This window comes from Podarcis gaigeae, assembly GCF_964106915.1.
Source record: "Podarcis gaigeae genome assembly, chromosome: 6".
Classification (NCBI taxonomy): domain Eukaryota; kingdom Metazoa; phylum Chordata; class Lepidosauria; order Squamata; family Lacertidae; genus Podarcis; species Podarcis gaigeae.
Window position 1 is genome coordinate 3,534,245 of NC_139682.1, and position 238,465 is coordinate 3,772,709.

At 48.3% G+C, this 238,465-nt stretch overlaps 7 protein-coding genes, 2 long non-coding RNA genes and 1 pseudogene across 21 annotated transcripts; 3 read left to right on the forward strand and 7 right to left on the reverse strand.

Annotated features, from left to right (window-relative positions):
• Nucleotides 1-461: 461 nt before the first annotated feature.
• On the reverse strand, nucleotides 462-41,615 carry LOC310847044 (bactericidal permeability-increasing protein-like). Of its 3 annotated transcripts, none has more exons than XM_083744470.1 (16): nucleotides 41,098-41,615; nucleotides 25,890-26,037; nucleotides 24,829-24,943; nucleotides 23,693-23,821; nucleotides 22,425-22,580; nucleotides 21,726-21,789; nucleotides 20,295-20,355; nucleotides 20,088-20,179; nucleotides 18,551-18,730; nucleotides 16,594-16,653; nucleotides 14,457-14,624; nucleotides 12,630-12,718; nucleotides 11,192-11,234; nucleotides 8,912-8,972; nucleotides 7,204-7,280; nucleotides 462-2,594 (listed from the first exon to the last, which is right to left on the reverse strand). In XM_083744470.1, the coding sequence occupies exons 1-16, from the start codon at nucleotides 41,107-41,109 to the stop codon at nucleotides 2,541-2,543; spliced, it is 1,509 nt and encodes a 502-aa protein (XP_083600596.1). In that variant the 5' UTR covers nucleotides 41,110-41,615; the 3' UTR covers nucleotides 462-2,540. The 3 variants fall into 3 exon arrangements, with proteins under 3 accessions (XP_083600596.1, XP_083600597.1, XP_083600598.1); XM_083744471.1 differs by lacking the exon at nucleotides 41,098-41,615 and adding an exon at nucleotides 32,878-33,130; XM_083744472.1 differs by lacking the exon at nucleotides 41,098-41,615 and adding an exon at nucleotides 26,263-26,331.
• Nucleotides 41,616-81,238: 39,623 nt separating this feature from the next.
• Nucleotides 81,239-83,573, reverse strand: ID1 (inhibitor of DNA binding 1). Its single transcript, XM_083745893.1, has 2 exons — nucleotides 83,081-83,573; nucleotides 81,239-81,767 (listed from the first exon to the last, which is right to left on the reverse strand). Exons 1-2 carry the CDS (start codon nucleotides 83,486-83,488, stop codon nucleotides 81,726-81,728), a joined length of 450 nt encoding a protein of 149 aa, XP_083602019.1. The 5' UTR covers nucleotides 83,489-83,573; the 3' UTR covers nucleotides 81,239-81,725.
• A 33,595-nt stretch (nucleotides 83,574-117,168) lies between these two features.
• Nucleotides 117,169-122,274, forward strand: LOC310847263. Its single transcript, XR_014565740.1, has 3 exons — nucleotides 117,169-118,126; nucleotides 120,474-120,623; nucleotides 120,764-122,274. It is a non-coding gene; the product is annotated as an uncharacterized lncRNA (long non-coding RNA).
• On the forward strand, nucleotides 118,618-119,073 carry LOC310847188 (small ribosomal subunit protein uS8 pseudogene; annotated as a pseudogene). The gene has a single exon. The product of its transcript is annotated as a small ribosomal subunit protein uS8 pseudogene (transcript).
• A 1,320-nt stretch (nucleotides 122,275-123,594) lies between the features above and the next one.
• On the reverse strand, nucleotides 123,595-153,211 carry HM13 (histocompatibility minor 13). 4 transcript variants are annotated; one of them, XM_083744566.1, is made up of 13 exons: nucleotides 152,943-153,211; nucleotides 148,534-148,632; nucleotides 144,718-144,800; nucleotides 142,430-142,518; nucleotides 141,592-141,677; nucleotides 140,554-140,679; nucleotides 139,203-139,260; nucleotides 136,238-136,321; nucleotides 135,127-135,163; nucleotides 134,710-134,812; nucleotides 133,081-133,166; nucleotides 127,568-127,745; nucleotides 123,595-124,158 (listed from the first exon to the last, which is right to left on the reverse strand). In XM_083744566.1, the coding sequence occupies exons 1-12, from the start codon at nucleotides 153,105-153,107 to the stop codon at nucleotides 127,595-127,597; spliced, it is 1,167 nt and encodes a 388-aa protein (XP_083600692.1). In that variant the 5' UTR covers nucleotides 153,108-153,211; the 3' UTR covers nucleotides 123,595-124,158; nucleotides 127,568-127,594. The 4 variants fall into 4 exon arrangements, with proteins under 4 accessions (XP_083600692.1, XP_083600691.1, XP_083600694.1 ...); XM_083744565.1 differs by having other exon boundaries at nucleotides 141,592-141,719; nucleotides 152,943-153,154; XM_083744568.1 differs by lacking the exon at nucleotides 127,568-127,745.
• Nucleotides 142,465-144,711, forward strand: LOC310847247. The gene is made up of 3 exons (XR_014565722.1): nucleotides 142,465-142,546; nucleotides 142,877-143,133; nucleotides 144,448-144,711. It is a non-coding gene; the product is annotated as an uncharacterized lncRNA (long non-coding RNA).
• Nucleotides 153,212-158,119: 4,908 nt separating the features above from the next.
• REM1 (RRAD and GEM like GTPase 1) lies at nucleotides 158,120-186,194 on the reverse strand. Of its 3 annotated transcripts, none has more exons than XM_083744693.1 (5): nucleotides 185,894-186,194; nucleotides 176,253-176,595; nucleotides 175,398-175,480; nucleotides 171,974-172,156; nucleotides 158,120-158,389 (listed from the first exon to the last, which is right to left on the reverse strand). In XM_083744693.1, exons 2-5 carry the CDS (start codon nucleotides 176,590-176,592, stop codon nucleotides 158,222-158,224), a joined length of 774 nt encoding a protein of 257 aa, XP_083600819.1. In that variant the 5' UTR covers nucleotides 176,593-176,595; nucleotides 185,894-186,194; the 3' UTR covers nucleotides 158,120-158,221. The 3 variants fall into 3 exon arrangements, with proteins under 3 accessions (XP_083600819.1, XP_083600818.1, XP_083600817.1); XM_083744692.1 differs by lacking the exon at nucleotides 158,120-158,389 and adding an exon at nucleotides 166,775-167,527 and having other exon boundaries at nucleotides 185,894-186,191; XM_083744691.1 differs by lacking the exon at nucleotides 158,120-158,389 and adding an exon at nucleotides 166,775-167,527 and having other exon boundaries at nucleotides 171,946-172,156; nucleotides 185,894-186,187.
• Nucleotides 186,195-188,586: 2,392 nt separating this feature from the next.
• LCN9 (lipocalin 9) lies at nucleotides 188,587-197,941 on the reverse strand. 3 transcript variants are annotated; one of them, XM_083744786.1, is made up of 7 exons: nucleotides 197,835-197,941; nucleotides 195,838-195,978; nucleotides 194,900-195,039; nucleotides 193,148-193,218; nucleotides 191,168-191,260; nucleotides 189,977-190,078; nucleotides 188,587-188,876 (listed from the first exon to the last, which is right to left on the reverse strand). In XM_083744786.1, exons 2-7 carry the CDS (start codon nucleotides 195,934-195,936, stop codon nucleotides 188,851-188,853), a joined length of 531 nt encoding a protein of 176 aa, XP_083600912.1. In that variant the 5' UTR covers nucleotides 195,937-195,978; nucleotides 197,835-197,941; the 3' UTR covers nucleotides 188,587-188,850. The 3 variants fall into 3 exon arrangements, with proteins under 3 accessions (XP_083600912.1, XP_083600911.1, XP_083600913.1); XM_083744785.1 differs by having other exon boundaries at nucleotides 197,806-197,928; XM_083744787.1 differs by lacking the exon at nucleotides 191,168-191,260 and having other exon boundaries at nucleotides 189,977-190,074; nucleotides 193,144-193,218; nucleotides 197,806-197,919.
• Nucleotides 197,942-202,470: 4,529 nt separating this feature from the next.
• LOC310847101 (uncharacterized protein C20orf96) lies at nucleotides 202,471-216,047 on the reverse strand. Of its 3 annotated transcripts, none has more exons than XM_083744612.1 (11): nucleotides 215,988-216,047; nucleotides 214,346-214,450; nucleotides 213,089-213,227; nucleotides 212,774-212,901; nucleotides 211,396-211,554; nucleotides 209,576-209,675; nucleotides 208,468-208,625; nucleotides 208,254-208,355; nucleotides 206,452-206,538; nucleotides 205,062-205,180; nucleotides 202,471-202,771 (listed from the first exon to the last, which is right to left on the reverse strand). In XM_083744612.1, the coding sequence occupies exons 2-11, from the start codon at nucleotides 214,403-214,405 to the stop codon at nucleotides 202,711-202,713; spliced, it is 1,113 nt and encodes a 370-aa protein (XP_083600738.1). In that variant the 5' UTR covers nucleotides 214,406-214,450; nucleotides 215,988-216,047; the 3' UTR covers nucleotides 202,471-202,710. The 3 variants fall into 3 exon arrangements, with proteins under 3 accessions (XP_083600738.1, XP_083600740.1, XP_083600739.1); XM_083744614.1 differs by having other exon boundaries at nucleotides 215,900-216,011; XM_083744613.1 differs by having other exon boundaries at nucleotides 215,883-215,999.
• Nucleotides 216,048-218,578: 2,531 nt separating this feature from the next.
• LOC310847137 (purine nucleoside phosphorylase-like) lies at nucleotides 218,579-235,487 on the reverse strand. Its single transcript, XM_083744700.1, has 6 exons — nucleotides 235,322-235,487; nucleotides 231,156-231,319; nucleotides 228,057-228,160; nucleotides 226,489-226,664; nucleotides 224,246-224,436; nucleotides 218,579-219,440 (listed from the first exon to the last, which is right to left on the reverse strand). The coding sequence occupies exons 1-6, from the start codon at nucleotides 235,342-235,344 to the stop codon at nucleotides 219,190-219,192; spliced, it is 909 nt and encodes a 302-aa protein (XP_083600826.1). The 5' UTR covers nucleotides 235,345-235,487; the 3' UTR covers nucleotides 218,579-219,189.
• Between the last annotated feature and the right edge of the window lie 2,978 nt (nucleotides 235,488-238,465).

Here is a 238,465-nt window from a genome sequence, read left to right on the forward strand (position 1 = left end):
AGAAAAGAAAAGCCAAAAATTAAATGAAAATTAAGGGAAAGGATTTGCTGAATTAATAAATTAGAAATTGGAATGCAGAAAGGGAAGGTATGAGGAAGTCGGGGAAGTAAGTTATAAGAAAATAAGGGATTGAAATTATACTTGTTTTTACTTTTGTCTGTTTGTATTATTGTTTTGTTTTTATATAATTTTTGAAACTTTAATAAAAATCTTTAAAAAACAAAAACAAAAGCATTGCTGCATCTGATGTCCCCAAAATTAGTTGCAGAGAGAAGAAACACCAAGGTGCACCTATTTCAGCAAAACCGGACGTCTTCATCTGCCACAGCTGCAGTAAAGCCCATCTCTTCCATATCAGTTTCTACAGCCACAGCAGGCGCTGTGACTTTCCAACGGTTTGACGTTACCCCAAAGAAGAACTCTCCCATTGCCTCCCAAGAGAGACAGATGCCAACAACGAGTTCTAACGTTGTTTTATTTCTGGTGGCTTGAGGAAGGGGTCAGAGGAATCTTATTTATTTCTTTATTAGCGTTTCGAAACCACTTGGCATTTAAAAACATCTAAGCCAGATACAAAAGCAACATGCAAAAACAAACAAAAAACAGATTCATAAAAGCAGGTACACAACATGGAAACCAGCAAAAGCAGTCTTATAAAAACAAGCTTTAAAAAGGAACTTGGTATTAACAGGGCAAAGGTTAAGGGCATTCACGGCACAGGAACAGTGGTGGAAAATGCCAGTTTTTCAGGCTACCCCACACTGTGATATTCTGAAGGGTGTGACACCACCAGTAGAATTTTCCCAGTGGTTTCCAAAAGGCGCTGTGGGATTACTGGAGGTGGGTGCTAAGAGGCAAGGGGGCAGGTGGAGGTGAGTGGCTGCCATTTCCTAGCAACAGATGAGCTAGCCAAGGGGAACCTCTCCTGCCTTGGTAAGATCAATTGCTGTGCCAAAGCCGGTTCTACTGTTAGGCAGTGTGAGGCAGCTGCCTTAGGCAGCAGCTGCTGGAGGATGACAATTGTAGGATAACCAGTCTCAGACATCCAACATGAAGGGGTTAATACCATAGAGTAAGCTGTCCAGCCAGGCTTAGCTAAGTCCCTCACCTTGGGAGGAACTACGAAATCAAGCCTTTGTTCACCCCCAGACTACATGTGAACTTTGGAGTGTGAGGAGCTCTGAGCTCCTCCTTCCAACCACATGGCTTTAACAAGCCTCTCTTGAGTTCCTTTAATACCAGTAATCTAGGAACTTTTACCACTTTCCAACTAAGCTAAGTTTCACTGCCTGTGCAAATTTGCTAAAGCCCATGAACCTGACCTTTGAAAAGTTTATAAGTAAACCAATGTCAACCAAATGTGTGCTCTTTTACCTATGCTAGGGGAAAAGGGAAACTTTATAACTGTTAAAAGGGACATTTTTGGGAACCCACTTGAAAGGTCTAACAGCCTTGTTTTTGTGGCTTTAAACTCTGCTCGGGTTCTTGTCCCAAATTTGGATCTTGGCATCTAGGAATTCTCCCATTGTATATATTAAGAAATTAAGAAAGTCTGGGATTTTGATTATTTGGGGTATTGAAGGGAAGATTACAGGCCAGTGAAAAAATATAAGCTAAGCTTTCTTTCCAAGCCAGGGCCTCACCTGGGATAGAGGCATTAACAGGACAAAGGGTGGTCTTTGGCTGTAATAAATTATTATGATGGTGGACAAAGGGTGTTGATCTTGGGCCTGGAGAGACGGAAGGTTGCCAGGATAACTGGCTGTGAAGTGTCAGGAAAAGAGAGTCTTTAGAGCAAGTTGTGCTGGGAAGAAGAACGGAGAGAGAGAGAGAAAGGAGAGATCCATCTTGGGCAGGCTGGCTGAAGGCTGGCTGGGAAAGATGCTTTTGACTCAAGTGTTGCAATGCCGTTCGGGACAAGCCCCTCTTGAAATGTCCATGCTGTAAGATCTGACCTCCTTCCACGCAGACTGAAGGTGTAAATAGGTGAATAAACCATATTTCTTAAAGCAGTCTCCGCCGTGTCTTCAATTCTCCAAAGGAACACAGATCCCGGGCGAGTGCTTGGAACGCCCTGGGATCTTGCTATCACTCAGCAGAGGGTGGACTTGGTACCCAGCTTTTGTGACAATATTTTTCTTTTGCACCAAGAGGTGGAGGACAGGGCTGTGCATGAACCGGGCTCTGTTCTGCATTTCCTTAAGCTAGTCTGCTCTGCTCAGGTGAGGCAGAAGGCAGCATCTCAGTATCTGAATTGAAGGAAGGTGCAACTTCAGTCCTGTTGGCTTTTAGACGTGGAACTGGAGGGGGAGGCCATCTTGTCCTCTGGCTTCAGGCAGCAAAATGTTTTGGGCCAGCTTTGCACTGTCCCATCTCTGCCCAAACCTGACTTCCCCAGGAAAGGCCCAAGGTCCCCGCATTGTCCTTGATCACTGCCTCAAATAGCTCCTGAGCATGCAAGGTGAGCATCTTGGGGGAAAACCCCGAGGCAGGAACAGGGGGCAGCTGCCTTTCCTCTTCCTTCTGGGTGCCCCTCATGGCTATACAGCAGCCTGGGGCTGGTGGACCAGGTCAGTGGCGATGAACATGTGTCCCTGCAGAGGGTGAGAAAATCAACAATGATAATAATAATAATAATGCTAATAATAATAATAAATTATACCCCGCCCTCCCCGGCCAGAGCTGGGCTCAGGGCAGCTAACATCAATAAAAATTCAGTAAAAACATAATAAGAAAAACGGGGGGCGGGGGACGGACAACAATTTAAAATACAGGTTAAAATGCAATTTAAAATGCAGCCTCATTTTAAAAGTCAAAACCATAAGGGGAGGGAAACATAAGGGTCAGACTGAGTCCAAACCAAAGGCCAGACGGAAAGCTCTGTCTTGCAGGCCCTGCGGAAAGATGTCAAGTCCCGCAGGGCCCTGGTCTCTTGTGACAGAGCGTTCCACCAAGTCGGGGCCAGTACTGAAAAGGCCCTGGCCCTAGTTGAGACCAATCTAACCACCTTGCGACCTGGGACCTCCAAAATGTTGTCATTTGTGGACCTTAAGGTCCTCCGTGGGGCATACCAGGAGAGGTGGTCCCATTGGTATGAGGGTCCTAGGCCGCATAAAGGTAAAGGTAAAGGTACCCCTGCCCATACGGGCCAGTCTTGCCAGACTCTGGGGTTGTGCGCCCATCTCACTCAAGAGGCCAGGGGCCAGCGCTGTCCGAAGACACTTCCGGGTCACGTGGCCAGTGTGACATCGCTGCTCTGGCGAGCCAGAGCTGCACACGGAAACGCCGTTTACCTTCCCGCCAGGAAGCGGTCCCTATTTATCTACTTGCACTTTGACGTGCTTTCGAACTGCTAGGTTGGCAGGCGCTGGGACTGAGCAGCGGGAGCGCACCCCGCCGCAGGGATTCGAACCGCCGACCTTTCGATCGGCAAGCCCTAGGCGCTGAGGCTTTTACCCACAGCGCCACCCGCGTCCCTTCCTAGGCCGCATAGAGCACCTCAAAACCAGCACCTTAAACCTGACCCTGTACTCCACTGGGAGCCAGTGCAGTTGGTATAGCACTGGATGAATGTGATCCCTGTGAGGAGCCTCGCTGCAGCATTCTGCACCCGCTGGAGTTTCTGGGTCAGCTTCAAGAGCAGCCCCGTGTAGAGCGAGTTACAATAATCAAGCCTGGAGGTGACCGTCGCATGGATCACTGTGGCCAGATCAGGGCGAGAAACATTCGGCACCACCTCATATATCTCCAGTCTGCTTTAAAATCAAGTTTTTTTAATGTTTTAGTGTGCTATTATATTTGTTGACAGCTGACCAGAGTGGCTGGGGCAACCCTGTCAAATGGGCAAGGTACAAATAATAAATTTATTATTACTATTATTAAGGGTTGTTGTTTTTTTACATTTAATTCCTGAACAATTTCTTCTTAACAGCTTGCAAAAAGAAGTTGTTCTTTCTTTTCCCTTCTCATCATTTTTAAAGGCACATTATACAATGAAATTCCATAGAAAGCTAAAGCACCCCCCCCCCAAAAAGGTGCTTCCAGACAGTCCCTATTTTGTGGGTGAGATCCAGTCCCATACCAGCAGATTCAGACTCTGCCCTGCAAACCTTCATCCTAAAGAGGACTTTTAGACATAAGGAAAGTGATGGAGGGGAATGCACCAGGAAACAGGGAATATCTCTTGCTTAACCCCCCCACAAACAAATCACTCATTACAAATCAGTAACTAGTCAATGTTTTCTAACCTCCTTGTCTAACCAAACAAGAAACCTGTTTATTAAGGATTCTAGCTGATTTGTCTTAGGAGAGGCCGGATGACGTTGGGTCAAAGCCGCAGCGTCCAGTGTGTTTCTCGTCATTTTCCTTATTGCGAAAAGGCTGATCTTAAGGAAGCAGGTTTGTCACGCAAGACCTCACAAACAGCAGTGACTGTGGCACCTGATTTTGCAGGTATGCCGTTGAAAAAGCAGAAACTGCAACCATCTTGAAGCATCTTAGGTAATCTGAAAGTGAGCTATGACTCCATGTCTTTCTGCAAACTTCCATAAATAAAGCATTATATATACTGTCGTACCTTGTTTTGCGGCCAGGATCCATTCCGGAGCCCCGGCCGCTAGCGTGAAGCATGATTTAGTGCGCATGTGCGAAGTGCAATTGAGTGCTTCTGCGCATGCGCAAGTGGCAATCCCGGAAGTAACCCATTCCGGTACTTCTGGGTTTGCTGCGGACGTTTGCCAGAATGGACGCTAGACAAGGTGGACGTTTGTGGAGGTATAACTGTACAGTGGTACCTTGGGTTACATATGCTTCAGGTTACATATGCTTCAGGTTACAGACTCCGCTAACCCAGAAATATGACCTCAGGTTAAGAACTTTGCTTCAGGATGAGAACAGAAATCGTGCTCCGGCGGCACGGCAGCAGCAGGAGGCCTCATTAGCTAAAGTGGTGCTTCAGGTTAAGAACAGTTTTAGGTTAAGAACGGACCTCCAGAATGAATTAAGTACTTAACCTAAGGTAACAATGTATGCCACTTTTGGGCATTTATATTCCACTTTTTTCTGCAAGGAGATAAAGGTGCCATTCATGGTTCTTTCCCCCCCCCCCCACCTCATTTAATCCCCACAACAACCCTGGGAGGTAGGGTAGACTGAGAGGCAGCAACTGGCCCAAGGTCATCCCCAGTGAGAGCTTCATAGCTGTGTGGGGATTTGAACCCTGATCTCTCAGGTCTTAGTCCAACACTCTAACCACTACACCACACTGCCTCAGTTTATTCCAAAGAGCGCAATACTCCGGCAAGGGCTGTATCCTTACCCATTGTTTGTGAGGGCTGTGTGGATTAACCTCTTCAGGGAAGAAAGACATTTGCAAAATTCTCTGTTCCAGCTTTTCTCAACCAGTACAGCCTTCCAGGTGTTTGGGCTGAAACTCCCACCAGCCCCAGTGAGCACAGCTGGAGCTAATGGGAGTTGTAGTTGGAGAAAACTGCTCTATTCTTTTATCATTTTTGCTGCTGACTCTTCCTAAATGGCCCTCAGGCGTCCTCAAAGTGCATCTCAAGTAATAATAATAATAATAATAATAATAATAATAATAATTTATTTATACCCCACACATCTGCCTGGGTTTCCCCAGCCACTCTGAGTGGCTCCCAATAGAATATTAAAAACACGATAAATGCATCAAACATTTAAAAACTTCCCTAAACAAGGCTGCCTTCAGATGTTTTCTAAAAGTTTGGTAGTTGTTTATTTCCTTGACAACTGGTGGGAGGGCGTTCCACAGGGCGGGGGCCACCACCGAGAAGGCCCTCTGCCTGGTCATATCTTGGTTTCTCCTCACAGAAGGCATCGCCCTGTGTTGGATTCTGACCTTGGCATGCAACTAGGCCTTGTCTTGTCCAAACTCTCTTGGCTTCCATTTTGATTCCCGGGCACCATCTTAGCTCCTGAACGGTGCCATCAAAAATCCTGCATCCTAACTGACCTTAATCACCCAGAAACATGACCTGGTCTGAGCATGACCAAAGGGAACCATCAAAGCTCTCTCAACTCCTGGAGCGGAATTAATGGCGGCGCCTTTTGACATTTTTCGCCTGGTGACATTCTCAGACTTTGCCTGAACGCGACGAACCTGCTTCAACTTAATCAGATCAAGCCGGGAGCTGAAAAGAGCAAAGCTTTGTTCTCTGCACCCCATTGTAAGCGACAATATCAAGATCCATTGTGCAAAAAGGAATTTCAGCTGTGCCTTCTTGGCTCTGGGAAAAATCAGAGTCCCTCTCTGGACTGAATTCTCCCCTGGTCAGAACACCCTGTTTTGTCCAGATGATAAGGCCAGTCTTGAGCTAAGATCGCTGCTTGGCACCCTGCCTCACCTACCTGGGAATAGGGTCCTGATCCCAACCCATGCTGGTTCCAGGTTCTCCTGTTCCTGGGCCAGACAGCCTCCAACCTGCGGGGAGCTCTGCTCCTCACTTCCATTCTCACCAGCTGCTCCTGCTGAACACCCTCTTCTTCCTCACTGCCATGGCTTGCTTGCTTGCCTGCCATTAAGGAGCATATACCTGAAAGAGCGTCTCTACCCGCATCGTTCTGCCTGGACGCTGAGATCCAGCGCCGAGGGCCTTCTGGTGGTTCCCTCGCTGCGAGAAGGAAAGCTACAGAGAACCAGGCAGAGGGCCTTCTTGGTGGTGGCACCCACCCTGTGGAACGCCCTCCCACCAGATGTCAAGGAAATAAACAACTACAGTGGTACCTCGAGTTACAGACGCTTCAGGTTACAGACACTTCAGGTTACAGACTCCGCTAACCCAGAAATAGTACCTCGGGTTAAGAACTTTGTTTCAGGATGAGAACAGAAATCGTGTGGTGGCGGGAGGCCCCATTAGCTAAATTGGTATCTCAGATTAAGAACAGTTTCAGGTTAAGAACAGACCTCCAGAATGAATTAAGTTCTTAACCCGAGGTACCACTGTATCCGACTTTTAGAAGACATCTGAAGGCAGCCATGTTCAGGGAAGTTTTTAATGTGTGACATTTTAATGTATTCTTAATCTTTGTTGGAAGCCGCCCAGAGTGGCTGTGGAAACCTAGCCAGATGGGCAGGGTACAAATAAATTATTATTATTATTATTATTATTATTATTATTATTATTATTATTGACTGCCACCACACCTCTCCCACCAGTGGGAACTCACCTTGTTCATCGTGACGGTGGGGTTCAGTAAACTGGAGCCGTACATGTTTGGAAGAGCAATCGCTTCCTTCAGCCGTTCTACAGAAATGCAAACGATTTGTTTAGCTGAAAGTTTAACTTCGCCTTTCAAGGAACAGCTGTCCCAAGACACCCAAAGGTAAAGGTAAAGGTACCCCTGCCCGTACGGGCCAGTCTTGACAGACTCTGGGGTTGTGCGCCCATCTCACTCAAGAGGCCAGGGGCCAGCGCTGTCCGAAGACACTTCCGGGTCACGTGGCCAGCGTGACATCGCTGCTCTGGCGAGCCAGAGCTGCACACGGAAACGCCGTTTACCTTCCCGCTAGTAAGCGGTCCCTATTTATCTACTTGCACCCGGAGGTGCTTTCGAACTGCTAGGTTGGCAGGCGCTGGGACCGAGCAGCGGGAGCGCACCCCGCCGCAGGGATTCGAACCGCCGACCTTTCGATCGGCAAGTCCTAGGCGCTGAGGCTTTAACCCGCAGCGCCACCTGCGCCCCAAGACACCCAACACCAGGTAAATAGCAAGGGGAGGTGGTGGCCACCAACCTCAATGGCTTTAAAAGGGAATTGGACAAATTCATGGAAGAGAAGAGATCTATCGATGGCTTGGAAGGTAGTAGACTCCCCTTCCTTTGAGGTTTTTAAGCAGAGGTTGGGAGGCCACCTGCCCGGGATTATTTCGCTGTGAATCTAAAAAAATAGGATCCCATGAATCTAAAAGGTTCATGGGATCCTATTTCAAAGCCCATAGAAGTGGCCTCATTCCAAGTCAGGAGCCATTGGCCATCTTGGTCCAGTATACCTGAAGGAGCGTCTCTACCCCCATCATTCTGCCTGGACACTGAGGTCCAGCTCCGAGGGCCTTTTGGCAGTTCCCTCACTGCGAGAAGTCAAGTTACAGGGAACCAGGCAGAGGGCCTTCTCGGTAGTGGCACCTGCCCTGTGGAACTCCCTCCCACCAGATGTCAAAGAGAAGAACAACTAGCAGACTTTTAGAAGACATCTGAAGGCAGCCCTGTTTAGGGAAGCTTTTAATGTTTAATAGACTATTGTATTTTAATATTCTGTTGGAAGCTGCCCAGAGTGGCTGGGGAGTCAGATGCCCAGTCAGATGGGCAAGGTAAAGGTAAATGGACCCCTGACCATTAGGTCCAGTTGTGGCCGACTCTGGGGTTGCGGCGCTCATCTCGCTTTATTGGCTGAGGGAGCTGGCGTACAGCTTCCGGGTCATGTGGCCAGCATGACTAAGCCGCTTCTGGTGAACCAGAGCAGCGCACGGAAACGCCGTTTACCTTCCCGCCGGAGTGGTACCTATTTATCTACTTGCACTTTGAGGTGCTTTTGAACTGCTAGGTTGGCAGGAGCAGGGACCGAGCAACGGGAGCTCACCCCGTCGCGGGGATTCGAACCGCCGACCTTCTGATCAGCAAGTCCTAGGCTCTGCGGTTTAATCCACAGCACTACCCATGCCCCGATGGGCTGGGTATAAATAAATTATTATTATTATTATTATTATTATTATTATTATTATTATTATCATCATCATCATCATCATCATCTAGCTCTGTACTGTTGACACTGGCTGGCAGCATCTCTCCACGACTTCAGGCAGAAGATTCCAGGAAATTGAAAATGAGATCTTTTGCATGCAGAGCAAATGCCGGGAGATGAAAACTGTTCTGCACTCACTGTTGAGCTTTGACATCCCCAAGTTGCTGGCAGCCTTCAGCAGCGTCTCCAAAACGGTCACCTGTGTAGCACAAAGACAGTGGGTTTGAAAAGTGGTGGATTCAAAAATAGGGGGGACACTCTAGAAATGTAGGGTTACCATACAGGAAGCAGGGAGCTTTTCAGCCTGAGGGCCACATTCCCTTCTTCTGGGGGCCACATGGCAGTGCTGGGCAGGGCCAGGGGCCAAGCAAGCTGAGAAACTAATGCAAACTTTATTTATTCTTTTATTTCATAAAATGCATGCACCTGGAACAACAATGTACATGAAGGACTGCACATATGAAAGGGATTTTTTATAAGATGTATGGAAGTGAGAGCTGGACCATAAAGAAGGCTGATGGCCGAAGAATTGATGCTTTTGAATTCTGGTGCTGGAGGAGACTCTTGAGAGTCCCATGGACTGCAAGAAGATCAAACCTCTCCATTCTGAAGGAAATCAGCCCTGAGTGCTCACTGGAAGGACAGATCCTGAAGCTGAGGCTCCAAGACATTGGCCCCCTCATGAGAAGAGAAGACTCCCTGGAAAAGACCCTCATGTTGAGAAAGATGAATGGCCATATGTTTGGAACAGGAGTGGGAAACCTGTTTTTTAGGAATTGTACCGTCATACCTTGGGTTGAAGTTGCTTCAGAATGAAGTTGCTTTTGGGTTGCGCTCCGTGGCGACCTGGAATGCGTTACTTCCAGGTCTCGCCGCTCACGCATGCGCAGATGCTCAAAATGACGTCAGGCACATGCGCAGAAGCAGCATATCGTGACCTGCGCACGCACAGACGCAAGTTGCATTCTGCTCTGGGTGAGAAATGGGGCTCCGGAATGGATCCCGTTCGTATCCATAGGTACCACTGTATTAAATGAAATTAATTTGGTTTGATTTGTAATAATTTGGAAAAAATAAAAAATTGGGGGGAGAATTGTTTTCCCCAGACGTCTGCCCCTTCCTATCTCTATCTATCTATCTATCTATCTATCTATCTATCTATCTATCTATCTATCATCTATCTATCTATCTATCTATCTATCTATCTATCATCTATCTATCTATCTATCTATCTATCTATCTATCTATCATCTGTCTATCTATCTCTATCCCTTTTGAGAACCCGGACATATAGTTTTAAGCAGTGCTTTTTTTCTTTAAAAAAATGTTCAGGGGTATTCTCATTTTCCTACTCATATTGAAATACTGCCCCCTAATGAGGCCAAACTTAGATTCACAAAAAGTTGAGGGGTATGCATACCCACTAGGGCGGTTAATAAAAAACTTTTTTTTTAAAAAAAAAAGCCTGCTCCAAAGGTCTTATCTTACTACACTTGGGATTATACAGCTATATCTGAAATTTCATGCGTATCAATATATTGACCCTGCTTCACTGAATTGAAATTTCAGCCTTCACGATATAGGAAAACAGCCAAGTAAACAGCTAATTTGTGGAGGACGGTCAAGATATTAACTGATATGCACGGAATTTCAGATACAGTGGTACCTCTGGTTGCGAACGGGATCTGTTTCGGAGGCCCGTTCGCAACATGAAAAGAATGCAACCCACAGCGGCGCGTCTGCAGATGCACAGGTTGCGATTCGCTGCTTCTGCGCATGCGCATGACGTCATTTGCGCTTCTGCGCATGCGCGAGTGGTGAAACCTGGAAGTAACCCTTTCTAGTACTTCCGGGTTGCCGCGGGACGTAACCTGAAAGGATGTAACATGAAGTGGACATAACATGAGGTATGACTGTATAGCTATATAATCCCTAGTGTAGTAAGATAAGACCTTTGGAGCATGTATTTTTTTTAAAAAGTTTTTTATGAACCACCCTAATGTGCACAGCTACAGTGATGCCTCGCAAGACGAAAATAATCTGTTCCGCGAGTCTCTTCGTCTAGCGGTTTTTTCGTCTTGCGAAGCAACCCTATTAGCGGCTTGGGCTTAGCGCTATTAGCGGTTTAGCGGCTTAGCGGCTATTAAAGGCTTAGCGGCTTAGCGGCTTAGAAAAGGGGGGGGAGCGAAAAAAATAGCAAGACTCGCAAGACGTTTTCTTCTTGCGAAGCAAGCCCATAGGGAATTTCGTCTTGCGAAGCGCATCGAAAAACGGAAAACCCTTTCGTCTAGCGGGTTTTCCGTCTTGCGAGGCATTCGTCTTGCGGGGCACCACTGTAGGTGCATCTCACAACCCCAGTCTCCAGATTCCAAGCCCCACCCATTCCTTCATCCACCTGAGCTCCTCCTCTATACTCACCCTGATCTCGCCAACCTTGGACCATTCCTTTGAGAGGCGCAACCTGCAGGGTTCACAAAAGGATGAGAAAGCGCCAAGTCGGGGTTCATTTATGCCAGGAGTCCCCAAACTAAAGCCCACGGGCCGGATAAGGCCTGAGGGACTTGTTTATCCAGCCTGCAGCAACCCCCGTCGCCTGCCACCACTGCCCACTCTTACTGGCGCTGCGCTGCCCGGCTGCCCACTTCCGGGTCGGAGGAGCAAAGGAAATAGCTTGTGCGCATGCGCAAGCCTTATTTCCGGTGCACATCTGGGTCGGAGGAGGCCCCTGCACATGCGCACAAGCTATTTCCGGTGCTCCTCCGACCCGGAAGTGCATTGGAAATAGCATGTGCGCACGCGTATGGGCATGTGCTCCCCCGCCCTCTGGCCCGCCATGCGATCGGTGCTGGAGACACCAGCCCAAAGTGCAGTAAGTTTGCTGACCCCTGTTTTATGCTCTCAGGAACATTTGCTTCTTCGTTCCATTTCTTATATCCCACCTTTTCCCTCCAGTTAAGCTCAAGGGGGTATATGCATTGTTCTCATTTAATCCTCGCAACAACCCTGTGAGGTAGGTTAGGCTGACAGGCAGTGACTGGCCCCTCAGGTCACCCAATGAGCTAAATGGCCAAGTTGGGATTTAAACTCCTGTCTCCCAGGTCCTTCCATCTGCACCCAGCGATGACAGGCAGTGGCGTAGCGTGGGGGGTACAGGGGGGGGCCGGCCGCACCGGGCACAACATCTGGGGTTTAGGGTTAGGGGGCGCAAATCCATGGGTTAGGGGGAGCAAATTACTTGCCTTGCCCCGGGTGCTGACAACCCACACTACGCCACTGATGCCAGGGACAAAACTCGAAGCTTTTTGCATGCAAAGCAGGTGTGATGGGCAGGGGCAATTAATAATAATAATAGTAATAATAAAAATAATTTATTATTTATATCCCGCCCATCTGGCTGGGTTTCCCCAGCCACTCTGGGCGGCTTCCAACAAAACACTAAAATACAATAACCTATTAAACATTAAAAGCTTCCCTAAACAGGGCTGCCTTCAGATGTCTTCTAAAAGTTTGGTAGTTATTTTTCTCTTTGACATCTGGTGGGAGGGCGTTCCACAGGGCGGGTGCCACCACCGAGAAGGCCCTCTGCCTGGTTCCCTGTAACTTGACTTCTCACAGGGAGGGAACCGCCTGAAGGCCATCGGCGCTGGACCTCAGTGTCCGGGCAGAACGATGGAGGTGGAGACGCTCCTTCAGGTATACTGAACCGAGGCCTGTGCAATAATAATAATTGCACGGAGGCCCGCATTAAAGGTGAGACAACAGCAGGCAGGAATCCTGTGCTAATCCTGGGGATTGGGGAAGGGGGGTGCGGAATAAGAGGAAGACCCTGGAGCCAGAGAAGAGGAGCGATACTCACTTTTTCAGGGCCACAGAAGCCCCGGCATAGCCAAGGGACTTCCCAGACTTCCCTGGCTTAAGAAGGGGTTGCCCCATGAGGTTGGCATCCTGTAAGCCAAAGTGAGAGAATAGACAGAAGAGGATGAGCAGAGTCTGGTTCGGGTGATGCATCTACGGCTGTTCATGCTTCCTGTGAGCATCGGGGAATGGTATGTAGGAATGATCGCTGGGTTGTGGAGCATGTCGGGATCTCCACTCAGCCAAGCTGATAAAGCTCGTCTTCTGGAATCGCGCTCCCGGCGAATAATTAACGACCTGGGCCTTTGATGAGGCTCCAAGGCACGTTCCCCCATTCAGCAGAGAATCCAAAACAGCACACGGAAGTGATGAGATTTATGGCTACATGCTATGCTTTACAGTGGTGCCCCGCAAGACGAATGCCTCGCAAAATGAAAAACGCGCAAGACGAAAGGGTTTTTCGGTTTTTGCGTCGCTTCGCTAGACGAATTTCCCTATGGGCTTGCTTTGCAAGAGAAATGTCTTGCGAGTTTTTTCCCTTTTTCTTAAAGCCGCTAAGCCGTTAATAGCCGCTAAGCTGCTAATAGCCGCTGAGCCGCTAATAGCCGTGCTTTGCAAGACGAAAAAACCGCAAGACGAAGAGACTCACGGTACGGATTAATTTTGTCTTGCGAGGCACCACTGTATTTCTAAGTTACGCAGGCAGCAAAGAAATATACATCCTCTCCCTGTGAGAGCAGAGAGCAACTGAACCAAAGGAACAAAGGAGCAGAGAAACCAGTACGTCACATCCGTCTGCCTTCTCCTGTGAGACTTCCAATAGCCTGGACTGTCTCTGGAATGTAAACAGAGCCTTGTGACTCTAAGCAGCTGCTCAGTCGCAAACAGAAACTAACAGAGCACACTTCACCCACGGACAGGCTCAGCTGTCTGCATGCAAGACCTTGGAGTGCCTCACAGATAAAGCCACAGCTATCTGAACATCTTACCCTCTGTCTAACCTTTGGCGGTCTCAGTAGTCTGCTGTGTCCTGTTTGTGACCTTTGTCTCTGAGACCTTTGTCTCTTTCGTCATACATTGTGCAAGGGGAAAACGACGCGGTGGATACAGCTGCCAAAATAACTTTGTGCCACCCCACGATCTCGGGACTGGAAGATGTGTAAAGGTCACAGCCCAAAATGTATCTGCCTGGGTTTGCATATTGTGCCAATAAAAGGAGCCTCAGCAGAGCTAGCTGGCAACTTGCTTGTGCACAGCTCGCCTGCATTATCAACTCCTGCCTCATGTCCTTCACTTCAGGTAGGGCAGAAGAATGGGAGCCAAACAGCAAGTGGCGCTAAACCAGCAATGGAGGAAGCCAGAGCCAACAGCAGAAAGGGCCGACTCATTCGAGCTTCGTCCCCATCCACCCTGAGCCGGGGAGGGAAGAAGCTGATAGGCAAGGCCATTCTCTGGGCTAGCTTTAAGTAAAAATGCATGAGCAGCCTCTTTAAGTTACAGATAGGTAGCCGTGTTGGTCTGCCATAGTCAAAACAAAAAATTCCTTCCAGTAGCACCTTAAAGACCAACTAAGTTAGTTCTAGGTATGAGCTTTTGTGTGCATGCACACTTCTTCAGATACACCTGAAGAATCTGTGTATCTGAAGAAGTGTGCATGCACACGAAAGCTCATACCTAGAACTAACTTAGCTGGTCTTTAAGGTGCTACTGGAAGGAATTTTTTGTTCAGCCTCTTTAAGACGGTTCATATTGAAGCCTCTCCCCACCATCTCTGAGAAGGGCAGGGATCTCCATTCCTCCACCAACCCCACCTGTTAACGATGCTTACAATATTCAGCAGGAACACGGAGGCCAGGCTGGTGTTCGGGAGGATGACAAAGGCCTCTGCAGATGCAAAGAGCGTGATCTCCACTCCAGTGGGCTGGAAGCGTATCTCAGGTTCCTTTTGGGCAGCCAGGTGGAACTCCATGGGCATATTTGGAAAGAGCTCGTTCAGCTGCGGAGGGGAGAAAAGAGAGGTGCTGCGATGGAATGGGTGTTTCATTACGATTGGGTCAGTGGCACGGGGAGAGATCAATATTTCTGCGCCCGGGGGTGCCTCCACATGAGAATTATTACGGGACGGGTGCGTCTTGCTAAATGCAAGGTGGTTCTTTTAATGAGATTCAGTGAGGATGCCTGCTTGAGATCAAGAGGCAGGGAGTTCCAGGTGCCGCCACACTAAACAATCAAGTTCTTACAAATGTGGAACGGGTGTTTTGCGGCATCTACGTCGGTGTCATCAAAAATATTCAGTACTTTGAGATAGCTCTCGTGCAGCTGTGCTCCTTTGCACCTCTCTTGCCAAATGCAAGGTAGTTCTTTTAAAAGGAGATTTAGAAGCAATGCAAAACACAAGTGAGTGGGAAGAAGAAGATTTTATTTCTAAACAGCAAGCAATATATACATACCAAGTATGCACTTCTATCTGCCACTGGGAAGCCCTCAAGAAGCGGTGAGGTGACTCCCCCTGGTAGCTTCAGTTTGCACAGCCCTGCGGCCGATCAGTCCGTGCAGGAGCTTCTCAGTACTCTGCCCCCAAAGCATCCGATTTATAGATAGCTAACTTGTTAGCCTACATGCCTTGCCCAACTAGCTGGTGTAGATTAGCTAGCCCCCTCTTCCAATACCGCAGATTCCTTCAAACAATGTCTAACATCAAAGGAGGTCAGAAGGTGCCCTGCATCATCACTTCCTTCCAATAAATTAAAAGCTGTTCTCAGCCATCAAAGAGCAGAACAAGAGACAGAGATGGGAAGTAAACAGAGGCAGGAAGAAATGACCGTGTCAGATCGCTAAACTCCTCAAAATACAAATATCTTCCGGAAAAGATTGCCCCTGCAGCAGGGGTTGGAAAGGTTTACCTCGCCTGGGCCGGTTCACTCCCACAGGGATCGCTCCGTGGGCCAGATCACGTCTGCGCAGATGCAATTTCCGGCATCTGCGTCTGTGCAGACGCAATTTCCGCCGTCTGCGCAGACACGGTTTCCGCCACCGTGGAAGTGAGTCCCCACTCTGCGCTGCGCCAGTTTAGCGCAGCACACAGGGACTCGCTGAGCAGGTGGCTTGGTTCGGGGGCAGCTTGGGGGCTGTTTAAACGACGCCCATGGGTTGCTTGTGGCCCATGGGCCGCAGGTTGCACCTATAGGGTGCACCTAGCACATGCAAATTTTATGCAGCATCAACTTTGGTGATCCCCTCCAACCCTGCAATTCTATGATTCTACAACACAACTGTGGCGATCACACAGGGTCCCCGGATGTTTCACCGTCTATTGATCCCTGTGCCACCACTTTATTTCTCGCTGCCACCACCCAGGCCCTACCTGGTAAAATACTGAATCCAGCCAGGGTTAAATTGGAACATAAACTTCTGTTTATTTATTGCAGTTTAACAAACGTGTGGTTTCATAAACAGTATCAGTCAATTACAATCATGGGGTGCCTATCCAGACCTATAACTTCCGCTACCTGCTCTCTCTCACTAAACCACCTCTCAGATATTTACTGGTCTTCCTAGCTCCTAACTGTTCCTGACTCAGCTTATTTCACTACACTAACTCAACCTACCCACAGACTCAATCCACTCCCACTCCAACCAACCACCCAACTCCCAATGAGCTTCCCCCTTCCCTCCTCCCAGAGCTGGTTTTATAGTCCCTCTGACTCCACCCCCTGGGTCCTGATTGGGTAACCTGTTTAACTGTTTCACCTCCAGCACTCTCATATGTTAGCGTCTCAGCAACAAACAAAACCTTTTTGTGATCCGTTGCTCCAAAAGAGAGAATTTTTCACCAGAGAAAAGATTTCACAAGAGGTTTTCAGTTTTGCGTTTGGCTCTTGTGACTGGGTGGGGCAATCACATTTCCCTATGTTCCTCCCCAACCCCTGGCAATATTTTCCCCACCTTCACAAGACTAAACTCACCTCTGGTACAAATATCCCCACATTCTTGGTGTTCAGACGCAAAGGCAAACTTTCGGGAACCTGAAACGACAACACGTGTGAATGTTTGATTGGGACAGCCCCAGTTTCCAGGCTGACGCACTGGATTTGCCCCCCGTAATCTTTGGAGATCAGGGACCATCCACACTTCTTCTTGTCCTGGGCCTAGAAAGGTTTTCTGCTTGTCCTGTGTTGTCTAGGACCAGGTATGTGTGGTCTTGCCTTTGCCCCACAGTTCTCACTTAGATGAGCTGCTCTTTAGTGCTACATTGGAACAAAGAGCCATCCATGGAAAACCCAATTGCCATTTGTTCAGTGCTAAATATCACATTTCTCCAGGAGAAGTGGGGGGGGGGCAATCAGAGGTGCAATGACAGAGCTACATTTTGGGGGGCTCTTTGCAACCAGCAACAAGGTCTGAGCAACCACTGCTACCGTCTTCCGTGGGGTTGTTCCATGACAGATCACTTTTTAAAAAAAATTAACTACACCACCTCTTAGTTTGATTAAAATTGCTGTACCGGACTATCTCACATGCCATAGTCACTGGTGTGAATAAACATTTTCTATGCCTTATTAGTTTCAAGTTACGGCTGTGGGAGTTAGAAGCTTCCTTCGTTCCATAGTACAGCCACACCTTCAGAGTTTTGCATCAGCCCTAAGAGGGGTTCAGGCAAGGATATGTACGTCGGGAAAATTCCTGACATGTCCTGGTTTTCGGGTGTAAGCATGGCGTCCGGGGGGAATTTAGCTGAATCGGCAAAATGTCAGCGAAAACACGGATGTATGGCAATGCGATGGGAAAAGCACCGGAAACAGTTCCAAAAGCTTAAAGTCACTATGAAGCATCACAACGAGCTTTCACAACACAATAAAAACATATACCGTATTAAACAATGCAAGAGAGTTTACTTTTACCTTTTACTCTGTATGTCTGTATGTCTGTGTGTCTGATTGTCTACACTCATAGCGGCTCTCCAAGCAGGGGCGTAGGAAGGGGGGGCAGGGGCGGCCCACCCCGAGTGTCATCCCGGGGGGGGAGGCTGACAAAATCCGCCCCGGGTAGATCGCCACACTGCCCCCCTGGGCACCAATAGCCACACCAATCACCCCCTTGAGTGCCAATTGCTGCACTGATCACCCCCAATGGGCGCTGATTGCTTTGCCGATCGCCTTCCTGGGACGGATAATAATAATAATAATAATAATAATAATAATAATAATAATAATAATAATTTATTTATACCCCACCCTCCCCGGCCAGAGCCGGGCTCAGGGCGGCTAACACCAGTAAAATTACAGTAAAAACATAATGTGGGGGGGAAACCAATTTAAAATACAGGTTAAAAATACAATTTAAAATGCAGCCCTATTTTAATAGTAGCCCATAGATCAAGACCACAAGGGGAGGGATACTTAAGGGTCAGACTGAGTCCAAACCAAACGCCAGGGCGGAACAGTTCTGTCTTGCAGGCCCTGCAGAAAGATGTCAAGTCCCGCAGGGCCCTAGTCTCTTGTGACAGAGTGTTCCACCAAGTCGGGGCCAGTACTGAAAAGGCCCTGGCCCTAGTTGAGACCAATCTAACCTCCTTGAGGCTCGGGACCTCCAAAGTGTTGCTATTTGTGGACCTTAAGGTCCTCCGTGGGACATACTGGGAGAGGCGGTTCTGTAGGTACAAGGGTCCTTATCGCTCGTTGTGGGCAGCGCCCCCCTGGGATACTGGCCCTGCCCCTGCTAGCCCCACCCCCAGGCAGCTAGCCCTGCCCCCGGGTGCCGCTCCGGGTGCCAGAGCGGCTAGCTCCGCCCCGTCTCCAAGGATTTGGGCCAGAGTTTTTTCAGCCTCATAGCCTGTCAACTGGTGACGCCAGGATTCTAACCTGGGACCGTGTACCTGCATGATGGCCTTGACAGGCCCTGTGCACATCCACACCTCCTTACCATGGCATCCGTATAGTTCACCCTGAGCGCCCCTGCAGTGTAGTACACAAAGGCAGCTGAGTTGGCGACGAGTTCAGAGATGCCCACGAGAATCATGGGGTCTGTCTGGTTGGGTAAGAGGAAGGGGGCAGGCTGGAAGGGGCTGTCGTTGAGGATCTTTCCCACCATGAAGAACTGACCCTAGGTGAGAAGAGGAGGGAAAATGGTCAACTTTTGTAGGGTGTTCCACAGTGAGATTGCCACCTGCCTCAGAAAGAAGGAAGAATTTGAAGGCAGATCCCAGGTAAGAAACCTGTTGGAAGTGTGGGGTGAAAGAAGGCAGTTTCTTCCACATGTGGTGGACATGTGACATAAAGGTAAAGGTAAAGGGACATCACCTTGCCAACAAAGGTCCATATAGTTAAAGCTATGGTTTTCCCAGTAGTGATGTATGGAAGTGACAGCTGGACCATAAAGAAGGCTGATCGCACAAGAATGGATGCTTTTGAATTCTGGTGCTGGAGGAGACTCTTGAGAGTCCCATGGACTACAAGAAGATCAAACCGATCCATTCTGAGGGAAATCAGCCCTGAGTACTCACTGGAAGGACAGATCCTGAAGCTGATGCTCCAAGACTTTGGCCACCTCATGAGAAGAGAAGACTCCCTGGAAAAGACCCTGATGTTGGGAAAGATGGAGGGCACAAGAAGAAGGGGATGACAGAGGATGAGATGTTTGGACAGTGTTCTCGAAGCTACCAGCATGAGTTTGACCAAAGTGCGGGAGGCAGTGGAAGACAGGAGTGCCTGGCGTGCTCTGGTCCAGGGGGTCACGAAGAGTTGGACACGACTAAACGACTAAACAACAACCACAAAAGGTAAAGGGGCTCCTGACCATCATCTCACTTTATTGGCCGAGGGAGCCGGCGTACAGCTTCCGAGTCATGCGGCCAGCATGACTAAGCTGCTTCTGGTGAACCAGAGCAGCGCACGGAAATGCAAACTGACAAATACTACTTAGAAGTATTTGCTGCCTGCATTGAAATGTAAGTAAACCTTTTCACTTTTACTAAAATGTGTTGTTTATTCTTAGCAACGGGGATAAAGAAGGGAAAGGGCAGCAGATCACAAACGAACAGCGATAAAAGATGTAATTGCCTAATTCCTAGCTTCCAATAGGCTGCAAAAGTGTGCAAGTGTTTTTACTCTGCTAAAAGGGCTTCACAGCCTGTTTACTCTCGTGTTTCTCACACACAGGAGGTTAAAATTTAAATTTACCCACTGAATTCTCAATCCATCTCCATCAAACTACCTCTCTAGTCTCTCTTGTTTTGGACAACCGTTCTGGAAATTGCATCCCATTCCACCTTGGGAAGGCCTCACAGAAAGAGAAAGAGCTATTCAATCTCACAGTGCTACAAGGCTCTACCTACTTTGGGATCAGGCTTCACCAGAAGACTGGGATGGTGAGGTTTGAAAAAGGGCTTCGCAGATCCACAGACAATCTGAAATTATCTGCTGGATCCCTGCTCCCTCCATCCCCTCAAGGTTGTCATTACCTTCAGGTCCACATTGCATCGATCCACATCAATCACGGGCTTTTCCACCAAGGAATAGTCTATCCCTGCAATGGGGTCCAACTGGGCCGAGACTGGAAAAGGACATGGAGAAAGCCAATGTTTTGCAAGGTGCAGACCAGTGTGCCAGAAATTATTCCCAGCGGGGTGATTTTGAGCTGGTAGCTCCAGGCATACAAGGTGCTTTACCATTCATGGTTTTCAGGATTTCTGCAATCTTGCCAATTCCTTTCTTGACCTCCGAACAGAGCTGGAAGGGGAGAAAGCCCATAGCATTCAGAGGGATGGACAGTGAATGTCACCTGGAGTTCTCTTCCCATCACAAAGGGAGAGGGGAAACTGGAACCAGCTGAAAGGGGGGACACTTAGGAATGCAGGAAGTGAGTCTGACTATTGGTGTATCCAGCTGAATACAGTCTACACTAACTGGCAGCAGATCTCCAGAATTTCAAACAAGTCAGGATCTCCCCAATCCCTACCTGGGGATGCACCAGGGATTAAACCTGTAGCCTTCTGCACAAGGAACAGATGCGCTACCGCAGACGGTCTCGCCAGAGTGGTGCATGCTCTAGTTTTAGAAGACATCTGAAGGCAGCCCTGTTTAGGGAAGCTTTTCATGTTTAATAGACTATTGTATTTTAATATTCTGTTGGAAGCAGCCCAGAGTGGCTGGGGAAACCCAGCCAGATAGGCGGGGTATAAATAATACATTATCATCATCATCATCATCATCATCATCATCATCATCATCATCATTATTTCCTGCTTGGATTACTGCAATGCTCTCTACGTGGGGCTACCTTTGAAGGTGACTGGAAACTACAACTAATCCAGAATGCGGCAGCCAGACTGGTGACTGAGAGTGGCCTCTGAGACCATATAACACCGGTTTTGAAAGATCTTCATTGGCTCCCAGTAAGTTTCCGAGCGCAATTCAAAGTGTTGGTGCTGACCTTGAAAGCCCTAAACAGCCTCGGTCCTGGATACCAGAAGGAGCGTCTCCACCCCCATCTTTCAGCCCGGACACTGAGATCCAGCATCAATGGCCTTCTGCCGGTTCCCTCACTGCAAGAAATGAGGTTACAGGGAACCAGGCAGAGGGCCTTCTCGGTAGTGGCACCTGCCCTGTGGAACATCTTCCCTTCAGATGTCAAGGACATAAACAACCGTATGACTTTTAGAAGACATCTGAAGGCAGCCCTGTTTAGGAAAGTTTTTAATGTTTGATGCTTGATTGTGTTTTTAATATTCGATTGGGAGCCGCCCAGATTGGCTGGGGAAACCCAGTATAAATAATAAATTATTATTATATTATTATTCCGCTCTGGGACTAGGTGATTGCTCCACCACAAACATTTGCATTTAATGCTGGGGGCAAAGGATCCTGTGGCTCTCCCAGATGTTGAGGGACTACAACTCCCATCAGCCCCTGCAGCCAGCATGGCCAATGCTCAGGGATGATGGGCATTGTGGTCCAACTGCCTGCACAGGGCTACAGTTTCCCTGTCTCTGATTTAATGTACCAGGGCTTCACATGCAGGGCAGGGCAGGGCAATGGAGATGGGTAGCAGTAATAAGGTCCAGCTTTTGTCCTTCAACTAAGAAGTTCAAAAATCTTACTTGTTGATTGACTTCTGACTTCAGCATGTCCCTGAGAGCAGACGCTGCAATGTTGTACAGCCAGCTGTGGGAGAAAGGAGCAGCAAATGTCAGTATGATGGCTAATCTAACACTGCTGTTCTTCCAACCTAGAGAAGAGGCTTTGCAGTCCCCTAAGCAAGAGAGGTGCCCCTTCTCTGTGGGACATCGCCCAAGCTTTGGGGAGGGAAGAGAGGTTAGATTTTGGTTTATGAGCCTCATGCTCTACTGGCTGAGCTATTCCAACAGCAGCAATGTGTTACTTTAAACCACATGAAGGCACTGTTTGTTTAGCAATATAGCCAGCACTTGTTTGTAGCCTCTCTTTTTAAGCTAACTCCACCCCTAAAAGCTGATCCATTTTCTCTCTTTTCATCTCTACCGATGCTGTAAATAGTTCCTGCCAAGATAATTCTGCTCCTGCATGAATAAAGCCTTTGAACTCTAGAAACTGTCAATGATCATTTTAATCTAACTCACCCAAGTTAAAAGCTCTTCTTAAAAAAAATGGTCCATTAGCTCAGTCGTGGCTCTCTAGAATTTCAAGCAGGTGTCTATCCCACCCCTACCTGAAGATGCTGGAGACTGAACCAGGACTTTCTACACACAAAGGAAGTGCTCTCTCACTGAGCTATAGTCCTTTGCCTTTCAGTGTCTAGGAAAATAAGGAATTAGAGGTACCTGGTTCCCCCGTAGAATTTCAACCTGAAGTCCCCCATGGCAGAACGGCAGCTTTCATACCACACCCGAAGCTGTCCTTCATCGCCCCTGTCCACTCCCATGACAGTAGAGACGGTGAGCCGGTCGATGATGATGTCAACAGTGCCGCTGTCATCTCTGTAGGGGAAAGATGCAGTCATTGCATTGGAACAAGGCAAGGAGAGCAGTGATGGTGTACAGCCAGAACAATCTTCTTGAAGATGGGATGGAGAAACTGAAAGGGTGTCTGGGCTGGCTCTGTTCCCCAGGTAGATGGAGCACAATGCCCAGCCAGAAAGCCTGCAAGAAGGATGTGATGTGCGTCCTGATGTGAAGAAAAAGATGGCCGCCCCTTCCATTTCCAGGTAGAGACGTTGACTGGACAGCAACTGAATCTTTTTTCAGCCAGGACAGCTGCAAACACAGAAAAGCACACAGCTTCCCCCTAAAGAATCCTGGGAAATGGAGTTTGCACCTCACAGAGCTACATTTCCCAGAACTAAGAAATAATACTAAGGATGAGAGTTACAAATTGCAATCTAAATAAGAATATTAAAAAATGACGAACACTGGTGGAGGGAAGTCACGTAAGTGTAGCATTTATGTTTGTATTTTTGTATTGTCGGTATTTCAGTTGGTGTAATTGTATGGTGATGGAGGAGACTCTTGAGAGTCCCATGGACTGCAAGAAGATCAAACCTCTCCATTCTCAAGGAAATCAGCCCTGAGTGCTCACTGGAAGGACAGATCCTGAAGCTGAGGCTCCAAGACTTTGGCCACCTCAGGAGAAGAGAAGACTCCCTGGAAAAGACCCTGATGTTGGGAAAGATGGAGGGCCCAAGGAGAAGGGGACGCCAGAGGACGAGATGGTGGGACAGTGTTCTTGAAGCTACCAACATGAGTTTGACCAAAGTGGGGGAGGCAGTGGAAGACAGGAGTGCCTGGCGTGCTCTGGTCCAGGGGGTCATGAAGAGGCGGACACTACTAAATGACTAAACAACAACAAAAATTGTGTGGTTGTATGTGCATTGTAAATAATGAAATATTTTAATTTTAAAAACAACAACAATACAGTTCCCAGAACCCATAAACTACAGTTCCCAGAATTGTTTGCAGGGAGGAGCCATGCGTTTTGAATGTACAGTGTGGATGAAACCCCAATAGCGGCAGGAGGTGGCCAACGCTCTCCCTCTTCCCAGCTCCGCTGCTTGGAAGTCGAAAGCAGCTCCCTGACAGCAGGCAGTTCTTACCCTAAAAAGGATGCCAACTTCCAGTTACCGCTCATCAAGACTTTGGCATCTTGGATGGAAAGGTCGACACCTGTCCCAGCAGCAAACTCAGCGCCTGTCTGGTTCACCTGGAATTCGGTGATCTGGATTCTAAAAAGTAGAACAGAGAGACATGAATGAGGGTCACCCTCCTGTTGAACACTTCCTTCTTCTTTTTTTAAAATTTTTCAAATCCTTTATTATTTTATTCACATAATATACATTATTTACAACAAACAACTCCAAAATAAAATCTTATGTAACAAAACCGTAAGTCTCATGTTTTCATTTACACTGATCTCCTCGCCAAGACCTTTACTTGATATTTCTTGTTGCTTTCCTTATAGAATCTTTATAAAAATTTAAATCTATTAAATCCTATTTTTAACAATTTTTAACAATTTCAATTACTCCCTTCACCTCCCTCCCCCACAGCCCAGTACTTCCCTCCACCCCTGTGTGATCTTCTTTACCTACTATTATTTTTGCTATTGTTGCATTATTCACTTTATTTGTTATTCCTTGGGCTGGTGTGGGCAAAGGAACATAAGCAGCTGCCTTATACCAAAGCCAGATGAATAGTATTAGTATTAGCATTAGTTTTCTTCTTCTACGATCCCTTGTAGCTGAGTAAGATTGTCTTCCATAAACACGGTTTTAACAATGAGTCCATAAGTGACTGTGGAGGATCCACACGTTCTTCCACAGTGGGGACATTGGTTTCTGGGCAAGAGTTGATCACGGTGTGGATTTGCCAAGCGTGCCTTCCTCTTAGCACATTTCTCCCTGAGTTCTGTGTCTTCAAAGCCTTTGGTAAATGCTGTCCTCCAACTGGAGCACTAGCAGGCAAGTGTTTCACAATTGTTGGTGTTTATACTACATTTTAAAAAACTTGCCTTAAGACAGTCTTTAAACCTCTTTTGTTGACCACCAGCATTACGCTTTCCAACTTCCAATTAGTATTAGTATTAGTACAGTGGTACCTCGGGTTAAGAACTTAATTCGTTCTGGAGGTTCGTTCTTAACCTGAAACTGTTCTCAACCTGAGGTACTCCAGACCACTCTGGTGGTCCAGAGTCAAGAAGAGGGGAGGTGGGGAGCCACACACTCTCGCTTACCCAGATACAGAATACCACACTTTCCCAGCAAGCGGAACAGTGTAAGAACCATTTATGTTGTGGAACGTTTCCTTCTTCAGCGCTGACTTCAATATCTCGATTCCAAGTTCCTTTGCTGTAAAGAGGGGGAAAGAGGCAGAATCAGAGAGGTCTGCCTTCCTTGTCTCTCCCAATTAACCTCCGTCTCCAGTGCTCAGTGTTGGGAAGAATCGCCAGGACCCACCCTTCATGACATCACTAGGGTTCGCCCTTGGATCTCAGGTTTGGGCCTTGAGATCTTAGGTTCTTAGGTTCTCCTGGACCGACAGCCCTTGCCCCACAGGAAAATCCAATGGTTCCCAAACTTTTTTGGGCCACCCCCCCAACCCCAGTGCCTTTTTTTCTGGGGGACACATACCCATAGCTGTCAACATTTCCCTTTTTTAAAGGGAATTCCGAATAGGATTCCTCGCAAGAAAAGGGAAAAGTTGGCAGCTATGCGCACACCCCTAAACCTTTTGTGAATCTTTGTACTTTTGTCTATTTCCTGTATTTATTTCCCCTGACTTGAACTATAAAATGGTGATTTTCTTGAGTCAAAATGAGAGTACCCCTAAACATTTGATTTTTTAAAAAAGCACTGCCATACTCTATAAAAAACATTTTTGTTTCAGAATAGCGGCTTGCATAGCCCACTAAGGAAGATAATAGCGCAATAAACTTCAAAGCAGTAACGATTAATTGCACATTTGTTCAATTAAAACTATTTAGTTTAATTAATTTGACAGAATTGATGAACTTGATCCAGTGATAGCAACTTTTAAAAGTCTGTCGTTTGCACCTCTGGAGCCCCACGCCTTGCCTCTGAGGGTCTCCCTAGGTAATCCTGCCCCCCAGGCGGGTAGCACCCCCCCCTTTGGGAACCACTGCCTTAATGCAAACATCACATTTTTAAAAGTACTTTCTGCACCAACAAGTTCTCAATTTGAGCATTTCTGGGAGACTCTTTCTCTCTGTCTTTTTAATCTCCCCCTTCCGTTTTGCTCGAGGCCAAGTACGGAGACTGCCGTGAAGTCACGCACCATAATTCAGCCCCTTCTGGGTCACTTGGACCTTCAAGCCTCCATCCGCTCCCATGGCTGTCTGCACGCAAGAGGCCAAAAGAGCCAGAGAAACTGGCCACAGCATCTTCTGTAGGCCCAAGGTGTGTGCGAAGGTCATCTGTGTTACCTGGAGGAGAAAGGGGGGAAAGGCACTTAAAATGATTCTGCATGAGAAATGCACCTGGTAGACCAAAAAATGTTTCTGAGAGTTAGTGATCTAACATAGAGCCCTTCCTGCCTCTTTTCCTTCCCCCTCCCTCGCTCTTGTTAAGTTCTTTGATGATGTGAGAACAGTCTTTAATGTCCTAATCAGTTGGGAGGGGGTGAACAGCCCCCCCAATGCCTTAATCACCTGTGGAGGATACAGTAGTTCTGGAAATCTTCTTTGATGTTGGAAATCATTGTGGGAAAGTGAGTGGCTATCTATAAAATCAGATGGTTTGGGCAGAGTTTTTCAGAAGCTCCTGCACGGACTGATCGGCGGCAGGGCTGTGCAAACTGAAGCAACCAGGGGGAGTCACCTCACCGCTTCTTAAGGGCTTCCCAGTGGCAGATAGAAATGCATACTTGGTATGTATATATTGCTTGCTGTTTTGAAATAAAATCTTCTTCTTCCCACTAACTTGTGTTTTGCATTGTTTCTGAATCTCCTTTTTTAAAAGAACCACCTTGCGTTTGGCTAGACGGATGCAAAGGAGCACAGCTGCACAAGAACTATCTCAAAGTACTGAATATTTTTGATGACACCGACCTAGATGCCGCAAAACACCCGTTCCACATTTGTAAGAACTTGATCGTTTAGTGTGGCGGCACCTGGAACTCCCTGCCTCTTGATCTCAAGCAGGCAACCTCACTGTATTATGTTAAGCCTCTTTCTCCATGTCTGGGCTGGCTTACCTAAACAAATATGTTTTTAGCACGCAGCAGAAGAGTAAAATGAAGGCACCTGGATCACATCAACCGGCAGGGAGTTCCAAAGCGCAGCTGCCAGAATATCAAGTTTTTACAAACACAGAACTGGGCCAATTCCACATATTAAAGAAGTTCAGAGTTATGGTAAGGTGATCTCACAGGTAAATTGGTCCCAGACCATTAAGGCTTAATATACTGTACTAATGGCAACACTTTGAATGTGGCTCAATAGCAAATCAGCAACCAGCACAGGTCCAATATGTGTTATATGAAATACGGGTATTATGGTGCTACAGATTTTGGGGGGACTCCCCCTAAACCCTAGAAATTAATAAACGGTAGGATTTTGCATCAACAGAAGTATAATGTCCAGATCAAGGGAAGTAATAGTACCACGCTATTCTGCCTTAGTCAGACCACACCTGCAGTCCAGTGTCCAATTCTGGGTGCCACAATTTAAGAAGGATGTTGACAGGCTGGGAGGTGTGCAAAGGAGAGCAACCAAGAGGGTCAAGGGTCTGGAAACTAAGCCTTATGAGAAATGGTTGAGGGAGCTGCGTATGTTTAGCCTGGAAAGTTCAGGTAAAGCAAAGAGTAAGGTTAACGTAGGGATGCGGGTGGCACTGTGGGTTAAACCAGAGAGCCTAGGACTTGCCGATCAGTAGGTCGGCGGTTTGGATCCCCGGGACAGGGTGAGCTCCTGTTGCTCGGTCCCTGCTCCTGCCAACCTAGCAGTTCGAAAGCATGTCAAAGTGCAAGTAGATAAAAAGGTACCGCTCTGGCGGGAAGGTAAATGGCATTTCCGTGCGCTGCTCTGGTTCGCCAGAAGCGGCTTAGTCCTGCTGGCCACATGACCCGGAAGCTGTACGCCGGCTCCCTCGGCCAGTAAAGCGAGATGAGCGCCACAACTCCAGAGTCGGCCACAACTGGACCTAATGGTCAAGGGTCCCTTTACCTTTACCTTACAATATGCAGAGCCATGCCAGAGAAGGAATCTCAGGGCTGGCTGATGCAAACCAGCCTGGCTGGCCTGATGAAGAGCAAATCTGTTAACATGGCAAAAGGGGTTGATGGGCCATCAAAGAGGAATCTTTTGGCCTGGGGAGACAGATGTTGCCAAGGTCATGGTGTGTGAGTTTGTGTGAGTTTGAAGCTACAGGAAAGAGTTTCTTTAGCAAGGTGTTCTGGGAAGAAGGAGGGGAGAGAAAAAGGAGAGATCCATCTTGGGCAGGCTGGCTGAAGGCAGGCTGGGAAACATGCTTTCGATTCACGTGTTGCACTGCAGTGTGGGGCAAGCCCCTCTTGAAATGACCATGCTGTAAGATCTGACCTCCTTCCACGCAGACTGAAGGTGTAAATAGGTGAATAAACCACATTTCTTAAAGCTACAACCGTCTCCGCTGTGTCTCAGTTCTCCAAAGGAACACAGACCCCATGTGAGTGCCAGGAACCCCCTCGGATCTTGCTACCATTCGGCAGAGAAAGGGGGGAGGCACCCAACTTTTGTAACAATAGAAACTGCTGCTTCTAAGTGAGGCAAACCTTCATGGCAAATAGCCATCGATAGCCCTCTCCCCCAATCTTCCTAAAGCCATCTTGGTGGGTGGCCATTTTTGCCCCTTTGGGGAGCAAGTTCCATAGTTTAAGTATGAGCTGTGCAAAGCTTTTTTTTTTTTTTTGCCTTTTATAAAAACCCAGCTGATACAGAAATTCATTTGTGCTGCAAATCAGACAGCCGCTTCCCACACACATCTGAATGTGTAATGAAGTGATAAACCAGTAGCACCAGAAGTTGCCCCCACAGAGGTAAAGGTTTTGCAGAATCGGCACATTTACCTCCCCTGAAGTTGTTTAAAAACCCATGCATTTTATTTTTTCCAAAGAGGAGTGAGCAAATCACTCCTTTAGAAGGCATATGAAACACTTGGTGTGATATTTATTTAAAAGGCAAATTCCATTACTTCAACTTCTCAAACCCCAAACCAGTTTCCCCTCTAAAGTAACAACAACATCACAATATTTTTTTTTTTTGTTCTGTCTTTCAGGGCATATACCTTCGCAAGGTGACATAAAGAGAGAATTGTTTGATTTGTTTTCAGAGCTACAGTTCCTTCCTGGAAATGTGATATGAGAACCTCTGACCATATGCAAAGTGCCTCCCCAAAGTCTCTGTGAATCTGTGCCAACATGTTTATTTACTCATTTCAATCAGAAAATTTATATACCCCTTGCTCAAAAAGAAAAGGAAAACAGAACAATCCTCCAAGGTGTGTACAATTTCAATTATAAAAATATATAATCTGGCTAAAATACACAGACCAACAAAAAGCAAGGATACAGAAAACCTTCATTGAAAACAGAGATAGCACATGCCTATTGTCCTCACAGAGACATATTTTGCAGAGTGGTTTAACAGCCAATCTCTCTTTCCAGGGAATTCTGGGAACTGTCTCTCTTTGAGGGAAACTGAGGCCACCCGACAACTCCCAGCACCCTTAGCAAACTACAGCTCCCAGAATTCTCTGGGGGAAGCCACGGCGCTTTGAAGTGGCATCATGGGTGGTTTAAATGTTTGGTGTGAATGTGGCCTCAGCTAAGGGAAGGAGAAGGAGGAGAAGGGTTTGTACAGCAAAGAGGGGGTCGTGTCACCCCAAGATGACAGGGGGCTGGTCAGCCTCAAAAACAGAAGACAGGAGAAGACAGGGTGAGGGGAGAGAGAGAATTCTGCCAGCTGATGGACTTGTAGCCAGAGGAAGTAGAATGAGTACCTGTCCGTGTTTCTGATGTGCAGCTGCCTGATGTGTTGGAGCTGAGGGTGTCTTAGATGGAAGGTGCTCCAGCCCTTGATGCAGAAGGCAATGGTCCAACAATTCGCTGGGGCTTCCTACTGCTACCCTGTTAATGCCACTGCAAAAAGAACCAGCTACTTATATAGCCCGTTGGCCATTGTGCTCTGCAGGAGAAGGCACCCTGCAGATACCGTCTTATCAGGAGGTCTGTAGATGCCGACCAGACAAGGCGCCACCTCTATCATCTGTTGAAGACTGTCCATTTCAAGCAAGCCTTTTAAGGGACAACCTTTATCCCAGTATCATCAGATTGAAAGTTGTTTCCCTGCACGTGGCGCTTCACCCAGAAGCTGCCTTTGCGATGCAGAATGCCGCAGCACAATTGCTGACAGGAGTGAGACCCTATCAGGTTGTACAGGTCTGCCCCAGATGATGATTTGTTACCAGGCAGAGATCAGGGTGCCACTACAGTGGTACCTCAGGTTACATACGCTTCAGGTTACAGACTCCGCTAACCCAGAAATAGTGCTTCAGGTTAAGAACTTTGCTTCAAGATGAGAACAGAAATCGTGCTCCGGCAGTAGCAGGAGGCCCCATTAGCTAAAGTGGTGCTTCAGGTTAAGAATGGACCTCCGGAACGAATTAAGTACTTAACCAGAGGTACCACTGTATTAGTATAAAAAGAAAGTGCTGTACTAAGTAGCTTGGGAACAGTTTATCTGAAGGGCAGAGGAAAGTAGCCAAGGAGAAAACCATACACAAGGTCAGAGTGGAGTCCCTAAGTTGAATGGATGGCACCCTTGTATGCCTCCTTCTAGCAACTCCTGCAGCCAAACTGATGCCAAACATATTGCTCTCCTTTTCTTTGGACAACACCAGTGAGGCCAAGAAATCTTGTCATCTGGCCAGCCCAGGACCTCCAGACACACTGCCCAGGCTTGCACTCTGGAGAGTGTTATTTTTATTGTTTTATCCTTTTTGGGTAAACTGCTTTGAGGTTTGTTTGTTTGCCTGATTGTTTTACAATAAAGCAGTACAGTCATACTTTGGTTGCTGAACGCCTTGGAGCTCGTATGTTTCAGCTCCTGAACGATCGGAAACCAGAAGCATGTGTTCCGGTTGTCAAATGATTTTTGGGAGCCGGACATCCGGCGCTGCTTCCGATTGGCTGCAGAAGCTGTGCTTTGGTTTCCAAATGTTTTGGAAGTTGAACGGATATCCAAAACTGATTCCAGCTAAGAACGGTTTAAAGCAACACAGTAAATAATAGCAGGCAAATTTAAAAGCAATACTGAGCAGACACCCAGGGGCAGAGACCTATTCCTCTTGGCAGAATAGTTTCCGGAATGTGCAGATAGCTGGTGCCTGTCGTATCTGGAAATAAAGATTGCCCTAAAATGCCTTGCTATCATGTCTCTTAATTAAAAAGGAAGCAATAATTCAGCTGAAGCAATATGTCTGGGTAACTTCTAGAGGGGAGCCTCAGGCCATTGAAAGATCTTGACTGGTTTTTATGGGGGTGGAGGAAAAAGGAAGAAGTTATCATCTCTTGGCTTAGCACTTCCAGAAAAAGTCTGGTGCTCTCTCCTTTAACTTTATGGTTACAAATGATAAGGGAGAATGGGAAAGATTTGCAGCTAAATCAAAGGATTTAGCAAGAGGTGCTGCAATTGTTCCCTGAGTTACTGCAATGGAATCTCTTGCCTTGCTTCTCGAGGCCAAAAGAGAGCTTCTTTCTCAGCTGCAGTCTACCATCCTGATAGCAAAAGCATGATGCAGGGATACATTGTGACACTGCTGTCTAGAGTCTCAGGTGAGGATCCATTTATAACACTAGCAGAGCAAAAGTTACCACTGAACCAAGGCTTCCTATCTGAGTATGTGTGGCTCTGCGTATGGATTGTGCAACCACCGAGCTCATATGCAAACAGCTTTTCTATAATTTTATAACGACCCAGCAAGACTCTTCTCATTGCGCAAAAAATTAAAAGCCGATGCCCTCTGCAGGCCAAGCAGACACACCTGACCAACATAGCCAGCTAATTCCAACTAATTCCATGAAATTACAGAGACAATGGACCACCTGAGAAGATGAAGATTGATTTGGAGCAAGAACAATAAAGCAAGATGAGCGCCGCAACCCCAGAGTTGGCCATGATTGGACCTAATGGTCAGGGGTCCCTTTACATTACCTTTACAACTCCACTAGCATCTCTCGGTATCGTGAATAACACCTAACTTACCTTTTGTTGGTCTCTCCATGAACTTATCTAAAAGACTGAGTTAAGCATTTGAAAAATCTATTGAAACCAGACATTATAAGTTCATCTTAGGTTGGGTAGTTTGCAAGTCTCTGTGGCTTTGTTTGGTGTTTTGTATTTTTCTCCGAAGGTTGATAAAGAATGTATAATTACTGTTCTGTGTATATTAATCGCCAACGTGTTGCATGAGTCGCATTATTCCCAACAGCAAGGGCTGGCGGACTGGGCTCCCTCGCTCACTTGCTTGCATATCTCAATGCAACCTCAGCTCCTGGCAACCAGCGCCCTGGCCGGTTCCAGAGGCACCATTCGCCTGTGGAGCTTGTAGCCAGGGCTGTTGCAACAAACAGTCCTGCAAGCCTTTGGGAGGCAGAGACGCAACAGGGCATAAGAGGAGAGAGGGAAGGAAAGAGGGTGCCCGCAGCACCCCTGACCATCCTTCAAAGCACCCCAGGGTGCCACGGCACACTGGTTGAAAACTACTGTTCTAGTGTTGTGAAAGAGGGAAAAGAACATTTCTCTGTCTACTTTCTGCCTGCCATGCATCACCTTGGAGACTGTTATCATGTCTCCTCTTCCTTTTCTGTAAAAGGTCCCAAACTCTGCAACCTTTCTCCATAGAAGAAGAAGAAGAAGAGTTTGGATTTGATATCCCGCCTTTCACTCCCCTTCAGGAGTCTCAAAGCGGCTAACAACCTCCTTTCCCTTCCTCCCCCACAACAAACACTGTGAGGTGAGTGGGGCTGAGAGACTTCACAGAAGTGTGACTGGCCCAAGGTCACCCAGCAGCTGCATCTGGAGGAGCGGAGACACGAACCCGGTTCCCCAGATTATGTGACTGCCGCTCTTAACCACTACACCACACTGGTGCCATAGGGGAGTCTTTCCCTTGACCAAACCTTCAGAAGTCCTGCCACCGCAAGTAGCCAGGTGGGCTACCCAGTCAGTTGGGCCACCAGTCCTCCTGAAAGCCTAGAATGCAAATCTTGAAGAAGTGTTACTCACGAGAGTCTTGAGCTCCAAAGGATCAGCTGGACCTTATCCGATGATCTTATCAACCCCCCTGGAGCCTTTATAATTCTTCCCCGCCATTCCTAGACTTCCCTATATTGCAAGTGATTGACAGTAATTCGTCAATCCGGGGCCCATGGAATGCCCCCACAGTTCCCCATCCCCAGTCACACCACCGGAGAGGAAGAAAGGAAGTGATGATTGTTTTATCCGGGTGTTGTACTCTGGGGTGTTCTCTCTCTCGTGAGAAAATCCAACCACATCATTTATCATCGAGGGAACTCTGGAGGAATGACGAAAGGCCGATTGTCTTTCAAATTGACACAGATGAAAGTTGCCCAATATATTCGACGTTTGCGGGCAACATGAATGTCATGTCAGGTTCAGCACAAGGAAGTGTAACGAGATGAACCTTCGGGCAAAATAATATTCATCCTAACTTCAAATATGCAATGATGTGGTCTGAACTCCTGATGAGCAACTGGGGGAAAAAGTATACCGTATTTTTCCATGTATAAGACACCCTCATGTATAAGACAACCCCTATTTTCTTGAACCCAATATTAAGAAAATGAAAGAACAATGGCAAGAGAAGTTGATGAACTATGTGGAACTGGCAAAAATGACAGGTAGACTAAGAGAAAAAGACAACAGAGACTTTGAAAAAGATTGGGAACCATTCATATTATATTTGCAGAAACAAAGAAAGTCAATAGACTTGATGGCAGGATTTACATAAACATTCACATTATTAGCATTAGAAAAGGTTTAGAAGATAGCAAAATAGGATGGTGTATTTACTGTTACTTTTATGTTTTTAGGCTTGGTGTTATGTTATTAATAACTTTTTCTGTTAAGAGACAGCAAAGTGGGTGAAAATAGAAACAAAACAAAAGCGGAGAGAAGCCTTGAAGGGGAGCAAAGGAGGAATATACAGTAAATGTTAAGAATTTGAGATGTATGGAACTAGATGGAACTTGCCAAACTGACCGGGAGATTCTGAGACCAGAGAAAAGAGACGGTGGAAGAAGATTGGAAGAAGTTTAAGGAATATTTGAAAAATATGTTACTATTTAAATCTTAGAATAGCTTTGGAAGTGGATTTAGGCTGCAGGGTTAGAAGTAGAAGATAGTGTATTTTAAAACAGAATTATTTGTAAGTGATAAAATGTGAAGATTTTTATGGTTAAAGTAAGTGTGAAAAAAATGGTTAGAAATTATGCTAAAGATGAGGTAAAATGAAAATCAGATAGGGGGGACTTGGGGAAGCACACCTAACAATGTTTAGAAAAAATAAAGATAACACAAGAATCTGTTTGTATTGTTTGTTTTTCTGTTTGTGTTATAAAATGGAGAGAAAAATTGAGGGGGGGAGAAATTGAGATGTATGTAATGAATGAAAAAGGAAAATGAATAAAAAAAATTTAAAAAGAAAGAAAATGAAACTCTAAACTAGAAGTGAAAATCTGGATGATTGGCGGCGGCAAGTTGTTGATCTTTTGGGGGGCGATTGCCCTCAAAGTTTCCAGCATGAGCCGCATGCAGTGCACCGTGTTGCAGAAGCAAGGGCCGCGACTGGAAGGGGCACCCCACGCTCCCCCTTGATGGCAGGATGCCAAGGAGGAGTCAGGGGAAGGCAGCGACCACTCTGCATCAGGCCATGCCTTCGAGGAAACTGAGCTGAGGAAGCTGGTGAGCAGGCTGGGGGCAGAGTGGGAGTCTGAGAGGGGAACAGGTCTCGGTGTTTCAATTTCTGGGAATGGAGTTGAGAGATGACCTAACCTGGGGAGAAAAGACCTGATGAAGAGAGCACAGCAGAGGTTATATTTTCTGAGAATCCTCCGGGAAAACAATCTCTCAAGGGACCTGCAGAGTGTATTAACTTATGGTCTGTGTGTGGTTTGGGAGCTGCACGGTCAGGGAGAAAACAATGCTGTCCAGGGTTGTGAAGACTGCAGAGAGAATAACTGGGTGCACTCTTCCCAGCTTGGATCAAATCTATGCTTCCAGGTGCCATAAGAAAGCTGCAGCGATAGCGCAGGATAGTGAGCACCCCGGAAATGAGAGCCAGTGTGGTGCAGTGGTTCAGAGCGGTAGTCTCGTAATCGGGGGAACCAGGTTCGCGTCTCCGCTCCTCCACATGCAGCTGCTGGGTGACCTTGGGCCAGTCACACTTCTTTGAAGTCTCTCAGCCCCACTCACCTCACAGAGTAAGGAAGGGAAAGGAGATTGTTAGCCGCTTTGAGATTCCTGTGAAAGGCAGGATATCAAATCCAAACTCTTCTTCTTTTTTAAAAGAAAAGGGGAGAAATAGAATGAAAACTGAGGTTCTCCAGGTGCCAATTACTGGAGATTGCATCAAATATACATAGCCCTGTTGTGTAATTAGCAAGGGAAACTGCACACCATCAGGTTTAATTGTTTTTGTGAGAAAGAATCCCATTTCTGCCCAGGCAAGAGTTCTGTCTCAATCTAAGTCAGAGACTTGTCTCCTGAATAGAGGTGGTACCTCGGGCTAAGAACTTAATTCGTTCTGGAGGTCTGTTCTTAACCTGAAACTGTTCTTAACCTGAGGTACCACTTTAGCTAATGGGGCCTCCTGCTGCTGCCGCGCGATTTCTGTTGTCATCCTGAAGCAAAGTTCTTAACCCAGGGTATTATTTCTGGGTTAGCGGAGTCTGTAACCTGAAGTGTCTGTAACCTGAAGCGTCTGTAACCCGAGGTACCACTGTACCAGAATTGCAAAACACTTCCTGACTGTCTCTATCTTCAGGTGGGATTCAATCAGACTCCTGCAAACCCAAGTTGTGCAACTATAGCTGATTGGGAGGTCTTGCATAACAAGACCACTTCCCCTAACGACTGGACTTTTTGCTATGAGGAAAGTGAAATCAAAATGCCTTGGGAAGTGCAGGATTGTGTTTGCTTTGAAACAAATCAGGAGCGAATGACCATCCAGCAGCTGGGATTGTCTAATCTCCCTGCAAACAATTCAGGGTAAATGCCCAAGAAACCCGTCATCTGAAAGGTCCTGCACCACTTGGGCTAGTGACACTTCTCTGAAGTCTCTCAGCCCCACTCACCTCACAGAGTGCTGTGGGGGAGGAAGGGAAAGGAGGTTGTTAGCCGCTTTGAGACTCCTTAAAGGTAAAGGGACCCCTGACCATTAGGTCCAGTCGCGGACGACTCTGGGGTTGCGGTGCTCATCTCACTTTACTGGCCGAGGGAGCCAGTGTACAGCTTCCGGGTCATGTGGCCAGCATGACTAAGCCGCTTCTGGCGAACCAGAGCAGCGCACGGAAACGCCGTTTACCTTCCCGCTGGAGTGGTACCTATTTATCTACTTGCACTTTGACGTGCTTTCAAACTGCTAGGTTGGCAGGAGCAGGGACCGAGCAACGGGAGCTCACCCTGTTGCAGGGATTCGAACCGCCGACCTTCTGATCGGCAAGCCCTAGGCTCTGTGGTTTAACCCACAGCACCACCTGCATCCCCTTTTAGGATAGTGGTAAAGTGGGATATCAAATCCAAACTACTCTTCTTCTTCTTCTTCTTCTTCTTCTTCTTCTTCTTCTTCTTCTTCTTCTTCTTCTTCTTCTTCTTCGTCAGGCCGGTGAAGGTAATGTACAAGGGGCATCTCTGCTCTCAACATTTCTCCCGCAGCTGGCACAGGGAGAAAATCATGCAGACTGTTGACCTCTGAGCTCTAAAGCTGCATTGTGACTGTCTGCGAGTGACTGCAATCTGCTGAGAACTACCCAGGCCAAAGCTTTCCCCACAGTACTCAGCAGGGAGATTCCATGGTTGTTGTTGCAATCCTAGCGGTCACCTTTGCTCTTGTAGAGGGTCACAATGCTGGAGTTGTGCATGTCTTGTGGCATGGATCCTTGTTCCCAATACTGCAAGAGGAAGCTGTGGAGGTGTTGTCCTGAGGGAGGAATTTAAGACAGCTTTCAGAACATCTGCTGGGATTCCGTCCAGATTGCTGCATCAGAGGCTGTGTTTTCCTGTGAGTGCAGGATAGTGCTCTGCCCATTGCTTCATCTGCTTGCTGCTGTCTGCAATGATCTCTCCCCACAAGGTTTTCAGCGGTGCAGTTGTCCCAGCTGCGGGTCCAAAGTCTTTCTTTGTGCCTTCGTACATTTTGCAAGAGTTGCCAGTGTCCTCAGCGAGTTGGATGCTCTGACGCAACTCTAGCCAGTCATTGGCACAACGTCTGGCAATCTGTTGGGCATCACCCTTCTCAGCACAGCAAGCATCTTTCGGCAGGTTGCAAGCTTGAAGTTCAGGAGAGCCTCTTTGCAGAGATAACAGGTTCCATGCTGACCACTTTCCCCATCGCCTCCTGCCACTCAGCACTGGACCATCTTGCTTCTGCTCTCTCACCATGGCAGCACCTATTGGCCTGCTGGTTGCCACCTTCCACAAATACGCCAGCAAGGATGGCGATAAGAACACCCTAAGCGAGATGGAATTGAAGGAGCTGATAGAGAAGGAGCTTACCATTCGACCGAAACTGCAGGACGCAGAGATACTGGCATTAATGAAAGATCTGGACCACAATGGGGCTGCATCAATAGGAGTATAGCATCTAGATCAAGGGAAGTAATAGTACCACTGTATTCTGCTCTGGTCAGACCTCACCTGGAGTACTGTGTCCAGTTCTGGGCACCACAGTTCAAGAAGGACACTGGCAAACTGGAACGTGTCCAGAGGAGGGCAACCAAAATGGTCAAAGGCCTGGAAACGATGCCTTATGAGGAACGGCTAAGGGAGCTGGGCATGTTTAGCCTGGAGAAGAGGAGGTTAAGGGGTGATATGATAGCCATGTTCAAATATATAAAAGGATGTCACATACAGGAGGGAGAAAGGTTGTTTTCTGCTGCTCCAGAGAAGCGGACACGGAGCAATGGATCCAAACTACAAGAAAGAAGATTCCACCTAAACATTAGGAAGAACTTCCTGACAGTAAGAGCTGTTCGACAGTGGAATTTGCTGCCAAGGAGTGTGGTGGAGTCTCCTTCTTTGGAGGTCTTTAAGCAGAGGCTTGACAACCATATGTCAGGAGTGCTCTGATGGTGTTTCCTGCTTGGCAGGGGGTTGGACTCAATGGCCCTTGTGGTCTCTTCCAACTCTATGATTCTATGATTCTAAGTAGTGAACTTCCAGGAATATGTCACTTTCCTGGCTGTCCTGGCAATGATTCACAATGAAGCTTTGAGTTTGTAAATGTACACCCTGGTGGGGCAAGGTGTCGTGGTTCGAGATTATACCTCTGTAGGCGGTTTCACGTCCAATAAGATTTAAGTTTTGTAAAAAACAAAACAAAAACAGGTTCCGTGTCCTTTAGGTCGACCCCAAACCAGTTGGGGGTCTGTATCTCTCCTTTGCCAAAGGAAGACCCAGCTGTGTTGCAGATTGCCTCTTTGATGTGGTTCCACCTTGCTTCAACAAGATCTCTGGAGCAGTTCAGTGGAGCTTGTTCAACGGAATCAGAGAAGCGTGCACAAGATTGCGGTGTTGCTTCTGCGACACTCTCCATCTTATGCTCAGGTAGTATATGTGTGCAAATAAAACCATATATCCTAAAGTCTCAGCCTTCATTCCAAGAAAACTGAACCCTGGCTGGAGCCTCTCAGCTCAGATATTGGTGTGGCATGTAAAACACAGACAGACAGACAAAGCAGATTGGTATGCATTGCTTCATCCCACTAGGTAAAGGTAAAGGGACCCCTGACCATTAGGTCCAGTCGTGGTCAACTCGGGTTGCGGCGCTCATCTCGCTTTATTGACCGAGGAAGCCAGCATACAGTAAGCATGGCCACATGACAAAGCTGCTTCTGGCGAACCAGAGCAGCGCACGGAAATGCCATTTACCTTCCCACCGGAGCGGTACCTATTTATCTACTTGCGCTTTGACGTGCTTTCGAACTGCTAGGTTGGCAGGAGCTGGGACTGAGCAACAGGAGCTCACCCCGTTGCGGGGATTCGAACTGCCGACCTTCTGATTGGCAAGTCCTAGGCTTTGTGGTTTAACCCACAGCACCACCCACGTCCCTAGCGTTCCCTAATGTTCACTCCACTAGGCAAAGCCTAAATCTCCCTGGTCACAGAATGACTAGCTACGGCCCCATCCCTGACACATCCCCCAAAGCATTCTGCACATTCTTCTCTCTTCATAACTCTTACTTGACTTGAGGTTAGCTAAGGCTGAGCTCCTGTTCTTATTTTTTTGCGGGGCAGGGGATGTAGGGCCGCAAACAAATTTAGCACAAATTTGAAATTTGACAACATTTCGGATTTGGCGTTCAAATTCAGTTGAAGGAGATAACATCAGGTACCAGCATGGGAGTTCAGTGGGTGGCGGAAGCAATTCTTTAAAAAAAATGGTTTTGCAAGAAAGTTGTGAGAAATTGGTAGTCTCCACCCCAGCTCTGGGCTGCACTCAGGTCTAGGGCTCCAATGAATCCCAGCTTTTGCTGCTGTGGCAAAGAACGTACTGTACTGGATGTCTGATACGTTCATGCAAGTGACAATGACCAATCAGAAAATAGCTCCTGGTTAGAAAAGGACATGTCCTTTTCACAGAAATCTTGGTCTGTGTCAGGGTTTGTTGTTGGAAACTGAGCTGATCAAAGGGAAAAGGCACCCAAACTCCCTCAGATGGAACAGAGAGAAGCTGGCAAAGTTTGCAGCAACCTAGTCAGCCGAAAAGAAGCGTTTTCCCGACTGACTGACTCTGCTCTGACATTGCAATTTGCTGCTTACGGATTTGCAGAGAGTGGCGGACTCTCCTTCTTTGAAGGTTTTTAAGCAGAGGTTGAGTGGCTGTCTGTCAGGGATTTTTCAACCGTGGTTCCTGCATCGCAAGGGGTTGGACTAGATGACCCTCAGAGGTCTGTTGGTGGAGCTCCTGAGTCTCTGGCATAAAGACAACAACACAGGGATCTGCCTTATACCGAGTCAGATGATTGGCCCATCTCTACACGGACTGGCAGCAGCTCTCCAAAATTTCAAGCAGGGTTCTCTCCCTGGAGATGACATTGGGGCACCCCAGCTAGATAGGCAGGGGGGGTATAACAACAACAGCAGCAGCAGCAACAGCAGCAACAGCAACAACAGTTGTGACCTCCTGCTTCCAAAGTCACCCATTGCTCTACCACTGAGTTACTGTCGTCCTTCCAAGGTACAGGATTTTTCTTTGTAGCTAAGACAGAACAAGAAGATAGATCCTAGAATCTGGTATGTCCAGCAAGTCTCCCCACCTCAAATTTATAGACTTGGGTCGGGGTACCAAATTAAATAGTCTAAAATGTAAAGGTAAAGGTAAAGGTAAAGGGACCCCTGACCATTAGATCCAGTCGTGACCGATTCTGGGGTTACGGCGCTCATCTCGCTTTATTGGCCGAGGGAGCCGGCGTACAGCTTCCGGGTCATGTGCCCAGCATGATTAAGCCACTTCTGGCGAACCAGAGCAGCGCACGGAAACGCCGTTTACCTTCTCGCCGGAGCGGTACCTATTTATCTACTTGCACTTTGATGTGCTTTCAAACTGCTAGGTTGGCAGGAGCAGGGACCGAGCAATGGGAGCTCACCCTGTTGCGGGGATTCGAACTGCCGACCTTCTGATCGGCAAGCCCTAGGCTCTGTGGTTTAACCCACAGTGCCACCCACGTCCCTAGTCTAGAATGTATTCAGCACAAATATAGAGCCAAACTGTCCCATTCAAGCACACAATACACATCCTAAACTGATGCCCTGAGAACATCTTGGGTTTTCTCTCCTCTTTGGACATAGGTAAAGTTTTGTGCCATCCATGAATTTATCTATTCCTCTTTTAAAGCCACCTGGCATGGACTGAAGCTGCAGTCCCACCCAAACTTCCTGGGTGTAAGTTCCATGAAGAAGAGCAGGACTTACTTCTGAGTAAACACCCAAGAGGCTATTGCACTGTGAACTCACTTCTTTCAGCAGGCTTTAAAGCACACAAAAGGCAGAATCTCAATTTTCCCTTACCTTCTGCTTGAAACACTCAGCGCAGCCAGTGATTAATGTTCCTTCCCAACCTCAACAGCTATTAAGTAATTGTCGGAGGCTGGTCTGCCAGCTGCCCTCAGCAGCCCGGAGCTGAAAGATCCTCGCTGCAATTTCAGGACTCGAGTCACGATGAAAGGAGCCTCGGATTCTGGCAAGTCCCACTGTTCACAAACTCACCTGGAGCCCCATGGTCAGAGGTGCGATTGCAGTCTTCCCCAAAAACCTTTGGATGAATGGAAGGATTTGTCAGCACACCTTTTCAGCTACCTGCCTGTTGCTTCCTGAGGGCATCTTACTAGGAAGGAGTCCAACCAGTAGCTCCCAACCAAGGCAGGATCCTGGCAAGGACACACCTCTCCAACGGGTTGCGAAGCTTTCCCCCAATCTGGTTGGACCAGTAAGTCTTCATTGGTGCTGACTCTTCTTCCCAACAGACATTTCCTCCCTGGCTGAGTCACCGACACCCCAAAGTTGGTTTAAGAGGAGGGCGATGCTAGAACCACATCTAGGCATTTTGCAAGTTGCCTTTGCTGTGGGTACCAGCGGTTCCTGTGTCCAGAGATCCAGGCTCCCAGCCGCCACCATCCCAAAGGCTCCTCACCTGTCAAGAGCCGCACTCTGACAAACCAAACATGGCCTCAGGGAGAGATTTCAAGCAAAGGGTGATGGTGGCTGGTAAAGAGCGTCTCATGGAGCAGAGTGGTTTAGGGGTTGAAATTAGGGAAAGGGATTAATTCCATAACATCTGGACCTGCTTAGACATGTTTTCCTAGGCCTTGGGTAATAAAGAACCCCATTTCAACATCTGTTTTCTTTATGTATTCAAGGGACGAAGAGGAAGCCAAACCTAAATAAGTGTCAACAATGCTGGCGACACCTGTCATTTAGGCTGTAGAGGAGCGGTTGGATTGTGGGTGATAGTTGTGATGGCTTTGCTCTGCAACTCAACGACTTTCGGAATTTTTGCTTTTTGAAATATGGCAGCTCTAGAAGGGCTATTGGCCTGATCTTTTGCTGTTCTCTCCAGAGAAACTGGAGCTATCCAGCCAGCATAAACCCCAAAGGTGAATCCCACCAGACGCTGCCCTGTGGGATTTATCCTGCCGGTGGCAGGACTGAAATAAATATTACGATATTGGATACAATAAGGACTTGTTGAAAAGTAACTGATATAAGAAAACCTGTTGAAGGGAGGGAAGGAAGTCAATGCTCAGCAAAGTGTAGGGGGGAAATGTGGGTAAATGATTGTTGAATTTTACTGTATTTTGTTTGTATTAAATGAAACACCAATAAAAAGCATTTTTTTAAAAAAAATAAAATATCCTGCCGAATTCAAAATCACCTCTTCTCTGAATTATGGGGAAAGTTGTGGGAAATAAATATGAATTTTCTGGCATGTTATGCGATAAAAGAAAATATGAGGAAAATGGCCCACAGGTGGTATTTAACACCCATCAGATTGGCGAAAATGTCTAAAAAAGAAAAAGGTATATGTTGGAAGTGTAATGAAATTGAGGGATCTTTTATTTGCATGTGGTGATCCTGTAAAATAATCAAGGAATATTGGGAAACGATATATAATGAATGAAAAAAGATACTTTAAAAAACTTCCCCCAAAACACCTGAGATTTTCCTCTTGGGGTTGGTAACAATGGAGTTCCCAAAATACAAGAGTTTATTACTATACGCCACCGCCGCAGCTAGAACCTTATTGGCACAAAGCTGGAGAACAAGTCTAGTACCCACTAAGGAAGAACGGCAGTGTAAAATGTTCGAATATGCTGAACTGGCTGGTCTGACCGAACAGGATAAGAGAAAACGAAGATAAGGCATATAAGGAGGAATGGACAATATTTATTGACTATTTCAAGGACCACCATAGACAAATACACAGCTTAGCAGATCTCATGTAAAAGCAGCAGAGATGAAATAGATAAGAGTATTGGATGATTAAAAAGATGTGGATTATGCAGAGTAGTAGAAAAGCAAAAGGAACCAGGGAAAATGTGGAAGGGAAGTCATATGGTATATATATATATATATATATATATATATATATATATATATATATATATGCAGGTTTTGGTGTCCTCGGGTGTCTTCCCGTGTAAAAGTTGGGGTGTCTAGGCGACGTTTCGACGAGGTCTCACTCGTCATCTTCAGGCTGGTGCTTTCGGCTTCTTGTTACTGGAACAGAGCGGGATAACAAGAAGTAACAAGAAGCCGAAAGCACCAGCCTGAAGATGACGAGTGAGACCTCGTCGAAACGTCGCCTAGACACCCCAACTTTTACACGGGAAGACACCCGAGGACACCAAAACCTGCATATACACATATATATATATACACGGTGTATATGGTACCTTGGGTATATATGTTCCAGAGGTCCGTTCTTAACCTGAAACTGTTCTTAACCTGAAGCACCACTTTAGCTAAGGGGGCCTTCTGCTGCCGCCACGCAGCCAGAGCACAATTTCTGTTCTCATACTGAAGCAAAGTTCTTAACCCGAGGTACTATTTCTGGGTTAGCGGAGTCTGTAACCTGAAGCGTCTGTAACCCGAGGTACCACTGTATACATGTTGTATTTCATATGAAGTTGTAAGGGGGACAGGGAAGGGGAGGGAGGTTAAATATGCTCTCTGTTCCTGTTTTGGAAAATGCAATTTTAAAAAATAATAATAATAATAATAAAGCACAACTTCTTCCCTAGACATTCTGGAAACCTTATCAAGGGTGGCTTCTAGCCAAGCTGTCCTGATTTGTTTGCTGCGAGATTAGATGACGTTGGCTAAGGAACATTTGTTCTGAACTGCTTGCAGGGAGGTAAGCTGACATTGCAATCAAAGCAACTCCTATCCGTGACTTTCCTCATTGCAAAACACAAGATCCTCTGGGGAAGTGCCCTTATTGTGCAAGACCTCTCAATCCACTGTGACTTCTTCACCTGAATTTGCCAGTACAGTGGTACCTCGGGTTACATACGCTTCAGGTTACATACGCTTCAGGTTACAGACTCCGCTAACCCAGAAATAGTACCTTGGGTTAAGAACTTTGCTTCAGGATGAGAACAGAAATCGTGCTCCGGCGGCGCAGGGGCAGCAGGAGGCCCCATTAGCTAAAGTGGTGCTTCAGGTTAAGAACAGACCTCCGGAACGTATTAAGTACTTAACCCGAGGTACCACTGTATATGATTGAGTGCCACCCATCAACAGCAACAGTCAGGGCAGCTTTATTTTACATTAGGTGGGGGAGGGATCATACAGTCGTTAAAAATGTTGAGTTGGAAGGGACTGCATGGGATCATCTACTCCAACCCCCTGCAATGCAGGAATCACAGCTACAGAATCCCTAAAAAGTTTGGAATGGATGGACAATTAACGGGAAGATGTGTAGGCACCCTGCAAGCAAATGAGGATGGATGTTCCTTGTCAAATAACTCAGGCATAGGCAAACTCAGCCCTCCAGATGTTTTGGGACTACAACTCCCATCGTCCATAGCTAACAGGACCAGGGGTCAGGGATGATGGGAGTTGTAGTCTCAAAACATCTGGAGGGCCGAGTCTGCCTATGCCTGGAATAACCTCTCTGCAAGCAAATCTAACTGCAGGCTCTGTCAGCTTGCATTTCTTGGTGCAGAAAGTACTGATCTGATGTGTAGAGATCTTTCCTATTCTAATTAATCCAAGAGGCTTCTGGAAGCTTCTCTGCGTGAAAGAAACAAGCAGAAGGTTCATGATGTTTGGGTTATTCCTTCAGAGAAGCTGAGTACAGCTGCCTTAAACTGGTTCTCTTATCTCTTTCTGTCAAGGTCATGCTGACTGTAATAATAAGACCAGAAGGAGCCTGGGTTTCACTCTTTTCCTTCTCTGTTTCCTTCTGGTGTGGTGTTCTGTATATAGTGCTAAGGTTTAGACTTATTATAAGTTATTGTAAGTTTAAGTCACGTCTGCTGCAACTAGATTTCTTATGGATAGTGCCAATCCTGAATGTATTTGATTTGTGACCATTATGCTCACTTGCCTTCAGTAGCAGTAAAGCTCTGCTGGATTAAATATTAATTTGTTTTTTGTTTAGTCTTGTACGACTCTTCGTGACCCCCTGGGCCAGAGCACGCCAGGCACTCCTGTCTTCCACTGCCTCCCACAGTTTGGTCAAACTCATGCTGGTAGCTTCGAGAACACTGTCCCACCATCTCGTCCTCTTTCGTCCCCTTCTCCTTGTGCCCTCCATCTTTTCCAACATCAGGGTCTTTTCCAAGGGAGTCTTCTCTTCTCATGAGGTGGCCAAAGTCTTGGAGCCTCAGCTTCAGGATCTGTCCTTCCAGTGAGATCTCAGGGCTGATTTCCTTAAGGATGGAGAGGTTGGATCTTCTTGCAGTCCATGGGACTCTACAGAGTCTCCTCCAGCACCAGAATTCAAAAGCATCAATTCTTTGGTGATCAGCCTTTTTAATGGTCCAGCTCTCACTTCCATACATCACTACTGGGAAAACCATAGCTTTAACTATACAGGGCTGATTTTCTTAAGAATGGAAAGGTTTGGTCTTCTTGCAGTCCATGGGACTATTGCCTGTGATCTATTTTTTGGGAATCCTGCAATTTTTTTTAAGTTTTTACTCTGCTAACCATACATTGGAATATGCTCCGGATCAATATTGAGTAGAATTTCAATGACATGCTCAATGAAGACCAGGCATAGTGCAAGCACTGTGTACGTTTTGTGCAAGCAAATCAGGTTGCATGCTCAATGAACAGGTCATATGTTTACCTACAGAGTTTGCCTGCCTTTGCTGATGTCATGTTTTTAGAAACTGCTCTCTTGTTTTATTGATGGTTGCTATAATTCACAGCACGTTGCACCCTGCTTGGCTATCAGTGAAGGGAGGGTTATAAATCTTTGGAATTAATGAATCAACCTTCCTTATAGGCTCGATGTGAGTATAAAAGGGGAGGGAGAGAACCTTTCACTTTGGCTGTTTTGAGGTCCTTAGAAAAACTCCAGACAGAAGCCGAATAAATACATAAATGAAAGCATATCTTAGCAGACCTAAGTGATGGGAGATGGCTTTAAAAAAAAAGGCTTTGACATTCTTAGAAAGCTGAATCCGGCATAAAATACCACATCCTGCTTGTTCTTTCCCCTCGGCACACAAAAGCCTTTATTAGCCTGGGACAAAGTGTCCAAGTTAATAAAACCGCTTTCTTCCCATGCAACCAGTCACAATCTCTGCAGAGTAGACCAAGAACTTTGTAACACCCTAATCTCAAGTGGAACATCCTGAACGCGGAGAAGCCCCTCTTGTGGAAAGGATAGATGGTGCATCAGACAAGTCAATCAATCAAATCTTTATTATGGCATAAGTAGGCTGGGGAACAAGAGTCAGACAAGGCTCCTCCTTAATTTCTACCATTTTCAATTACCTTTTTCAAACTGCATTTGTAGGCCATTTCATTACTCGGACGCACGAGTCGCATTCCTGATTTATTCCAATGAATCTGCGTGCGTCAGTCTCTAAATCTTTATTGATTCATGCCGTATGTAAGCCAATAAAAGCAAACTCATTTCCTCTACGCTTAAGAATAACTGAAATGTACTTGCATCAAAAGAAACTTGACAGTGCCTCTCTGCTTGGTGGATCAATATTTGACCGTGGTACAATATTTGATTGCAGCCTAGGACCCACGTACCTACGGGACCGCCTCTCCCAGTATGCCCCACGGAGGACCTTAAGGTCCACAAATGACAACACTTTGGAGTTCCCCAGCCCCAAGGAGGTTAGATTGATCTCAACTAGGGTCAGGGTCTTTTCAGTACTGGCCCAGACTTGGTGGAACGCTCTGTCACAAGAGACCAGGGCCCTGCGGGACTTGACATCTTTCTGCAGGGCCTGCAAGACAGAGCTGGTTTGGACTCAGTCTAACCCTTATGTCTTCACTCCCCTTGCGGTTTTGATTTACCAGCTACTTTAAAAGGAGGCTGCATTTTAAATTGCACTTTAACCTGTATTTTAAATTGGGTCCCTCTCCCCTCCATTATGTTTCTATTGTAATTTTAGTGGTGTTAGCAGCCCTGAGCCCGGCTCTGGCCAGAGAGGGTGGGGTATAAATAAAATTTATTATTTATTATTATTATTATTTCCACCTGGGGTTTTTCCCCCGGTACAGTGTATCAGCACCTTTGGTAGTGGAGCAGGATGGATGTCTCTGCAAGCTGAGGACCCACCTGGCAGGTGGAACTAGCAGTGATGTTATAGGAATTCTAAGGTTTTATACAGTATATATAAATTAGGTAAAGGGACCCCTGACCATTAGGTCCAGCCGTGGCCGACTCTGGGTTTGCGGCGCTCATCTTGCTTTATTGGCCAAGGGAGCCGGCGTACAGCTTCCGGGTCATGTGGCCAGCATGACTAAGCCGCTTCTGGCAAACCAGAGCAGCGCACGGAAACACACAGTTTACCTTCCCGCCGAAGTGGTACCTATTTATCTACATGCACTGATGTGCTTTTGAACTGCTAGGTTGGCAGGAGCAGGGACCGAGCAACGGGAGCTCACCCCGTTGCAGGGATTCGAACCACTGACCTTCTGATCGGCAAGCCCTAGGCTCTGTGGTTTAACCCACAGCGCCACCCGTGTCCCTATATATAAATTAAATGTTCATAAATGTACAAGGTAAACATATACATAGGTATATGACCCACATGTCTGGAATAGTGCAGGAGAGCAACCCTGAAGCCATTTTGACTCTCCCAGTGACCTCAAATGTTTCTCTGCAATGAGGAAGCCTCCCCATTGTCTCTTTGCTCACAAATCTTTTCTTAAGGGCGTATTTGTGTAATGAATAGGGTGAGCCTGTGACCTGGATTCAGGAACTAAGTATTTAGCATCTCAGAAGGAATGGCCAGGCTGCCCAGGTAATGCAATCAGTGACCCTTATCAGGTATCCTGACAAACAGGATTTCTGTTGTTACAGTAAAATCTGGGTGCGAGGCTGCTCTGCCACCCAGCTCGTCGGACTAAGTCCACGGGTCCCTGCGGAGGAAAATGAGCTCAGCCGGAGACAGGAGCAAGCTGCAGAAGATCCATGTTTATTGCGCAACAGGTTCAAGGCGAGATTGAACAGCGAGAAAGGGGTGACATGAACTTTTAAAACTTCCCTCCATGTCCCAGAATACAGTGCAAAATACATCCCAGTTACATCATGAATACATTAAGAAGAGGTTGGGTGACACAGATTACATCATGAATACATTAAGAAGAGGTTGGGTGACACAGGATTAACATATGGAGGAGGGAGGGGGGAATATGCAGAGCTAGAGATATGCGCAGATAAGCACATCCTGAGTACCGGTGATGAGAAGACAATGGTCCATGTACTGGCATTTCCTGGAGGAAAGGCTTGGCAGAGTGATTTGACAGGATTAGGGTCTTGACACCTTGCTTGAGGGATTATGGAGGACAGGGGAGGTGTCATGGAGTCCTAGAGAAATTGAGCAAATTGGCACGTTGATTTTCTATGAATTTTATAGATTTTAGTCCCTTTTGACATTGACAGTTGGAAATAAATGGATATATTGTAGCGAAGAAGAAGGTGAAGAAGACATGCCCCCCCTTCCGTTTCACTGTTGTAGACTGCCTCCTTCAGTGATGTATGTATGATGTTTTGGGGGGTGATCTTGGGCTACAGGGTGGGCAATTTCAAATGTCTATATAAGGGCTTGCGCACCATTGTTCTGGGTCCCTCCGGCCTCCTGCGCGTGGTGAGTGGGACCCTGTTGCAACGAGCTGCTTTGCTTCTCAATATTCTCTGGCTGGCTTCTGCTATTTTCTCCTTCTGCTAGGGAAGCTACTTAAAGACTCTATAGGGGCTCTGGAATACCCCATAAGCAGTGCGGATTTATGTATAAGCTAAACAAGCTATAGCTTAGGGCCCCACTCTTGGGTGGGGCCCAAAAAAATAAATTAAAGGGGAAAAAACTGGATACTTCTTCTTAAGTGTATTTCAGTTCAACAATTACTTTGATAAAATACAGTCATACCTTACAGACACTTCAGGTTGAACGTTTTTGGGTCGCGCACTGCACCGAACCAGGAAGTACCGGAATGGGTTACTTCCGGGTTTCTGTGCTCCCGCATGCGCAGAAGCACTAAATTGCGCTTTGCACATGGGCAGAAGCGCCGAATCGCAAACCTGCGCCTGCGCAGACGCGGCACTGTGGGTTGCAAACGTGTGGGTTGCAAACGTGCCTCCCGCATGTATCACATTCGCAACCTGAGTGTCCACTGTACATATTTTGTTATGTGCAAATGGCTTTAGATACCTGTTAGGTCCATAAATTACCATACAGCGTATATTCGACACGAAAAAACAGTGACAATTTGTTGTGGACAAAGGACAGCTGGACATATAAAGGGCCCCATTACCTTCAGTAGCTTAGGGCCTCATCAAACCTAAATCCGGCCTTGCCCATAAGGGAAATGGGGCAGTTTTTTTCTTATTTGTTGTTGTTGTTGTTTAGTCGTTTAGTCATGTCCAACTCTTCGTGACCCCCTGGACCAGAGCACGCCAGGCACTCCTGTCTTCCACTGCGTCCCACAGTTTGGTCAAACTCATGCTGGTAGCTTCGAGAACACTGTCCAACCACCTCATCCTCTGTCATCCCCTTCTCCTTGTGCCCTCCATCTTTCCCAACATCAGGGTCTTTTCCAGGGAGTCTTCTCTTCTCCTGAGGTGGCCAAAGTCTTGGAGCCTCAGCTTCAGGATCTGTCCTTCCAGTGAGCGCTCAGGGCTGATTTCCTTCAGAATGGAGAGGTTTGATCTTCTTGCAGTCCATGGGACTCTCAAGAGTCTCCTCCAGCACCAGAATTCAAATGCATCCATTCTTTGGCGATCAGCCTTCTTTATGGTCCAGCTCTCACTTCCATACATCACTACTGGGAAAACCATAGCTTGAACTATACAGATAACAGTGAGCAATTCCTTTCTCCCAGGCTAGGGCTCGCTTCCTCGTTGCTTGTGCTGGCTGGGATGGATGGGAGTAAGAAACGTCTGGAGGGGCGGAAACCGATTGGAGCCACTGTCGAATCAGCCACAAGGACATTCTCTTTTCTTTCACAACCTTGCTGTTTTGTTTGCAAGATTAATTGTGGCAGGGCTCACGTTTGCACCCTGAGAAGGGATTTCCTGCTTGGTTGCCCAACTTGCTATTGACCTCATTGGATTCGCAGGGAACATCATCAGATTGGCAGCTGCCTCAGGTGACAAGGGAAGAGGAGGGGGAGGAGGAGGAGAGCAGGCGGCAGCAAAACCTCCGTCAAGGCTCAGATACAGAAGGAAACCTTCCATGCCAACGCTAGATGGCAGTCTAGGGTTATGCTTTGGAGACTTCACAGTACATTTAAAGCAGTACCAATCCAATTTCATCCGTCATGCCTTCCCCCACAGAATCCTGGGAAGTGTAATTTCTTTTTTCTTTTTCTTTTTTAATTTGCATTTAATTTATTTGTTAACATTCTTATATTACATCGGTAAACGTTGTCATATTACATTACAGACTTACTATAATATCATTTCCAACATGTATACAAAAATTATATACAAATTTTATATACCTAGAAAGAAAATGAAACAAAAAGAAAAAACAAAAACAAATCCTTCCCCCCAAATCATATGCGTACCAACACACTAGACTTCCTGTCTTTCCCATTGTATATTCCTTTTTTTACAAATGAATGTACCGTGTAGCTCAGTCGGTAGAGCATCAGACTTTTAATCTGAGGGTCCAGGGTTCATGTCCCTGCTCGGGCGTTCTTAACTTGTTTCCTGCATGGCAGGGGGTTGGACTCGATGGCCCTTGTGGTCTCTTCCAACTCTATGATTCTATGATTCTATGAAATGAATATATAAATTTCCTTATATATTATCCTTTTGTATATTATCCTTATATATTATTGTATATTATAATATACATTCCTTATTTCTCAACTCAGTCTCACTCCAACGCATAGCTGTCAACTTTTCCCTTTTTTTAAAGAGAAATTCCCTTATTCCAAATAGGATTCCTCGCAAGAAAAGGGGAAAGTTGACAGCTATGCTCCACCGTCAATCAAATGCTAGCATAGATAGCGAACCTTTACTGTATAGGAATTGTTAAGGATGCTGAGAGTTGTTAGGAGACAGTTGCCAACAGATAAAAACATTGGCGGGATTATTGCAATAACCTGCAGCTTCATAAGAGTGTATATATTTAAAGTCAGTGCTTATTTCTGGGGGGGACACAGGGGGGTGCATACCCCGAAAGATTTTGTGAATCTAAGTTTGGCCTCATTGAGGGGCAGAATTTCAATATGAGTAGGAAAATGAGAATACCCCTAAACCATTTTTCTTAAGGAAAAAGCACTGGAATTGCATGAGCACTGTCCCACAGCATTTGATATTTTCATTTACATACATTCATTCGAAATAAGATGGGTTTATGAAGCAATTCTATATCCTCCCACCACGCTGACGAAGAATTCTACGAAACAGTAGCCTATATCCGGAATAACTGTTCAGTGTTGGACATCATGTTTGCTGAAGACACAAAGCTTCACAGCTTGTCTTTCATCATACAAAGTCTTTCTTCATTTAAAGATTTTCAGAGACTTTGAGACTAAAGATTTCATTTCGGACTTGTTATGGTTTGAAGGAATTCTATAAAAGATTGTCTATTGCGTATGTACATGATCATTGTGTTGCCTAGACATTGCTGACGTCATCTTCCATGTGACAGCCATTCAGGTATTTGAGGATGACCATAATATTCCCTCTCCGTTTTCCCTTCTCCAGGCTAAACAGACTCAACTCCCTGAACTGCTACTCATAAGTTTTGGTTACCAGATTCTTGGTCATCCTCTTCTGCACACCTTCCAGCTTGTCAACATCCTTAAATTGTGGTACCCAGAACTGGACACAGTATTCCAGGTGTGGTCTGACCAAGGCAGAATAGAGTGGGACTATGACTTCCCTTGATCTGGACACTAGACTTCTGTTGATGCAGCCTAGAATAGCATTAGCTTTTTTTGCTGCTGCATCACCCTGATGCCTCACGTTCAGTTTGTGGTCTACTAAGAACTCTAAGACTCTTGACTTTACATGCACCAGACCAAAACCATGATTACCCAACCACAAACTTCATAGAAAAGTCTGTGAGAAGGAAATAATTAAAATTAGCATGCTGTCCTTATGTTGACAACACCGGGGCTATAAATAACAATTTGCAAAGTGCATGCATGACAGTGACACTCAACAGGAGTTTGGCCAACTCACCCATTTGTACATTAACGAAACTAACAAGAGCAGAGATTCATCACATGGGTGGTGAACAGTTCACAAGGAACACATGAGAAGGATTGACGCCCAGATAATCTGTCACTGCAGCTTTTGCCAATCTAGTGCCCTCCAGATGTTCTGAACTGCAACTCCCTTGGCAAGGGTCAAGAGACATGTGAAATACAGCTCTCTTCTCATAATCCTCTGTAGCATGGCAAAGGATCCTTAAGGTTAATCAATCAATTGCTTTTTGCATGTGTCTCCATCATATTTACAAACACAGCATGTTGTTGTTGTTTAGTTGTTTAGTCGTGTCCGCCTCTTCGTGACCCCATGGACCAGAGCACGCCAGGCACTCCTATCTTCCACTGCCTCCCGCAGTTTGGTCAGACTCACGTTTGTAGCTTCGAGAACATTGTCCCACCATCTCGTCCTCTGTCGTCCCCTTCTCCTTGTGCCCTCCATCTTTCCCAACATCAGGGTCTTTTCCAGGGAATCTTCTCTTCTCCTGAGGTGGCCAAAGTATTGGAGCCTTAGCTTCAGGATCTGTCCTTCCAGTGAGCACTCAGGGCTGATTTCCTTCAGAATGGAGAGGTTTGATCTTCTTGCAGTCCATGGGACTCTTAAGAGTCTCCTCCAGCATCATAATTCAAAAGCATCAATTCTTCAGCCATCGGCCTTCTTTATGGTCCAGCTCTCACTTCCATACATCACCACTGGGAAAAAGCAGGTAAAAATAGGACAGGAAACAACAGATGATGGGTTTGGAAACAATACAAAATGAATACCTAAGACAGAGAAGTTTTTGCCCAGGTGGAAAAGCTTTCCAAAACAAAAATGCAGGGAATTATAGGGACAGAACGACCTAAATTGTATAGAAATTTGAAAATTTCAGTCAGACAGGATTGATGGAAGTCAAAAATTTGAATAAGATGTAAAAGTATGTTTAATTACTGTTGAAAATGATATGTTAAAAAACCCTTTTTAAAAAATTATTTATTTTTTTAAAAAATGAATAGAAATTTATGTATGTATGCTACTACAGCAGCAAGAATGCTACTTGCCCAAAAGTTGAAAGAAGCAGAAGTCCCAGCAAAGGAAGAATGGATACAAAAACTTATAGAATATGCAGAAATGGCGAAACTTACCAGAAGAATAAGAAGAATAAGAAATCAAGAAAACAAACTTTTTATAAAAGAATGGAAATGGTTTATTGAATATTTACAGATAAATTGCAAACAGATAAAAACATTGGCAGGATTATTTTAATGACCTGAAGTTTCATAATCCTGCCAATGTTTTTATCTGTTTGCAATTTATCTGTAAATATTCAATTTAAAGTAGATAATTAAATGAGCAAATTAACTGAATTTGGATTTGCAGAAAATATTTTTTAAAAAACCAATTTAAGGAACCGCAGAAACAGGGAGAAGTCAAACTTTGAAAAGTGTTGTAAGAGAGTCAGTGTCAGAGAGGGGAATAAAGGAAAATGACCCTACCAATATCAGAATTATAGTGTTCTACATAAAAAAACCCCACAAGGATATGAACTGTGTCTCAGACAATGAATCGTTTGAGAATAAATCATTTTGCTGTGTCTTTTTACCTTTGCTATCACTGAAATGTGTATCATTTCACTGTGTCTTCTTTACCATTTGCCATCACTGAGATATATATGAGTGTATCATTGAAATGTATATCTGAATGTATCCTTACTGAAATGTATCCATGAATGTACCTTTACCGAAATGTAATGCTGCACTAAGCTGTAATTTTCTGAATGTATCCATTAAATTGATTGTAAAACTAATGAAATGTACAGACTTGAAAAGTAATAATAAAAACTTTGAAAAAATAAAAAATAAAGCCCTGTTTAGCTTAAAAAAAATATAAGCAAAATGTATTCTGTTGTTTCTGGAAAGTGGGTAGAGACATATCTCAACAGCGATGCAGAGACAGCGAGACTAAAATGCTCTGAGTTACGGTGGAATAGACTTTGGAGGGACTTTAAGGAGAACCTACTCTACTGGCTAGGGACGCAGGTGGTGCTGTGGGTTAAACCACAAAGCCTAGGACTTGCCGATCAGAAGGTCTGTGGTTCGAATCCCCGCGACGGGGTGAGCTCCTGTTGCTCGGTCCCTGCTGCTGCCAACCTAGCAGTTCGAAAGCACGTCAAACTGCAAATAGATAAATAGGTACCACTCCAGCGGGAAGGTTAACGGCGTTTCCATGCGCTGCTCTGGTTCGCCAGAAGCAGCTTAGTCCTGCTGGCCACATGACCCGGAAGCTGTACGCAGGCTCCCTCAGCCAGTAAAGCGAGATGAGCGCCACAACCCCAGAGTCGGCCACAACTGGACCTAATGGTCAGGGGTCCCTTTACCTTTACCTTTACTCTACTGGCTGTATAGGGGATCAGGGCCTCTCAAATGGAATGCTCCTTGGTTTGTTAGTGCCCCTGAACTTATTGCTAACAATATGGGTTGCTTCTGCAGTCATGCCATGTGTGTACGCACCTCTTTTATGTAACTGTTATGTACTGAATTGAATAGGACCCAGAATGCAGCAGTCTGATTGGCCCTAGAACAATAGGACCCAGAATGCAGCAGTCTGATTGGTCCACAGGAGCCACCCAATCCAACTCCAAGTGGAAGTGAATCCGCAACCTGATTGGCCTACAGGAGAATCCCAGAATTAGCCAATCGGCCCATTGTGTAAATAATGTATATAAAGCAGACATTCTGAGCTGAATAAAGAGCATGAAATCCACTCTCGACTCCAAGTATATTTCAGAAACCTTTGGTCGCCTCCAAACAGCCTTTTTCTTTTTGCAGAGGGGAAAATTCAGGTGTGTTCTGGAAACTGCGGGTTGCACAATTAGATTTGCTAGCTCTGCGACCGTGTAATAACATTTGTTGCTGCAATTAAAGTGGAGAAATGCTCTCTGCTGCCCAAACACAATAAATCCACTTAAAAGCAACAACAACTCTGGCCTTTGTGCGGTTCAGACAATGAACCATGTAGCATGGAATGAATGAATGAATGAATGATTTTAGGGGGTAGGTGTGCAAACACCCCACAAGCAGAGCAGGATGAATTGTTAACGGAGAAATCTGAAGGCTCCCTTGGACAAAAAACAAGGACACCAGCCAGGAATACCAGAGCAAAACAGCAGCCAGTAGGCTTGGTCTTTATTGAAGACTGTCGCGACAGGACTCCCACCTGCCACAAGGTGGAACAAGATGGAAGCCCCCAACAAAAGAGAACCCAGACTTTTATTAGCTGCTAATCCCCATGTTACACCCCCCCAACTACATCATTCATACATCACGGTTTCATCATGAAAGGGGAGGTCTGGTGGCCGTAATCTGAGCATCCTGGACCCTGCCCCATGGTTCCCCTTGCCCTCCACCAAACACCCATCAAGTGTAACAAAAGAGATATTTACAGTTCCCTGTTTCCCAGCCAAGTTAATCACACCCTTTTGTCTTCATCTGGGTTTGTTCTTTCTGGAATGGCACTCAGGTATCAGGATGCCAGGGATTATCACTCAGGCAGAGGGGCTGCTGAGTAGCTGAGCTCACATGTCTATAGGAATTTCTGAAGTTTTGCCAGTGAGCCAGTACATAAAGACATCTATCAGCGAATTGTTACATTTGGTATTGTGCAGCAGAGGCCTTTTGAATAGATAGGAAGAAACTGCGATGAAGTGTTTTGTGGGGACAAGTCACAAAAGCGATTGTGCTGATTTTGGTAGTGGGCTGCATGTGCATGATATCTGCTGGAGGGGCAACCCCCCCCCCCAAGCTATACATAAATTCCTGCAACAGAATGCAGGATAATGCTCGTTTTCGTATCGCTGCCCCCACACCCCCAGAAATAAAAATTGGGGCAAATGCTGGTTAAAGACCAGGCGCGGTCTGAGCCCTGCATCATTGTCATCATCATCGTCATCATAATTTATTATTTGTACCCCGCCCATCTGGCTGGGTTTCGCCAGCCACTCTGGGCGGCTTCCACAGAGACCAAAAATACACTAAAATGTCACACATTAAAAACTTCCCTGAACAGGGCTGCCTTAAGATGTCTTCTGAATGTCAAGAAGTTGTTTATCTCTTTGAGATCTGGTGGGAGGGCGTTCCACAGGGCGGGCGCCACTACGGAGAAGGCCCTCTGCCTGGTTCCCTGTAGCTTTGCTTCTTGCAATGAGGGAACCACCAGAAGGCCCTCGGCGCTGGACCTCAGTGTCCGGGCAGAACGATGGGGGTGGAGACGCTCCTTCAGGTCTACTGGACCAAGGCCATTTAGGGCTTTAAAAGTCAGCACCAACACTTTGAATTGTGCTCGGAAACGTCAGGAGAAGGAAGGCTGAATGGAGGGTAACCCAGTCTGGAGAATCTCTCCCACCCTGGAGAGCTGAGCTGTGGGGCCTCTGCCTTCAGCACAGAGGCCGGCCTGAGACAGATGGAGCGGTTTACACCCGGGGAAGGGAGGAGAGATGATTTGAAAGACGATGACACCAGAGACACGTTTGATGTCTCCAGTTTCTCAGTTCCAGCCTGATGAAAAGGAAAAGTCTGGGAAAGGGAGGGATGGACACCAACACACACATCGCCTTTTGAAGTGCAGCCCGGTAATTGCCACCACCACCAGCCTCTTTAAACCTTTCTGCCAGGTGCGGAGACCTCCGTCTCTCTCCATCTCTGATATCGGCAGCGCCCAAAGGGATGAAAGGTTCCTTCGCTCCGCAAGGCCAGTTTCTGCAGAATCAAGGCAGGTGGGAGGAAGGAAGGTTTTTCTTTCGGGGGTGAAGGGCGGGAGGAGAGATGGAGGAAGATGAAAGCTTCCCTCCGCCCAGACCTGAACTGGCCTTGACCTTGGATGAAGCCGTGCAAAGTCAGGAAGATGCTGGATTGGAAATCGGAGCAAGTCGGGTTCATCTCCTGTACTGAAAAAAATATATTATCTGGGCAGCATCAGTGGAAAAATACAGCAACATTAACACTAGATCATAGGTAAAGGGTAAAGGGACCCCTGACCATTGGGTCCAGTCGTGACTGACTCTGGGGTTGCGGTGCTCATCTCGCTTTATTGGCTGAGGGAGCTGACTTACAGTTTCCGGGCCATGTGGCCAGCATGACTAAGCCGCTTCTGGCGAACCAGAGCAGCGCATGGAAACGCTGTTTACCTTCCCGCCAGAGTGGTACCTATTTATCTACTTGCAGTTTGACATGCTTTCGAACTGCTAGGTTGGCAGGAGCAGGGACCGAGCAACAGGAGCTCACCCCGTCGCGGGGATTCGAACTGCCGACCTTCTGATCAGCAAGTCCTAGGCTCTGTGGTTTACACCCTTACACTAGATCATAGCAGCATCTAAAACAACACAAAACCAGCGTTTAGAGATTAGGGCCCCTCTAGATGGCCTCTCTGTGGTGCAACCACATTTGGACTCCTGTGTGGACAGTTCTGGTCGCCTCACCTCAAAAGGGGTATTCTAGAGGTGGAAAAGGTTCAGAGAAAGGTAACCAAAATTATCAAGGGGGTGGAGTGAGTCCCCTATGAAGAAAGGATACAGCGCTGGGGGCTTATTAGTTCAGAGTAAAAATTAGTAGTAGTGGTAATAATAATAATAATAATAATAATAATAATAATAATAATAATAATATATTATTTATTTATACCCCACCCATCTGGCTGGGTTTCCCCAGCCACTCTGGGCGGCTTCCAACTGAATATTAAAATACAATAACCTATTAAACATTAAAAGCTTCCCTAAACAGGGCTGCCTTCAAATGTCTTCTAAAGGTCTGGTAGTTGTTTTTCCTCTTTGACATCTGCTGGGAGGAAGTTCCACAGGGTGGGCGCCACCACCGAGAAGGCCCTCTGCCTGGTTCTCTGTAACTCGGCTTCTCGCAGCAAGGGAACAGCCAGAAGGCCCTCGGAGCTGGATCTCATTGTCTGGGCAGAACGATGGGGGTGGAGATGCTCCTATATGGCTTTAAAAGAAGATTAGGGAAATTAATGGAGGAGAAGGCCTCAGTTGGAGGCGGGAATACTTCTGAATCGCCTGGAAACTGCAGGAGGGGAGGGGGCTCTTGAGCTCAGGTCTCATTTGTGAGTTTCCTACAGGCATCTGATTGGCCACTGTGAGAAGAGGGTGCTGGACTAAATAGACCATTGGCCTAACCCAGTCGCCTCTTTTCATGTTCGTTTGTATATCTTGGAACTTTCAGTTTGCACAGAGATCTGTTGCTGCAGCACAGCTAATCCATTTTGAGAAAAGAGAAGTGTTTTTGTGAATTGGAAAGTATGGGGGCAGAAATGCATTTTTAAAATTGGGAGAAATGGAAACACGCTGCAATCAGATCAGGTCGAATGCTCCTTTTCGTATAAGGGTCCCATAAACAACTCACAATGAATGTTCAATAGAGGCATGGTGCGGCTTAACTGCTGGGGAAGCTTTGCACAAGTAAATCAGGATGAATCAGAATAAATAAACGCTGTCAGTATTTTGCCAAGGGATCAAAGAGCATACCTTGTAGCAGGAACCCCCCCCCCCCATCATTCAGTTTGTACAAACTTCACACACACTAAAAAAATTCCTTCCAGTAGCACCTTAAAGACCAACTAAGTCAGTTCTTGGTATGAGCTTTCGTGTGCATGCACACGAAAGCTCATACCAAGAACTGACTTAGTTGATCTTTAAGGTGCTACTGGAAGGATTTTTTTTTTGTTTTGACTATGGCAGACCAACACGGCTACCTATCTGTAACTATTCACACACACTCACACTCACACACTACATACGCTACGCTTCTGTTATAAATTCATAGAAAAATCAACCATACATCAGATTTGCACTGTTCCACTTTTATTTTACTCCATGAAGGAAGGACTACAAAATGGGGAAGGTTTGATACAGCGCAGCCATAATCCCTTCACCATCCCAGCACATCCACAGGAGCCCTGCCCAGTTGCTATGCCAACCCTGATGGTCCTAGACAGATGACCATCAAGATCACAAAGAACTTGCATATGGGAGTGGATTCAGCATGGACTGAAACAAAGGACAATGATCAGATCTTCCCTCTGGGGGCAGGAAACTGCAAACTCCCCTCTGTCACCTGGAAGGTACTCATGGGGAGGGGGAAAGGGGGAACCAGCCAGGTGACAGGACACTCAGGTTACCACCACAACTCCTCCCTCAACCCCTCATTTCTGTAATGTATGCATGATGTTTCTGGGGGTGGGCTTGACTTACAGGATGGGAATTCCAAAAGTTTTTATAAGGTCTTGCACACCATTTTTCTGTGTCTTTCCTCTCACCTGCAAGTGAGGGGAACACCCTGTCGCGACAGTCTTTCTTCAATAAAGACCAAGCCTACAGGCTGCTGATTTGCTTCAATTTACTCTGGTTGGAGTCTTTACTTTTTGTCCAAGGGAGCCCTCAGATTTTTCCGGTAACAACCTGAACTTTAGTTTGCACAACTGAGGTGAGCTAAAGCACTGTTCTTCCTTGGCACAACAAATCCACCTTTTTTTAAAAAAAGGAGGACTTTCTGCAGTTGGGAAATGCATTGAAAAGAGTGGAATGAACAAATGATGATCAGAAAGATGTGTAAGCAGCACACCAGCAAATCAGAACGAAGGCTCCGTTATGACCAAACCTCCAGCTAAACCTTGCACAAGCAGATCAATAAATAGGCGTTATTGCTCCTGTGGAGGGGAGTTCCATAGGCTAACTCTGTGCTGCATGAAGAAGTCTATCTGTCCTGAATCTTCCAACGACGTTCAGGTTCATTGGATGGCCACGAGTTCTCTCATAAGAGCAGAAGAGTTTTTCTCTCTCCATGCCATTCTAGCTCAGCAGCTGCGACTGAATTGCAGGCAGCCTTTGAAGAAAGCGAGATTCCCCCAAGCAGCTGTTTGGCACGGAGGGGGCAGAAGGCAGAGGGCCCACCCTGCTGCCAAATTGCTGACTGGTGCAATTCCAGCTGGCTTCAAAGGCCTCCGCGCGCACGGATCCTGAGCACGAGGGTGTCACACCTGTGCATAAGTGTTGTACTCCCATATCCTGATAGAGACAAGTGTGTGGAAATAAATTGCAGGGAAGAAATGACCTCCGGTTGAATCAAGGAAAGTATCTTCCAGCATTAACTCTGGGCTTGCGGCTGGCTAGGCCACTGCAAGAGCAGTCATGTTCGCTCCCTAATGGAGATTCACCTCACCAACAGGCTGCCCTACAGATATTTTTGGGGTCCCATTCCCATCCACCCCATTATTTTTGCTGGAAGCTGCTGATGGGCTGAACCAGCCGTTGGGAAGCCATACCTGAGAAATTCCCACAGAGGGCGCAACTGATCCAGATTAGGCTTCCCCACCAAAAAATAAAATTAAAAATCCTGTATGAGGATATAGGGAACTGGTTGAGAAAAATCTGGGAGACAACACACATGACAAAATTAACACACAAAAGGAAAGCTTTCAGTAATAACCAACAAGCCAAATTCATTGAAAGATGGGCTTTATATATTCAGTTTAGGAATGAACAGATAATATTTCTCCTTATTCCTATTCCTCTTTCTCCTTTGTGTAGCAAGGGAATTCCTGTGCAGAGAGGTGAGGTCTCTTTGATACCTGAAAGGTTCATTTGTTGCCAAAGTGGAAAGAATCACCTTTTATGCTCAGATTTGACTTAAGAACTAAAATGGGGGGGGGGGGGGAGAGAGACTACAAATATTGGCTTCTGGACAGCAATCAAGTGTTAAACATATTTAAACGATGGCAGCAAGGAAGAGTTTGTCTAAAATGGCAGGGGAACAACTTTCCAAAACATTTGTCCTGCTGTCTTTGGGGCAGGGAGAGAATCATCGAATTGTAGAATTGGAAGGGACCTTGGCGGTCATTTAGTCCAACCCCGTGCAATGCGAGAATATGCAGCTGTCCCACACGGGAATCGAACCTGTGACCTTGGCATTATTAGCACCACACTCTAACCAGCTGAGCTACATCCACATATATTTGGGGTTTCACTGGTGGGAACCTCAGGTGTTTAAACAAGAGTCAATGTGGTGTGGTGTGGTTCAAATGTGGGACTAGGACCTGAGAGAGCAGGGTTCGAATCTGCAAGGAATTCCCACACGGTGCGGTTGATGCTGCCATCTTTGGAGTGCAGAGTTGGTCTCTTAATAGGCCAGAAACGAATTCCCCGTTGAAATAATAATAAAAAAGGTCTTATATATATAATACATGTTCATAACTGGATATATAAACCACATGTCTGAAACCCCACAGAAAAAGTCCTGAAACCATTTTGTCCCTCCCACATTGACCTCATATATTTCTCTGCAAGGTCGAAGGAAAATGGAAAAGCCCCCCCCCCCCATTGTCTTTTCCTTCACAAATCCTGCCTTGAGGGTATGTCTGTGTATGAATAGGGTGAGCCTGTGACCTGGCTCAGAATCTAAGTATTTATCATTACAAAAGACTGGCCAGGCTCCCCAGCTAATTCAACCATTACCAGGTAAACTGCCAGACAGGAGATAAACAATGCACTCAGATTTCTGTTGTAGACCACCTTTTCTGTGATGTAGGTATGATGTGTCTGGGAGGTGGTCTTGAGCTACACCCCTTCTGTGATGTATGTATGACGTTTCTGGGGGTGGTCTTGGACTCCAGACTGGGCAATTTAAAATGTCTATATAAGGGCGGGTACACCTGCGTTCTGGGTCCTCCTCCTTTCCTGCATGTGAGGGGAGCACCCTGTTGCAACAGTTCAATAAAGATCAAGCTTACTAGCTTCTTTGCTTCTCAATATTCTCTGGTTGGCCTCTGTTCTTTTCTCCGACCGATGGAGAACCTGCAAAGGACTCTACAAGGGATCTTGTGTCCCCCATAAGGGAATAAGGGCAGATTTTTGTTTATTACACCATAGATCACATCCTTGAGGATCTTGCCATCTTCCATTCTGCACACATGACCGAGCCAATGTGGACATGGCCGAGACAGGAGATTATGCCGGGATAACCTTCTTGAGAGACCCCAACAGCAATCTGATGGGATCCACAATTTTCCTGGATAGACAGAGCCTGACTGCCTCAACAGCAAAAAATGGGGTCTTGGGGACCTCCAAACAAGTGAGGACTCCAATCCAGAAGTTTTAGACTACAACTCCCATCATCCCTTGCCACTGCCCATGCTGTTTGCCAGGGCGAAGAAGAGCTGGGAGGAGTCCAGCAACATCTAGAGATCCACACGTTCCTCATGCCTGGTCCAGGTTTAGACTGGTTTAGGGGGTGCATTTGCTCTGACACCCCCCCCCTTCCCCAGAGATAAATCCACTGGGCCACCTCTGGTGTAGATGCTGGTGTGTGTTTATCAGACAGCACAGGTCTGCTGTTGGTGTTAATTAGGATTGTTGTTGCTTTTAACCTCCAGGGCTGGAGCAGAGTCCCTAACTAATTATCACCTGCTCGCTTTCATTAGCAGCAATTAAAGAGCTTCCAGGCCTCCCAAGGGGCTTGGCGTTAACCCTTCCCCTTCTCCAGCCTACTGCTCCCATCAACAAGTGCATGCAATGCAAGCCATGGGACACCAGAGGGCAGCAGAATCCCACTGCGACCCTGTTCCAGTAGAATTGTAGCATTGGAAGGGACCCGCAGGTCATCTAGTCCAACCCCCGACAATGCAGGAATCATAGATTTCCGTTGATTTGAAGGGACATGGAGATACCCAACTTTCGTCTTCTTGGCCTTTAAGAGTTGTATGTGACAGTCAGGAGTTATTTTTCTTTATCCAGGGAGCCCAGAGTTGAAGAGAGCTTCACCGGTTGAACTACTGCCTGCCGCACAGCTCCTAAGGGTCCAGATTCCAACTGGTGAGGGTTGCCAAGAAAGACTTGAAACCAGTTGATCGAATCCTACTCTGTACAGTGAACAAACACAAGATACATTGAAGACTGATGTGGTCTTGGGAGAGAGATGAAACCTGAACGTTTTAGAAATGTATCTTAATGTGGGGAAAATACTTTAGCATACGCTGATCTCAATTCAATTAATTTTTTGTGTTTAAATGGAAAGGACTGAACTGTGCAAAACCGCTTATGCACAAATATGGCATACGATGAATTTGACTGTGTAAAATTTTAAATATGTTTCTATATAATCCAAATAATCGATTTAAAAGGTAAAGGGACCCCTGACCGTTAGGTCCAGTTGCGAACGACTCAGGCTGCGGCGCTCATCTCGCTTTATTGGCCAAGGGAACCGGCGTACAGCTTCCGGGTCATGTGGCCAGCATGACTAAGCCGCTTCTGGTGAACCAGAGCAGCGCACGGAAACACCATTTACCTTCCCACCAGGGCGGTACCTATTTATGTACTTGCACTGGTGTGCTTTCAAACTGCTAGGTTGGCAGGAGCAGGGACCGAGCAATGGGAGCTCACCCCGTCGCAGGGATTCGAACCGCCGACCTTCTGATCGGCAAATCCTATGCTCTGTGGTTTAGACCACAGCGCCACCCACGTTTCTATAATCAACTTAGTAAATACTTAATTTATATTCCCATTCCAGATGGTCATCATTATAAGAACCATTCTTTAATTTTAAGAACCGGTGTCTGAGTTTGCTCTTCTCTCCCCATCCGATTTTCCTTTTGTGTCGTGTCTTATGGATTGTGTGTGTGTGCGTGAGCAAGGATGGCCTCTTTTTAATTTTGGAACCTATTTTGGATTAAGGGTTGGGTACAAAGGCTCTAAGCAGGTAAAGAACATGATACAAATAATAGTTGGGAGCAGCTTTTTACAGCACTCTTGAGCTGTGTAGCCAGATGGGTGGGGTATAAATAATAAAATTATTATTATTGTTGTTGTTGTTGTTGTTGTTGTTGTTGTTATTGTTGTTGTTGTTGTTATTATTATTATTATTATTATTATTATTATTATTATCATTATAATATTTTCATGTTTTATATTTATTACGCATTTCCTTTATAATATATTGCCAGTTAATAATATCCTTTCATCTCATTTTCTTTTACAATACGCTTTCTCATCACAAAACCGACTAGCGTTGTCTGTTCATCACAGATATTTTCCAGATAAATCGTAAACTTTCTCCAGTCCTCATTGAACTTGTGATCTTTCTGGTATCTAATTTTCTCAGTCATTTTATCTAATTCTGCAAAATCCATAAGTTTCATTCTCCACTCTTCCACTGTCGGTAGTTCCTCTTGTTTCCATTTTTGGGCCATTAAAATTCTATCACCCCGGTTAAGCTTGCAAAAATGTTCAAAACATGTAATAAGTGTTGGAAGTGTAAAGAAAAGGAAGGGTCGTTTTTCCATATGTGGTGGGAGTGCAGGAAGGTGAAGGGCTTCTGGGAAATGATGTGTAATGAGTTGAAAAAGATGTTTAAATATACATTTGTAAAGAAACCAGAAGCTTTTTTGTTAGGAATTACAGGAAGAGAAATTCACAGAAGTGATTACAAACTTTTTCAATATGCAGTGACTATTATTATTATTATTAGCCCACTCGACAAGCAAAGGAGCCCATTTGCTGAGCTGAGCCCTGGCATTGCACAAGAGGAGAGGCCAGGGGGGAAGTCTGTGTTGCACCCTTCCTGGCATCACTCACCCACACCCACAAGCAGCCGCACTCTCAGCCTCACCCCCTGCCCTCCTCAGTGTCTGCCAGTATCTATGGCAGCCTTGTTGGGATACTGCCGGGAGGATGGGGGCATCAGGCAGGCATCAGGCAGGCCCCCAGTTGGCTTCAGCCACTGGCCGGCAGCCGGTCTCCCTTGGAGCAGCATCAGTCAGCGACACAAGTCTCAGATACGTTTAGAGATTCTTGCACGCTCTATCAGCAGAGTGTGTAAGTCTTCTCACAGCAGAAGAGGCAGGCAGAGAAATGTGTCAGCATAATGTACAGCGTTTTATTCAGCATAGTACAGGAACAGAGGAAAACATGTCTCCTTCCCTTCGTCTCCAGGAAAACAGCAGTAACACAAAAGCTATATACAAGCGGAAGTTCCCAGCAGACTGTGCTGGAAGTAAACAGGCATGTGACACACAACAGTCATGCCTGTACCCTTTTAAGGTGGAAGGGAACTATATCCTAACAACCTAGCGTGGTGCAGTGGTTAAAGTGCCGGACTTGGACCTGGGAGACCAGGGTTCGAATCCCCACTCAGCTGTGGAACTGTCACTGGGTGTGCCCTTGGGCTGATCACTGCCTCTCAGTCTCGCCAACCTCACAGGATTGTCGTGGGGATTAATGGAAGAGGAGAAGAACCACGTAGGTCACCTTTTGCTCCCTGGAGGGAGGGGAGTCCACCATCTTCCAAGGGAGTGGCGTAGCGTGGGTTGTCAGCACCCGGGGCAAGGCAAGTAATTTGCACCCCCTAACCCGTGGATTTGCGCCCCCTAACCCGTGGATTTGCGCCCCCTAACCCGTGGATTTGCGCCCCTAACCCTAACCCCCAAATGTTGCGCCCGGTGCGGCCAGCCCCCCCTGCACCCCCCACGCTACGCCACTGTTCCAAGGGAGTCCATTCCACAGCTCCTACTGTCAGAAAGTTCTTCCTAATGTTACGTGTGTGTGTGTGTGTGAGTGTGTGTGTGTGTGTGTGTGTGTGTTAGTATTTTAACTTTGTGTATGTTTTAACGTGTTTCCATTTCCACCATTCCACCACTCCCGGTTTTATGGTTGTTGTTTTTAAATCATTTTTTAATTAATTTTCCAATAAAAAACATCCAATTAATATATCTAACCATAATACTTCAATTAAAATAAAAAACTAAAATTTAAAAAAAACCAAATTATATTTATTAATTTTTCGAAGCTCCCCACGGTCTGGATCTCTGAAGCCTATCTCCACATTTTAGTCCTGCTTCTCCTCATCGTTTCCATATTTTCTACATTTCTATTTTAACGCTTCATCATTCTTCCGATTTTATGGTTTTGTCATTTTGTAAACCGCTTCGAGGTACTTCTTATTAAGAAATGAGCGGTGTATAAATGTGAAATAAACAAATGCTGTAAAACAAAAATAATTGATCTCAGGGCTGTGGGTTCGAGCTCCACGTTGGGTAAGAGATTCCTGCATTGCGCGGGGTTGGGCTAGATGATCTTTGGGTGACCCTTCCAACTCTACAGTTCTATGATATACCGCTCTGTGAGAGTCGTTTAAGCTTCCGCTTCAGCACCGAAATGCCTTGGGCCATGGGCAAAACGTTTTCTCAGCTGGATCCCTGAACAGGGCGGCTCAGCTCCTCTTGCCCCCTCAAGTCTCGCCTTCCTTCCCTCCCCACATCAAGACTCGGGGCCCTGATTTCTGGAGAATGGGCATGCTTCGGGGATTCCCCCCACCTCCCAGCTGTTGCAGGAACTGCCTCATGGGATCTCAGCATCTCCTGGAAAAGTTGCACAAGCTTCACTGATGTCACTGCCTGAATAACGTCAGAGAGTGGGGGCGGCAGCATTTGAACCCAGAGCCAGCAGGTTTGCCACTGACTGTCTCACCGTCCCTGTCTGGGAGGGTCAGATTTTGAGGCAAATGGCAAAAAGGTCTCTTTGGACAACTGGTTTCCTTTTAGCAGCTTTACCAAAACCCACAGGACGTAACCGGCTGTACGTTTGAATAAATAAAGTATACTATTCATTGTATTAAATTGTAGATTTCAACAGAAGTAGCTCACAAAGTTCAACGAAAAAAGCAGAAGACCCAGTGGACCCTTGTGGATCAGTTCATGCTCTAATCCGTTCATGCATAAGGTCAATATATGGGGGAAAGTCTATTCCACCTGTCCGTTCATAGAGTCCAACAATCCACACGAAAGGTTGTTGCAGTTCCACAGAATCCTTTTACAGAGTCTAAGACAAGGATTTCCAGGATATTAGCCTTGTTTTGCCATCTTGGGCTTCATCAGTAGTACAAACTCATATATGATATCAGAGGACAGTGGGTCTTATAGCATAGTAGTAGCTGCTGTTGAAATCTACAATTTAATAGAATGTATAGTATACTTTTCGTGGGACACAGGTGGTGCTGTGGTTAAACCACAGAGCCTAGGACTTGCCGATCAGAAGGTTGGCAGTTCGAATCCCCGCAACGGGGCGAGCTCCCATTGCTCGGTCCCTGCTCCTGCCAACCTAGCAGTTCGAAAGCACAAAGTGCAAGTAGATAAATAGGTACCACTCCGGCGGGAAGGTAAACGGCGTTTCCGTGTGCTGCTCTGGTTCGCCAGAAGCGGCTTAGTCATGCTGGCCACATGACCCGGAAGCTGTACGCCGGCTCCCTCGGCCGATAAAGCGAGATGAGCGCCGCAACCCCAGAGTCGATCACAACTGGACCTAATGGTCAGGGGTCCCTTTACCTTTATAGTATACTTTATTTATTCAAACGTACAGCCGGTTATGTCTTGTGTGTTTATTGAATATGTTTCAAGTAACAAGGGGTTCGTTGTTGTTTTGCTTTACCAAAACCACCAAAAATTGTGAGGATCGGGTGGCAGTTTCATGGGGCAGCAGAGGGGTGAGCAAATTTGGGCCACTCGGGACTGTACCCCAAGTTTGCACATCCTTGCCAGACCACACCCCTCTTCAGATATGCCTCTCACATTCCGGGAGTGTTTTTGCCTCTCGCTTGTCCCTTACTCTTGTGTAAGAGTAAAAGCACCCAGAAGAGAATGTGGCTCTTAGTCAGAAGAAGGATCCCCATCCCTGAAGCAGAATCTATGTTGACATTTCTGCTGTAAGAAAATGGCAGACTCAGTCATTTTTGCCATCTCAGCAAACTCACAATCCTTAACTTGCCATTCTGCATCAATCAGAAATTCTACACAGAATGGGAATGCATAGGGGAATAGATGAAGAAATATGGTGTTAAAGCAGAACTCTTAATGGGCAATTGTTAAGCGTGTAAGGACAAAAGAAATAACAGTTTTCATGTTGTTCTATTTGGTTAAAGCAACTAGAAAAAATATATTATGATGGGAAGATCTCACACAGGTGAAGGGAAGCAGTGAGGAGGAGGGGAGGGTTAGGCTGAATTTGGGAAATAAAATAATATCTGGGACAGCAAAGGATATAATAGATTCTTGTAGAATAGTAATTTAACCAGAATAGAAGTTCAAAAGGAGAAGTAGATTTAGTATTTTCATTATTGTAATAGTTATTATTATTTCTTATCGGTAGAAGGCCTCGGTCCAGTATACTTGAAGGAGCGTCTCCACCCCCATCGTTCTGCCCGGACACTGAGGTCCAGCACCGAGGGCCTTCTGGCGGTTCCCTCACTGCGAGAAGCCAAGTTACAGGGAACCAGGCAGAGGGCCTTCTCGGTGGTGGCCCCCGCCCTGTGGAACGTCCTCCCACCAGATTTCTCTTTGACATCTGACTTTTAGAAGACATCTGAAGGCAGCCCTGTTTAGGAAAGCTTTCAATGTTTGATGTATTACAGTATTTTGATATTTTGTTGGAAGCCACCCAGAGTGGCTGGGGAAGCCCAGCCAGATGGGCGAGGTATAAATAATAAATTTGTTGTTGTTGTTATTTAGGCTTCTTCGTTTTGCTGTCTGTATAATTTTCTTAAGTCAATAAAAAAAAAGAGAGACATGGCAGACTCAGCAACACAGGGGAAATTTTGGTCCTGATCCTTTCATAGAATAGAATTGTAGAATTGTAGAATTCGAAGGGACAACCAAGGCTCATCCAGTTCAACCCCTGCAATGCAGGAATCGTTTACCAAACGTGGGACTCAAACCCACAACCCTAAGATCTACCACCTGAGCGCTCTCTCTCTCTCTCTCTCTCTCTCTCTCTCTCTCTCTCTCTCTCTCTCAGCAGCTCCACGACCCTGTGAGGTAGGCCAGGCTAAGAGATGGCGACTGGCCTACAGTCACCCACTGAGCCTCATGGCTGAGAGGAGATTCGGACCCAGTTCTCCCCGGTCCTAGTCCAACAAACTAACCATTGATTTATACACTGCTGACTGCACTGCCAGCCAGTGTTGGCACTGCTGAACTGGATGGACCAATGAACTGGACTCCATCCAGTTCAATAGTGCCAACATTGGCTGGCAGTGGCTCTCCTGAGTTTCAGAAACAGCTCCAAGGATTGAACCCTTCCCTGGTCCTGAATGGGGTAACTGTGCCCCTGAAGGACCAGGTGCGCAGTCTGGGAGCCATTTTGAGCTCACAGCTGTGACGCGCAGGTCAATTCTGTGTCCAGGACAACTGTTTATCAGCTCCATCTGGTACGCAGGCTGAGACCCTATCTGCCTGCGGACTCTCTCACCAGAGTAGTGCATGCTCTAGTTATCTCCCGCTTGGACTACTGCAATGCACTCTACGTGGGGCTACCTTTGAAGGTGACACGGAAACTACAACTAATCCAGAATGCGGCAGCTAGACTGGTGACTGGGAGCGGCTGCCAAGACCACATAACACCGGTCTTGAAAGACCTACATTGGCTCCCAGTACGTTTCCAAGCACATTTCAAAGTGTTGGTGCCGACCTTGAAAGCCCTAAACGGCCTCAGTCCAGTATACCTGAAGGAGCTTCTCCATCTCCATCGTTCTACCCGGACACTGAGGTCCAGCTCCGAGAGCCTTCTGGCGGTTCCCTCACTGCGAGAAGCCAAGTTACAGGGAACCAGGCAGAGGGCCTTCTTGGTGGTGGCGCCTGCCCTGTGGAACGCCCTCCCACCAGATGTCAAATAGAAGAACAACTACCAGACTTTTAGAGGACGTCTGAAGGCAGCCCTGTTTAGGGAAGATTTTAATGTTTAACAGAGCACTGTACTTTAATACTCTGTTGGAAGTATTAGTTTCAGTGGTCTTATTCTATACCAGTGGTTACTCAGACCTTGCTGCTGGTTGCAAAAGGTCCCCCATATCAGTTCAAGCTCCAGGGCCCCCTAAATGTAGGTCTGGTTATTATGCCCATTTTGCACACAGGAGACTGAGGCAGAGAGAGATTCTTCGTGCAGAGAGTTTGCCCCTGTGCCAGGGAGCAGATCCTGCTAACCTCCATCTGCCTCCCATCTCCGAGATATTATTTCTGAAGGCGCTTCTCCCTGTCTCTGGCTCCCTGCGAGTTGCACCGTGGGCCCTGAGAGGAAGGCGGAGGCAGCCGGCTGAGTCACCCCGAACAGGATGCGCCGGAGCTGGGCTTGGCTGCCTGCCCTGATGCCCTCTGCTCTGAGTGTTTACTGCCCTGTGAGGCTCGCCTGCAGCTGGGCTGTTTCACAAGCCCCATTGATGCAATGCGCTGCTGCTCAGAAGCGCAACCCTCCCTGCGGGGAAAGGAGCCTCTCCTTCTCCTCCCTCTGCAGGGCGATGGGGAGGAGGGCAAAGTTTGTGAGCAAGGAGGGCCACCCGCCTGGGCCTCCTTCGCATCGACACCCTCCTATACCCTTGCACCCCAGCTGAGGTGGGTGCAGAGCTAAACCCAGCTGAACCCAGGACTCAAATGGGCGACCTCTTGCAGTTCTCGCAAAGCAGCACCCTTCGCTTCCGGCACGCCAGCTGGGCGGTTGGGCAAGAGGGCAAGAGGCCTTGCGAGAAACCATTTGCAGTAGACCTGGCCCTGGGCTGCTTCTCAGAATTGCCGCCAGGCTGGTTTCAAACCAGTCTCCCCTGCCCTTCTTCCACCAACACACACTCTCCAATTTTGCTTTTCAACACCTTAGTTCGTGGGCACCGTTCCTTTCTTTTCACCCGCTCTAAAGTAGATGTGCGTTTTCTTGTTTTTTCCCCTCCTTTTAAAAAAGTTTCATTAGTTAGAAAAACTCTCAAAAAGTACATGCAAGAGTTGGATCTGGTTGTTTAAGGCAGCCTGCTGAAAGGGAATTTACGTTGTATAGTCAAGTACATGAAAATGGTTTTAGGTTGGATTATTTCCTTAATATCAGTGTCCTTTACCATCAAATTGAAGACTGTGAAATTGATGTATGTTGTGTATCTGATCACAGTGAAATTAGCTTGGATTGGAAGTTATATTATATTATATTATATTATATTATATTATATTATTTATAATATTATATTATATTATATTATATTATATTATATTATATTATATTAATTATATTATATTATATTATATTATATTATATTATATTATATTATATTATATTATATTATATTGTATTGTATTAGTATTATTTATCATTTTCAATTTCACAACAAACATATGATTTTTTTAAAATTAAAAAACCCCCATAAAACAGACAAATTAGGTCGACTTCCCTTTCCCCCTTCTGTGGTTGATTTCATTTTCCCCCTTACTACGGCACATCCAACTTATTCCCTATTTATTTTTCTTTTCAGATTTCCCCTTCCAATGATACCTTAACAGCTCAATTTATTCTAATCCTGCTAACGTTTTAAATCGTTTATAAAAAAAAAATCCCCATTCTCTATTAAAAGTATTTTCTTCCTGATTTCTTATTCTTATTCTTAATTTAACCACTTCCACATACTCTTTCTTCCATCAGTCTTCTTCTGTCAGTACTGCAGCTTTTGTCCATTTCTGAGCGTTAAATAGATGTGCGTTTTCAGCTTGCATGGATGGAAATAATCAGCAACATTATATTTATTAAATTTGCAAATTGCCCTATTCCTGTAGATTTCAGGGCGGTTCACAACATGGACATAGCCAGGATTTATTTTGCCCAATTTTTTCTCCCTCCCTGCTAAACCCTAGAACTTGTGCTCATTCAACGCAGCTGAATATTGCAAGATTCAGGACAAATGGGGGGGGGGGAGCCCTTCTTCATTCTCATTCTCGAATCCTGCTTGCTGGTTTCCCAAAAGCATCCGTCTGGCCACTGTGGGAACAGGATGCTGGCCTTAGATGGGCCTGATCCTGCAGTTAGGCCCTTCTGATGTTCTTCGGGTCAAATGCGCAGACCCCTGGATGCACGCAAGAGCAGTCCAGATGAGCCTGGATCAGAGGAGTTTAATCTAATTATTTTCCAGGCAGAAGTTAAAAGGAAGTGTGCGGGAATGTGTGTGTGTGTGTGCATGCGCACACTGTATCTCTCCCCCCTCCCTTTCCCTGCTCCCCCCCCCCCCACAAACTTTCCCTCTTGTGCAAGGCAAACTGTTCTCAGGGCCCGGCTGCAGCTGTGGGCAGGGAGGGAATTTCATGAGCCACACAAGGCAGCTGTCTCTATGCGCGGCTGTGTGTGCGTCAGCGCGAGTGTGCTGGGGGAGGCGTGTTTGTATAACTGTTTGGTGCCAAAGGGAGGTGAGGCAGCCTGGGAAGGGCTCGGCGCCTCAGACAGAGCGGCGCCTTCGTACACCTGGGGAAGTTCAGGTTAAATAACATGCACATACCACAGCGTACAGCTGATTGAAACATTAACAAACAGGCAGGCCGAGCCAGGCTCCAGATGGGCTGGGTGGAAGCCAGCAGAAAGAGAGAGAGAAAGAAAAAGAAAGAGAAAGGGGGGGAATCAGCGCATAGCAGCTATGCTACAGAGCGCATACCATCAGGCCGTCCCCAATAGCCTGTATCCCACCGCTTGGGCCAGCAGGGGTGCCATTTCAAGGGGGCTGGGGGGGGGGAATGCTCAGTCAAATTTGGATGCCTTCACAATTAGTAAAGGTAAAGGTACCCCTGCCCGTACGGGCCAGTCTTGACAGACTCTGGGGTTGTGCGCCCATCTCACTCAAGAGGCCAGGGGCCAGCGCTGTCCGGAGACACTTCCGGGTCACGTGGCCAGCGTGACATCGCTGCTCTGGCGAGCCAGAGCTGCACACGGAAACGCCGTTTACCTTCCCGCCAGTAAGCGGTCCCTATTTATCTACTTGCACCCAGGGGTGCTTTCGAACTGCTAGGTTGGCAGGCGCTGGGACCGAGCAACGGGAGCGCACCCCGCAGCGGGGATTCGAACCACCGACCTTTCGATCGGCAAGCCCTAGGCGCTGAGGCTTTAACCCACAGCGCCACCCGCGTCCCTCCACAGCGCCACCCGCGTCGCCTTCACAATTACATTGCATTAAAAAACAGGGATGCATTTTAAAGATCATTTGTCTTGCACCTTACCAGAACTACAGAGACCCCCCAGACTCGAGGTTTCTGTTTGTTTGCTTGTTTTTTGCACGGGTGTACAGTGGTACCTAACGGGACGCGGGTGGCGCTGTGGATTAAACCACAGAGCCTAGGGCTTGCCGATCGGAAGGTCGGCGGTTCGAATCCCCGCGACGATGGGGTGAGCTCCCGCTGCTTGGTCCCTGCTCCTGCCAACCTAGCAGTTTGAAAGCACCTCAAAGTGCAAGTAGATAAATAGGTACCACTCCGGCGGGAAGGTAAACGGCGTTTCCGTGCGCTGCTCTGGTTCACCAGAAGCGGCTTAGTCATGCTGGCCACATGACCCGAAAGCTGTACGCCGTCTCCCTCGGCCAGTAAAGTGAGATGAGCGCCGCAACCCCAGAGTCGGCCACGACTGGACCTAATGGTCAGGGGTCACTTTACCTTTACCTTACAGTGGTACCTTGGGTTACAGACACTTCAGGTTACAGACGCTTCAGGTTACAGACTCTGCTAACCCAGAAATAGTACCTCAGGTTAAGAACTTTGCTTCAGGATGAGAACAGAAATCGTGCTCCATCGGCTCGGTGGCAGCTGGAGGCCCCATTAGCTAAAGTGGTGCTTCAGGTTAATAACACTTGCAGGTTAAGTACAGATCTCCGGAACGAATTAAGTACTTAACCTGAGGTACCACTGTATTCTGGAACTGGCCATTGGCACATCATGCAGTAGTAATGGCTTCATCCTGGACCAACCACAACTTTAGTTCGGAGAAGAGCTGGCAGTTTATAAAATTAGGCATGGCCTAGGAAGTGTGGATAGAGAAATGTTTTCCTCCCTCTCTTGTGACACGAGAATTCGTGGACGTCCAGTGATGCTGAATGTTGGAAAAGTCAGGACAAAGGAAGTCCTTCACCCAGTGCAGACTTTGGAACTCCCTCCCACAGGAGGCAGCCAGGGCCAACTTGCATGGCTTTAAAAGAGGATTAGACGAATTAATGAATACTAGACAATATGGTTATTTTCAGTTGGAGGCAGCAATCCTTCTGAATGCTCATTGCTGGAAACCACAGGAGGGGAGAGTGTTGCTCTTGTGTTTGAATCCTGCATGCTGGTTTTCCACAGGCATCTGTTCAGCCACTGTGAGAACAGGATGCTGGAGTAGATAGGCCATTGGCCTTATTCAGCAAGCTCTTATTATGATTGTCTCTTTTCCCTCATTCCACTGTACAGTGGTACCTCGGGTTAAGTACTTAATTCGTTCCAGAGGTCCGTTCTTAACCTGAAACCGTTCTTAACCTGAAGCACCACTTTAGCCTATGGGGCCTCCTGCTGCCGCCGCACAATTTCTGTTCTCATCCTGAAGCAAAGTCCTTAACCCGAGGTACTATTTCTGGGTTAGTGAAATCTGTAACCTGAAGTGTATGCAACCTGAAGCAGATGTAACCCGAGGTACCACTGTATTAGTTTTCAGTGCCAGATTTACGTATAAGCTAAACAAGCTACAGCTTAGGACCCTGCTCTCTCGGGTCCCCCAAAAAAATTTAAAGGCGAAAAAAAGCAACCCTGAATGTACATTTCCAAAATATAAGATAAAAAACAAATCAAATAAAACTTACATACAGTTAGAGCTTAATAATTATTTCACTACTACTGAACTTCTTAATTGTATTTCACTATTAATATACTTCTTCTCCATTGTGTTTCAGTTGAACAATTACTTTGATAAAATACATGTTTTGTTATGTGCAAATGGCTTTAGATACCTATTAGGTCCACAAAGTACCATATAGCATATATTCAACACAAAAGACTGCAACAATTTGTTGTTGACAAAGGACAGCTGGACATATAAAGGGCCCCATTACCTTCAAACCTCAATCCAGCCCTGTTAGTTGTTCTGCAATGTTTCCCCACTGTTAAAGTGTTATGGACGTTTTGTGCTGGAACGCAATGAAAACAGGACAGAAACGAAGAAACCCCATTTGTGATATGAAAAGTTACCGGATTTCAGCAGGAAGCTGTGGGTCAGCATAAGCCATGTATATTATATGAGGAGATATACAAGAGGGGAATTCTTTCAATGACATTCAATCAAGCATATATCACGTCATACCAAAATTGGACAAGGATCATAGTCTACCTGCTAATTACCACCCAATATCACTAATTGACGTAGATATTAAGATTTCAACAACATTTTTGGCAAACGGAAAGCAACAAGTGAGGTCGCCAAAAACAATGAGGCACAAAGCAGGATTAATTTTTTTTAAAAAATTAATTCATTTTTCTTTTTCGTTCATTACATACATCTCAAATTTTTAGCATTTACGATATAGTCCTCCCTCCCTGCCCTCCAGGGCTTCCCCCAACTTCCACTTCTGGTTTGTTTCTATTTTCACCCACTTTGTTAACCCTCAACAGAAAAAGTTAATAACATAACATCAAACCTAAAAATAAAAGTAAATACACCATCCTATGTCACTATCTTCTAAACATTTTCTGATGCTGATAATGTGGATGTTTATGTAAATCCTGCCATCAAGTCTATTGCCTTCCTTTGTTTCTGCAAATATAATATGAATGGTTCCCAATCTTTTTCAAAGTCTCTGTTGTCTTTTTCTCTTAGTCTTTCTGTCATTTTTGATGGTTCTGCATAGTTCATCAACTTCTCTTGCCATTGTTCTTTAGTTGGGATTTCTCCAGACTTCCAATTTTGTGCAATCAACATTCTTGCTGCTGTAGTGGCATACATAAATAAAGTCCTCATTTCTTTTGGTATGTCTTGACCTAAAATACCTAATAATAAAAAGGCTTCTGGGTTTTTATTACAAAAGTTATTTTTAACAGTTTCTTCAATTCATTGTATATCATTTCCCAATAGGATTTTACCTTCTTACAATGCAGGATTCATTAAGGCTAGACAACCTTCAGATGATGTCATGTTTGGGATTGGTGATGCCCACCAACATGGGTGACTTTAAAAGAAAGTTTGATGAATTCATGGAGGAAACGGCTGTCAGTAGCTACTTGCCATCGTGACTATGCTTCCAGCAGCCAAGACCAGAGGAAGCATTGCTCCTCAATATCAGATGCTGGAAACCGCGGGAGGGGAGAGGGTGTCACGGCTAAACATTGGCCGCTGTTTCTTTAATGCTTAAAGAACTAAGTCAGCATGAGTCGGCGGCCTAAAATGGCTCATGCAACCTTTCACCAAATTCTACCTGTATATATAGAGTGGTCAATGGTTGCGTTTGGTGGTGGGTTGGTTGGATGGTAGAAAGCTGGTTGCGTTTGGTGTGTGTAAAAGCTGTCGGTCGTGGTTGGAGAAGAAGACGTTTTAAGAATACTCTGCAAGAATACTCTTTCTCAAAGACTCTTTTGTGCCAACTAAGGTCTGAGGTTGGGAGAAAAGCAATGACAAACCTAGACAGCATCTTAAAAAGCAGAGACATCCCCTTGCCAACCAAGGTACGTATCGTTAAAGCCATGGTTTTCCCAGTAGTGATGTATGGAAGTGAGAGCTGGACCATAAAGAAGGCTGATGACTGAAGAATGGATGCTTTTGAATTCTGGTGCTGGAGGAGACTCTTGAGAGTCCCATGGACTGCAAGAAGATCAAACCTCTCCATCCTTAAGGAAATCAGCCCTGAGTGCTCACTGGAAGGACAAATCCTGAAGCTGAGGCTCCAAGACTTTGGCCACCTCATGAGAAGAGAAGACTCCCTGGAAAAGACCCTGATGTTGGGAAAGATGGAGGGCACAAGGACAAGGGGACGACAGAGGACGAGATGGTTGGACAGTGTTCTCGAAGCTAGCAGCATGAGTTTGACCAAACTGCGGGAGGCAGTGGAAGACAGGAGTGCCTGGCGTGCTCTGGTCCAGGGGGTCACGAAGAGTCAGACATGACTAAATGACTAAACAACAACAACAATATACAGTGGTCAATGGTTGCGTTTGGTGGTAGGTTGGTTGGATGGTAGAAAGCGTTTCGTGTGTGTAAAAGCTGTCGGTCATGGTTGGAGAAGACTTTTTAAGAATAAAAGCAGCAATAATCTGCAAGAATACTCTTTCTCAAAGACTCTTTTGTGCCAGCTAAATTCTGAGGACTAGGCAAAGGAGTAAAAGGAGGTCAGAACATTTTCTTTTTTAAACACTGACAGAGGGATCTTGTCCTGAGGTCCTGTTTGAAGCTTTCTCACTGGGGAATCTGGTTGGCCCTGTGAGAACAGGATGCTAGACTTGAGGAGATACCGGCCGGATGCATCAGTTGGGTTCTCCTTAGGTTCTGGGCGTGGTGAGGGATGCAACATCAGTCCTTCCTTTTCCAAAGTTATTGATGACTTAGCTCTGTTCCCAAACAGAATTGCCAGTGCAGCTTAGTCACAAATCTGCCATGGGCCAAACAGCTGCAGATACCGCCTGGCAGATGTGAGGGCAGGAAGCCAAGAGGAGGTTCTGCTTGCAATCTCCTTGGGAAGTTGGATCCATCAAGACCAACAGCCGCTTGCCCAGCCCACAGCTTCCCTCTCGCTGCGAAGGATTCAGGGTGGCAACTTCTAACACAGACTACAATCCCCATGAAGCTTTGGGAGAAGCCTTAGGGGTTCAGGATGGAGGAGTTTGGGATGGATTGCAGCTCCCATCATGCACAGGATTTGGCCATGCTGGCTGGGCTGAGAGGAGCCCGACATCATCTCAAAGGCTCCAAGATGCCCATCTCGTGGCACATACATTCGGCCAGTCCTCTGAGCTGGGCCTGGGACAGGTTGTGGCAATTTTTGAGCAGGAATCCAGTGCCAAAAAGCAGCCCTAGCTTGCATACAGGTAAGATCAGGTAGTTAATGCGCAAGCAGGAATCACATGGAATTCCTGCAGAAGATATCTTACCGCATACAATAAACTAGCACCCATTATGGAGAAGTAGGCAACTTTCACTGTTCTGTTTTTTTACATGCAGGGATCTATTGGAAAGGGACACAGGTGGCACTGTGGGTTAAACCACAGAGCCTAGGACTTGCCAATCAGAAGGTCGGCGGTTCGAATCCCCGCGACGGGGTGAGCTCCCGTTGCTCGGTCCCTGCTCCTGCCAACCTAGAAGTTCAAAAGCACATCAAAGTGCAAGTAGATAAATAGATACCGCTCTGGCAGGAAGGTAAACGGTGTTTCCGTGCGCTGCTCTGGTTCGCCAGAAGCGGCTTAGTCATGCTGGCCACATGACCCGGAAGCTGTATGCCGGCTCCCTCGGCCAGTAAAGCGAGATGAGCGCCACAACCCCAGAGTCGGCCACGACTGGACCTAATGGTCAGGGGTCCCTTTACCTTTATCAATTGGAAAAGTGTTGGCTGACCTGGAGCAGCATGGGTTTTGGGAGGACTTTTGCGTACCTCCTCTTTTAAGTCCAAGAAGCCAATTGTGGCTGTAATCGATCTCAGAGTCTGCAAAAGGGCCAAATTAGATGGGGATTTCTATAAAGAGGGAAATTTCAAGAGCAGAAACCTCTCTTGGCTTAGCAGTACTGCTCCCAGCTATTACTCAAATGTTGTGCACTCTGCACACGGTCAAGGGCACTCCTACCGCATTCCGGCACCCAGCCTCAAGTTCAATTTATGTGTGATGCAGCTTTTCATTCTTCCAGCTGTGCTCCGTGCAATTGCTCCAGGCACTAGGGAGTCACTCGCTAGCTATGTCAGGCCAGCCTCATTCTCTCTTCTGTCACAGAAAAAACTGGCAAAGCTGCGCTTCATCCCCGCCCACAGCAGTGGCATTACTCACCCGCCCAGGCAAAACGCTCTCCCATCCTGTTTCCGTAAAAGCCATGCAGAAGCTGCATGGCTTCTATTGTACAGGGCTATTCCTTTGGCCTCAGTTCTCCCGTCTGTGAAATGGGAATAAAAAGGAAGCCACCAAACCTGGTGGGAAGATTCTTTCAGAGGTCACCTAGAAGCCTGACCAAAGGTTGCTTATGGGGCTACAAGAAGTGGCCAGATCATCATTTCAGCTTAAGCTCCTTGGGAAAAAAGAAGTGTATTTTTTATTATTATTATCTTGCTCTGTGTACACACACACACACACACACACAGAGAGAGAGAGAGAGAGAGAGAGAGAGAGAGAGAGAGAGAGAGAGAGATTTAAGTGTTCCTCAATCCAGCCCAGACTTCCCCAACCTTGTGCTGACTGGAGCTAATCTGGGGTTGTAGCCCAAAAGAAGTGGAGGGCACCAGGTTGGGGAAAGCTGGGCTAGTCCAATCCCCCGTACAATGTTGCAGGGGTCGTGCACAAGCTTGCAGGCTTTCGCATCCTTGCTCATTTCTGACACACACTGCTTTTTTTTTGCAGGTAAAGTATCCTGCAAAACTGATAACGCATTTCCAGAGAAGGGCTGGAAGGAGACCAATAGATCCCCGATCGCCCACACACAGTCAGAAGAGGAAGAAATCATCAGATATTCAGGCCCCCACAAGTTCAGGCTGTGCAAGTAGGAACTACTCCTCCAATAATCATCTCCCATCTCCACAGTGAAGAGCGCTCAGCCCCCAGTTGTGGAGAGAAGCTGTTGCCATCAGGCTTCCACTGCTTCAGGCAGATTGGAGCTGTGCTGTACTCCAAAACAGGGTCATAGGATCATCAAACTGTGGAGCTGGGACACCCCAAAGGTCATCTAGCCCAACCCCCTGCAATGCTGAGTTGGCAATTGTGGCGCCCACCACACACATCCCTGGAATAACTCAGTCGTAGATCACGAGACTCTTATTCTCAAGGTTGTGGGTTCAAACCCCAAGTTGGGCAACAAAATTCCTGCATTGCACGGGGTTGGACTAGATGACCCTCAGGGACCCTTCCAGTTCTAGGGTTCTACTGTTGGGACTCCCATCAGCCTCAGCAAGCAAGCCCAATGGCCAGGGACTATGGGAAGTGGACTGGAGGGTATGATGTTGTAGATCAGGGGTGCCCAAACTTTTTAAAGAGGGCCAGATTTGATGAAGTGAACATGTGTGAGGGCCGACCAAAGCTTTTTTTAGGATTGAAGTTATTGAGCTTTTTTTTACAATTTTACCCCAGGACATATACTGCCACGGGGGCCAGATTAGGACCCCGAAACAGACTTTCGACATGCTTGGACTACCAACTCCATAATTTTATGATTCTATGTCAACTACAGCATCTGGAGGAGACTCGCTTGGGAAAGGTTGCTGCATAAGCTACAGACTGCACGTTTCTAGTAACTTTCCCAGGAGATCTGAAAGTAGACCTGTCTCCCCCTGTGAGCCAGATAATAATGTTGGCCCTACCATGCAGGGTCCATATAATCAAAGCTATTGTTTTCCCAGTAGTGATGTATGGAAGTGAGAGCTGGACCATAAAGGCTGATCGCCAAAGAACGGATGCTTTTGAATTTTGTTGGAGGAGACTCTTGAGAGTCCCATGGACTGCAAGAAGATCAAACCTCTCCATTCTGAAGGAAATCAGCCCTGAGTGCTCACTGGAAGGACAGATCCTGAAGCTGAGGCTCCGATACTTTGGCGCCCTCATGAGAAGAGAAGACTCCCTTGGAAAAGACCCAGATGTTGGGAAAGATGGAGGGCACAAGGAGAAGGGGACGACAGAGGACAAGGTGGTGGGACAGTGTTCTCGAAACTACAAACATGAGTCTGGCCAAACTGTGGGAGGCAGTGGAGGACAGGGGTGCTTGGCGTGCTCTGGTCCAGGGGGTCACCTGGTCCAGGGGGTCACGAAGAGTCGGACACGACTAAATGACTAAACCACCACCACCATGCAGGGCTGTTAAGAATGACCAAGAATGTGTGAGAAGGATTCAGAATTTGAGGGGGACGTTGGCTCCTGGTTTTTCCTTTCTGCAGAGAGGGCGGTGATTTGTGTGGTCTTCCAAACACCTCTTTCCCGGATAACAACTGACCTAATTTATACCCCCAAATCCCCTTTCCATCCAATAAAAGCCACACGACCCCAAAGGACCATTTGTCGCAATATGCATTTGTTTTAATAACAAAAACCTCAAACTATTGTAGAACAATATTCTCAGGGGGAAAACATTATCATTGTAATATACAATACAAGAATGATTTCTCAGAAATCTGAGAAGTATTTTGGAGAGAGTTACAACACGCTGCTTTTCTCTTTTCTTAAACAAAGAACAAGCACTGCCCGTCTTAAGCATTAAACCCCTTCCATAGAGGGTGCAGTTTGAGTTCACTGGCGCTGGTTCCTCTTTCTCGCTAAGAGACACCCACGAGGCACCCTTTCGACATGGGGAAAGTGGGGCAGAGGCTGTTGATCTCAACTCTCCTTCACCTCCGGTAAAAATGTCCTTTGCAGTCTCTCTGCCCAAGTCCACTGGAACCTAGTCCGTTGGGAGAGGAGAGAATTCCTTCCCCTGCCATTGGAGGAGCAACAGGAAAGCCATTTCTTCCACGGACGTTCCGCAGGCCCAGACTGGCCCTCAGCGGCACAGGATCCGGTCGTCAGCATTCACACAAGCAGCCTGGAAAGAGACACAAGATAAGATGGATCAGCGTGGAGATAAAAACCAATAGAGCTGCAATTCGTACATCCATTAGAAGGCTGTTTTGAGACCCTCAACAGCAAAGTCAGTCCCTATTTTCTGCCTAGGGATGAAGCCAGCACTCTGCTGAAGACTGCTGTGAAACCCAGAAGCTTGTGAAGCTTCTGAAAAGTAAGGGTGACCGGGTTCAGTGCTACCAGATTCCATCAAGCCTAACCCAGAACACACTTACACACAAACAAACAACATCAATGGCAGGAGCAAAGTCCACCGGACTGCAAGCGAGAGCCGTTGCCATTCCAGTTTCCCTAGTGAGCAACTGTCATCTTCCTGTAGCTAAGGGGAGACTGGGACTCCATCTCCCATCAGCCCTTGCGGCCACAGGTCAGGGATGATGGGAAATATCCATGGGGCTGCCCTGAACCCCCCCCCCCAAAAGGGCACAATATGTGGGAGAGGACCGGAGAATGGGTGAGGGCAAAAAGTATTTTCTGCAAAGGGAGAGAATCCATGCAGTCTTGATTTGAATACAGTGCTTTAATACAATAGCCAAGGGCTGAATGTTGACAGCAGCAAGGAGAAGCCACAATAAAGGCTGGAGGGGGGGTGTATGCCCCATCTCCCCCAAAAGGGGACAGAAAAGGGGGTGAGAATCAGAAGAATTGGGGGGGTCAAAAGAGGCATCAGAGAAAAGGAATACAGGGTCAGGAAACAAACTGGAAGGATATGGGATGGGGAAAATTAACAAACACCCCCTCCCCCCCGCAAAGAAGGGCAATATCTACAATAGGAGAAAATGGGGTGGGGGCGACTAGGAACAGCAGGCAGAGGGCATCACCTCCAGGTTGAAAAACGAAAGCGCACACAGAGAGGTGGCGTGGGAATCCCCTCCCCAAGAATGTACGTCCGGAAAGTAAAAATTCCAAAGGGAGCAGCGGCACCCAAGGGTGCCAGGTCGTTTAGAGTCCATGGTGCGGAAGGGCAACTCCAGGTCAGGATTTGGGGTGGGGTAAAAACACCCCCAGAAGAAGCAGAAGAAGCAGCAGCCCCAAAAGCGCATGATAGTGGCACCCAAACCACGGAGACCAGAGGAAGGTGGTGTCCGTATGGAAAAGGAAGTCAAATAATCGAGGTGGGGGTGCAAGGCTGGAAACGCCACCCTAGCCGGAGGCTCCGTGGGCAGGCGAGGGACACCTTGAAACCCTCCTCTCGCTGCCCCTCCCGTGGTAACCCCCCCCCCCCAGCAGCCCAGGGAGAGACGGCGGCGCGGTGGGTCAGCGGCCGGGGCTCACCTCGGGCACGGCTCCGGCCGGCTCGTCCGTGGCCCTCTGCGGGGTCGGCCCTGCGCCCAGCGGGTGCTGCAGCTCCAGCTGGAGGTCCCAGATGTAATCGATGACATGCTGGAGGATTTCCACCTTGGAGACCCGTCGGTGGCGGGGCAGGGTGGGCACCAGCCCGGCCAGGCGCGAGTAGCAGCCCTTCATGTCCATGAGCAGCGAGGCGGCGGCGGCTGCCTGCTCCGGGCACAGGGGCAAGCCCCGAGGGGGCGGCGGGCTGCCGGCCCGGGACAAGGAGACGCTCTGCTCCGACAGGCACCGCGACACCGGCTCGCCCGCGCCCCCGGAGCCCAGGCGCACGCCTTTCAGGGCGCAGCTGGGGCCGGGCGACACGGCGGGCGCTGCGGCGGTGGCCACCTTCATGGCTGCGCGAAGGGTCGAGGCGGCGGAGGAAAAGCGAGAAAAAATGGGAAATCCAGGAGCGCAGCGAGACGGACGGAGCGCTGCAAGTGCCGCGCCGTCGAGCAGGACCAGCTACTTAAAGGGGCCGGCGAGGAGTGGGCGGGGCCGAGCGCCGTGCGAAGGAGCCAATCGCAGGAGCGGAGGGAGGGAAGGGGGCGTGGCTCCCGCAGCAACTTTTCTTCTATGGGACGGAATTGAAAAGGGAGTTTGGGGTGAATTTTTTCCTCTTTTTTCCAAAGCCAAACATCATGGGAAGCGAGGAGTTCCCGCCCCCTCTTCTTCTTCTTCTTTTTTTAAAGAGAGATTGGGGAGAGCTGCAGGTGTAAGGAGCTCGGGGGCATTTTATCCGGAAAAAGAGGAGGATGAAAGGAATGTGACAGGCACTTGAAAAATAAATAGTTTTTAACGACAGATTTGACACTTTCGCCTCCTCGCTGCCTCCTCCCCCTCCCTCCTCCTCCATACACGGAAACAAATGGGGTATTAAAGTCGTCCCCCCCCATCACCGCCACCCATTAAACACACTCAATATCATGTAAATATATATATTTAAAGATTTGCAAACTTTCTCCCAGAAGGCGTTCCTTCGCCATCCTTAATGCAGATGTTAAGATGTTTCCCAAGAGAGGAAAATTAACCGGGTTTTTTATTTTATTAAAGATCGTCCTGCACCCCCGCCCCTCCCCCGATCGCCGACTGTTACAGGCACCATCTATAGTTATTTAAACTATAGTTAATTTTATTTAAACTGGGCTCCAAAGCGTTAAGGCCGAAGAGCGATGGGAGAGCGGATTTGGAAGCTGTTTTAGAAAACAAGACATGCAATAGATTAGGCGGGGGGGGGGCGGCTCTTAAAAGTTTCGATCCCCTCCAGTTTCGGTGACTGCAAAAGTCCAGGAATAATTGATTGATAGATTAATAATCAACGCCCGGTGAAAACCGGGATCCTTCTAGAAAGGAAATGAAAGCGGTCACGTTTGAGACGAGTTCGATTTCTGAAGAGTTTCCGGGATGAATGTTTAATCCCAGTCTGGTCACGTGTTAGCGCGTTCACACGCTCCACAGCTGCAAATCGACTGGAGGTGGTGAGGAACCAACTTTTAAAAAAATAAATAAAATGCGTGGGTTGTGGTGTGAATCATTGCTAAATACCAGTGAATTCACTGAATGAGGCTGCAAAACCATCATTCCAATAAACTCTCCCAGAAAGGGCCCTGTCGATATTCCTATCCTGTCCCTGGGGCTCCGCGTTTGCTGAATGAATCCGACCCAACTTTTGCAGCCGACCCTTCTCGGTGTCGCAGGATGGGATCCTGAGTACAGCTGCTGAGGATCGCCCTTGCCCCCCCCCCCCCCGATCCACCCACCAGCCACTTCGCAGGCAGCTTGGCATCGGGACTTTGCGAGCGCCCAACTTGTTTCCAAAACGCAAGCAAAAAAACAACCACAACTCCTGTGTGTGTGTGTGTGTGTGTGTGTGTGTTTGTGCAATGAATACCCGCAAGCCCAGCGTTGCATAGTCTCCCAGCCGCCGGCGCCCCCCTTCTAATTTGCAGCGCGATCCTGAATTGCCTTCTTCGGGGGCTCCCACTTTCACTTTCGCCCCATTCATCTCTCCCAGCTCCTTCTCTCTCTCTCCTTCTTCTCTCTCTTCCAGTCGGCCTGGACCGTTGCCATTTATAGCCGTTTCCAAAGCAGCCTCGGTAGCGCTCCGTCTCTCTCTCTCCTCCCCCCCCCCCCAGCTCGAACCCTGCCCGCCCCCTCGGGCTGTTTCTGTGTCTTAACAAGCCGCTCAGACCGCGAGACGCCAAAGCCTGTGATGTCACCCATTCATAAAACCCTGAGCGCTGTCAGCCTGGCGCCTCGCGGCCGGTGCCCATGGAGACCGCAAGGGCGGGAGGGGGGAGGAAAGGGGGAGGGAGGGAGCCTCCCCCGCGCCTCTCCCCCCCCCCAACGCCATTCACCTGCAAGCCAAGGGCCCTGAGAAACCCAGCCCGGAGCTTTTATCACCTCGAAGCCGTCGAGTCCCGTCCCCCACCCGACAATGGGGGTCTCTCGCAGGTGCCAGGGAGTTTCTTTTTTTGGAGGGGCGTAATCCCCCTCCCGCTGTTATGCACACACACACACAAACACCTCGTCCCCCGGCGCGATCTAAAGATGGCATTCCACAACCAGGAGCCAGCTGTTAGGGGCCCCATAGAGCGGCGTCGGGGGGGGGGGCGCGCATTTGCTCGCCCCCTTTCCTGATCTGCGCCTGGCGTTTGGTGCAGCGCCCCCCGCAGGCCGGTTGCCAACCAGCGGGAGAACTGCGCCGGGATGCCAGGCGCTTTTCCAGAGTTCCCGAAAGATGCTTCTTCTGAGCTCTCCACGCTGTTTCTCCAAGGAGAGGGCCCGCTGGGGGGGGGGGATTTCATCACCGCCCCCCATCCAACATTAGATGAGGTTGCGTCCAAGCAAGTGTCATCCTATGCCCCCCCAATCCCTTTGCTTGCTGTCAAAAAATAATAATTCTGGTCTTTGGGGATGACTGTCGTGGTCCCTGAAGAATCCTGGAAACTGTAGTTTGCTAAGGCTTCACAGAACTAGAATTCCCAGCACTGCCCATGAGGTGGGGTGAAGCAGCCGCCTCAGGTGGCAGAAACCCACGGGGTGGCATCTCGCCTGTCTGTCACCTCCACCACTGGGGGAGCTCAAGCAGCAATGGCAGTGGCGCCCGTTTCTGGTGAGACCCCGTGAGATCTTGCTGAAATCTGGTGAGATCTCACTGAAATCTTGCGGTGTACGCAGATCTTGCCAGAAATCATTTTGTGGGCACCACTGCATGTCTAGATCATTCTGACCACAGTTGGTTAGAACATGGCGCTGATAATGCCAAGGTTGCGGGTTTGATTCCCGTATGGGACCACTGCATATTCCTGCATTTCAGGGGGTTGGTCTAGATGACCCTTGGGGTCCCTTCCAACTCTACAGTTCTGTGATTCTATGACTGTTAAAGTTGGACTGGAGTGCTTTAAGCATAAACTGTAGATCAGGTGTCGGCAAACTTTTTCAGCAGGGGGCCAGTCCACTGTCCCTCAGACCTTATCAGGGGCCGGACTATATTTTGAAAGGGAAAAAAATGAACGAATTTCTATTTCCCACAGATAACCCAGAGATGCATTTTAAATAAAAGCACACATTCTACTCATGTAAAAATACCAGGCAGGCCCCACAGATAACCCAGAAATGCATTTTAAATAAAAGCACACATTCTACTCATGTAAAAACACCACGCAGGCCCCACAAACAACCCAGAGATGAATTTTAAATAAAAGGACTCAGTCTACTCATGTAAAAACACACTGATCCTTGGACCTTCTGGGGCCGGATTTAGAAAGCGATTGGGCCAGATCCACCCCCGGGCCTTAGTTTGCCTACCCATGCTGTAGATGCAGCCTCAGCCATCTATTATGGTGCAACCTGAATATGCAGGCATGTGATGGGATCTCACCTGAAGACCCCACCCCAAGTATCCTGCCTTTCAGCTTCAGCCTACCTCCCCCCCCCTTGATCTCCCAAGACTTTAAATCTCCCAGCGCTTTAAACAAGTGGCCCAAATGTCTGAGCAATGGGGTGGGGGAGGGAGGGAGAGAAAAAGCCCCCCCTGTGTGTTCAGAAACCTTTTCAGCCAAGAAATCCAATTAAGCAGTTTGTTTAAGAGGAGTTTAGAAAGCAGGGTAAAAACAGAGAGGAAGCCCAATCAAAAGGAAAATAAAACACACTAAGTAAAACTAAAATAGCACCTCTTGTTCTTAGGGTCTCCTCTAGTGCTGGAAGCCTCTGGAGTTGGCTGTGGGGTGGGGGACACAAAGGAATTCAGGGACCCTGGTATTGCTGGGGGGCAACCAATGGCAGGCCAGGTGCAGGGAAGTGAGCTACACACCCTTGGGAAGTTGGGAGGTAGTTTTGTCAACTGGTGTCAAAGTTAGTGGAAGGGGCAAGATTCAATCAAATACCAGCACATGGCAAATTTGTGCAACTGAAGTTGATTGGGAGCTTTTGCGCAACAAACCTACTCCCCCCCCCCACAAAAAAGGAGAAAATAAGTAGTTTTTTTGTGTGTGTGATAGGGAAAGTGATGATGGTACAAATGTCCTGGGATGACATTTGCCTCTCTCCGCAAACAATTCAAGATGCACGCTCAGTAAATAAACAAGGACACCGTCTAGCCTCCCTGCAAACTTTGTGCAAACAAATCCGGGAGAATGCTGGACAAACAGCTCATTTGCAAGTGAGCCAGCTTCGCTGCTAGACAGCAATCTTTGTTGGTGCGTGAAGATCTCCTCTTTCTTTCTGCAATTCCTTTTACAGAAACGTTATCCTGCGTCTTTTACTTCTTTACAGCAGCAGCAGTAGCAACATTCCAGCTCTCTCTTAGTGAAATTCCCATTACAGGAATAAACACCGTTTGGTTCTGTTTTTCAGAGTCTTTATTATTTACAAAACTTTACACTGGTCATTAATAAGGAAAAAAAAACCCATAATCCTTTTCTCTTTTTAGCCATCCAGCCAGAGACCTAATGCTGACTCATTCACCTACTCATTCACACTGACCCAGATTTAGCTGATTGCATGACCTGATAAGGACACCTGTTGCTGAGGAAATTTTCCATTGCCTAGCAACTTGTTCAAGACAATTTTCAAGTTTCTTTTAGAACAGGCTTCCTCAGCCTCGGCCCTCCAGATGTTTTTGGCCTGCAACTCCCATTATCCCTAGCTAGCCAGACCAGTGGTCAGGGATGATGGGAACTGGACTACTGCAATGCGCTCTACATGGGGCTACCTTTGAAGGTGACCTGGAAACTACAACTAATCCAGAATGTGGCAGCTAGACTGGTGATTGGGAGCAGCCACTGAGACCATATAACACCGGTCTTGAAAGACCTACATTGGCTCCCAGTACATTTCCGAGCACAATTCAAAGTGTTGGTGCTGACCTTGAAAGCCCTAAACGGCCTCAGTCCAGTATATCTGAAGGAGCGTCTCCACCCCCATCGTTCTGCCCGGACACTGAGGTCCAGCTCCGAGGGCCTTCTGGTGGTTCCCTCATTGCGAGAAGCCAAGTTACAGGGAACCAGGCAGAGGGCCTTCTCGGTGGTGGCGCCCACCCTGTGGAACGCCCTCTCAGCAGATGTCAAAGAGAACAGCAACTACCAGACTTTTAGAAGACATCTGAAGGCAGCCCTGTTTAGGGAAGCTTTTAATGTTTGATGCGTTACTGTATTTTAATATTTTGTTGGACACTGCCCAGAGTGGCTATGGATAGCCCTCACCTTCATGAATTTGTCTAATCCTCTTTTAAAGCCATCCAGGTGGGAGGGGCACCACTCCCTTCCTGTGGCCGTGAGTTCCGCAGGTTAACTATGTGTTGCATGAAGAAGGACTCTTTTATCTGTCCTGAGTCTTCCAACATTCAGATTCATTGGATGTCCACGAGTTCCAGTGTTAAGAGAGAGGGAGGAAAACTTCTCTCTATGCAATTTCTTCATCCCATGCTATTCCCCCCCCCCCCACTTCTAAAATGTCACCTCTTATTCCCCTTCAAAGATCAGACTGCAGCCTTCTACTATTAGGCAGGCTTGGCATATGTACTCTTTCTCCACAAAACACAGAGTGAAGTCCATATATTGCTACTCGTATTCCTAGTTTCATCCTCCTAACTGTTAGAATTCCTGTTCTGTGATTGCAGTCGTAGGATTGTTGTCTATCACATGACGGTGTATGTTTTGACTCCACAGAGTGGATCGACCGGGAGGGAGAGAACATGCTAGGCGTGCCTGTGTCTCTGCCAGGGTCCTACTCGAGCGTAGGACGAGCGCCTGACACTTAACAACCCTGCGAGGTCAGTCAGGCTGAGAGGTAGCAACTGGCCCAAGATCACCCAGCAATGTTCACAGTGGCAGCATGATTTGAACCCAGGTCTCCCCACTCCTACACTAGCACCCTAACCATAACGCCACTGCTTCAGGCGATTGCTTGCTGCAGCGGAAAATGCCAGGGTCTTCTTATATGCCTTTTCAGCACCAAGTGGAAGTTGGCACATGGCTTGGCTCGCTTGCCTGAGTCATCTGGGCAGAGGGCTCTGGGGTGCGCAGTCAAGTCTGTGTGGCCTAGGACAGGACCTTTCAAAATCCTGAAGCCCACTTCAGAAACCAATTCAATGATGGGGATCTAGGGCGGAACCCCCTGCCACCCACCCTCAATGCTGCCTCTGTTTTTTTTTTTTATTGCCCCTGCCAACTTGCCCACTGAATGGCACGCCATTGTGGCTCAGCTGCCCTGCTCTCCTCCTCCTCCTCTTCTTCCCAGCTTCCCCCCCTCCCTCTCTCTCTCTCTCTCTCTCTCTCTCTCTCTCTCTCTCTCTCTCTCTCGGCTGTGTGGCCTGGAAGCCAGATGAAACAGGGCCCAGCTGTGCGCGGCTATTGTTGGCGTCAGCAGGAAGCATTGATAGGCGAACAAAGCCGGGAGAGGTTAGCAAGGGGGAGCTCAGACAGAGTGGCTCCAGAGCGCCTCTCTCCCACAATCCCGCACTGATCTCCCATTGTTCTTGGCCTGCCCTCGGCTCTCAGAGGAGTGACCTGCGCGGTGCCCGCTGCCAAGACAACAGGATGTGAGGGCTCAAAGGTGCTGCTGTTCTCCTGCAGAGGTAGCCCAGGGAAGGGCACAGAGGGGGAACACCGTCCAGAGGTGCTTCCCCCCACGGACTGTCTGCATGCGAGACTCACATGCCCTCAGTGCCAAAGGGAGCCATGGAGGGCAGTGCCAGCTCAACGAGGCAGGCTAGGGTGGGCAAGGGATGAGGTCCTCCTTTTTCTCGAAGAAGCAGCCGCAGTCCCTGACCCAGGTGCTCAGCTTCATGTTACGCAGGAACACCAAGACATAGGCAGCATGGTGTAAGGGTTAAAGCAGAGGTAGGCAACCTAAGGCCCAGGGGCCGCATGTGGCCCAAACACCTTCTCAATCTGGCCCGCGGACGGTCCAGGAATCGGCCTGTTTTTACATGAGTAGAATGTGTGCTTTTATTTAAAATGCATCTCTGGGTTATTTGTGGGGCATAGGAATTTGCAAAATATAGTCCGGCCCACCACATGGTCTGAGGGATGGTGGGGCGGCCCACGGCTGAGAAAGGTTGCTGACCCCTGGGTTAGAGTGTCGGCTGGGGAGACCAGTGTTTGAAATTAGCCAGGCGCATTTTGCAATTGGCTATCAACCACTTAGGGATGCGGGTGGCGCTGTGGGTTAAACCACAGAACCTAAGACTTGCCAATTAGAAGGTCGGTGGTTCGAATCCTCGTGACGGGGTGAGCTCCCGTTGCTCGGTCCCTGCTCCTGCCATCCTAGCAGTTCGAAAGCACATCAAAGTGCAAGTAGATCAATAGGTACCGCTCCGGCGGGAAGGTAAATGGCGTTTCTGTGCGCTGCTCTGGTTCGCCAGAAGCGGCTTAGTCATGCTGGCCACATGACCCAGAAGCTATACGCCGGCTCCCTCGGCCAGTAAAGCGAGATGAGCGCCGCAACCCAAGAGTCGGCCACGACTGGACCTAACGGTCAGGGGTCCCTTTAACTTTACCTATACATTTAAATCGTTTTTATTCTTTTTCACATCTGAGATTACTTAAATCCCTTAATTTCCCCCACCCCACCCCTTCTTTCCAATATTTATCAATTTTTCCTGCTGCATCTAATTACATTTTTCAAACTCATTTTATATCCATTTTTAACTTTTAGTCGTATTACATTTTAAGTGTTATAACAATCCTGCTAACGTTTTTAAATATCTACAGTGATCTTTAAGGTACTCTGTAACTGTTTCCCACTCTTTACTGAATTTCTTATCCTCTTGGTGTCTGATCTTCACGGTCATTTTTGCCATTTTGGCATAGTCCGTCATCTTGGTTATCCATTCTTCTTCGGTTGGGACGTTTTCTTCCTTCCATTGGCGCCTGACACCTCCACCATCTGGGAATCTTTAGATCTGGACTGCTTTCACATGGTAAGACCCCATCCTGTAAAATTCGATCAGTTACTATCTATTTTATCAGAATGAATTTCAGGAACCAAAACGCTTTTTCCGTGCAGGAGCGGTGAACAATCTTCTCATATCCCACCACATTGCCCTGCTCACAGTTGTGAAGGATATTCTCACATTACGAATGGTCCGTGTTGCCATTAAGAAAAAGAGGTCGGAATAGGTCAATATAGATGTGGACTGTGGCTTTTCCTCTTTAAGTTCTCTAAGCTCTTAACCTACCTCAAGGTTGTCGTCTGGACTAGCCAAATGTTTAACTGAGAATCAATCACTGTCAGTCCATCCTTTGAAAAATAAGACTTTAGACCAGCCTTTCTCAACCTGTGGGTCCCCAGATGTTGTTGAACTACAACTCCCATCACCCCTAGCTAGCAAGGCCAGAGCTCAGGGATGATGGGAGCTGTAGTCCAACAACATCTGGGAACCCACAGGTTGAGAACCGCTGTTTTAGACTGAGCAGTCTTGCCCAAACATGGCAACTAGGCATTTCATTTTGGCGACTGTAACCTTGGTTTAAAGGAGCCAATTGGTGCCTAGTTTATATAGCTTCTAACACTGGTGGAGAACAAGGTTCAAATTCCCACTCAGTCATGAAGCTCTCACCGTTTGACCATAGACTTCTTGGCTTGAGCTGTGCTGAACCCCAACTGGACCCAATTGGACCATGGACTGCCTCTCAGCCGAACTGACTTCACAGGGCTGTTGTAGGGGTTAATTAAGCACTGACAGAACCATGTGCACCTTGGAGAAAAATTGGGATACAAATGCAATAAATAAATAAAAAATAAATCGCTCTGGCTGGTCAGCTGCCCTTGCTAAGCCCCGGAGCAAAGTGCTGTCTGGTTTTTCATCTGTAATGCTGAAAACATGCTTAATCGTTCCTTAACGAAAAGTAAAACACAGCACTATTTTAATAGGTGTGTCAACATATGAGCTGCTGTTTGGTGCTAGTTTGGGACCCCTACGGAGTAATCGCTTCGCTTATTGCAGGGCTATGCAGGCCATGCAGTTATATGTGCTTGCAAGTCAATGGCAACGCATCCCAATGGGAATTATTAAAAGGTAAAGGTACCCCTGCCCGTACGGGCCAGTCTTGACAGACTCTGGGGTTGTGCGCCCATCTCACTTAAGAGGCCAGGGGCCAGCGCTGTCCGGAGACACTTCCGGGTCACGTGGCCAGCGTGACATCGCTGCTTTGGCGAGCCAGAGCCGCACACGGAAACGCCATTTACCTTCCCGCTGGTAAGCGGTCCCTATTTATCTACTTGCACCCGGAGGTGCTTTCGAACTGCTAGGTTGGCAGGCGCTGGGACCGAGCAGCGGGAGCGCACCCCGCCGCAGGGATTCGAACCGCCGACCTTTCGATCAGCAAGTCCTAGGCGCTGAGGCTTTAACCCACAGCGCCACCTGCGTCCCCTTAATGGGAATTATTAGGGATGCGGAAAATGTGGCTCTTCATATGTTGGTGGGCTGCAACTCCCACCCTTTGCCTAGTTGGTCCCAGTTGGTCTGGAGGAACACAGGTTCCCCATGCCAGATCCAAATACACTTTTATAAAACAATCTTCCTTCCTTCCTTCCTTCCTTCCTTCCTTCCTTCCTTCCTTCCTTCCTTCCTTCCTTTTTAAATTTCCTTCCATTTGTTGTAAAGAGCTATGCCATGGGTAGGCAAACTAAGGCCCGCAGGCTGGATCCGGCCCAATCGCCTTCTCAATCAGGCCCATAGCTGTCAACTTTTCCCTTTTCTTGCAAGGAATCCTATTTGGAATAAGGGAATTTCCCTTTAAAAAAGGGAAACGTTGACAGCTATGATCAGGCTCACAAACAGTCCAGAAATCAGCATGTTTTTACACAAGTAGAATGTGTGCTTTTATTTAAAATGCATCTCTGGGTTATTTGTGAGGCATAGGAATTAATTCATCCCCCCCCCCCAAAAAAAATAGTCCGGCCCCTCACAAGGTCTGATGGACAGTGGTCTGGCCCCCTGCTGAAAATGTTTTCTGACCCCATAGCTATGCTTTTGAACCTTTCAATCCTTTCCATCATCCGCTGCATCAAAAGGCCATCACATACAATGCCCCAGCATTTATTAAAGTTATTCATCAATTGCTTCTTCTGAAACTCTATTTTTTTGCATTGCTACAAACAGCCAGGACTCACTCCTGAGCAAGCGGAACCATAATGGCGAAGGTGCGTCTGACCATGAGCAGAATGCTTCTCTCCCCTATCCCCTGATTACATAGCTAACAGCCAATCCTCACACACACAGAGGTAAGGGAAAATGTGTTGTCAGATCAGAGAGTATGTTCCTTCCCAGGTGTCAGAAATCATCAACTGCCTGACATGATGTAGGACAACTGTCTCTGGTTATTCACTGGAGCAAGGACTCTGCACATGCTCAGAGACACTCTCTTGATTAGGGCTTTTTGTGGGACATGCCCTGCTGCAGCCCTGAGGTGACTAGTGTGGTCCCAGGCTGCCTTGCCCTGTCCGGCTATCCTCACACGGCAGAGGGGTCTCAACCGATGAGGCGTGTGCATGTGCAATGCGAGGAGCAGAGCGCAGGTCACTTCCACATCCCACCACAGGCATCCATTTGTCATCCCACAGGAATCCGCTTTCCAGATTCTGAGCGCAGCATTCCTCACAGAGGGGACATGGTCTGAGGAGCCACTGCAAAGGCTGTTCTAGCTGGTCTGGGTGGAGAAAGAGGGGGCAGGGAAAAGACATTTCTCTGCTGAAGCAAAGGACAGGCCTGTGGACCCAGCGCCACCAATTCCATGCGCAGAATCAAGCCAGTCTGGAGTCTTCATCTCCCTTCTGCATGAGTAACGGGACACCATTCTCCGTCATGCCTGAAGAGCGGCAGTGGAAGGTGGGGTCAGTGGCGTAGCGTGGGTGGCTGTGGCCCCGGGTGCAATTTTTTTTTTTTAATATATTTTTATTGCTCAATTTCCACATAACAAATTATCAGACCATATAATCACCTACATAATTCCCCCCTTTATCCCCCCCCCCCCACTATGGACTTCCCTCAGCTCCTCTCCCAGATTTCGCTGCACATATTTTCTCTGCATATTATAAAATTGTATATATCCTTGCATACCTGTCCATCATGTTATCAACAATAAATTTGTATGTGTTTATTCAAAACCTGCCAAGGAGTCCAGTTCATTTTGTTGTGTATTGAAATAATTTGTATAACGTTCCCGTTCCTCCTTGAAGTTACAGTTGTCCTTGTCCCGCAATTTGTATGTCGATTTTGGAGGGGGCGCAACCAGGTACCCCCACGACAGCCTCCCTCGTTGAGGCCGGAGCCGCTAGGAGGCAAATTGTGCCCTGGCCAGGGTGATGCCTCCACCCCTGGGCTGGCCAAGAGTGAGAGAGGGAGAGGGCACTGCTGCCGCCCCCCCCCCCCACACACCATGGAAGGAGGGAGGAAGAGGAAGGCAGGAAAGCACTACATTGCCCAGAGAGCCTTGCTGCAAGGACTTCTAGCTTTGCATTTCTCTGCTTTATCTCTCCTCTAGCCTCCATCTCCCAGGTTAGGGCTAGTTTGCAAGGAGAGACTCCCGGGCACCAGCAACCCATGCTACGTCCCTTTGGGATCTGGTGGGTCGGAATGTAAGCGTATGTTGGGGGAAAGGGACAAGGAAGGGTTAATTTAGGTGGGCTTGTCCTGCACCTGCAGCTGGTTAAGGGTGACTCAGCAAACTCCTCAGAGAGTGACTCAGCACCAAAGAAAGTAGAAACACCCTTGGTTTTTAAGAAAGAAGGGGGGTGGGGAGATTTGTGGAATATATGAAGAATTGTTGTAAACGGCTTAAATTGCAAGCGGGACTAGAATAATCAGAGCAGAGAAGGTTGAATCAAAAGATTTAAGATTGAAAATGAAAAGGTAAAGGAGCATATTGGATATGCAGTCGAATGAACCACAGAAGGTGGGGAAGGTACATATTTTAATAAATATGTACATAGCTGTCAACTTTTCCCTTTTCTTGCGAGGAATCCTATTCGGAATAAGGGAATTTCCCTTTTAAAAAGGGGAAAATTGACAGCTATGAATATGTATTTGTTGTAAAATTGAAAACTATAAGTAAAATGTGGAAAAAATAAAATAAAGCAGAAATACCCTTGTGTTAGAAGCAGATTTGCCACGGACTCTGCCCTTTGGCCAGAACCTAATCTGTGTTGGAATGCTGCAAGGAGGATATGTTGCTGGAAAAACCTTTTATTACTTTTGCTGTAATCTGTCTGTTGGGCATTAACAATAGACTGATGGAGGTTTGCTTTATGCCACAACTGCATGAAACTGCTAAGCTTCCCATCTTTGGCAGAAATCCAAGAAACAAGCCTTTTCGAAAGCCACGCCGGTCGATATGGCCGCTCATTCCCTGCTCTTTCCCCATTGCAGATGTCAAGGCTCTGGAGTTCCTTGCTGCTTTGAAGAGAGAGAAAAAAATACTCTGAATATGCTCAGAGGCACAGAGAAAAAACTCTGAACATGCTCAGATGTTTTATGGTGGCGTTCCCTATCGGAAAAACTGCAGCCTGGACACCTTGAGCACTGGCTTTTTCAGGATGCCGGGTGAGGGGACTGCTGTTTGGGCTCCTTGTAGCGGGTTGGATTGGATGACCTCAGGGTCCCTTCTGTGTTCCAGGGTCAGCTCCGGGCCTCTTCCTGTGGCCGTCACCTCTGCAGCGCCTTCAGTGCCGTGACCTCTGACCCCGGGGGACCTGAGCTTTGACATTGGGCTAATCGGCACAGAGAACCCAGCCACAGATATAAGCGAAGGCAGCCTGGGCTGGCTGGGGGGACGGCGAGGTGGGGGTGGGCCGCCTGAGGCCCCCTCGAATTGTTTTCCCGGGCTGCTCCGGCAGCTGAGAGAATGGCATTCCAGCACACAAAGCCCCAAGCCCCAGACTCTCAATAGAGGCTCACATACCACTGGTGGCGGGGAGGGGGGGCGGCGCGGAGGGGGTCCGCCAGCAGCAGATGGGGGCTAATTAGAGGCTTTGATAGCCCGTGTGGGAACAGGGCATCCGCATGGCGCTCCTCTGGGGGCGGGCAGGGGGACGCTGAATGGAGGATCCAACCTGCACCCACCCTGGGAAAGGTTTTGTCTGCCGGAAAGCGGGCAAGCAGCAATCAAGGGACGAGCGTAGGCATCGGGGAGAGACGAGTTGTCAATCGCCTCTGGGTGCCCAGGGACCCAATCTTGGCTCAGAATACAGCAGCCGTTCCCAAACCCTGGGCAGGGGGAGCAGGGAGGGACCAGTATACCTGAAGGAGCATCTCCACCTCCATCATTCTGCCTGGATGCTGAGGTCTAGCGCTGAGGGCCTTCTGGCAGTTACCTCATTGCGAGAAGCCAAGTTACATGGAACCAGGCAGAGGGCCTTCTCGGTGGTGGCACCCGCCCTGTGAAACGCCCTCCCATCAGATGTCAAAGAGAAAGATAACTACAGTGGTACTTCGGGTTAAGTACTTAATTCGTTTCGGAGGTCCGTTCTTAACCTGAAACTGTTCTTAACCTGAAGCACCACTTTAGCTAATGGGGCCTCCTGCTGCCGCCACGCCGCCAAAGCATGATTTCTGTTCTCATCCTGAAGCAAAGTTCTTAAACCGAGGTACTATTTCTGGGTTAGCGGAGTCTGTAACCTGAAGCGTATGTAACCTGAGGTACCGCTGTACCAAACTTTTAGAAGACATCTGAAGGCAGCCCTGTTTAGGGAAGCTTTTAACGTTTAATAGGTTATTGTATTTTAGTGTTCTGTTGGAAGCCGCCCAGAGTGCCTGGGGAAACCCAGCCAGATAGGCGGGGTATACATAATAAATTATTATTATTATTATTATTATTATTATTATTATTATTATTAGGTGCGGCAAGGCATGTATTTTATGGAGCAGGGAATGGCTGCAAATGTCCACCTGTGGAGGAGCCTGACCGTCACAATGATCGCGGCTCATTCTAGTCCGCCTCTGCTGGGGTACATAAAATCATAAGATTGTAGAGTTGGCAGGGGGCCCCCAAGAGCCATTGAGGGACCACAAGGCTCAGCTAGTTCTCTGAGGCTGCCTGTTGTTTCTCTGCATGTTCACGGCTCGCTCCAGCCTGCCTCTTCTGGGATTCTCTCGCGACTTGGCATCAAGTGTGATCAGATAATTTGATCATTCTTGGGGCAACGATGCAGCAGATGAGTGACCTGTCTGTGGAGGAGGTGGTCTGTTGCATCCCTGCCACGAGTTGCTGTTCTGGAATCGCCTCATTCCAGTGAATAAATCTGGACAAATTGTGTGGGCCGGGGGAATGAACTCCTCTGAAAATGGGCATTGCACCTTCTAAGTGTGCATGCAGACAATGAGGGGCAGCAGAAATGGAGCCCAAACTGGGCGACTAGGAAAGGAGAAGGACATTCTCCATGGCCAGGGGAACCCCAAGATCTCCGAAACTTAAATAAATAAATGACCAAATGATGACTGAGCATGCTCAGTGGGAATGGAATGCAAAGTGTCAATGGGGGGGGGACAGAATCAAAGGGGGGAGGCTGGAAGGGGGGTGCCTGAACCCCTTATAGCATTCAGGAGAAAAGTATGGCTGGTCAACTGGACCTTACACACATTTTTTTGAGGAGTGCATACACTGAAATTATTTGTTGCTGATTCCTCGCTTTTTAATCATTGCGCACTCTGAAACTAAAGTTTTCGACAAGCCCCCAGATGTGGGAATGGAGCCTACCTCCCAATTTCCAATCCAGGGAGACTCAAACAGTATTTACAAAATTGCTTTGGAGAGAACACGGGTTTCAGACCCAGATGCAAGAGCAGCCCTGACAGAATGAAAGAACAACATTCTGCCACCCCTCCCATCTCTCCCTCTCTCCCCCCAATCACAAGATGACAAGGACAAAAGTCTCTCTCACTACCTGCAAACAAAATGAAAAAAAATTCCTTCCAGTAGCACCTTAGAGACCAACTAAGTTTGTTATTGGTATGAGCTTTCGTGTGCATGCACGCTTCTTCAGATATCTGAAGTAACTGAAGTATCTGAAGAAGCGTGCATGCACATGACAAGGTGCTACTGGAAGGAATTTTTTAATTTTGTTTCGACTATGGCAGACCAACACATCTACCTACCTGTAACTACCTGCAAACAAACTGTGAAAAAGACTTTGTGAATTGAAATTGGAGATGAAAGATGTACTTTCCCGTGTTTGTTTATTTTGTAGTGGAAAATATTGAATAAAAACTAATGATTAAAAATAAATAAATAAATAATAATAATAATAATAATAATAATAATAATAATAATAATAGTAGTAGTAGTAGTAGTAGTAGTAGTAGTAGTAGTAGTAGTAGTAAACGAATGAGAAGACTTGTGCAAAGCACCGTTCCGTTCTTATCCAGCACTTTTGGGGGGTGGGGTGGGGATTAGGATGCTCAGAGATGGAACGATCTCTGCAAAGAAGACTCTCTGCCACGCCTTTGGGCTCAGCTGCAAAGCGTTTGCCTTTTATGCAGAACGTCCGTGGGTTCAGTTCCTGCCATCCCCCAACACAGGTGGGGAATGAAGCCCTGGGGAGCCAGCGTGGAACAATGCTGCCAGTCAGTGCATACAACGTTGAGCTGGACTTAATGGTCCGAGCCTTGCTTCAGCCAGATCCTCCTTATTTCTTCCTCGCAATTGCCAGGGCTGTTTCCTGGGCTCCCACCTAGACGCGGGCGGCTCCTTCAAAGCGTGCAATTAGCTCATTCAAAGCAGCTGCAGCTGCAAAGGCGCCAATCCTGCTCCCTTCTCCCCCCTGGGAGGCGGCCGTCTGTTGGAGAGGCTAGATTTGGCCAGGGCACAAGGTGTACCGGCTGCTCCCCCCGAGCCTGCGCCCTCCTCCCGTCCCGGAGACCACGGTTCCCATCACAGCCGGGCTAATCACGCCAAGGGCATTTCTCCCCGTGCCAGAGGGCCCTCTCATCTCCACCCGCCTGGCTGGCCGGCCGGCTGATAGGCATCGCTCAGGCATCGCAGGTGCGCGACCGGGAGCTGGCGAGCTCAGGTGTTCGACTGTGGGAAAACTCCTGCGCTTGTCACCGAGCCAGAGGCCGGCCAAGAGGAGGAGAAGCATCACCTGGGAGCCGGATTCAAGGTGCTTCCCAGGCGTCGGGTCCTCGGAAAAGCCTGGCAAGCCCCTTGGCAGGACCCCAGAGCAAGAGCATCGCTCTCTTCTCCTGCTCTTTCCAGAAACTGGGATACGGAAGCATTAAGAACATGAGGCTTCTGGATCAGGCCCATCTAGTCCAGTATCCTGTGGCCAGTCAGGCAAACCAGCAAGCACCCTATTCTCCGCACTGGGGATTTCCAGTATCTGAAAGCGTCAGTCAATCCTGGTGCAAATTCTGCCATTCCTAACTTGAGAGAACAGACCGGGTGGCTGGGGGCTGTTAGGATATCCCAAACCAAAGCTCAGCTCAGCCATTAAACCAGGGGTCAGCAAGCTTTTTTAGCAGGGGGCCAGTCCACTGTCCCTCAGACCTTGTGGGAGGCTGGAATATATATTTTTTTTGGGGGGGGGATGAATTCCTAGGTAAAGGAACCCCTGACCATTAGGTCCAGTCGCGGCCGACTCTGGGGTTGCGGCGCTCATCTCGCTTTACTGGCCGAGGAAGCCGGCGTACAGCTTCCGGGTCATGTGGCCAGCAGGACTAAGCCGCTTCTGGCGAGCTAGAGCAGTGCACGGAAACGCCGTTTACCTTCCCGCCAGAGTGGTACCTATTTATCTACTTGCACTTTGACTTGCTTTCGAACTGCTAGGTTGGCAGGAGCAGGGACCAAGCGACGGGAGCTCACACCGTCGCGGGGATTCGAACCGCCGACCTTCTGATCAGCAAGTCCTAGGCTCTGCGGTTTAACCCACAGCACCACCCGCGTCCTATGCCCCGCAAATAACCCAGAGATGCATTTTAAATAAAAGGACACATTCTAGTCATGTTAAAACATGTTGATTTCCAGACCATCCGCAGGCCGATTTAGAAGGCTATTGGGCCGGATCCGGCCCCCGGACCTGAGTTTGCCTACCCATGCATTAAACCTCCCTCTTTCATGGCGCTAGAACTTGTGGACATTTAAGGAAGCTGAATGTTGGAAGGGAACCAATGCTGAGCAATGGTCAGTGTTGAACCTGGGAGAGCAGGGTTCAAATCCCCACACAGCCATGAAGCTCGCTTGGGAGTGACCTTGGGCCAGTCATGATCTCTCAGCCGATCCTACCCTGCAGGGTGTTGGAGGGAGGAGAAGCGTGTGCAACACCTTGAGATCCTTGGAAGATAAAGGTGATATATAAATGCAATAAATAAATAAAATAAAGATGTCGGACAGCTGAAAGGAAGTGAAGTGCATGGTTAAACTATGGAACTCCCTGCCACAGGAGGCAATGTCCTTGAGGTTTTTTTAATTATTATTTTTACGATACAATAATCTTTATTGTCATTGTCCCATACAGAACAACGAAATTGAGAAATCTATATAAGACATTCAAAACCCAACAGCTATCCCAACCTGCTTAGCCCCCTAAAAACTCTGATACCCCATTTTTAAATACAATATACTCCCTTAGAGACTCCTTACAATGTGTTTAAAACCAAAATCGCATTTGGGTAGAAACTGTTTCTCAGGCGGCTACTCCTAGTCTTTATAACCCTGGACCTTCTTCCAGAAGGCAGAAGCTGAAAGAGATCATTTCCGGGGTGCGCACTATCCTGCGCTATCTCTGCAGCTTTCTTATGGCACCTGGAAGCATAGATTTGATCCAAGGTGGGAAGAGTGCACCCAATTATTCTCTCCGCAGTCTTTACATCCCTGGACAGCGTTTTTCCCCTGACCATGCAGCTCCCAAACCACACGCACAGACCATAAGTTAATACACTTTCCACAGTATAATGGCAAAATGCCATCAACAGGTCCTTTGAGAGATTGTTTTACCGGAGGATTCTCAGAAAATATAAGCTCTGCTGTGCTCTCTTCATCAGGTCTTTGCTGATTTCTCTCAGCAGCATGGCAATTACACCACCGGCTGTTGCAAGGAGTCCTGAGAGAGAAAGGGGCATTTGGGAATGGTGCACTGAACAGTGCGCAGTGTGGTTGCGAGCTGGCTGGGTGGAAGAGAGAATGGCAGAATGGCAAGCAGATTTGGGATGTCATGGAGTGGGGTGACAGGAGAACCAGGAGCAAGGGGAGCGGCTTCCCAGAGACCCCTCTCCCCCCCCCCACTATGCCCCACGGTGGGAAAACCAAACAGGTGGTTTAAAGGCCATTGATGGCGCTGTGTTGTGGCTGCCGTGTGAAAGCTCCCAGAGCAGCCGCCTTTGCCGCTCACCGCATCTTGGGCAGCGCCAGCCTGCATCCCTGCGCATGAGAGCAGCTTCATTACCATGTGAATTCTGGGAAAGCGCAGAGGGCTCTTCTACCCGCCTCTTTGGCCATATGGCGCTCGCCCTGAGCTAAGCTGGGAATGGCTGGGGGCTCCCACCCCCTCTGGGCCAGGCAGAGGTTGCTCAGCAGCGGTGGATATCAAAGGCCCCGAGTTGTATAGGCACTTCACAACAAGGTTTCTGAAGAGACCACACAAGGCAGGCAGGCCGGCAGGGTCTTTCGGGGAGACTGAGCCCTCGCCAGCTCCCAGTCCCCACGGCTCTGGCTCCGTATGGTCACAGATGGAATTGTTTTTAAGGACACCCCATTTTAAGCGCCATCTCCTCCCAGCTTGCTTTGGAAACAGAGCTCTTCCTTTCGTTCCGACTACCATATAAATGTAAGATGCGCTTGCATTCAGGAGCAGCAATAAAACTTCCCTGGCGAGGGGAAAAAAGGTGCCAGATGGAAGCAAGGCACTTTGCCCGACAGCTCAGCTCCTCTGCAAGTCGTTGTTGTTGTTTTCATTTATTAAATTTGCCGGTGGCTTTGTAAGGAAACCCAAAGCGACTCGCAACCAAGCAGACGGAAAGGAAGGATGCCGAATGTGAGCTGCTCCTTTGAAAGACAAGCAGAGGCCGACTGTGCTGAGCATGAGATTCCATGCTTGGGCATAGACCTCCAGAGCAAAATTCGACTTGTTTCCTAGCAGGAGGAATGGGATTAGCATGTTCAAGCATTGCAGAAACATAACGGAACCCACATGGTACCTGAGATCCTTTGTGGTACTTGAGATCCACTTCAGCAGGGTCTCCCATCTGCCCTTTCTAGAAGGGGAGTGGAGGTTAAGGCGGAGTGTGTGTGCGTTTTGTGTAAAGATAATAGAATGATGGAATTGTAGAGTTCGAAGGGACCCCAAGGGTCATCTAGTCCAACCCCCTGCAATGCAGGAATCTCAGCTAAATCATCCATGACAGATGGCCATCCAACCTCTGCTTAGAAACCTCCAAGGAAGGAGAGTCTACCACATCCCGAGGGAGACCGTTCCACTGTCAAACAGCTCTTGCCGTCAGAAATTTCTCCCTGATGTTTAGTCAGGATCTCCTTTCTTGTAACTTGAAGCCATGGGTTCGAGTCCTACCCTCCAGAGCAGGAGGAATCATGCACCGAAAGAGAGTCCATTGCCTGGATTGGCTCAGCTTTTAACCCTGGTAAAGATAAAGGTAAAGGGACCCCTGACCATTAGGTCAAGTTGTGGCCAACTCTGGGGTTGCGGCGCTCATCTCGCTTTCTTGGCCGAGGGAGCCGGCGTACAGCTTCCGGGTCATGTGGCCAGCATGACTAAGCCGCTTCTGGCGAACCAGAGCAGCACACGGAAACGCCATTTACTTTCCCGCCAGAGCGGTACCTCTGGATACGAATGGGATCCGTTCCAGAGCACCGTTCGCATCCAGAAGCAAACGTAACTAGTGATGGCATGTGTGCGCGTGTTGCTTTTCGCAGCTTCTGCGCATGCGTGTGATGTCATTTTGAGTGTCTGCACATGTGCGAGTGGCGAAACCTGGAAGTAACACGCTCCATTACTCTGGGTTGCTGTGGAGTGCAACTCGAACGCGTTCAACATGAAGCATATTCAACCCGAGGTGTGACTATATTATTAGTATTATTAACCCAGGAGCAGAGCAGCTTTGCAGATGCACCACAAACAGCTTCCACGCAGCATGAAAGGCAGACAGCTCACCCACTGCCCTCCAACTTTCATGATAGCTTTACTGTCAAATCTCATGGGTTCGGCGATTTGACGAAACCTCTCCAGACTCACGGCTGCACAGAAACAAGGGCACCCTGTGTGCCAGTCCCCCAGTTCCTCTGGCACTCTCTGACTTCCAGGCACAAGCCACTCAAAAGTCGGAGGCCACTGTAGGATTTCAACCCTGTCCCATCCAGCTGCTCCCAATGGCTGGTTTGTGCTCCCAATGGCAGGATGTGTTCAAGGAATGCACTGGTGTAGCAAACTCATGCAACCAACAGGGTTGAATCTCTGCCCAACAGGTGGTGAGAAGAGGGTCCCATCCTGCAGGCTGCAGGGCTCTGCTTTGCCAGTACATTTCTTTGCAAACATTGCACCTCGGCAGAGCAGGGAGGAAACAGTCCTCCCAGCTTGGAGCCCACCCAGAGCAGGCAACGGGTGGGCCAAATTCTTACCCGCTGGAGCAAAATCCAGATTGTAGCCTGCTAATATTTATTGCAAGGTGCCAGGGTGAGTCAGAGGTGACGCACAGGAAATCTTAGGTTTCTTTGCAAAGGAAAGGTGACCTTGCAGCCCAGAGAGAAAAGCAGTTACAGAATGTGCAAATGGCCTCTTTTTGTTACCAAGGATACCTGAACAGGTGAGAATGAACTCTGAATAAACCCCAAGCACAGCAGATGAGCTGTGTGAGTCCAAGCCTATCAGGCAAGGAGAAATAGCTTTGGGGTTAACTACCTATTTTAACAGATAATATAGGCGTGTGTGTGTGTGTGTGTGTGTGTGTGTGTGTTTTGCATCCAGAAACAGCAGGTGTGTAGAGGAGGGCAACCAAGTTTTAACTCTGGGACTTTATGGTGAATGGCAGGTCCTAAATAAGCACAGGATAAAAAGTCAGGGCGACATCTTCATTGCCTTGAAACACCTTTGTCAAAGGTGATACACCTCTGTTGGTCTAGGGGTGGAATGGCAAGCTAACAAGAAACAACGATATTTTAAAAGACAGGGAGTAAGGAAGACCTGCCCAGCTAGGCTGGCATAGAACTCAGTAAGCAACCTACCTTGGCTTGGCACAGTTCCCAGTGGGCACAGCTGCTTCCTCATTCAGACCTGGCTCAGTCCTGCCCATATCAAATACTGTTAAATACAGTACCAGGCAGTGTGGTGTAGTGGTTACAAGAATCCTGGGACAGAACGGAGGTGGACCAGGTTGTAATCCTCACCCAGCCCCAGAGCTCAGTGGGTGACAGGGGCCAGTCACCGGACCTCAGTCCCCTAACCTACCACCCAGGTGGGGTAAAAACAGATGGAGAGCTACATACAGCGCCTTGTGTTTGTTGAAGGGCAGGTGGGGAAGAGATAAAATCTGACTTCCACATACATTGTTTGCATCTGTCTGTCTTAAGAGACAAAGGAGTGAGCCTCTGAGGGTGAAGTCAAACTGCTTCTCCATGGGCAGTGCATATGGAGGTCCTGGGCTGCCCAGAGGACAAGGCCTCGCTGAAGGGGGTCCAAAGGAAAGGAAAGCAATACTTTTGCCACCTGCTTGGGTGCAGGAATTGCCAGGAGGAGCCATACAAGGTGCCATCCAACTCTGCTCCAGATTCGCGGGCACATGCGCTAAACCCTGACTGTGGCGCCTACCCTTTCCCCCAAAGAATCATAGAATCATAGAGTTGGAAGAGACCACAAGGGCCATCGAGTCCAACCCCCTGCCAAGCAGGAAACACCATCAGAGCACTCCTGACATATGGTTGTCAAGCCTCTGCTTAAAGACCTCCAAAGAAGGAGACTCCACCACACTCCTTGGCAGCAAATTCCACTGTCGAACAGCTCTTACTGTCAGGAAGTTCTTCCTAATGTTTAGGTGGAATCTTCTTTCTTGTAGTTTGGCTCCATTGCTCCGTGTCCGCTTCTCTGAAGCAGCAGAAAACAACCTTTCTCCCTCCTCATCCAAAGAATGAGACAAGAGACCAGAGCATGGGTTCAAACTGGCCACAACTTTATTGAGCTTCAGAAGTGGGAAACTTGGCACAAGCCTTGGCAGATTAACCCCCTCAGCCCGTCTCGCTGAGGATATGCAGGCAGATGAGGTCCAGAGAGAGGGGACTGTAAAGCACAAACTTACACAGCATGCCCTTCCACTAACAGGTAGGGCTTACTGTTTACAACACTTCTCCCGAAGTCCGGGTTTTTTTTTCTCAGGGTTTACTCCCAAAGCCTTTCTCACAATAAGCATAGCCGCAAGGCAGTGGAAGTTTAGGATCAGAGTTTTCCAGCTCCCTTCCCAGGTGAACGAGAGCCCTCTGCACCTCACTTTCCTTGACAGCAGCGCTTTCCAAACTTTTGAAGTTGGCGAGACACTTTTTAGATACGCGTCATTTTGCGACACAGCAATTCAGTTTTACTAGCAAGCTGGATGTTAAGCGAACCCCTTTCCAGCCCCCGGGGAGGAGTGTGGGGAACGTTCTCGTGACACACCGCAGAAACATGCAAGGACACACAGTTTGAAAAGCCCTGCTTCACAGCTTGTGCAGAAACTGCCTTCTGGACCATTGGACCCAGAATTTGTCTCATCCCCTACATCTGCCAGAGCCTGTCTTTGCATAACCTAAGGTCCAGCTCTTACTTCCATACATCACTACTAAGGGCTTGAAACCCATCGGCTCCCCTCCCCTGAAGTTGTTCCAGAGGTGTGTCTCATGCTGGCAGCTTCCAGGAGTCACAGGTGAGAGCTGAGGGCAGGATGGGGACCCCAGGTGGGCAAACTACCCCAGAAAGAGTATATTTAGGGGTTGATGTATAACTGGGTTTTCCCAGTAGTGATGTATGGAAGTGAGAGCTGGACCATAAAGAAGGCTGATCGCTGAAGAATGGATGATTTTGAATTCTGGTGCTGGAGGAGACTCTTGAGAGTCCCATGGACTGCAAGAAGATCCAATCTCTCCATTCTGAAGGAAATCAGCCCTGAGTGCTCACTGGAAGGACAGATCATGAAGCTGAGGCTCCAATACTTTGGCCACCTCATGAGAAGAGAAGACCCCCTAGAAAAGACCCTGATGTTGGGAAAGATGGAGGGCACAAGGAGAAGGGGACGACAGAGGACGAGATGGTGGGACAGTGTTCTCAAAGCTACCAGCATGGGTGCTCTGGCGAAGAGACGGACACGACTAAACGACTAAACAACAACAGTATTATTAGGAACCTCCCTTCCCAATGGACAGGATGAGAAAGAGCTCTGTGACATTCTGAAGCTGGCATGCTCTTGGCACCAACTGATGTTGGGTGAGAAAAGAGTTCTGTGGCATTCCAAAACTTGCATGCTATCACACCATCTAATGCACTTTGGCTTAAAAAGGGGGGATGGGAAGCGGTCTCCGGTTCTGTTTTGCATCTGTCATTGTCTGGAGCCAAGGGGGCTACAGCTGCTGCAGCCCAAGAGCTGAATTGTCCAGCCAGAGTTTCCTAGTGTTCCTCCCCATTCCCATCGCCCCCCCTTCCTTGCCCACCCCTTGTTCTTTTCAAGGAACTCTCTGAGAAGGTCTTTGAGGGAGGGGGGCGTGGAGGGGAGGATGGGTTGCTGGCCAGCTTTGCTCCAGATGGTCTCCCATTCTGCAAGGATCTTGTGGGTCCTTCAAATGCAGATGGCGCGTTTTTTTGAGCAGGTCACTCTCTTTAGCATGACAAAGCCACTGCCTTCTGGGACCAGAAGTGGCCAGAGGAGCCTCTGTTCCAAGGAGGAAGGAGGATTAGGTGGTGGCTGAGAAAGGCGGGGAAGTTGTGGGGGATAAGGAAGGGAGGTGGTGCGCCGTGTGTGAAAAACCAGTTCTGTCAAATCTGAACCAGAGACACCCAAGATGAGCATTGCAAAAAAGTTTTTCCCTCCCTTTCCTTTTGGCAGCAAGGCTCTCTTACTGCAGCCCTGTGCAAATTCACCTGGGAGTCAGGGCACTTCCAGGGGACCTGTCTATTGAGAACTCATCCTAATAATAATAATAATAATAATAATAATAATAATAATAATAATAATTTTGAGATTGCATCCCAATACAGCTTTCGCCACTCTTTTGTTGACTATGAGGGCCACTCCATTTCTTTTACGGGATTCTTGCCCACAGTAGTAGATATGATGGTCATCCGAACTGAATTCACCCATTCCCATCCATTTGAGTTCACTGATGCCCAGGATGTCAATATTTATTCTTGCCATCTCATTTTTGACCACATCCAACTTACCAAGGTTCATGGTTCTTACATTCCAGGTTCCTATGCAATTTTTTTCTTTACAGCATTGGACTTTCCTTTCGCTTCCAGGCATATCCGCAACTGAGCGTCCTTTCGGCTTTGGCCCAGCCGCTTCATCAGCTCTGGATCTACTTGTACTTGCCCTCCGCTCTTCCTCAGTAGCATGTTGGACGCCTTCCGACCTGAGGGGCTCATCTTCCAGCGTCATATCTTTTATATGCCTGTTGTCTTTGTCCATGGAGTTTTCTTGGCAGGGATACTGGAGTGGCTTGCGGGTTCCTGCTCCAGGTGGATCACGTTTGGTCAAAACTCTCCACTATGATCTGTCCATCTTGGGTGGCCCTGCACAGCATAGCTCATAGCTTCTCTGAGTTATTCAAGCCCCGAATAAGGCAGTGATCCATGAAGGGAGGGCATTCCACAGGGCGGGTGCCACTACCGAGAAGGCCCTCTGCCTGGTTCCCTGTAACTTGGCTTCTTGCAGCGAGGGAACCTCCAGAAGGCCCTCAGGGCTGGACCTCAGCATCCGGGCAGAATGATTTGTTTGCAGGGAGATAATGGTGCCATGAAATGGGCAGGTCCCATACGAAGCGTCTGAAGAACAAGCCAAGTCATGTAATGGATGGGCTTTTAAAAGGATGGGGTGCATCTCCCCACAGGCTGTTTAATGAGCGTTCAACCTGATTTGTTTGCAGAGTGGTTAGATTATGTTGCATAGAATCAGAAAACTGTCGAGTCGGAAGGGTCCCGAGGATCATCTAGTCAAACCCCTGGAATGCAGGAATGCAGTATATCTGAAGGAGCATCTCCACCCCCATCATTCTGTCCGGACACTGAGGTCCAGCGCTGAGGGCCTTCTGGCAGTTCCCTCGCTGTGAGAAACGCCCTTTACCTTCCCGCTGGAGCGGGACCTATTTATCTACTTGCACTCTGATGTGCTTTCAAACTGCTAGTGGGCAGGAGCAGGGACTGAGCAATGGGAGCTCACCCCGTCGCGGGAATTCGAACCGCCAACCTTCTGATTGGCAAGTCCTAGGCTCTGTGGTTTAACCCACAGCGCCACCCGCGTCTCCTTCAGTAGCTTAGGGCCTCATCAAACCTAAATCTGGCCCTGTCCACACCCCACCCCTACACCCCACTGCACGGTTCAGGTCCCTGTGGGGAGATGCAGGAATCTGGATCAGACCTTCAGCCCGAAACAGCACCCTGGAGTGCATCCTCTTTCGAAATGGTTGTATTGTTGCAGATTTCACCCCCTCCCTCAAAAGAGGCAAACCTTCATTGTCTCCCCAGACAGACGGATGCTAAGGACCCACTTCACTAGAAAGAGATATTGCCAGACCCCCATTCCTGATTGGCTTGCCACATCCCAGGGGGGGGGTTGACTAAATGACCCCTCTGTGTCCCTTCCAATGTGACGATTCAGTGATCCTATGCACCAACCCTCCGCAATTGCTCACAGAATCTCCAGGAATGACAGTCCTGGAAACCAGCTTCACAGAACCCCCTCTCCCCCGCTTTTTCACATCCCTCCCATCCGCATTGGCCTAGACCAGCTGGAGCCGAGCGGCGTTTCCTGGGATTTAGTCCAATTTCCTGCCCCTCCTCGCACAAGCCTTCATGCCTGTTTCCGACTCCTGCACCAGGAGCTGGGCGTCATCCATCCCCTCCAGGCCAAAGCAGAGAGAGGAGCATGGCTGGTGACCAGCGCAGGATCCGTCCATCCGCCCCCTTTTTGCCCCAAGGCCAAGCTGCTCCTTTCAGCCAAGGGGGGTGCAGGAGCAAGGAGTTCCGTAGGGAATTTGCCGCAGGGCCAATTCACAGACGAGAGATGGATCGGGGCCATGAACTCATCTGCGTTCTGATCTCGCCGGCGTCTCAACACAAAAAGTGGAAGAGGGTCTCATCCAGCAGAGAAAACAGGAGACTCTCCTATCCTTGGGAACGAAAACTTCCCAATGTGTGGCTGCAGAGCAGAAGCTGCAGTTTCTTGACCTCTCTGTGTCTTAGAAGTATTTATTGTTGGGGTTTTCTTTTTATTTTTTTGTATCTTTGGTATAGATCTTTTTGTGAATGATGTGGGAATTGTTCAGTTTGGTTGAGTACAGTGGATGCTCGGGTTGCGAACGTGATCCGTGCAGGATGCACGTTCGCAACCTGTCTGCGCACATGCAGGTTGTGATTCGGCGCTTGTGCGCATGCGCAAAGCACAATTTAGCGCTTCTGCGCATGTGCGAGCACCGAAACCTGGAAGTAACCGATTCCAGTATTTCCGGGGTCAGCGCAGTGCGCAAGCCAAAAATGCACAACCTGAAGCATCTGTAACCCGAGGTATGACTGTATTTGTTTAATATTTTATGTATTGTTTATGGCAACGTTTGTGTTGTTGCAGTTATGTACTTTTTGCATATTGTAAGCTGCCTCGAGCATGGCTTGAACCCTGGAAAGGCGGCATACAAATAAAATTATATCTTTCTGTCTGTCTGTCTGTCTGTCTGTCTGTCTTTCTGCCTGCCTGTGGAAAACCCACAACAGAACAATCACAAAATCATAGACTTACAGAACTGGATGGGACCCCAATGGTCAACCTGGCTGCAATGGGCTCTCTGAAACATTCAGTGCCCTTTCACTTTGGCCAGGAGGTGAGCACAGCCTGGACCTCCTGACGTTGGGCAGCCATCTGTCTCTAATGCTTTAGCTGAGATTCCTGCATTGAAGCGAGTTGGGCTAGATGACCCACGCATAGCTGTCAATGTTTCTCTTTTTTTAAGGGAAATTCCCTTATTCTGAATAGGATTCCTCGCAAGAAAAGGGAAAAGTTGACAGCTATGGACCCACGGGGTCCCTTTCCAGCACCACAATTCCATGTGTGTCTTCGGTTGTGATGCTCTTGTGAAATATCTGGGTTTTTTATATATATAAAAAGGAGCTGCTTAGTTGGATTTTGGGGCACTCCCACCACACATGGAGGTATGTGTCTGTGGAGGTGCACCCTCTCCAGCATTTTGGTGAGGTTCCTGGGCAAGCAAGCATTAGAAATCACCCCAGAATTGGCCTTGCTAAATATCTTCCAAGACAATAATGTCCACTTACACCACAAAGAACTCATAACCCACCTACTTTCAGCAGCCAGAAACACCACAACCAGACACTGGAGAGACCTGTCAGGAGTAAGCCTGGACCAATGGTACCAAATAGTATGGGAAACAGCCCTACTAGAAAAATTAACCAATAAACTGAAACTGACATGGGGACAAATAGAAGAAGATGCCTTCACCCCGGTGTGGCTCCCCTTTATCACATGCACAGCCCAACAAGACAATGACAATAATCCACCAACAGCATACAAATCAATAAGGCTAACCTGACACAAAACACCAACCCACCGCACTCACACATGAAAACAAAGACCACCACAGCCAACCACAAATGAACAACCACACCCTACGCCATGTGTAGGCAAACTAAGGCCCGGGGGCCGGATCTGGCCCAATTGCCTTCTAAATCCGGCCCGCGGACGGCCCGGGAATCAGCGTGTTTTTACATGAGTAGAATGTGTGCTTTTATTTAAAATGCATCTCTGGGTTATTTGTGGGGCATAGGTATTCGTCCATTATTCCCCCCCCCAAAGTATAGCCAGGCCCCCCCACAAGGTCCAAGGGACAGTGTACCGGCCCCCTGCTGAAAATGTTTTCTGACCCCTGCCCTAGGCCAACCCCAACCTCTCTCGCCACCAAAGGAACACAAGTGAACAGCAAAGAACCTACAGAAGCTACGCTGACACCAAACCCCACATATTGCTGTTGTTTAGTCATTTAGTTGTGTCCGACTCTTCGTAACCCCATGGACCAGAGCACGCCAGGCACTCCTGTCTTCCACTGCCTCCCGCAGTTTGGTCAAACTCATGCTGGTCGCCTCGAGAACACCGTCCCACCATCTTGTCCTCTTTCGTCCCCTTCTCCTTGTGCCCTCCATCTTTCCCAACATCAGGGTCTTTTCCAGGGAGTCTTCTCTTCTCATGAGGTGGCCAAAGTCTTGGAGCCTCAGCTTCAGGATCTGTCCTTCCAGTGAGCACTCAGGGCTGATTTCCTTCAGAATAAAGAGGTTTGATCTTCTTGCAGTCCATGGGACTCTCAAGAGTCTCCTCCAGCACCAGAATTCAAAAGCATCCATTCTTCGGCCATCAGCCTTCTTTATGGTCCAGCTCTTACTTCCATACATCACTACTGGGAAAACCATAGCTTGAACTATACGGACCTTTTTGGCAAGGTGATGTCTTTGCTTCTTAAGATGCTGTCTAGGTTTGTCATTGCTTTTCTCCCAAGAAGCAGATGTCTTTTAATTTGGTGGCTGCTGTCACCATCTGCAGTGAAACCCTACATATAGTAAGTAAAATAGAAACATCGCCACCCAACCCCAACCCCACCCATCTTCCCCCCTCCACCTCTTTCCCCCGTTTCTTCCTAATGTCTCAACAAATGAAACTGATGTGTAAAATTGTTACATGGGGGGGGGGGAATACGAGAGACATTGCACACACTTTTGTAAATCAAGAAAATCTTCAATTTTACAAAAAGGGAGCTGCTTGGCACAGCTCTGGGGTGACGGGGAGCTAGAGGCCCGTCCCGGATTTTTACGGGAAGTGATAAAAACGGGGACAGGCTGCATCTTTGCCGTCCAGCTGCCCCTGCTCTGGAAACATTCCTGGGGCTCCTTGCAAGACAAACGTAGATTTCCTGCCAGAACAGGCGGCGTTTCCTCTTGCAGGGAGGACCAGCCCTAGTTTTCCCCATCTGGAGGGACCCCACCGAGAGAAGGAAGGTGGTCCGAACAGCTGGCCAGACAGAGTGGAGCCAGGCTTGCAGGGGAGTTGCAGAAGTTGGGGGGGGCAGCGACCCAGCCTGCGAAGGCCTGTTATTCTAACAACCCAGGTGCTGGCCTGCTCTGGAGCCCAGCCAGAGGCAAAGGAGAAGGGGATTTTTTTTAGGGGGGGAAGCTGGGGGTGGAGGGAGAGAGTTGCTGTCCTCTTTTGGAGGTTTATGACTCCTGTTCAGGTGGCCCTTTTGTAAGAGATCCACTTTTAATTAGGGGAGCCGCTTCCGTTCCCCCTCCCTGCCGCCCAGTAGTTTTCAAATTTCACACTCTGGAGCTCCTCGGAAGCAGCTGATCTCGCAGGAATCCCTCGAAATAAAAAGATCACCCCTGACATATTCCCACTCTGCACAGCCGCAGAGGATGCGGAGAAGTCCTCCTGCCCAACCAAGTTCCCATACCCTCCAAAATAGGGATGTCCATAATAATACAGTCATACCTCAGGTTACAGACACTTCAGATTGCGTTTTTTCGGGTTACTGACCGCTGAAACCAGGAAGCACCAGAACGGGTTACTTCGGGTTTCGGTGGTTGTGCATGTGCAGAAGTGCTAAATTGTGCTTTGCGCATGTGCAGAAGCGCCGAATCGCAACCCGCACGTGCGCAGACGCACTGCTGCGGGTTGCGAATGTGCATCCCACACGGATCACATTTGCAACCCAAGCATCCACTGTAATAGTAATAATGATGATGATGATGATGATGATGATAATACACCGGCCACCCGACTGCGTTGCCTGAGCCACTCTGAGCGGCTTCCAACATATATAAAAACATAATAAAACATTAAACATTTTTTTAAAACTCTCCTATACAGGGCTGCCTTCAGATGTGTTCCAAAATATTGTATAGAGTGGACGCTCGGGTTGCGAACGTGATCTGTGTGGGATGCACGTTCACAACCCGCAGCGTTCGCAACCCTCAGTTGCGCATGCGCGGGTTGCGATTCGGTTCTTCTGCGCATGCGCAAAGTGCGATCTAGCGCTTCTGTGCATGCACAACCTCCGAAACCCGTAAGTAACCCGTTCTGGTACTTCCGGGTTTTGGCGGTCCGGTGAGGCTGGGGCAAGCCAATCAGATGGCATATCAATAATAAATTGTTATTGTTATTGTTATTGAGGTTGGTGGGGGTGAGTTCTATAGTTTAACTATGCATCGGATGTCCACATGTTCTAGTATTAAGAGAGAGGGAGAAATACTTTTCTCTGTCCACTGTCTCAATGCCATGCATAACTAATAATAATAACAATAATAATATTTATTATTTGTCTACGTTTCCCCAGTCACTCTGGGCGGCTTACAGAATACAGTGGTACCTTGGTTCTCAAACTTAATCTGTTCCGAAAGTCCGTTTTACTCCTGAAACGGTTCGAAAACCAAGGTGCTGCTTCCGATGGGCAGCAGGAGCTTCCTGCACTCAAGCAGAAGTCGCCTTGGACATTTGGCTTCCGAAAAACGTTCACAAACCCTGGGTTTACTTCTGGGTTTGCGGTGTTCGGGAGCCAATTTGTTCAGGAGCCAAGCCATTCGAGTACCAAGATACCACTGTATATAAAACATAACTTTACGAACTTCTACCAGGTCCCTTCTCCCTCGCCTTTCCTCTAAAGTAAGAAGCCCCAAACGCTGCAACTTTTCCTCAAAGTCACCTAGAATCATAGAACTGCTGAGTGGGAAGGGAACCCGAGGGTCATCTAGTCCAATCCCTCTCAATGCAGGGACCTTTTTGCCCAAGGTGGGGCTCAAACCCACAACCCCTGAGATTAGGATTCTTCTGCTCTACTGACAGCTCTGTCTGCTTGATCTTTCTGTGAGTCCTTTCCTGAGCCCTTTCCAATCTCCCCTTTGAGGAGAGGCGCCCAGAACCCCACCTGGGATTCCAGAGATTTGCGTAACGCCATTGCGACGTTGGCAGCCTTGTTTTCGGCTCCTTTCCCAGGCATCCCTAGCGCGGAGTTTGCCTCCGCAGGGCCCTCAAGGCCCGAGGCACAGCTGGTCTGGGGGCCATGTGCGGTCGGTGGCCTCCAGGCCCTCCCGTCTCCCTGATGCACAGGGTCTCCCTGGGCTCTTGGCCCTCTCCGCCCGGCGAGTGTCGCTCTTGTCTGGGTCGAGTGGGGACTGGCAAAGGCACATCTGGAGTCTAGACTTGGTGGCTCGGTGGGCCGGGTTTGGCTGCTGGGCCCTGCCCGTTCCCCGCTGCACACTGTTTGCTTAGCTGGAGGTCTTTAATTGGAATTAAAGTGGCCTCTCTTGTTTTGCGGACACGAGCGCTGGAAAAAGTAGCTGCGAGTCATCGAAAACATCTGCAGGAGACAGCGGAGGGTCATTAGATGGCAGGGCGCGAGGCGCCAGCCTTGCTGCTCGCAGCCGCCGTGGGGGGATAATGGCTCAATACGGCTTTTGTGGACGGGCAGCGGAGCCAGAAAACACGGCCTGTTGATTCTGGCATCGGGCATCGCTGCCGGGAGAGTCCCGAGCGAGAGCCCGGCACTGCCCAGCCAGAGGGAGGGTAGCAGCAACAGCGATGCAGAATTGCAGCTGGGGGCCTGGCTCCCCTCTCCCCCCACAAATGTGGGGGGCAGACCCTAGCAATGCTTGGATTCTTGTGGGGATAGGCAGGGGGAGACCTCAGAGCACCCGCAGATCCCAAGGGCAGCGAAATCACGCCAAGCCCTTTGGAAAACAGTAGCCAAGAAATGTGCCTACAGCGGGAAGGGGGCCGGGCCCCCTCTGCCCCCTGCATAATTCGAGCCCCATCACCCAAGGCTACAGGCTTTGACAACCTGGTGCCCCCCTGATGTTTCTGTTGTTTAGTCGTTTAGTCGTGTCCGACTCTTCGTGACCCCCTGGACCAGAGCACGCCAGGCCCTCCTGTCCTCCACTGCCTCCCACAGTTTGGTCAAACACATGCTGGTAGCTTTGAGAACACTGTCCAACCATCTCGTCCTCTGTCGTCCCCTTCTCCTTGCGCCCTCCATCTTTCCCAACATCAGAGTCTTTTCCAGGGAGTCTTCTCTTCTCATGAGGTGGCCAAAGTCTTGGAGCCTCAGCTTCACGATCTGTCCTTCCAGTGAGCACTCAGGGTTGATTTCCTTCAGAATGGAGAGGTTGGATCTTCTAGCAGTCCATGGGACTCTCAAGAGTCTCCTCCAGCACCAGAATTCAAAAGCATCCATTCTTCGGCGACCAGCCTTCTTTATGGTCCAACTTTCACTTCCATACATCACTACTGGGAAAACCATAGCTTTAACTATACGGACCTTTGTCGGCAAGGTGATGTCTCTGCTTTTAAAGATGCTGTCTATCTTTGTCATTGCTTTTCTCCCAAGGAGCAGGCGTCTTTTAATTTCATGACTGCTGTCACCATCTGCAGTGATCATGGAGCCCAAGAAAGTAAAATCTCTCACTGCCTCCATTTCTTCCCCTTCTATTCGCCCTCCTGATACTCTGGACTATATCTGAGCCCCCGGTGCAAAACAGCTTGAAGACCCTGGTTGGCAAAAACCTGCCTCCTTGGCAAACCTTGCTGCTGAAAATTGCTCAAGTCAAGCATGGGCATAGCCAGGATTTATTTTGGGGGTGGCAGGCTTTATGTTGGGGGTGGGGCAGAACAGAGTTATCTGTGGCACAATTGGTTTATTTATTTACTTGATTTAGGGGAAGGGCAGCTGCCCCCCCCCCCCCGGCTATGCCCAGGATGGCAGATTCTCCTCCCCGCACCCGGCACTTCATCAAGTATCTTAGAATCATAATAATAAATTTGTAGAGTTGGAAGGGACCCCAAAAATCATCCAGTCCAGGGGTAGGCAACCTAAGGCCCGTGGGCCAGATGCGGCACAATCGCCTTCTCAATCTGACCCGCAGGGTCCGGGAATCAGTGTGTGTTTACATGAGTAGAATCTGTCCTTTTATTTAAAATGCATCTCTGGGTTATTTGTGGGGCCTGCCTGGTGTTTTTACATGAGATCCAGCGCCGAGAACATTCTGGCGGTTCCCTCATTGCGAGAAGTGAGGTTACAGGGAACCAGGCAGAGGGCCTTCTTGGTGGTGGCGCCTGCCCTGTGGAACACCCTCCCTTCATGCAGGGATATTAGGATCGCTCTGCACTTGCCTGCTTTTTAATATTAGGAATTAATTAATAGTGCCCTTTGCATCATCGGTTGCATTGGTCTGTGTACTACTGCAATTTTGCTGTTATTGTTTTACCATCTTTGCGTGTACTCCACTTCGAGACAGATTGTAAAAGGAAGTAAACAAATACTTTTATAAATAGAATAAATTAATTAATAGCAGCCATGGATAGCCCAACTTGTGGAGGATAAGTGACGTGTGTTTTTTCTTTAAAAGGCATGTTTGTTATAGAAACCCAATAAAAGCATTTACTGTATAAGAAGAGAGAAGATAAAGACTAAATGCTGTTAAGTCACTTTGAGAGTCATCCAAAGTGGTGTCTTCCACTAGATCTTGTGGGAGTGAGTTCCACAGTTTAACAATTCCACCGAAATACTTCATTTTGTCTGCTCTGAATGTTCAACTTCTCCAGATGTCCCTAGGTTCTGGGATTTTGAGAGGGAGAACAACACCCCACTTCCACAGAACCATTTATAATTTTATATGCCTCTGACGTACCCCCCTAACTCGATTTTTGACCTAGAAGCCCCAAATGCTGTAACCTCCCCTCCTGGAAAAGTTTGAGATGACCTCCCGGTCACACCAGAAATAAACAGATTTTTGCCGTTTGGGGTGATGGCCCAGAATTGCAGGAAGTTCGAGGGTGGGCCCAATTCCCCTAATGCAGAGTAAATTTTGCAACAAGACCCCTTTCCCACTTCCTGACCATTTGACCGTCATTGCAAGGATCGGCCGGAAGCAGCATCCCGCAAACCTATTTTTAGAGGCACTTCCAGGGCTGTCAACTCCCGAAAGGGCTCTGCGCTCGGTTAACTCCCTGACTTTTTTTGCACAGTTGTTTTCGGCGTTTGGTGGCAGAGGGCAGGCAGGTTCGCTTGGCCACAGGGCACAGCTGGGGTCAGCAGGGCGGACGCGTTAAATCTTGGCCCTGCTCGGCCGGAGACCGTCAAAAGATCGCCAGGCTTGGAGGATAGCTGCGCCCCCCCCTTGCGAAAACGGCAGGGGACGGTCCCTTGGAAACAGCCCAGCAACAGAAGGCGCCATTGATCTGAACAGGCCGCGGTCTTGTCCAGAGGGCAGAGCGGTTCAATAGGGGGCCAGAAGCGGCCCACCTGCATCAGGATAAACAGAAGGGTCAGTGTGGAGAGAATGAGGGGAAGGAGCTGCAGAAATCCTGCTGAGCCACAATGGGTGCGTGGGGGCTGGAGAGGCTGCAGATGTTTTGGCTTTGGAAAGCAGGTCCCCCCCCTTCCAGCTGCGATCTGAAGCTGCCTGGGCTGCACTGTGAGGGGCAGGGGGTGGAGGAACCATTAACTACGAAGCCCCAAATTTTGTTTGATGCACCAATTGGTGAGTTGGCAGGGCACCGCTAAACAAAGGCTTTTTTTCCGCTGCTGAACAGCAGCAAAACTTTGGCGCAGGTTTGGAGGGGAAATCACAAATTTTGGGGTTCGTAATTATCCTTCCCACATGACCCCATTTCCAAAGCACCCCCTCCAACTTTCCATGTTCAACAGCCACACAATGCTTTTGCGATGTGCGCAGGATCAGAGCCCGCTCCCTTGCAAAGGCTTTGCAAGGCTAAATCCCAATTAAAAACCAATCGCAAGCTTTTTCCACCATATTGCTGCACTGGCATCATGGTGCGCATGAATGTCCTGGCAGATGCTCTTAAAAGCATCAACAAATGCTGAGAAGCATGGAAAAGATCAAGTTCTCATCAGACCGTGCTCCAAAGTTATCGTCCAGTTCTTAACTGTGATGATGAAGCATAGTTACATAGGTGAATTTGAGATCATTGATGATCACAGAGCAAGGAGGATTGTTGTTAATCTCACAGGCAGACTCAACAAGTGTGCTGTGATCAGCTCCAGATTTGATGTCCAACTGAAGGATTTGGAAAGGTGGCAGAACAACCTGCTACCTTCACCTCAGTTTGCATGCATTGTGCTGACAACTTCAGCTGGCATCATGGACCACGAGGAAGCTAGGCGAAAACACACAGGAGGAAAAATCCTGGGATTCTTTTTCTAAACTTGTAAAAACAGGCAAACTATTAAATTGTTCAAATAGAAAAAAAACACCAATCACAAACACTCAAAAGAAAATGGGGGCAGCAAATATCATCATCATTTTGTAGTTGTTTAGTCGTGTCCGACTCTTCGTGACCCCCTGGACCAGAGCATGCCAGGCACTCCTGTCTTCCACTGCCTCCTGCAGTTTGGTCAAACTCATGTTCATAGCTTTGAGAACACTGTCCCACCATCTCGTCCTCTGTCGTCCCCTTCTCCTTGTGCCCTCCATCTTTCCCAACATCAGGGTCTTTTCCAGGGAGTCTTCTCTTCTTCATGAGGTGGCCAAAGTCTTGGAGCCTCAGCTTCAGGATTTGTCCTTCCAGTGAGCACTCAGGGCTGATTTCCTTCAGAATGGAGAGATTGGATCTTCTTGCAGTCCATGGGACTCCAAGGGTCTCCTCCAGCACCAGAATTCAAAGGCATCAATTTTTTGGCGATCAGCCTTCTTTATGGTCCACCTCTCACTTCCATACATCACTACTGGGAAAACCATAGCTTTGACTATACGGCCCTTTGTTGGCAAGGTGATGTCTCTGCTTTTTAAGATGCTGTCTAGGTTTGTCATTTCTTTCCTCCCCAAAAGCAGGCATCTTTTAATTTTGTGACTGCTGTCACCATCTGCAGTGATCATGCAGCCCAAGAAAGTAAAATTTCTCACTGCCTCCATTTCTTCCCCTTTTATTTGCCAGGAGGTGATGGGACCAGTGGCCATGATCTTCGTTTTTTTGATGTTGAGCTTCAGACCATATTTTGCACACTCCTCTTTCACCCTCAATAAAAGGTTCTTTAATTCCTCCTCACTTTAAGCCAAACCAATTTCACAGGACACACCCCGGCTTTTGAATTCTACACAACTGCTTATCATAGGTGTTCCCAAACTTTTTCAGGCCCCTGCTCCCTCGGGTCCACAAACTCATCTCCAGTGCCCCCAACCCATTAAAAAGCATTATCCAGAATAGCAGGTGGCATGACCTACTAAGGAAGATAAGAGCACGATAAAATTCGAAACGGTAACAATTAGCTGCACGTTTCTTCCGAATCCAGCTAAAGCTATTTAGTTGAATTAATTGGGCAAACTCCAGGAACTTGATCCAGTGAGAACAGTGTTTCAAAGACTGGCAAGTCATTTACACCTCCAGTGCCCCCCCTTGCTTCTTAGTGTCCCACTAGGGAATCCCCCCCAGGGGACAGTACCGCCCACATGGGAATCACTGCTTTGGCAGGTTAGCTGTTCAAATTTAAAAGGAACAGAAAGTGGGGGAGGAACGAGCATTTTGGTTTCTGGGAGCAGTCCTGCGCACAGCGTCAAACTATAGCAGAAGTTCTTTGCAAACTGCAAGAGGCTGGGTATTTGCCTGGTGCAAATGGTCTCACCTCTAGGTGATTTATTTCTATTTTTTAAAAAGGCCTTTAAAGGTATTCTCCACTGAAGGCAGGAGGCGGCAGTGCACCGAGCCAGACTATCGATCCAGCCAGCTTGCCAGAGCTGTGCAACTTGACTTACAGATACTATGTTTAATTCTCAGGTCTGCTGTGAATTTACTAGATAGCCTTAGGTTGACCAAAACAAAAAAAAATTCCTTCCAGTAGCACCTTAAAGACCAACTAAGTCAGTTCTTGGTATGAGCTTTCGTGTGCATGCACACTTCTTCAGATACACTGAAACAGAAGTTTCCAGACCCTTCTATATAGTTAGGTTGACCACTCACTCTCAACTTTTGCCACCTACATGGGAATACAGTGGTACCTCGGGTGAAGTACTTAATTCGTTCCAGAGGTCCGTTCTTAACCTGAAACTGTTCTTAACCTGAAGCACCACTTTAGCTAATGAGGCCTCCTGCTGCTGCAGCGCCGCCGGAGCACGATTTCTATTCTCATCCTAAAGCAAAGTTCTTAACCCGAGGTACTATTTCTGGGTTAGCGGAGTCTGTAACCTGAAGCGTATGTAACCCGAGGTACCACTGTAATAACCATACTGATCTGCCTTGCAGGCTGTTGTAATGGTTGCAGGAAAAGAGTGCCTATGAAGTTCTCCAGATGTTCAAATTCTAATATAAATTATTTATTTATTGCATTTACATCCAAACTGCTTCTCCACGGTGGTGCGCATTGTTCCTCCCCTCCTTGTTCAGACTCCACAACAACCCTGTGAGGTAGGTTTGGCTGAGAGACCGTGACTGGCCCAAGGCCATCCAAGGAGAGTGTCATGACCAAGTCTCTCCCAGGCGCTAGCCCAATGCTCTAACCACCACTGGCTATTATTTAATCATCATTATTATCAAGGGCAGCAATTTGCCAGATGGACAGGCCACCGTTTTGCTCAACTTGCAATTTTGCAGGCTCACATCCTCCGAGGAGGAATGCTTCTGGCAATACCTGCTTGGAACCAAACTTCCACCTGTGTTCCCATGCAACCCTACCGGCTGGTCCAGGGCAGTTTGTTCTTCAGTTTGGCATTTGCCACCACCGTTTGCTCTGGGAAAAGTCCTGCGGCATTTCCTGGCTCCTGTCAATATCTCGGGGCCAAAAGCACAGCGTGAACAAGAGTCACACGAGGGCACAAGCTGTACCCATTTCCCCCACCTGGCACTTTTGATGAACCTGTATATGAGAACAGAGCAGGATATGAAAGCTAAAAAACTTGTTTCTCATCCCTTAAGAGCAGCCTGGGGCTATATTGCCAAATCCTGGAAGACCTTTCATCTTAACCGTTTGGATATCTGGTATTCAAGGGTTTGGCAAGTTGCCCTTCTTGAAAGGATACCTCCTGAACAAAAAGTCTCTGAAAGGCCGAGCTCGAAGGACGTTTCTCTCCTCCCCCCAATAAGGCATAAATTTTTATTTCTTATACAAATATTGAGCCTAATGGTTACCTGGTGCCCCGCACCTATGCAAATGTCTATCTCATTTAACACTATATAGAACCTTTACTCTCAGTAATGAAGCAGCTCACAGGTGGTGAATATCTCTATTTTTATACATCTTTATTATTTTGTAAAGGGAATATTTGGATGACTTAATACTTTATTATCCCTTTGGAGCTATGCTGTATCTCCGTGCATTCATCCCTTCCGGCTGTGATGCTTTGTGGTTTATATTTTTTATTCTTTGCCTATGGAAGGAATGTCCAGGGACTGAAAGTCCCATGGGAGTAACCTTGTTGTTTTTGTTTTTATTTTATATATTGTGATCTTTTCTGTGAACTGCCCTGAGACCTGCAGGTATAGGGCAGTATATAAATAAATTCATTCATTCATTCATTCATTCATTCATTCATTCATTCATTCATTCAATCAATCAATCAATCAAATAACCTTGCATAGATACGAGAGACTCAAACCCCAGTCTTGGAACTGGGCACCATGCAGCCAGTGGCTGATGCATCTACCGTGCCCAGCTCTGATTTTTCTTTTTATTTAATTGCAATTTAAGTTCCTTCAAACTGACAGCTGATTGATGTTTGCTCAGGATCAGTCAATGCAGCAGCTGGCTGAACAATTCTCAAGGCCATGAAGTTAAGCAACTCCCCCTGCTGGTAACACAGGGAAGAACAGCTGTGTGCCAAAAAGGCACATTTAAGGCTCTGTGAAGCGGCAAAGGGAGGTTTCAAACTGGCATGGCCCCACAGCCTACAGAGATGAGTGCCCCACATTTATTAGTGCATCTGTACTACAAATCTGTAATACAAAGAAGGATGATCGCCGAAGAATGGATGCTTTTGAATTCTGGTGCTGGAGGAGACTCTGGAGAGTCCCATGGACTGCAAGAAGATCAAACCTCTCCATTCTGAAGGAAATCAACCCTGAGTGCTCACTGGAAGGACAGATCCTGAAGCAGAGGCTCCAAGGCTTTGACCACCTCATGAGAAGAGAAGACTCCCTGGAAAAGACCCTGATGTTGGGAAAGATGGAGGGCACAAGGAGAAGGGGACGACAGAGGACGAGATGGTTGGACAGTGTTCTTGAAGCTACCAGCATAGAATCACAGAATCATAGAGTTGGAAGAGACCACAAGGGCCATCGAATCCAACCCCCTGCCAAGCAGGAAACACCATCAGAGCACTCCTGACATATGGTTGTCAAGCCTCTGCTTAAAGACCTCCAAAGAAGGAGACTCCACCACACTCCTTGGCAGCAAATTCCACTGTCAAACAGCTCTTACTGTCAGGAAGTTCTTCCTAATGTTTAGGTGAGTTTGACCAAACTGGGGGAGGCAGTGGAAGACAGGAGTGCCTGGCGTGCTCTGGTCCAAGGGGTCAAGAAGAGTCGGACACGACTAAACGACTAAACAACAACAGTTTAGTGTCTCCTGTGGGAGAGAGTTCCATAGTTTAACAGTGCCCCATTGTGGAGTTCCCCGACGTGGACTTCCAAAAGGAAAGCCACGTGCCTCCACTTCTGGGGCCAGCCAGCTGCAGCAGATCCTGCAGATCCCGCTCAGATCATTCGTGAGTCAACATCCCCTTGCTCAACACACCGTCTCAGCCGATTTGGTGACCTCGTGAAAAAGACACTGCGGAGTCCGTCCTGGTCCTTCAATAATTTTTTTTTTGTTTTGTTTCGTTTTAATATGAGAAGAAGCAAATCCACAATACAAAATTTAAAAATCAGCTCATAGTCTCCCTTTCTCTCCCCTCCCACCCCACCCTCCCATATTTCCTTCTTCCCACCAAGACAATGAACAGCGGTCAGGGGAGTGGGCGTCAAAATACAGTTGGCGGAAGGGGTGAAGCTGCCTTCTTGCCCCCACCTGCCCCGTCCTCTTCCTCCCCGGGGGGACAAGAGGAGCTGCAGGCAGGCAAGGAGGCAGGCAGGCAGGAGGTCAATATACGGGGCCCCTCCTCCTGCTTTCCACCCACCCCCTGCCCCGCCAGTCTTCAGACAGATGCACACGTACAAACACACATGGCTGTTACACGATCCAGTTGCCTTTTAAAAAACGAAATTCACTTGCGATGGGGAGGCGGGGAGGGGGGGCGGGCGGCCAGCAGACGGAGCCCAGCCCGGCTGAGCGTCCCACGGTCATTTCTCCTTCTTCCCTTCTTTGGCATCTCCCGGGGGCAGCTCCTTGAGGGCAGAGTTCTCCTCGTAGCTGGGGAGAGACGAGAAAGAGGGAGGGAGAGGGTGAAGTCGGGCTCACCGCAGGTCGGGCGGTTGGCTTCTTGGCAAGGTAGGCACAAGATCCAGCTGGGAGCTCAGCTCTGCCCTGGGAGACGAAAACTGCACACAGAGTTGGCAGAAGTCCCCAAGCACAAAAGATAAAGACGTCTCTTCCTTTTCTGAAACCAAAACAATTAACCAAGTTTCTAGCCCTTAAGGCTCGGAAGAGAGGTATAGAAGCTACATGGGTAGATTCTGAAGAGGAGTGCAGCTGGGTGCTAGGAGACGACCTCCACTGGGTCTATGTGGGGCTGCCCTTGAGACTGACCCAGAAACTCCAGTGGGTGCAGAATGCCATGGCAAGACTCCTTATGGGGTCCTCGCTGTGGGATCACATTCCCCCGGTGCTATACCAGCTGCACTGGCTCCCGGTGGAGTACAGGATCAGGTTTAAGGTGCTGGTTTAAACCTTTAAAGCCCTATACGGCTTAGGACCTTTGTACCTACGGGACCGCTTCTCCTGGTATGTCCCACGGAAGACCTTACGGTCTTCAAACAAAAACATCGTGGAGGTCCCGCGCCACAGGGAGGTTAGGCTGGCCTCAACCAGAGCCAGGGTTTTTTCGGCCGTGGCCCCGATCTGGTGGAATGCTCTGTCACAAGAGACTAGGGCCCTGCAGGACTTGACATCTTTCCGCAGGTCCTGTAAGACAGAGCTGTTCCGCCTGGCCTTTGGCCAAGGCACAGCCTGACCCCCTCCTTTGGCAATCCTCACAGAACTCTAGCCCAATGGTTGCCATTAATTTGATTCTGAGTTGATTTTAGAGTGCTGTATTACTTTTACTGTTGTTAGCCGCCCTGAGCCCGGCTTTGGCTGGGGAGGGTGGGATATAAATAAATTATTATTATTATTATTATTATTATTATTATTATTATTAACTACTTAACTGTGATGCCTGCATTGCAAGAGGGCTAGACTAGATGACCCTCGGGGATCCCTTCCGATTCTACGACTCCATTATTCAATATCTTCATCTACCCCCCCCTCCCATGCCTTGCAAGAAAAGGCAAAAGGAGCTTGACAAGCTTGAACTGTCCCAGAATTCAGACATTTTTCCCGGGGGGGTGGGGGTGGGGTGGGGTGTTGGATTAGAGTTCCCCAGTGACATCATATTTTTCAAGCAGAGAAGGGAAAGCCCTGCTTTATTCCTCCCCACAAAAATGCCTTTGGCCACTGGGCTTTTTGAGAGGTCGCAGCTCTGCACCCTTCCCTGCAGTTGAAGCCTGGCCTCTTAGCCAAGGCACGGCCCTGGCAAGGTTTCGCAGATCAGGCCCATGAGCAATGCAAATACTCAAACAACGACACCTGAAGCAGAGAACGAATTCTCCCCGCCTTCCCTGGCTCTGTTTTATGGGGGTGGGGGACAGGAAACAGGGGGCAAGAGTGGGGAGGGCTCTTAGCAGCGGGGAAAGAAGCAAACCCAAGGAACCCCCTCAACGCATCAACGGCGCCTGGGTGGGTGTGTTCATTCTGCTGTGCCAAGTCTGCTCCATGGCATGCTGTACCAATGGCCAAGGGCACCATTTTTCCTGTGTGAGCCACACTAGAGCCAACGAGGCCAGGCAAGGGCGTGAGGCAGCTCCGGAGCAGCAGAAACTCCCTGCTGGGTTGTGCCCGGGCAGTTTGCTGTGGGAGGTATGCAAGCCGCCGCCACAGCAGCAGCAGCAACCTCCAGGAAGAGCGGCTGGAGCAAAGAGAGCCAGTTGCAAGAGGACCCGAGATGAAATGGGTGGAAGTGGTTTCGCTTCCACCATCTTCCATCTCAAGGATTGCAGGGGGTTGGACTAGATGGCCTTTGGGGAGCCCAACCCCACGATTCTGTGATTCTAGGACTGGGAGCCTAAGCGCAGCCTTTTCCCAGGCCACTGGAGGGAGACAAATTTACAGGTGTCCAGCCTCCCCATCTACTAAATTTGGCTAGCGGGAACTAAGGGAGAGAAGGATGTGGACCACTGGCCAGGCAATAGGAACCACTGGTCCTTCACGCTCCTGAGTGCCAACTCTGGCCGGCAGCAGCTCTCCAGGGTTCCCGGCAGATGCCCCCTGGGGATCGAACAGACAACCTTCTGCATGAAAAGCAGGTGCTCAGCCACAGAGCTACAGCCCTTCCCTCCGAGGCGTCTCCTGCCTCAGTCCCCACACCCGATCTGGCCCTCGGCTAGCTGCATTTCCACACCTCCTCCTGGTGGAAACAGTTCTACTACAGAGGTGCCTTGGCAACTCCGCATTTCGCTGCTGGGTCGTCGTGCCGTTTTTATGGGCAAAAATCTGGGGCTCAGGGCTGTAGCCAATGCTAGTCCTACTCAGAGCAGATCCACAGACATAACAACTCCGGTCCATTTCAATGTATCTGCTCTCCATATACCGTAGATTCCGGCATATAAGACGACTTTTTAACCCTGGAAAATCCTCTAATAAGTCGGGGGGGGGGGAGTTTGGAGTGGAGGAGGAGTTTGGATTTGATACCCTGCTTTATCACTACCCGAAGGAGTCTCAAAGCGGCTAACATTCTCCTTTCCCTTCCTCCCCCACAACAAACACTCTGTGAGGTGAGTGGGGCTGAGAGACTTCAGAGAAGTGTGACTGGCCCAAGGTCACCCAGCAGCTGCAGGTGGAGGAGCGGGGAAGCGAACCCGGTTCACCAGATTACGAGTCCATCGCTCTTAACCACTACACCACACCACACTGGCTCTGTTTGGGGGGTCATCTTATACTCTGGGTATGGGTTCGCTGGGCAGCGGCTTCCTCCGCGCTGGGAGGAAGCTGCCCAGTGAAGCTGCCGTGTATAAGACTGGGTGTATAAGTCGACCCCCCAAATTGGCAGCTACCAATTGGGGGGGTCGTCTTATACACCCTGTCGCCTAATAAGCCAGAATCTACGGTATATAACTTTTTTAAAACCCCAAATAATGTTGACTAGCAACAGCTCTGCCGCATTCCCAGAAGTGTTTTCTGCAGCCCTGTCCACCAGGCATTAAACCCGTGGCCCTTCTTCCCCAGCCGCGGACCAGCCAGCTGTTTTGGACTACAATTCCCATCAGCCCCTGCCAGCTCAGCCAAGCCCCCCATAAGCCCTAGCACCGCATGCCTGTGCTGACTGGGAGTTGTAGTCCAGCCTTGCTGGAGAGCACCAGGCTGGAGACAAAGGACCTGGGTGCAACCAGTACATTATGGGGTGGTTGTTGGTGCACTTCTTGGTGTGTAGAAGTGGGGGGAAAGGACCTGGGGTCCCTTGTGGGAATGCATTTGCAGAAGCTGCCAACTCAAGGTACTGAGACCCTCCCTCCCTCCTCTGCCCCCCACCCCATCCCTGGGGTCTAAATCTTGGATCTCCCCCTACCTGGCTACACAGGCAGGCCTGAGAGAGCTACATGGCGCTGGGGTTTTGCTGCCGGCGTCTGTGGGAGCAGGACAGTGTCTGCTGCATGGAGTCAGCGAGGCTGGACGGAGACCCGGAGACGCTAGGGAAATGGGTGAGCCGTGGGGTATGGGGCAAGATTTCGGCGGAGGATTCGTAGCTGCAGGGAGAGAGACACAGACAGGGCAGAGAGAGGAGGAGGAGAGAGAGAGAAAGGGAAAGGCTTAGGAAGGGCGGCAGGGAGAGCGGCTGCATAGAGGGAGATGGCACAGAGACGCAGCTTTCCCCCTCCTCACCTGGCTCTACTGCCAGGGCCAGCATGGCCGGGCGACAGATGGAGAACCACCCAACAGAACAGCCCCAGCCCCCCACTCCTCCACCATCGTTGCTGCTATCCATCTGTCCTGATAGACAATGGAGTGCACCTCCAGGGGTGAAGTCAAACCACTGTGTTGGCAAATCCCCAGGGTGCAAGCCTGGGCAGGGTGGATGGAAGTCCTGGGCTGCCCAGATGAAAAGGCCCCCCTCTCCGCCTCGCTAATACGGCCCAAAGGAAAGCAGAACAAGACATTTGGCCCCAGCTTGGCTGCAGGAGTTGCAGGTGATACAAGTTACACGGAAAGGGGGAGGATGTTAGGATACTGATGTTCCGTTCCACCTTAAAACAGATGTGTGGATTGTTGTTATGTCACATGCCTGTTTACACTCCAGCACAGCTTGCTGGGACCTTCCCGTTTGTGTGTATAGCTATTACTTTTGCTGCTTGCTCTTGGACATAAAAAGAGAAGACATGTTTGTGAATAAACTGCCTATAAATTTGTTCTCACAGCCGTCTCCTGCCACTTCTGTTTGCGCAGTATTATTTACTCTGCTGATTAGAGCTGTGCTCCAGCTTCTGAAGCTGTGGATTGCTGTTTCATGCTGAGTCAAGGACTGGATATCGCCCGGCTACCGGCTGGTGGGCTGGAGCCAGCTGGGGGCTTGCAAATTGCCCCCGTTCCCTTGGAAGCACCCCAACAGCAGACAAGGCGCCACCCAGCCACCTTAGGGATTCCACTTGTGTAGGCTTTGCTTCTTAGCCTTTTATTCCCCCTCTAGATGTCCCACAATGCAGCAGAAGTTGAGGACCAGAGTTTTCCTTCTCCTAGATGGGCTACCTTGCCAGGTGGACGAGCCCTTTCTGCCCCTACTGTTGTAACCCTCCTGTCCCAAATACAAGGAGGAACAGAAAGAAGGAAGGAGGAGATGCCAGCAACCTGCTTGGCTCAGGAGCTCCCTGTCAGGGAAGCAAACCAGGCAGTGGGAAAGACAAGGAGGAGGAGGAGGAAGAGGAAGATGAGGAGCGCCAGGCTCAACTGAAGATGCAGGGAAGGAGGCCGGGTTGTGGGGAGAGTGTCTTGCCTAAGGGCCCTCCAAACCTTGCAGCTGGCACTGCTCCACGGCTGCCCAGCTGAGAAAAGGTCAGAGTGGCGAGGGCAAGGAGCCCAGGACCAAAGGCGGCACGTGGCGGCCTTGCTCTGAAAGCAGCCGAGCCACAAAGCAAAGGCATTCTGAGCCCTCAACGAGATGGTGTCCGGGTCTTTGTGACCACAGGGCCCTATTTCGAAGAAACACTTTCATTCACGTCCAAACTTCTCTCTTCAAGGAAGCTCAAAATTCACTGGAAAACAGGTTGGAAGCAATTCTGTGCCCACCTGCCCCGCTATGTACAAATGTGCCCTGAGCTTCTGAGAAACACTTTGGCTTGGGTTTTCCTGTCCGATGGCGAAAGGCAAAGGCCAGCCCTGAAGTGTCCCTTGTGCCTCGGACACGTGGAGCTGGCAGGGACCAGCAGCCAGAGCTACCGTATTTTTTGTTCCATAAGACGCACCCGACCATTAGACGCACCCAGTTTTTAGAGGAGGAAAACAAGAAAGCAACGCAAAGCCTCTTGAGTGAAGAGGCAGGAGCGCTCCGGCTGCGCTCAAGAGGCTTTGCGTGGCTATCCCTGAAGCCAGGACAGCAAGAGGGATCGGTGCACACAGATCCCTCTTGCTCTTCTGGCTTCAGGGATAGCTGCGCAGCCTGTATTCGCTCCATAAGACGCACACACACATTTCCCCTTACTTTTTAGGAGGGGAAAAGTGCATCGTATACAGCAAAAAATACGGTAAATTGTTCAGACAGTTGATGCAAGTTTTAATCTGTTTTCAGCCTTTGCTGTTTTAACTCTTTGAGCAACTTATCGTTGTTAATTTTTCTTCTGGGTGATTTTCCTTTTGGTAAACCGCTTTGACGGCGTGTGTGTTTTAACAATCAAGCGGTATATAGATTCTATGAAACAAAGTAAATAAATGGCTTGGTGGGTGATCTCCCAGGTATAAACACCATCAGTTCATCGGGGTCCTGCAGGCCAAGATATCAGGCAGGACCCCAAATTCCTGCCACTGAAACCCTTCCCGCTTGCCCCAGCCTTTCAATCCAAGTGACACAGGCAAAAAACCCAACAACGGCACACAAGAAATCCTCCAGGAATGGCTTGATCAGAAGAAAGCACCCCCTGGGGGCTGGAGGGGGCAGGTACCCTCCTCACAGCTTGCCCAGGGTGAAGGTCAGGGTGCCCCTCGAGAGGTGCGAGGCCAGCTGCTGTGCTGCATCAGACCTGTCAGCAGCCCCAGGAACAGGCTGCTCATCAAAGCCACCTGGAAGAGGGCCGAGGGAGGCCGCACGACACCTGCCGGGATTCCTGGGGTGGGGGCCCCTTCCGCTCATCACTCTCATCCCCAGTTCCTCTTCCTTCCCACCCCCCTTCAAACCCCACAGCACTTCCAAGGAGGTGGAGAGAATAACTCAAGGACTGGCACAGAACCACACAACTGCTTTTCCACATCCGCAGATTTCGCTGCCAGCCACGCAGGGACCCCAGAGGCACTCGGACCCCTTTGTGAACCCGATGCGGAAATGGAGAGCATGACCCACTCGCTCACCCCCCAGTTGTTGTTTTGGGGGGGACACCCCTAAATTGCAGCAGACCCAGGAATTTGCATATTTATTTGTGGGAGGCTGGCTGCCCATCACAGAGGGACCCTGATTCTAGGTGGCTCCGGCCCAATAAGAAGCAAAAACAACTGACTCAGAGAAAGTTTCTTGGCTTGTCGTCTTATCCTGAACCCAGCATGTTTGAAAGCGAGCTGAAGTTTAAGGGGGAGGATTTTCTGCACATGTTCAGAGGTACGCCTCTGTAGTTCAGCATGGCTGGATCTAACAAGGCCCTCTGTTGTAACCTCCCCAACACTCAGGCTGTCAGTGACAAGTTTTGCTACCCCATGGGCAATGTCTGCACAACGGCTTCACTGCGGAGGAGCACAATACACACCAGGAGGCTTAGTTTGGTCAGAATCGAGTAAACACTTCCAGATTTAACGCTAAATACATTACTTCTGGTAAACGAGCCACCATAGCTGCTAGAGGACCGTGAAAATTTGTGTCCAGGGCTTTTTAGACTCGTCATGAACTATCTGAAACCAAAGGAGCGAATTGGTTGCCAGATGTGAAATAGATTGGTATTATTGGTTTTAACCTTTAAAGCCCTATACGGCCTAGGACCCTCATACCTACGGGACTGCCTCTCCTGGTATGTCCCAGGGAGGACCTTACGGTCTTCAATCGAAAACATCTTGGAGGTCCCGCGCCACAGGGAGGTTAGGCTGGCCTCAACCAGAGCCAGGGCCTTTTTGGCCGCGGCTCCGATCTGTTGGAACGCTCTGTCACAAGAGACCAGGGCCCTGTGGGACTTGACATCTTTCCGCAGGGCCTGCAAGACGGAGCTGTTCCACCAGGCCTTTGGCCAAGGCACAGTCTGAACCCCTCCTTTGGCAATCCTGACAGAACTCTAGCCCAATGGTTGCCATTAATTAGATTTGAACTGATTTTATAAGGAATTGATTTTAGAATGCTGTATTACTTTACTGTTGTTAGCCGCTCTGAGCCCAGCTTCGGCTGGGGAGGGTGGGATATAAATAAAATTTTTTTTAATATTATTATTGTCAGTTCTCCTACCCCACCATTAGCTCAAGACTGCAGCTTCCTGCCCCTTGAGGTTTTATCCTCCTCCCATTCTGTTGAGCTGGGGCACAAGGAGCAGTGCCATGCAGGAGAGGCAGACAGAGCCACAAGCCCCCCACTTCCTGCAAGGAAGAATCACAAACCGCAGGTGCCTTGGCCACTCCTGGCATCCGTGCCACTCTCAAAATGCTTTTACTGAGCACAGGAGAATGGGTTTGCTTATGCTGCAGCAGATGTTTGGGTCCACCCCCCTTGGATTTCACCTTTGGGGCATCTTTCTCATGAGACCAGGGCCCTGCGGGATCTGATTTCTTTCCACAGGGCCTGTAAGAAGAGAGTTGTTCTGCCTGGCCTTTGGCTTAGAATCAATTTGATTCCCTCCCCCTCTTTCTTTTTCCTTTCTCCTCCTGTGAAGAGGCTGCATCCTGATGTTTTAATGTTGTATTTTAATCTTGTTTTTTAAATTGTATTTTAATCAACTTGTTTTTATTATTGGTTGTTAGCTGCCCTGAGCCTGGTCTTGGCTGGGGTGGGTGGGGTATAAATAAAATTTATTATTAGTATTATCTGCTTGGCCACTGTGAGAAGAGAATGCTGGACTAGATGGGCCGATCACTGGCCATGACCCAGCAGGTGCTTCTCGTGTTCTTAATGGTCATGCTGGCTGGGGCTGATGGGAACTGTAGTCCAAAACACCCGGAGGGCACAAGGCTGGCAAAGGCCAATTCACTGACTCATGGCAGATGAAATCGCCGATAACCAGCAGATGGGATGAGGACAGAGCGTCTCCAGTGTGGCACCGGTGGCATTCAGCTTTCTGACTCGACCCAAACGCTCACAGGGGAGAATGTTGATATTTTCACCCCTCCCATTACGAGAATCTCCTGATCTGATATTTTGAGAAAGGAGGGGGCAGAAACTGCTCTTCTGCCCTTCCTCTCCTGATTGACTGACTGCCTTTGAAGAGAGTCTTATCTATGTAGTGACTAGATGGCTGAGTGTGAGATGTAACACTCAAGCAAGCCAGTAGTTCTTTAGTTTGTAGTAGCTATTAGAAATTAAAAGGAGTTATGCTTCACAGCTAGCTTCCGCGTTATTTATACTCTGCTGAGTCTGGTGCTCACAATGCACAGTTGTGGGTCCAGTGCACTGAGACCTGCTTTCCAGGATTGGAAGGTCTCTGAAAGTGCTCCAGTCGCCTAGCCCAGTAGGGCAGAACCAGTTATTGAGCCCAGTCACTGACATCGGTTGAAAGGCGTACTGACAGAGAAGAGAGGCTGGATCCATCTCCACCTGTACCTCCTTTCAGAGGCCTACTTCACACTCTGCAGACTGCCGGAAGGAAACAGGAGATGACTCAGCTGTGCCCCATTCCCCGCAGAGTCCCCCAACCCGGCTGGATCTGCCCAGGCAGAATCGCAACTGCTGTGTGGCCGCAAAGCATCTCTTACCTGAACATCTCTGCCACTTCTCCCTTCACCAGAGCCACCAGGAGAGGGAAGCCGATGCAGGCCGGGACCAGGTAGAGCAGGGCAGGCTGAGAGGGGAAATCAAGGGGGGTGGGAAGCATTAGAAGGGAGAGAGGGGGCTGGAAACGGGGTTCGGGAGACAGACACGGGCTGGGCCAAAATAGGGCACAGAGTGGAACTACAGGGGCACAGCGTTAGTGTGGAGGGCCAGGCTTGCCGCACCCAAAGGCAATTCACCATTTCACACATACAAGTCTAAGGAAGTTGGAAGGTCAAGGGTAGAATTACAAACTGAACACAGGGATTGCCGTGGGCCTGCAGGGGCGGTGGGGTCAGAGTTGCCAAGCCAAAGGCACCAAGTGGTTTAAGTGTCAAAGGCGGACCCCTGAGCTGGGCCTAAAGCAACAGTGGTACCTCGGGTTACAGACGCTTCAGGTTACAGACTCCGCTAACCCAGAAATAGTACCTCGGGTTAAGAACTTTGCTTCAGAATGAGAACAGAAATTATGCTGCAGCGGCGGCACAGCTGCAGCCGGAGGCCCCATTCGCTAGAGTGGTGCTCCAGGTTAAGAACAGTTTCAGCTTAAGAATGGACCTCTGAAATGAATTAAGTTCTTAACCCGAGGTACCACTGTACTTGGGACAGTAATTCCCACCAGTCCTGGCTGGGTTGGTGGCAGTCCAGCCTCACCTGGAGGCCCCACGTTGGTCTGACCCAGGAAGCTAGAGCTCAGGCCTCACGCTGGTGCAACAGGCCATGGGACAGCACTGGCCTCTGGAGTCAGGCAAGCCGCTCTCCTCAAAACACTCGCCTTACTTGTAAAACGGATCTGGGTGAAGCTTCCGACTAAACATCAATAAAAAATTTCAGATGGTGGGAGCCGTTTGACAAGGGAATGGACTACCTCAAAAAGTGGTGGGCTCTCCTTCGCTGGAGGTCTTTAAGCAGAGGCTGGATGGCCACCTGTTATGGATGCTTTGGCTGAGATTCCTGCATTGCAGCGGGGTTGGACTAGATGACCCTTGGTGTCCCTTCCAAATCTGCAATTCTCTGTTTCTGTGAAGCAGATCTCAGCTAACACCAGGGAACTTTCCAACGCAGTGCTCTTTGAGGGAACCAGGATTTGAATCAACCTCCGTCATAACTGGCCTGGCTGGCAGAGGGGTTTTGGCTGAAGGGAGATCGCCATTTGCCTTCCCCCCTCAGGCAATGGAACCCAGAAGAGGGTCACCTTCCATGAACCCTTAAAGCCGGGAGCCCTCTTAAAAAGAATACCCAACAAGCCAGCTAGGATTGGGGCAGTCGTCTCTCTTTCTGGCCAGCTGGGTCACTGGTGAGATGCCCAGAGGCAAGTCTTCGCTGCTGTGCAGGGCTGTTTGCTTAGAAACCATGAGGTCTGCACCTTTTACAAGGGAGCAGCCATGCATCCCAGCAGGACATCTAGCTATCGTGATGCTAGTGGGCTGCTGGAACAGTGTCAAACTCCTCATTTCTCATCTGCCCCTCCCCTTTTCCATCTCCAATTCAAAGAACTCCCTGCTTTCCCAGAAGAGGCAACAGGCCATTGCTGGCAGGCAGGTGGCCTTTGGACGCAGGTAAAGGCAGCTCACCTGGGCGTGTTTGAAGATGTGCATGATGAAGATGGTGAGGCCCAGCCCAAAAATATAAGCCACGAAACTGGTGTAGAAGTACGTGTGCGTGTTCCTCTTGAGGCTGAGTCAGGGAAGGAAGCAGAAGTGGGCGTCACGGGGATCCAGGGGCAGGAGAAGCTTCCCTAACAGCCCACCCAGCGCCATGAACAGGTGAGAAAAGTGTCTCAAAGAAGCAGAGAGATGCCATCAGGCCACAAAGGCATGACCGGAGGAAACCTGCAGGGCCCTTGTGACCCAACCCATCTTACCCTCCAACAAGAGCCGCTCTTGCTCCCAACTGGAATGTTTTCCAAGAGCAGACTGTCACAAAAAGGGCAGCAATACAGGATTGCCAGTGGCGGTATTTTTCCACATTCACCGGGGCAGGGGGCTTACCTGATGTCAAAGCGCAGCAGCAAAGCAATGAAGATTCCTGGTTCGGATTGGGAGAAGAGAAGAGAGCAGAAGAGTCGCGGTTAGGGCTACATGGAGGAGGCCATGCCAAGCACCCACCCACTCAGCCATACTGCCCTTCTCAAGATTCCCTGCTCCCAATATGATCCGTGAGGCCGCAGCACCACCTTGTGGCTGAAAGCAATATCGAGGTGACTCGCTGGGACCTCTGGCAGGGATCAACAACAGGTCATACAGCTCTTAGGAAGAGCTCTAATGGATCATGTCCATGGCTCATTTACTCCATCGTATGCCACACTGCAGCTAACCACATGCCTTCAGGGAAACCCTCAAGTAGAATACAAGTGCAAGAGCACTCTCCCAACTTGTAAAGGTAAAGGGACCCCTGACCATTAGGTCCAGTCGTGGACAACTCTGGGGTTGCAGCGCTCATCTCGCTTTACTGGCTGAGGGAGCCAGCATGACTAAGCCGCTTCTGGCGAACCAGAGCAGCGCATGGAAACACTGTTTACCTTCCTGCCGGAGTGGTACCTATTTATCTACTTGCACTTTGATGTGTTTTTGAACTGCTAGGTTGGCAGGAGCAGGGACTGAGCAATGGGAGCTCACCCCGTCACAGGGATTTGAACCGCCAACCTTCTGATTGGCAAGTCCTGTGGTTTAACCCACAGTGCCACCCGCGTCCCGTCTCCCCTCTTGTAGTTTCCGGCAACTGGGGAAAAGGCCATGTTTTAGCAGAGGCTGGAATGAAAACTTTCGACAGGATAACTCACCTGCCAATCTTCTGGTGTCATAATAGGGCCAGGTAATTAGCAGGTGGATTATTCCCTCCCACCTCCAGGGAACTGGCCTGTGGTCTGCCCCTCGTCCTGCCCTGGGCCAAAAAGAGTTCCCCACCCATGCGCTATGGAATGTGGGATGATCAGGTGACTTTCTAGCTCCACTCCATTTCTCTGCTAAGCCTCCTTCCCTTTCTCCAGGGGTGCAGAAGCTGCCTCCTTCTTTCCAGCCCCAAGAGCAGCAGGCGAGAGCCAGAGGGGCCGTTCCAGAGCACAGAACCAATGCATAGTCACACACTTCCCGACCTCCTTACCTGGGATGACAATGTCCCCCAGGCCCAGCATGGCAAAGTTGTCGGCTTCCAAGCCTTTTTCTAGAAGATCTTGGGGGAAAACCACTGGGAGAGAGGAAAGAGGGGAGAAGCAAGTTCAGTCCATGGCAGGAGACAGAGAGGGAGTCCAAGTTTGTCATTCAAAGACTACAGCAGGTTTGCTTTAAACACCCGGTTGCGTTGCTTTCGCCCGGTAAAAGGGCGAAAGATTTATATGATCTGAAGAAAAACTGAGAACTATTATAATTTTAGAATATCTAACTGTGAAGATTCACAAAATGAAAGGGTTTAAGGTCAGTGAGAAGATATTGAATTATTTAGGCAGGTATGAACAATTTGGGGCAATTAAAATGTTAAAAGTTAAATAAACCTTGTGGAGGGAGGAGCGTTAATGTATTATAGAATTGTACATATGGTTGATTTGAATATGTTATTATTGATTATGTATACCCAATGTATCAGCCGCCTGGGGGGTTTGACTGTGTGTTGGTTGTTGGTAAAAAAAATGAAAAATTAATTTAAATTAAAAAAAATTAAACACGCACTGGTGTCTATCCCAGTGCAGGAGGCCCCGAGCTTCAAGGAGATTAGGCTGGCCTCGACCAGAGCCAGGGCCTTTTCGGCACTGGCCCCAGCCTGGTGGAACGCTCTGTCGCAAGAGACCAGGGCCCTGCGGGATTTGGCATCTTTCCACAGGGCCTGCAAGACGGAGCTGTTCCGACAGGCCTTTGGTCGGGGCCCAGTCTGACCCACCCCCTCTTTTTTTGTTATAACACCCAGTATGTAAGCGGCCTCCCTAACCCTTTCCAACAGCTCATATAAGATCAGAACAAACAGTTGGGCCTGATGAGCACTCAATACGCCCATCCCCTGTAGTGGTTTGGTGTCTGATTTTATTCTGCTCCAAATTTGATTTTAAGATGTATTTTAATTGATTGTTTATGTTTTTAATGTATCATACTTTGATGTTAGCCGCCATGAGCCTGATCCTGGCCAGGGAGGGTGGGGCATAAATAATTTATTATTATTATTATTATTATTATTATTATTATTATTATTATTATTATTATTCCTTTTTTATAAATATTTTAAGATTTTTGAATAAAAATGCAAAGATAAAAAACAGTATGACATATATCATAACATACTTTCTTAACATCTTTGGACTCCCTCACACCTCCCGCTCCCATTTGCATCATTGTCAATTCTTGCCCGCAATTCATCGTCTTGTTTACACTCTTGTGTCAGGTTCATTTAAATATAATCTGTTAGTTCTCCAATAGGTTTATCATTTTTCCTCAAACTTACTTATCATCTTAATTCCATCTAGTTTAGTGGTGCACAATTATTTATGATCTAGCATCCTTTCTTAACATTCAACCAAATTACAATATTTTTTAAAATAAGTCTTGAATTTCTTCCAATCTTCTTCGACCCTCTCCTCTCCCAGGTCTCGGATTCTGCCAGTCATCTCGGCTAGTTCCATATAGTCCATCAGTTGCATCTGCCACTCTTCCAGCGTGGGTAGATCTTGAGTTTTCCAATTCTTAGCGATGAGTATCCTTGCTGCCGTTGTTGCGTACATGAAAAATGTTCGGTCCTTCTTTAACACCTTCTGACCGACAATGCCCAAAAGGAAGGCCTCTGGTTTCTTAGTGAAGGTATACTTAAATACCTTTTTCAGCTCATTATATATCATTTCCCAGAAGGCCTTCACCCTAGGGCAGGTCCACCAGAGGTGAAAGAATGTTCCTTCATACTCTGGCTTCTCCTCAGATCGTATAAATCTTTCGCCTTTTATTATTATTATTCCTAAGGTTGGGTAGGATGGGATTGTGAGCACCCACAGCAGGCAGTGGCCCTAGAGCAAGAGCTGAAGGAACGATCTCTATCTTTCCTTGCTGGGCTAATATTGCTCAGTGGAAGGGGTGGACCAGATCCCACCGCCAAACTTTTGACAGGTGGGTGGGGCTGCCCAGCAATCACCTGACACCAAAGTGAACGGACTCCAAAGCCACGGTCGTGAGCCTTTACCTGCCTCATACCTGAGGTTGGGGTTGGGGCAGGAAGGAGTGCCAGTTCAGGACCTCTGTTGGGTTGAATTAGCCGAGATTTACCAGATGTCCCCATTTCCCGGGGACAGCCCCCGGATTTGTGAATAAGTCCATCCCCAGAATGTCCCCGGATTTCATCTAATGTCCCCGGGAAACGCAGCAGCGGCAGTCTCAGCAGCCCAGAGCAGTTGGCTCTGGCTGGCTTCAGGAGTTGCTCAGAAGTCCCCATATGATGGTGGTGCAGGGGCTCTAAGATGCAGCTTCTGGGCTGCCTCCACCTACCCTGATGCCAGCAACTAAGTTGTGAAGGGAGGCTTCATGCTGCCTATCGGAGCAGCCTCCCAACTCCTATTTGCGTGCAAGCAGGAGCGGGGCGGGGATCTCTCAGCTGTGAAGGGAGGCTTTAAGCTGCCTATCAGAGCTTGCGTGCAAGCAGGAATGGGATTGGGGCTGCTCTGATGGGAAGGGAGGCATTGCGCTGCCAGAGCCTTGCCGCCGCCACCCGGTCCTACTTCTCCACCTTCCATGCCTGACCCACCGCACACCGCTTCCCCACCACCAAAGAACCAACACCTCAGGGGCTGCCCAGGCTCATGGAGAAAGGAGATAGAAGCTTTGGAGGAAGGGGAAACGTGGCGGTTGAGGTCAAGGTGGCGGCTGCCCCTCTGCCACCGCCATCGCTGCAGCATCAACATCCTGAACATGTCTTATTTATTTATTTAAAGTGTCCCTGGATTCATTAAAAAAAATCTGGTAACCTTAAATTAGCCCCACGGAATGGAGGTTTCGCATACCCTGCTCTACAAGAAAGGCTTTCTCTGTTGCTCAAGCTGCAGCATGGCTCAGTTAGTCACTGCTCCTGCCGCCAAAGGTTTCAAAAACCAGGTACTCACATTTTATGGGCGCCTCAAAGGACTTTGCGACCGTCACCATAACGTTGGTGCCAAAGACCTAGAGAGGAGAGAACAATGGTGTGAAGGATGATGACTGCAACTTAAGCATTCACACCACGGCAGCCACCCAACGGAGACCAGGCCTTCCTTAGGAGAATAACTGTCAGAAGATTCGTAAGGAATCCTCTCTGTTAACTTTAACTTTCAGGCATCTCTTGAAGACTTCTCCATGCTGAAAGGCCTAGGCAATTGTTCAGTGTTGAGCAGCTCGTTACTTTAATGATTGTGCTTTACTGATTTTAACATTTTTCAAGACAGTATTTTCATACTGCTGTACACAGTATTTTATGATGCACAGCAACATTACAGGGCTTGGCAGAGACCAGGGTCGAATCCCCAATTGGCCATGAAGCTCACTGGGTGCGACCCCGGAGCAGTCCCCGCCTCTCGATCTAGCCTAACTCGCAAGATTGTTGTAGGGATTAAAGGAGGGGGAGAACCACGAGTGCCACCTTGAGCTCCTTGGAGGAAAAGGCTGAATATGAATGCGATAAATAAATAAGACAGAGCTGGTAACACAAGAATGTAAGAAGCCACACGGCGGCATGAACTCACTCTGCCATAGATCCCTAAGGAGGAGCCAGCACGGTGTAATGGTCTGACAGGGAGCAGGGTTCCCCCCACTCGGCCATGAAGCCCAGTGGGTGACCCTGGGGTCCAGTCACTGCCTCCCAGCCTACCCTACCTCACAGGGTTGTTTTGAAGATAAAACGGGGGGAGGAAGACTATGAGCACCACATCTCAAGCTCTTTGGGGGGAAAGTGGGATATAAATGCACTTTGCCAACCAAGGTCCGTATAGTTAAAGCTATGGTTTTCGCAGTAGCGTTGTATGAAAGTGAGAGCTGGAACATAAAGAAGGCTGATTGCCAAAGAATGGATGCTTTTGAATTCTGGTGCTGGAGGAGACTCTTGAGAGTCCCATGGACTGCAAGAAGATCAAACCGATCCAGTCTGAAGGAAATCAGCCCTGAGGGCTCACTGGAGGGACAGATCCTGAAGCTGAGGCTCCAGTACTTTGGCCACCTCATGAGAAGAGAAGACTCCCTGGAAAAGACCCTGATGTTGGGAAAGATGGAGGGCACAAGGAGAAGGGGACGACAGAGGACGAGATGGTGGGACAGTGTTCTCAAAGCTACAAACATGAGTCTGACCAAACTGCGGGAGGCAGTGGAAGACAGGAGTGCCTGGCGTGCTCTGGTCCAGGGGGTCACAAAGAGTCGGACACGACTAAACAACAACAACAGAAATAATGTATTTAGAGAAACCCTGAGAAACCAGCACTTGCTTACCCAGAAGACATCGTAGACGAAGAGCCCCCCGAGGAGGATGCAGCCGGTGCTGACATTGTTCAAATGCAGCAGCTCCACCCCGTTGAGAGAGAAGGCCAGGCCAAAGAGGTTGTTGGCAATCCAGTGCTGGGGAAAGGGCAGAGAAGGTTAGCAACCAGCATATTATTATTATTATTAAATTTATATATACAGTGGTACCTCTGGATGCGAACGGGATCCGTTCCAGAGCCCCGTTCACATCCTGAAGAAAACGCAACCCGCGTCTGCGCAGGTCGCGATTCACCACTTGTGCGCATGCACGTGACATCATTTTGAGCATCTGCGCATGCGGCGAAACCCAGAAGTAACGTGTTCCGTTACTTCCAGGTCGCCGCGGAGCGCAACCCAAAAATGCTCAACCTGAAGCAACTTTAACCCGAGGTATGACTGTATATTATGAATATAAATATTATATATATTTCTATATTATATATTTTATAAATTGTTATACAGTGGTACCTCGGGTTAAGTACTTAATTCGTTCCGGAGGTCCATTCTTGACCTGAAACTGTTCTTAACCTGAAGCACCACTTTAGCTAATGGGGCCTCCCGCTGCTGCTACGCCGCCGGAGCATGATTTCTGTTCCCATCCTGAAGCAAAGTTCTTAACCCGAGGTAATATTTCTGGGTTAGCGGAGTCTGTAACCTGAAGCATATGTAACCTGAGGTACCACTGTAATTACTAAAATTACTATTATTATTATTATTAATTTATTTATGCCCCGCCTTATCCCCTGACAGGCACTCAAGGCAGCTTACAAATAAAAATAAAAAAGGTAAAAACAGAGGGGGGAGGAACCATCATTAAAAGCAATTAAACACTGCTAGGGTTAAATCTCTTCTCTCCCTCTGCCCTATCTATTAAAAACATAGAGATAATTGCAATAAAAACAGCACCAGCACAGCTCACCCCCCTTGCCTCCCCACTCCCCCAGGCACACTCAGAATTTTAGGCAAACAGGAAAGTGGTGCCCAGGCTTTGCCAGGTGCTGGGCTTACCTTTCTCAACAGGTACCAGACTCCAACAATGCTGCTCATGGCCAGGCACACGAGGTCCTTGGTGTCGAACTCGTAGTTGACAATCTCTGCAACAAAAGCCACCACGTCGTTTTCACCTCTATCAGCCTCTTTTAATACAAAGCAAGAGTAAGGGATAGGCAGCACCCAGCCACCCTGGCAAAGAGCTAAGAGAAGCGACGCTAGTTTTCGCACCTAGATTATAAGCTGACTTAAGACAGACTGCTGACCCACCTAGACTGTTGAAGGTTTGCAGGCAGAGAGAGAGAGAGAGAGAGAGAGAGAGAGAGAGGGAGGGAGGGGGAGAGAGAGAGAGATCTTACCCAACCCCACTCTGCAAAATCCAGTGAATGGAAATGGTGGATCTTGCAAATAATGCCCGCTGTCACTGAACTATGGGTTGGGGGCGGGCCATGAGCTCTGCAAGCAGAAAGACCCACTTAAGAGAGGTTTTAGATATTCAGCTGATTCTCTGATGGTATGTAGTTGTTTTATCTTTGTTTTAATTTTTTATTATTATTATTTAAAGCACACCATTCCACAGGTGTTTCCTGCCTGTGTGGGCATAGAAACAGCAACAGTGGGTGACGACTGGAAGACAAGGGCGCCTACGACACTTGCCCGGTATATTGGCCATATTGAAAGAATTAGAAACTCCAGGGAGAGCCCACTGGCCAAAGCAGAAAACTGCAGGCAAGGCTACTGATGGCCTTCAGGTTGGGGAAAATCAGGAAGCAACAGGCAAGCCAGGGGAAATGTAGGATTTGCACAGGAAATGCTTCGGGTGGGAGTTTGAGTTGGCTGGCAGAGAGGGACTTACCTTCTTTACTTTCCCCAGAGCCCTGAGTGAAGAGAAGCTGGTACTGCTTGTTGGGAAAATTGACGGGGAAGAATTTGTTCATCACGGGGCTGAAATCAAGAGCAGAGAAGGAACAAGGTGACTCCTGAAGAACCATGGATTACTGTATTTTAATATTTTGTTGGAAGCCGCCCAGAGTGGTTGGGGAAGCCCAGCCAGATGGGCAGGGTATAAATATTATTATTATTATTATTATTATTGAGAGAGGAGGGCAGCGGGGTGTCACCCACTAAGCATTCCTGCCGGCCCCAAGTTTAGCTCAAAAGCCTTCAATGAGTGCTCGCCCCAGTCAGGTGTCTAATGCACACACGTGCAGCGGAAATTGAGCCAAGCTTGTGAAGAGGCACACACAAAAATTGGCTCCAGGCAAGGAAGTCTTGCAAACCATGGTTTCCCTTTTCCCTTTAGGGACACGTTTTATACTTGAACAAAGTGGGCTAGTAACCTGTGTGAGGTTATTTGCAAGGCCTAAACCACCCTCTGCCATCGCCTTTAAGGACAGGTCAAATGACACCCTCAGGGATGTCCTTATTCACGACAACAAAATACGGGAGGAGGTCATGTTTAAGAGCTCCCAGCATCATCATCACCAGCCCCACACTAAGAACCAGCTAAAAAGAGAGGCTCAATATTAAGCTGACCCAGAGAGCTTCATTTTGAATTTGGTAAGAAACAGCCAATTTATCAGCTGCACTGTGCATCTTTCATTTGAATCCTGATGGGGCCTGGTGGGAAGGGATTGGGGCCTTATTGCCCCCAAAGGCAGCTAATGTTTTATTTTATTTTTGTACTGAGATGCAAAGACCCTGGAATTGACCACAAGCAGCTCATTAAAAGTAGTGTTCAAAGAGCGGGTATGAACTCCTTTTTCAACGCACAATTTGGCAAGGATTTTAGGAAGACTGAGCCATGCCATGATAGATGCCAATACCATCCTGCTTATTGAGTGTGGTGCTTTTGCAGAACAGTGGCCGCTTCAACAAAGATACAAAGCCAAGGATTTACAGTGGTGCCTCGCAAGACAAAAAGAATCCGTTCCGCGAGTCTCTTCGTCTTGCGGTTTTTTCGTCTTGCGAAGCAAGCCCATTAGCGGCTTAGCGGATTAGCACTATTAGCAGCTTAGCGGATCAGCTGTTAAGCGGCTTAGCGGATCAGCTGTTAAGCGGCCTAGCAGATCAGCTGATAAGCGGCTTAGCGGCTTGGGAAAAAGGGGGGGGGAAAACCCGCAGGAACTCGCAAGACATTTTCGTCTTGCGAAGCAAACCCATAGGAAATTCGTTTGGCGAAGCACCTCCAAAACGGAAAACCCTTTCGTCTAGCGGGTTTTCCGTCTTGCGAGGCATTCGTCTTGCGGGGCACCACTGTAAGCGGATCGCTTTGCCAAGGAAACATTTTGATTTGCCTCTTCACCCAGTGAATGGCACGGCAGACTGCTGAAGTTCATTGGCCAGCTGTGTTATGTTCCTGTCTCCCATGTCAGAGGGAAGTAGAACACCCTGAAAAGGGGACTCCCAGGAGACACTTGAAAAGCACTTCCTAGTTTTGCTTGCATGGCTTTTCCCTGCCTGGAATGCACCCTTCAACTCTGATAATGCCCTTTGCCAGCCGGGATGGAGGACAGAGAGGCAGTAGAAACCAGGCTTCTACATTAATTGTTCCACCCACATTTGCTTTTGGTCCCACCCGCCGCTGGCATGTGAAAATGCAGCCCTCAGTCAGAAAACCCCTGAGCTGCAGAGTCAGAGACATGCTACCAACCTCCAGCTCTGCTAACAAACCTCTGATCTCATCCCTTCTCCTCCTCATCCCAAAACGTTAGTTGGTTCAAACAGAGGAAAATTTATTATATATTTGAGGAATGGAAGAGCAGTTTTGGAAGCAGCCAACTCTGGAATAATATTAGCTAACAGTGTCCACTGGGAATGCCCCAATGTCCCAAAAGCAATTTCTGAAGAGATCTCTGGCTTCGTTTGTTCTAGAGCGAGAAATGAAGGGAAATTTATTGAGGCGTGTGGAGAGAAGGAAGAACCCTGTAATGGCAGGAAAGAGCTGAGAGGAGTGAGGGATAACTCTATTAGATGAAGCCATATTGCTCAGCATTCCCAGCAGAGGCCCTCTAATTTTGCTTTAAAGAAAAATGCCAGCTAAGTTTAGGCTGTTTTGCTGCAACCGGCAGGGTTCAGATTTCTTTTTCTTTTAAATGGAATTGCAACACATAGTATTCAAGCCATCTGTTCTCCTCCTTTTACCTGATGGTGTGGGAAAGGGCAAGGATCCCCAGGACAAAGAAATACATGGAGAGCAACAGGTTGATGTATTCTTGGGAGAATATCTAGAAGACAAGAAAAACCAGTCAGGTTAAACAACCTGCTTTCTAACTATGCAACGTGTCAAAACAGAGGAAGAACAACCCGGAAGCATAATTACTGCTTTTAAATTTTCACATCTAAGCCAGAAGGCTGTAATTTTGCTTTCTTTTAATTTCTGGCAGATGTGAGCAGCTCTCCAGATGTTTCGGACTACAACTCCCATCAGTATGCGCTGACTGGGGCTGATGGGAGTTGTAGTCAGAAACATCTGGAGGGCACCAGGTTAGAGAAGGCTGTCTTATGCCAGACCAGGGGTCTGACATAAATATGGGGGTGCATCATCTCTGCCCAGTCTCATTGCCCAGATCAGATGATTTTCTTCTCCCCTAGGAGAAATGTGTGTGTTCTTTTTCATGAATTTTCTAATAGCACTGCCTCTAAAGGTTAATTCCGTGCTGGTTGGGAAGAGGTTCTTGACTGGAAAAACTCTGTGATAGTTACAATGAAAACTTTCTAATGTTAGACCCAGTAACCAACTATTCTTAGGTCACCTTGATCCACTTTTGCAGTTGTTCCTCACAAAGGCCTCCATTCTCCTGACCTCCAACACAGCTTATCTGCGTATCTCTAAGATACAAATCCTGTGCGATGAACAGTCACCCTGGAAACACCAATTGCCAGTTAGAATTATTCCATTTCCTTTCCTGCACCGGTACAGGCTGTGATTGCCAGTTGCCCAAGGCTGGCTTCATCTGGCAGAAACGCAGCAGGAATCCAGGAAGTTAACAATCTCCGAGGCCAATCCATCATGTCTGTGACAATGACCTTTCTATTTCAGCAGGCATTTTATGACTTCAGGATCAATTTCAATTTCTTTTATCCACTGTATGTTTCCTGTAATCCAATTGCATACCCGATAGAAATTCTGGTGATTAAGCGGTATGCAAACAGTTGGAACGAAATGAAACTATATATCCCAACACCCATTTGCACTTGAAATGGCTTAGGCAAGTGGTCACATGAAGGTGCCTTCTACAGCTCCATCTCACCCCTGGCATCTCCAGGATCTCTAGCAGAGGTGCTCAGCCTTCCTACTACCAGAGATCGGGGACGGGGAAGAATTCAGCACCAACCAGAATCCAAGCCAGAATCATGACTTCTGGTGGGAATGGAAGCATGTCCATTTCTGCACACCTTCCACACCCAGGGGTTTCCAGTGTCCCAAACAGGTAGATCAGCACCCACTTTGCATGCCTCAGAGGAGGCAATCTGGACTGGCATGGGGAACCATGCAAGGCCTTGCCTTGTTCCGAGGTATCCTGCATGCCAGTCAGGAGAACAGCACTGGGGAAGTCTCCTCAGGCCTGGAGCACACTGCAAAATTCATTTGATGCTCCAATACACTCTGGACTTTTACTGGAGCTAAATGGATCTATCTTCCCACTTCACCTAAACTTTTCAGAGTGCAGTTTGTTACCTGCTGCGTGCAAAGCAGACGATCTACCACTGTGCGAGGGGGAAGGGAAACAGGCAATGCAGCAGATCAGATCAGCTCCACTCTCTAGCCTTTCCAACTAGTACTGGAGGCCCTGCTCTGTCCCATCCTGTGGGTGGTGAAGCTGATGAGCATGAGCAGGCACAGGCAAACTCGGCCCTCCAGATGTTTTGGGACTACAACTCCCATCATCCCTAGCTAACAGGACCAGTGGTCAGGGATGATGGGAAGGATAGTCTCAAAACATCTGGAGGGCTGAGTTTGCCTATGCCTGAGCATGAGGAACGGAGCCATCTTGGTGGTTGTAGAGCCTGGATTATGGAAGACACACACACACCCCCCCGCCAAGCAGGAATGCACCGGGCACCATCTTTGCCTTTAGACAATGGGTGGATTTTTTATTTATTTCAGCTAAATAAAGCTGCTGCTTCTTATTCATTTTGTCCAGTCTGCCACTTTTAGATATTTCAGTTCTTTTAAAACATTATCCTGTTGTCTCAGTTGATATTTCAATGGTACTGCCTTTATCGTTCCATTACACTGCTTTTAATTGTGTGATTTTGTGTTTCATCCACTTTACCAAGTACATAGTTTTCGGAAATCCTGAATAGAAAGGCTGGATAAGATAGCTAAAAGCTGGAATTGTCCCCCCAGTATATTACAGTGGTACCTCGGGTTAAGTACTTAATTCGTTCTGGAGGTCCGTTCTTAACCTGAAACTGTTCTTAACCTGAAGCACCACTTTAGCTAATGGGGCCTCCTGCTGCTGCTGCTGCGCCGCCGGAGCATGATTTCTGTTCTCATCCTGAAGCAAAGTTCTTAACCCGAGGTACTATTTCTGGGTTAGTGGAGTCTGTAACCTGAAGCGTATGTAACCTGAGGTACCACTGTAGACTGTTTGTACAAGTAAAATCTCCTCTTACTAGTACAGTGTAATATACAGTGGTGCCTCGCAAGACGAAATTAATTCGTTCCGCATGTCTTTTCGTCTTGCGAGTTTTTCGTCTTGCGAAGCACGGTTTCCCATAGGAATGCATTGAAAATCAATCAATGCGTTCCTATGGAAACCGCCTTCAGACCAGGTTTGGGGACAGTCTGTCCCCCGACCACTTCTGAAGGCCGACGGGGGGGGGCGAAAGTCTTTGCTTCCCCCCCCCTTCCCGGGACAGCGGAGACTTCTCCGCTGTCCTGGGGCGATTTTAAAATGCTGGCGGGCGGCAGCGAAGCCTTCGCTGCCGCCCACCAGCATTTTAAAAACCCCGGGACAGCGGAGGACTTCTCCGCTGTCCGGGGCGATCTTAAAATGCTGGCGGGCGGCAGCGCTGCCGCCCGCCAGCATTTTAAAATCCCCCGGGAAGGCAGGCAGGGGGGACAAAGACTTTTGCCCCCCACCCGCCTTCAGAAGAGGTCCAGAGGGCTCTCCAAGCTGCGGATAGCAGCCTGCTGCCCCGCGCGAGGGGCAGACATTCGCAGCTTGGGGAGCCCTGCAAGACTTCCCCTGCAGGGCTCCCCAAGCGGCGAATGTCTGCCCCGCGCGAGGGGCGCTCTGCTTAAGAGCGCCCCTCGCGCGGGGCAGCAGGCTGCTATCCGCAGCCTAGGCGGGAACTCTTCTGAAGGCTGGGGGGAGAAGGGCTTTTCTTCCCACCGCCAGCCTTCAGAACAGCCTTCTGAATGTTGGTGGTAGGGAGGAAAAACCATCCTCCCACCGCAAGCCCCAGGAACAGAGGAGAAGCCCTTCGCGCCTTGTCCTCTGTTCCCGGACCTCCCACCGCAAGCCTTAGGACAGGTCCAGGAACAGAGGAGAAGGCGCGCTGCGCTTCCCCGCTGTCCCCGGAGATTTCCCTATGGGCTTTCGTCTTGCGAAGCAAGCCCATAGGGAAATTCGTCTTGCGAAGCCGCTAAAAAATCGGAAAACCCTTTCGTCTTGCGGGTTTTTCGTTTAGCGAGGCATTCGTCTTGCGGGGCACCACTGTACTGGCATACCCAGCCTTTTTGAAAGCTGGAAACCTCGGGCTGCAGATGAAAGACCTTCTTCTACCAGCATCGGACAGCATCCACCTGCAAAATGCTCAGCACCCCACAGCTCCCAGAGGCCCGATGGAGACACCACACTATTGCGAATACTTCTGACAGGAAGGTTTCTGCCACTTCCCCCTCCCCAGGAGCAATTCTGCTTCCTCTACACCCACAAAAGGGAGAGTTATTGGATGAGCTATCAGCCAGCAGAAGACTGCAATAAGATCCCCAGTGGTTTTACTTACTTTGAAGAAGAGATAGAGGCCTAAGAGGGTGCAGCTGGCAACGATAGGAAAGCGGGCAGCATCTCGGCTGGTAATGGTCTCCGGCATATCTGAAGCATTCTAGAGGAAGAGTTGGTCAAATGTTAGCCCCTTAGGGCGGGAAGGATAACTTATTCAGAACTCTAGAAGCAAAGATATTAAGAATACAGAGGTACCTCTGGACGCGAACAGGATCTGTTCTGGAGCCCCGTTTGCATCCTGAGCAGAACTCAACCTGCGTCTGGGCATCGCGATTCACCGCTTCTGCGCGTGACTTCATTTTGAGTGTCTGCGCATGAGCGAGCGGCAAAACCCAGAAGTAACCCGTTCCGTTACTTCTGGGTCGCTGCGGAACGCAACCCGAAAATGCTCAACCTGAAGCTACTTTAATAACAGTAATAATAATAATTTATTATTTATACCCCGCCCATCTGGCTGGGCTTCCCCAGCCACTCTGGGCGGCTTCCAAAAAAAATATTAAAATACAGTAATGCATCAAACATTAAAAGCTTCCTTAAACAGGGCTGCCTTCAGGTGTCTTCTAAAAGTCTGGTAGTTGTTGTTCTCTTTGACATCTGGTGGGAGGACATTCCACAGGGCGGGTGCCACCACCGAGAAGGCCCTCTGCCTGGTTCCCTGTAACTTGGCTTATCGCTGGGAGGGAACCGCCAGAAGGCCCTTGGCGCTGGACCTCAGTGTCTGGGCAGAATGATGGGGGTGAAGACGCTCCTTCAGATATACTGGACCGAGGCCGTTTAGGGCTTTAAAGGTCAGCACCAACACTTTGAATTGTGCTCTGAAACGTACTTTAACCCGAGGTATGACTGTACAAGAAGAGCCTGCTGGAAGAGGCCAATGGACCATCTAGTCCAGCATCCTATTATTCTTTAGATGCCTTTGGGAAACTAGCACACAGGATTCAAGCACAAGAGTCCTCACAAGAGCACAAGAGTTTCTAGCAACTGATATTCAGAAGCACAGCATTGCCGTTGCGGCTGGTAGCCTCTGATAGGCCTCTCCTCTGCCAAGAATTTGTCCAATCCTTTTTTGAAAGCCATCTAAATTGGTAGCCATCATTGCCTCCTGTGGGAGCCAATTCCATAATTTAACTATGCATTGCATGGAGGACTTTCCTGAATCTTCAGAGATTTAGCTTCACTGGATGTCCACACATGTTACAAGATAGCCCATCAGCCTGGACACTGACCAATGTGCTCTTCCCTATTTCCCGCTGGAAGCAGAATAACTGCAATGTAGGGCAGATATTGCATCCACTTAACCACATCTGCTTTTACAGCCCTCAGGAAACTTGAGCAATGAGGTTGCCAGGCACACTCAGAGGCAAATTAGTTTCCCTATTGGAATGCGGTCATATGGAAATTTGCTCTGATACACTCACACAAACACCTTTTTCACTGTTTTTCAGCTTCTTGTTCTGAAGACATTTTTGTGACAAATACCTTTCGATGCAGCACTACATGGCCAGTTGAGGTATCAGCCTGCAATTATTTTTAATACGACATGGTGGCTCAATCCACCTGCTCCTGAAACGTTTTTGTTATATCAGACCTGAAATAGTTTGTGGACAGTCGGCATCCCTTCCAAAATTCAGAAAGGGAAACTGAAGGAAGTTGGAGGAGAACAGGTTCCCCTTTTGTTTCCAGGCTCATAACTTCTGTGAGTGGGACGCAGGTGGCGCTGTGGGTTAAACCACAGAGCCTAGGGCTTGCCGATCAGAAGGTCGGCAGTTTGAATCCCCGCGACGGGGTGAGCTCCCGTTGCTCAGTCCCAGCTCCTGCCCACCTAGCAGTTTGAAAGCACGTCCAAGTGCCAGTAGATAAATAGGTACCGCTCCAGCGGGAAGGTAAACGGTGTTTCCGTGCGCTGCTCTGGTTCGCCAGAAGCGGCTTAGTCATGCTGGCCACATGACCCAGAAGCTGTACGCCAGCTCCCTCGGCCTATAGAGCGAGATGAGCGCTGCAACCCCAGAGTCGCCCGCGACTGGACCTAATGGTCAGGGGTCCCTATACCTTTAACTTCTGTGAGTATGTCTGCAAGGCCGAATTATACCACCTCTAAATAAATTAACAGGTCTGACTATCTTGGGCTGGAACCACAAACCGATTCCATGACTTTCTTTATCCCAGTGCCCTCCCCACAGCTTCCAGCACTAAAACAACAGATGTTAAATATGTATCAGGTGAAGTATTTCCTTTTTTAAAAAAACGATTCCTTCCAGCCTCAGTGCACGAATCCAAGATTACCCACATGGATTTTGCTTTCTTATCTGCAGCCTACACAACACTCACAATTTCATAAAGGGAAATGTACAGAAAGGGGCTAATGTAGCATATGCAAAACATGAATTCTCTACAGAAGCAGCTCGTCAGCACACAGCTAGCCACAACTGCCTGCCCAAGGAAGCACTCAAGCATCTAAGGAGGAGGGGCATGCTCTCCACTTTGGCCCTGTTGCCTGCTAACACGTCAGTTGGCCTCCTTCCTTCCGTCCCAAGTTCTCCCCAAGGTGCACACTCAAGAGCAAAGGAACAAAAAGTCCTGTGCTAAATAGGCCAACGCTACTGCATGTAGCAAAGTGAATCCTTTTTCAACTTGGAAGGGAAGAAACCCTTGCTGGAGTGCATGTTTTTCACACACACACACACACACACACACACACACACAGGGGGTTGGTATAGATGGCCCTCAGGTTCCCTTCGCATTCTACAAGTCTATTATTCTAAGCTCTGGACATGGTCAGAAGTAAAAAAAAGAACAATTAGACAGGGCACCTAATTGCAGCATGTGGGGAGAACATGCCATCACCACATGTATGCAAAGATGGCCCTGCTTTCTAACACAGGCATTGGCACACAGAATCACAGAAATATAGTTGGCTATTCAGGTACTGGGAGGAAGCAAAGATGCCTGCTGCAAGCCCAAGACTGGAGGGGGTGTCAGAGATTATTATTATTATTAATACCCTGCCAATCTGGCTGGGTTTCCCCAGCCACTCTGGGCGGCTTCCAATGAAAGATTAAAAATACATTAAAACCTCAGTCATTAAAAACTTCCCTAAACAGGGCTGCCTTCAGATGTCTTCTAAACGTTAAATAGTTGTTTATTTCTTTGACATCTGGTGGGAGGGTGTCTACAGGGCGGGCGCCACTACCGAGAAGGCTCTCTGCCTGGTTCCCTGTAACTTGGCTTCTCGCAGTGAGGGAACTGCCAGAAGGCCATCGGTGCTGGACCTTAGTGTCCGGGCAGAATGATGGGGGTGGAGATGCTCCTTCAGGGAGTCCAAGAACACAATAACCCCATGAACATAATGTCCCTCTGCTCCCTTTCACCATATGCTGCTATTCAGGGGTAGACTGCCTCTGTGCACAAAGGCTCCACTTAACCACCATGGCTAACCACAGCCAACGGCACCAACCTCCTTCACAAGAAACATGGAACCTGCTTTGATAGCAAAGCGGGCTCCCTCTAAAGGGGGTTTACTCTCTTGCACCCAAGGCTTTTAAACAGAGGTTGGACGTCCACCTGGCAGGGGTTCTTCAGCGGCCATTCCTGCATTGCAGAGGGTTGGGCTGGATAGTCTTCTGGGATCCCTTCCAGCCCTATGATTCTATGGGAAGCTAGTAAACCATTTACCCAAGTCAAGCCTTTACCAAAGGTGCCGTGGGCTTTGAAGACCCTTGAACTCAGGACACAAGGGAGAAACGTGCGAAGAGGAAGGCACGCTTGGCAAATTCACACTGAGATCAACTTCCACCGGGGAACCAATGTTCCCACTGTGGAAGGACTTGTGGATCCAGAACTGGCCTCCACAGTCACTTATGGACTCACTGTTAAAACCGTGTCTATGGAAGACAATCTTACTCGGCTACGATCTTACTCCCACCAGATGTCAAAGAGAACAACAACTACCAGACTTTTAGAAGACATCTGAAGGCAGCCCTCTTTAGGGAAGCTTTTAATGCTTGATGGATGACTGTATTTTATTTTTGTTGGAGTAGCTGGGGTATAAATAATAATAAGTGATCGCCAGAGAAGAAAAGGTCAAACCATTAGGTCCACCTGGCCCAGTACTGCCTGCACTGACTGGCAGCCGCTGGATGGAACTGTAGGCCGGGGGGGGGGGATCCTTCGCAGCCCTACCTGGAAATACCGTTTTGGGTGTGCCCTGAGCAGAGGGGCCCGTTTTGCATGCCAGGCAGATACCCTCTACCCCTCTGCGTCTCTCCCCCGGGTTCATCCTGCTCCACAAGCCCCCCTCATGTCTCGTGGAGTTCCGCCGGCCCCTGGCGGGCGCGGGCCGCCGTCTCCCACTTCGGAGAGGGAGGGGGTCCCACCCTGGCCGCCCCCCCCCCGCCCCTTCCCCCGCCTCACCTTCCCCTTCGCGCAGGAGACGGAGCGCAGCGCCCCGAAGAAGATGGGCAGCAGGGCCATGAGCACCAGGCTGCCGTAGGCCAGCGCCATGCCCTCCGGGGTGGCGGGAGGCCGAGCCCCGGCAGCCCCGGCCCCGCTCCCGTTGTGCGCCTCGGCCTGCTCCATCCTCTCCAGTCCCCAACGCAGTCCGCACTTCCGGCCCGGCGGAGGCGGCCTCGGCGGCGCCCAGGGACACGTTCCCTTAAGGAGCCGGAAGTGCGTCGCGGCGCGTGCGCGGACGGCGGGCGCAGGCCCCGCCCCTTGGATACGGCGCAGGGCCTCCCCGTTGCTAAGGGAACCAGGCGCCCGGGCCTGCATCTCGCTTTGGGGGAAGGGGAAGGGAAGGATGCTGAAGGCGGAGGGAGGCCCCCCCCCTCGCCTCCTGTCTTCCGTTTAACCTCGGGTTTATTTTCAGTTATTGTTGGTATTCTTGCAATTAATATTTATGAATTGGGAGGAAAGCAATGGCAAACCTAGACAGCATCATAAAAAGCAGAGACATCACTGTTATCTGTATAGTTCAAGCTCTGGTTTTCCCAGTAGTGATGTATGGAAGTGAGAGCTGGACCATAAAGAAGGCTGATCGCCGAAGAATTGATGCTTTTGAATTATGGTGCTGGAGGAAACTCTTGAGAGTCCCATAGACCGCAATTTTATTTATTTATTTATTTATTTATTTATTTATTTATTTATTTATTTATACCCTGCCCATCTGGCTGAGTTTCCCCAGCCACTCAAGCTGCAGATGGGTTAGGGCGGTGGTTTTTCCACCAAGAACTGCTCTCCTCTGTCACTTGACACAAACACACACACACACACACACACACAGGGCTGTGCTTGTGTCTGATCAGCTCTGCTGGAGCCTGAGAAAGACCGAGACAGAGATAGGAGGAGCTGGAGAAAAAGGACACTTCTTGGTCATCCAGGACCTACTTTCTCCCTTTTGGTTCTACTTCTGCCATTACTGTCTCAACCAAGGGCCTTTGATTGCTCCACTCGGCTTGGAAGTCTCCAGCTGAACCACTCCCAACACAAGATGAATCAAGTGACAGCAATGAGGATGTGAAACAGAGAAGAAAACCATGGCCAAGACAACCAGCTCAATTCTCCAGTCATGGCTGGCTCCCATCCAGGGCCAGCTGCAGGGTGGCTGGGACCGACGGCTGTTGTTTTCCAAAAGATCTGCAGAGCTCCAGGTTGGCAAAAGCTGCTTTGGGATGTTGTTGTTGTTTAGTTGTTTAATCACGTCCGACTCTTCGTGACCCCCTGGACCAGAGCATGCCAGGCACTCCTGTCTTCCACTGCCTCCTGCAGTTTGGTCAAACTCATGCTGGTAGCTTCAAGATCACTGTCCAACCATCTCGTCCTCTGTCGTCCCCTTCTGCTTGCGCCCTCCATCTTTCCCAAAATCAGGGTCTTCTCCAGGGAGTCTTCTCTTCTCATGAGGTGGCCAAAGTCTTGGAGTCTCAGCTTCAGGATCTGTCCTTCCAGGGAGCACTCAGGGCTGATTTCCTTCAGAATGGAGAGGTTTGATCTTCTTGCAGTCCATGGGACTCTCAAGAGTCTCCTCCAGCACCAGAATTCAAAAGCATCAATTCTTCTGTGATCAGCCTTCTTTGTGGTCCAGATCTCACTTCCATACATTACTACTGGGAAAACCATAGCTTGAACTATACGGACCTTTGTCGGCAAGGTGATGTCTCTGATTTTAAGATGCTGTCTAGGTTTGTCAATGCTTTTCTCCCAAGAAGCAGGCATCTTTTAATTTCGTGACTGCATTTCACCATCTGCAGTGATCATGGAGTCCAAGAAAGTAAAATCTTTCACTGCTTTGGGATGATCTTCTGATAATCTTCATAGCCTCCAGGGGGCAGCACAAACCCACAACATGGACTGGACAGTCATGATGTCAAGAGAGACCATCCCAACCTCAGAGTGTGCATACCCTCCAACATTTCTCCAGTGGAAATAGGAACGTCTTAAGGAAAAGTGGGACATTGTGGGATCTAATCAGAAACCAGGATGGCTTCTCTAAATCAGGGGTGTCCCTGGAAAATAGGGGCACTCAGGGGATCTGCGTGTGTTTGGGTGCTGTGGAGTTAGATTAACTGCCTTTTTCTTTCCTATTGGTGGCATTTTAATTTTGGGGCAGGCTCCTGTTTTGTCAACCTTTTGGAAACAACTGAGAGTGAAATAAAAAAAAAAGCTGGGAGTTCCTGCCAAGCCCCAAAGATCAGCAAATGCTAACATAACAGAAGTGAGTTTGCCCAGTGACATAGAGTATTTAGAACTTTATTTCCTCCTATTCTGAAGGCTTGGTGTGGATTATAAAGTAACAGCAAAACTGAGGCCCAAAAAAATGAATACAAGAATGCAATCCTATAAAACTAATTCTTTTTTTAAAGTTAGAGTCTATAATTGCACAATAATATAGAAGTGTGTGTGGGAAAACAGCTGCAGAACAAGTTCCCAACATTATTGGACACAGCTACTAAAATTCTCTTTGCTCACAAAGAGCGATAGCCTCCACACATCCAGACTATCACATTCTCTTCCCTAACCTCAGATTGCAAGGGGGGAAAGACAGAGATTTCAGTGTCAAGCTATTATTATTATTATTATTATTATTATTATTATTATTATTATTATTTGGGTTGCTCCAGCCACTCTAAGAGGCTTCCAGCAAATTATAAAACCCCAGTAAAACATCACATACTAAAAACATCCTGATACAGGGCTGCCTTAGATTTCTTCTAAAAGTCGGAAGGATGTTTATTTCCTTGGCATCTGTAACTGAAATATGTATCTGGGTTCACTGGAAAGAATAACCTCAGGAATGAGCAATGCCACAACCACCAGCCCATTTCACAGATTCTTCCTTTGGCTGAACGGCGCACGAGTGGAATGCCTCATTGCTGCTGGAACAATTAAACCCCTTGGGTGCTGTACCTCGTGAGAAGCTATTTATGTGACGCTTCCCATAGTTTGACCCCTCTCAAGCACATCATTGCCTTCCCTCAGCTACAAAACGAGACCAGGAGTCGCAGCCATCAGAAGATCAGCGGCTCAAATCCCCATGATGGGGTGAGCTCCTGTTGCTCAGTCCCTGCTCCTGCCCACCTAGCAGTTCGAAAGCACACCAGTGCAAGTACATAAATAGGTACCGCTCCGGCGGGAAGGTAAACAGCTGCTCTGGTTCGCCAGAAGCGGCTCAGTCATGCTGGCCACATGACCCAGAAGCTGTATGCCGGCTCCCTCGGCCAATAAAGTGAGATGAGCACCGCAACCCCAGAGTTGGCCACAACTGGACCTAATGGTCAGGGGTCCCTTTACCTTTACCTTCCCATAGTTTAACCACTCTCAAGCACATCACTGCCTTCCCTCCACTACAAAACGAGACCAGGAGTCGTGGCCGTGTGGCTGAAATGCAGGCTATGCAGAAAGCCATTTCACACAAGCAGATTCCCACAATACGTGAATCTTTCCAGCCGCCTCTCTCGGGGACCTTCTCCTCACTAGATCCACCTGGGTGCCATTTGCGGCACAACCAAGTGACCAGGTCCCCAGCCTTGTAAATGAAATCAAATGTTCCGCATAGCTGGAGGGCAGCCAAGGAGCTCTGGAATATTGGCTGCAATATGTATTTTCTTTCGGAATACTTCCCCCCCTTCTGGGTTGCTGGCAAGCCAGTTGTGTTTGTGTGCACGCACGCAAACTGTGTCACCGTTTCCTATCCCTCTGTGCTCCTCGGCGTAATGTAATCTAGCCTCTCCTGTTACTCAGAAGTCTGTGGCTATCAGCGGATCGGGGCGGCATCTGTTTGCGGAGTGGCTCCTTTCCTTCAACTCTGCATGAACCCAACTTCAGAGGGGCAGAGGGCTTGTCGATTCACCCCCCAGGCCATGTTTGCTTGCCTATCCTGAATGCCAACCTTCTATTAAGAGAGGTGGAGGCATCTTGGCATGCCAGATCCCTCCCCTGATCCCATCACTGGCTCCCACAAACAGTCGTGATGACCACTAACTCACAAAGACAAGCTCACAAAGGCTCTCAGTAGCTACTACTCATGATGGCTAAGTCCTGCCTCCCCTGTCGGAGGCAGTGTGTCTCTGAAGACCTGTTGCTGGGAACTGCAAGTTGGGTGAATGCTGTTGCAGTGCATAAACTACGGAACTCACTGCCACAGGACACTGGTTATCCACTGTAAGAAGAGAAGATTGGACTAGATGGGCTTTTTGTCGAATCCAGTGGCTAGGCTCTTCCTCCTGAACTTGGTGCAATGGGCTGTGAAATATACTCGGAGTCAAGTGTGAATTTCATGCTCTTTATTCAGCTCATAGTAGCAAGGAACGAAACTTTCCCCAAAGCATCTAGCTATATACAGTGGTACCTCTGGATGCGAATGGGAGCCGCTCTGGAGGCCCGTTCACAACCTGAGAAGAACGCAACCCATGTCTGCGTGTGCGCGGGTCGCGATTCACCACTTCTGTGCATGCGCGTGATGTCATTTTGAGCGTCTGCGCATGCGCAAGCAGCGAAACCCGGAAGTAACGTGTTCCGTTACTTCCAGGTTGCCACAGATCACAACCCAAAAATGAAGCAACTTTAACCCGAGGTATGACTGTATACGGGATGCGGGTGGCGCTGTGGGTTAAACCACAGAGCCTAGGACTTGCCGATCAGAAGGTCGGTGGTTCGAATCGAATCCCAGCGATGGAGTGAGCTCCTGTTGCTCGGTCCCTGCTCCTGCCAACCTAGCAGTCCGAAAGCACGTCAAAGTGCAAGTAGATAAATAGGTATCGCTTCGGCGGGAAGGTAAAAGGCATTTCCGTGCGCTGCTCGGGTTCGCCAGAAGCGGCTTGGTCCTGCTGGCCACATGACCCGGAAGCTGTACGCCGGCTCCCTCGGCCAGTAAAGCGAGATGAGCGCCGCAACCCCAGAGTCGGCCACGACTGGACCTAACGGTCAGGGGTCCCTTTACCCGTTACTTTTTTATGACTGTATACATTATTTACACAATGGGCCCCGTGTGATTGGCTAATTCCAGGCTGCTCCTGTAGGCCAATCAGGTTGCGGATTCACCTCACCTGGAGCTGGATTGGGTGGCTCCTGCGGACCAATCAGACTGCTGCATTCTGGATCCTATTGATCTAGGATTCAGCTCAGTACATAACAGGCTGGCCTCTGGAAATTAGTGGTCCTACAATTTCAAGGCCATATTTACATTCTTCGCCCCATAACTATGGAATACCAGAATAGGCCATAACGTTCCTACATCCTCTCCAAGTTCTCCAGTTTGGAAATGGATTGGTCCCCTCTCCATGCTCCTGGGACACGATGCTTTCCATTCCTTGCCTCTTCTTGACTTGTTCTCGTGACCCCATCAAAATTCTGAATGGACACAGAACCTGGGTGAGGGAGAGGGAGATTCTTCCGAAAAGCACCCTTAAAAAAAAGAAAAAAAGAGTCCAACAATCTATTTTAAGGCCCTAGAAGGGATGATTCATCATTTCACATTTCAGCCTAAGAGCAGAGATAAAAAGGCTCAAAGGACCGTTGGCTGTGTTTTGTTTATTAAGGTCTGGCCTTCTTCCTGGCTCTTTCCATTGGACAAAAACCGCCCATAAATTCTCTCGCACAAGTCCCACTGAAGTGGAAAGAAGTCGCCTCACACTGAGTCATAGCTTTGCTCCATCTTGCTCAGTAAAAAGCTGGACTTTGGTATTTCAAATCTCAGCGGTGCCCTGGAAGAGGTCAGAATTTGGCACACCGCCCAACTCTTGCCTTCTGTTCTGCTCAATCCACTACGTCACAGTTGCAGCGCCCTGCAGCGCCCACTAGGCTTCCGCTGCCCTAAGTTCGCCCCTGCTCAGTATTGTCCTCACTGACAGACCGCAACTCTGCCGCATTTCGGACGGAAGCTAGCAGATGAAATTGCCAGGCTGAAGCCCGTGGAGGGACTTGGGTGTTGTGTTGTCATTCCCCAATTGTCTCTGTTTTTTCTTTCCTTTTCCATGGATCTCTGAGGTTGCTGAGGTTGCCTCAAGTCCCCACCTGAATATTATTATTATTATTTATACCCCACGACTCTGGGCAGCTTCCCACATAATATAAAAACATTACAAAATGTAAAAGATTAAAAACTTCCCTGAACAGCCTTCAGATGTCTTCTAAGAGTTACAGTGGTACCTCAGGTTAAGTACTTACCATAATTCGTTCTGGAGGTCTGTTCTTAACCTGAAACTTTTCTTAACCTGAGGTACCACTTTAGCTAATGGGGCTCCCGCTGCACCACTGCTGCACGATTTCTGTTCTCATCCTGAAGCAAAGTTCTTAACCTGAGGTAATATTTCTGGGTTAGCGGAGTCTGTAACCTGAAGCGTATGTAACCTGAAGCGTCTGTAACCCGAGATACTACTGTATCTCCCTGACATCGGATGGGAGACAATGCTGCGTTCTGGATTAGTTGTAGTTTCAGAGTCACCGTCAGAGGTAGCCCCGTGTAGAGTGCATTGCAGTAGTCCAAGTGGGAGATAACCAGTTTTACCTCATTTGGGACCAGGGAGTCCCCCAGCCCACCCTGTGCCCCCTAAACAGTATTTCTGCCTTGTCAACAGCTGCAAAGAGAACTGCAGCTCTTAAGGAAACCAGCAGAATTTTTAAATAAACGGCTGTCTAGCTTTGTAAGGTAAAGGTAAAGGGACCCCTGACCATTAGGTCCAGTGGTGGTCGACTCTGGGGTTGCGGCGCTCATCTCCCTTTATTGGCCAAGGGAGCCAGCGTCCAGCTTCCGGGTCATGTGGCCAGCAGGACTAAGCCGCTTCTGGCGAACCAGAGCAGCACACGGAAACACCGTTTACCTTGCCGCCAGAGCGGTACCTATTTATCTACTTGCACTTTGACGTGCTTTCAAACTGCTAGGTTGGCAGCAGCAGGGACTAAGCAACGGGAGCTCACCCCGTCACGGGGATTCGAACCGCCGACCTTCTGATCGTCAGGTCCTAGGCTCTATGGTTTAACCCACAGCGCCACCCGCATCCCATCTAGCTTTGTAGTGCCTTCAAAGACAGATAATGGAAGATCATACCAAGTTTTATGGTATTCTCAGGTGGGCGCCATTGCCATTATAACACGGGAGGCGATCATGGTGAGTTCTGCGACTTTCCCCCCAGAAAAATAAGTCAATAGGCTCTTGCCTCCATAAAGGATAGAACAGACTGAAAAGAGGGAAGCCTGCTGCAAGGTATGCAACCCGGCTGCAGAGAGAAGAGGAGCTCTGTGGGAGTCTTAGGCTGGTGCTAACTTGCTTTTGTTCCACAGTCTCCCTTTCGAAGCTCCCAGCTGGGCTTCTCTCTCTCTGTGGCTGAAGCTGCTGCCCTCAATAGCCACGCAAGATGGAATCGATCTTCCAACAGGCCGAGCGCTGTGACCAGAGGGGAAGAGGCTTGAAGCGGTGCCAACCCCAACGAAATGGTGCGTCGGGCCACTTGCCAGCAATTGCTGAGCGCATTGTTTTAGCTGCCTCGGCACGTCCCTGCTTTATCCCCAATAAACAGATGCGATAAAATCGAAACAGCCCTTGCCGCAAATCTGCCGGGAAGGTCTCTTGCACAAGGGAAATCGAGGTGGTGCGATAGCCATCTTCAAATATCCAAAGGGCCTTCACGTGGAAGAGGGAGCAAGTTCTGAGTACGGGAGCCCGTTCAGGGTGCTGGGAACTGTAGCACCACTGGGTGCTGTAACATGGTTCTCTTTGTGTGGGGGGGGGTGCTTTAAAGGTATGGGGTGCATGCAGAGACAGCCTGGTTTGTACATGCACTGAAGAAATGAACCTTTGCTGCCAATTTTCGTAATAGACCAGTGTCAGGGGCTCAGGAGCAGAGGCACAGGAGAGGGAGGAAATGGAGAGCGAGGGGGAGGAATCCGAGGGGAGCGTAGGCGGTGACATTGGTCAGAGGGATTCCATGAGCCTCTCCAGCGAATCGGAAGATTCACAGAAGGGAGCGCCGATGGCCAGGGCAAGGGAGGTGCCAAGGGGGAAACCCCAGAAGGAAGGGGCCAGCGGGGACTCCCAGAGCAGCAGTTGGAAATCAGGACCAGCTTCCCCACCAGAGCGCAGTGGGGGGGAGGAGTCCCAGGCATCGGGACCAGTGTTCTCACCACCAGCGAGAGGAGATGAGTCAGGATTGACCACGCCTCCATCGGAGAGCGGTCAAGAGGAAAGTTACCGGCTGGGCGCGCGCGCCAAGTTCAAATGTACAGGCGAGCGGCACAGCAGGTAGCCCGGATAGGGAGCCAGGTCCTAAAGCCCGCCGGAAGGAGGGGCAAGACTCAGGGGGGTCAGCGTCAGAAGAGTCCAGAAAGGAGGAAACCCCAGGGGGGCAGAAGGACCCAGAGGAGGAAAGAACAACGGAAGAGGTGGAGTAAGGCTAGAGTCTTAAACTGGTGTCTAAGAGGCGGAGACTCAGATGGAGCTTCGCCCGGTCTAGGTTCTAAGACGTAGAGTTGCACGCTGCGGTTTGGAAATGGAAACTAATCTTCAATAAAGACTTTTATACGTTATTACTGACTAGCGTTGGTCCTCTGTGAGCTGGGACCTAGAGGCAACTCTGACAACCAGTATAAAGTAAGCAGTACATAAGCAGCATACAAAACACTACCAAACCATTCTACGTTCTAAATCTTATATTAATAATCCAAAAATTGAGAGAGCAATGTGCAAGATCTACTACAGAAGCCACAAACAAAATGGAAGATTCAGTCTTTAAAGTTCCTTTAGCCAGGCTCCTGTAGATATCACCGATGTCACCGGCACTTCGTTTGATCAAACCTATCTTCGTTGATACCTAACCCTTGAGCGTAACATCGCTGACACTTCATTTGATCAAACTTAGCTTTGTTGATATCTACAGGAGCCTGGCTAAAGGAACTTTAAAGACTGAATCTTCCTTTTGGACACAATTTGAATGTGTTTTCTGTTTGTGCCTTCTGTAGTAGATCTTGTACATTGCTTTCTCAATTTTTGGATTATTAATATAAGATTTAGAACGTAGATTGGTTTGGTAGTGTTTTGTGTGCCACTTAAAGGTAAAGGGACTCCTGACCATCAGGTCCAGTCGTGCCGACTCTGGGGTTGCAGCGCTCATCTCGCTTTACTGGCTGAGGGAGCTGGCGTACAGCTTCCGGGTCATGTGACCAGCATGACTGAGCCGCTTCTGGCAAACCAGAGCAGCGCATGGAAACGCCCTTTACCTTCCCGCCGGAATGGTACCTCTTTATCTACTTGCACTTTGATGTGCTTTCGAACTGCTAGGTTGGCAGGAGCTGGGACTGAGCAACGGGAGCTCACCCCGTCGCGGGGATTCGAACCGCCAACCTTCTGATCGGCAAGTCCTAGGCTCTGTGGTTTAACCCACAGTGCCACCCGCGTCCCGTATGCCGCTTATGTGCTGCTTACTTTATAATGGTTTGTACATGCAAGCACACACACTTTGGGTCAGACCTGTTGCTGGCTTGCGGCCCCCAGCAGTTTGGCCAAGGTGGCTGGCGGACCTCAGGCCAAAAAAGGTTAGCCACCCCAGTCACATCCGCTTTGCCTCCCCCCCACCAGCCCGCCCTGCCGCTATCTCCCCCCTGACTTGCTCCCTTTGGGCCCTGCATTTTTCTGGGCTAGACCTCACTCTTTCCACTCTGCCTAACTCCTCTTGCCAATTTTCCATCAAGGCAGCCGTGCTCCTTTCCTCTCCTCCCGGTCCACCCCCCTCCCCTCCTTCTCACCTCCCACAGCCGGATGAGAACATGGATATTTTCCTTTGGGGGGGGGAGAGTGAGTGGGGTTGGGGGGAGGCAGCCCAGGCATCTCTTGGAGGAGAGGCCCTTCCGTGCCTGGGGTGCATGAAGACATCTGTTGCATTGCAAGGCTGGGGGGTGGCGGCGTTTGGTTGGAGAGAAGCACTGAGGCTGCAGTTCCTCTCCAACAATAACAAGACGCTTGACGGTTTGCAGAAACCCTGCTCCAGCGGGCGACAGAGCTAGCCTGCGGTTGTCCCAGGAATGGAGCCACAGACCCGTAGAGCTCAAAGGGACCCCTGCAAACCATCTAGTCCAACCCCCCAAAATGCAGAAACATGCAACGATTCCATTGGGGAATCGAACCTGCAACCTTGGCTTTATCAGCACCACCAGCTGATCTATCCACACATGCCAAGCCAAAAAGAAGCCTCTGTTTGGGCCAGAAATCACAGAACAATAGAATCCTAGCATTGGGCGGGGTCCTCCAAAGGCCATCCAGTCGACCCCTTGCAATGCAGGAAATCTCATATAAAGCATTCCTGACAGATGGCCATACAGCCTCTCCTTTAAAACCTCTGAGGAAGGAAGGCTACCCAAGTTGGTGGCTGTCACTGCCTCCTGCATCAGTGAGTTCCATAGTTTTAATTATGTGCTGCTGAACCCACCCTCAGTGCCCATGCTAGGATTTGCAGCCATCTCCTGCCAGGCCAAAACTTCTTAATCGTTTATTCGTATCCCTGGAGATTCGAACCCATCGCCTGCCACCTGGAGAGGGCCAGGCTAACCTGGGGACTTCAGGTCACACCTGGAGGTCTGGCAACTTCACTGCAGCCGGGGCACCACCACAGCCCACCACGGGTTAGGAATAATTAATAATAATAATAATAATAATAATAATAATAATAATATATTATTTATACCCCGCACATTTGGCTGGGTTTCCCCAGCCACTCTGGGCAGCTTCCAGCACAATATTAAAATACAGTGGTACCTCGGGTTAAGTACTTAATTCGTTCCGGAGGTCTGTTCTTAACCTGAAACTGTTCTTAACCTGAAGCACCACTTTAGCTAATGGAGCCTCCCGCTGCCGCCGCACCGCCGGAGCCCGATTTCTGTTCTCATCCTGAAGCAAAGTTCTTAACCCGAGGTACTATTTCTGGGTTAGCGGAGTCTGTAACCTGAAGCGTATGCAACCCGAGGTACCACTGTACAGTAATGCATCAAACATTAAAAGCTTCCCTAAACAGGGCTGCCTTCAGATGTTTTCTAAAAGTCTGGTAGTTGTTGTTCTCTTTGACATCTGGTGGGAGGGAGTTCCACAGGGCGGGCGCCACCACCGATAAGGCTCTCTGCCTGGTTCCCTGTAACATGGCTTCTCGCAGGGAGGGAACCGCCAGAAGGCCCTCGGCACTGGACCTCAGTGTCCAGGCTGAACGATGGGCGTGGAGACGCTCCTTCAGTTCTACTGGACCGAGGCCATTTAGGGCTTTAAAGGTCAGCACCAACACTTTGAATTGTGCTCGGAAACATACTGGGAGCCAATGTCTGTCTTTCAAGACTAGTGTTATGTGGTCTCGGCAGCCACTCCCAGTCACCAGTCTAGCTGCCTCATTCTGGATTAGTTGTAGTTTCCAGGTCACCTTCAAAGGTAGCCCCACATTGAGCACATTGCAGCAGTCCAAGCGAGAGATAACTAGACCATGCACCACTGTGGCAAGACAGTCCGCAGGCAGGTAGGGTCTCATCCTGCGTATCAGATGGAGCTGGTAAACAGCTGCCCTGGACACAGAATTGACCTGTGCCTCCATGGACAGCTGTGAGTCCAAAATGACTCCCAGGCTGTGCACCTGGTCCTTCAGGGGCACAGTTATCCCATTCAGGACCAGGGAGTCCTCCACACCTGCCTGCCTCCTGTCCCCCTAAAACAGCACTTCTGTCTTGTCAGGATTCAACCTCAATCTGTTCTCTGCTGGCCCTGGACACCAGAAACTGGTCAAGGCATGGCAAGGAAGATCAGCTACTTGTTTTTGTGACACGGAGAGTTAGAGCATAGTTGCCTTTCTCCTCCTGACAAGATTAATGTCCGCCGAGTGCTTCCTCCGCTCAGCTCGCCTCCTTAAACAAAGCTTGGCTGCTCCCACCAGCAATGGAAACTTCTGACCTGACCCTGAGAAGGAGCCGATCCCCTGAGCTGAAATCAGCCCTGCTGGCTCCAGGCCCCGGTTTTCCGATTAAGCCACCCGTAACCTCCCCTTGCAAAGACAGCACATATGCCCCACTTAACCCTCCCAAGGGGGAGAAACTACACCAGTTTTGCTTTCGTTTGGAGGAGTAAAACCAGGAGGCTCGGCCGTAGTTGCTTTATTTACAAATGTACAAGAAGTGCCTACTGGAAAAAAGCAGACACTTATTAAACCTTTTCGGGGTTTTTTAAAAAGGCAGTAGATTCCCAGAAAACCATTTGGACAGTTCTAAACACACACAAACATACCATCTCCTGGAATTTTGCACCACCAGTTCTGAACACAAGAAGACCCTCCAATTGTCCCCACTTTCCAGGGACAGTCTCGGATTTAAAAAAGCCGCCCCGGTTTCGGATTTGATCCCGAAATGTCCTGCTCTTCCTTAGGACGTCCCTGTTTTCAGCAGAGAAATGTTGGAGGGTATGGAGTTGTGCGACCCTCGCTGCAAGATAAGTAATTATACAATATTTTGGAAGACATCTGAAGGTAGCCCCGGATACGAGAGGATTTTTTTGGATGTTTAATGTTTTATTATGTTTTCATATATGTTGGAAGCCGCCCAGAGTGGCTGGGGCAACCCTGTCAAATGGGCAGGATATAAATAATAAAAATTATTATTATTATTATTATTATTATTATTACTACAGTTATACCTCGGGTTGAAGTTGCTTCGAGTTGAGCGTTTTCGGTTTGCACTCTGCGGCAACCTGAACGTAAGAGAAAGCGTTACTTCTGGGTTTTGCTGCCTGCACATGCGCACTCAAAGTGACGTCACGCACATGCACAGAAGCGGTGAATCGTAACCCGCGCATGCGCAGAGGCGAGTTGCATTATGCTCTGGATGCGAATGGGGCTCCGGAACGGATCCCGTTCGCATCCAGAGGTACCACTGTATTATTATTATTGAATAGGACCTCCCTATTTTCATTGGAGAAATGTTGGGGGGTATGCAAGAACCCTATGGATCAGGTCAGTGGTCCATCTAGTCCAGCATTCTGTTCTCACAGTGGCCGAACAGATGCCCCCAATTGAAGCCTGCCAGCAAGATCTCAGCACAACAGAAGTTGCCTCACCTGTGGTCTCTAGAAAATGGTATACAGAGGCATAGTGGCTCCGACGATGGAAGCAGAGCACAGCCACTGTGGGTAGTAAAGGTAAAGGGACCCCCGACCATTAGGTCCAGTCGTGGCCGACTCTTGGGTTGCGGCGCTCATCTCGCTTTATTGGCCGAGGGAGCCAGCGTACAGCTTCCGGGTCATGTGGCCAGCATGACTAAGCCGCTTCTGGCGAACCAGAGCAGCGCACGGAAACGCCGTTTACCTTCCCGCCGGAGCGGTACCTATTGATCTACTTGCACTTTGGCGTGCTTTCGAACTGCAAGGTTGGCAGGAGCAGGGACTGAGCAACGGGAGCTCACCCCGTCGCGGGGATTCTAACCGCCGACCTTCTGATCGGCAAGTCCTAGGCTCTGTGGTTTAACCCACAGCGCCACCCGCGTCCAATCAGATAGACGCTGTCAAAAGAAAGGCGTACTCCATGTCTGTACAAGAGGGAACCCTAGCCTGGCATCATAGTCCTATTTCAGAAACAGGGCAGGTAAAAGGATCGAGCAGGACAACGACCTATTCTGGGATGCTTCCAAAGCAAAACCAAGTGCCAGACGCAGGGGTAGGCAACCTAAGGTCCGGGGGCCAGATCCGGCCCAATCGCCTTCTCAATCCAGCCTGCAGATGGTCCGGGAATCAGCGTGTTTTTACATGGGTAGAATGTGTGCTTTTATTTAAAATGCATCTGTGGGTTATTTGTGGGGCAGAGGAATCCATTCATTTTCCCCAAAAAATATAGTCCGGCCCCCACAAGGTCTGAGAGACGGTGGACCGGCCCATGGCTGAAAAAGGTTGCTGACCCCTGGGCGAGAGCCTGCCATCTCCTGCAGAATCCGCACTATGGTCCCAGTTCAATGCGCTGCCTTCCGATGCAGTCAGAGGTGCCGCTCCAAGTCCTTCCTCCATCCCCCAAAATGGTTCTGGGAGGACCCCACACATCTCCTTTCGGTTCCCCCAAAGTTTTTGGCTTCTCCTTATCGGAAGGCCGTGTCCTAAGAGACCCCAGCAAAGAAGAGAGTTTGCAAACGCCTACGGACATGTGGGAATGAAGCCCGGGAAAACCCCTGGAAAAACCAGAGGCAAGAGCAGGAGGAGGAAGAGGAGAAGGACCGTGGCGTCCGGTTCACTCAGAGCACGGAGAGGTCATGGCAGGACTTGGAGCGGACTTTCAGCGCCACCTTCTTGTTGTTGCGCGCCACCAGCCGGTCGAGGAAGCGGCGCACCTTCTTGGTGAGGCTCTCCTTGCGCTTGTAGAGCGACATGCGCCTCTCGTTGGCCTCCTTGCTGTCGCGGCGCAGGCGGATCTGCCGCACCACCCCCTCAAAGAGCTCGGACACGTTGTGTTGCAGTGCGGCGGACGTCTCGATGAACTTGCAGTCGAAGACCACGGCACAGGCGCGGCCCTCTGCCGAGAGAAAAGGAGAAGAAGAAGAAGAGTTTGGATTTGATATCCCGCTTTATCACTACCCGAAGGAGTCTCAAAGCGGCTCACAATCTCCTTTCCCTTCCTTCCCCACAACAAACACTCTGTGAGGTGAGTGGGGCTGAGAGACTTCAGAGAAGTGTGACTAGTCCAAGGTCACCCAGCAGCTGCAGGTAGAGGAGCGGGGAAGCGAACCCGGTTCACCAGATTACGAGACTACCACTCTTAACCACTACACCACACTGGCTCCTGGGCACAAACTTGCTTGCTCAAGGCCAAGTGGGAGACACGGGCAGTTTCCAGTTTGCCGCTCAGAAGCAGCCATGTGGCAGAAAGTCTACTGCTCTTAACCACCACACCACACTGGCAGCCGGTTCGGAGATGCTCCAGGCGAGCGGCAGGGAGAGACCCAGAGAACGTGAGGGCGTCGAAAGAGCCTGCCGGATCAGGCCCAGGCCCCTCGAGCCCACAGTGGCCAACCAGATGCCCCAGAAGGAAAGCAGCAAGCAGGATTCAAACACAAGGGCCCTCTCCTATAGTTTAACTATGCGCTGCATGTAGAAGGACGTCCTTTTATCTGTCCTGAATCTTTCATCATTTAAGGGTAGGCCTTCCCATCTCCAGACCAAACACAACACCAGGAAAACGCAGTTACAAAACCTAAATCGTGGTATCTTCTACCATATGTGGTGCATGCTCTTGTTATCTCCCGCTTGCACAACTGCAATGCACTCTACGTGGGGCTACCTTTGGAGGTGACCCAGAAACTACAACTAATCCAGAATGCGGCAGCTAGATTGGTGACTGGAAGCGGCCACCAGGACCACATAACACCGGTCCTGAGAGACCTGCATTGCTTCCCAGTACGTTTCCAAGCACAATTCACAGTGTTGGTGCTGATCTTTAAAGCCCTAAATGGTCTCGTTCCTGTATACCTGAAGGAGTGTCTCCACCCCCATTGTTCTGCCCGGACACTGAGGTCCAGCGCCAAGGGCCTTCTGGCGGTTCCCTCCCTGCGAGAAGCCAAGTTACATGGAACCAGGCAGAGGGCCTTCTCGGTGGTGGCACCCGCCCTGTGGAATGTCCTCCCACCAGATGTCAAAGAGAAAAACAACTACCAGACTTTTAGAAGACACCTGAAGGCAGCCCTGTTTAAGGAAGCTTTTAATGTTTGATGCATTACTGTATTTTAATATTTTTTTGGAAGCCGCCCAGAGTAGCTGGGGAAGCCCAGCCAGATGGGCGGGGTATAAATAATCAATTATTATTAATATTATTTGTATTACTTGTAAAGCTGTAAAGGCTTTCCGGGAAATGATATATAATGAGTTAAAGAAAATGTTTAAAAACACTTTTGTTAAAAAAACCAGAAGCCTTTTCACCGGGTATAGTAGTTGAAGAGGTACCAAGGGAAGATAAAAGACTGTTTATGTATGCAACAACTGCAGCAAGAATTCTTTTAGCCCCAGAATGGAAACCACAAGAAGTACCAATGAAATAAGAGGGGCAGATGAAAATGATGGGATTTTGAAGAACTGGCGAAGCTGATGGGAAAAATCCAAGATCAAGTATTCCAAAAAGACTGGAGTAAATTTAACAACCCTAATAGGGTTATCTGAAGACTTGTCATGAGAAGTTTCTTACCTTTCTATATTTAAATTGTGAGGTATTTTGTAATGAGTTATATTAGAACTGGAAAATATATAAAATGCTGTGATATCAAGGTTAGTTTTGAAAGCCAAGTGGTGGGGGCGAAGGACGTTGACAGGCTCTAAAGAGCCAAAGGAGTAAAGTGGATAATAATGGTGTGATTATATATGTTTAAATGGAAAATTAATAAAAAGTATTAAAAAAACAAAACCAAGACCTAAATCGGATCCCTCCACGCATGGGCACAGCCAGGATTTTTGTTGAGAGGGGCAGGCCTCAGTTAGCTATGTATTTTTATTGATTTTGTATTGATTGGTGGGGGGTAGCTGCCCCTCCCTGCCCCCTGGGGACACCCATGTCTCCATGCAACCCGTTTATTCAGTGTTATGTACTAAGTTGAATAGGATCCAGAATGCAGCAGTCTGATTGGTCCACAGGAGCCACCCAATCCAGCTCCAGGTAGAAGTGAATCCGCAACCTGATTGGCCTACAGGAGAATTCCGGAATTAGCCAATCACGTAGGGCCCATTGTGTAAATAACGTATATAAAGCAGATATTCTGGGGGAACTTCCATTCCTCCTCGCCACTATGACCTGAATAAAGAGCATGAAATCCACTCTCGACTCCGAGTATATTTCATTCAGGTTTCATCTGAATCTGCTTGCACTAAGTTTATGAAGGGGTTAGATTATATCCGTTCTTTATAGGGTGTAAACCCTGTGTCCATGCTAATACAGTGGTACCTCGGGTTAAGAACTTAATTCGTTCCAGAGGTCCGTACTTAACCTGAAACTGTTCTTAACCTGAGGTACCACTATAGCTAAAAGGGCCTCCTGCTGCTGCCGCGCCGCCGGAGCACGATTTCTGTTCTTATCCTGAAGCAAAGTTCTTAACCTGAAGCACTATTTCCGGGTTAGTGGAGTCTGTAACCTGAAGCGTATGTAACCCGAGGTACCACTGTATTGTCGTGGGCTGTTTGCACATCTTCCCACTAATAATTCATTCATCCCAAACTTGTCCGTGCATCTCACTTTCGCTTTCCAAATGGCAAAGGGCAAAATGTTTGTTTTTTTTTTAAAAAAAAATTGATTTGTTGCACTTGGGCAACTGAAGGCTTTAATCCACTTTAAATATGCAAAGCATTAAGTTCTGGTACATGTGCCTTCCTTCCCACAAAATACTGTCAGTCTGGAGGCACCCTCAGTTATTTCTAGGGATTAAGGAAATCTAAAGTCAATTAATCAAATGTGCTTTTATCAAGTCTGTGTGCAAACATTTGCTTTTGGCCAGGGGCTGTGGGGAATCACACTTTCGCTTGTTTCCAGACATTCCAAGACATCTCGGGGGAGGTTGTGCTATCAAGTAGCTTTCATTTATGGATATTTCTTTTAAAATTATGTACCATACTTTTCCGTGTATAAGACGCCCCTATTTGGGGGGACTTAAATTTCAGATAATGGGGGGACATGGCAGGAAGTTGTGGAGCTTTTTTTGCGGAGGATTGCCCAGAGTTGTTAAGCCTAAAATCGCTTACCCACACGCATCACAAAATCTGCATATGTCTGTCCCCTTCCTGGTAGAAGCCAATTGCCTGCCCAAAAGATGCAGCGTCGGACCCTATGCACAATCTACCCATGTATAAGACGACCCTCACTTTTTAGCATGCTATTTAAGGAAATAAACCTAGTCTTATACAGTGGACGCTCAGGTTGCGAACGTGATCCGTGCAGGAGGCACGTTCGCAATCCGCAGCATTCTCAACCCATGACCTGCACATCTGCACATGTGCGGTTCGTGATTTGGCGCTCCTGCACATGCACCGAAACCCAGAAGTAACCTGTTCCGGTACTTCCAGGTTCGGCGCAGTGTGCAACCCAAAATCGCACAACCCGAAGTGTCTGTAACCCGAGGTACACGGAAAAGTACGGTACAGTCATACCTTGGGTTACAGATGCTTTAAGTTGTGTTTTATTGGGTTGCGGGCCGCTGAAACCCAGAAGTACTGGAACGGGTGGTTTCCAGGTTTCGGCGGTTGAGCATGCGCAGAAGCGCTAAATGATGCTTTGCGCATGCACAGAAGTGCCAAATTGGAACCCGCACACCCACTGTATGTACTGTATTTTTTGCTCCATAATATGCACTTTTTTCTCCTAAAAAGTAAGGAGAAATGTCTATGCGTCTTATGGAGCGAATGTGTGGTCGGTCGCTGGCTCCCTTTCCGGCCCCACCCCCTTGCCTAGGCCTCCATTGTTGAATGTTCTGCAGCAACATGTGACTGGCTGGTTAGATTGTCTGGAAACTGTAGAAATGGCTCCCTTTCCTTTCCTTAAGAAGCTGTAGAACTGTGAGTTGAACCCCATAAAAACAGGATTTTTTCCCTTTGCAAAGTATGCTCAACAGCTTTGAGCTGATCCTCAAAAAAGGAGCTTTTCCCCTTTGTAAAAGAAGCTGCAGAACTGTGAGCTGATCCCTGCAAAAACGGGACTTTCCCCCCTTTCCTCCTCTAAAAATTAGGTGTATCTTATGGTCAGGTGCGTTTTAAGGAGTGAAATTCCACTGTTTGAAAAACAACTTTTCGGGGCACATTGCCGTCACAAGGCAGCGTAGGATAAATTGAGAAACAAAACAGCATACCGCCAAATTACTTTTCTCCCTGCTTTTCTCCTTCTCCCTCCCGCCGCCCCCCGAAATAAAGCAGGATTCCTCCCGAGGCCCCACGAGGGTCCAGCCCAAGCCCTTTTCCACCCACCTTCCACAGACACCTCTCGGGAGCGCACCAGGTCTGTCTTGTTTCCCACCAGGATGATGGGGATGTTCTCTGCCTGACGGGTCCTGCGCAGCTGGATCCGGAGCTCAGAGGCGCTTTCGAAGCTCCCCCGGTCGGTGATGGAATAGACGATGACATAGGCATTGCCCACCTGCATGCAATAGTTGTGGAACCAATTGTCTTCTTCCGGGGCCTGTGGGAAAGGCAAAAGGGCAACTTACCACGGCTCCCCAGAGCAGCAGCAGTGGCTCTGGGAAGCGACAAAGGGAGGTTTCAAACTGGCATGGTCCCACAGCCTACAGAGATGAGCACCCCACATTTATTAGTGCATCTGTAGTACAAATCTAGTACAAAGACTCAGGTGGCGCTGTGGGTTCAACCGCAGAGCCTAGGGCTTGCCGATCAGAAGGTCGGCGGTTCGAATCCCCACGACGGGGTGAGCTCCCGTTCCTCGGTCCCTGCTCCTGCCAACCTAGCAGTTTGAAAGCACGTCAAAGTGCAAGTAGATAAATAGGTACCACTCTGGCGGGAAGGTAAACGGCATTTCCGTGCGCTGCTCTGGTTCGCCAGAAGCGGCTTAGTCATGCTGGCCACATGACCCGGAAGCTGTACGCCGGCTCCCTCGGCCTATAGAGCGAGATGAGCGCTGCAACCCCAGAGTTGGCCATGACTGGACCTAATTCACTGGACCTTCCTCCACTGGAACGGAGGAAGTAGTGGCCCCCCAAAATTTGGGAACCAAATTTTCCTGAGTGATTTGTGGGGCATAGGAATTTGTTCATTTTTATTTTTTTTTCAAAATATAGTCCGGCCTCCCACAAGGTCTGAGGGACAGTGGACCGGCCCCCTGCTGAAAAACTTTGCTGACCCTTGGTTTAGACCACAGGACCAGGCTAGAATCATGGTGGTCAGAGGTGGTCTTTGGCTTCTGGGTGACTGAATTGTCTGCTCTGCTTCATCCAACCCGCCTAATGCTGGAAGTGCCATTGTCCTTTTAAAAACACACACACACACACAGCCGCCCTGTCTGTCTGCAGATTATAAGCTTCTGCCTCTGGACCCAGCCTCCTTTTCGATCTGTCAGTGGCCTCTTCCTGCCCGGGGAGCTTCTCTTCCATACCATCCCGGGGTGCCTGCTCAGCGCAGCAGAAGCAACACAGAACCGACCCAAACAAGATGCCGCCCCGCAGGAACAGGAAATGCAACGGCAAGGTACCGGCCTGATCCTGCAGGTGTGCAACATCTGTACGGGGAATGGAAGCAGCCTGGCTTTGTCCCAGCAGCTGGGTGAAGGGATAGCAAAAACACTTTTCTGTTTGGAAATGGTTAGGTGGCCCTGCAAAGCTGCAAAATGGAACTAGCTTGGGGATATAGGGAAGGAAGGAAGTTGCAGCTTATTTATGCTGGCTAATATAATAATAATAATAATAATAATAATAATAATAATAATAATAATAATTATTATTATTATTATTATTATTATTATTTATTATTTGTACTCCGTCCATCTGGCTGGGTTTCCCCAGCCACTCTGGGCAGCTTCCAACAAAGATTTAAAATACATCAAAATGTCACACATTAAAAACTTCCCTGAACAGGGCTGCCTTCAGATGTCTTCTAAATGCTAGGGAGTTGTTTATCTCTTTGACATCTGGTGGGAGGGCGTTCCGCAGGGCGGGTGCCACTACCAAGAAGGCCCTCTGCCTGGTTCCCTGTAACTTGGCTTCTCGCAGGGAGGGAACCACCAGAAGGCCCTCGGCGCTGGACCTCAGAGTCCGGGCAGAATGATGGGGGTGGAGACGCTCCTTCAGGTATACTGGACTGAGGCCGTTTAGGGCTTTCAAGGTCAGCACCAACACTTTGAATTGTGCTTGGAAACGTACTGGGAGCCAATGTAGGTCTTTCAAGACCGGTGTTATGTGGTCTCAGCGGTCACTCCCAGTCACCAGTCTAGCTGCCACATTCTGGATTAGTTGCAGTTTCCGGGACACTGGACCTCTCTCTCTGGCCCTTGAGACGCTGCCAGCCACTTCCACTTTCCCAGCCTTACAACAACCCTTTAGGGTAGGCCGCTCTTATCTCCATGCAACAGAAGCCTGACTAGGGCAAGCTCATGATTCGAGGGAACTGAATCAGGAACACTGTAGTTTTCCCCCCAGCTGTGTGCCTCTCCGCCCGGCCAGCTCTCAATCTAATGGAATGTTTTGCACTTGTTTTTAATTGATTGCTCCCCAAACAAGGCTTTTGGAGATGAAACAGGCGTGCCAAATGTAAAGTGATCAATGGATGCTCCTATATGCAACGCGGGCAGAAATTCACTGCCGGCACTCCAGCCCAGAAAAAACCCAGAGACACCGTGCCATGCTGGATCATCTGGCCCAGATTTCACCAGTCTGGGGTCCTTCCAGATGTTTTGGACTGGGGATGGTGGGAATGGTAGTCCAAAAAGTTCTGGAGGGCATGAGGTTGGCAAAGGCAGAACTAGGTTGCCATGGTCAGCAAACCTTTTCAGCAGGGAGCTGGTCCACTGTCCCTCAGACCTTGTGAGGGGCCGGACTATAGTTTTTTTTGGGGGGGGGGAATGAACACATTCCTATGCCCCACAAATAACCCAGAGATGCATTTTAAATAAAAGGACACATTCTACTCATATAAAAACACCAGGCAGGCCCCACAAATAACCCAGAGGTGCATTTTAAATAAAAGGACATATTCTACTCATATAAAAACACGCTGATTCCCGGACCGTCGGCAGGCCGGATTTAGAAGGGGACTGGGCCGAATCCGGCCCCCGGGCCTAAGTTTGCCTACCCATGCCCTAGCAGATCTCTCCTCAATTTAGGTCATTTGTTCAGCACTTTTAGTAAGCTCCTATTCAAAATAATTACTTTGTGTTGCACCTTCTGAGTGTGCGTCGAACAGCCAGAGAATAATAATAATAATAATAATAATAATAATAATAATAATAATAATAATAATTTATTTATACCCCGCCCATCTGGCTGGGCTTCCCCAGCCACTCTGGGTGGCTTCCAACAGAACACTAAAATACAATAGTCTATTAAACATTAAAAGCTTCCCTAAACAGGGCTGCCTTCAGATGTCTTCTAAAAGTCTGGTAGTTGTTTTTCTCTTTGACATCTGGTGGGAGGGCATTCCACAGGGCGGGTGCCACCACCGAGAAGGCCCTCTGCCTGGTTCCCTGGATCATACTTCCATCAGGCTCCTCCCTGCAATGTCCCCTGGCGTCAGCTATTCCATCAGGATGAAAAGGAAAGAGTTTCTCCACCAGCTCAGTTTCAGAGAGCAGCAACATTTAGCTCCTCCTCTCCTTCATTTAGCACCTTCCGTCTCCCCAATTCTAAGAATCCTCCTTGCTGGTCCTGCAATGTAGTCGTGATCTCAGCAGGAATCTATCAAGACCATTGGCCTACCCGCTTCTCAGCTTCCCAGGTGTCAATCACCATCAACGTCGTCTCCTCGCCGTCCACCGATAAGGTGCGCTCGTAGGTATCCTCTGAAAAGAGCAGACAAGGTCAGGATCAGCAGTGAATGGTCACCCTCAAGAACAGAAGCTGCACCTACCCCAGAAAAGTTCATTGGGCCCAGCACATGACACCTTATTCATGCAGGGCGTCATTAGACTGTGGAACTCCCTCCCACAGGAGACCATGACAGCCATATTCAGGGATGAGAGAGGGCTATTGAAGACTCCTAGCCAGCAGGTCTATGCTTCGCCCTCCACAATTGGAGGCACCAAAGACCACCTGCTGGAAACTGCAGGAGGGGAGAGGGCTGTTCTTGTGCCTGAAACCTGCTTGTGAGTTTCCCACAATGGGTGTCTGTTTGGCCATTGTGAGAACAGGATGCTGGACTGGACGGGCCATGGACCTGATCCGGCAGGCTCTCCTTAAGGGCAAGAGGTGTAAATGATCCTTGTCAAGAGAAGCAGGGGTGACCTCAGTGGCCAGGAGCGTCTATCACAGGGGGCAGCAAGGTTTGCCGGCCAGGGGCAGGATCACTCCCGCAGAGATCGTCCATGAGCTGGACTGGCTTTGTTAGAAGCCACCCAGAGTGGCTGCAGAAACCCAGCTAGATGGGCGGGGTATAAATTATTATTATTATTATTATTATTATTATTATTATTATTAACAAGGAAATAAACTGAGTGATGCTAGTTCACATTGCTGATACTCCACAAGGGCTTTTGCAAGGCAGTTGGAACCTGCCCCCCAGCCCCCACTCATTCCTCCCCAACCCCCCCCCCACAAATCACACGACAGCCCTACCTCTCTGCTGCTCAGGCAGATCCTTGTCTTGAACCCCAGCAAAGAGGTACATCAGGCTGGTCTTGCCCACGCCTGGGTCGCCCAACAGCACCACACGGTACAAGGATTCCCAGGATTCCTCAGAGTCGGAGGACTCAGACGACCAGCTGCCACGGGGCTCAGGCAAGTGGACTTTGGGGTCACAGGAGGATGACTGCCCCAGCTGCGGGTGGCCCGGTTCAGCGTGGCTGGGACGGACGCTCAGCATCCCTGGGCGAGACCCATAGGGCATGGGCAGCGGGGTGCTGGCACGCCTCCTGCCAGGGCTGGTGCTGCCTCCTCGCTGGGTGTTCAGAGTCATCTTCTGCAACAGCAGCGAGAGAAAGAGAGAGGGAATCGATCTGAGATCACTTTTTTTGCCAATGGCTGCTTCCTCCCAAAGCGAGTTGACCAGAGTGCCGCCCGGTCCAATTGCAGTGGTGGAGAAGTAACCGTTCTCAGAAGCCCTGCTTCTGTTTATCTGCCTTGGACACCAGCCCAAGGCAAACAGGCATAAATCATTCCCATCTGGGGGGGGGGGGCGGAACTGTCCCGGAAGACGTTGCGTTACATCCAAACAACTTTCAAACTGCGGGGAGCAGGAGATTTTGACGCCAGCCGGACGGACGGGCTGCTTGCAGAACTTCAAGGTAGAATCCTAGAATCCTAGAGTTGGAAGAGACCACAAGGGCCATCGAGTCCAACCCCCTGCCAAGCAGGAAACACCATCAGAGTACTCCTGACATATGGTTGTCAAGCCTCTGCTTAAAGACCTCCAAAGAAGGAGACTCCACCACACTCCTTGGCAGCAAATTCCACTGTCAAACAGCTCTTACTGTCAGGAAGTTCTTCCTAATGTTTAGGTGGAATCTTCTTTCTTGTAGTTTGGAACCATTGCTCCGTGTCCGCTTCTCTGGAGCAGCAGAAAAAACCTTTCTCCCTCCTCTATGTGACATCCTTTTTATATATTTGAACATGGCTATCATATCACCCCTTAACCTCCTCTTCTCCAGGCTAAACATGCCCAGCTCCCTTAACTGTTCCTCATAAGGCATCGTTTCCAGGCCTTTGACCATTTTGGTCAAAGTCTCTCAGCCCCACTCACCCCACAGAGAGTTTGTTGTGGCGGAGGAAGGGAAAGGAGATTGTTAGCCGCTTTGAGACTCCTGAAGGGGTGTGAAAGTCGGGATAGCAAATCCAAACGCTGCTGCTGCTGCTGCTGCTGCTGCTGCTGCTTCTTCTTCTTCTTCTTCTTCTTCTTCTTCTTCTTCTTCTTCTTCTTCAGACTTACCCAACCTTTGCTTGTGTTTAAAGGTAGGAGACTGGACGTTGGAGGCGCCATCGAAGATAAATTCAAGGATTTCGCCTTGGCTCAAGGATTTCCCGAGGGGAACATCAGATTCTTTGAAAGAGCCGGTAAGACCAGGAGACTCTTAATCTCAGGGTTGTGGGTTCGATAACCACGTTGGGCAAAATATTCCTGCATGGTAGGGGGTTTGACTACATGACCTTTGGGGTCGCTTCCAACCCTATAATTCAATTATTAAATGTGTGCGCGCATGCACACACACACACACACTTTATCTCCTGTTCTTTCACAGGCAGAATACAGTCATACCTCGGGTTACAGACGCTTCAGGTTGTGCATTTTCGGGATACGGATGTGCCGAAACCCAGAAGTACCAGAAGGGGTTATTTCTGGGTTTTGGCGCTCGCGCATGCACAGAGTCACTAAATCACGCTTCTTTCTTGTAGTTTGGATCCATTGCTCCATGTCTACTTCTCTGGAGCAGCAGAAAACAACCTTTCTCCCTCCTCTATGTGACATCCTTTTATATATTTGAACATGGCTATCATATCACCCCTTAACCTCCTCTTCTCCAGGCTAAACATGCCCAGCTCCCTTAGCCGTTCCTCATAAGGCATCGTTTCCAGGCCTTTGACCATTTTGGTTGCCCTCCTCTGGACACGTTCCAGTTTGTCAGTGTCCTTCTTGAACTGTGGTGCCCAGAACTGGACACAGCACTCCAGGTGAGGTCGGACCAGAGCAGAATACAGTGGCACTATTACTTCCCTTGATCTAGATGCAATACTCCTATTGATGCAGCCCAGAATTGCATTGGCTTTTTTAGCTGCCGCGTCACACTGTTGACACGCAGGCCCAGGGTTGGGAAGGACGGAGTTGGGCAGCCTCCCAAGAAGCATCTCGTGGTCCATCTGGGATGCCGAGGCAGCACCCAAAAACGGCCTTGAGAACGACAGACCGTGTATATATGTACGTGTGGGTATAAATATATATCTCATATATAAACATGAGTCAGCAGGAGGGAGGCTCCAATTGGAAGCAGCTAGCCAAAGATGAACTTCAGCAGTTTCCAAACTTTTGGAGGGGGGCACCACCCCCTTAGTTCCATAAACAGACCCCACCCTGCCCTATAAAATGCATTTCTCAGAACAGCAGTTTCCACAACCCACTAAGGAAGAGAAAAGCACAGTGGGATTCAAAACAGCAGCAATTAATTGCATTCAAAATCCAAGTTCAACTCTTTGGTTGAATTAAGCCAATGATGAACATGATCCCGGGACGGCAGCCTTGCAAAGTCTGAGGGTCACCTCCAGCGCCCCCACCCCAGCCTCTTAGTGCCCCTCACCAGGTAATCCCACCACTGATGAAGCCCAACAACACCTGGAGGGCACCAGGTTGGCAAAGGCTGTTCCTGGTCAGTCTGTCAGTTTTATTGCACATAGCCAAAGGCTGCCGCGGTGTACACAGAATCATTCAACAATGAAAAGAAAATACGCTGGATTAATACAAAAAACTTAAAACATTTATATTATCAAGACATTACCTACAGAGCTATAAAAGTACCTTAATATACAGGTTAAGACATTAAACAATAAAATTTATAGGCTAAAATCGTCACATGGCCACTAATATATTAAAAAATAATGTTAATTAATACAATGTACAATTATATTCGGAGTTTGGTGATAAAGATAGACTATAGCTTGATGTAAGGTAAAGGGTAAAGGGACCCTTGACCATTAGGTCCAGTCGTGGCTGACTCTGGGGTTGCGGCGCTCATCTCGCTTTATTGGCCGAGGGAGCCGGCATACAGCTTCCAGGGCATGTGGCCAGCGTGACTAAGCCACTTCTGGCGAACCAGAGCAGCACATGGAAATGCCGTTTACCTTCCCGCCGGAGCGGTACCTATTTATCTACTTGCTAGGTTGGCAGGAGCAGGGACCGAGCAACGGGAGCTCACCCTGTTGCGGGGATTCGAACCGCTGACCTTCTGATTGGCAAGTCCTAGGCTCTGTTGTTTAACCCACAGCGTCACCCGCGTCCCTTTTAGCTTTATGTAGATAGGGTCAAATAAATCCATCTCCTTTACAGTTGGTGGCTATCTTGGCTATATGATTTGCTCTAATATTCCTAGCGGCAGTTGCAAAGAGTGCTACACGCCAGGGGCTGCTCCTGGTGCCCCAATGCAAAAGAGGGCAAGGCTCCTGCCCGTTTAATAGGTGAGCTGAAGATGGCATTTCAGCCGGCGAAAAGGTGCAAGAGGCAGCCATGTCCTCGTCTGCCTCTTTCCACCCTCCACATCTCCAGTTTCATGCCCCAACAGATGCCCAACCTGTGCCCTTCCCTCCTGTAGCTCCACCTCCCTCTATTGTCCAAAGATCTCCTGAACGTACAAGCCTTTCTCCCATGCTGCCCACCTTATGCTAAGTGCCACTTATGCCCTTCTCAGGCCCCTCACCCACATCTCCCCAGATACCTCCTCATATGCCACCCAATTTGGCACAACCCCTCGCAATCACTCCTGACTTACCCAGCTGAAGAACATGGGGTTTAACGTCCCATTCCAGTTCCAGACTCATTTGGGGACCTGAGTTTCTTTTTCAAGCTTGCATATGGAATGTTTCACAGTTCCAATGGCAAAATGCACACTGGCCCAGCGCCACTGGCTCTGAATTTTCATTTATTATTATGGCACGTGCCATTTTTCAATCACTGGGCTACCCTGCTGTTATGTACTGAGTTGAATAGGATCCAAAATGCAGCAGTCTGATTGGTCCTAGAACAATAGGATCCAAAATGCAGCATTCTGTTTGGTCCTAGAACAATGCAGCAGTCTGATTGGTCTGCAGGAGCCACCCAATCCAGCTCAAGATGGAAGTGAATCCACAACCTGATTGGCCTACAGGAGAATTCCGGAATTAGCCAATCACATGCAGCCCATTGTGTAAATAATGTATATAAAGCAGATACATTGAGGGGACTTTCATTCCTCCTCACCACAATGAGCTGAATAAAGAGCATGAAATCCACTCTCGACTCTGAGTATATTTCACCTGCAATCTAGACCAAGATGTCCATTCTGCCTGGGTGCCCCTTATGCCAGCTATGAACATCCTAACCAGCTTTTGCAGACTTCAGGAAGATGCAGCTGTCCCATAAAGCGATTGAACTTGCACCCTTGCCATTACAGTATCAGCATCACATTAACCCAGTGCTTTACCAGCTGCACTGGCTCCCAGTGGAGTACAAGGTCCGGTTTAAGGTGCTGGTTTTGACCTTTAAAGCCCTATACGGCCTAGGACCCACGTACCTAGGGGACCTCCTCTCCTGGTATGTCCCACGGAGGACCTTAAAGTCCACAAATGACAACATTTTGGAGGTCCCAAGTCGCAAGGTGGTTAGATTGGGCTCAACTAGGGCCAGGGCCTTTTCAGCACTGGCCCCGACTTGGTGGAACGCTCTGTCCCAAGAGACTAGGGCCCTGCGGGACTTGACATCTTTCCGCAGGGCCTGCAAGACAGAGCTGTTCCACCCTGGCCTTTGGTTTGGACTCAGTCTGACCCTTATGTTTCCCTCCCCTTACGGTTTTGATCTATGGGCTACTTTTAAAATGTGGCTGCATTTTAAATTGCATTTTAACCTGTATTTTAAATTGGGTTTCTTTCTTTCTTTTTCTTTTCCCCCTATTATGTTTTTACTGTGGTTTTATTGGTGTTAGCCGCCCTGAGCCTGGCTCTGGCCAGAGAGGGTGGGGTATAAATTATGATGATGATGATGATGATGATGATGATGATGATGCTCTAACCAACTGAGCTACAAGTCCCATATGATGCTGAGGCTTCTGGGAGCATGGTTAACGGTCAGGCATGTGCATGGTCACAGAAGCTCATCGTATTACAAAAAATATGTTATTGTGATGATGATGATGATTTTCATCATCACCATTATTACTGCATTTATAGCTCCCATTTTTCTCCAAGGAACTCAGTCTGGTGTACCTGGCTCTCCCCTCATCCGTTAACCCCCACAACAACCCTGTGAGGTAGGTTAGGCTGAGGGACAGGGACTGGCCCAAGGTCACCCAGTGAGCTACATGGCCAAATGTGGATTGGCTCTCCCAGGTCCTAGTCCGACACTCTAACCCAGGCATAGGCAAACTGGGACTACAACTCCCATCATCCCTAGCTAACAGGACCAGTGGTCAGGGATGATGGGAATTGTAGTCTCAAAACATCTGGAGGGCCGAGTTTGCCTATGCCTGCTCCAACCACTACACCACACTATTACCCATTTTTACAACGAAACGGTGCTTATTCCCAAGTACAGTGGTATCTCGGGTTACAGACGCTTCAGGTTACAGACTCTTCTAACCCAGAAATAGTACCTTGGGTTAAGAACTTTGCTTCAGGATGAGAACAGAAATCGCACGGCGGCAGCGGGAGGCCCCATTAGCTAAAGTGGTGCTTCAGGTTAAGAACAGTTTCAGGTTAAGAACGGACCTCTGGAACGAATTAAGTTCTTAACCCGAGGTACTACTGTAGATGTGTTTCACAATGAAGACTAGCAAACTGTTTCTTGTTTGTTTCTGTTTTATTTTGGGGGTTTGTTTTTGCGCTAACATGTCAGGAATGAAGCAGCAGAGGTCAAGCGTGGAATGGCAAGCATTTCACCCCAAGAAGAAAGAAAAAATAAAGTCAAGCGTGCCTGGGCTCTCAGCTTCAGTCCTTTGGTGTAAAACTACAGGATGTCAGAGATCTGCCTAGCAAGGTTGCTGCTGCACCTTAGAAGACTGTCACAAAGCACTGGCTACCATAAATTATAGCTGGCAGAATGCATCTCCCTTTCCAAAATACAGTGGCTCAACTGGTTCATTCTGCACATCTGGGATCAAGGTCCTGCAAGCAGTTTTGCTGCCTGGTGCAAAGTGAAGCACTCCAATTGTCGCAAGACTCATTTTCTCTCTAAGTCAAGTTCGTAGCCCTCGTGGATGCAAGCAAACTTGAAACCACACAATTGGGTAGAATATCAGAAAACCAAAGGGGAGCCATGTTCTGTTCAGAAGGTTAAAAGAAAATCGAAAGTGCTCATAGTTATCTCCGACTTGGACTACTGCAATGTGCTCTACGTGGGGCTACCTTTGAAGGTGACTCGGAAACTACAACTAATCCAGAATGCGGCAGCTAGACTGGTGACTGGGGGCGGCCGCCAAGACCACATAACACTGGTCTTGAAAGACCTACACTGGCTCCCAGTACGTTTCCGAGCACAATTCAAAGTGCTGGTGTTGACCTTTAAAGCCCTAAACGGCCTCGGCCCAGTATACCTGAAGGAGCGTCTCCACCCCCATCGTTCTGCCCGGATGCTGAGGTCCAGCGCTGAGGGCCTTCTGGCGGTTCCCTCATTGTGAGAAGCAAAGCTACAGGGAACCAGGCAGAGAGCCTTCTCGGTAGTGGCGCCCGCCCTGTGGAACACCCTCCCATCAGATGTCAAAGCGATAAACAACTACCTGCCATTCAGAAGACATCTTAAGGCAGCCCTGTTCAGGGAGGTTTTTAATGTGTGATATTTTAGTGTATTTTTGGTTTCTATGGAAGCCGCCCAGAGTGGCTGGGGAAACCCAGCCAGATGGGCGGGGTACAAAGAATAAATTATTATTATTATTATTATTATTATTATTATTATTATTTAGCAAAACAAGGAACATACTGTATATTAGGGCACAATAAAATCACCATGGTCAGGGTTTGCAGGGAGAATTCCATGCTCTTCAAAGCACTTTTCCAAGGCTCGCAGAAGAGCAAACTAACCAAAAGTCACTAAGAACACAGTTTTCCTGGGCGCAGAATCCAGATGCTACAGAACAATTTAGGGAAAAGGTGGGCAGATTGCAGGCTTTTTTGGGAGGGGAGGGTACTGGAGCCCCAATCTCCACTAACCAAAGCCTGGTGCAGAATTAAAGAACACTGAGACAGAATTAAAGAACACTGAACCCAGGAATTTGCTTTTGAGTATCCGAAGTGAGCAGCAATCACACACAAAATCCAAGCCTGGTTACTGTTCCGTATAATTTAGGAACGTGAGAGTTGCCATCGTTTTGTTGCTGGTATTGATAAAACAACAGGGAGTCAGAAACCCTCCCCGATCAACTGCAAATCACGCAGAGATCTGCCAGTAGATCCTGATCTACCCTTCACCACACCCTGGCTTTTAGGGACAGCAGACCAGAGAGGAATAGTTATCTCGACACACTTCATAAATGGGTGCCGGAAATGGCAGGGTTGGAGAGAAATGTCCAAATTCCCCCAAATTTCAGTGTCAGCTTCAATCTCATCAGACTAGAGTCACACACACACACACACACACACACACAAAGGCTGGAGAGGAGATGGAGCATTAGAGTAGCTCCATTTCCTTTAGAACAGTTTCTATCCAAATATGATTTTGGTTTTAAATGCAGTGTAAGGTAGTCTCTATGGGAGTATATTGTATTTAATTATGGGGTATCAGAGTTTTTAGGGGGCTAACCAGGCTGGGATAGCTGGGATAGCAGGCTTGTTGGTTTGAGAATGTCTGATGCAGATTTTTCGATTTCGTTGTTTTGTATGGGACAATGACACTAAAGATTATCGTATTGTATTGTAAAGGAGGGGGAGGAACTGTGCTATTTTTCTAGAAAAAGAGGTGCCAGGTGTTCATCACGAACACCTCCCTTGTTCTCGTATAACGGCAATGGCACCCACCTGAGAGGGGGCCTGAACTGAGTTCCGGTGAGTTCTACCTGAAAAAAGCCCTGGGGACGAATATGGCTTTGCTTACTTCCCAGTTAGCAGGAGCTGAGCCCCTGCTCGCCAGTTCCTGTCTTAAGGAGGGGTGGCCTGGACTTTATTTATAAGTTGGAAAGGAAGCAAAGGGCAAAGGATGTGAAAGTTAGCCGTTGGAAACAGATGGAAAACATCTCTGAATTGCTGGGAAGAGCCAGCCTGGACGGGGCGGGGGGGGGGGGAGGCTTCAGGGTCCTGGAGGAGAACCAGCAACCCCCAGGCCATCGCAACCCCACTTTGCACATTGAGGAGGCAAGTTCAAACAGTCTTGTTTAGGGCGGCTTTCAAGAATTGCTCCTGACTCTCAGTTTTGCTTTGCTTCCGATGGCCTGGGTGTTTTCAGATTTTTGCCTGCTGCTGAATCAGCTTTATCAATATTAACCGCTGCCTTCCTTTTTCCCGCATTATAACCATTATCTCTTATCCTGACTTTCAGGATATAAATCCCACCAAGGGGGCTATGCATTCTCTTTTGCTTGGGACCCTTTTTTAAAAGCTGAAGTTGTGGATTTTTAGCAGCTGACAAACAAAGTAGCTGGAGCCCTTCTCACTCCAAAAATAGTGTGTGTGTGTGTGTGTGTGTGTGTGTGTGTGTGTGTGTAACACAAGCAACAACATATCCTGTGGGGTTGTTTTCTTTTTTTTTCCAACCCAGGGTCTGGTTTCATGGCAGTACCAGTAACCCAATGCCATGGCACGGTTTTGCCAGATTCCAAAACATGGTTAAAAATTCAGAAGGAAAGTTGTTTGCAATGAAGGACGCCATTGTCGTCGCTGCGGTGGCATCAAATTACACACATACACACACTACACAGACCCTACGAACTGGCAACCAGTTTTCACTTCTGGGGTCCGGACCCTCGCATAAGAAGAATAAAGGCAAGAGTGCTCCAGGGCATGTGCAGAGAACGTTTCCCTTTCGCTGATCCCCACCACCGCCAGGCTAGGGCAGGCGGACTGAGTAGGCAGCACCGGGCCTTGGCACATCTCAGAGTATTAGGGCTGGGGAGGGGGATATTCGGAAACTCTCTCTCCGAGGGGCCACAGCTGCTTCTGCGGTAGCCCCTCAGCCCCGAGGGAGGGATCCAACTTCTCCAGCGGACCCGGTTCCTCTGGACGAATACAGTCCTATCTGAAGAAGAGGGGCGCATGCAAAGAGGCTGTCCAGAAGTCGTCAGCCCTGAGCGCACTCTGCGCGCGCTCAGGAGCCCTCTCGCCCGCATTCTTATCCCCCAAAGTTCGGAGCGGCGCCCTCCGCAAGTTTCCAAGGGAGAGCCCCGCTTTCCAGAGCCGGGCGCTGCGAAGAGAGACTCCGGGATGGCGAAGGCTGCCGCGCTCGGATTTGGAGAGAGGACGGAGATGGCGGAGAGCGCGGACCGTCCTCGGTTTTCCTCGACTCGCCGTCCGCCCCGTCTCCCGTGAAAGCTATCCAGCCAGCCCTTCTCTGCGAACGCGTGGAAAGTCTCCCCCCCCCCCCGCCGCCCTGTTCTCCTTACCTCCGCCTGTTGCTGGCGGTTCCGTCGGCAGGGCGCTCTCAAGGGGTCCCCACGCGCGTAAAAGCGCACCGCCCGTGCGCCCCGTCCATCGCGTCCAGCTTCATTGCACAGCGCCGCGGCGCGCCGAGGGAGGGACTTTTAAGCCCGGGGAGGTCCCTGCGCGCCGCTCCTGGTGGGACACACCCCCTGCCAAACCCCAGCGAGCCGCCCTCTCGGCCTCGGCCGGCGAGAGCGCCTCTGAGCGCGTGAAGACGGCCCCGCGTTTCTCCAGCGCGCGACTGCCGGTGTCCTCGACGACCGCCTCGGCTGGAGAAGCTAAAAGGATCCCCGCCCTCTGGATCAGGCCGAAGGTCCTTGAAAACGCGGGCGGGAGAGGGGTAACGCAGGCGCACGGTGTTTATTCCCCTTTTATCAGATTAGAAAACTCCTCGCTTCTCAGGCACACGGCGCGGTGATCTCCGCTGTAGAGCAAGCAAGTGAGGAATAAGCAGTAAATAAACATCACCCGTCGGACAAAGTTGATGTTGTGGGCATCCGAAGTTGTTGCGCTTTCTTTAGCGGATTCGCAAAAGTTATTGAGGGTTTTTAAGGCTATCGCCCCCTATTGAGCTTTTTTTTGGGGAAACCACAGATAGAAATTTGTTGTTGTCGTTTAGTCGTGTCCGACTCTTCGTGACCCCCCTGGACCAGAGCACGCCAGGCACCTCTGTCCTCCACTGCCTCCCGCAGTTTGGTCAAACTCATGCTGGTAACCTCGAAAACACTATCCAACCATCTCGTCCTCTGTCGCCCCCTTCTCCTTGTGCCCTCCATCTTTCTCAACATCAGGGTCTTTTCCAGGGAGTCTTCTCTTCTCATGAGGTGGCCAAAGTACTGGAGCCTCAGCTTCACGATCCTTCAGAATGGAGAGGTTTGATCTTCTTGCAGTCCATGGGACTCTCAAGTCTCCTCCAGCACCATAATTCAAAAGCATCAATTCTTCGGCGATCAGCCTTCTTTATGGTCCAGCTCTCACTTCCATACATCATTACTGGGAAAACCATAGCTTTAACTATATGAACCTTTGTTGGCAAGGTGATGTCTCTACTTCTCAAGATGCTGTCTAGGCCTGTCATTGCCCTTCTCCCAAGCAGCAGGCGTCTTTTAATTTTTTGACTGCTGTCACCATCTGCAGCGATCATGGAGCCCAAGAAAGTAAAATCTCTCACTGCCTCCATTTCTTCCCCTTCTATTTGCCAGGAGGTGATGGGACCAGTGGCCATGATCTTCGTTTTTTTATGTTGAGCTTCAGACCATATTTTGCGCTCTCCTCTTTCACCCTCATTAAAAGGTTCTTTAATTCCTCCTCACTTTCTGCCATCAAGGTTGTGTCATCTGCATATCTGAGGTTGTTGATATTTCTTCCGGCAATCTTAATTCCGGCTAGGGATTCTTCCAGCCCAGCCTTTCGCATGATGAATTCTGCATATAAGTTAAATAAGCAGGGAGACAAAATACTGCCTTGTCGTACTCCTTTCCCAATTTTGAACCAATCAGTTGTTCCATATCCAGTTCTAACTGTAGCTAGAGCACATTGTTCGCCCTCGCTTCCAACCTGCCATTCAGCCACAAGATCACAAAGAAATACGAACTCGGCCAGCCTTTTCCAGCCAATGGCTTGTCTTGTCCAGCATCTTGTTCCTACAGTGGCCGACCAGATGCCTGCAGGGAAAGCAGCAAGCAGGATTCGAACACAGGAGCCCGGCCCCCTCCTGGGATTCAGAAGCATGGCTGCCTCCAGCTGTGGAGGCAGGAATTACAGAAGTTGTCCTGGTTTCTGATTGGATCCTGCACTGTCCTGCTTGTTCTCATAGGACGACTCTATTTTTCATCGGGAAAATGTTGGAGGGTACAGAGGTGCCCGTCAAAAGATGTTGGGCACTGACTCCATCAGTTCCAGGCAGCCTGGCCTATGGGCATGGAAGGGGAGTTGGAGATGAAGCTGGCATTTTCTGGAGCAGAGCATCCACGAGGCAGCTTGATGATGATGATGATGATGATTTTGGGGACACGAGTGGCGCTGTGGTCTAAACCACAGAGCCCAGGGCTTGCTGATCAGAAGGTCAGCGGTTCAAATCCCCGCGACAGGGTGAGCTCCTGCAAGTAGATAAATAGGTAAAGTGCAAGTAGATAAATAGGTACCACTCCAGCGGGAAGATAAACGGCGTTTCCATGTGCTGCTCTGGTTTCACCAGAAGCAGCTTAGTCATGCTGGCCACATCACCTGGAAAAACTGTCTGCGGACAAACTTCGGCTCCCTTGGCCAGTAAAGTGAGATGAGCGCCGCAACCCCAGAGTCGTTCGCTACTGGACTTAACTGTCAGGGATCCTTTACCCTTAATGATAATGATAATGAAAATGAAAATAAATAAATAAATAAAACTCTGCCCATCTGGCTTGGTTTCCCCAGCCAATGTGAGCAGCTTCCAACAAAATATTAAAAATACATTAAAACATCAGTCATTAAAAACTCCCCTAACCAGGGCTGCCTTCTAAAAGTCAGATAGATGTTTATCTCCTTGACATCTGATGGGAGGGCGTTTCACAGGGAGGGTGCCACCACCAAGAAGGCCCTCTGCCCGGTTCCTATGTGTTCAACCCCCCCCCCATAGCCATTCTGTTCCCCCCAAAATAATGCTTCTGGCCAAGAGAGAAGCTTGCAAAGTCTGAGCTATAGATTTATTTTAAAATCAGTTTGGGGGAGGTGGGGGAACCTGAAGGAAGGTTTGTTCTTCTTCTTGTTGCAGGATCAACTTTTACAGGTCAGAGACAGGGAGGGGGAGACATCGATCCATCATCATTGTCGCCATCATCCAGCCAGAGTAACTATTACCAAGTGTTTCTGATTATTCACCAATGATTATATATTCACATACACACACACACAGTAAAGAAATGCCATTTCTGGGTATTAGGAATTAATCCACTTGTGGAGTGCATTGTTCTGTGGAGGAAAGGAGAGAAAAGGGTCAGGAAAATTGGTAAGGAGGAAGGAAACTGGGGCGATTGATATTTATTTATCAGAAATATTAGTATCTCGCCATCCTGGTTCAAAACTGAGCCAATCAACATAGTTAACAAACTGATAAATTTAGAAACAGTAGATCTTGTTTTTTTTTGGGGGGGCGCTTATTTTTTCATTTCATTCTTGTTTTTATTCTTTGTGGTTTTATCTTATATTTTTGTCTTGTACTTTTATGCTGTGAAACACCCTGAGTTCTTCAGATTATTATATTATTAATAATAATTTATTATTTATACCCCGCCCATCTGGCTGGGCTTCCCCAGCCACACTGGGCTGCTTCACACCAAATATTAAAATACAGTAATACATCAAACATTAAAAGCTTCCCTGAACAGGGCTGCCTTCGGATGTCTTCTAAAAGTCTGGTAGTTGTTCTTCTATTTGACATCTGCTGGGAAGGTGTTCCACAGGGCAGGGGCCACCACCGAGAAGGCCCTCTGCCTGGTTCCCTGTAACTTGGCATCTCACAGTGAGAGAACTGCCAGAAGGCCCTTGGAGCTGGACCTCAGGGTGGTATACAAATTTAATAGCTAGCTAACTAAATAATAACTTACAAACCTACAGTGGACGCTCGGGTTGTGAACGTGATCCGTGTGGGACGCATGTTCGCAACCTGCAGCGCCCACAACCCGCAGCGCCACATCTGCGTACACACAGGTTGCAATTCGGCGCTTCGGCGCATGCGCAAAGCGTGATTTAGTGACTCTGTGCATGCGCGAGCGCCAAAACCCAGAAATAACCCCTTCTGGTACTTCTGGGTTTCGGCACATCCGTATCCCGAAAATGCACAACCTGAAGCGTCTGTAACCCGAGGTATGACTGTATTCTGCCTGTGAAAGAACAGGAGATAAAGTGTGTGTGTGTGTGTGTGTGCATGCGCGCACACATTTAATAATTGAATTATAGGGTTGGAAGCGACCCCAAAGGTCATGTAGTCAAACCCCCTACCATGCAGGAATATTTTGCCCAACGTGGTTATCGAACCCACAACCCTGAGATTAAGAGTCTCCTGGTCTTACCGGCTCTTTCAAAGAATCTGATGTTCCCCTCGGGAAATCCTTGAGCCAAGGCGAAATCCTTGAATTTATCTTCGATGGCGCCTCCAACGTCCAGTCTCCTACCTTTAAACACAAGCAAAGGTTGGGTAAGTCTGAAGAAGAAGAAGAAGAAGAAGAAGAAGAAGAAGAAGAAGAAGAAGAAGAAGAAGAAGAAGAAGAAGCAGCAGCAGCAGCAGCAGCGTTTGGATTTGCTATCCCGACTTTCACACCCCTTCAGGAGTCTCAAAGCGGCTAACAATCTCCTTTCCCTTCCTCCGCCACAACAAACTCTCTGTGGGGTGAGTGGGGCTGAGAGACTTTGACCAAAATGGTCAAAGGCCTGGAAACGATGCCTTATGAGGAACGGCTAAGGGAGCTGGGCATGTTTAGCCTGGAGAAGAGGAGGTTAAGGGGTGATATGATAGCCATGTTCCAATATATAAAAGGATGTCACATAGAGGAGGGAGAAAGGTTTTTTCTGCTGCTCCAGAGAAGCGGACACGGAGCAATGGTTCCAAACTACAAGAAAGAAGATTCCACCTAAACATTAGGAAGAACTTCCTGACAGTAAGAGCTGTTCGACAGTGGAATTTGCTGCCAAGGAGTGTGGTGGAGTCTCCTTCTTTGGAGGTCTTTAAGCAGAGGCTTGACAACCATATGTCAGGAGTGCTCTGATGGTGTTTCCTGCTTGGCAGGGGGTTGGACTCGATGACCCTTCTGGTCTCTTCCAACTCTATGATTCTATTCTATGATTCTAAGTGTGACTGGCCCAAGGTCACCCAGCAGCTGCATGTGGAGGAGTGGAGATGCGAACCTGGTTCCCCAGATTATGTGACTACCGCTCTTAACGACTACACCACACTGGCTCTCAAGTCTGGAAATGCCCAAATCTCTGTTCGCCATACATAGACCATCTAAAGTATCTCCTTCCTGCCATCTTCCCCGGATGACTGATCAGACAGTCAGGAACAGATTCCATCATGGAGCCAAGGTAGTGTTTTGATGGAGGGTCTAAAGGAATCGAAAGCCTACAAAGGCGCTGAGTTGTCCCCAGCGCTGGGGCAGAAATAAAATTTAAAATTCTTGGACAAGCTAAGTGGGGATGAGCCCGAAGGAAGGAAATAGCTTTCTACTGAACCCCAGATCTGCCCCATCCGACATTAGAACACGTACCAGACAGGTACATCGCTGCGTAAGTGTCCAACGTCACATGGAAAATTATATATCTATCATAATCAGCAGCCATGATGTGAACTGTGGATTTGTCTGCAAAGGAAACACCATAAGACGTTAGCTATAAGACAACTTTGCCCCATATCTGTGCTCGAAGGTCTAGGGAGCAGCAGAAGCAACACTCTTTTTTTAAAAAAAGAATAATATTTATTGAAGTTTCAAAAAAGTTACAAAAAAGAAAAAAGAAAACAAAAATATGAAGTACAGAAAAATAAAAGCAGTTAAAAACAAGTCAATCTTTCCATATCTTGCCTTTCATTTACTTGTTTCCCTGACCTCCTCACACCTCCCTTTTTTGTATTCTAGTTCAATTGGTTATTTCAGCAAATCCTTTCGCTTTTATCTTAATAATTTATCTTAATATATTGTAACTTTACATTCTCACCTGTTAACATAACATTACTGCTAAAACCACATAACTTTATTCCAGCATCCTTCTAACATCAGAAACAACACTCTTAGCCACTTTAAATATTCACAAGATCTCCTGCCACCTCATTTGATATAGCTTTTTTGGGGGGGATTTACAAAGATGAAACTCTGGGCCCGAAGAAGTGCCCCCCGCCTTTGCCACGACCGACCACCGTTAAAAGTAATGGTAAATTCTAACATTGAACCCTTGGAAATCCACGAAGGTGCTGTCCCTCTCCCGACCCTCTCCCCCAGAACGGCTCACTTTGGTTCCTCCCATGGGTAGGACTCGAACTCATGGCTCCAAGTTACAAGAAAGGAGATTGCGACTCAACATAAGGAAGAACTTTGTGAAAGTAAGAGAACTTTGACTCCCTTGGGAGGGGGTGAACTCTTGGTTCTTGGTGGTTTTGGAAGCAGAGGTTGGATAGCCATCCATCAGGGATGCTTGAATTGAGATTCCTGCCTTTTAGGGGGGTTGGATGAGATAACCTAGGGGCAGCAGAGCTGGACCTCAGTGTCCAGGTAGAACGATGAGGGTGGAGATGCTCCTTCAGGTATACTGGACCAAAATAAACAACAATCTGACTTTTAGAAGACATCTGAAGGCAGCCCTGTTTAGGGAAGTCTTTAATGTTTGATGTTTTGTCATGTTTTTAATATTCTGTTGGGAGGCGCCCGGAATGGGCGGGGTGTAAATAATATATTATTATTATAATTATTGTTATTATTATTATTACTATTCGCTCTGCAGCTGGCATCTGACTGGCAATGCGAGTGTGCTCCTGGGCTTGGGTTCAGGGCGCTTAGTGAGCACACCACTTGCATCTGCAGCCCGTGGCTCGAAGGGAAGCTGAAGGGAGCTTCCTCCAGGGGGCAGTGCCACCAAGATGAGGGAGAGAGGGAAGGGGAGAGGCTCCGCTGTTGGCAGGGCTTCCTGAAGAGAAAAAGAGGAGTTTGGATTTGATATCCCGCTTTATCACTACCCGAAGGAGTCTCAAAGCGGCTCACAATCTCCTTTCCCTTCCTTCCCCACAACAAACACCCTGTGAGGTGAGTGGGGCTGAGAGACTTCAGAGAAGTGGGACTAGCCCAAGGTCACCCAGCAGCTGCATGTGGAGGAGCGGGGAAGCGAACCCGGTTCACCAGATTACGAGTTTACCGCTCTTAACCGCTACACCACACTGGCTCTCACACTGGCTCCTGGGCACAAACTTGCTTGCTCAAGTCCAAGTGGGAGACACGGGAAGTTTCCAGTTTGCCGCTCAGAAGCAGCCATGTGGCAGAAAGCTTTCCTCCTACCCCTGCAATTGCCCAAGCTGGCGTGAAAACGGTTTCCTGCTTCTGAGGTCTGCTTAAAGCAAAGGAGGGGAGGTTGACACATCAAAGCTACATGGCACTGGGCTCCATCACGGGCATGCATGACACGACACTGACACCCCCCAATCTCAGGCCCAAGCCGCACCTCCACAACAAGATATGAGGGTGACTCGTGGCTCTTATACCTACTGGGAACTTGGAATATACCGGGTCGGTTGGTGTGCATTAAGTTCTTGGTTGTTTGGGTGCAGGTGCCGTTCCTGGAAAAGAAAGCTCAGTTGAAAGACTTCCACGCAAGAGACGCAGCCGGCTTCGGCCCTCCCTCCCCTGCTTGTGTTTTCTAGGGTTCAGGAAATAAGCATCGCAGAAACCCACAGATTTGTGATCCATCTTGTCACATGCCACCCCGATCTCCGAGCTTCGCGATACCCCAGGGATCCCGGTGTTTCCCTTGCATTTGTGATTCCTTTGGGAAAGGAGGCGCAGTGGAAACAGGAGTGTCTGTAGGATGCAAGCTGAGCCTACAAGAGAGGGGTTCCTGGCATCAGCACCCTAGAAGGGTCTTTTTTCTCCCACAGGTGCAGCTGTGGGTTCAGACAGATATGAGCCATGGACACCTTGACCAGGTCCAACTCCAATCCGAAACTCAACTCTCCAACTCTGCCTTTTCTTCAGACTCAAGGGCATAGCTGTCAACGTTTCCCCTTTTTTAAGGGAAATTCCCTTATTCTGAATAGGATTCATAACAAGAAAAGGGGAAAGTTGACAGCTATGCTCAAGGGAGGCAGCCCTTCCATTTGCCATCCATTTGGCTTTCTGAATGGCTCGTCGCCTTCCTTTCGTTCTTCCCAATGGCTCATCTCCCAGGCGATTTCCTGAACTTGGATTATATTTTAACCTTTGCTTCCGCGTCTAGCACCCAGGTTAACCCTCCAAGCATGGATTCAGTTCTAACTCCTGTTGGACCCGGGAATTTTGGGGAGTCTTGGTGCCTCCCAACTGTACCATCTTATAATTCTATGATTCTGTTACTATTGGCACATAAAACCCGTAACAATTTGGGACTAGTTTACCTATGAGATTGCCTTACTCTACATGTGCTCTCTCAAACATGTCGATCAGCAGAATTGGCACTGACACAAGTGTCACATATGACCCATTGTGCTGTTGTACGAACTGGGTCATTTGGTGTGGCAGCGTCAACACTTTAGAACTACTTGTGCTCTTTGTGGTGCCTGCTAAAAATTTCCCTGGGTTGAAAGTCCTGCCCAGTATGAATGAATTTTATTATTTCGGTCACAGACCAGTTGCAGCCCACATACAATAACAAGGAAGTCATAAAACACGATAGGGATACATTTGAATTTGCAATTAGGTATAACAGGGACAATACAGATATAGCAACAGTTTAAAAATATATAAATTAAGGAACCGGCATTTGCCCACAGACAGCTTTCCAGGTCATGTGGCCAGCATGACTAAACCGCTTCTGGTGCAACGGGACACTGTAACGAGTGCCTGAACTCACGGAAATGCTGTTTACCTTCCCGATGCCATGGTACCTATTTATCTACTTTCACTGGCGTGCTTTTGAACTGCTAGGTTGGCAGGAGCAGGGACTGAGCAACGGGAGCTCACTCTGACGCGGGGATTCGAACTGCTGACCTTCCGATCGGCAAGCCCTAGGCTCAGTGGTTTAGACCACAGCGCCACCTGTGTCCCTCTATAACCTCTTAAGATACAGGAAGATAATGAACTGGAACCCGTGACCTTCCCTAGAGACCAACTTCATACCAAATCGGACCCTTCTTCCATCCAGCTCAGCATTGCCTACGCTGCTACACAACCTGGCAAGACTGAGCAATGGCCCAAACACCACCCAATGATTTCAGGAAAAGGGTCCTAGGCCAGCATCGATTAGATCAGTTTGAAGGTACTAACAGCATAACGTTAGCAGTGAGTTTCAAGTCGCCGCTATCAGAAACCGTCACACGGTGGTCCATCTGCGCCGTCAGATTGTCGCGTTCCGGCACCTCAGGTGTAGTGGAAACCATTGCGACGGGATGCCATAAGCCTGCAACCTGAAACAGAATAACCGCATTGAGCAGCCAAACTCCTCCTGAGTATTGTCCTACCGAAGGTGAAAGCAGCAATGCTCTTGTATCTGGGAGAAGGGGAACCCCAAAGCAACAGGGCTTCTACTCTAGAGCAAAGCTGCTCAGAGGAAGAAGGCTGTCCAAAGTCTCAAGGAAGGCAAGACCAGGGGAGTAAGCAAAAGGGTCGCCATTATCTCCAGGAGAAACTGCCACTGGGTTCTGCCTTCTCTGCTACTGATATCATACCCTCCAACATTTCTCCAATGGAGATAAAGGTAAAGGGACCCCTGACCATTAGGTCCAGTCGTGGCCGACTCTGGGGTTGCAGTGCTCATCTCGCTTTATTGGCCGAGGGAGCCAGCGTGCAGCTTCTGGGTCATGTGGCCAGAATGACTAAGCCGCTTCTGGAGAACCAGAGCAGCGCACGGAAACGCCGTTTACCTTCCCGCCGGAGTGGTACCTATTTATTTACTTGCACTTTGATGTGCTTTCGAACTGCTAGGTTGGCAGGAGAAGGGACTGAGCAACGGGAGCTCATCCCGTCTTGGGGATTCAAACCGCCGACCTTCTGATCAGCAAGTCCTAGGCTCTGTGGTTTAACCCACAGCGCCACCCACGTCCCGCCAATGGAGATAGGGGCATCCTATTCCATCACCTACACAATTTCTCTGATGAAAACAGGGGCATCCTATGGCCACTAAACGAGGCGTTTGAGGGCCAAGCTCTTGGGGACTTTTTCATCATGCCAATCTGGCTTGAAAGCCCCACCTGAAAATCACTTACCTTTCGGGGCTCGAAGTCTGACTGCACAGGGATGTGCGCAGCGACTGGGAATATGCAGGCAGGAGACAGTCCCAACACCAACAGCAGCGCAGGCCTCATCCTGGAGGTGTCTTTCTCCTGATTTTAGCATGAACGGAGAACCTGGGAAGATGAGAACGAAGGATCAACATCGCAGCAGCCCAGTTTATAGATTTGCCTCCAAATGTCTTTCAAGCAACTCTACCCAGCAACGTAGGGGGCGATAGTGAGAGCAACAGGCTATGTTGTGGATTGATGGAGGAATAATAGCAACACTTTTGATTGCCTTCCATCCTATACCTTCATTTACAAAGATGGGTGGAGAACTGTCTTGCCCAAGGGGCTGTTTGGTGTTGATCAAAGACTGTGAAGATCTCTTTGGGCATCAGAGGAAACGAGTACCTATCACGCTTGTTCTTTCAGGGAAGGGAGGTTAAAGACTGACACATGCCAGTTCTGGCTAGGAGCTGAGATCACAGGGGCTTAAAGCCCTGCGATTTTTTTTCCCAACAAAAGAGCGGGAAGAATAGAAGTATGCAGGGGCACATCCCCTCCAACATTTCTCCAATGAAAATTGGGGTGCCTTTCTGCAAAATGGCAGTGAAGTGTCAAGTATCCTGATACCACTGTGAGAAACTTCAAATGGTGCAAACAAAAACACCACAAAGTCCCCTATGATATTCTCGCAAGAAAGCTGGTAAATTGTGAGTCCAAACTACAAGAAAGAAGATTCCACCTAAACATTAGGAAGAACTTCCTGACAGTAAGAGCTGTTCGACAGTGGAATTTGCTGCCAAGGAGTGTGGTGGAGTCTCCTTCTTTGGAGGTCTTTAAGCAAAGGCTTGACAACCATATGTCAGGAGTGCTCTGATGGTGTTTCCTGCTTGGCAGGGGGTTGGACTCGATGGCCCTTGTGGTCTCTTCCAACTTTATGATTCTATTCTATGATTCTATGAATGAGATAACTGTTAGGTGGATTTGTAGCTGGTTGGCTAACCAAACCCAAAGAGTATCCATTTAATGGTTCCTCATCATCCTGGAAAAATGTGACAAGTGGGGTGCCGCAGGGTTCTGTCCTGGGCCCGTTGTTGTTCAATGTCTTTGGAAACGACTTGGACGAAAGAATTGAGAGGATGCTCATCAAATTTGCAGACGGCACCAAACTGGGAGGGGTAGCTAATGCCGCAGAAGACAGAATCCGGATTCAAAATGACCGTAGCAGATTGGAGAACTGGGCCCAAGCTAACAAAATGAATTTCAATAGGGACAAATGTAAGGTTCTGCACTCAGACAGGAAGAACCAGATGCACAAATATAAGATGGGGGACACCTGGCTTACTAGCAGTACATGTGGAAAGGATCTAGGGGGTCTTGGTGGACCACAAGCTGAACATGAGTCAACAGTGTGATGCAGCGGCGAAAAAGGCTAATGCTATTCTAGGCTGCATCAATTGTAGTGTCCAGATCAAGGGAAGTAATAGTACCACTCTATTCTGCCTTAGTCAGAACACACTTGGAATACTGTGTCCAGTTCTGGGCCACACAATTTAAGAAGGATGTTGAGAAGTTGGAATGTGTGCAGAGGAGGGCAACCAAGATGATCAAGGGTCTGGAAACCAAGCCTTATGAGGAGTGGTAGAAGGAGCTGAAGAGGAGGCTGAGAGAAGATAATGACAGCCATCTTCAAATATCTTAAGGGCTGTCACATGGAAGATGGAGCAAGCTTGTAGTCTCCTGCTCTGGAGGGTAGGATTCGAACCTTGTGAGGTTGTGGACTCTCCTTCCTTGGAGGGTTTTAAGCAGAGGTTGGGTGGTCATCGGTCAGGGATGCTTTAGGTGAGATTCCTGCATTTTGGGGTTGGACTAGATGACCCTCGAGATCCCTTCCAACTCTATGATTCTATGATCTCTGTAAATGGCAGAAAAAAACTACACTTTTTATTATCTCACACAAAAAGCCAAGAATAAGCCCCAAATACCTGCACCACCCCTCCTCAGAAGGAGGGTGGGGAATTATCAACGTAGAATTACACTACATCGCCAACCAAGTGCGCCACATAATCCCAGGCATTCTAGAAGACAAGATGAAACAATGGGTTCATGTGGAGAGAGACACAGTCGAACCCACAGCAAACTAAAGAAAAGAAAACAAACTAAAGAAAATCCCCACAAAACTAAAAGGGTTCGCACAGTCCATGCGTAAAGCATGGAAGGAAAATGTAGGCAAATTGTCCCCATCCCCACTCACACACCCCCCCCCCCCGGCTCATCAACCCACTATTCCATCATGCAGCACAAAACTTCCACATAAAGACTTGCCAAGCCAAAGGCTGATGCCGCTTAGCAGACTCCTAAAAAAATTTACAAACCCTTATCATTTTCATCCCCAAAAAGTTTTTGATTTGAGTTTCCACTGAAATGAGGCTGCATTTTAATGTTGTACTTAATCTTGTTTTTAAGTTGTATTTTAATCAATTGTTTTTACCTGGTGTTAGCCGCCCTGAGCCCAGTCTTGGCTGGGGAGGGCGGGGTATAAATAAAATTATTATTATTATTATTATTATTATTATTATTATTATTATTGACACAAGAAATGCCAGACAAACTAAGGGACACCCGAATACCGTGGCTAACACACCACCAACTACATGGCTTCTTAAACAATGCAGTAATAAATTCAGTAGCCACTAGGTCCTTGACCACCTTCGGAAACCTTCTCCTGACAGCAAAGGGACATGACAAGGGGATGGCATCCACAATATACAAAATACTGCTCCAGAATCCCACAATCCCCCTTGACAAAAAACAATGGGAGCACAGCACAGGCTACGAAAAAACCCCACACAATGGACTAGAATGTGGTCTAAACCTTCCTTTTTTGAAAAATTAATTTAATTTTTAATATATATTTTTTACCAACAACCAAAACACAAACAGTGAAACCCCCCAGGCGGCTGACACATTGTGTATAAAAGGTAAAGGTACCCCCGCCCGTACGGGCCAGTCTTGGCGGACTCTAGGGTTGTGCGCTCATCTCACTCTAGAGGCCAGGAGCCGGTGCCGTCCGCAGACACTTCCGGGTCACGTGGCCAGCGTGACATCGCTGCTCTGGTGAGCCAGCACCAGCGCAGCACACAGAAACGCCGTTTACCTTCCTGCTATAAAGCGGTACCTATTTATCTACTTGCACTTAGGGGTGCTTTCGAACTGCTAGGTGGGCAGGAGCTGGGACCGAACGACGGGAGCTCACCCTGCCGCGGGGATTCGAACCACCGACCATACGATCGGCAAGTCCTAGGCTCTGTGGTTTTACCCACAGCGCCACCCGCGTCCCTATACATTGTATACATTGGGTATACATAATCAATAATTACATATTCAAATCATGTACAGTGATCACATTATAAGAACAATAAAAAAATGAGAGCAGGAGGATGCCCAGTCCCTTAATGAATATGTATGCTACGTGGGAGCTTCAAACAAGAAATACATGCCGTTTTCAAAAAGACTGAGGGGAAACTGGTCCATCCCCCCTCGTGCATTTAAAGTAAGTTTTGCTCAATAAAAGAACACATCTGAGTAGGGTTGCCATATTTTGAAGAGCAAAAAAGAGGACACATTTGCCAACTTCTACTGTTAACAATAGATCGCTGTGACGACTCTCATGTTAAATCATGAAAAAGAGGGTGTATCCTGGGAAAAGATGACACATGGCAACCCTACATCTCAGTCATTAAAATGGACAAGGAGAAAGTACAGCAGATTTCTCTGAATGGACAGGATACTGGCAGTCTCCACCCAGCGGCAGATTAAGAGGCTGCAGGCAGATGTGCAGGATGGAGAAGACGTCGCTGGAAGACAGTTGTGTTCCACTGATATTGCAGAAAATATCCCATAGAATCTCGGCTGTAATGCAAACACGTTCCTGGGTCTCTGCATTCAGAAGGTGCACGATGTGTGTGTGTGTGTGTGCGTGTGCGCGTGCGCATGCATGGGGGCGGGTGGGAGAGATAGAGAGAGGTATTTTTTTTAATGCCCCTTTTTTTAAAAAAAAAAGAAATGCAAACGTGAAAAAGCAAAGGAAACAAAGAATAAGAAATTTAACCCATAAAGTGCCACAGTCTGGAAGGATGAAAGTACAAAAACAGAGGGGTTAGAGCCAGCTAAGCTGGTGTGCCAGCAGAAGCCAGTGTAGTAACAACAACAACAACAACAACAACAACAACAACAACATTTATTTATACCCCACCCTCCCCGGCCAGAGCCAGGCTCAGGGCGGCTAACACCAATAAAATCACAGTAAAAACATAATGGGGGGGAGCAATTTAAAATACAGGTTAAAATGCAATTTAAAATGCAGCCTCATTTTAAAAGTAGCCCATAGATCAAGACCGAAAGGGGAAGGAAACATAAGGGTCAGACCGAGTCCAAACCAAAGGCCAGGCGGAACAGCTCTGTCTTGCAGGCCCTGCGGAAAGATGTCAAGTCCCGCAGGGCCCTGGTCTCTTGTGACAGAGCCTTCCACCAAGTCGGGGCCAGTACTGAAAAGGCCCTGGCCCTAGTTGAGACCAATCTAACCACCTTGTGACCTTGGACCTCCAAAATGTTGTCATTTGTGGACCTTAAGGTCTTCCACAGGGCATACCAGGAGAGGTGGTCCTGTAGGTACATGGGTCCTAGGCCGCATAGGGCTTTGAAGGTCAAAACCAGCACCTTAAACCTGACCCTGTACTCCACCGGGATCCACACGAGCATAATAGGACTCCCTCCACTCTCCGAACTGGCTCAGGGGCATCTGGGGAATCCCCAGATCAGCACACGGTTGTGGGGCGGGGAAGACTGTCCGAACAGGAAAGCTGAAATTGCTGGCGGCGATAGAACAACTGGAAGAGAATGAGCCGGATTTTCTTCCTGGGTTTCGGATTCCACCCATGCGCCCAGAGGAGTTGCGCGGGGGGGGGGGGGAGCTGCCGGGAGATGGGCCCTCGCATCACTCAGCTGTGTGGCGTCCCCCATTGGTGGGGAAGGCGGGCAGATGGCGAGACTCGTGGTAGCACCCCAGCCTCAGGAGGCACCGGTTGGGGGCACAATACTTTCCTTGCCCCGGGCGCTTGGCAATCCATGCTACACCACTGTTTGGGCCAGTACGTTTCTCTCAACATGAACTAACTCACAGGGTTGTTGTGAAGATAAAATGGAACTGTGGGGAGGCAGGCACTCCTTGGAAGAAAGATGATAGAGGAATGAAATAAACAGCAATATTGCGGGGCTTGGATTTTCACCAGGGGCAACCCTTGCACTAGGCAGTGTGAGGCAACCACTTCAGCAGCAGGTGTGGGGTGGTGGCTGTGAAGGGGGAAAGCTGTGGGTCTCACGCCACCTACCCAAGACCCCCAAAGCCGACCCTCAAGTGCAGAGAAAGCAGGCGGTGTTGAAGACCCAACTTCCAGCTGGGACACCTTTGGGAAGCGGAATTACGGAGAGCCGTTTCCAAGGCATCTGACCTCAGAGTATAGGAAGCTGTGACACGGATCATAATTGCAAGCAGGTCAAATGGGAAAAAAACATATATATCAGGATTGTGGGTTTGAGCCCCACATTGGGCCAGATTCCTGCATTGCAGGGGCTTGGACGAGATGGACTCCCTTCCAACGATTCTATGCTCAAAGTGCCTTTGGAAGAAGCTGCTTTGACCTCTCCAGTGTGTTTGACTGGTTGTACTATTGTACTACCAACCTTACTGTATGCTTGTGAAACATAGACCACTTATAAACGCCAACTCCTTGAAAGATTTCATCAATGGTGTCTCCGAAAATTTTTACACATCACTTGGGAATACAGGCAAACTAATACCAGTGTACTGGAAGAAGCAAAGATCACCAGTGTTGAAGCAATGATTCTTCAACGTCAACTTCGTTGGACTGGTCATGTTGTGTGGATGCCTGGTTATCGTCTTCCGAAGCAACTACTCTATTCCGAACTTAAAAATGGAAAGCGTAATGCTGGTGGTCAACAAAAGAGGTTTAAAGACTGTCTCAAGGCAAATCTTAAAAAAATGTAGTCTACACATGGACAATTGGGAAACACTGGCCTGCGAGCGCTCCAGTTGGAGAACAGCCTTTACCAAAGGTGTCATGTGCTTTGAAGATACTTGAACTCAGGACACAAGGGGAAAATGTGCTAAGAGGAAGGCATGCTTGGCAAATCCACACCATGATCAACTCCCACCCAGAAACCTATGTCCCCACTGTGGAAGGACGTGTGGATCCAGAATTGGCCTCCACAGTCACTTACGGACTTATTGTTAAAACCGTGTTTATGGAAGACCATCTTACTCGGCTATGAGTGATCACCAAAGAAGACAAAGAGTTTGACTGATTATTTGCAACTGTTTTTCTGATGATTCCTTTATTCTATGAGATTTATGTTGTATCTGGGGCGTTCCATTACGTTCTCGTTATTTATCATTTGGGAGCGGATTTGTGATTCGTGTGAGTGAAAAGCGGCACAGAAATATAATAACCGAAACGAAAGAGGCAGCTGTTGCACCATCAGTGTAGCGTGGATAATATGACTTCCATGGAGGAGTCGGGATTATTTGAGACACTGACTCTCTTTGAACAGATAGGACTGGCTTTAACAGAATCTAATGCTGGAATATTTGCAGGCAGGGATGACAAGCAAAGCCCCGGCAGCAATTCTTAGCAGGAAGGTTTAAAGACGACGGACCGGGAGTGAGGCAGGCTGCTAGTTTTGGGTGCAGCTCAGCAAAGCAGGAGGGAAATTGGCTCCCAGAGGCCTACAGGGAGGGCGTTGCGTGATCAAGGTGCATAATCCCAAGATCGTTTCCAGGAACTACAGGGGGAAATCCTCGTCTGTGGGGATGTTGAGAACGATATCCGTATCTGGGGTGCACCTGGAAGGAAAAAGCAAAGGGCAAATCAGAGGAGAGGAAACGCAAATGTCTGAGGCAGAAAAGAAGGGCAGAAGAGCAGCAGCAAAACTGCCATTTCCCTTGTCTCTTTCACAAAATAGAAGTCTTCATGCAGCGCAGTAAAACTATGAGACTCGATCCCCCAGGAGGCAATGATAGCCTGGGTGGCTTTAAAAGAGGATTAGACAAGACTGTGAAAGAGGAGAGGGCTCTTGAAGGCTACTGGGAGTCATTTTGGACTCACAGCTGTCCATGGAGGTGCAGGTTAATTCTGTGTCCAGGGCAGCTGTTTACCAGCTCCATCTGGTAGGCAGGATGAGACCCTACTTGTCCGCAGACTGTCTTGCCAGAGTGGTGCATGCTCTGGTTATCTCCCGCTTGGGCTACTGCAATGCACTCTACGTGGGGCTTCCTTTGAAGGTGACCCGGAAACTACAACTAATCCAGAATGCGGCAGCTAGACTGGTGACTGGAGGCGGCCGCCGAGACCACATAACACCGGTCCTGAAAGATCTATGTTGGCTCCCAGGACATTTCCGAGCACTATTCAAAGTGTTGGTGCTGACCTTTAAAGCCCTAAACAGCCTCAGTCCAGTATATCTGAAGGAGTGTCTCCACCCCCATCGTTCTACCCGGACACTGAGGTCCAGATCCAAGGGCCTTCTGGCGGTTCCCTCGCTGTGAGATGCCAAGTTACAGGGAACCAGGCAGGGGGCCTTCTCGGTTGTGGCACCCTCCCACCAGATGTCAAAGAGAAGAACAACTACCAGACTTTTGGAAGACATCTAAAGGCAGCCCTAGTTAGGGAAACTTTTAATGTTTGATGTATTACAGTATTTTAATATTTTTTTGGAAGCCGCCCAGAGTGGCTGGGGAAGCCCAGCCAGATGGGCGGGGTATAAATAAATTATTATTATTATTATTATTATTATTATTATTATTATTATTATTACTAGCCAAGATGGTTCTTGCTGGAAACCACTGGAGGTGAGGGGGCTTGGAGGCCTGCTTGGAGGTTTCTCACACACATCTGGGTGGCCTCTGTGAGAACAGGATGCAGGACTCAATTAGGGCTGTGTGATATATCGATATAGTGTCCAAAACTGGTTTCATAATTTCAGACCTGGCAACACATGCAAAAATCACGATGTGGTGGAAACCGTGAAGCCAGCCAATGCTTTTCTCAATTCCTGCAGCCCTTGTTCAACTCTGCCGACCCAGCTCTCCCCTGCCTCATGTAGGGCGGCAGCGAATCACAAGAGCAGGCGCTTGCAAAAACCAAGACGCAGGAAAAACCATGAAGGCAACTAAAGTCTCTACATGTTGTTGTTGTTGTTTAGTCGTTTAGTCGTGTCCGACTCTTCGTGAACCCATGGACCAGAGCATGCCAGCAGTGGCGTAGCGTGGGTTGTCAGCACCCGGGGCAAGGCAAGTAATTTGCGCCCCCTAACCTGTGGAGCCAGGTAGGGGCAGAGAGCTGCGAGTGAGAGCGCGCCCCCCCCCAGATGTTGCGCCTGGTGTGGCCGGCCCCCCCTGCACCCCTCACGCTACGCCACTGCATGCCAGGCACTTCTGTCTTCCACTGCCTCCCACTACCTTCCTGCAAAGAACTAGTCTCTACATAGCTCCACCTTATTTCAGACATTGTGCTATATCGTTATACAGTGGTACCTCGGGTTACATGTGCTTCAGGTTACAGACGCTTCAGGTTATAGACTCCGCTAACCCAGAAATAGTACCTCGGGTTAAGAACTTTGCTTCAGGATGAGAACAGAAATTATGCGGCGGCGGCAGCAGGAGGCCCCATTAGCTAAAGTGGTGCTTCAGGTTAAGAACAGTTTCAGCTTAAGAAGGGACCTCCGGAATGAATTAAGTACTTAACCCGAGGTACCACTGTATATAGCAAGGTTTAGCTGGTGATCTATCACGTTGTTGAAAACCAGATATTGCCCAGCCCTAGACTAAGATCTGCTTATGTCCTTGTGACTGGCTGCAGAAAGCTGGCAAGGAGGACAGGAACCAAAGTGGCCCCGTCAATTCTCATTGCCTAAAAACAGGGTCCCACAAGAGACTATGAAACTGCAGGCTCCTTTATTTCACCCTGTAACCTGCTAGAAAGCCGCCCTGCTTCTTCCTGCTTTTCAGTCCCTGGTGCAGCCCCTTGGCCAATGCAACGCATCACCCCCACCCCCAGGGCTTGCTCAGCGTGAAGGCATGGCCCAAAGTGCCCCCAGAAAATGCTACTACTTGGGACACAGGCCAAGGGACTTACTTGGGTCTACGGAGGAGGACATCTGCAAAGATCACTTCTCGCGGATCCCCAGTGGAGTGATGGAGTGTGTTGAGGTTCTTGTGCAACGCGGCAATGTCTTTTACCAGTCCAGCAATTACCTGAAAGGAGAAAGAAGCAAGTCAGGGAGGTGGGTGAAGTGGGTTCTAGCCCACGAAAGGTGACGCCATAACAAGCCCACGAGTCACTGAGGTGCCGCAAGACTTCTTGCTGCTGTCGTAACAACTCCTGCCCTCGCAGTCCGGCTCCAAACACTTCCCATTCCCCTGCTCCAAATTGCCTTCCCCCTCCACGGAGTTTTAAACACGTCGGGCTTCCAGATCAGAAGTTCACCGCTTACTCACAGGTAACTCTGAAGGTGCCCTATTGCTGCCTCCGCCGAGTTGTAGAGAAAACCTCTGCCTAAGTTTAGCTACCACCATCTGGCCAAGCCGGAAATGTGGAAGATTCTCCCCATATGATGATCCAATTATTTTAGCTCCACCTTCAATCTACACTCGGCTCAGCATCTCAGCCGACAATCCACCAGGGGTGGCATTTCATGTTCATCGCGAAAGATAGAACTCCCTCCCAAGGGGCCTCCATGCCAAAAACCAGCCTCCCTTCATTCTAGCTCCAGTTGTGAGATCGTTCCCCAGGGATGTTGGGCGTAACGTCCAGTCAGGGTGGAGTAACGACCAGGAACACTAAGCCCCTTCTTGGGACTCAGTCCACATCGGAAGGTGCTGGACTCTCCTTCACTGGTTGGACGGTCCTTCAGCTGCGATTCCTGCATTGCAGGGGGTTGGACAAGATGGCCTTCGAGGTCCCTTCCGACTCCACAATTCTATGACAAGGAGTGTTGGGAGGTACCAGCTGGTACTCAGGGAAGACACCCCACCCCACCAAGGAGGAAGGCTCCGAGCCCAGAGATTGCTGGAGGGACACTGAAGAGAGGTCAGAGGAGGAAGGGTTGGATGCTGAAGGAGCAACAGGGTTTAGTGAGCAGGGAGAGCCGGTGATAGAGAGCAGTTCAGACTCTGAGGCTGAAGCAGAGGAGGGCGGAGATCAAGAGCCTGCTGAAGAATCCAGGGAGTCTCCCTCTCCTGCTGAAACAAGGGCAAGACAGAGGCCAAAGTTGCACAGATGCAGTTTGGGGCCGCTGGGAGAGGAGGAGCCTTAGAAAGGGTGGAAAGCAGGGGCCGTCAGTCCTGCTCTATAGGGGCAAGACCTACTGGAAAGAGTTGCTGAGTTTTATGTTCACTTCCTTGAATAAAAAGTGAACTTTGCTGGCAACTGCCTCTGCTTCATCTGGCTCCAGCCCTGACACCCCAGCCCAGACATTTGCAGAATTCCCCACTGAGACATTTGCTGCCGCCCCCAAGTATCTTGCCTCCTTTTGTTTGCCTATTTGTCTTCTTAGCTCCGAATTGTTCTTATCCATCTGGTGAAGGCCGTCCTGGTATTCCATCAATTTCTTCTGCACAGAGAAAGGGGGAAATGCGATTTAGAAGCAAAGATGGACAAAGGATCCCAGAAGGCAACAAGAGGGTACCCCGAGCCCACGGAATGTGCGAGTTCCCAGAGGACAGTTCGACAGATCGCTTTGCCAAGCTGCACGCTGTGGCTCAACTGACACTCAAACTGCCACTTGACTATCATAAATCATATCATTTTTCAGAGGGCATGAATCTCCATGCCAGAGATGGGGGGGGGCGGGGGGCGGACTATTCCTCCTGCACTTTCTGCTCCAGTAGACAGAAGAGCATTTCCCAGATATTTTGAATTATATATGCATATATGTGTTAAGATATTCCGTTCCACCTTAAGAGGAACAGGCTGTTGTGTGTCACATGCCTGTTTACATTCCAGCACAGCAGGCTGGGAACTTCCGTTTGAGTATAAAAAGGTAAAGGGACCCCTGACCATTAGGTCCAGTCGTGGCCGACTCTGGGGTTGCAGCGCTCATCTCGCTTTATTGGCCGAGGGAGCCGGCGTGCAGCTTCCGGGTAATGTGGCCAGGATGACTAAGCCATTTATGGCAAACCAGAGCAGTGCACGGAAACGCTGTTTACCTTCCTGCCAGAGCGGTACCTATTTATCTACTTACACTTTGACGTGCTTTTGAACTGCTAGGTTGGCAGGAGCAGGGACCGAGCAACGGGAGCTCACCCCGCAGCGGGGATTCGAACCGCTGACCTTCTGATCGTCAAGTCCTAGGCTCTGTGGTTTAACCCACAGCGCCACCCATATAGCTTTTGCTTATGCTGTTTGCTTGGACACGAAGGGGAGCAGACATGTTTTTCCTTTGTCCTGATGCTGAATAAAATGCCTGTAAATACACTTTACACAGCCCCTAACCTGCCCTTCTGTTGCGAAGAGTTCTTATCTCTGCTGGGTTGTGTGCTCAGCTTCTGAAGGTTTCTGAAGCTCGGGTCGCAGTTACATGCTGATCCAAGGACCGGAGTTTGACCAGCTGCTGGCCGGTGGGCTGGAACCAGCTGGGGGCCTGTCAATTGCCCCTGTTTCCTTGGATGCATCCCAACAACATGTACACAGTTCCCTTATCTTGCATCGGCTCATCTGTGGATCTAGGCCACTAATCTCTGGGCCTGGTGGCGGCCCAAACAGAAATGGCATGAGAAAACTGTGATCAGATCCCCTGACATTCTGCTTTTTACTTAAAAGCATCTGCCAAGGTTTGTGGGTTTGTTTGCAACAGCAACACCGGGGAAGGGAGCGTTTGAGAGCCTTCGCTCAAAGGCAGAGCATGTGCTCTGCGTGTGAAAGGTCCCAGGTCAATCTACAAGTAGGACTGTGCCCGGTCTGAAAACCTCAAGAAAACTGCCTGTCAGAGGAAGACACAATGAGCAAGATGGGCCAATGGTCTAACTGGGTCGCAGGGAGTCCTCTTCCCTCTCACTTGCTACTGCCACACCTGTTGACTCCGCCAACCTGTCTTGGCCCCTGTGGGTATTGCACTGGAAACTCCCAATGTAGGGAAATAATTTACAAAAAAGTCCTCAAGGAAAATCCGCAACTTTGCTTTTTTCCACCGTGGTAACAAGCTTGTAGCCCAGGAGAAGATCTCTCCAGACCTCTGGCCAAGTGAGGAAGCCCAGCACAGAAAGTAGACAACCCTAACCAGCCCCACCCACTGGGCAAAGGACAGACAACCAGCCCTGCCCCATGGACCTCTGTAACGCGCTGCAAAAAACGCTCCCGCTCCTTTTGCGCCTTCGTTGCCATATTGTCCAGGTACTTTTTGAAGACATCCTCCATCTCCTCCAGTTCGTCCTGGGGGCGGCAAAGCAGGAAAAGGGATCAAACCGGTACCCAAGGGCTCTTTGCTGCCAGCCCTGTGCCCAAGAAGACAAGGCAGAGGCCAGCAAGGGATCCCTCGGCTCACCTGTTGCTCTTCGTTCAGGTTTCGGACGCTGCGCATCAGAGAGGCTATCTGGACGGCTTTCACTGGGTACTCCTTGTCCATGTAGGTTCTCAGGATATTGAGTTCCTCCTGGAGGATGTGCACTTTGGTCTGCATGCGTTTCATCTCCTGATCCAGTTCTGGGGTGGGAGGAAGATGGCAAGGCAAGAGGAAGAAGATAAAAGCAAAAGTTGTTGTTGTTTCTATACTGCTTTATATTTTTAAGAAAAAATCTCAAAGCAGTTTACACCACATTAAAATGGCAAAGAAAAAAATCCAGACGAAAACATTACTGAAGAAAGTCAAATATAAAGGATACAGTCAAAGCAACATAATTAACTAAAAAATTATCTTAAAGATTTCAAAATAAAAATTACAAAGGAGGTCAACTACAGAATACGTATTTAATACAAACAAAGTTAAGGGAAGAAATCTTAAACGTTTCAAAAGACAACGTTGCTAAATGAGGTCAAATATAAAATGCACATTTAAAACAGCAGAATTAACAAGAGAATAAAACATTCCTCTTCTCCCAGGCCTGTGGCTAATTAAAACTATGGTATTTAAAACTGTGTGCGTAGCAGGGTATTGTTTGCATTTGTTACTATGGTTTGTATTTTTCTGTTTTCTGCCAAATTTCTTTCTCTGCTTTCCTTTGGACCCCATCAGCAAGGACAAGAGGGAGGGTTTGTTGTCTGGGCAGCCCAGGACCTCCATACACACTGCTCAGGCTTGTGTCCCAGCAACTCACGTTGGTGCTGCTAACACAGATGTTTGACTTCACCCCTAGAGGGGCACTCCATTGTCTCTTGAGAAAGACGCATGCAAACAACAAATCTCCTTGGTCCCTCGACTTCTATGGCAGCTAGCCTGGATTGCCAATGCATTGCCTGAGGTTCTCGCATCTGTGTGTTCCACCCCATTTGTAATGAGAGGCAACAGACAGGGGAACACAATCTGAATGGGCCGGGCAAGCTAACTTTCTACTACAGCTAAATCCAAAGATCTTTTGGGGTTTACTGGTTTGGGCTCCTTCTCTGCCCCACCCAGCTGGGAGCAGGCAGGGTATCTGAGATCACGTGCTGCTTACTTCCCAAATTCTTCTCCACTGTTTTCTCTGCTGCCGCAAGATCTGCTTTTGCTACACCAGCTTGGTTCTGACTTGAGTCCCGAAGAGATCGGATGATTGTCTGCAAAGACAGGAGCAAAAGGCACCAGTTCTTGGGACTACCAAGAACCAAAACGAGTTCATGAACCACTTGCAGCTCTTAGTTTCTACAGAAAAGTCAACTGGGAAGAAATCCAGAAGGGATCCCTCCAAACTGGGTGGCTGGGGATTAGAATGGCCATGTAAGCAAATGTCAAGCAAAGCACGTTGGGAGAAAAATATCCTAACTTCCCAAAGTTACTCCTGGAGTCTGAACTAGTGGTGACTGGCCAGGGAAAGTGCCTGGGAGTCATAGTGGAAAGCTTGATGGAAAGGACAACCCATGGAAAAGTCAAAATCTGTGTTGGGGTTGTTGGGAAAGGGACTGAAAATAAAACCGCCAATATCATAATACCAATATCTGTGGTGAACTATGTAAATTGGATTTTATAATACTTCAGAGCGAGTAACACAAAACAAAATATTTAAAACATGCACAGCATTCCGGATTAACACTCACTGTGCTCAGTGGGGATTACTGCCTAGGAAGCGTGTTAAAGATTGCAAGCAAAATTGTTGGACCAATGATTTCGGTTGCATAAGATTGCACTAAGACTGTTTTCCATAGTGATAGGTTTCACTGCCTCAGAATGCTTGTGAACGTTCCATGACATCACAGCAGGCTGACCAATAAATTGCAGATGGGCAATTTATAATCTCATTGTATGAACTTCAATCCCTCCTGGTTATATGAGAAGAGCTGTTTAGTCAGTGGCAGAGAACACGCTTCACTTGGTGTGATGGCCTGGGAATCTGATTCAGAAGTTGAACCTGAGGAGTCCCAGCCTGCACAGGAGACCCCGCCTCCAGGGCTGGCTGAGCCGGGGCAGGGGCTTGAACCTGAAGGGCCCTCACCTGTGCCAGATCCCCAGGAGCAGACACCAGATGAATCCGCTCTGGCTCCAGAGGTGATCGAGGACCCATCGCCTGCAGGTGCTCCTCTCCCAGCTCTGTCAGGAGAAGGTGAGGCTGCCTCTGGGCCCAGTAACCCTCCAGCCTCTCCTGAGCTGCAGAGGCTCAGGGCAGAGAGGCGGAGGGAAATAAGTTCTCTCAGGAGGAGTGCTCGCCTTAAGGCCAGGAGAGGCGAGTCACCTGTGGGTTGGGACCACCCTAGGCCCCAGAGGAGATAAAGGCCAGTCAGCCCAGTCCCAGGTTGCGGGAGCAACGTTGTTGGAAACCTGTTTCTGCCAGCACCCAGACCCGTTTTTCCGGAGTTCCCGACTACGCCTGGCTTCTTGCTTTGGACCCCGCTTCGCCCTTGGTGGACAGTCTCCAGACCCTTGACCCAGGACCGGACTCTGACCACGCCTCACGGTAACTCCCCCCCCCCCCCCGGGACCAGCACACTTGCAAAAAGTTCCATATTGAACTCCTGTCTGGGAAAGATTCCGACCTGAAACCCTGGGAAGTCACCGCTAGTGAAGACAATCCTGTACTAGATGGACCATTGCAGGGGGCTGGACTAGATGGCCTTTGGATGTCCTCTCCAAATTTACTATATTATGATTCTATGACCAATACTCTGACTCAGTATCAGGCAGCGTCTTACGTTTCTAGAAGCATAGAGAAGCTGCTTAGTTCAAGCAAAGGGTTGGGATTCAGGAACTTCCTTTCCGTGCCAATTATCACTGGGTACAGCCACATGGTCCTGACGCAGAGCGATTCAGGTGTCTAAGGCTGCTTCCTGACTACGCCAGCCTTACCCCAAACATGTCGTACTGCTGGAGAAGGCCCCTGGCCTGGACGACCGTGTCTGCATCCATCTCCTTGATCTCCTCCATCAGCGCCCGGTTTTTCTCCAGAAGAAAGTTGGAATGGCGTTTTATTTCTTCCAAGCTGTTTGTCTTGTGCTTGATAAACCGCTGGGGAATTTTTTTGGAAGGAGGGGCTTACCAAACAGCTCACCTCTTCTTTTTTTAAAATATATTTTTATTCAACAATTTTAACAAAACAAATTATCAACCAATATATCCAATTACATTCCCCCCTTTTTAATTCCCTCCCTCTCGCACCCTCCTATAACTTCTCTCAGCTCCCTTCTCTTATTTGTTTGCACATATTATTCTCTGCACGTTAAAAAGTTATCTATCCTATGTTCTACTAATAAATTTGTGAGCGTTTATTCAAAACCTGCAAAGGAATCCAAGTCCTTTTGTTGTCTACATGAATAATTTGTTAAAAGTTCCCATTCTTCTTTAAAGTCACGGTTGTCCGTCTCTCCTATTTTATGTGTTAACTTTGTCAATTCCGCATAGTTTTTCTTGCCATTGTTCTTTCGTGGGGACTTCCTCGTTCTTTTCAGCTCACCTCTTAACGCCACCCAAAACCGGAGGATGCCAGCTGTTTGAGAATGCTGCAACCCTCCCATGCCCTTTTGCACTGTCATGGAAATTGCACAACTGGTTCCCGTCGCCAAATTTGGAGTTTCTGGTCAAAAAGGCAGAAATCCTACACCCGATTCTGGGCACACCCCAAGGCTTTTACCAGACTACATGGAATCCTGTGTCCAGGACCGCAGTTCCAGAAGGATATTGACAAGATGGAAGGCATGCAGAGGAGGGCGACCAAGATGGTCAATGGTCTGGAAATCAAGCCTGATGAGGAACGGTTGAGGGAGTTGGGTATGTTTAGCCTGGAAAAGAGGAGGCTGAGAGGAGATAGAATAGCCATCTTCAAATATCTGAAGGGCTGTCACATGTGACTGGCCCAAGGTTACCCAGCAGCTGCATGTGGAGGAGCAAGGAAGCGAACCCGGTTCACCAGATTACGAGTCCACCGCTCTTAACCACTATACCACACTGGCTCTCTTTATTTTGGAAAAATGGAAAGTTAGCGCTGTTCGACAGTGGAATGGACTCCCTCGAAGGTGGCGGACTCTTTATCACTGGAGATTTCTAAGCAGAGGCTTGATGCCCATCTGTTATGGGTTCGTTAGTTGTGCTTCCTACATTGCAGGGGGCTGGAGCAGATGACACTTAGGGTCCCTTCTAACTCTACAATTCCACGTTTCTGGACCATCCCTATGTCTGTATCAGCAGCACCTGATGCCACAGTTTCAACGCAGGGTATCGCTTTATGTACCTGAATGATTCTGATATTCTCCAGTCTCTTGGCCCGGACCATTTCCTTTGTCATATTTAGATTCCACGTGGACTTCTGTCGCATAGAGGGCATCATTCTCACAACCGTTCTTGCAGTCGTTGCCCATTCTGAAACAGAAAAGCGGCATTAATTCGTTTTGGGTAAAACACTCAGTTTACAGCTGCTGGGGATAACATGGCAGAGAAGGGGAGAATGTGCTGAAAGTTTCTCCAGCCCGGAAGAGTTTGGGGTAGCAACCAACTCCTCCTCCTCCACCCAGGGGCCCGACAGGCACACAAGAAAAATTTTCCCAACCTATTTTCTTCTCTTTCGGCTTTTCTGGAGAACTGACACCCCCTTTCTTCGTCAAGTCCTTTGCTGTCGAAATTGGAGGAATGTTTAATTTCAGTGCGGACTTCCGTGCCACATTGTCTCTTTGCCATTTGCTGTAATCCTAAAGGCGACACCAGAAAGGGACAGGCTCATATGGAGGAAGCAGACAATATTCAGCAGAATAACACCCTTTAAGACAAACAACAACAACAACAACAACAACAACAACAACAACAAAAGGCCCTAAAAGCAAACGTATCCCTGGGCATGTGCAGAGTGCCTTTCTGTTTGTGAAGCAAACTGTTCCTTGCCTGTCTGAAGAGAGCGTAATCTAGTGTTCCACAGCCTATTCCCCTAGAATGGCAGGGGACCCACAAAGGCTCCGCTGCTTTTCACAAATAGCCGGTAGTCATTCAAGTAATAATAATAATAATTATTATTATTATTATTATTATTTATTTATTTATTTATTTATTTATACCCCGCCCATCTGGCTGGGTTTCCCCAGCCACTCTGGGCGGCTTCCAACAAAACACTAAAATACAATAACCTATTAAACATTAAAAGCTTCCCTAAACAGGGCTGCCTTCAGATGTCTTCTAAAAGTTTGGTAGTTATTTTTCTCTTTGACATCTGGAGAAAGCTCAAGGGAGACCAACACATGCAATGACCTACTGGTTATATAAGGGACAAGGTGATCTCTCAAACATAGGGCCTTATAGGTTCATATCAACACCTTGAATGTTTTTATGCCACCAATCTTATGCAGGCAATTAAGAAATCATCTTTCTGCATTTTCCAATTCTATTTTTTTTTAATTGTGTATAGATATTCTTGCAAAATGCTTTGATATCTATTTTATTTATGCTCTTATTAAATTTGCATACTGCCTTTCATCCGAAGATACCAGGGTGGTTGATAACAGAAGACAAAATGAGAATTCAAAATACATAGTAAAACAAAAACAAAATATGTAATAAAACGAATCATTAATCACTCTCCCACAAACACATTTAATACAGTATTCTATGCTATAACTTGTATGCAAGTACTTTTATAAATCTATACGTAAATACATTCGGGGACAAAGAAGTGTGGGCAAACTGGATTTAGTTGTTTTATTGTTATTTATTGGGCTAATTAGTCACTTTGTTTACAAAATGCAAACTCATAGCGACTTACAATATAGTTGCCATACTGTTTTGTAAAATTGCCCCCTCCCCACTTTCTGGGACTCACAGTTTGTCTTATGGAGCTGATGAGGCTCTTGGGGAAGATAGTTGGACTCTGGAAAGCCATCTTTGGAGCCCGTGGCCAGGCGGGAGGGAAGGAAATCGGCAGGCTCTAAAGAGACAAAGAAGAAAAGTGGAGAATAATAAGAAGAATTTATTATTTATACCCCGCCCATCTGGCTGGGCTTCCCCAGCCACTCAGGGCAGCTTCCAACAAAACACTAAAATACAATAACGTATTAAACATTAAAAGCTTCCCTAAACAGGACTGCCCTCAGATATCTTCTAAAAGTCTGGTATTTTTCTCTTTGACATCTGGTGGGAGGGCGTTCCACAGGGCGGGTGCCACCACCAAGAAGGCCCTCTGCCTGGTTCCCCGTAACTTGGCTTCTTGCAGTGAGGGAACTGCCAGAAGGCCCTTGGCGCTGGACCTCAGTGTCCGGGCTGAACACTGGGGGTGGAGACGCTCCTTCAGGTACACTGGACCAAGGCAGTTTAGGGCTTTAAAGGTCAGCACCAACACTTTGAATTGTGCTTGGAAACGTACTGGGAGCCAATGAAGATCTTTCAGGACTGGTGATATGTGGTCCTGGCGGCCGCTCCCAGTCCCCAGTCTAGCTGCCACATTCTGGATTAGTTGTAGTTTCCAGGTCACCTTCAAAGGTAGCCCCACATTGAGCGCATTGCAGTAGTCCAAGCGGGAGATAACCAGAGCATGCACCACTCTGGCAAGACAGTCCACGGGTGGGGAGGGTCTCATCCTGTGTACCAGATGGAGCTGGTAAACAGCTGCCCTGGACACAGAATTGACCTGCACCTCCATGGACAGCTGTGAGTCCAAAATGACTCCCAGGCTGTGCACCTGGTCCTTCAGGGGCACAGTTACCCCATTCAGGACCAGGGAGTCCTCCACACCTGCCCGCCCCCTGTTCCCCCAAAACAGCACTTCTGTCTTGTCAGGATTCAACCTCAATCTGATGTGATTCAACCTCAATCTGATGTGAACCTCAATAATGATGTGATTATATATGTGTTGTGTATTGAGTCAAAGGATTTTATATCTGCATTATTATTGTCTGTATTTGCATTAGGGTAAAGTAACTGCCTTTTGGTTCCAGAGGGTACAGCTACGATTAGTTCATTTAAGCTGCTGTATTTGGATCCTCTGTCTTATTGGTTTCCTCCAAAAGGCAGGACTGTGATTGCCTGATATTGTTCCCTCCAAAATGTATCCTTTCTAGCTGGTTCCCTGTCCCTATAAATGTAGCTCTCCCCTCCTCAAGTCTTCAGTCTTGTTTGCTTTAATAAAGAAGTGTTACTAGAGAACTGTCTCCAGCATATTATGTCAAGAGAGCTGAAATCACAAACCCCACGTCACAACAACTGGCGACCAAGGTGGGATCCGGAATGGAAAATTAAGAAAAATTATTTTAGTAATAATAATGATGATGATGATGATGGTGATCATCATCATCATCATCTTGAATGGTCCTTTTCGGGAGAGAGGCGGACCAAGCGCAGCCTCCCCGCTTGTTCTCCTGGACCTTTGGATCCCGTTGACCTGCCGGGCTCCAGTCGTGTCTCCTGCCAGCGCCGCTCCCTTCAGGGATAGACTGCCCCTGGCCAGGGAGGCTCCACGCGGCCTTTACCTGCTGCCGCTCCCCGTCGCGCTTTCCCCGAGCCTCCCGCGTCTCCTAGCAACCGGCGCGGCCGGCCGCCGTCTCCATGGCGACCGAGGGAAGTACGGAAGCCGAGCCGGGGTGAATGAGCCTAGCAGGGGGACCGTCCGCAAAGTACCACACGCTCTCAGAAGCGCTGCGCACCCTAAAGAGCCATCGGCGTGGAAAGGATCTCCTCCTCCTCCTCATCCTCCCTGCCAGCAACGCTTTGGAAACATTCAATGCTGGATCTGAGATTTCGGCTTCCCTCTTTCGCGCTCCCCGCAGAATTCTTCGCCTCCCGGAATCGGGTACTTTATGGACGGTCCCTAGAGGTAAGGAAGGCCCCCGCCCCGGCGGTGGCCACGCCTCCGCCCTCCAGCATTCCGCGCATGCGCGATCGCCCTTTCGCACACGTGCGTTTCTCGAGGTAGCGCAGCAGGTTGCAGACGCTGCAAAAGCACCTTATTTAATGTTGGTTTGTCTGCTTCCCCGCGATCTCCTTTGTAAAGCAAATTGCACCGAAGGAAACGCCTTGTCTTCTTGAGTTTCAGTCCCGCATTTCCTCAGCTGCTGTATGCTGAGTCAGGCGGCTGCTCTATTTACCGTAGCTCTGTATTGCCTGGCAGCAGCCGTCCAGATTTACAGACAGGGAGCCTTGTCCATCGCACCTGAAGCTCTATGCAGTGTGCACGAGATGCTGAAATATGTGTGTTTTTGCTCAGCGTTAAATTAATTTATTGCAGTTGTGATACAGGAGCCTTTCCTGCACAGCATGATTATTGCTTTTTATTAAATTTGTATACCACCCTTCATCCTAAGATCACAGGGCAATTCGCAGTATAAAAATAAAAAATGAAAACACAAAACAAAATCAAACCCCCCCCCCCCCAAAAAACCATAGGACATAAAGAAGTTGAATGCCTGGGAGAAGAGGGATGTTTTTGCCTGGAGCCTAAAGATATGTAACAAAAGTGCCTGGCGAGTTTCCCTGAGGAGAGTGTCCCACGAATGGGGAGCCACTGCAGAAAAGGCCTGTTCCTATTGCTGCCCTCCAGACCTCTTGTGGAGAAGGCACATGAAGAAAGGCCGCTGATGAAGATCGCAGGGTTCAAGTCGGACCCACCTGAAGATACTGACAATTAAACATGGGACCTTCTGCATGCCCCAATGAGCTGCTTGGGCCTTGCCCATGTTCCACATAGTGCACTGTACTGGCAAATTAAACTATGGCCTTCTAAACTGTGTGTGTGTTTGTGTGTGTTTCAGGAGATAATTGCTCTTGTTTGTTACTTTGTTATGTATTTGTGTGTTTTTATATCATAAAACAGGGACGCAGGTGGTGCTGTGGTCTAAACCACTCAGCGTCTTGGGCTTGCTGATCAGAAGGTTCGAATCCCCGCGACAGGGTGAGCTCCCGTTGCTCGGTCCCTGCTCCTGCCAACCTAGCAGTTCAAAAGCACGTCAAAGTGCAAGTAGATAAATAGGTACCACTCCGGCGGGAAGGTAAACGGCATTTTCGTGCACTGCTCTGGTTCGCCAGAAGCAGCTTAGTCATGCTGGCCACATGACCCGGAAGCTGTATGCCGGCTCCCTCGGCCTATAGAGCTAGATGAGCGCCGCAACCCCAGAGTCTGCCACAACTGGACTTAATGGGCAGGGGTCCCTTTACCCTTTACCTTTGTATCGCAAAACATCCTGTGATCCTCTGGTGAAGGGCGACATTGGAACTTAATAAATAATATGTCCCCAAGGCTCCTGTTTTTTTCCAAGGCTCAGATGGCCCACTGAATTGAATGTGGTTTAATTCCCATAGTTGCCACCTCCACCTGCCCTCCCACAACAAGGGACTTGTTTTTTCTTGCATTTTTTAAAATAAGACGCCCAGAATAAAGGGATTCCCCCAGCTGTAATGCCACCTAGAATGGCAGTTCCCAGGTTTGCAGGGTTAGTGTGAATGCTTGGGCCCCGCTTCTAATTCCTGGACCCTGCTTCTAATTCCTGGATCCAGCACAGATTCTAATGCTGGAATAGCCAGGCCAGCCTGGAAATTGCCTGGGAGACGAACTACAGTGGTACCTCTGGTTACGTACTTAATTCATTCCAGAGGTCTGTCCTTAACCTGAAACTGTTCTTAACCTGAAGCACCACTTTAGCTAATGGGGCCTCCTGCTGCTGCCGCACCGCCGGAGCCCGATTTCTGTTCTCATCCTGAAGCAAAGTTCTTAACCTGAAGCACTATATCTGGGTCAGTGGAGTCTGTGACCTGAAGCGTATGTAACCTGAAGTATATGTAACCCGAGGTACCACTGTACTGTATTAAGACAAAGGGAAGGTAATGAGCCATTGGAAAAGCCAAAGAGAGGGAACTTTGTGCCAGATGCAAAAAGGAGGGGGCCCTTCCTCAACTCAGAGTTCACTTGGAAGACAAAGGAGAGTTTGAATTAGAGTTTCAGAGTTGGCTATGACTGTGACCTGGGGAGGAGGGAAGGTTGCAGTCTAAAACGCCATGCCTGGAGCCTCTGGACCTTGCTCCACTCAGAGATTAGCGTGGCGTGTTGTGTTATCTTTTAAATCCCATGTACATTTTTACAATATTTATTCCTCCAGGATAGCACAGAGCAGTTGATATGGACAGTTTATTACTTTTATATCCCACCTTTTCTCCAGGGGAGCTCAAGATGATGTATACATTTGCTGTCGCTCCCCATTTTATCCTTACAGCAACAACAACCCTGAGAGGTAGGTATGCCTGAACAGCAGTGACTGGCCCAAGGTCACCCAGTGAGCTTCAGGGCCAAGTGGGGATTTGAATCTGGGTCTTCTCCCAGGTCCTAGTCCAACACTCTCATCAGTATACCACCGCTGGCTCTCCCAGGCTCAGTGGGCTTTATGGGGCTAACAAGGGACAGGCCAGCTTACAATAAAGAATTAAGACATCTGCAGGGTTGGTGTCAAACTGCCCTTGCCAACCTGGTGCCCACCAGATGTTTTGGACTACCAGACCTGGGAGTTGCCGTCCAAAACATTTGGAGGGCACTAGCTTGGCAGAGGCTGGTGATTTGATCGAGACAGGCATGGTCATAGTTTTGGATTCTCAGTCCAGATTTTGTTTGGAGTATACGATGTGGAGCGGGCGGCTCTCCCCTTGCTGCCAGCACACTCCTGGGTCCACAGCTGACGCCTGGCGTTTTTAGACTCCATTCTGATAGGTCTCGCCGTCCTTCTGGCCGCTGCTGCTGCAGAAGTCCAGCCTGCCCACCAGGGCTGTGATGAGCGCCTGGAGCGTGGAAGCTCTCCTCCGGCTCACTTCGAGCACCCCATGGTGGTCAACGTTCTCTTTCGCGCTGTAGTCCTTGGTCACCTTGTTGGTGATCAGCGAGATGCCAAAGACCCGCAAGCGACAATGCCTGGCCACAACGACTTCTGCTGCGGTGCTCATCCCTAAAAGGAAGCGGGGTAGCTGTTAATGGAGAAATCTGAGGGCTCCCTTGGACAAAAAACCAAGGACACCAGCCAGGAATACCAGAGCAAAACAGCAGCCAGTAGGCTTGGTCTTTATTGAAGACTGTCACGACAGGACTCCCACATGCCACAAAGTGGAACAAGATGGAAGCCCCCAACAAAAGAGCCCCCAAACTTTTATTAGCTGCTAATCCCCATGTTACAACCCCCAAACTACATCACTAATACATCATGGTTACATCATGAAAAGGGAGGTCTGGTGGCCGTAATCTGAGCATCCTGGACCCTGCCCCATGGTTCCCCTTGCCCTCCACCAAACAAGTGTAACAAAAGAGATATTTACATTTCCCTATTTCCCAGCCAAGTTAATCACACCCTTTTGTCTTCACCTGGGTTTGTTATTTCTGGAATGGCACTCAGGTATCAGGATGCCAGGAATTACCATATCACCCAGGCAGAGGGGCTGTTGAGTAGTTGAGCTCACATGTCTATATGAATTTCTGAAGTTTTCCCAGTGAGCCAGTACATAGAGAAATTTATCAGTGAATTGTTACATTTGGTATTGTGCAGCAAAGGCCCTTTGAATAGATAGGAAGAAACTGTGATGAAGTGTTTTGTGGGGACAAATCACAAAAGCAATTGTGCTGATTTTGATAGTGGGCTGCATGTGCATGATATCTGCTGGAGGGGCAACCCCCCCAACCTATACATAAATTCCTGCAACAGCGCAATCTCGTGTAAACTTGGTGCAGGACTCACAACAAGAAGTTACACCTCTGCATAAGAAGAGTTTGGGCTCAGGAGTTGTCAGCCTGGTGCCATTGGCCCCCTCGGCAAAGACTTCATACTCAGAACTTTCATATTTTGTTAAAGGAACTATTTAGCTCTCCTACAAAGAAAGATATGAAGCTAAATGCCCAGGTACATGTCTAAGCGATTCTTGTTAAATGAGCCAGCCTGGATGCTCCCGCCTATCAGTGATTTTAGCCAATGAGTGAAGTCAGAGCTGTGATTGATGGTTAAGTGAGTTGTTTGGACACCAGGCAATAAAAATCCCTGAGGTCCTATAAAGCTTCTGGTTTCTCCTCCCCTTCAGTGCACTTCTATCTTATTTTCTAGCAGTCCTTGGAATCTCTAGTTTGCCCTCTCTTTGCCCCCTAGCAACCCAGATGCATCTTTCCTGCGGTGCATTTTTCTAAGATCAGGTACTCTCTAGAAGTTATTTTTTTGCAAATACAAGCATCCCTGCCTCCCAGTTATGCGGGGGTTACGTTCCGGGCCCTGAGCAAGGGAATGCCAATCTATTTCGTAGTGACCCATGTAAATTCAGTTGCATGCAAGTGGGATTCATGTAGTGGGGGCAGGGGGCTAACCTGTAGAATTAAACAATGAGTGCAGGTGCTTGCTAAAAAATCCCCCCTCCATGGCAACTAGGCCTAGGACCCACGTACCTATGGGACCGCCTCTCCTCGTATGCCACGTGGAGGACCTTAAGGTCCACAAATAACACTTTGGAGGTCCCAAGCCTCAAGGAGGTTAGATTGGTCTCAACTAGGGCCAGGGCCTTTTCAGTACTGGCCCCGACTTGGTGGAATGCTCTGCCACAAGAAACTAGTGCCCTGTGGGACTTGACATCTTTCCGCAGGGCCTGCAAGACAGAGCTGTTCCACCTGGCCTTTGGTTTGGACTCAGTCTGACCCTTATGTTTCCCCTTGCATTTTAGCCTGTATTTTAAATTGGTCCCCCCTTCTCTTTTTCCCCTATTATGTTTTTACTGTGATTTTATTGGTGTTAGCCGCCCTGAGCCTGGCTCTGGCCAGGGAGGGCAGGGTATAAATAAAATTTATTATTATTATTAACTGAAAAATAATAAAACTTTGCAACCAAATTAGTGCTATAAACAAGATGCATAAAGGCCATGGCAGGCTTTGCCAACCTGGTGCTCTCCAGAGGTTTTGGTGAAGGGGTACAGTTAGGGTTCCCCCCAAAAAGCCCTAAAAACTGTTTGTGAATTCCCCCCCCCCAGCCAGGCCTCGGCATAAGCATTTTAAAACTGCATTTTCTTCTAAGACAAAAAGCGTTAGCTAAGCAGTCCTCTCTGTAACGAAAAACGCTGTAACAAACCTAGAGCTGAGAACAGTCAAGCTTTTCGCTTCCCAGATCCAAGATAACCTTTTCCTGGTACATTGATTTGCAACATACTTCCAGGAGCAGAGCCAGAGAACGAAAAGAAAAATTTCTATGTAAAATCTGTGAAGGGGGAGAGGGAAGAAGGGGTTTTGGGGAACAGGATAAAAACCTGATGTAAAATGCTTTTTGCTGCGGCCTGTCTTTTGTGAACTGAATCACACAGGTGCCTCTGCCCCCCCTCCCAGATGGCAGAATAAACGCTCTTTCTCTGGATTTAACCCCCTTGGTGTCGTTTGGCTTTTTTCGTCTTAGCTCGGGTGCAACATTTTTCCTACCCATGGTTTAAAGGGCCTAAAAAGGCTACAATTGGACGCGAAGAGACTTCTGGGTTGGCGCCTCCGGTAATGGCGGAATTCTTCTGATCGGGAGGAATTTGCTTCGTGAAAATCCGGGTCTGGCCGCCATGGCGAAGGCGGAGACCCACTAAAAATCACAGGCGGGTGAAGCCTGTGAACGTGGGATTCGGCTGGCACCTTTTGCGCCTCCCCTACTCACGGGTAAACCCGGTTTCGGGGATCCGGAGCGACGTGGGGTGAGCGGCACGGTGCTTCGAATTGATTGCTTTTTCCATGGAACGAAGCCGCATAGCTGTTGCCGGAGAGCGCTGACTTTTTCCTGTGGACAATTTGATCTTAAAGCAACTACCCGTGAGTAGAGTGAAGAATTGGGTTTTTAAACATCTTAATTTGGCACAGAAACAGGGAGGTTCAAAACAGGAAGTCCACCTTCCCCTTTTGTAAACAGACTGAAGCAAAGAGGCTGCAAGCTAAAGTCTTGGAAAGCCTATTGTAAAGGACTAAATTTCCATCAGTAAAAAATATTAAATCCCCCTTGGAAGCAGGAGAAGAGGGGGGAAGTTTTGGATTGTATATGCCTGCAGGAGAGAGTGAAGGAAGTTAAAATACCACCGCTCCGAACCTGGAAACGGGCTGCTAGTAAGACTGACGTCTTTTGGAATGCTCATTGACCGTGACTAGAACGTTCACTGACAGTTAGTTAAATAAGAGAAATACATTGTTTCCAATGTCTCCGTCTGCGTTTAAAAAGGAGTAAAAGTAACTGAAAATTGAAACTAACTTTATTGTTTGAACTGTGTCTAAAAGGACTAATACAAATAGAAACGGTTTCCCTCTAGAGGAAGCTTTTGAAACTGTTACAAGAGCTGATCTGGGGGAATTTCCAGCTGCAAGATAAAAAGCTGTGAGACTCTGGGACTGACCTTGAATCGGTTAAGAATGTCGATAGAAGAGGCCTTAGCGGTCGTATTAAGTAAGATAAGTAACTCACTGGAACAGCTTAACAAGAAGGTGGATGTGGTAACTACCAAAATTGATAATTTGGGACAAAAAGTGAACATCAATACAGAAACTATTCAGAAATTGATACAGGAATCTACTTTGACATGGCAAACTGCAGAGAAGGCTAGGGAGAAAGTAGTTGCCGTTGAACCTAAAGCAACACAGTTGGAGAGAGAGAAAGTCCCAGCCTTACAGATGCAATTTGATGACCATAAGTCGATGCCTTCTATGACTGAATTTAAAGAAAATCAGATTTTGAGGATTAGAGCCCTACTTGAACTGGAGAAGGAGAGTTTGATGGATATTATCATGCAGGAATTTGCTGATTTTTGGGACCTGGACTTGGGTCAAGAAGAGATTAAAATTGTGAGGGCCTTCAGACTTGGAAGAGGAGGGAAAAAAAGAGAAGAAAAAAAAAAGAGACTGTTGGAACTACCAGAAGAACCTAGAAGAACAACAGTCAAGAGTGGAAATTTTGAAAGACGTCCTGAAATATCTTTTGGATTTTGGGTTTAACTATGGAGATTTGGTTGCCCTGTTGAGAAGGAACAAAATCATCTCTAGGTGGGAGTTTCCTCGAGATCTACTCTTCAGCCTCAAAGGAAGGAAAATAAAAATAAGATCAGAAGACAAAGTAAAGTGCATGTATAAATACGAAGAAGACTTGCAGAAGGGACTTGGAAAAGAGTTAAGAGCATTGGACAGAAGATTACCAGGTTGATGAACTATATGGAATTGGCGGAAATGACTGGCAGAATCCGAGACCAGGGAGAAGAGACGGTGGAAGAAGATTGGAAAAAGTTTAAAGACTATTTATAGAAATATTGTAAAATTGACGAATGTTGGGAAAATGTTGGAATGAAGTTATATGGCTTTAGTAGAAATGTTAAAAGGAATTAAGTATAGATAGATTATTATAGATATAGATTATTAGAGTATTAGGGAAAAATAAGGTTAGAATATGTTAAGATAAATATAGGACAGAAAACAGAAAGATGGAAAGGAATTGCTGAAACAATTAACAGAAGTGGAATACAAAAAGGGAGGTGTGAGGAGGTCGTTGAAACAAGTAAAGGAAAGATATGACATTGAAATTGTATGATGTGTGTTAAATTGTTTTTGTTTTGTTTTGTTTAGCTTATTGTGTTAGTGTTGTGTAATGTTTTTATATTCTATTGTATTGTCTTTTTTTCTTTTTTTCTTTCCTTTTCTGTAATGTTTAAAAGTAATAATTATTTTAAAAAAAAAAACCACACAATCGGACGCGAAGAGACGCAGCTTCCTTCCAGCTCTTACCTACAGCGTCTGCCCCCAGCATGTGAAGGAGCCGGGCCTCTGCAATAGATTCAAAACTGGGGCCCCCGACCATGCAGTACACCCCCTCTTTGACGAAAGAGCTGTAGCCAAGGCGCCGGGCTGTGTCCATGGCCAAAGCGCGGATCTGGCTGTCGTACGCATCCGAAAGAGCAGGGAAGCGAGGTCCGAACCTGGAGAAAGAAGGGGGAGCTCTGAGCAGGGAGGAAAACGGGCATGGTGGCTGGGTGCCAGGGCCAAGCAGATAGGCAGCCACTCGTGCCAGCCAGCCAGGAGGTAGGCAGATGTACCAGATATATATCCCTTCCAGAGGCTGCTGTGACGAGGGGAATTGGATGTTTATGCTGAGCATCAGGCAATGGCTTTTCCCACCTGCCTTGCCTTCAGAAGGGAGTTGCTGCCACGGGCATTATGCCTATGCGTCTTTTGATGAACTGAGTGGAAGGCTGTGATTCACAGAGGGGAGAGTGTGTGTGCTAATTCAACAGTGCTTAGGTTGTTTTGGGTTGTTAGTTTGTCAATGCTGTTAATATTGTTTTGCCAAAGTGCTTTGTGAATCTTGGGACTTTTGTTGTGGTTATGCTGTTTAGCTTTTCTGCTTGTTGTTCCGTTAATAGTGTTTAATAGAAGGTGGTTGTTTTACTGTACAGTCATACCTCGGGTTACAGGCGCTTCAGATTGTGTTTTTTCAGGTTACAGACGCGCCAAAACCCGGAAGTACCAGAACGGGTTACTTCCGGGTTCTGGCGGCCGTGCATGCGCAGAAGCGCTAAATCTCGCTTTGCGCATGCACAGAAGCACTGAATTGCAACCTGCGTGTGCCCAGATGTGCTGTTGCGGGTTGCGAACGCTGCGGGTTGCGAACGTGCATCCCGCACGGATCACGTTCGCAACCCAAGCATCCACTGTAATTGTTTTGCTTGTGATTTGTTAATTATTCTGTATGATTTACGTAGTAATTGTGAGGTCCTATTATATTATTGTTTTTTTATTATTGTTTGTAAGCCTCTTTGTGACTCGTGCCAAAGTTTTAGCAGGAAAGGATTGCTGATTTCATGAGGAAGGATAAGAACGAAATGATATATACTCGCCCTAGTGTCCCAAAGAATTAGCAGAATTTGTTTTGGTATGCAACTATTGCATCCTGAATCCGATATGCTCGAAAATGGAGGAAGGGGGCAGTTCCCACGAAGGAGCAGCTGAAGTTGATGGAGTCTGCAGAACTGGGAAGTCTAACCAGCAGAACCAGAGGTCAAGATCAAACAATATGTAAGCAGGATTGGAAAATGTAGAGAATATGAAGAATGATTGTAAACAAGTGAAATTGCTAGTAGGTTTAAATTCAGCTGTGAAGGTTACATGGAGAGTAAAATGAGAAAAAAGGTGTGGTTTGATTACAGTATGCAGCAGTAACTGGTAACTTGGAGGAATCATGGAACAGCCTAGCAGAGTGTACTGCTTCTCCTGTTAAATTGATTTTAATTTATTTTTCTTTAATAGCTTAAAAACTTTTTTTTTTTTAGCATTTTAACTGTTTTTAAACTACAGCCTATACCCTTTAAAAATTTGTTGGGCAAGGCTATTGGGTTGTTGTCGTTTTTATTTTTACTCTGTACTTTGTGGTTTTATATTCTGATTTTATCCTGTGAACCTCCCTGGGACCTCCGAGTATAGGGAGGTATATAAATTCAATAAATAGAAATAATAAAATATAGAAAGGTGGAAGGGAAGTCAATGTTTAATTGTTGTTATCAATGGACAAATAACTGCATTGGTGTGCGTGTGTGATAAATAATATAATAAATAATTTTTTATTTATACCCTGCCCTTCCCGATTCAGAAAACTGGGCTAACAACAAATTTAAAACAATTAATTGATGCAACAAAAAACAGCCTAAAATACAGTGTGTGTGTGTGTGTGTGTGTGTGTGTGTGTGTGTGTGTGTTCATTCCATTCTTACAACTATCAGGGGATTAAGGAAATTCCAGCTGTCCAGCTGAAACATTGGGGGAATGTGAAGCAGAGCTGGTGAGAGGTGTGGCCTGGGAAGAAGGAATGTTATTTGGGTAGTCCTGAGAGCCAGAAAAAGACTATCCACAACCCCAAGCTCATACAAAGAGCTCCTCTGCATGTCACCCCAATCTTCAAAGCCCCAGGGCTCTTTCAGCCAAAACAGCTCCCGTCTGCTATTAATCGGGCGGCCAACTGGAAGTCTGGTACTCACTTTTCCTCATTGGGCCCCAGCAAGGGGTTTAGCCCGGCCAAGCCCAGCAGGTTGATGTGGTCCCGAATAATCATGAGGTCCCCGACGCTGTACGAATCTGCCAAGGCCCCGGCCGCGTTGGTCACCAGCAGCGTCTCGACGCCCAGGAGTTTGAGAACGCGGATCGGGAACGTGACCTGGCAGAGAGAGCAGAGCAGAGGGACGTTTACATCAGCGGTGGGGAGGTGTCCCTGCTCTCCGTACGAGGGTGAGAAGAGCCCGGCAGCTGGATCAGGCCTGCGTCCCGTTTAATCCGGCGTCCTGCTGCCTCGACGACAAACCAGGCATCCAAATGGGAAGCCGGCAAGCAAAAAAACCTGAGCGCGACAGCAGCTTTGTTAAATCTGGAAGATTCAGGATTAAACAAAATACTTCATCGGACAAGGCAGAGTTAGTAAGCTATGGAATTATGGTGATGGGCATCAACCTTTAAAAGTTAACTAGCTGGCATCTGTCTGTCGCTTGTGAATGGAGTTGTAGAATCAAATAAAAATTATTCCAAAAATATAAAACAGGAATAAAGGGACCCCTGACCATTAGATCCAGTCATGGCAGACTCTGGGGTTGCAGCGCTCATCTTGCTTTACTGGCCGAGGGAGCCGGCGTATAGCTTCCGGGTCATGTGGTCAGCATGACTAAGCCGCTTGGGTGAACCAGAGCAGCACACGGTAACATCTAGGACTTGCCGATCAGAAGGTCGGCGGTTCGAATCCGCGCGACAGGGTGAGCTCCCGTTGCTCAGTCCCAGCTCCAGCCAACCTAGCAGTTCGAAAACACATCAAAGTGCAAGCAGATAAATAGGTACCGCTCCGGCGGGAAGGTAAACAGCATTTCCATGCGCTGCTCTGGTTCAACAGAAGCAGCTTAGTCATGCTGGCCACATGACCCAGAAGCTGTCTGCGGACAAACGCCGGCTCCCACGGCCTATAGAGCGAGATGAGTGCGCTGTTGAATGGTCTCTTTAAATGTGAAGGTTCATTATTGTTCCACAATATGTGTATGTCTTTAAGGGCCAGAGCAAATAATGTGACCTAGTTTTACGGCTGTGAAACAGTATAGCAGGTGTAGTTAATTAATATACAGTATAGTTGTGTTAATTAAGCTGTGTCAGCAATTGGGTATAGTATATAAAGAGCAGCGCCTAGCTCCCTCAGTACCCTGGTGGTTGCGTCATGCTTATCGATATATTTAATGTAAAAGGAGTTTTTGTTTTTGTTATTAAAACCTAGCTAAAATTATTTTTGCGTTCCTTGTAATGTGCGGTCTCCCAAGCAAGCTCTCTGCAGTGCAACTAATCTGCAAATAGCCAACACACACAACCCCAGAGTCGTCTGCGACTGGACCTAATGGCCAGGGGTGCCTTTACCTTTAGCATACATAACTAAATTCTTTGTTTTCCTTGGCAGGTCTTGTCCTAACAATCCCTAACAAAAAATGCTTCTGGTTCCCTCTCCGTTTCTTATTGAAGCCATCCAAGTTGGCGCCCATCACATGAGTAACACTTTGGGCACCACAGCCCCTCTGCCTACCTTCCAGAGCGGGTAGCCCTCGTACATGTGGAAGCGCCCCTTCATGCAGACGCACGGCTTGCCCTGCAGCTCCCCAAAGAGAAGCTGCCCGTCGTGGCCCGACACTGTGGAGAGAGGAAGAGAGCAGAAAGAGAAGGTTAACATGCCCCAAATGTCCTTGGAGGCCCCTTCTCCCAATTGTGGTCCTTCTAGGAGGTCCACCAGGAGCAGTACTGAGACTCACATCTCGGCTATGGCTAATAATAATAATAATAGTACATTTTTATTTATACCCTGCCCTTCCTGGTTCAAAAACCGGGCTCAGGGCGGCTAACAACAAATTTAAAACACTTAATTGTAAAAGCAGCATAAAATACAGTGTAAAAACATGAATAACAATAAAATTCAAAAATCAATTTAGGGGAAATAAACATTAGATAATCCCCAGGGCTAGCTGGCTGAATTGGTCCTACTTGGGCCAGCGAGGAGACCAGGGGAGAATTGGCTGTGGGATCCCAGAGCAGGTAATCTTCATAAAAAGGGAAGGGGGAGGGAAGGAAGGGGAATAAAAAATCAGGCTAAGTAGGCGGAATAGCTCTGTCTTACAGGACTGACGGAAGGAGTTTAATTCCTGAAGGGCCCTAGTTTGATGGGACAGAGCATTCCACCAAGTCGGAGCCATCACTTAGAAGGCCCTGGCCCTGGTGGAGGATAGCGTGACTCCCTTAGGGCCTGGGACCTCTAAACCATGATTATTCATGGACCTTAAGGTCCTCTGCGGGGCAGACCAGGAGAGGTGGTCCCATAAATACGAGGGACCTAAGCCACAAAGGTCTTTAAAGGTCAAGACCAGCACCTTGAACCTGACCTGATACTCCACCGGGAGCCAGTGCAACTGGTAAAGCACTGGGTGAATCTGCTCCCATGGCAGAGACCCCGTGAGGAGCCTCGCTGCAGCATTCTGCACCCGCTGGGGTTTCTGGGACAGCTTCAAGGGCAGCCGCGCATAGACTGAATTACAGTAGTCAAGCCTGGAGGTGACCGTCGCATGGATCACTATGGCCAGGTCGGGGCGAGAAAGGTAAGGGACCAACTGCTTAATGTGGTGAAGATGGCTAGAGATGCTGCTTCTATGTTGCATTACAATTAAGTGTTTTAAATTTGTTGTTAGCTGCCCTGAGCCTGGTTTTCTGAACTGGGAAGGACGGGGTATAAATAAAAATTTATTATTATTTATTAAGGAGAAAAAGAGAGACCCCGCACACTGCATGCAACTAAGCCATTGTTTATTAAACCAGTGGTTCCCAAACTTTGTTGGGCCAGCACCCTCTTGGTTCCATAAATTCACGCCCAAGGCCTCCTGCCCTTCATTCAGCATTGTTCAGAATAGTGGTTTGCACGGACCACTCAGGAAGACAATAACGCAACAGAATTCAAAACAACAAAACTAATAGCAGATTTATTCAAAGTCCATTGAAAACATGAAGGGTTCAGTGGAAGAGCAGAAAATGCCATGTTGAATTCCCGGCGTCTCCTGGATGAGATGGGAATGCTAACACCTAGGAGTGCAACGGCTTGTCCTTAATTTTGCTTGACCCAAAATTTCAACTGTTTTGTGCAGCAATTAATTCCTCCGGGTCTGAGAGAGTTTCCTATTGTTCTGTGCCTCTGCTTTTCAAAAATCCAAACTTACTCACTGGATTGGATCTTATGCGTGGAAAATCCTAAGAAAGATTTGCTTAACCGAGCTTCAATCCAGTGGGTTAGATCAGGTTTTCACAAGGCACAGCTATGGAATGACAAAGAAAGCTCTTGGACCTGGTTGAACTCATCATTGCACAATATGATCCTAGGTTCCTAACAGAATCTCAGAGTCCCTGCTGTCTCCTCCCTCTCTCTCTCTCTCTCTCTCTCTCTCTAAACACACAAACCCTCCAGTTACCTACACAGCTTTTGCACTACCAGGTAGGAAAATTCACATGCACTCTGCCATTCATCACCATAAAAGTGGAGATGTGTCCATTTCACCACAAGAGGGTAGCCAGATACCACTATTTTTAACTCAGAGGTAGTTCCTTGCTATGATGGGTTTCCCATTCACATGCAAGGCTTGAGAAATGCAAAGCTGGATTTTAGCACCCTGGGTGAAAATGCCCTCAAGCTAAGCCGACAGCCCACCCAGCTCCAAAACATGGAGCTGATCTCTTGTTGCAGTTTTTTTCTGCTTAATAATAATAAATTTTATTTATAACCCGCCCTCCCCAGCCAAAGCCGGGCTCAGGGCGGCTAACAACCAATAATAAAAACAAGTTGAATGATTACAACTTATTACAACGCAGCCTCATCACAGGAGGAGAAAGGAAAAAAGAGAGGGGGAGGGAATCAAATTGACTCCAAGCCAAAGGCCAGGCGGAACAACTCCATCATACAAAGAAATCAGATCACAATCTGCACAATTCATGCACAATCCGTTCCGGCTGGCCAGCGAGGAAGCAGACCCGAGGCCCCAGGACGGCGTGAAAAGACCCTGGGAGGAATTGCAGAGCAGCGGCAGGCAGCAAGGATAGTTCTCCATCATAGCTGTTAATTAACTTACAGATTTGAAAATAAGGGACCAGCAACCTTGAAAATGAGGGATCAGCAGCCAAAATAAGGGATTTTCCAAGCACAGTTATGTTCAACTTCTGAGCCCCTCCAAGCCAAAGGCAGAAAGCCCAGCCAGCAGCCAAACGAAGCCTAAAGCGGTGGTTCCCACAGCGCAGCAACCCGGCAAAGGGGATGCAGCAAGGAAAACCACTGTCACCTCTCCGCTGGGAAGCGCTGAGCAATGGCGAGTCCCCAGGCAACGCGGCTGATTTGATCGGCACAAGGCATGCAAGCTCCACCCCCCCAGTTGTTCTTAGACTCCTTATTGGGTGAGCAACGCAGCCAAGCAACACAGTTGGAGCCTCCCTCCTCCCTGGCTGGCAGGGAGGGAGGGAGGGAGGAAGAAGAGCTGCTTTCTTTGAAACCCAGGAAATTTAAGGGACATCATCAATAAGGGACAGCAGCGGGACACAGCGCTGGGATAAGGGACTTTCCCGCCAAATAAGGGACGGTTGACAGCTATGTTCTCCATACCTGTGCTGTGCGGGAAATTGGGGATGTCCATGTACTTGAAAGACTCCGGGTTCTTCAAGCTGTCAGCGAGGGGTCCCAGTCCAGAGCCACAGATGATGGCGATTCTGGGGCGCTGCCTGCTACGAGCCAGGAGCCAGTCGGCTGTCTCTCTGCAGAGCTCAAAGCTGCAAAGAGAGATCGGAAAAGAACGGCAGAAAGGTTGAATCAGAATCATAGAATTGTCGGGTTGGAAGGGACCCTGAGGGTCATCTAGCCCAACCCCAGAGGTAGGGATGGTCAGCCGTGGAATCAGTTTCCAATGTGATAATAATTTTAAGGTCTTAGATATATATTAAATGTCCATAAATGTACCAACCAAGCACGTACATAGATCAGCACAGAAAGACTGACCTGAAACCATTTTTGATTACTAAACTGACCAAATGTTTTCTCTGCAAGGTCAAAGGAAAATGGAAAAGCCTCCCCGTGGTCTTTTCCTTCACAAATCCTGTCTTAAGGGCACCTTTAATATAGGAATAGGGTGTGAGCCTATGACCTGGCTCAGGAACTAAGTATTTATCATTACAAAAGACTGGCCAGGCTTCCCAGGGTATCCAATCAAGTAACCTGTCAGACAGGAGATAAACAACGACAGGAGATACACAATGCACTCAGATTTCTGCTGTAGACCGCCCTTTCTGTGATGTAGGTACGATGTATCTGGGGGTTGGTTTTAGGTTACACACCTTCTGTGATGTATGTATGGATGTATGGAGGGGTGGTCTTGAGCTCCAGGGCAGGGAATATAAAATAAGGGCAGGCACACCTTGGTTCAGGGTTCCTCCTCTCTTCTGCGGGTGAGGGGAGCACCCTGTTGCAACAGATCAATAAAGATCAGCCTTACCAGCTGCTTTACTTCTCAATATTCTCTGGTTGGCCTCTCTCCAACCGATAGGGAACCCACGTAAGGACTCTGTATGGGCTGTTGGATACCCCATAAGGGGAAAAGGGCAGATTTTTTGTTTACAACACCAACAGGTGAGGAAAGGGCCAAAGCAAATCAGTAGAACATGCGACTGTTAACGTCAGGGTTGTGGGTTTGAGTCCCACGCTGGGCAAAAGATTCCTGCATTGCAAGGGGCTGGACTAGATGACCCTCGTGGTCCCTTTCAACTCCGCAGTTCTATGAACCCACGATTCTTCTGTGCCGGATTATGACTATTTATTGCATTTATATCTCACTTTTTTCTCCCAAGGTGCTCCAGGTGGCATAAATGGCCCTCCCCCACTTCATTGATTCCTCACAGTAACCCTGTGAGGTAGGTCAGGCTGAGAGGCAGTGACCAGCCCCTAAGGTGGCCCAGTGAGCTTCATGGCCAAGCGGGGATCTAACCACTACACCACACTGCCTCTCAATGCCCCAGGTTCAGTCCTCAGCATCTTCGGGCAGGGCTGGGAAGGAGAGACCCTTTCCTGAAATTCTGGACAGCCACTGCTGATGAGTTCAGCCCAGAGGATGGAGAGGCTGTAGCCTTTAGGTGTTGCTGGGCTGCAACTCTCAAGAGTCCTTGTTGGGGGCTTCCATCTTGTTCCACCTTGTGGCAGGTGGAAGTCCTGTTCAATAAAGGCCAAGCCTACTAGCTGTTTTGCTCTGGTATTCCTGGCTGGTGTCCTTGTTTTTTTGTCCAAGGGAGCCCTCAGATTTCACCGTTAACAGCTCCTATATTCCTGGCTGCTATCTTCGTTTGGTAATCCAAGTGAGCCCAAGGATTTTCCTATAACAATGTGACCGGTGGTTTTCTTTTTTTTAATATTATATTATTAATTTTCCCAAAACAATACAAAATAAAAAACAATACATATTCAAACACAGAGAAAAAAATAGAGTTGACTTCCCCCTATTCTCTCCCCTGGTTCCATTGTTTATCATCATACCACATGTCCATTTTAAATTATAAAATCATTAATATTACTTATTGTCCAGTCATAATGTCTTTACAACGATTTTTGTGACCTGTGGTTTTCAATGGAAACAGTTCACACTTACAGTCCATTGTTACCAAAAACATTCAGAAACAAAATGATAGACACACACTTGTTGCGAACAGCACCTTCAGATATCAAAGAGGATAGACCTCCTATTTGTGGACTTCCCTGGCTTTTTTCTGGCCCATGTAGGACCAGTCTGGATAGTTAGCCTTTGTGAAGACCTGATGTTTTGATCCCCAAAAAAGTTTTTGATTTGAGTTTCCATTGAAATGAGGCTGCATATTAATGTTTTAATGTTGTATTTTAATCTTGTTTTTAAGTTGTATTTCAATCAATTTGTTTTTATATCGGCTGTTAGCTGCCCTGAGCCCGGTCTTGGCTGGGGAGGGCAGGGTATAAATAAATTTATTATTATTATTATTATTATTATTATTATTATTATTATTATTATCGTTAGAATCCAATCATTTAGCCCATAGCACCAAACAAATTGTAAATAGGCAAAGGCACATTGTACAAGACTAACCAGGGTGTCAAAGAATTCCTAATGTGGGTTTTTGTAAGACGCAGAATTTGGCAGCCACCAAGGGACAAGATCCAATTGGAAATTACAAATGTGGACGCCTTCACATGTTGCGTTTAAAGTTTAGAAACTACAGAGATTGTCCACTAGGTGGGTAATATGAACTTTATGTCTAGATTTTCCACCAGCTGTAATTCTGTTTGTGGTATTTAGGTGACCATGTGCAAAACTGTATGTTGGCCAGAATACCAGAATTTACTCAAAGTGGGGATTACAAAACAAAAGTTACAGATTTGCAATGGCATTTTGGGGATCCTATTGTAATAGACGAAAATCTGCCCTTATGGAGGACACAAGAGCCCTGAGCCAGGTCACAGGCTCACCCTATTCAAACACAGACATACCCTTAAGACAGGATTTGTGAATGAAAAGACAATGGGGAGGCTTTTCCATTTTCCTTTGACCTTGCAGAGAAAAGATTTGGTCTGCTTGGGAGCCAAAATGGATCCAGGACTGCCCTCCTGTACTGGCTCAGACATGTGGCCCATACATTTATGTATGTGTTTGCCTGGCACATTTATTTATATATATATATATATATATATATATATATATATATATATATATATATATATATAAGACCTTATTTTTTTTTATTTCAATATAAGCATTAAAAAATAATAATCTTATTTTCAATTTTTCTTTTTGCAGTTGAAAGTTTCCATATGTTACGGCTAAAATCTGGGTGCGGGGCTACACTGCCACCCAGCTCGTCGGACTAAGTGTCCGCGGGTCCCTGCGGAAGAAAATGAGCTCAGCCGGACAGGAGCAAAATGCGGAGATCCAAGGTTTATTGCGCAACAGGTTCAAGACGAGATTGAACAGCGAGAAAGGGGTGACATGAACTTTTGAAACTCCCTCCATGTCCCAGAATACAGTGCAAAATACATCCCAGTTACATCATGAATACATTAAGGAGAGGTTGGGTTACACCGGATTAACATAAGGAGGAGGGAGGGGGGAATATGCAGAGCTGGAGATATGCGCAGATAAGCGCTTCCTGAGTGTATGCATAGTCTGTCACCTGGCATTGCCCGGAGGAAAGGTTTGGCAGAGTGATTTTGACAGGATTAGGGTCTTGACACCTTACTTGAGGGATTATGGATATGGATTTTATAGATTTTAGTTCCCTTTGACATTGACAATTGGGAATAAATGGATATATTGTAGTGAAGAAGGTGAAGAAGACATGCCCCCCCCTTCCGTAACACATACAAGACCTTATAAAAGGATATCTTTAAAGGGCTGTCGCTCACACAGTGAGGGGCCTTCTGGAGACGCACTTTAAACACCATGTCTCCTGGTGATTTAAATGCTAAACCGGATCAGTCTCTCAGGCATACAATACTTGATTTTCTATTGCAGCACCCACACCACCGCTCACCAAGATGCTGTCACATACGTATTATTTCCCCATTTAATCTGGATTCCCAGAGAAAATATGGTAAGCTATATATATATATTTTTTTAAAGTGGGAAAAGTAAATTTTAGCCGCGAATGTGATCGCATTTTCAAGAGGTGGAAACCTGGGGGGTGCATGCATAAGCAGCACTAAAAACCCCAATAAGTATGAAAGCACCTAGAGAGAAGATGAGATTCCTGGTTTGTGCTTACCTGAAGTTTTCGGTGGGTTGCATCCTGGACTGCAGATGAGCGCAGACTCTGAAGAGAGGCTGGAGATCTGGGCTGGAGAGCTTTTCCTCAGGACACCTGACCACAACTTTCCCCCACTGCTTCTAAAGCCCAGGAAGCCAGCTTTTTATATGCACAGAGAAGGCTTTGTTTTCCCTCCGGGGGTTGGCTATTGGCTGCAGAACTGCAGAGTGAAAGCTGGAGGGGAAGGCATGGATCTTACCCCCTTTGGGCTTCCCTTCACAGAAGCCACCCAAACCCTTATCTCCTCTTTGGGATGCAGCCAGGACATCCCGTGGGCCCAAGGCAGACGGGAGGTCCTATGATAAACCCATGATGGGGGAATTAGCTGCTCTGTCTTGTATCCTGCAGGAGAATCCGTTGGGTTGCAGCCCTTTCCCACCAATGCTACGTTGGGGACACCAGCAAGGTGAAAAAGGCAAAGGACCCCCGGACGGTTAAGTCCAGGCAAAGGTGACTATGGGGTTGCGGCGCTCATCTCACTTTCAGGCCGAGGGAGCCGGCGTTTGTCCACAGACAGCTTTCCGGGTCAAGGGACCTGCAGGACTAAACCGCTTCTGGTACACAGAGGACTGTGACAATTGACAGAGTGCACGTAAACGCCATTTACCTTCCTGCCACAGCAGTACCTATTTATCTACTTGCACTGTATCACGGTCTGGTTTACAGGCAGTCAAAGTCCTGGTGAAGAACGTCGGCACCAGAGGCAAGATGGCGGGGTGGGAGCAGGAACAAGTGTCCGGAAGCCAGGAGTCAGGAAGCCCAGAGTCCGAGGGTCAGAGACCCGGGAGTCAAGAAGTCAGGGGTCCGAGGATCAGGAAGCAGGGAGTCAAACACAGCAAGGCAGGAAGTGTGTTGCTGTGGCAAAGAGCCAAAGGGAAATGCTGACCTTATATCCCTTCCCGGCTCTTGCCACCAGGTGCTGTGAGTTACCAATCGGCCTCACCTGTGTGGCAGCACCTTGCCTATTGAGAACAAACTTAGAAAAGCCCCAGTCCTGCAAAGCCCTACTGGTCACAGGGTCTGGTTCCTGCACGCACTCCTGACACAGTAGCATGATTTCAAACTGCTAGGTTGGCAGGAGCTGGGACAGAGCAATGGGAGCTCACCCCGTTGCGGGGATTCGAACCGCTGACCTCCCGATTGTCAAGCCCAAGAGGCTCAGTGGTTTGGACCACAGCACCAGCCACATCCCAGGGACACCAGCACACTCATAGCAAAGGCATAACATAAGAAGAGCTGGCTGCTGGGTCAGGCGAAAAGCCCATCTAGTCCACATCCTGTTCTCACAGTGGCCAAGCAGATGTCCCAATGGGAAACCAGCAACCAGGATTCGAACACAATCCTGGGGTTTCCAGCAACTGGCATTCAAAAGTATTCCTGCCTCCACCTGTGGAAGACAGCAGAGCCATCCTGGCTCGTAGCCATCAATAGCTCTCTCCACAAATTGGTCTAGTTCTCTTTTAAAGCCATCCAGGTATGTGGCTGAAATAAAAAAATTAAGGTCTTATATATATAATAAATGTTCATAAATGTACCAAGCAAACACGTACATAAATATATAAACCACATATCTGAAGCAGCACAGGAAAACAGCCATGAATCCATTTTGGCTCCCAAACTGACCAAATGTTTTCTCTGCAAAGTCAAAGGAAAATGGAAAAGCCTCCCCATTGTCTTTTCATTCACAAATCCTGTCTTGAGGGTATGTCTGTGTATGAACCCCTTCATGGATCACTGCCTTGCCGTGGCGAAGGGGCTTGAATAACTCAGAGAAGCTATGAACTATGCCGAGCAGGGCACCCAAGATGAACAGGTCATAGTGGAGAGTTTTGACCAAACGTGATCCACCTGGAGGAGGAACCGGCAAGCCACTCCAGTATCCCTGCCAAGAAAACTCCATGGACAAAGACAACAGGCATATAAAAGATATGACGCTGGAAGATGAGCCCCTCAGGTCGGAAGGCGTCCAACATGCTACTGGGGAAGAGCGGAGGGCAAGTACAAGTAGATCCAGAGCTGATGAAGCGGCTGGGCCAAAGCCGAAAGGACGCTCAGTTGCGGATATGCCTGGAAGCGAAAGGAAAGTCCAATGCTGTAAAGAAAAATATTGCATAGGAACCTGGAATGTAAGAACCATGAACCTGGGTAAGTTGGAGGTGGTCAAAAATGAGATGGCAAGAATAAATATTGACATCCTGGGCATCAGTGAACTAAAATGGACGGGAATGGGTGAATTCAGTTCGGATGACCATCATATCTACTACTGTGGGCAAGAAACCCGTAAAAGAAATGGAGTGGCCCTCATAGTCAACAAAAGAGTGGCGAAAGCTGTACTGGGATGCAATCTCAAAAATGATAGAATGATCTCGATACGAATCCAAGGCAGACCTTTTAACATCACAGTAATCCAAGTTTATGCACCAACTACTTGTGCTGAAGAAACTGAAATTGACCAATTCTATGAAGACTTACAAGACCTTATAGAAGTGACACCAAAGAAGGATGTTCTTCTCATTATAGGGGATTGGAATGCTAAAGTAGGGAGTCAAGAGATAAAAGGAACAACTGGCAAGTTTGGCCTTGGAGATCAAAACGAAGCAGGGCAAAGGCTAATAGAGTTCTGTCAAGAGAACAAGCTGGTCATCACAAACACGCTTTTCCAACAACACAAGAGACGACTCTACACATGGACATCACCAGATGGGCAGCATCGAAATCAGATTGATTATATTCTCTGCAGCCAAAGATGGAGAAGCTCTATACAGTCAGCAAAAACAAGACCTGGAGCTGACTGTGGCTCAGATCATCAGCTTCTTATAGCAAAATTCAAGCTTAAACTGAAGAAAGTAGGAAAAACCACTGGGCCGGTAAGATACAATCTAAGTCAAATCCCTTATGAATACACAGTGGAAGTGAGGAACAGGTTTAAGGATTTAGATTTGGTGGACAGAATGCCTGAAGAACTATGGATGGAGGCTCGTAACATTATACAGGAGGCAGCAACGAAAACCATCCCAATGAAAAGGAAATGCAAGAAAGCAAAGTGGCTGTCCAATGAGGCCTTACAAATAGCGGGGGAGAGAAGGCAAGCAAAATGCGAGG

What these genes read in the sequence shown, in the direction of transcription:
- HM13 (XM_083744565.1), bottom strand. Translation starts at nt 153,107, where the DNA reads ATGGAGCAGGCCGAGGCGCACAACGGGAGCGGGGCCGGGGCTGCCGGG. An exon ending in GCCTCTATCTCTTCTTCAAA is followed by an intron (nt 144,801 to 148,533) that starts GTAAGTAAAACC and finishes CTTGTCTTCTAG; the next exon opens with ATATTCTCCCAAGAATACAT. An exon ending in TCTGGTACCTGTTGAGAAAG is followed by an intron (nt 140,680 to 141,591) that starts GTAAGCCCAGCA and finishes CCCTTTCCCCAG; the next exon opens with CACTGGATTGCCAACAACCT.
- LOC310847101 (XM_083744612.1), bottom strand. Translation starts at nt 214,405, where the DNA reads ATGGCTTTCCAGAGTCCAACTATCTTCCCCAAGAGCCTCATCAGCTCC. An exon ending in TCAGCTCCATAAGACAAACT is followed by an intron (nt 213,228 to 214,345) that starts GTGAGTCCCAGA and finishes TGTCGCCTTTAG; the next exon opens with GATTACAGCAAATGGCAAAG. An exon ending in AGCAGTACGACATGTTTGGG is followed by an intron (nt 209,676 to 211,395) that starts GTAAGGCTGGCG and finishes CTGTCTTTGCAG; the next exon opens with ACAATCATCCGATCTCTTCG.
- LOC310847044 (XM_083744470.1), bottom strand. An exon ending in AATCCTGAAAACCATGAATG is followed by an intron (nt 20,180 to 20,294) that starts GTAAAGCACCTT and finishes GTCCTTTTCCAG; the next exon opens with TCTCGGCCCAGTTGGACCCC. An exon ending in CCACCGTCACGATGAACAAG is followed by an intron (nt 2,595 to 7,203) that starts GTGAGTTCCCAC and finishes CACCCTCTGCAG; the next exon opens with GGACACATGTTCATCGCCAC.
- LCN9 (XM_083744786.1), bottom strand. Translation starts at nt 195,936, where the DNA reads ATGAGGCCTGCGCTGCTGTTGGTGTTGGGACTGTCTCCTGCCTGCATA. An exon ending in CTCACTGCTAACGTTATGCT is followed by an intron (nt 193,219 to 194,899) that starts GTTAGTACCTTC and finishes TTTCTTTTCCAG; the next exon opens with GAACGGCACCTGCACCCAAA. An exon ending in CAGATTCTTTGAAAGAGCCG is followed by an intron (nt 188,877 to 189,976) that starts GTAAGACCAGGA and finishes TTTCCTCCACAG; the next exon opens with AACAATGCACTCCACAAGTG.
- ID1 (XM_083745893.1), bottom strand. Translation starts at nt 83,488, where the DNA reads ATGAAGGTGGCCACCGCCGCAGCGCCCGCCGTGTCGCCCGGCCCCAGC. An exon ending in CGGCCGGAGCCGTGCCCGAG is followed by an intron (nt 81,768 to 83,080) that starts GTGAGCCCCGGC and finishes GTCTCTTTCCAG; the next exon opens with GCTGCTTGTGTGAATGCTGA.
- LOC310847137 (XM_083744700.1), bottom strand. Translation starts at nt 235,344, where the DNA reads ATGCAACCCACCGAAAACTTCAG. An exon ending in CAATTTCCCGCACAGCACAG is followed by an intron (nt 228,161 to 231,155) that starts GTATGGAGAACA and finishes CTCTCTCCACAG; the next exon opens with TGTCGGGCCACGACGGGCAG. An exon ending in CTGGGGCCCAATGAGGAAAA is followed by an intron (nt 224,437 to 226,488) that starts GTGAGTACCAGA and finishes TTCTTTCTCCAG; the next exon opens with GTTCGGACCTCGCTTCCCTG.
- REM1 (XM_083744691.1), bottom strand. Translation starts at nt 176,592, where the DNA reads ATGACTCTGAACACCCAGCGAGGAGGCAGCACCAGCCCTGGCAGGAGG. An exon ending in TCTGCCTGAGCAGCAGAGAG is followed by an intron (nt 175,481 to 176,252) that starts GTAGGGCTGTCG and finishes TGCTCTTTTCAG; the next exon opens with AGGATACCTACGAGCGCACC. An exon ending in CCGAGAGGTGTCTGTGGAAG is followed by an intron (nt 167,528 to 171,945) that starts GTGGGTGGAAAA and finishes TTCTCTCGGCAG; the next exon opens with AGGGCCGCGCCTGTGCCGTG.